The 288,358-nt window shown below is 40.6% G+C and overlaps 5 protein-coding genes and 1 long non-coding RNA gene across 12 annotated transcripts; 5 read left to right on the forward strand and 1 right to left on the reverse strand.

The window, feature by feature from the left end:
• The first annotated feature begins 12,706 nt into the window (after positions 1 to 12,706).
• TTC39C (tetratricopeptide repeat domain 39C) lies at positions 12,707 to 47,526 on the forward strand. The gene is made up of 14 exons (XM_051775262.1): positions 12,707 to 13,032; positions 23,186 to 23,234; positions 24,721 to 24,849; positions 25,826 to 25,940; positions 29,365 to 29,719; positions 31,021 to 31,189; positions 36,993 to 37,086; positions 37,895 to 38,002; positions 38,525 to 38,634; positions 39,319 to 39,442; positions 42,510 to 42,607; positions 43,512 to 43,616; positions 45,987 to 46,025; positions 46,566 to 47,526. The coding sequence occupies exons 1-14, from the start codon at positions 12,890 to 12,892 to the stop codon at positions 46,653 to 46,655; spliced, it is 1,728 nt and encodes a 575-aa protein (XP_051631222.1). The 5' UTR covers positions 12,707 to 12,889; the 3' UTR covers positions 46,656 to 47,526.
• Positions 47,527 to 66,506: 18,980 nt separating this feature from the next.
• OSBPL1A (oxysterol binding protein like 1A) lies at positions 66,507 to 142,860 on the reverse strand. 6 transcript variants are annotated; one of them, XM_051774908.1, is made up of 29 exons: positions 142,719 to 142,860; positions 142,080 to 142,265; positions 136,762 to 136,884; positions 132,137 to 132,222; positions 129,863 to 129,937; positions 128,991 to 129,102; positions 127,793 to 127,878; positions 124,048 to 124,192; positions 123,254 to 123,321; positions 123,129 to 123,173; positions 121,559 to 121,632; positions 121,414 to 121,477; positions 120,364 to 120,465; positions 119,976 to 120,098; positions 118,092 to 118,173; positions 115,762 to 115,868; positions 95,946 to 96,108; positions 88,883 to 89,039; positions 83,893 to 83,968; positions 82,126 to 82,260; positions 79,509 to 79,606; positions 78,624 to 78,806; positions 78,008 to 78,115; positions 77,827 to 77,916; positions 77,449 to 77,575; positions 74,073 to 74,189; positions 73,190 to 73,313; positions 71,593 to 71,683; positions 66,507 to 67,684 (listed from the first exon to the last, which is right to left on the reverse strand). In XM_051774908.1, exons 3-29 carry the CDS (start codon positions 136,880 to 136,882, stop codon positions 67,582 to 67,584), a joined length of 2,862 nt encoding a protein of 953 aa, XP_051630868.1. In that variant the 5' UTR covers positions 136,883 to 136,884; positions 142,080 to 142,265; positions 142,719 to 142,860; the 3' UTR covers positions 66,507 to 67,581. The 6 variants fall into 6 exon arrangements, with proteins under 6 accessions (XP_051630868.1, XP_051630875.1, XP_051630885.1 ...); XM_051774915.1 differs by lacking the exons at positions 142,080 to 142,265; positions 142,719 to 142,860 and adding an exon at positions 140,767 to 140,873; XM_051774925.1 differs by lacking the exons at positions 115,762 to 115,868; positions 118,092 to 118,173; positions 119,976 to 120,098; ... (11 more) ...; positions 142,080 to 142,265; positions 142,719 to 142,860 and adding an exon at positions 113,213 to 113,397.
• Positions 140,908 to 142,120, forward strand: LOC127465195 (uncharacterized). The gene is made up of 3 exons (XR_007901921.1): positions 140,908 to 141,008; positions 141,092 to 141,331; positions 142,029 to 142,120. It is a non-coding gene; the product is annotated as an uncharacterized LOC127465195 (long non-coding RNA).
• Positions 142,861 to 150,233: 7,373 nt separating the features above from the next.
• IMPACT (impact RWD domain protein) lies at positions 150,234 to 166,772 on the forward strand. 2 transcript variants are annotated; one of them, XM_051775519.1, is made up of 11 exons: positions 150,234 to 150,369; positions 151,183 to 151,311; positions 152,041 to 152,093; positions 153,028 to 153,090; positions 156,057 to 156,142; positions 157,264 to 157,392; positions 157,682 to 157,776; positions 160,706 to 160,779; positions 162,272 to 162,362; positions 164,597 to 164,731; positions 166,566 to 166,772. In XM_051775519.1, exons 1-11 carry the CDS (start codon positions 150,334 to 150,336, stop codon positions 166,635 to 166,637), a joined length of 963 nt encoding a protein of 320 aa, XP_051631479.1. In that variant the 5' UTR covers positions 150,234 to 150,333; the 3' UTR covers positions 166,638 to 166,772. The 2 variants fall into 2 exon arrangements, with proteins under 2 accessions (XP_051631479.1, XP_051631487.1); XM_051775527.1 differs by lacking the exons at positions 160,706 to 160,779; positions 162,272 to 162,362.
• Positions 166,773 to 168,331: 1,559 nt separating this feature from the next.
• HRH4 (histamine receptor H4) lies at positions 168,332 to 180,147 on the forward strand. The gene is made up of 3 exons (XM_051775432.1): positions 168,332 to 171,222; positions 173,806 to 173,972; positions 176,340 to 180,147. The coding sequence occupies exons 1-3, from the start codon at positions 170,976 to 170,978 to the stop codon at positions 177,132 to 177,134; spliced, it is 1,209 nt and encodes a 402-aa protein (XP_051631392.1). The 5' UTR covers positions 168,332 to 170,975; the 3' UTR covers positions 177,135 to 180,147.
• Positions 180,148 to 186,022: 5,875 nt separating this feature from the next.
• LOC127464962 (histamine H3 receptor-like) lies at positions 186,023 to 191,962 on the forward strand. The gene is made up of 3 exons (XM_051775434.1): positions 186,023 to 186,516; positions 189,242 to 189,408; positions 191,081 to 191,962. Exons 1-3 carry the CDS (start codon positions 186,270 to 186,272, stop codon positions 191,864 to 191,866), a joined length of 1,200 nt encoding a protein of 399 aa, XP_051631394.1. The 5' UTR covers positions 186,023 to 186,269; the 3' UTR covers positions 191,867 to 191,962.
• Positions 191,963 to 288,358: the final 96,396 nt, after the last annotated feature.

Below are 288,358 nucleotides of genomic sequence, written 5' to 3' on the forward strand. Positions count from 1 at the left end.
ATTGGAATGGGCTGCCCAGGGAGGTGGTGGATTCTGTCCCTGGAGGTTTTTAAGATGAGACTGGATGTGGCACTTAATGCTATGGTCTAGTAACCATGGTGGTAGTGGATCAGGGGTTGGACTTGATGATCTCAGAGGTCTTTTCCAACCCAGCTGATTCTATGATTCTATTTAGTCAGATTCTTGTATCTTGGTATTGGCAGGTTAAAAAATTGTTCCCAAAGCTGAGCCACTTAAGAGGAACACGTAATTACTGAATCTGTGTATATTGCATTAATCACAAAAGATAAAACAAATCAACCTGATGTATATACTAAGCACACATTTAATTCAAAACAGACACCACAAAACCACTAACGATCATCACTGTTATTTAATTAAAATGGAATGAATACGATAAATCTTCCAAGGGGACACTGAATGCCATCAAACAGAATAAAGACCAGGTACCTGATCAGTAGAAATCAGCATTGCTCTATTATTCCTGGATTTGGGTGGATAGGAGAAAAGGATCTAGTTGTGTTTGTGTAGCTCATTGTTTTTAAACGTTGGGGACAAGATGCATAGGTCTTAGGAAAAAGACTTTGCTGCAAAGAGTTAAAATGAAGAATCAAAGAAAAGAGTTACAGTTCACTTTCTATGAAAAAATACTGTATTTTTTTTTTATCAATACAAAAAAATGCCTAAAAACCAGATGCTAGCCTAGAGGGTGGATAGAAAGAAAAAGACCTTATATTGGAGAAGAAATGTATGTAGGAAAAAATTAAGCCTTGGGGCTGCTCAGAAAGGGCTTGCCCCTGCCAAGAGAAATGTCTGCAGCAGAGAAGTTGTTAGAAATTGTGATGATTATTAGGCTGACTGAACAATTTTAGGGTATGTGGTTGCAGCAAGGAGCGCAGCCACTGCTCCCTTGAACCCGAGACTCAACACCAGTATGTTCCTGGGCTGCTCCTGTGTGCCTGCATGGCATCCCGGGTGCCCAACCTCTTTGCAGCCCAGGAGAGGGCTGTGGGGCTGGGCTCCTACCTGCACCCCTTCCCCGGTGCTGCACTGGAAGGGGAGCTGAGGGGAACGGCTTTTCTCAGGCTTCATCTCTTTTCTGACCAGATGCTCAGTCTGTGAGCTCACAAGTCTCTGTCTCCAGTGGAGAGTTCAGAAAAATGGTCAGACAGGCTGAGCATATGACAGGAAGGAAAACAGCACAAAGTTGCCACTCCTGGCCCCTTTTATTTTGCTCTCTGACCCTTTTCCTTTTGTTTGTTGTACTTAGTATAATTGAAGGGAACATCTGGACTCTAGTGACAGCAACCAAATTTGCATGCACATACTAGATAATTAAGCACGTGTCTATCTGCAGCTGCAAACAGCAATTAGTCGTAAGATAGCTTCCTGCCTATTCTTCTGTTCCCCTCAGAGGGCCCTCTCACGTGCACATCTCTGAGAGGCACTGAGCACTGGCCTCCCTTTTATTTGTGAAGACGGTTGTGCAGCTGGGCTTAAACTCTTCGAATTTTGAATAGAATGAACTTCCTCTGATCTATCAGTTTCTAGTAGAAACCACCTTCTGCATAAGACATGACACAGTGACCAAGTCAAAACTTCCGTGCCTGCATCCCAGCATAGCTGGGGCTATAAACAGATTTCATTCCTAGTTCCTCCTCTCAGATCTGTGGAAACTGAGCTCTGGAGAGTCTCTTCTGACTGCTGATATTCCCTGTGGCTGACCCTTGCCTCTCTGCAGTTGCCCAAGCCAAATACTGCCTTCTCTGCTCCCTGCAGCTATGAAGAACTTTATGTTTGCCCTACAGTTTCCACCCCAGGCACATGAAGGGGATATTATAACATCATGTCAAGTAAATGCATATATCCTATGCCTGTCTTTTCAGTTGTAGAGTCTCCTGGCAATGAAGCCATAGGTAGCACTTTGTTGCCTAGAACAGGTGTCCTCATTTCTCCTTTGACAGAGTCAAATTTTCTAGACAGGTAAAAGAGAAGCTGCTCAGCACTGCAACTAAGACACACTGTTTAGAGTCATTTACAAAGCAGAACAAATTTCTCGTTTGGTGAAAACCAAAGACTATGTTGCATATTCCTAAATTTCAGCCTCTGGCATCATATCTTTTAATTTATCTTTATGCTAAAATGGAGTGTAATAGGGCAGGCTTCAGCTGGGGCAGCTCAACTCAGAGAAGAAAGGGCTGAAGTGTGATCAAAGGAACCACTGTGCCTCAAGCAGGGATTAGATTCAATGGAATGGCTTCACAATCTGGACAACAGTGATTATTCCGTGTGGCTCTTTGCATTTGCTCAATGTACGACCCAGATGCCTGATCAAGGCTTTTGTTGAGGTAAGAGTCTACATAATAACCTCTGATGGGGAATTCCTGTGCATGTTTGAAATAACATTCTTGGGTATAATTTGCAATGTTTCCATTGGATTTACTTTACTTTATTACTGTTAATAGTATGTAGGTATTCCCAGCTATAACAAGTCAGACAAATTGCATAAAGTATTTGCATTAAGTAGTCATTTGAAAACAGAATTGCAGTTTTCAGAAACTTATTAAGGCCCAGAGACCTGTTGAAAAACAAAAGTTTCCTTTTATATAGGTAAAGTGAAGTCTTCTGTGTTTCAGTGGGCAATACCAATGTAGGTTTTTTGTAAATACCCTGTAACACCAATGCACAAACCAAGCCTGGCTGGCACCAACAAGCACTGTAACGCTGTCACATGCATCTGCATTTCAGGCATAGCTGTGCTTAAAGGAGCACATTCCACCACCAAATCCAGACAAAAATGTTAAAGCTTTTACTATTAGGGTAGGTGAACTCATTATTTTTCATTTGGGAACCACAGAAAGTTAGAAAAAGCAAGGACCTACTTGATTTTAAGAAATGGAATGACTAGATGGACTTGTGTGCATACAAAACTGGCCAGTAGCACTGGTACTTGTGATGTAACACCTACATGACTTCAGTAAGACCCGTGGCATTAGTGGAGTAGCATGGTTACACATCTCACAGCTTCAGTTCTACAAAAATTGGTCATCTACTCTAGGCTACCCTTCTATAATCAGTAGAGGAGGGTTAGTTATCCCCAAAGAAAAACACACCCACACATCATCTGAAACATATGCCTTAAGAGGACATGGCAGCAGTCAAGCCATCTCTGGGTTCCAAGCAAGAAGCCCACTGAACTAATTTCCTGAAGATGGTTGCAGCACTTTATTATACTTTAGTCTTTAGGAATAATTAGACCACCTTACAACCTAGCTATAGAAATACCATTGTGCAGTATTGTCAGCAGGCCTCAGTGAAGAAAGGAACAAGCCACAGGAAATTATCTCCAGCTTCCAATTACAGGGAAAATTTGTCATTATAAATGCTTTTGCCACTCATCCTTTTCAGTAATGAGATATCCAAACACAGCATGGTTAGCTTCTGGCATCTCCATATGATGAACTACTTTTTTCTGTGCTTTGTATGATTTGAAGCTTGAGAACCTAAGAAGAAAACGTAGGCTGAACCCCAAGTGAAAGGCATATAAAATAAAGACATGTGAGATAGAGGGTGTATTTATGTGTGCTTGTGTACTTACAACCCCTCTATAAATAGGTAAGTGCAAGAGCTATTAAAATGAAAGGAATGGAAAGAAAAAGAGAAGAAAGCTTGCTGGATGACATGCAGTAGAAAAAAGCATTTGAGAAAAAAATGCTAATGAAATGAAAAATGGGATAGTGCACTGAGAAAATAAAAGATGATTTCTCCTTGTGCTATGCCTGGAAGATGAACTCTGAAGAAATGGCCTGCAATAAAAGCCCAGCTTTTCTCACTGTGTTCTCCTGGTTATTGCCGTGCATAACTCATAATGGCTAAAATTACACAAGTCAGTTTAAGATGCCTGCCTGGTACATAGCTCTCAGCCTCACAAGACGTGTTGGTAGAACAGTTAATTGTGAATCAGTACAGAGTAAGTCACTCAGTACATGATTTTTAAAAGGTACTGTGCTGTTTAAGAGCAAGAGTGTTTTCAGAATCCAAATCTCCCTTTATCTGCAATGCAGTGTTTTGCTTGCAGAGCTGCCACTTCCTATAGTGGGAACTGATTCTGGTCATCCTTCGAGGAATCTGAAATTCTGAACAGTGTTTCCCAATTCACATACCTTGATTAAGAAGTGCCCAAATAGGAACATTTCATAAACCAATTTGTACAGAGTACATATTCAAAATAAATGGCCCAAGTTTCCAGAAGTAAGTGGAAGAATGGAAAACCTAATGATAAGCAAAAAGAGAAATCACTTCTTACTTTAGAGAACAGACTCAACTGCATGCTGATTATTTCATTAAGTACCAGGAGATAACACATACATTCCTGGTTTTGCCTAATTACGGGACTCAACTCAAAATCTAATTGGCCAAGCATCAGCTTCCAGTCTCCTAAATTCTCTTTAAATTCAATGTTGGCTACAGAAAATAATCTCACCAAATGACAAAAGTATCCCTTTTTTTGTCTGCTTTACAGTTTTACACATTAAAATGTAGAGAATCTTCCATTCATATCAACTGACAGTCCATTCATATAAACCAATGTTTATGACTATAAAACAACAAATTAAAGCATATACTAAAAAGAAGATTATTTAAGCACATGGCTCTATTTAGCTGTTGCCTCCAGATAATGCTGTAACAGAGTGTATATAAATACACATACTGCCCAAACATACCTTTAATAGAAAATGAACCCTTCACTCTAGTTTTATACAAATAGACATGATGACTTTTCTCACAAATTAAATGGTTCTCTAAATTAAATGGTACAACTAGTTATTTTCTTGAGTGAGCATCAGAAGTTGTCAGACCAAAGCACATGTTTCACAGATGAAAAGCTAGTATCCAGAAATAAAAACTTTGATATCTGAGGTAGCATCTGTCTCTCAATATGTTTTTTAGGCTTTTTTTCTGACTTGTGATATATGCTGCAGCTTATACTGCTTCTTTTAAAAACCAGTTGCCATGTCTGTGTGTGCAAGCCTCAGAGAGGAGTTTTGTAAAGAACAGAGCACTATGTTCCAGAAAGACATGATCCAACTCCCAAAACATAATGAACTGAAATAACTGGGGACAAAGACATCAGTAGCTAAGTAGGTGTATGTGCAAGGGAAGAAGTTCACCGTCTTTCTAGGCATGTCTGCCAACAGAGCTGCTCAAATGAACTTATCCTGTGTGGTCTATTCCAGTGACAGAAAGCCAAGAGGCTTTAGTTTGAGGTAGTTGTGAATGCCTTGATGTAGCATAGCGACCAGTGTTAATGCACACAATTATAGGGTATGGTTGCGAAAGGTCAAAGTGAATAGGTTGCTATTTGTTGTAAAAATTGAAAGACTAATAGGGCAGTAATCAAGATCTCATGTAGTGGGTTTCTGTGGCTGGGTTTTGGTAGGGGGGGGCTACAGGGGTGTCTTCTGTTAAAAGCTTCTAGAAGCTTCCCCTGTCCAGTGGAGCCAATGCCAGCCAGCTTCAGCACGGACTTCCTGCTGCTGACCAAGGCCAAGCCAATCAGGAGTGATAGTAACACCTCTGTGATAACATATTTAAGAACAGAAGGTTGTGGCACAGAAAGAATTCCAGCCAGGGAAGAGCGGAGTAAGAACATGGGAACAAGGTAGACACCAAGGTCAGTGCAGAAGGAGGGGCAGGAGGTGCTCCAGGTACTGGAGCTGAGGCCATGGTGGAGCAGCTGTGCCCCTGCAGCCCATGGAGGACCATCGGGGTGCAGAGACCCACCTGCAGCCCTTGGAGAAGCCCATGCTGGAGAGGTGGATGCATGAAGGAGGCTGTGACCCTGTGGGAGGCCCAGGATGGAGCAGGGTCCTGCTGGAGATCTGCAGCCTGTGGAGAGGGAAGCCCACACTGGAGCAGATTTTTCCCAGGCAGGACTTGTGGCCCCTGTGGGGGACCCAAGCTAGCACAGCTCATCTGTGAAGGACTGCACCCCATGGAGGAGTGACCCACGGGACAGCAGTTTGGGAAGAACTGTTGCCCAAGGGATGGACTCATGCTGGAGAGATCCATCAAATAATGTCTCCCATGGATGGGACCCCACAAGAGCAGGGGAAGGACCCCTCTCCCTGAGCAGCGGCAGAAACAACAGCTGACCAGAACCTCCATTCCCTGTCCCCCTGCACCGCTGGGGGGGAGGAGGGAGAACATGGAAGGAAGGAGGGGTGGGGGGAAGGTGTTTTTAGGACTGTTTTATTTCTTACTCTTTGGCTCTTATTCTGTTAGTAATAAATTTAAGTAATATCCCCAGTTTGAGTCTGTTTTGCCCATGAAGGTAATCAGTAAGTGACCTCTCCCAGCTGTTAGCTCAACTCATGAATCCTTACCTGTTTTTTTTCTCTCCTCTGTCCAGTTGCAGAGGGAGAGTGAGAGAGTGGTTTTAGTGGGTACCTGGCATCTGGCCAGGGTCAACCCACTACAAATGTAGAAACAAGGGGATCAAGTGGGACAAATATGTTTCTACACTCCAGTTTGGGCAAGACAGCCTACCTTACCCCCCATACACAAACCATTAAGCTCGCCTGTTTTATTTTGCTATTATCCCCTTGTTTCTATATCAAAGATGCATTTAATTGTTTCCATTGTTCACTGGAGCAAGAACACAAGGGAAAATTAATCTGCAGATTTGCCATACTCAAAGTATTTTAAGGACATTCAGACAAAGATTTGCCTTTTATGATCTAGATGAATTTGTTCTGACTCATCAGAAAGGGCTGGGCCAGGACTGGTGGATTTCTGGCAACCATTCTGGGCTTTACATTTCATGCTGTGTAACAATACAGAGCAGGTATTTTTATAAATGTAGATCTGAACTCGGTAGGAAGTCATTCCTCTGAAAGTAAAACATTTTGAATTGGGTCTTAAAAATTCAAGTAGTGTGATTATTTTGTATGGAAGTCTTTCCAATTAATTTTTATAAAGCAGGCCAGCATGTGACTGCTGCCTGAACAGAGCAGCTGCTAGTATTTAATACTTGTGTATTCCTTTGTTTTCTCCGGAACTGTGTGCATATGTTTGGCCATTAGCACAGTCTGGTTAAAAAAGTCCCAATACAAAAAAAGCTCTGTTATATAGCAAAAATTATACACCTTTATATGTTTCAGTAAAAATAACTCTGTGTGACTGCACATATTCTTATCCCATTATATGACTGATTATACATTGGGTCCAGAACAACAATAAGTGTGGATAAAAATCAATAATATCAAAGCAAAATATGAAAAATCATACGTAATGGCTCTTACTTGCTCTGTCTCATTTTTCACTCTCCTTCTTGAATTTCCAAGAACTTTGCCTGCTCTGACCCAGCCACCTCTGTGATTTCTCTGTGCAGAAGTGCCACAGCACAGCCTGTGTTACAAACTAGATGAGAGCAGCCACAAACCACTGCTCAAAAGACCAGGACTGAAGGATGTCACCTTCCATCTGATAGCTCACCATATACTAAACACTTCCTGTGAAGAAAAGGCAGGGAAAACAGAAAGACTGTGAGAGGAAGGTGTAGTTGATTCTAGAATAAGATCCACTGCAAAAAACCAGAAGTTATTCTTCTAATTGTTACTACTGTAGCTCTCTTTAATCAAAGGAAAGGGTCAAAAGACCTATTTTCAGTATCCTTGGAATACTTTGGATGAAGAGGCTTATTGAGCCTGTTCTGTTTTACCAGGATATGTATACATACTCCTTGTCTATTGACAGAACAGACAAGTCATTTCAATAGTCACTTCATGTGTGTGTCCTCAGGCAGGGTTTAGCCCTTATAATGACAATGCATATTAATCGGAAAATGTGGAGAGCCAGCTCTGAAGATTAGCTTGGCTTTGTAGTCTTGCTTAGTTGCTGTGCTCTATGGAAAATGCATGATGATAAGCAATGTAGAGCTCACCGCTCATAAATATTTAAGTGACAAGACACAATAGTCAGGCACCTTCATTGTTGCAAAATCAGAGACATAGTGTGAGGCACAAAGCACAAGAATAAGTGACTTTAGCTACTTAAAAAGTACATTTCCTTCAAAATGTACTTGAGAACTTAATTTTTGTCTTACCAAATACTGTATATTCAGAAAGGGAAGATACTCCCATTTATATATGCAGTAGCCATTACTGGAAGTCATAGACACAGATAATCCCTCTGATGGTTTGGAAAAGATGGCTATACCCTGGATTGTAACACCCTTTCATAACCAACAATGGGACTGCATCTGATATTGAACTAGAATGGCAAATCCTGAAAAAGGAATTCAAAATTACAGGAGCAGATTCTGCAGGTTTGTGTCTGAGACTGAAAAAGCATGGGAGATGTCTTTATGATTTTAGTTAGTATTTCCAACATGTTACATACATACACGGTCACTCTTTTTGCAATCCAGGGGAAAAAGGTTAATTCCATTCTTAAGGATTTTAATTCTCTCTATTAAAAAGATCAGTGATTCTAACCTAATTTCTGATGATCAAATATTCTAAATCCACTACCGAAATTTCATCTGCATCTTAAAAAGTGTAAATTGTAGGAGGCTTACTGAGGTGCTCAAGGACAGATGTAGAGTATGGGAACAAGAGAAGTAAAAAGAAACCCAGCAAAATCAGATGTAGGGCACTCTGAGAGAGAAGCAAGGGGTTAGCTTGCCACATCCAGACAGAGTGGAGAAGGGCCCTGAGACAAGTGGGACCTAATTTACTGAGTATGAAAATGATATTAAAGAAAATATGAATATAGGTCTGCCCTTGATTTTAACTCTTTCCTCTCTGATGCTTTAGATAAATCATTAAGCTTTTCTCTAATAATTTATTTCCTGCTTCTTCAACTTCTGCTGTTCTCTGTAGTTCATGAGTAGGGCTTAAATTCCAATTAGACTTACAGACAAAAAACACCAACGAAAAACTACTTTTTACTCAGGGACCAGTACGTGAAGATGATGACTTGCAGGACTTCTCCCTGTCAAAAGCAAAAAGACAGGGTAGAAATTTGGAAAGCTTGTCAAAGGGAAGAGCAATTGAGTAGTCAAAGGTACAGGCTATCTTGAACTACAACAGCAGTGTCCTGCAAAGGGGCTGCAAAACCACCACCATTCTGTATCTCTTACAGGATGCGAGTATGGCAGCCACTTTATCTTTTATCTAACAACTTTTGGGAAACCAGAGCAAATGTCTTGGGAATTTTAGGCCAGTTAATTTATTAAAAGTAAAATTCTTGTTCAGCATCAATAACTTTATCGTCCTGGAGTAATTACAAAGCAGTTGCCTCAACCTGTTTTCATAAGAGAGAGGTAACAGGCCACAGCAGCACAGGTTATTCAATACTGCACTGCAGCAAGCTGTGAGGCAAGGGGAAAGCAAGCCACTGACTGGCCCCTCTGCTGAACCTGTTGGCTGAAGAGTACCTATAGCGCTAATGATAGTATGTTACTAGGAATTTAAAAAAAATATCTAACCAAAAAAGCCCAGGAAAGATGTTTAGAGGGTAGGTAGGCCGGTAAGTAAATATGAGCTTTGATTAACATGTACAACTCATCCATGTAGTCCTGTTCACTGTGGTTTCTACACTCCCCTTGCCATTTTTAGCAGGCTGAATCAGCGGTGCCACATCCTCTGCGGGAATCAAACTAACTGTAACCCATCACAAGACCTCATCTGCCATTACAGGGCAGGCAGGGAGACTTACATCCCTACTGATTTCCAATCCAGTTCTGCAGGAAAATGAGGTTGCAGTGCAGATCACAACAACGTGGGCACTATAAAACTGCTGCTGAAGTCAAATTGCTTCATTTATGGTGTTCAAATGTGTTACTTCTCTACTGGCAGTTGAAATGCAGTTTCATTCTGCCAATTTTCTTTCGTACACTTATAGCTGTTTCTGTAGAGTTGATTTAGCTACTTACATCTTGAGTTTCAAAATTAATAGCTAGCTATCGGATACTCATAGAAGCATTTGTTACAGGAAACGAATTATTGGTGCCAGCCCTGAGCAAGGTCTGGAGCAACTGGGTGCTAGAAAGAAGATCTCAAAAGAATTCTAGCTCCTTGTGCATGAGGCCAAAACCTTCAGGGAGCACACAGCCCTGCTACCCTATTATTCAAACACAGGGGTCGGGAAATAGGAGTCTAGCTTTGGAGAAATGGAGCAGGTGTTTCACAAAGGACTTGGCTCTCTGCTCCTCAGAAATAGTATTGGAGGTAGGAGTTAGCCTTGTCTATAACAAGTTTTCAGGGAATCCATAAGAAGATTCATTGCCTCTTGATCAAATTGATTACATATGACTAAGGGAAACAATATAATAAACTGCTCCAGCATGAACCCCTGCCCAAAGAATCGTGCTTGGTAAATAACCTCAATTTAATCTGGAATGCAGTGTCTTGTGCACACGTGAAACAGAGAACAAAGGTGGTAAAACCACAACCTGCAATTTCCTTTTAGTGAGGCTGTTTGTATTTCTGGAGTCCAAATTTCACAAATAATCTGTGAACACATTGGAGAACACACTGTTCCCCAGTCATGCTGTGCTGACTTCCCTGAAGTCCTTAAGGATTTCTAGGCTGTGTAGATCATGCTGTTTTGGAGATATTCATTGTAAGAAAACACATGTCCTCTTCAAACACCGCTGAGCGTCCAGTCCTGCTCAGTAAGACAGAGGGGCTGGCACCAGCCTAAGGGCCCCATTCACACCTGATAGATTTCAGAAGCCTTCTGGTATCAGGAGATCCTCACTTTCAAAATCCTAGCTCTGTCCCAAGAGGTTTTTGGTACAGAGTATTTCCCGAGGTGGTGATAGCAATTCCCATAAGGCATGTACAGAAATACTGCTATTTGATTCACAGATATTTTGCTTTACAGGGAAGAGGGGCTGCCACTTAAAAGTAATGTCTGGTCCCATTCTTTTGTATGCTAGCAAGGGAGGGGGAGGCAGTCTGATACTTAAATTTTTCACCAGAGCAACTGTAGCACTATCCTAGCTGTCAGGAAGCAAGACCAGGTTGTTGATAATAGCATTTGTATTCGCCTAAATTTAAGCACAGCAAAGAAAGTCTCTTCCTGTAAAGAAGGATAAAAACAATGTGAGTGTAATTTCAGCGTCTAGGTAATTGGCCATTTTGGTTTGGAATGGGTACATTTATGCAAGTATACTTTTTCATTCGTCCTGAGTTTAAAAACACCTGCAAGAGTAGCTTGTATCTGACCCAAACTTGCAAAATACTGATTTTTCCTGCCTGTGTCACAGATAAGTTAAATTCACATTGCTAGTCATGGAGTATGCTATCAAGAGACAAGAGAGTAAATTTCTAGAAACGCTAGTTTCCCAGACTTGCACTGGGGAGGTGAAAAAGTCACAAAAGAGGAACTTCAGTCTTAGTGCTAGTGACCTTGGTCACCAACTGAAATCACTGAAAAAAAATAATAGCAATAAAAAAATCATTGATCTTGGAAGGGAAAGCTGCATTATCAGAGGAGGACTTTGGACTTTGGACTACTTCACACCCAAGGCCCTGCTGCAGCACCAGCTGCTGCATCCCACTCACGAAAACTGGAAAAAACCCAGTGGGTCTTGTTAGAAGCCTTAGGGCTGTGGAGAGTCTGAGGGAGGGCAGGCAAGCAGCAGTTACCTGCACCCATACAGTGCCCACCAGCACGGTGAGGAGAGGTGTGAGGGTGGGGAGGGAAAGTAACACATGGAGGAGGGGGGAAAAAACCACCAGCTCCACACATAGACACCCCCAAGCTGGGCATCAGCTGCCCATCTCTCTCCCACTGGTGCTTGCCGTGCTGTCCCTAAAGCGGGGGTACAGAGTCCGTGAACAGAGTCAGCAGTGCCCTGGTAGCCCGGAGGGAAAACTGTGTCCTGGGGGGCATGAGGCAAAGCTGCACCGGCTAGTCAAAGGAGGTGATTGTCCTGCTCTGCTCTGCACTTGTGTGGCATCACCTGGAATATTGCGTGCAGTTTTGGGCACCAGAATGTAAGAAAGACACAAACCTATTAGACAGCATCCAAAGGAGGGCAATGAAGATGCTGAAGGGCCAAGAGGGGAAGCCATATGAGGAGAGGCTGAGGTCACTTGGTCTGTTCAGCCTGGAGGAGACTGAGGGGAGACCTCATCACAGTCTACAACTTCCTTGCGAGGGGAAGAGAAGGGAAAGGCACTATCTCTTCTCTGTGGTGACCAGTGACAGAACCTGAGGGAATGGCCTGAAGTTGTGTCAGGGGAGACTCAGACTGGATATTAGGAAAAGGTTCTTCATCGAGAGGGTAGTTGGCACTGGAACAGGCTCTCCAGGGAAGTGGTCAGAGCATCAAGCCTGACAGAGTTCAAGAAACCTTTGGACAGTGCTCTCAGGCACACAGTGTGACTCTTGGGGATGGTCCTGGGCAGGGCCAATAGTTGGACTCGATGGTCCTTGTGAGTCCTTCCAACTCAGGGTATTCCGGAACTGTTACCCTGCGAAGGACGGCTGAGGGCTCGGCGGGTACGCAACACAACGACCCCGCCGCGGGAGGCACCGCCCCGCGGCCGCTGCTCCCCCGGCCCCTCACCCGGCGCGGCCCTCGCGCCTGCGCGGCCCCCGCGGCGGCGCCTGCGCGCTGTGTCGCGGGGCGCGCGCCGCCGCTCAGGAGGGTTTGCGGGCGCGGGGCGGCTGCGGCGCGCGCGGGCGGCGGCACCTCCGGGCTCGCGCCTCCGCCGGCACCGGGCGCTCCCGGCTCCTCCCGCAGCGCGCGCCCAGGCAGCGCCGAGCCGCCCGGGAAGGGGCGGGCGGGCAGGTGGGTGGGTAGGTAGATAGGTAGGTAGGTTAGATAGATAGAGGAGAGCCGGCTGGGTCCCGCTGCCTCCTGACCGTCATGGCCGGCTCGGAGCAGCCGCCGCCGCGGGAGGACGGGGAGACGCCGCTGCCCATCGAGGACGCGGAGCTGGCGCTGGCCGGCATCAACATGCTGCTGAACAACGGCTTCCGCGAGTCCGACCAGCTCTTCAAGAAATACAGGTCAGCCCCGGCCGCCCTTCTGCCCGCCGCTCCCCGGCCCCTTCCCCGGCGCGGCCCTCCCCTCTCCGGCGCGCAGGGTCCCCCGCCGCGGGCAGCCTCGCCCTGCCCGGCCCCGCGGAGCGGAGGCGTCGCTGCCGCCGGTCCCTGCCTCGGTCAGCGCTCTCGGGGGGAAGGGGCACGCGTGATGCGTAGAATCACAGAATAGGTCGGGTCGGAAGGGACCACAGTGGGGTCGTCTGGTCTAACATCCCTGCTCAGGCAGGGTCATCCTAGAGCAGGTGGCACAGGATTGCGTCCAGACGGTTCTTGAGCGTCTGTAGTGCGGGAGACTTCATAACCTCTCTGGGCAATCTGTTCCAGTGTGCGGTCACTCACACAATAAAGTTCCTCTTATTCACGTGGATGTTCCTGTGCATCAGTTTCTGTCCATTGCCTCTTTGCCTTTTGCTTGGCACCACCGAGAAGCACCTGGCACCATCCTCTTGGCACCCCGCCTTTATTTATACACATTATTGAGTCTCCTCTCACTCGCCTCTTCTCAAGGCTGAACAAGCCCAACTCCCCCACGCTTTCCTCGTAAGAGGGATGCTCCAGTTCCCCAGTCATCCTCGTTGCCCTCTACTGGACCCACTCCAGGAGCTCCATGTCTCTCTTGCACTGAGGAACCCAGAATTGGACACAGCACTCCAGATGTGGCCTCACAAGGGCTGAGTAGAGGGGGTAGGATCAGCTCCCTCAACCTGCTGGCAGTGCTCTTCCTAATGCACCCCAGGATACCATTGGCCTTCTTGGCCACAAGGGCACACTGCTGGCTCGGGGGATTTACCCCCGAGGTCCTGGCTGAGGGGCTGCAGGTCCACATTGTGGGGGTGGTGTTTGGTGTGCGCAGTGGGGGCTGTCTGGAGGGGTGGGGAAGGGCTGGGGACGGGTCCCTCGGTAGCACTGGCTGCGTTTGTCTGTCGTGTCTGTGTAAGCACGCACGTGTGCCTGGAGACGTGTCCTGGATGTGTTTCGCTCTGGTGCTTGTGTTTGATCTGATGCGGTTTTTGGCCCACAAAACAGCAATGGAAGGTCCCTGAGTGCTTCTGTGATTATCTTCAGGCTGTAAGATTATGTTTATAATCTCTATATACATCACGTCTAGGTTTCTGCATTAAGTAGGCATCTGGTATGAACAGCATTAGCACAACTGTGTAAGTCACTCTTAAAGAAAAGATTGCCCCTACTTGTCCTGGCTTTTTTTTGTGAGGACTGATGTCTTCCACCCGAGCTTGAGCTGCTGTAATTGCGCATACATTCTAAATAATTAATATGCACTATATTGCTGTTGTCTGTGTGATTAAATAAGACTTCAGTTGACTTAAAATAGAACTGCATAGTGATGGTGTACTTATGTACTTAAATCTTGTTTACAAAAAGGATGGTTGGAAGTAGAGTGCGGGGAGTAAGACAAATTAAGGACGTCCCCGTAATAATAATGGAATAACAACTTTATTGTGTACCTGCAATGGTCTAATATTAAATACCTCATTCAGTCTTTAGCATATATTGTTATGTGACACGCACAGTACTGTTGTGTAGAACTAATTGGAATGTTGCAGGTGGTAGGTAAGGTCCAATTCTGCATTCCTCACATGCATAAGCTCCAAGATCATCAAGTCCCACTGTTGACCCAGCACTGCCAAGACCACCACTAAACTGTGTGCCTAAGTGTCACATTTCTGTCATGTGAAGTTGCACCCTAAGAGTTACTTATTTCTTGCGTATTTCTTTCTGTTGGAGTCATCAACTGTTCAATTGCTTGGTTTTGTGTTGTGCAATTTTTTAAGATGCCGGTTAAGGAGCACTCAGTGGTGTTTCCTCTCCTCTGCTTTTGGTTGTGTTGTGCCATTGCTTTCTCTCAGTAGTGTGAATCTGGAAGTAGTCTAGGAATTCTAAATATGTGATGCTTCTTACATTGTAAAGTAGTGCTAGGGAGTAAAATTGTTAAGATTCCTGTTCTCAAAATGTAGTTTAATCCTCCCTTGAAAGAGTGAATAATGATCTCTTCTGCAAACTATTCTCTTGTTTATCTAGGAGGTTTATTACTAAAGATATCTTAAATGCAGAAACTTGCCAATCTTTTTTTCCGGGTGCAGGCTTTTCTTTTTTTGATTTTATCAAGAAGTGCCTCTGAGTTCAGTGTACTTTTTGATCCTGGCCTTTAAACACCACCGGCAAGGAGGAAATAGGAATTCCTTCATAAGATGAATGGTTTGTGGATCATAAGTTGATAATTGCTGTCTTAGAGCTGGAGATTTTCATAGTCATTTAAAAACTTTGTCCCAAAATTTATAGCATGGTTCATCGATCTTGCTGGGGACTAATAGACCTTTATTGAATTGCATGTTAACTGTATGTTGAAAATGTATTTGACATAGGAGAGAAGATACAGCAAAGTATGCTCAACTTCCTGTAAATTTGAATTTTGGAGGCATGTACATTTTTCCCCAACAGTTTTGGGTTCTGTGCTTGTCTTGAATGTGTTCTTCCTGAAAGGATTTAAGTAATGCTATTACATATTTTTTTGCTTGCAGTCTTAATGAGTATGTTTTTGCTTGGAATTATGAAATAGAACCCATCCTAAATGGAGCTGGTAAGCCAAATGAGCAGCTATTGGGAGCTCTCCATAATTTAATATAGATGTTTGTAATTTGTGGCACTAGAGCTCAAAGATGTCTGATGGGATGCAGCTTTTTTAACTTGATAGTTGTCTGTATTTCAAGTGACCTTTCTTATAGAAAGTCTTAATTCTAAACTACTGCTTATGCAGGTAGTTTAGCTCTGTTCCAGAAGCTTAAGAGTTATCGGATGAAAGGCAGAAGTGAAGGGAGGAAAGGAGGTCTTTTTATTTTGAAAACTGTTTAAGAACCTACAAAACTATTTGGAAACTCAGTCATTCAGCCAAGCTTCAGTTTCAGTAACCACATCATTTAAACTACTTAAAACTGTTTCTTAGAAATGACTAGTTTTGCTTTTACTTTTTATTACTTTAATTTTTACTTAATTTACCACTTAAAGGTCTTGTGAAAAATTAGTTCAAATCAATGCTTCTGTATTTGTGGGACAGGTGGGATCTCTTTTTCTTTCCTATTCTGCACTTTTGCATCTTCCAGAAAGCTGACTGCTGAGCCCAGAATCAGTCATGTTTGAAAACTGGTCATAATGCAGTCCCTGAGGAAACCAGGGTAGGAATTCCAACTGTATAACCACATAAACCTTGCCTTTGAACAGCGTTGGTACTTTGAATGGGCTATAGAACCATTATTTCTGTGTTGGGCATGGGAGAGTAGTATTTTGTCTCTTGGTGTTCAAAGGTCATATATTTCTATATAGAATCTGAAGAAGTCAGATGAATATGTCAGTTGTGTGTCAGAAACAACATGTAGTTGGAACTGCATTGACTATCACACTACGCCTGTCTGGCGTAGTGTGTGACTTGTTTTTTTCTAAATTATGCTTCAAAGAAGATATCAGGGTTTTGAAAAATCATCTGCAGGTAGCGTCAGAAACTGCATGTGCTTTTTCATGATTTTTTTTTTTTTTTAAGAAGTCCAGATCCTCCATCTATCACTGGTGATAACATTCTGAACATAAATCAAATACCAGTGGGTGTTATATTTTCATAAAGCTGCAACAGACAGCACCACTGTCTTTAATGCTGGTAGCTGTGTCAGGTCCCCATGGTGCAAACTCATATTTGAAACTGTCAGATATCAATCTTTCTATTCAGCTTGAACAATGCTGAGACCATCATAGTTCTCATCGATTTAAACTTTGAGTACTTCTGGAAGCCACAGGAGATGTGGAGGTTAACCAGGGACATAGGCATTAGAGATGGAGCCCTCAGTCAGCCCGTGGGATGGTATTGTTTTGGTGAACCACTCTGACATTAGCAAGAAAGCTGGAACTGGAATGTTCTTTTTCCCCTTGTAGTTTTTTTGATTCCTAAACATTTAGGAAGGAAAGAAACTGTCAAAAGACCTTTTTTTTATATTTTGCTGATTCTTTACTTCCTAAAAGCATTTGCAATTCAAAAATTATTTAAAAACTTCCTCCAGCTAGGAGGAGAGAAGAGTGTCAAATAAAATCAGGAGTTTTAGCTAAATGTTGATTCACATCATAAATCATAGAATCATGGAATATCCTGAGTTGGAACGGACCCATGGAATGATCAAGTTCAAGTCCTAGCCCTTCACAGGACTACTCCATGAATCACACCACATGTCTGAGAGCGCTGTCCAGATGCCTCTTGAACTCTGTCAGACTTGGTGCTCTGACCACTTCCCTGGGGAGCCTGTTCCAGTGCCCAACCACCCTCTGGGTGAAAAACCTTTTCCTAATATCCAGCCTGAATCTCCCCTGACACAATATCAGGCCATTCTCTGGGGTCCTGTCACTGGTCACCACAGAGAAGAGATCAGTGCCTGTCCCTCCTCTTCCCCTCATGAGGAAGTTATGGCTGTAATGAGGTCTCTTCTCCAGGCTGAACAGACCAAGTGACCTCAGCCTCTCCTCATATGGCTTCCCCTCTTGGCCCTTCAGCATCTTCATTGCCCTCCTTTGGATGCTGTCTAATAGCTTAATATCCTTCTTATATTGCACTACCCAAAACTGCACACAGGACTTGTGGTGAGATTGACTAGCACAGACTAGGCAATCACATCCTTTGACCAGATGGCAACTCTCTGCCTGATGCACTCCAGGACATGGTTGGCCCTCACGGGTGCCAGGGCATATATCATAAGATCAGGAATGTTATCTCACAAGAAATCCAACAATCTTCTGTCTCCTACCAGGGAAATGTTTGATTCTGCATGAATGACTTTTACATCTGAGAAGGCTTGATAAAGTTTTCCACTTCCATCTGAATGGAAAGACAAATCGTACAAGATGATAAGCAAAATGTATATAATGAGGTCATTTCCAAAGAAGAAAATGAAGATGATATAGAGGAAATGTGATTCTAAGACGAAGTCTGTAAAGATTTAAAGAATGGGGCCAATATAGTAAAGCTTGCTGTACAACCTGCTAGGGTAAAGCAGGACATAGAGTAGAATTGTAAACTGGAGCAAATGGGAAAAAAGCTTACTATGATTACCTAAAAAAAAGAAATGACATTAAGGTTGACATGTTACATTATATATATTAACAGACGTACGAACTTCAGCAACGGACCAGAAATTCCCTTGTGGATAGTTGTTTGAATCTCACATTACCAATTTAAAATGCTGACTCTGGCTCAAAATACTTTTGACCCAAATACAAGTTGAGACAAGGTGACATTAAGCCAGCATTGATCAGTAGGTAGATTATAGCCCATGTATGGGCTGTCTAATCACTGTTAAAATTCTTGCTTATGTAGCTCAGCAAAGGAACCTTAAGTGCAAGAATTAAGTGATTTAGTAGATGCTTCAGTAGCTTCTCTAAAGATAAGGACAGCAGAGCGGGAACTGACGTCAGTTGGTTGGGAGAAGGATGATAGCATCTGGATTGGCAGCGTGAGAATAAATCATGAGTGCCCTGGTAGCAGCCCTGTGTGCTTTTGTTTATTGCAGCTATAGGCAGAGGAGCAGGTGCTAGATGGATATATAGAAAGGAGAGTTATTTACAAGGGAAGTGATCTTTAGTAGTGGTATTCTAAATGTGTAATAAATGCATATCTCGGCGAGTTAAGATTTCGTTGCTCAAGGCTAGGCAGAGTATGTTATAGCAATAGCGATGCACAAAAACCAGCACCAATCTTCCAGTTATGTGGGTAGATAAAAAAAATATTTTAAGTGTTCTGCAGTTTAAATCTTCCAAGGCCTGGGTACATGGAGATAATCACATTGAGTGTGATGCTTTTGTGGTCTTCCTGACAGAGACAGGTATGTCACCGAAAGAAGTGGTGGAAAGAGTAGAGGGAGGTTGCCCCATATGGGGCAGTATGTGGCAGGGAAGATGGAAGAAAGGTACAAGGGAAGATGGAAGAAAGCTAAACTAAAATTTGAGTTTATTACTCAGAAGTCAGGTTTGGTGGAGATGGCAGAAGAGGTATGATAGTAAGCAGATCTTATTTTAACACTGAAGAAATTAACTCTGTGAAAGATACAAATACTGTAAAGACTTTTCACTCATTTTTTGATCTACTGTTTCTAGTAAAATATTAAGTTAGAGCAAAGCAATTCCCTCTTAATTTGCAGAAGGACAAAACAAGTCAGTAAAAACTAGATGGAACAGGGCTACAGAATTATTTCTGTATTTCTGAATTTCCATTTGGTTGTGTATTTCTAGTCAAAACAGAAGTGTATGGTAAGGTTTAATTTAACAAAACAAATTTGGGCTGCTGATGAAATGTAAACTAAACCAAGATCTGACATATTCAGTTTTCAGTGTGTCTTAATACCGTAATGCTTCTGTGAACCTAATTTACCTTGAGTATTTAATACTCATCCAATACCAGTATTGGATGAGATGTATACTTATGTAGATCTGTCATGTTTGTAGTCTCACAAATAATTTTTAGAACAAATTTTAGAATAATCTGTGATGGAATAATGGCCAAAGGATTTCTGTGTTGTTGCAGTAAATTCCTTACCTTTATATTTACACATATTTCTTCTTGTTTTAAAATATTTAGTTGCTGCTTCTGTATTTATCTGAGAACTTACGTGCCATTATGCTTTACTCTCCCACTTTGAAGGAAAATAATTTGTTTCAACTTGAGTGTCACTATTGGTATGATGACTGGAATTCTTATTGGACTGTGGTTAAAGTAGTAATGCCTAGAAAAGCAGAGAGGAAATGTTGGCAGGTTAATTACATTACTCTAAATTTAAACTTGAGCTAGGCTCAAGTAGCTTTAGAAAGTAGCTTTAGAAGCTGATGTATTTGGAAGGGGAATACTGTCTTGGAAATTGCTGTAGAAAAAAAAGAAAATACTGAGGAGTAACCGAGATGTATGTTTGTTTGTTTGTTTTTATGTACTTCAGTTCTGATTTATTTTTATGGTAAAATTGGGCTGTACTATCTCAACATTATCAAACCAAGGCTTAAAATTCTTGAATGTTATCATCATGTGTGAAAATGGGGCATGGCAAACACCTTTCTTCTGAAATTGAATTGCTGTCTTAAAGATATGCCATGATATGAGTCCAGTTAGTCAGGGTTTACTGGGAGAAGCAATGTCTCATGTAACGCTGATTTATACACCCGAAAGAAAGTTCTGCTTCAGTGCTCTGAAGTTTTTGATTTAAGTGTAGTTACATGTGCCAACTGTATTGGTACATATTGATACGTAGAGCCTTTTACTGTGGTATCTTTTAATAATGGTGTTAATAGCACAATTTCTTACAATAAAGATATCTTCTGAGTCCTAGTTTCCTAGCTGAGGGGCAAACGGTGTTTTACAAAATATGTCCGGAGACTGGTTCTTTTTTTCCTTTGAGCTAATTAAAAGTCTTGAGATTTTTCTTTACTTAATGGAGGCTATTGCTTTCAAAGCCATAAGGACAACTTGGGTAGTGCAGTGTCCCAGTGTTAATTTGTATTCAGTTCCATAACTCCTGCCAACATTGATATGGCCATTGGTTTGCTGCTAGTATTTTCCCAAGTGCTGCATCATTTTTTTGTATCTTAACTTTTTGGTATCTGTCAAAAAAGATGTAAAATCATGTCTGAAGCTGAAGGTCACTTATAAGGAGCTTGAGCCAAGGGTTATTTTTGTGGAATTATATTTTTCTCAGAAATTTATTGTCATTATTAGTCACACCTTAGTTTTTACTGGGACAGAACTGTGCCATTGCTGTTGAAGAATTTATAATTCAACGTAATAGTCACAAAGACTGAGCACAGAGCATGGTTGTTGTTTAAAATGGATTTTAAACACTGAAATTAACCTTACTAAATGATCTTCCATAAAGCTGCAGTTATAGTGACTACATCGACTACTTAGGAATATGGCAGAAGTGTTCTTGTTTTGTTTAGTGATGTCACAAACTCTGTGTGAGGAGCTCCTGCAGTGAAGTTTTCATGTTTTGATTGCCAAACCCCATGGTCTCAACAGAAGCATCTCCCAGACATCGTATAATATTATGCCTCATGTTTTTTTGCTTCAGGGTCCTTTTGTGGTACAGCCCATATGTGCTGTAATGGCAATGCTTTTTATAGATTGAGTGACTGAAAGTTAAAAAGAACTGATCTGCGACAGTTATCTCCTGTATTAAAACTACTGATAATTTCAGAATAGAACAATGTGGCTCTTGATTTTTTCACTGTTTTGCCTTTGATTGTGGGGGATGGAATTGGAAACAAAGTGAGTGTCAAGAATACAAGTGTGGAAGCAGTGTTGAAAGATCAGTTGAAAAGATAAATATGTATTTGGGGAAAAAAACTCAGTTGTACTCAGACAAATATACATTAAAATACTTCAGAAATTTTTAGTGCTTGCAGTAAGGGCTTCAGTATATTTTCTAGTCTGTAAAGACCAGTTGGCTCTCATCTGTAACTAGCTGCTTCATTTTTTAACATTACTTTAACATTTTTTAACTCCCCAGAACTGCTTTCTCTCTGTGTATGTTGATCTCAGGAAACTCAAAAATGAAACATTTGGGTTATTTCTGAGCTTCCTTGAAAGTATGATGTAAATGCAACTTCATACTTAAGGACATATATGTAAAAATTTCTTGTCCTGATCTGTTTTGCAGTTTTAGATCAGTTGGGTGTTGATAATGCAGGAGGTGTGACCTTGAAATGTGTGGTGAAGGTTGTGTTGAGTATGGTGGTAAGACCGGCTGCCGCATGGGTCCCACACGCCTCATGCGTTGGGAAGGGGATTATGAGAGAGCCACATGCCCTCTGCAGCAGGAGTTCATGCTGGAAGTGCCAGCTGCAGCAAGTGTAATTTGTGTAGCTGATTGCTACTGCCCTGTGAAACACAGCTGCTGCTAGAGAACAGTCCAGGTACTGAACAGCAGAGACATTTACTGGCGGCTGTTCTTTGGTGATGTGCCAACAAAGGGGGAAGTACCCAACCTATTTTCTTTTGAAAAATAATGAAAACATATGACAGGTTATATCCAGAATTGAGTGATGTGCATCAAAAGGGAAGGTTTTTCTGCTTGTTTATCTTCCCTGTTTTTCTTTCGTATTATTCTTGTTCATGTCTTTGCTTTTAAATATTTATGCTAAATCACAAAGTGAGAAAAGGGGGGTGGGGGTGTGTGAAACATTGCTGACTGCTTCTTTTTAAAAAAAATGAACCAAACTCTTGTATTATATAATACAGGTTCACTACTGGAAAATTGTGTTTTAGTAATATACTTCTTTCTCTTTGTTTTTCAAATGCTTGTGGTATTTTAAAAATTCTGCTTTAATCTAATGGTTGCAGAATAAAGTTGGAAAAAAATTAAGTGCTGTACTGTAACTATATATATATATATGTAGCATAAATGATACTTCTTAAATCCGGGAAGTTTGTGTTTTCATATAACCTGGCAGCTCACCATTGAATGGTGTGGATCCATGGTACCACTGACATTCTGACATTTTAATTTTTTCAAGTGCCTTCTGTGTGACATTACTGTACTCTCATGGTCTGTGTGACTACAGTTGTACTGAAGCTTGAAACCTCTCCCATATATATTACCAAGGTTTTGGTTGCCTGTGTTTTTTTGATCTAGCTGTTGATTTCACCCTTTGGGAATAGCCTTGCAAAGAGAATAGGTGAAGCATCTTAAAACTATTTTACACAGTGTAGTAAGATACATATTCTGAAGTTGAATGTATATAAAACCATAAGCCTTATAAGAACCTTGCATTTACAACAACTTTGTCATGTGGTAGATGCGGGTTTTTTAGATCTGGGTGGATTAGCTTAAATTCATAGAAGCGGTGGAAATGGGAATCTCTTAATACAATAGGCTGACGTTTGTCTGGTAGGACAAAACTGTAGTGATAGATCACAAGGGAAGAGTAGAACTGGCAGATTTTTAATTTTCTTTATCTCTTTGATACAAAAAAACCCACCAAGATTTATTTACGAACATATAAGTTAAACCCAAGAAATGCAATATTGATCTTTATGACAGGAAATATGTACAAATATACTAACTATTTTCTGTTTTCTTTACAGAAACCATAGCCCATTAATGAGTTTTGGAGCCAGTTTTGTCAGCTTTTTGGTGAGTAGATGAGAGCACAGAGTATACATCTGGTTTGGTTCATGTTTGTATGTACATGTGTGTGTTCATAATGCTGGATACTCTAAATTTGGTTATTTTTATGAAACTAATTTTTTTCAAATTTTTAGATTAAATGTAGCTAGAGAACAAGGCATCACATCATGTAAAGCTTGTTTACTTGTGTGGTTTAAATATAAAGTAAAGGTTCTGTGATTAAGCTTCTCAATGTATGAAATATTTATGTGTTCCATTAACAGAGGCATAATAAAACACTCTCTTAAGTGAGCAGTGAAGTTATTTAATTAATTAATTGAAATAAAACTCACAAATGCCTGTTTTTCTGATAACATTTGCTACTGAAGATTTCTCCATCCATGCTGCCGTGTGAAAGTTGGTAATTCAATCCATTGACTTTACTTCCTTTCTGGATATATGAGAACTGAGAATATTGATTGACTAAAAAGTCATAATGAGCAAGATAAGTCTGTTAAATGCTTTTTAGAAATTAGAAATGATAATACCTTATATAAAACTGAGCAAGTGTATTAGAAAATGTTTGAATCTTATTTTTTAGACTGTCCTTATTCTGACTTTACTGTTTAATCCTGTGTCTCATGAGAAATTATCCATGGAAATACTCTTTTTAAAGACAGAATTTATTACAATGTATCAGAAATACATGATTTGTAAATGAAATAAATTTGAATTCTTTCTAGTATGCAATATGGACAAATACACTGGTTAGGACATCTGCTGGGGCATATGCTTTCTTTTAAGTCACTGGAGGGGAGAAAGGAAAGAGGGACAATCTCTCAGGCTTGCTTATCTGAATTGATGTGCTGAACCAGTGTAACATCAGAGTGCAGCATCAGAGGATCTTGAATGTATCTTGCTTAGCTGCTGTTCTAAATATAGCACCAGCACTTGGTGTGTCTGTGTCATTCAGAGCTTTTGTTTAATAAAGCTCCAAGAAAAGAACTTACTTGTCCTGAAATTCAGCAGCAGTTGGAGTCAGATGCAGTTTCTTTTTCTTCCTACCTATATAGGGACTGTGATTATTATTTTAAAAAAAGGAAATAGCTGTTTCTTGTTACTGACTTTGGAGGCCTGTTATTTATATGAATTTATTACATAAAAGCAGTACCTGCACAGATACAAATCATGCCTTACATAACAATAACTGAAAATGAATTTGTATAAATTCATCATGACAGTGCATTCAATTTGACTACATGTGAAGCTCTGAGATGGGGGCAAGGACTTACTGAGTTCTGAGTTGATTTGTCTTGAAATGTTGATAAAGTACTCAATTCTCTAGTTTGGTGTTTCTGTGTTGAAAATATTTTTACTTATGTGTGTATTTTACTACTTTTGTTTAAAGAAGTTTTATTCTCAAATTTTTAGGGAAACTTTTACTATCCATAGCTTCTGTAGAAATAAAACTGTTTGTTCTTTCTGTCATTCAAATGTGTTTGGTTTTTGGTAGAATGCCATGATGACATTTGAAGAAGAGAAAATGCAACTGGCATGTGATGACTTAAAGGCTACAGAGAAACTTTGTGAAAGTGAAGAAGCTGGAGTTATAGAAACAATCAAGAATAAAATTAAAAAGAATGTAAGAACATAATTTCTAAAATATGGATTTGTCTACTGGATAAATATTTCTGAAAACTTCCTTTCTGTCCTCCTTGTATTTTGAATAAATTATTTTTGATATGTGAAGAGCAGTTGAGATTAATGATAAACTTGGAAATGAAGTGAAATATTTTGCTTGGATTTCCTAATTGTTGTAAAATACACAGTCTCAGGTGATTCCTCTTCTAAAGCAGCAGTTGTGTTTTGTTAGTAATTGTTTTTTAACATGTCAAATTAGTGATCTCTTAAATTATCTCAGGAGGCTTGTAGCCTGTCTAATTCAGACTAATTTTAATTCATACATGCTCTAGTAATGTTCAAAAGTCATGATGTTGAGGCTACAGAATGCTGTGAGCCAGGAATATTCCTAGGGAATTTTCCTTCCTTTTTTAGATTTTTCATTCTAAATAAGAAAGGAAGAATGAAGCATGAAGATTGAGGACTAGTAAAAGTAATAGTATAGAAATGTGTAGTGAATGGCCTGTCTAGTGTGACATAGCAGAAAAAGAAGCCATTTCTCTTCAGTATTTAGTTTACTTGCTAAAAAGTATTGAACCTGACATACTTCACTCTCTGCTCCTAAGAGGCACTATGTTTTCCCTGCCAATTGTCATATACCTCTTTCTGTGCTTTTCCTGTCTAACATCTTTTAATGCCATGTCTGATGCATTTAGTAATAATTAAATGAAATTTAAATCTGTTCTGAATATTTGTAGAACCTTAGGAAAAATAACTGCTAGTATATATGTAAATTTCTCTATCAAGTAGGATTTTGCTTGATGACCTGTCAAAGGAATTTTAGCATAGTTTTGCACTTCAAAATGCTGAATTAGTTTAGTAGCAATACTACTACTTGCAGTTAATTTTGCCTTTTTTGATTTCTCAGATTTAGAGAAGTATTGTCTATTATCTTTGTTAATACTTTGCTCTGCTCTGTCTTTGTATATTCCAAACAGGTCGATGGACGAAAATCCACTCTATCCATGATAGATCGTCTACAAAGACAAATAATTGTAGCAGACTGTCAAGTCTACTTGGCTGTGCTCTCATTTGTAAAACAAGAGTTATCAGGTGTGCTGTGTCTTTCATGTTTAGATATATTTTTGCATGATATCCTTTTAATAAAGCGTGATCATAAAGTCGCAGTGTAAGGATAGCAATAAGGATGATTGTCTTTAAGAAGGAGCACAGTTCCAGTTGAAACATTCCAAGATGGGTACACTTGCAGAAGTATTCTTCTATCTTTGTGTAGGTAATGGTGTAGGATGAGATGGGTTGCTACAGATCATGCTTTTTGCTTTTTTCGTACCAATGGTCGCATTCAACTGATTTTGCTTAGGCGAGTTGGAGTCCTTTGCGTGTTCTCATAGAGGCGTTGGAGGAGTTGGTGTGAAGATGGGTAGCAAAGATGGGTAGCATCTGTGTGCTTGATGCAAGATAAAAGAGGCCATTAAGTCCAGGCTGCTGACAAACTGCCAGTGAAAGCAATTTTAAATGGAGTGTGTTGAAGATGGAACTGCTGAATCAGTTCTTATTCTGTGGCCACCAGAGTGTGTCCTTGTATGCCAAAGGGGTTAATCTCGTCGTGTTGAATATAAACTCCTTCTCTGGACTGCAGAACCATCTCTAATGTTTTCTTGCATTCCTGCATCTCCTCCATAATCTTAAAACATGCTTAAAACATGCTTAAAACATCTATGAGTTTATAGAAAATGTGGTCAAGGTCGTATGTAAAGTGTGAGCGCATTCTCAGGTTCTCACCAAATCAGTGAAGAGCAAGAGATGGTAAACAGACTAGATTGTTGGTGAAAACCCTGCTGATCAGCTGAAAGGAATCAGGGAAATAACATTCACATTTTTTAAAATAACACCTAAGATTTTCAAACAAGGACGTAATGCTTTCTGTGATGTGCAAACTTGTTTTCTTCCAAGCTGTGGTGTCAGGAATGTGTTGGGCTGTAGCTAGCAGAAATTCAGGGGATATTTCTGTCTGCTGTGTGTTTAGTGCTGCAGAAAGACTTCCTTGCTATTTTTGATACAGTTCTGGGTTTTTGTTTGTGGTGGTTGGTTTTTTTCCCTCCCTCTTGAAGCTTTTTTTCTTTGGTTCAGTATGTATTCTGCAGCTGCATAATTTGGTTGGATGCTGTAATTGAGGGTGGTGTCTGTTCTTTTCTCTCTTATCTGCTGCTCAGAGAACTGAAGTGGGTAGCAGAGAGAGCACTGCACAACATGCAGTACATTTGGGTAACTCTGCTGAGTAAAAAAATATACCTGGAATCTTTAGTTAAAATTCCAAGCAGCTAAATGCTACTTACTGCCATTGCTGAACTGTTGGGTCCATTATTTTGGTTTTTAAAGTACGTTATCTTTCTGTTTATGTATAAACATCTTCTGTTTTTATCATATTCCTGTACAGAAACAGCCACCAGATTATTGAAATGACTGTAATTAAAAAAAAAAAAAGGCAGACAAATACTTCTGATCGGTGGATGGGTGAAAATTTTCTTGTTTGTCTTCATGGAACAGTTTGACAAGAAGCATATGATGACATGCAATCTGCTTTCTCATATGCTTAGCACATTTTCTTTTCCACCCTCATGGATGTATTAGAAATAGTTTGATCATAAAGTTGGTAACACAACAATTTACATTGGCTTCCCATGGCAATATTGAACTACCTTTTCTCGATATTTTCCACTACTGTCATAGGTCTGACTACTTTCATGCTGGGAAATCAGCATGAAATTTTTTTGTTAAAATTTAATATAAATTTTTATGTTAAAAAAGTTGGGAATTCATTGTTATAATTTGATTGTTTCATATTGGTATATCAGTAATATGTAAATTATTTAGGGTTAATGACAGCACGCTGATGGAAGTAAAGCCTAAAACTATACTTTTTTTCCACCTAACATATCTTTTCTGTTTCGTCCTTGCATTGAAACGCAGTGGTTAGCTATTAGGAGAAACAGTACTGTAGGATAAGGAAAAGGTGGGGATGTTATTATTGGTGTGCTGCATTGCTGTGCATAGTTGTCTGAAGATTCATCTTGTGGTGAGCCACATAACTTCTAAAGTACTCTGTGCAGGCAAAAAATGACCTAATTGCTTAAAAATGAAGTATTGTTAGTCTTGTAATGCATCTGAATCAAGGCAAGGGTTTCCATTTTTATTATAATGCTTTAATGTGGATCTCAAGATAGAGGATTAATTTCTTGTAATACCTCAAGTTCATGTTGACAGAACCCATCTGTCACTACTGAGAATACAAATGTTGCAGTCTTTCTCAGTACAGTTTTTTAAGACTATCAAACTAGCCTTATCCCTTCCTCATACAACAAGAATCCAAAAAGACGTAGCCTAGTCTGTGATACTACTTTCTCTAGAATGTTTTGGGTTTTTTTGTGATTGGAATGATTTTTGTCAAAGGCATCAAAGGCTTGTAAGGAGTTGTTTGGTATTAATAGCATTTTTCTTTTCTTTGACACACACCACCTGTTATGATCTAATTCTGGCATTAGTTATAACACTTATCTCTGCAAATTTGGTTATATTTGTTTAGAAGACTGCTGCTATAACCATGTTTTTGTTTTATTTTATTTTTAGTTACTGTCTTCGTCACTGCAGTTCCTAACTCTTAGGACTCTATCAAAGGCATAATGCTGGTGTCTACTTTTATGATTAATGTGTACAAGGATATTCTGTTTGTATCCAGTTTAACACTTGTCATTATCCAAGGATGTGCTTACAAGATGATTGCTGTGTAAATAGGCAAATCTTTATTTTAGATATCAGGCCTTTTTTTACCCTCCTATAAAAATCATAGTGAGACCGAGTATTCTGTCATTCTCAGCTGAGAATCCTCAAGACGATATTTTTTAGGGAAATTCAAGTACTCATATTGCATTTGAAATTGAGGAAGTTAGGCAACTGAGGAATAATTTAAAACCATAAAATTTCTGCATGCTTTACTTTTTTTTCCATTTTTTTTTAATCATAAAGGCATTATATTCATGTGAGGGGCAGGGAAATGATGATGTTGAAAATCTTACTATCTAGCCCAAAGGAAAGGCTTTTCTTGATATTTTGCTATCGACTGTCTTTTAACAGAATTTGGGCTTAAGGGAAGAGATGTAGTCTCTTTTGAGTTTTGCTTTTCTCTGTTTGCCAGGCAGCTCTTTCATCTGTGCTGTATAGTGGAGCAAGATCCAGTGTGAAGTTCTTTGATTTCTCTCTTTCTTTCTGACAGTTGTATTGCTGTGTAGCTGACTGGAAGTGCCTTTGTGTTGCGTGTTGTAAAGTCTGTGGTTGTGAGCACTTAAGTTTGTAGTGCCCAGTACGCAAGACCTCTTTGAGAGGACAGTAGCTATTACAAAATCCTTTGTACAAGAAGTTAATGCAAATGGAGCATCCTAGAGTTTGTGAAATAGCATTTACCACTTAAAATGGCTTCTGAAATGTGTCCTTGAAGTAGTTTTTTTCCTTTGATTTTTAGCTTACATAAAAGGTGGGTGGATACTCCGAAAAGCCTGGAAAATTTACAATAAGTGCTATACGGACATTAACACACTTCAGGAAATATATCAGAAGAAAACAACTCAGGAATCCTTGACTTCTGATGCTGCAAATGATAATCATATTGCTGCAGAAGGTGTAACGGAGGATTCGCTAAACAGACTGAAAGGTGCTGTTAGCTTTGGATATGGACTTTTTCATCTTTGCATATCCATGGTGCCCCCAAACCTGCTCAAAATCATCAACCTGCTGGGTTTTCCTGGAGACCGCCTACAGGGGCTTTCCTCACTGATGTATGCAAGTGAAAGTAAGGACATGAAGGCCCCTTTAGCTACGTGAGTAGCTATATTGAAATGCTTTGGTAGATAACTTAGTACTAAAAGTAAGTAACTGGAGAAAAGTCAAAACCAAAAGGTCATGTTGCTTTAAAGGAAACAACAGCAGGTAAAATAAACTCGTAGTTTGTTGTTTAACGTGCCATGGTTTAGTAAATTCATCACTTACTATTGTATGAGATCTCTCTGCTGTTAATTATTTACATATATTTGGGGTTTGTGTCAATATTTTGCTGTATTCTTCAGTACCTGCAGTTCTCATGTCTAGTTACTTAAATGCCAGCAGAGTAAATAGAAGCTCCCCCGAAATCTGTGTAGATTTACCTGAATTACATTCTCTGCTATGGAGAGAATACTATTTTGTCTGAGCCATTGATCTCATTTAGCTATTTTTCCTTACTATTAGCCCAAGATCTTTTCAATTTTTTAATTTTTTTTTTAATTTATTTTAGCATCTCAGTAAAATGAGATGTTCCTTATAATATTTTTAAAGGAGTATTTTTTGTGTATTCTTTTTCCAAGACTTCATACTGCATTCAGGTCTTTTTAAGAGGTACACGTAATTTAAACTACCCTCATAAATTATTATTATATTATCTACAAATTAATCCTTTTATTACTGGATCTGCTGCAGGTACTATAAGATGTTACTTTTGAAACATTGACAAGCAGGAGAATTGGATTTCTGTTTGTTTTAAATGTTCCTGTTGATTCATTCTTTGTCCTTTCTGGGAAGAAAAATTATATTTTTTGGGAATGTTTCCTCCTTAAGATAGTCTTGGAAATCTTTGTGCTCTGCCCTTGTTTCCAGGAGCGATGTAGGTCATGTAGATGTCTGCCCTTCTGAAAACAGGATGTATTTCTTTTGGACATTGATTTCAAGTGTGTCTGCTGTTGTGTGTTTAGGTTTTTTGTTGATTTTTTTTTTTTTTGTTAGTTGTTGGTTTTTTTGGAGGGTTTTTTTTTCCTCTCTAATGAACAATTAGTTTTCAAAGTTTTCCTGTTAGTTTTTCTTTTTTCAAAATTGACGGAGTTCTAAAGGCTCAACTGCTTTGATGCAATGAGCTTGATTGTTACCTTGCCTTTGGGTGACGTGCACTGAATTGTATGTTCAGGTGCAGTTTAGGAGTATGTTGATGTATGGCAGTAGCATTGTGTTTGTTTTAAAGCCAGATTGCATAATAAAAGATTCATGTCTATCTTTGTCTTTCAGAATAATTTAAAAATTTCTCTGTGTAGAACGTAATCCTTAAATTTCTGTTTACAGACTGTAATCATTTTTACTCTTACATTTCTTTTAGATTGGCTCTCTTGTGGTACCACACAGTTGTTCGCCCCTTTTTTGCCCTTGACGGCAGCGATAACAAGGCGGGATTGAAAGAGGCAAAAGAAATTCTTGCAAAAAAAGAATCTGCTTATCCAAATTCTTCTCTGTTCATGTTCTTCAAGGGAAGGATACAGCGATTAGAGGTATTGCATGTTTTCATCCTTTAGACTGATTTCTCCTCCTCACCCTTTGTTATTTTATGTTTTTCTGATGTCAGTGAACTAAGCAAGCTTCAGCGAAGTGTGAGATACATGGAAAGATAATCATCTCCGTCAATAATAAAAAGATAATAAGAATTGATTAAATCCTTCCTAGTTTCAAGTTCAGATGCAAAACCAGCTCTTCCGCTACATCTATCTGAATTAACATTTTGAAATTGTTTTTCAGCTACTTGATACATTTGTGGGCTGTGCTAAAAGGAAGTGCTTTTGGTCACTCAGGAGTTTCTTGAGCTATTTCAGTTTTGCTTGTGAAGCTAAAATGTTGAGTATTATCTGCTGAGTACATAGCATTTATATTCCCCTTTTTGTTTTATGCATTGTTCATATACAGCTAATTCTCTGGAGTAATTTCCCTTAAATAACTGCTTTTGCTTTTGAGAGGTCAAACCAGGATGTTTTCTGTTGCTAAGGGTGAGCTCTGACCCAAGCTGAAATGTATTCACTAAGAATGTGTTTGTGAATGCTATTGCAAAGTGCTGTTCAAACACTGCAGGAGCCTTTTGGGTTTTGGCTAAATTATTCTCTAAGAATCTCTGATAATAGGAGACAAGTACTTCGTACTACTCAACTCCTAGCTGCTGCTTTTATCAGACCAGAATATTTTCTGAACAATTATATTAACCAGAAAACCTAACACAAAAGCACAAACCCAGAATGTTCAAACCCTTCATCTCAACATCATAATTACAAGAACTCATTGAGATATTAATATTGGTGGTCATTCTTTGCTGGGGTTTGCAATTAAGTCTTTCAAATACAGCTAAATATTCTGAGAGAGGTAACAAGAGTAACAGAACAGAGGAGTAGGCTTCAGTGGACTATCAGATTTTGCAGGCATATTCTTGCATGGGATTTGAATGTTATTTTTCTTTTTTTGCTGTTGTTTTGAAGGCAGTGGTGCATTTTAGGAATTACATTGTCACAGGCAAGTTGTCAGTCCTGGGGAAGTATTGCTGTTGTGTGAGCAGGAAAGATTTTGGTGGCTTTTGTTCAATTGTATGCATATTTCATTCTTATGGTAAAAATCAGATTTGTCAGGAATAGCTACATAATGAAGGCAAGTGCAGTTAAAAATGCAAGTACATTGATTACCAGGGTATGACTTGGTATTTTTAGTGTAATGAGAAATAAAACTCAACTGGTGCTTCTGACTTTCAGAGCAAGGTAGGGCGAAAGCCTAAACGTAAGTTGCTAATAAACTGAATATATCTTTCTATGTGTAAAGAAAGAGAATATGTTTGGGATGAGTGTGAGTTTTGTGAAGTTGGTCCCTTTCTGGAGTACCAGTGTGTTCTAGAGGAGAGTTCGTTAAATGTAATCTTACAGTATTAGTGTATGAAATGATGCAGTATGTAGATACTGCAGTACTGATACTGAAGTTTAGGTCCAGGTGAAACTTTGTGCCAGAGACAGCGTGGCCATTTTAATGAAGTTAGTTAGCTTAGGCACGCAGAATGCTGTGTAGCCATGACCCTTAATCAGCAGAAAGCTTATTGGTTGCCAACAGGAATTAAAATGTCCCTTTGCTATTCATGTGTGTGTTTGCATGAGAGCTTGTCTATTCAGCAACCTTTTCCCCCTCTCATCACTGCTTTGTTCCAAGTGGTGCTGTATCAGGGAGGTTTTGCTGTGTCTGAATGTTTTGGTTAGATGTCTAGGGCTCTTCTGTAGACTTTGTTATGAATTTACTTGCTTAATTTGCTTGAATGCTGTTGACATAATAGTGAAGGCTATTATGTGACTGGTGGTAATGGCAAGGAGCTGTGCTGGATTTCTGCATGATACACTTGTGGTTACATGTGTCTTGAATCTGGGCATTGGTCTTACGGCATCCATTTCATATTAATGTGGCCAGCAGGAGCAGGGAAGTGATTGTCGCCCTGTAGTCAGCACAGGTGAGGCTGCACCTTGAGTCCTGTGTCTAGTTCTGGCCTCTCACTACAAGAAAAACATTGAGGTGCTGGAGAGTGTCCAGAGAAGGGCAACAAAGCTGGTGAAGAGTCTGGAGCTCAGTTCCTGTGAAGAGTGGCTGAGGGAGCTGGAGTTGTTTAGCCTGGAGAAAAGGATGCTCAGGGAGTATTTTATCACTGTCTACAAGTGCTGCCTGAAAGGAGGTTGTAGCCAGGTGGGAGTCAGCCACTTCTCCTAGGCAAAAAGTGACAGGATGAGAGGACACAGCTTCAAGCTGTGCCAAGGGAGGTTCAGGTTGGACATCAGAAAGAATTTTTTCACAGAAGGGGTTGTTAAGCGTTGGGACAAACTGCCCAGGGAGGTGGTGGAGTCACCATCCCTGGAGGTGCTCAAGAAACAAGTGTATGTGGCACTTAGTTCTCTGGTTTAGTTGACAATGTGGTGATCAATCAGAGGTTGGACTGTATGATCTTGGAGGTCTTTTTCAGCCTAAATGCTGCTGTGGTTCTGAACCAGAAGTGCTCAGATACTCATAGATTACAGACTAATATGGGGAGTTGTAATTTCCTTCTCATTTCCGAGGTGAGCGAGGAGAGCTCCTGTAAAACCTGGGAAGTGCTTATATTGCCTTTCTTGAAACTGTTAGTGCACCAGTAAGTTTAAATTCTTTCCACTGGGCATGGGAATATTATTTCAGGTGGCTTACCAAAATTGGGAAGTCTGTACTTTAACCTATATGCACGTAAAATTATACCTTGAGCTGGGAGAGGGCAGAGTGAGAGGTGGTGTTCTGGATTTTACCTATTTCTGCTTTTCGGCTTGCAATTTTGCTATCCCTTTTTTTTTTCTTTTTTTCCTAATCAGCAACACTATTTGAAACTATTGTTTCTCTTTGATTAGGAACAGACTCTGCATATGTATATATAAACAATAAGAAATCTTTAGGGCTGGGACAAAAAACTTGGGTTCTGGGGCTTGATCCATGGAGTTCAATGGGTATAGGTGCATGTAAAGAGTCTGAATGGAAGAGTACCAAATACTCCACCTGATGGGCAAAACACCATTCATACATTCAGGTGTATGAAAGTGTGTGGGATGTGCAGGCTTCTGAAAATGTTCACTGTGCTTAAATGTAATGCTGACAGGTACTCTTGGTTTTTTAGTTACTTTTTGTAGACATTTTTGTATCAGTGGTATCATTCTTATTTAGGAGTAAGAGGGCGTGGTATGGAAAAGTAGACTGAGGGCAAGAGTAATAATAAGCATTGACAAGTCTTAAGTGAACTTTCTGGAAGAAAGTCAATGATGTCTAAAGTAAAGAAATTTGCAGGGCTTGTGTAATGTCGAGGTTTATTTTCAAGAATTGTGCTGACTTTTCTAGTTACTTGTTCTAGGCTACAAAGTACAGTATCCTAGTTTTATTCTATTTTGATTTTGTGTCGTGTCTAAGAAAAAATGGGTTTCTATGTGCTAAGGAATAGAAAACAGAGGCTTTGCAATGTCCATATAGTGTTCTCTGGTGTAAATTGTTGCCTTTTAGCAGGAAACTGCTTTCTGGTTTCCCCTTAATTATGGACGTGACTTCTTAAAAGCTTTACAAATTCAGAGTGCTGATTGAGAATAGAAACGTTCTGGGAGAAAGAACAGTGTCCTGAGATTTCAGAACAACTCTTTGGGGAAATGTGTGTTGGCTTGGGAAGCCGCTTGGGCCTGGTAGGCTCTGTAGATGCTTAGTTGATGGGTTGGGGTGCTTTCAGTTTTAGTGTGAAACCAAGAAATGTAAGATTAGGGTTCTCACATTAGCTTTATTAATATTTTTTATGGTTATGTAATTCTGTAAATTACACATTTTATGTCTTAATGGGCTTTTTTGTCTTTGTATTATGTCCAAGAGAGGCATGAGTAGTTAGTGCTTGTTGAAGGAATTTAAAGTGTGTCTATATATATTTATAAATCTCAGGAACATCAGTTTCAGGTGCAGCTAAGATGTTATATTTGCAGACTCTTGGGACTTTATAATTCTTTCTGTTTATTCTTTGAAACAGTAAACAAATAGTAATTAATTTAAGAATTAACACTAAGAGTAAAAATTCGTATTCCAGCACATTGTCACAATCCCTAGAGATGATTGAAACTGTATTTAAGGAATGTCTCTGAAACATACTTAACCGAGATTGGTGCTGAAGGAAAAGTTAGACAGATGTCAAAACACTTGTGAGATCTAGACAGTTAAAAGGATAGATTATAGAAGATTGAATATTCAACCAACTGGACTTGTATATTACTGAGTGGTTGGTGTTTCATGTACTGCCCCAAGCTGGTGTATGGCATTGCAGACAATGATTTAATTGCCGGTAGTCATTGTGTGGAATAACATGTCCTACAAATAAGTGATTTCTGGTTTGAAACGTTTAGGATTTTAGAAGGCAAAGTATCTTCAAAGAGGGCTAAATATTTAGATTTTCTTTTTCTTTTTTCCATTTTCCTCAGAATCATTCAAAACATAGATTTACAGATAGCCTTTGAACTTCCTAGCACAAAGATAAAGTTCTAAACTGACGTTATTTTTTTCTGTAAGATTGGGCCCATAACAGTTATTTTCTAGGAAGGTATGTTGGGATAATGTGTAGTGGAGAGAATGTGCTGCTACAAAATTAAACGAGGTACACATGGCTCAGGCTTCCTGGTAATTTTGAGGGCAAATATAACTCACATTCTGCCTTGCCAACAAGCATCTTAGTTTCATCACCACTGTATTTTCTAAGGCTACAGTGTTTATGTTGGTACAGGTGTGGATCCCTTTGCTGCCTGTTGTGCTGTCTTGATGCAGTATGTATTATTTTCAATGAAATTGTTCTTTAGCAACTAAAACAGTTTTCCCTGATGAGACAGAGGAGAAAACCTAAAAAATCACTTCAGAGCTCTGTGTGTTCATGGACTTAAGATACAATTCTGCAGATTTTTGTAGGAATTTTTGAATTCAGTTATGCTTGCACAGATCATGGGTTTGCCCTTGCAAGGGTTTCTTTCACTTACCTGCTTAGTCAGCAGACAGGGGCTTAAAAATTCTTCTGTAATATAAATTATTATAATTGTATGTGAGACTAAATATAGGAATTCTATTAAAGCAGGTACAGGCCATATTGGAATATACAGTATGTATATGTAAAACCAATATTGTTTTGCATTCCCTCCCCATAATAACTGGTATGGACAAATCCCATCCTAGTCTGGGAAAACTAGAAATTAAGGTAGTCAAAAGAACTATCATTCTAGTTCTTAGAAGGATGTCAGCCTCTTTTTGCTAAGCTGTTGCTAACTAATGATTTTATCAAAATGTTCTTTTTTTCTCTCATGTGCCTTTTTATCTTCTAATGTGTCATGCAGCACTTATGAATTCTCTATTAACTGCTGCTTAAAGTGGTTGCTGAGGGATATGGGAAAAGGTGAAAAGTTCAAAATAAATAAAATCAAACACTAATGGTACCCTTATTGTGCAGAAAGCTAAACTTCATTGGCAGATGCTAAAAATATGACTTCTAAAGGTGGAATGACTAATAAGCGTAAAAATGAGACTACCCTAAAGCTTACTGCACAAACCCAAGGAATTTCTGATGTAATAGAAAATACAGTCACTTACTTGTAAGGTTGAGAGATAATTTGAACTGTCTGTTGCTACACTGTTAAACTCTTCTACTATGTTTAATTTCCTATTAACAGAAATCTGATTGTTTTCTTTATCAAAATCAAATTATCGAACAAATTTTAAATTTCAGTCTGATTTTTTTTTTTATTCTTCTTTCACTTTTGTTAGTGTCAAATCAATAGTGCCTTGACCTCATTTCATACTGCTTTGGAACTTGCAACAGACCAAAGGGAGATTCAGCATGTCTGCTTATATGAAATAGGTACGTTGTTTATGTTTATGCCATAAATGGCTCATTTTCAAGTTTAGATTGGCAACTTCAATAAGCAAACTGGATTCTTTCTATGATGATTTTTAAAAAGGTTTTAGAATACTGGCCTTTGTCTTGGATGGATTATGGTAATAAACCTATCTTCTTGTTTGGGCAAGTATTTTTCATAATAAATTTTTCTGCAAACACAAGGTGATGCAAAATCAGACTGTGGAATCAAAGGCACACTGTTCGCTTACTGAATATTATTTAAAATTAGAAATTAACTCATTTAATTTGTCCATGGAATCATCATTTCTCTACCAAAAAGTAATCAGTCTAAACCTTCACAGATTGCAGGATCTGTATTTCATGTTCATTTCCTTCTCTCAGTAGTAGTATACGCTATATGATCTTGCATACAGCTCTTTGGAGTGGAGAAGATATGTTACTTCAAGCTATAAATGGGAATTTGTGACAGTGGGAAATAATAAAGGAACAAGTAGTAGCTTTTTAAGTTTTAGTATCCTACAAAATATTGTATCTAAATTTAAAAAACATTTTGGTATCTGTATAGATTTGTTGTTGCTCTGAAGTGGATTCATTGTTTTGTATGAAATCTTATAATTCAGAATTTCTCAGTAAATTTAAACCAGGCTTTAAATATATGTAGTTCATTTACATTGTTTTTAATTTTCCAGTTACTGTTGTAATTGTTAAAGTAGCTCCAGCTCTCGTAGTAGACTGTGTGTTTCAATAATGTTGACACCAAATTTGAATTACTGTACTTTCCCTGGAATTAAATCAGTTTTGCTTCTAGGTTGGTGCAGCATGATAGAGATGAACTTCAAAGATGCATTTGAATCCTTCGAAAGGCTTAAAAATGAATCCAGGTGGTCCCAATGCTACTATGCTTATTTAACAGCAGGTGAGTACATTCACTGTGTTGGGTAGATGATAAATCAGTGATGTACTAAGGTTTTGGCACTGTTTTGTTTTGGGAAACTTGCTAGTGTGTGCAGTGCCTTCCACACTGCCTGCTGCTTTTGCAGCTTTGTGCCAGACTTGACTTGGATAATTTTGTTTGTTTATATAATGAACACTTGCATGCTCACACGTGTACATGCCTGTGTGTACGCCCTCTCGATGTAGATACAATTGGGATTGTCAGTGTAGTGACATGTAGCAGTTGTATTGCAAAGATCTAATAAAAAAATCTTTAGAGGCTTGGTGGTATTACTTCCTTTAATGGTTATATAAAAGTAGTACTGACTTGTTAATAATCACAGAGGGTACCTGGGGAGGTTGGGATTATCATCTTTGTCAAATCCTCGGTCTGGACACTTTCTTGAAGTGAGTGTGTTTGTTTTTCTGTGACCATGTGATATCTAATCTTAATTTTTCCTGTTTTATATCCCAGTAGTGTTAACATATTTCTGTGTTCTTACAGTGTGTCAAGGAGCCACTGGTGATGTCAGTGGTGCTCAGAATGTGTTCAAGGAAGTTCAGAAGCTTTTCAAAAGAAAAAACAATCAAATAGAACAATTTTCAGTGAAAAAGGTTAGTTTTAGCATAGGCTGACTTGTTTTGGTGCAGTAATAACAGTTCAGTTCTTCAACAGTATTTTCTTTTTGAAGGATGTATCTGTTTTCTTTTGTATTGCTTCTGTAGAATTAGTGGGAAGGAAAAAGAAGGATGGAAAAAGAATAGTGTCAAACGTATTTGAAGGATCTAGCAAAGGAAATGTGAATTATCTATTCACTTTACAATTAAAGTCATTATTAAAGATAAAAATACGTGATACTGTAGTTGCTTTGGTAATTTTCCTTCTAGCTTTGCCTTCCTTACTCCTTTTTATTTTGTCTTGTTTGTGAAAGCCTTAGTTCTTTTTGAAAACTAGGAGTTGTCTAGGAAATAGCTCCCATCTGATACCTTGCAGATGTTACTGTTTCAGCATCCAATCATTGCGTAGTGGGAACTGTGAAATACAGTAAAACTGGTCAGGCTGCATAAAAGAAGTTTTAATTTTGATCAATAGATAAGCTCCTAAATTAGTTGACAGATTTTTGCTTTTTAGTCTAAAAGTCTTTAAGCTAAGTTACCATTGACTTACTTTCATAGAATTGTTGTGTGACTGTATGAAACAGTTAAAATTACTGTTTGTGATATATTGTTTGGGAATATTATGACCCCATAAAAGGATAAATGATGGATCTCCCTTCCTTCTTTCTCCCCACTTTGCAGGCAGATAGATTTAGAAAACAAATGCCGACCAAAGAGCTGTGTGTCCTGGCATCCATTGAAGTATTATACTTATGGAAGGCCCTTCCAAACTGTTCCCTCTCGAACTTACAGCATATGAGTCAAGGTATAATATTGATTTATTTATAAGGTTTATCATGGTATAAGCTTGATTTATTTATTTACTTCTTAAAAGGCGGGTGTATAATTTTATTCTGTTGTGTGGAGTAGCTGATCGTAGTAGCACGAAAAGTTAAACTTGTGTGTATGTGTCATAGCAAAATACACTTTGAGTAACCATAGAATAATGGCCTATTACGATTCAGCTTAATGCTTCATTGCCTGCTGCATATAGTTGTTTGTTAATCATTGTTTAAAATGAAACAATAGCATGATAGTTACTGTTCCAAATCATTAAATAAAATATAACTAATTTAAACATAGCTAAAAAATAATGAAATTAATCTACTGATATGTTTCTTCACGTCAGTTTTCTTCTAAGAGGAAGTAGGGGTCGCTTGTGAGGTCATCGATGACATGATAGGCGTTCTGTTTATCTTGGCTGCTGGGACCTTGGTAGTGGTGAATGATTGCCTCTTTCTTAGTCTCCAGATGTCTTCAGATATCTGTCACATGAAGATTGTGGTAGCAGTGTTTATCATGAGGTTTACTGTACTTCTCCCTCCATCCAGCAGTCACTCTTGTTTACATTCTGCAAACAGTTTCAAATTGGCTGAAGAGAAGCTCAACATGAGCTGGCAACGTGAGCTCCCAGCCCAGAAGACTGACTGCATCCTGGGCTGCATCACAAGCAGCATGGGCAGCAGATAGAGGGAGATGATTCTGCCCCTCTACTCTGCTCTCATGAGACCTTGTGAGATCCCACCTGAAGTACTGCATCCCTCTCTGGGATCCTCAGCACAGGAAGAGACATGGACTTGTTGAAGCAGATCCAGATTAGGCACACACAGATGATCAGAGGGCTGAAACACCTCTCCTATGAAGACAGGCTGAGAAAGTTGGAGCTGTTTAGCCTGGAGCAGAGAAGGCTTCAAGCAGACTTCAGAGCATCTTTCAGTACTTAAAGGTGTACAGCAAGAGAGCAGGAAAGGCCCTTTTTACAAGGGCATGTACTGATAGGACAAGGGGGAATGGCCTCAAACTGAAAGAGGACAGATTGAGGTTAGGTATTAGGAAGAAATTATTGTGAGGGTGAGGGCACTGACACATGTTGCTAAGAGAAGCCGTGGATGTCCCATCCCTGGGGGTGTTCAAGGCCAGGCTGGGATGAGACTTTGGGCAGTCTGGATGAGGCTTTGAGCAGCCTGGTCTAGTGAAAGGTGTCCCTGCAACAGGGCAAGGGAGTTGGATCTACAAGATCTTTAAGGTCCCTTCCAACCCAAACCATTATAAAATCATCTCTTTTTAAATTTATTTTTTTATTATTATTATTTCTAGATAATTACTTACTCATTTAGAAAATAAAACAAAAATTGTCTCCTATGGGGTTGTCTTTTTTTTTTTTAGTAGTTGTGAAGTCTTGGGGATTGTATGCAATTTTCATGTTAAGCTAGAAAACTACCAGTCTTGAAGTTGAGAGTCAGGACTAGTAGTGGTGTTTTGTTCTGTTTTTAATTTAAGATAATTTGTCTGTTTAAATTGAGTGATGGCAGTGGGTTATATTCAGATCTCTAGTTTTCTAGTCACAAAGGTAATGGTAGGCTTTAAAAGCAGATTTACTCACATAAAAATAAATGTGAGGATTTTTTTTGGCTGTCATTCACCTTCAGAACAGTCAGCTTTCGAGAGTGTAAAGAGTATGTGTTCTCTCCTGCACACCCAGAAGCAGTGTAGATCTCCCCTGTATAAGCTTCTAGTCAGTGGTTCACATTTTAATATGAAATAGCAGTACAGATAAATATTCAGAGATAAGCTTCTTCTAAGTTTGACACTGATGGGTCTGCGTCAGCCATCCCTAGCTGAAGATGTGTGCAGTGAGACTGTTTTTGATACACCTTATGTGTATCTCAAGAATGTGGATGATAAGGAATTTTTTTTATATATTTGTTTCCTCTTCTCATGAACAACTGAGTTGTAATTTGCTGTGGTGGATTTCCAGGGTTTTCCCCAGGGCTAGAACTTGACTTAAAAGAATAATTTGTATCCACCTGTATCCCTGTAAGTAAAACACCAAGTAACTCAAGCCTTGCAATGATGAGTTGTCAGCCCAAATACTTCATGCAGCCAACTCTTAGTTATCCATAGATGGCTTCTTTGGGTTATGGATTAACTGTGAATGCAGAGCTGGTTAAGATCTGGCAGGGTTTATGCAATGAGGCAAAATGTTTAAGGAGCTGTACTGCTCCAGAGACAGCAGTTAAGTGATGAAAAGCCCTGCAGGCCTCCCTGTACCCTTGCCTTCTTGGAGGTGATGGTGCTGACAAGTGTGAATGGGTCCTTATGGGACTAGTCCTGGTTTAACAGAGCTGGCTCTAATAAGCTTGATCAAAATGGAGCCTGATTCATCTAGAAACTGTTCATGCATTGTGATACAGGTTTTCCTGGAAACAGAGCACTACTCAGCTGAGGCACAGTCTGTCCCTGGATCGTTGACCAGCTAAGGTCTGGGAAATAAGCCTTATCGTCTCGTCATCACTGAGAATCGTGATGCCAAAATACCCTAGTCTGGGTTTTTAGGTCCAGTACAGATTTTTGTGCGTCTGTCACTTGGCTTCAGTTCAGAACAAATCAGATTTGTCTGAACTGTTTGCCCTGTGCTCCTCATAATTTGGGACTGTGTATTTTTTTTTCAATGTGTGGGACAAACCAGTTTCCCATAACACCAGAAGGAGGTGATTGTTTCTTAACTTGACTTTTTAGTGGTTATTTCAAAGACTGGTAGAGAAATGGATTCTCCTCTACTTGTGAGAAGAACACACCGACTTCCTTTGACTTCAGCTCATTAATTCCTGTTAGGAATTGCTCTCATGAGTCACAAGATTTCTTGATGAAGTTCATACAAAATGGGTTGTATTTAAAAGAAGACAAATTACTTTGCTTTATGTTAATGTTACTAGCATCTCCTTTGTCTGGTTAAATTTAAACATTGAACTAAAACACACCTTAGGCCACAGTTCTTGTCTAAGGAAGGATTTCAATCCATCTTGTTTGTTTACTGGAACCTTTTCATTAAGCTTGTCAGGATGTTGATGATTCATCGGCTGTTGGGTTGAGGAATTTGCTTCTTGGTGCCATACACAAATGTTTAGGAAATTCTGAAGATGCCGTTCAGGTAAGTTGTTAAATGGTAATTTACACCATTAATCCTGTTTTACAAGCTATTCTGTTAAACAGTAAATATTGTTGAGTAAGTGTTAAGCAAGTCATTAGTTTTCAGTGCTAGTAATCATTCTGGTTTGTGAATTCTAACAGGTTCTTCCAAAATCTTTTGGTTTAACATGCTGTCATTATATTCTGTGTTGTAAAAGTAGTTCACTGTGCTGAATGACCATGGCAACCAATGTGGCTTATAGTAGAAAGAGTTAAGGGGAAGCTAGGAAGATAAAAGTTATAACAAAGTTCTTGCTCTGCTAGATTTACTTTGTCCAACAATGAAAATTAATCTTTTTTTAAAAAAGTACCTTGGAGGTTGACCTTTTGAAAGCACACATTTGCTGCTTCTCCAGGACTACTAGACACTGAGAGATTTGATTTTTAGCACACATACCAAAGAAAAAATTTGCCACTGCTTCAGGTTTTGCTCCATAGGCACAGCTTTCCTTTTTCCTCCCTAAAATGGAATGCAATTCACATATGCAGCAAGATGCTGGCTTTGAATCCCTCCCCCCTTCTCATTTATCTCAAGCATACCGTAAATAATCTAGGTACTTCATCACTGATGTTAAAGTTCCTTGTTAGATCTAATATTTTTTCAATATGAAGTTGGAAAATTCTTGAAACACTCAATATGTTACTTTGTTAAAATCCAGACAAGTTATTTTGCCTTGATACAGTAGTGTTGGTAAAAACATCTAGGAATCTATACTGTTGTAAATTTTTAATGTATTCTTAATTTAGCTTTGGCTAATTTCTAATGCTTAAAGTTGAATGGTGCTTCTTAATTGTTTTGAAGTATCAAACAGTCAATTTCAATAAATTACTGCAGTTTTTTTGTTTTTTTCCTTTCATTTTTACAGTACTTTCAGCGAGCTGCAAAAGATGAACTCTGCCGTCAAAGCAACTTGTACGTCCAGCCATATGCTTGCTATGAACTTGGCTGCATTCTGTTAGACAATCCAGAGGTAATAGCATTAAACTGTTTTTAAACTCTTAAAATGAGCATAAAGAGTCAGCATACCACTATATAAAGAATGAAACAAAATTTATGGGTGATAATGTATGTGAAGTTTTAAGAATTTGTTTTATACCTACTGTAAAGAAAATTACTATTTTGTGTTTAGGTTTTGGTTTTTTTCAATCCAAGAAATGGAATGTATTTAAGGTAACAATGTCTTATTTTTTCAATATAGAGAGTGTTCCTGCTGCTGGTGGCAAAAAAAGCCTGGCCAGAATGCCTTGGGTAGGCGGGGATTTCTTGTCTACAGGTGGTATTTAGTATCATGGATGCGTAGGGTCATTTTCTTACCTATTTAAAATCCTGTTGGATGCTATTCAAGCTCAAAGAATGCTTGTAGTTATCCGTTCCAAATAGAATTTGATGCCTTCCTAAAATAGCAAGTGTTTTCAGTCATTTAAATTCCATTAAAGATTGTTGTATGGACATTTTGATTTTCACCCTGACTAGCGAGGGTTTTGTTGTTCAGGGTGAAGAGGAAGATAATCCACCTGGCTTTCAGACTGTCCAAATGGCTTGGCTGATGATACATTTGATTGTTTAGGTCTTTGCACGTACTCTGCCTCCTAGGAAACCTGGAGAATCTTAAGAGTAGAGCAGCTTGTGCACCACTTGTGCATTTGTGATGTTTTCCTTTCTCAAACGTGTAACAGCACTACTTGGAGTTTATGCCACCTTGTGTAGTACATCCTTAATCAGATTGAAAGTTGGAGGAAGTGGTTACAGGGTAGTGACTTGAACCCCCCTTCATTGTATGTAGTGTATGAAGTAGTTAGGCTGATAATATCTCATTTTCTTAAGAAGTAGTTGTGTTGATAGTTTCTCATATTCTTAAGATTCTGTTTTCAGTTGGTTTTGATGTTGTCACGTATAATCATCTGAGCTGAACCTTCCCCTCTCTCAATAAAGATGATTGTCATGACAAAGGACAGAATTAGAGAATGCTTTTAAAAGTAAATGTACTTTTTGAAAAGTCTGCTGCCCTAAAACTTGGAGCTGGGCCTTGAAGCCTAGAAGGGAGGTCTGAGTCCTGTATTATTCTTTCTGCCTTTTTTTCCATGTTCCTGTTTAAATTTGATGGTGTCAGGTGTCTCTAAAGAAAGGGTGTGGTGGGTAGTGAAGTTATGTGGTTATTTGGAGAATATGAGAGCAGTTCTTCCTTTCTCCTGCTTTACATGTAGGATGTGCACACAGTAACCAAATGTGCCTCATATTGGGTCTTTGAGGGCTGCACAAGCTTGGCTTGTAGCTCTACAGGGAACCCGTGGTAGTGCTTAGTTAGTGCTTAGTGTATGAAGGACATGCAGAAAACTCCCTCTTGTGGCACTTAGGCAATGAGGAGATAAATGATGCTTAACTTGAATAGAGTGGGATGAGATGGGGAAAAGCAAGAGCTAGAATTAGAGGCAAGTGGATGCTGTTTATAGAAAATTTCATTTACTAACTGAGGTGTCCTGGTAGAGCTCTATAATGGCTAAGAAAGGAATAGGATTTTATGAATCACATTTACACGAGAGGCAGAACATATTACAGACCTGAGCAACAGATATCAATATGCATTTTAGTATAAAAACCATGCTGTTATTAAGTTTACTTTGCTTTGAAGTTATTGTTAAGCATAATTACATGTTTGATTTACCATGTCATCTGGATCATCTTTGTTATTTTAAATTGAATTCTAATCAAGTTCTTCTTGATGTAACCATATTAAAATCTTGAAATTTACAGATTTTTTTGTAGTTGTCTTAGACACTGAGTGTAATGTAACCAATAAAACTAGATGCAGTCATATTTAGGTACATATGAATAAGGGAACTTCATTTTTCTATATCTTATTTATTTGTAAGGCTTACATTAAAGATGTACTATATAAGAAATAAAACAGTAGCTTCTCAGCAGTAAATATTAATCTGCAAATATATTTTTCTTTTTATAAAAGTTTGAAATTGAAATTTCTGGAACAACTCTTAATGCTTAATATACTTTTTTTGTAAATAAATGGCTTAAACTTTAATTAAGAAACAGAAACTACTGTAATGATCAATTAGTCAATTATTTGTAGCCTCGTTTGTTCCCTTATACATTCTTGTAGTTCACCATCATCGGCAGCAACTTGCATTTTCTATAGACTAGAAATAGATAATACTGTCTTGGGTGCCTCATTAATATTTCTAGTTTCCTAATTTGAGAGGTTTTTGTCTACTCAGTACCTTTTTTCAAGATAGAGGTGCTACTCCAGACTGACCATGTCCTTTACTTAAGATATTTTCTGTAACATTTTTAATGTGTTTCTAATGCAATGTTTGTCTTTTTGTAGACTGTGCCAAGAGGCAAAACCTTACTGCTCCAAGCCAAGGTAAAAACCAGGCACTTTCAAATTTAGATTTTTGAGATGAAGGCATTTGGGAGGTTGTGGTTTTGGGGCAGGCAGAGTGGATGTTAAGTGGTGGTGTCCCTCCCCTATAGCCTACAACACTATCATATAGATATGCATGAATGAATATGATCCACATTTATGTATGTTACATAGCTATGTATTCCTAGGTCAGTCATAGCAGAGCCCATTTTAGTGACCTCTCCTGGACTGTTAGAACCTTGCTTTTTTCAACTAAGATTTTGCTACAGAAATTTTGAAAATGACAGCTCTCCACTCCTTGTCAGTTCCAACTGGTTCCTGCCTTGGGCTAGAGCTTTTTGAATATCTCTAATAATTCTTTTGCTTTGGGTAACGTCGGGATATTGCAACGTGCAATCTTCCAGTTCACCTCTTTTCTTTTGGTCTCTTTTGTAATATGACTTCTTAAGCACTAGTAGCAAAATTGTCTTCATGTCTTGAAGTGAAGGAGGCTAACAGTTATATGTTTGGTGTTTTTCTTCTTGTTTTTTTTCCCCCCAGGAGGAATTTTCTGGCTATGACTTTGAGAACAGATTGCACGTCCGCATACATGCAGCCTTAGCCTCTCTAAGGGAAGTAGTTCCACAGTGACGAACAGCAAGTCTTGTTATCCTTTCCCACAGTTTCTGCACTTTAAGATGAAGCAGAAGAAAGAGCTGTTGGGAAGACCAGCTTTTCTTCTGAAAACCACTTGTGCCAGAGACACTTTCCCAGTATGGTCAGAGTTGGTATGGCTTAGTAAAACATTACAATTTTAACTAAAGGTAAATCAACCAGGAAGAAGGTTAAGTGACCTTGTGTTTTTAACTCATTGTTTTTTATTTTGTTTAAACCAAGCCGAACACAATTGCTTGCAACTGTGGGTGAACCTAAAGAAGCACACGTAATTTACTTAAACAATATTGGCAAATGTGATTTTTACCTTTTAAAACAGATCTAGATCTAAAATATGCTAAGGGGAGCACTTCTGGTTTGATTAGAATAATACAATAAAAGTAATTGGTGTAAATTTTGAAGTTGGAAATGGTCAGAATACTTCTTTTTCTTTACCCATTTGCCAATACACAGGAGGAGGAAAACTGCTCAGCCACAAAAAGCAGATCTTACTAAATTTTAGTGGCTTATGTCAGTTACCTCATGATTACTAATGTGTGAATTTTAAACCTCTCATTGCCTTCCATTTTTTGTCTCATCCCTCCCAACCCAGCTCAGATTCGTGATATGAATTTATGTCAATGTTTATGATCTCTGCTTCTGGTACATTCCAGCCAAATACTTGGACATGCAGTTACAGCGTGGGCAGTTCTTATTTCCACTCTTAATTTTCTGAATGTAATGTTAAAATACATAGGCCAGATACAGTAACTTTATGTATTTTTCATTCAAGCTGCTCAATCTTTGTAGCGGTGACCTTTACAGGTATTTAAAAAAAAAAAAAAGAAACCAAAACACAAAACACAAACCCAAAAATTTGCTTTGGTAGTTACACCAATACTACAATATCCTGAGTCTCTGTATGGTATTTCAAACCTGTGGTGTTAAGATATTGCTATACCTCAGAGAGCTTAAAACTTTTCTCATGACCATATAATTTTTAATACTTGGCCATCTGTGTGCTTATCTGTAGCTTTTTTTACATTGCCTGTAATACGTAGTATTTTCTTATGTTTTATATTCAGTTAATACCATATTCTAGGAAGGTAAATATTTTTTAAAAGAAGCTTACGAATGGAAATCTGACCAGAAAGTTAGTTTAATTATATTACTTTGCAAAGCTAAGAAAACTGGATATCCTTGGAAAGAGTTGCCACAGCCCGAGGGGAAAAGGGAACAGGGACGCGGCACCACACAAAAGGGTTCAGACGCAGCTGAGGGTCTGGGTGCAATGCCAACTTATTAAGAGGACACAGGGACTTATATAGGGTAAGTCCGAGGGGAGGATTCATAACTGGGGAGGTGCATGGGACTGACAACCAAGGGTGAGACAGGATTGGGAGACAGGGGAAAGGTGGGTGTGACTTGTGGGTATCCAGGGGAAAGGACCAATGGGGGCTCACTTTGCACTGTGGCAACTCTCAGCCAATCAGTGACAGAGGAGCGGGAAAGCAGGGGAGAAGAGGGGAGTAAACAACTTTTGGAGGGAAAATCTGAGAGACCGAGGGGAATAACATTGGGGTACATTAAACTTAATATAAAACCAACGATGAACTGGGGAATAACAGTCAGTCCAATAAGATATCGGTCCATTCAAGCTCCATAAATGTCTCTCCATGCTTGAAATCTTTCCCAGTCGGATTTCTCATTCTCCTCATCTCCCCCTTCTTTGTTTATGGAAGCGGCGTTGACATCGATACTCTTTAGCAGCAACTTGCGGATACATATAATAAAGCAAGGCAAACAGGTTAAAAATGCGACGAGGGCACACACGGAGATCACAATCATGATTAATATCTTTCTTGACCATTTGGGAAGTGAGGGAAGGTTTAGCCAATCAAACAATCCATCCAACCCCTCACTGTGGGATTGGTAGATATCTTGAACTAAATTCTTTAATTGATTGATACTTTGATGAATCGACTGTGCATGATCAGAAAAATTCATGCAGCACATGCCTTCAAACTCCTGGCACCCATGCCTGTGTGCCAGGAGTAAGAAGTCAATGGCTGCACGATTTTGTAAACTGATTTATTTTAATTTTTGGGTATCCGCTAGCAGGCCTTCAATCGCCGTGGTGGTGGCATTGGCTTCCTTGGTCAACCAGCAACCAAGGTGGGTCAGTAGGGATAGGGCACGGGCTGTTCCTATCCCCGGGATCAGGAAGGAAGCCCAGAAGTTTTTCATGCGGGACCAGATGTGGATGTTGGAATCGCAATCCGCAGAGAAGGGTAGGGGAGGTGGCGGATTGACAATCCCAGCATCCACACATGGTACCGCAACGGTAAGGGGATTAGTAATTTTTGGGTTTGGGCTGGTAGTAGGTGGGTGGTGTTACTTTCTTTGGCTTAGGAAATCTAAGCGGAGCACCTATGGCAAAAGATAGAGATCTTTTAACTCGACTCTTAGGGGTAGAAGATTGATCCAATAATTTAAATTTCGCTGGGTTAAAAAGTGCCAATTTTCCTACTGTGCAGGGACCCCCTTTTGGGTAGGCAGGAATACCCTGCCACGCCCAATCCCTGCACAGAAGGAAAAATCCTTTGGGAAGTCTCATGTTTCTTGGCACATGTTCTGTAGCTACCGTGGTTGCAATCGAGTTGTTACACCATATCGAAGGGGTTCCTTGGTAAATTGGCCTGTTAGCGGATACATTAAGGGGGGTGAATAGGTTTGGCTCCATGTAGCGATGAAATAAGATACAATTATTGGTGGGGAGAGAACCAAGGAGGTCAATTTCTTGGAGTGGATCCGCAGTAAAAACCTGGCGGGAAACAACCTGTGCCAGTGTAGCAGAGTTTAATGGTAGGGTTCCCAGACTCCGGGTTTGTGATACAAAGGTGTTCCATTCCTCTCCCGGAGTCACAGGAATACCCACCAGACACGTTTGAAAAGGGTTACCGGCGCTGGACAAGGCCAGGCACAAAGTGTCTGTCCCAGTGGCCTTGGCCAGCATTACCCACAGGTTCTCGGTCGGCTGCTTCATCCATTCTCTCAAAGGGGATGAGGTAGACATGTTGCAGATCAGTTCTAAGGTGATGATGAGGGCAACACAAGCGCGGAAGGTCCACATCTTGTGTTGGAATCCTGGTGTATCCGTATTCTCCTCGCTGGGACCCACTTAGGTCCTGTGTCACCTGAAATACAGGCGTACCCCTTCCCCCAGGTGATCAGGGGAAAAGGGCCCGTCTAGATTTCTGTTATAGGGTCTCTGTACATGACTTTTGCTTTTTGAGTTCCCTGTGCAAAGTCAGATTTAAAATGCTTGTCGACAGGACTTCTGTTTGCGTGAGTTTCTGATTCCTCCAATAAATTTAAAAAATTTAGGACGTACATCACTTTCTCTAATTTTTCTTGGGGGGTCATGCCTGTACTCCCCCTTCTTTGTTTTTTGAGTAAATTTTTTATGTTTTGGTGTGCTCTCTCTACTATGCCCTACCCTGTGGGGTTGTGTGGGACTCCAGTGGTATGGTGTACCCCCAATTCTTCAAAGAATCTCTTGGTGTCTGCAGATACATAGGAGAGTCCGTTGTCAGTTTTTATTTGCTTCAGAACACCCATCCTGGCAAATGCAGATAAAAAGTGTCTTTTCACGTCCCTACTTTTTTCACCAGGATGCGCAGTGGCCACAATCATTTTTGAGAATGTGTCAATAGACACATGCACGTATTTTAATTTTCCAAATTCTGGTATGTGCGTGACATCTGACTGCCAAATCTCCAATGCTGTTAATCCTCTGGGGTTAGTTCCTTCCGGAATCAATGGAGCAACCATTTGGCAGTCAGGGCGTGCTTTCAAAATTTCTTTTGTTTGAGCCAATTTTAAGCCGAATTGTTTCTGTGGTGACCGCGCATTCTGGTGAAAAAATTCATGGGAGATTTTCGCTTGCTGGTATAAATTGGGGGTGACAGCCATACCTGCTAGATGGTCAGCAATCTGGTTCTCCTCCACCACAGGACCTGGCAAAGTAGTGTGAGACCTCGTGTGGACAATATAGTAGCCAAATTTCCTGTCTTGAATTAAGAATAACAAATTTTTTAACAGATTGAACAATTTTTCATTTGAAACTTCTTTTAAGTACGAATTTTCGATTCTTTTGACAATGCCCGCAACGTATGCTGAATCTGATATGATATTAATTGGTTCACTGTTGAAAATTTCGAAGGCGCAAACAACTGCTGACAATTCCACAATTTGTGGAGAACCTTGAGCTTTATGAATATTCTGTTGCCAATCACCGTTTTCTCGCCAAACAATTACTGCATTTCCGATTCTCCCAGATCCATCGGTGAAAAGTTTTGGCATTCTTTATTGGAAGATCTGGTTGCACAATTTATAATTTTAATGGAATTGGGATCAATCTCTGCAGAAATTGGCACGCCGGGAGGTGAAATTTGACTTCTCCCGGGTAGCCACCGATGGCAGTCTGAAAATCTATGGAATTCTGCAGCAGTTGTTCCAGATGTTCAGAAGTCAGTGGGAGGTAAATGCAACCTGGCTTCTCTCCACTGAGTTCCAAACACCTGGTACGTCCTTTAAAGATTAATTTGCCAATCATTTCAGCCAATGTCACGATAGTTTTTGAAAATTGATGTGGGAGGAATATCCACTCCCACAAACAGAAGTCCTTGATGTCACTTGTAAATTGACCCAGTATGGCCAGTGGTTGTTGTTGTTCCCTGATGATAACTAGGGAAGATGGCAGTCCCTCCATCTTTCTGTAAGATTGTCTCTCTGAAATTTTGTTTTCAACTGTGGAAAGGGCTTGTTTTGCTTCTGATGTTAAAAATCTGGAGGAGGAGAAGTCTGCATCTCCTTTGAGTAACTCAAACAAGGGGTGCAAATCACCAGTTGTGATCCCCAGCACTGGTCGGATCTAATTGATCGCTCCCAACAATTTCTGGAGGTCATTTAAAGTTCGGACTTTCTTGTCAGTTACCACTGATTGAGGTTTAATAGTTTTTGAAGTAATTTGAAGTCCGAGATACCTCCATGGTGCTTCCCTTTGCACTTTTTCACAGCATACCTCCAGTCCTTTAGAGTTTAAAGCCGAAATTGTTGAATTTAAAGTTTGCTCAACTGCCAATTTTGTTTTGGCACAGATCAATGCATCATCCATATAATGGAAGATGATTGACTGTGGGAATTTTTTTCTGATTGGCTCCAACACTTTTACCACAAACATTTGGCATAGTGTAGGAGAATTTTTCATCCCCTGGGGAAGTACCTTCCATTGGAACCTGCGATGGGGTTCACAAGCATTGATGGCTGGGACTGAGAATGCAAATTTAGCCGAATCAGCCAGATTGAGATAAATATGGAAAAAACAGTCCTTTATATCAATTACCACTAGGGGCCATTCAGCAGGGAGCATAGATGGAGAAGGCATCCCCTGCTGGAGGGCTCCCACTGGTTCCAGGACTTCATTTACTTTGCGCAGGTCCTGGAGAAATCTCCAGGAACCTGAGGATTTTTGAATCACGAACACTGGAGTGTTCCAGGGACTGGTAGAAGACTCCAGGTGCCCTTTAGCCAATTCTTGATTCACAAGGTCATTTAGAATTTGCAACTTTCTTTTAGGTAGGGGCCACTGATCTACCCAAACAGGGGTTTCGGTCTTCCAACTAAGTTTGGGCAGCTGCACCTGCTCAGTGACCCCCCCTAAAAATTTTCCTCCGTTCTCAAAGTTAACTGCCACTGTTCCATGGCATCCCATCCCCATAATGTTATTGGAATATTCAGAACGTACGGTTGCAGAGATGCTGGCCTTCCCCTCCAGCCCATACACTGTCAATACCTCACTACTCCTGACAGGGTGTTGCGACCCTCCCACACCGCTTACTCTGGTGTCTGTAGACTGAGCTGGCCAGCCGCACGGCCAGTCTCTAGAGGCTAGGATGGTGATGTCCGCTCCCGTGTCTAACAATCCCTCCACCTTAATTTTCTGCGGGTGCCTAGGTGTAGAAAAATAAATAAGACAAGTTAAAAGAGGTTGCGAGGTCCTCACTGAGGTTGCCCAGTTGACTTCCTTCAGTGATTCATTCTTCTGTTCCTCGTCCTTGGACACCACGCAGAGAAGATCATCGGTGGAGATCATCTTGGCGACGGGAAAGCGGCTCTCTAGCTGTACAGGTGGGAGAAGCAGTTAGACACACAGCGATGTTATCATTGGTCAACCCTGTCAGGAGAGTGGGAACTACAACAATGCCTCTTTCCACAGCTGAAAAGTGAGAGATGACTAAATATGTCTTGTCCGGGTTCACATTAGCAGATGGCCTGACCCTGGCCAGCTGCTCATAGGAACTTAAATGAATTGAAGGGTGTATCACTGATAGTATAATCCATTTTAGCAGGGTACACTGATGTTTAATGGGGGACTGGATCTGCTGGAGGCTCCCGCACTACGGGGTAGCTGGACGCGGTGTCGGGCGCAGGATGGAACGGAGCTGAGGGGATACTTGTGTCAATGTGCCCCCCTGAGCGCTCTGCCCCCCGTTTCCCGAATGCTCACAAGAGCACGGGCGAAGATCTGGTAAAGAGCTGAATGTTACTTTTCTCTTTAGCCCTGGGGATTTTCTGGGGGGAGAGGCTCGCCATTGATATTTGTTAATGACCTACAATTAGAGGACCAATGGCGGCCCTTCCCACACCTCCAACAGAGTGTTTTAGGGATGTTTGGTTCGAGTGTTAATCTTGGACAGTGCTTTTTAAAGTGTCTCTTCTGCCCGCATTTGAAACATGATTGTGACCCGGTGAGAGCAGCGGCCAATAGACGTGCTTTATGGGAGCCTGAGCCAATATTCTTGCAAGCATCTATCATTTCAAGCAGAGATGGGTTTTTTAACATTTTCAAAGCTTTTTGGCAGTCCTCATTAGCCTTTTTGATTACCAATTTGTTAAATAAAATTTCTTGACCCTCCTTTTGCTGGACTTGCTGGCTAATTGCCTCCTTTAGTCTCATAATAAAGTCCACAAAAGGTTCTTTAGGGCCCTGATTAATTAATGTAAAAGAGGGGTCTGGACATAGGCGTCCGTCACCCTCTTGACTGCCTCCATTGCCAATTCTTTTGTAACATCTAAAAATTTAGGTTCAATTCTGACCTGATCGTTTCTGCTTGAATAATTTCCTTTGCCATAAAGCATGTCTATGGCCTGTCTCACCGGGATCCCCCTTCGTTCCATTTTTTCGTTAACATAAGAAGTAATCAGCTTTTTCCACTCCGTTTCAAAACCAGATGATTGGATGGTGGAAAAAAGTCCGTTCACTACCGCCCGTATATCATAAGGAATTAGTCTGTAAGCCAAGAAAAATGACTTTAGGAGGCCGATGGTAAAAGACGCTCCTAGCCCATACTGTACTATCGCCACCTTTATATCCTTCAGCATGGGATAGGAGATAGGCCTCCACTCCGGGGCCTTGCCCTCTTCCAAGTAAATAGGGAATGCTTTGAGAAAGTCTACATCATTTGCCTGCGTAGCCTCTTCCCTGAAGGCTTTCCAGATGTTAGGCTGTTTTGATTGCCTCTCAGGGGAGTGCTGCGAGTAATCCGTGTCTGAGTCAGGGTAGCGGCAGGCAGGGTAGGCCTCGGTGGTACAGGCCCTATGGGCGCGGCCATGTTGCCAGAAACCAGACTTGACCTTCGCCCTGGCCCCGCCCCTCGCTACCCTTTTATCCCTGGAGGGAGGTCTCTCTGGTGAAGAGGCGGAACTGGAGGGAGAGGGCGTGTGTATGGGCGTGTCGGGGGAGGGATCCCTGACACGCGCAGGTGGGGGCGGAGGCGGTCTGGAGGGTGGTACCGAGGGGGCCCGCCCCCTCTTTTCCCGTGCTGCTGACTCCCATGGCGACTTTTCCCGCCTTTGCTCCTCGTGCTTTCTGCCTCCCTCCTTCCTGACGCCATTTTGTGCACGCCGTGAGGTGGTCTTTCCTCCCCTCCCGCCATCTTGTGTCTGTATCAGTCCTGATTTGGTGGTCTCACGGAGGCTGTCGTTCGTGCTCATCATTTGGTGCTGTAGCACCATCAGAACAAGCCTCCAGGCTATCAACACCTCCTTCGCTGTCCAGTCCCCTTGTCATTATCTCGCCACAGGCTGTAGCCGATGGCTTACTACTGGTCTACAGAGGTGTCTTCTGTAAGTTTGTGACCTTTGTGGTCCAGCCACTTGGCGAGCGCTTTAGCAGATTTTTTATCTAGGGGGTGACCGTGCTCAATGATGAAATCTTTGAGGCGTCTGTAAACAAACTTGGGAGGTGGACAGCGAGAGTCCCATTTTGTTGTTATAAAGACTTCTGCGACAGTCCTTGGTGTTACTATTCCTCTCTTTTTTGTTTTTTGGGTGAGGGTGTCGGGGTGGGAAGTGGACTGTCCCCAGCTGCTCACCTTCTTCTGGTGTGTCGACCCGTGCGGCTCCGCAGTCCACAGTCGTCCGTCCAGCTGGGGGGGACCGGCGGGATGATTACCACTCCTGATGATCTCTGAGCCCAAGTGAGGACGCAGGAGTTTTCTCAACTGTGCCCCACATTGGGCGCCATCTGCCACGGCCCGAGGGGAAAAGGGAATAGGGACACGGCACCACACAAAAGGGTTCAGACGCAGCTGAGGGTCTGGGTGCAATGCCAGTTTATTAAGAGGACACAGGGACGTATATAGGGTAAGTCTGAGGGGAGGATTCATAACTGGGGAGGTGCATGGGACTGACAACCAAGGGTGAGACAGGATTGGGAGACAGGGGAAAGGTGGGTGTGACTTGTGGGTATCCAGGGGAAAGGACCAATTGGGGCTCACTCTGCACTGTGGCAACTCTCAGCCAATCAGTGACAGAGGAGCGGGAAAGCAGGGGAGAAGAGGGGAGTAAACAATTTTGGAGGGGAAAATCTGAGGGACCAAGGGGAATAACATTGGGGTACATTAAACTTAATATAAAACCAACGATGAACTGGGGAATAACAGTCAGTCCAATAAGATATCAGTCCATTCAAGCTCCATAAATGTCTCTCCATGCTTGAAATCTTTCCCAGTCGGATTTCTCATTCTCCTCAAAGAGTTATCTAAAAGCCTTATCTTTACTTTGGTCAGGTTGCCTTAAACAGTTCCGTAGCTTAAACTTTTTTTTCTTCTTACCTTTTTGAAAACCATGTTGCCAAAGTTTTAGACCTTGCCCACACCTAATCTTCATTGATTTGTTTTTGAGGTTACATCTAAAGCAAGATTGATATGGAAGAGAGAAGTAATGTCCTATTTTGTAGGCCAGATGAAATGGTTGAGACACTTATTTCTCTCTAGAAATACTCAGTTCTGCTATGAAAGGCGTTCCTAGAGCAGGTAAACACTTCTGTTGCAGTTCCTGAAGGAGAGGAGGGACTCTTAAAAAAAGCAGTTTTATTTTTCTATAATCTAGGTGTGTTACAGATAGTACACTGGAATTTTTTATTCCATTTTGACAGTAATGAGGCATAAATGAGTGTTAAGCCTTATTTGGTCAATCCAAATAAGTATTGACTAGAAAATGGTATATTGTATATATATAGTGACTGCTTAGAGTTCAAAAAATTATTTTAAAAATGGGCTTTAAGGTACTTGAAATCTTATTTTGTCGTATCTGACTTTTAATGTTTTGCAATCAGAGACACAGTCTATTCTGGGTAAATAGGTGAAAACAGTACAGTACTGACAAAAATCCTTTACACTCCTTAAATATATGAGACTAGGCTGTTCAGGACACAAAGCACCTGCATGCGATTTGTGTTGGGATATTTAAGGTCTGCATACTTGGAGGTAGCTGGCAAATTGTAGTAAATTTACTAAAAGGCCTGTTCTCACCAGGTCAGGAGTGGGAAAGACACTATATGTTCATGTAACAGTTTAATAACTGTGCAAATTGCGGCTTTTCTGTGGACTTAGCAAATCATCACAGCTGTATGTTTCTGTATTAATTATTTTCTCCTTCTCCTCGTAGGAGAATCTCCTACATTGTAAATTGCAAAATTATTTTTTATGTTAGATTGTGCCTGTGATGAGAAAAATCTCAACGGTATTTTGCGTTAACTGTCAAGTTTTTATACTTTGGAACTCGGAGGCATGGTCTAATAGCAATAATGGAATATGCATCTTGCTAGTTAATATGTTAAGGCCATCTTTACTGGGACAGGTTATTTTTTGTTGATGTTGATGCAGTTTTTATCTCAATATGACTCCTTTCAAATAAATAACTAGACTTTTTAGATGTCACACGGTGGCATATTTATTGTGATGTACTGTAAACGTTGTTAATTTACAGAAATTGCACTTTTATATTTCTGAGTAAAATTAAAAGAAATGTGGACATGAGTTTTGTTCCTTTGCTCCTTGAGTTTGTTTTTTAATTGGTGGCCTCCTGAACAAGAGGATAGCAAGTATTGGGAAAACTTCTGGGATGTCAAGTGACTCTGTAACAAAGTTTTCTAGTCAGCAATTACCTCTAGTCTTTGTTCTTCCAGTATAATTACAGTCTTCTGGTTTAGAAAGTGAGTTACATGTCATGTTGAGCTCAACCGTAGAGTGAACAAGGTTTAAGAGACATTTTTAAGACATCAAATTCACTTGTTCATTAAAGAAAAAGAACCACATACAGTTGTATTTGTTGTATTCCTACACCTTAGAAAAATGTTTCTAATTTACTCTAAAGCAAGCACTTTAATTTCTCCTCTCTCTGACTTTGAATGCTTGTTTCATATTCTAGTTATGCTTTATTCCTAAATAAAATTCCCCAAATACTGTATTGAATTGCTTTTCAATTAACAACAATGTGATCGTCTTTCCAACAATTGATTGTACTCGTGTTTAAAGATTGCTCTGTACCTGCTTGAAGTGATAGGTTGGTGTAGGGGGCTGTACATGGTGTTACAAGGGTGCCAATCAAACCTTGCAGTGGGGTGAAAGCAGCACTTGGATTCCCTTTCCAGCCACCATGACGAAATACTAACAGCGGAAGGAAGCCCTTTCACAAGAAGTTATGCAATCCCAAACAGGTACTGTTCAACCTAACCTTAAGAAGTAAATGTATGCTTATCTGTCTTTTAAGGCAATTGGGCAGCCAGTGTCATCTGCCAGAAGCTTTTCAGGCAGCCTAGACCACAGTGGAAAACTGAAATTTAGGAGGAATAGACTCCACTGAAATTTAGGAGTAAGATGAACTGGTATGCTGACTCTGATCCTTCATCCTGAAGGAGCTGTATGACAACTTATTTTCTATAAATTCTAGGAAAAAAAGGCAGAAAGGGCAATTGTTTCACTGCTAATTACAGTTTGAGTAGATGCTTATGCAATATTGTCTTGCATTCACATGTTTTCAGGTGAGCTAGAAAATACTTCAAAAACTGCTTTTATCTGGAAAAGTTGACTTACAGAATATGGAAATACACAGGCAAGTTCCAGTTCTGGTTCCCTTTGATCAAAGAACAATTAAACTATGGTATTTTGTACAGAGATTCAGAAAGCATGAGAAGCTGCTGTTTCTGCACTGAGTTATCTGTGTCTATATACAATGCTCTTAATTTATGGCAAAGCACATTCTTGTGTGAAATTAGCTGGTGTACAAGATACACTGGAAAAAAAGATGAGGTTCTTTTACAAAAGGCCTAACTTCTCACAATGCTGGAAAATCTGTATTTTCCCTGAACTTCAAAACTTGTTCAGTTGAAGTTATAAAAGTGTGCCATTGTTAGGAGATGGTGAAAAGTGTTATTCCCACTCACCACCCCTTTTCCCCACCCCACCCGTTTCCCAGCAGATGATAGGAAATTCAACTTGAGGCAGGCTTTCCAGAATTAAATGCTGAATTATTTCTATTTCTGACCACTTTTTTAATGTATGTTTGGGCCTCACAGCTGGACCCAGCATAGGTTACCAGGGTAGGTGCATATTAGAGTTGCATAATGCTTCCCTGCTTCTGCTCAGAACCCCTTTGCTTAGTACTCAAGATTTTTATGACCTACGTAGCCTCTGTGTTTTAACCACCAGTGCGTTTTAGCCAGGAGGAGTTCATGTGCTGCTGTCTTACTACAGCTGTTAGCCCGAATTTTTTCAGTGCTGCTTTTTCCAAAATGAGTATGTCTTTTGATGTAACTCATTCTGAGATGGTGTTCCAGTCAAATAAATTGCTGCACTCAGCAGGACTGGCTGGTCCTCAGTGTTTTTCAGTCATTTCTGGCAAGCTGTGCTTACCTGTAGGAGATGTCCAGGTGGGCAGAGAAAAAAACCAACTGGCTTAAGTTGAAGATTTGAGAAGGGAGGGACAAAGACGTTGTTAGACTTTGCTGAGCAAAACTATTTGTGTAACAAAGACCTCGCAGTCTTTCACTAAAAGCAGTATGTTTACTGTATTGAAAACAGAGAGCTGTACTTCTGGGACATAGATCTCTTCCCAGTTAATGATTGACCTGGTCCTTTTTTTGGTAGAAAAATATGGCTTATCTGTGACCTTGATTTGACAAAAGGTGGTAGGTAGGACAAGGTAAATGGCCTCAGTTGGGCAGACTGCTTGGAGGCTGACAGGTTCTTCCCTTTGGGGCCAGAGGGGGACATGAATCAATAAAGTAGCTGATAACATTATTCTCCATGGCTTCCAAAACCAGCATTCAAGTTCCAGCACAGTGAATTAGTTTCCAGACATTTTTTCATATAGCTGCTCTGAAGTTTCAGACTGACACAATTTTATGTTAGGGCCTGCAACCTTCTTAAATATTTATGGATGTTTATGGTTCTGTTACCTCTGATAATATATTTTTCTATGGTTTATGACATTTGTAGTTAAGTGTCTTTGAAGCTTTGGCTGCGCAGAGTTTTGCAGACCTAGAGTTTTGAAAGTTTTTCAAAGAAGCAAATTTACAAGTTTTAACTTCTGCTCTGTATTCAGTGAGGATGGTTTCGAAGTAACCACATGACTAGCAGGTATGTGTAATGCCTTTATGAAGTCCTGCTCCGCCCATACATTCTCAATACAGAAATCCAGACTTTGGATTACTATCCCTACTCAAAAAATGATAAAATTTCTAGTTCTCATATATATATATATATATATATATATATATATATGAAGGGGCCAAAACCCAGCTCTCAGCAAAAGGAAGCTCGGTAAATTTGAATCATATACCTTGGAAAACAAGAGCTGACAAACATCTTGTGATCTGAAGAAATTTGGACCCTTGTCCTGAGACCTGTTGATGTGCAACCCGGCGATACAAACCTGGTTCCAAGCAGAATTAAGAAAGGACCTTTTAAGATGATTGTTAAAACCATGTCTAAACCCCTGTAATCCCTCCATCCCCCATGTAATCCTACTTGAAAAAAAAGTAACTATTTGAAAATAGCAGTAAAAACTTGTGTAACTCCCTAATTAACATAGGTTGTCCCCTTCATTAACACGTCCAGTCTCGATGCCTTTAAAATTGTGTTCTCACGTTCAATAAAGCATTCCAGTTTTCCCCATGCTGGAATTGTGTCTAGTTTTATTTTTCAGACCATCACTTACATATATACATATATATATATATTCTTGAAATGTATCCTATTATTTCTATAGGAAAGCTATTCTTCCTGATTTCATAAGTCATAACATATTAATATTTGATGTTTTTAATTTTATGGTCTGTGTCATCACTCTCCAGGACAGAAGACTGAGAAAATACTTTCTAAGGATTCTTTTGTGGAAGAAGCATTTTGTGGTGAGTTTACCATTAATATACTTTTCCGTGAATGAACTTGAAAGTGATAGGTCATTCAAAATTAACAGAGTATTCTGTTACAAATGTGTAACTTTTTAAAGGAAGCTATTGTAGGTTTTCTAAATGCTTTAGCAGCAACAAATTTTACTGCTGGAATTCCCCTCAGATTTATGTAGAGGTGCAGACATCTAAGAATGCAAGAGCAGGTAGGTAGATGATGGTTTTCCAATGGTGATGAAGACTAATCTGTACTAATGTTGGTGTTTAAAAAATTTTTATCCCACAGCAGACTCCTGATCGTGGCTTACCCCTCTGGTCTTTCTGCCTTTGTGATCTTCAGAAATACAGTTTGTGGTAACCTTGAATATACAGCACTACCCGTTACCTTCTGTGTGCTTGTTTTGTTGGAACAGAAAATGATCTTATGTGTACCCACTGAAAATGTCCTGGAAAGCAAATGTTACCAGCCCATGTCCCTGGGGTTTCAAGGTTTGCCCTTGCAATCATAAGGTTCTGCAGTACGAATGGAGCTATTAGTAAGGAATAATCTCATTCCTTTTTGGGTGTAGCTGCCATGGCTGAAGAGATTACAATTCCCAGTCATTTTCTCTGAGCTCCTGCCGGAGGCCACTAAGGAACATTGCTTCTCAGGTGCTATATTTTGCAGTTTGTTGGTTCAAATCCCTTGGGTTTTGTATGTCACCTGTCTTACAAGGCCAGGCTGTAACCAGGTGATGGGTCTGTGCACCCACCCGCTCCACCACAGCTGGGAGAGGGGATGGTATGTGGCTGCAGCCTTTCTGCTTTCCGCAGGTTGCAGCATCATGTGCTGGGAAGGAATGTCTCTGGTTTGGCTACTAATGAGGAAAACTGGGGTTTCAGCAAAGGCAATTCCTTAGAAGGGTTCTGCCTGTGCTGTGTGTTGGACAAGTCAGTAGCAGAAGGTAGGAGCAGATTTCATGCTTGTGTGGGAAGGGAAAAAAGGCAGCGGCTCACAAGGCTTGAATGCTGAAGGCAGGTGCAGGGCCTTGCACTTGGCCTTGCTGAACTTCATGAAGCTTGTGTGGGCCCCTCCTCAAGCCTGTCCAGGTCCCTCTGGATGGCATCACTTCCCTCTGGTGAATCACCTGCACCACTCAGCTTGGTGTCATCTGCAAACTTGATGAGGATGCACTTGATCCCACTGTCATTGAAGAGATTAAAGTTTTGGTCCCAGTACAGACCCTTGCGGGTCCACTTATTGCTGGTTTCTACCCATCCAGCCAATTCCTTATCCATTTGACAGTTCTTCCATTAAACTCTTATCTCTCTAGTTTAGTAGCCAGAATGTTGTGGGGGACTGTCAAAGACCTTACAGAAGTCTACGTAGATGACATTCGTAGCTCTTCCACTGGTGGAGTCACTCCATCATACAAGGCCACTAGGTCAGTCAGGCACAATTTGACCTTGGTCAGTTTGAAGCTCCAGCTCGTGTGGGTTGTCTTTAACCACCTCTCTGTCTTTGTGTTTTGATGTATTGTCCAGGAGGATCTGTACCATAATCTTACCAGGCATGGGCTGCCTGGCCAGTAGCTCCCACAATGCTTATCTTTTTTTAAAAATGGGTGTGATACTCCATTTTCTTCAGTCACTGGGGACTTTGCCTGATTTTCATGACTTTTCAAGTATAATGGAGAGTGCCTGCATAATTCAGAAATTTTCTGTCTGAATGCCTGACAGTGGTTTGCCTGTGTTATTGTGAACTGACCTCTCCACATTCATGAAGCTCCAATACAGGTCCCTCAAGTAGCCTTCTGTTTTGTCTTTTTGCTACTCTGTAATCACATAACTTTGTTATGAGAGGGGATAATCAGAGAGGAACTCCTTAGCAAGCTAAAGCAGGGTTTCCTCTGGAGTCTCCCACCCACCCACAGTGCCAGCATGGGATTTGGGACTCGTGCACCAGTAGGGAGCTAGCTGGTTTCTGTAGCTGCAAAGCAGCCTTTCCTTTCTATGGTGTTGCCTGGTAGTGACAGATTATAAATGGGTCTGAGTTGGCTTGGGCTGGGAGGTGGAATAATGTTTTTTCAGGGAGGATTTAGCTCTGTCATGCTTTGAATTATGTCTCTCATAATTTCTGATGTCATTCAGAAAACAACTCAGTGCTGAGCTGTGATGGTGTATTAAAGACTTGCCTTCTCTACTTGCTACAGTGCTGGTTTTACATAGAATCATAGAATGTTTCGGGGTCGGAATGGACCTTAAAGATCATCTAGTCCCAACTTCTCCTGCTAGGAGTAGGGGCACCTCCCACTAGACCAGGTTGCTCAAGGCCTTATCCAACCTGGTTTTGAGCACTACCAGTGTTGGGGCATTCACAACCTCTCCGGGTAACCCGCTCCAGTGTCTCACCACCCTCACAGTAAAAAATTTCTTCCTAATTTCCAACCTAAATTTCCCCTCTAATTGTACCCATGGCCAGCACTTGCTAATCATGCTGGAAACCAGACGGATTGGTTGGTTTAGCTTTATTAACCATGTGATGGGACACTGTTTTCATCCCACAATTACTCTGTGTTCTTCCCTTGATAAGTACTTTAGAAGCCATTTTTCACTTTGTATCTAAAACTTTTTCATGTCTTACCCTGTTCTTCACTGGGATACCTGTCAGTTTAACTAATCAAGATTGTTGAGGAAGTTAAAATGTCACCATCTATGCATTTACAGTAACATGTATGAATCTTCAGAGTTCTGAGGTGTTGCAAAGAGGAGATATGGTTTTCTAGGTGGCTTATCTGATGTGCTTAATGTAAAAGGTTTAATTGTATAATCATTAATGTTGGGAAAGACCTCTAAGATCACCAAGTCCAACTGTCAGTCCTCTGTAGCTGGAGAACTAAGGCCTTCAGAGGGAAAGGCTGATGTCCCAACAAATGACGTAACTCAAGCTTCCTCAGACCTCTTGTGGGAAGAATCATCACCTGCTCCTAAAGATCCACTGCAGGCTGTGCCTTCCTGCAACGAAGCTGAGGTTACTTTAAGTACCTTAAGTGAGGTTGTATCACTGTGTTGGGATGACAAGCTGCTTATGAGTGCAGACGTTCAACCTTTAATATACAGCAGTTTCCAAAGAAAATAATAATTCCCTTTGTAGACCAAATAGATCGTCTGTTAAAGATTGAGCAGCCATTCAATGCAGGCCAGGGTTCAAGTGCTACAAGCTTCGGTCTATCTGCTGATGCCTTATTGTGCTATCCTGAGAGAACAAAATCCACAGCACAAAAGTGGAAGCAGCTGAGGAAGTTTATGTCTTGTTAGGTAAGAAAGTTTGGGTATTTGTATCATCTTTCTGGTCCAGCTTCCAGCTCTAGAGCTTCATCAGAGGTAAATAAATGGAAGATCACCCCTGTCAGTGCAATGCAGGGCAGAAATGACTTCTAAGAAACTACTGAACCAACACTGTCTGTTTGGCCACAGTGCATGTTAGATTTCACTTCCAAGAGATTTCTGGTCCAGGAGATGTGGCTAACTGCAGGCAGAAGTGCTGCGCTCCTGAGGGCAAGTAGGCAGAGATAACAGTGATGGGAAGGTGCCCACTGATGCCAAATGGTGTTGCTCAAAACAAACCCTATTTTCTGAAGCAGGTTTTAAGAGACTGAAGATGTAACACATGTGCCCTGTGGCTAAAGAGAGGTGACTAGTTGGAGCCCTAGTTTTGATTCTCCTTCCTTGAAAGAACTTTTATTCCAGCACTGATGCAGGAGTTTTTCCATTTAGAAAAAAAAATGGTGCTTGTTGTCTCTGCTGGCTGGTCTTGGTGAGTTTCTGCAGCAGGGCTCAGTGGGCTAAGCACTGGTTATCAGTTCCACAAAGAGCAAGAGAGCTGGTGCTTGTCTTTCTTGGTGAGGCCTTCACCAGCATCTCTTCCCTGTGGTGGTGTGTGCCCAGCTCATCCCTTGCCTAGCTGGAGAAATCTTCCAGGGCGGAGCTGCCCTGCTCCAACTCTCCCTGGAACAGCAGAATCTGTCCAGCTGTGAGGGCTCAGTAGAGCTTTTTGTAGAAAAAAGCTGAGCTGAGGCAGATCTGTAAATTAACACTGGCTCTTTGTAAAAAGACCCATATTTTAGGGGAGTTGAGTTTCAGAAGTACCAAACAAAAGAGCCTCTGCTCTGACCATAAATAGTTTTACTTTTTCTAGGCTGCAGGTGTTTGTCACCCACATACCAACATGCTTGCTTTTGCCAAGTGTAGGTATGTTTGTTTTAGACATAAGGATTTACAATATGACTGGAACTTACTGCTCCTAATTCCAGCACTCTTATTTTCTTTTTAGCCACAGCCTCAGCTGAACAGGACAGCCACTGTCACATTCTGAAGTGTGGACCTTATGTTGCCTAACTTAAGTGAGACAAGGTCAAAAACCCCCACAAAGCCTGCCTTCCTGCTCGAGCTGGTGTTCCTTATTCCCCGGCAAGCCTCAGCCTTTCCAGGAGAAAAGATCAACAACACAGTCAGCTGTCGTAAGTATCTGCTCCAATTTATGTGATTCAAGAAAAAGGATGGGGGAAATTCCCCACCTGTTGTTCTTGTGGGCTTTAATGTTCAGAACACACAAGACTGGAAGCTTGTTCCTAGCCCTGCTGTCTTTGCACAACCAGATGCAGGTGCTAGGAGGAGATCCACTGCATTCCCAGGTGCCAGGCCAGCTTATGAGAAATCCACAAGCCCTAGTTCTAATTCATGCAGCTAAGCCATGTGTGCCCAGTGTTCTCCCAGTTGCCATCCTTCTGGATGATGTGACGTCCGCAAAGATACACTCACCAGCTGGCAGTAAGCACACAAGGGGTAAGTGCTTCTGTAGAAAGTTAACAACAGTACTGCAAGGACAGGTTACCATTACATCAGATCCCCATGCCTGAAGAAGTAAGCTTGCTTCTTGCATGAGTTGTGCATGGTCTGTTACATAGGACAAATAGTTTAACCACTTGTCTCAAACCTTACTTCATTTTGAAAGTGGTTAAATTAAGCTTCTAGTAGTGAAAGCCAAACACCTTCATCTGCTTGTTACACTTTGCAATTAGTAAAGTTTTTGCTCTGGTTTTAGTCTGAAGTACCCAAGTTTTTAATCTCACATTTATACACAACTTTATGCCCGTAGCCTGAACTTTTAGTATTTGTGTAATATTCAGAGTGTGGCAAACTGCACTCAGAGTGCATTTGGGTAGCAACAAAAGTAGTTCTTGTCTCCTGAGTTCATGTTAATTTTTAACCCGGTTGAGAAAAGAGGCTGTTTGGACTTCAGGAAGAGGGCAGGAGAGATGGAATTTACATTGTAATAAATCAAATAATGTTAAATAAATGCTAAAAAACCAAACCAAACCAAACAAAAAAACCCCCCAACAAACCAGCACTTGAAACTGCCATGCACAACATCCCAAATGTTAGCTTTATGTGAATTGTGCCCACTGACATATCTGCTGCAGCTGTTTCACTGAAGAGCAGCCCAGCCTCTTCACTGTGTTGACATGGTGTACGCATGGGGGGCAGGCAGGAAATAAATGTTTTGTTTTTCTTAGCAGTGAGTGTTCAGTGCTGTGTGACCTGCACTGACCAACAGTGAGGCTGCTTCTGCAGATCTCAGACTCACACCTGCAAGTCTCACAGGAATTAAGACAGACTTTAAGAATCACTGGGCAGAGTAGAGGTGTGAGTGCAGAGATAAGGCTTCCAACAGACAGGGCAGGTATTCAATTTCTGCATCTATGGGTCACTGTGAGAGCTGGGCCCTCACATGACAGGCTGCCAAAGAAAAGGTTTTCCCTTATCTAATATGTCTCAGCATCACGACCTGGGTAATTTGAGTGGTGCATAGAATAAAACCAGAAAGCATCTCATTGCCTTATTAAGTGTTTCAGAAGTCCACTCTGAAGACTTGAGCTGCCAGATCTCAGTTCCCCAACCATCCTCACCGCCCCAGGAGGAGACTGTTCCTGCTTAGGAAAAGAGAGGTCCCTGGAGCACAGGGAAGCACACCATCCATCTTCATCGCAGCAGCTTTTGGACCAGGCTTGCTCAGAAGGGGTCAGCACTGTCAAACACTTTAGACTAGATGCAAGAAGTTTTGAAGCCTTTATTTAGTAGCAATTAAATTACTCAATTAACACTAACCTCCAGACAGCAGTTAAAATATTGTACAAAGAGCAGGTTGCCCTCTAGAAGCTCTGTACACAGTTCAATATAAACTTACATTCTAAGATTGAATGCACCCCACTGAAAAGGGGTAAAGCAGCTGTGCACAGGAGGCCTCACTAAGATGCTGTACTACCTTTGAAATGCACAAGACTTCCTCCCAGGGAGTTTGCACAGTACAGACACAGTCCTGTCCCCCTGCCATGTTCCACCAGGTCCTGGACTGATTAGGTTGTTGCTTTTTTGCAGTGGTGCTGGGCACCGGAACTTCTAGTGCATGAAACAGATTCTTTTAAAACCTGTTACTAGTGTGCAGTTCAAATCAAATCTGTAGATATTTCAATGGCTCTTAATTCCTTAAACCATAAGGTTGGTAGCAAAACAGGAGAGCAAAATTCAAAACACACTGCACAAAACATTGAATAAATACCTCTGAGTAATGTTACCAGCTTAAAGAACTGCATTAATTTTCCAGAGACGGGAGTTCTTCTGGAATCTCTTGACCAGAGCTCAGGATTTAAGGTAATTACTTTAGTAAAAGAAAAGTCACTTTATGAAAAATTACATCTTTACAGAAGTGACACACCCTTTCTTCATTTAAGAATAGAATATTGCAATTACTGTGTGTGCTTTTAAACATTCCCATGTCACAATAAATAAAACAAGTTTTACTTGTGCCAATGTTATCTACAAAACAAAGTATTCACAGAACAGCCAAAGGTGTTCTATTCCTCATACACCACAACCTAATATAGGTGTAATCAGGGCAGCTCAGAATCACGGTGACTTACTTTGTCCACGCAGGACCCACCATCAGCCAGAGAAGTTATTCCCCTACCTCTAGGACTGCAGATCATGTACCACCAGATTTATTGCGGAGACAATTAATATTCTGTTTGATAACATGTCAGTATTTTCAGGAGATAAGTAGAACAAGGGAAAACATTAAAATGGATTAAGACTTATTTGTATCAGTCTGAGGCTCCTTACTGCATTTTAATAAATATCAGGCAAGTTAAAGTAGTTTCTGTCCCAGTAGTTGCCAGAGTAAAGCCAGTCCTGCGTACCAGTATGAGGATTGGGGCCTTGGTGGAACCATCTGCAAGGAAACATACAGCAGGTCAGTGAAGCTATTAACATACACTTCTATAGAAGTTCAGAACTGCTTTGCTGCACCTTCAGCAGTTTCAGCAATAACTATGGTGATTGCAGGAGCTCTCTTGGTTTGAAATTTGTAAGTGAAATCGTCTTCAGTGACTAGATCTCCCCATTTGCCACACCACTTGAATGTCTCCAAGGTGATACTACTGATACCAGTATTTTGTCATTTGAAGCTGCCAAGATTATTGCATAAAAAAGGACAGGTACAGCTTTACTTCAAAGCAGTTGTGAACAACCATTTTGGCATGCATAAGTAGTAACAGTTTTTGCAAGACTGCAAAAACTGCTGTCTGTCCACTCAAGAAGTATGGGAAGAGAGGTTGAGGCAAAAAAGTTGATGAGTACCTCAGTCCGCTCCTCATCTGTTGTTACTAGTTTTCCAGCATTGTTTATCGTGCCCATATACCTTCTTTACCTTCCTTTGCTGGTTAAAGGTACCTGTAGAAGCCCTTCCTGCTGTTCTTTGCATCCCTTGCCAGGTTCAGTTTCAGCCTCGCCTTGGCCTTCCTCACCCAATCCCTACCCAACCAAACTTCATCTCTATACTCTTCCCAGGTTACCTGTCCTTGTTTCCACTGCCTTTTGCTTCTTTTTTGCTTCCATTTGCTTCTTTCCCTTCAGTTTGACCAGCAGTTAACTTAGAACAAGTGTGCCAGCTACCCTTAGTGCAGGTGAAATATCACCCACAGGCTGCAGGAGGAGTCCTGGATTATTACAACTTAACTGTGCTACATGGCACTGTTAGCACTGGGAGGCTCATTTGAATGCTGGGAAAGCTGATTCCATCCGCATGGAGTTATTTGCAAGCTTTTACTAAGCTAATTATCAGTAGAAACATTGAAGTTGAGGACCTTTCTTTCTTTCCTTCCCTCTCCCCTCCTGCCTAATCTGGAGGCACCATGTAACACAGAGGCACAGATCACACCTGTGAGGGTACATAACCTTTCAGGGGGTGGGGGGGGACTATCCATCTCTACCATAAGGTGCATTTACAAGGCCAAACTGCTGGGAAGTAGTACAACCCTGTGGAACCACCATGGCAGAGAAGTTTGCCTTCCTCCCTCCTCTCCCACACACGTTCCTGGCAATCCTGCAGCTGTTACCGAACAGCACTTTCTGTTTGGCCCCAGTTACTCAATCTTCTGCCTCAACAGCCCACAGTACCAGACCTCAAGCATTTTACCTTCTTGCTGTATTTTGCCAGGCCATGTTTAAGAGAACAAACCAACTTACTAGAAGCTGTTTCTGTGGTTAATGTGCTCCACAGCTTCCTGTCACCTCCTCACTGACCACAAAAGCCAGTTTTTCCTTTCTGTGACTCACTGCAGCAGACACACTCACTTAAGTAAATCATCTGTGTGCAAGGCAGCCTGTTTAACTCTGCTCTTCCCTTCTATGGTACCATAAGCTTTCAGAAGAGAAATCAGAGCACATTCAGACTAAATATGACTTGATCTCTTTAAAAAGCAAAAGCATAAGAGGCACCAGTATTGCAGTGCTATGTTGGAAAACAGGGCAGCTAACAGGCAAGCCTTGCTTGGCTCAGAGGATTTGAGATGCGTGTTGGAAGAAATGCCTTGTACTGCCTTCACAGTGGCAAACTGAACAGCTGAACACTCTGATGGTTCTCCTGCTGTCCTGGTTAAGTGAACTGAAGTCAATAGAAGTCATTCACTCATAGTACTGCATATACTTCACTACTGCTTATCCTCCACACAGGAACAGTCGGCCATTCCCAAACAAGAGGTGTGCGGGTGCGCTCAGGTGTCCAGTTCACCAGTAACAGCTCATTCCAGAGCATCTGCCATGAGAGAGGGCCATAAGCACAGTTACCTCACCTCTCAGATTAAGGAATTCTACCACCCAATACCTCATTAGTGTGTCTTCAACACCTGTACAGGTCAGGACAATATGCCCCAACTCCAGTGACAACCTACTGCAATAGCAAGAGGAAAGGCAATGGGAAGAGAAATATAAGACCTAAAGCAATAAGATGATCTCACTACATAAGTGATGGGGGAAAGGGGGGGACAGATTTTCATCAAATTGCCAAACCACTGCTTGTTTCAGAACTGAATTAATCTCTTTTACTCAAGACTTATGATCACTGGTCAGCGTCTAAAATATTAAATGTTCAACATTAATCACCTTTTGAGAAACACCAAGACTCCACTTCTAAAATGGATTCAGAATAATTTAAAAAAACCAAAAATCACTCACATTTGGAAAACTGTCTTACGAGGGAAGAACTCTACTAGACAAAGTAAGCAGCCTGCTTTTCTGTGGCAAGGAAACTGCAGTAGTTTAAATCTGAGTTTATACTGCATTACTGAATAAGACCTACAGATGACCTTCTAGGAACAGGTAGGAGAATTCTCCTTCACAGCATACATTTTTTCCCCCATAGCACAACTCTCCCTAACACTTAATGTTCATCCTTTATAGGCTGTCACACCTGGCATTCCTACTAAAGAGATCAACACTAGGAATTTTCTGCCAAGGCTTTAGAAACAGCCTGGAAAGCAAAGAGTTCTTAAAGGATATCCCAGACACATGCTGAGCATGTCTACAGTATCTGCACAATAGCTATGGAAGAACCCTGTGAATGCTGTCTGCACTAATTATATAACCCCAAACCCATAGCTCCTAGTTGCCCCATGGAAATTCTCCAAATTCCAATACCAACCTCAGCTGGTTTGAGCTATACCTTAAGCTACACTTCTGGCACGTGGAAGAACACAACACAGTTATCCCTTGCTTTGAAAACATTTGAAGAGAGCTAGAACCACTCTGAATTCAGAAGTGGGAGAGAGGTGCAAGGCCGTCTAGCACTTAACGAGTTTACTTGGAAGCTTTACAAAGGTGTTATTTTCCACCAGTCTCAGGGCAAACAAACCCAAACACTTTAAGAGTGCAGGCAGAGGAAAAAGACAAAGGCAGACATGTCCAAACCTGGGACTCTGGCATGATGGGTGACTTCATTAAAAAAAAAAAAAAAAGAAAAAAGTGATTTATAGTTACAAACATTTTAAAGGTATTTAATCACAGTGTCTCAGTGTATAAATAGCTAGTTAATAGAGAAGAGATGAAACTTGCTTACTTATAGAGAGTTTAGTCTTACCATTTTTGTTCTCTGAAGATACTGTCAGTTTATTCCTATATGTCTTAAGTAGACCTTGTCTGGTCAAACTAGATTCATCTGGTCATGTTTTCACAGTTTGTTTTTTTAACTATGAGAGAGGTCAGTTGGGAGCTCTTACATACAAACTAAAAAGAAACTAAAAAATCCCTAAAACATCCTGGCAGATCCCTTGTAAGCTAATTTTTCCCTTAGCTCCTCTCACTTTTGTAGTTAGTAACCCTCCCTGAAAGAAGGTAGTGACTTGGATAGCTGGGTGATAAAATCATTTCACCAACTTTGAAAATACAGTACTGTCAGCACAGAGCCACTGATCTGAGAAGTCATGGGCAGTAAGCTGTCAAGTTCACCAGAGGAAGCATTTCCTCTACTCTTTGGCCAAGCATGCAAATTTCAGGCAATTATAAATTAATCAGCAACAACAGTCCTTTACAAGCAGCTATCAGTGACATCATCTTCGTGTCAGAACCAAGAGGTGCTCAGAGAAGACAACACAGTTTATGTTTGCATATGAGTGTGGCAAGCAGTGAGAGGGAATAAACTGAGACCAAGCCTGAGTAAGCAAATACAAGGGCAGCACTACCAGACCTGATGGATGTCTGCTCTTCCTGCTGACACAACACTGCATGTCACCAGTGTGGACTGTCAGTTAACCTCAATGCTCAAAACGTTTACATAACTACACACACAGAGGCAAACGCACTAACCTCGTCTTCCAGTCTTCCTCTGACTTTGAACGATTTTTGCGGGCGGTCCTCTGTTTTTCTTCTAGCCTCTTCTTTTCTTCACTAGCCAGATCTTGAAGGAATAAAAACACACAAATAAAACAACAGATGTTAAGAGTAATATATAAGACAGGGACATTACTTAATCTGACCCAGCAAATAAATAAGGGAAGTAGTAAAAATAGTGCATTTAAAAAGCTTTCTACATAACACTGAAGGTTACTGGTTTAGTCTAAGAGCAAAGCCAGCCCAGCTGTGGCACAGAATGAGCCAATGGCATTCCAGTATTTAAGACTGCTAAATGCATGTTTATCCATGGCCTGAGAACCCCAAAAAAATGTTTACATGACAGCAAACGTGAGCTAAGGGAGGTGGCATACATAGAATTTATTTTAGGATGGAAACTAATTAAGGTATGCAGGATTGATTTTACAATTCTGGCCACCTACTTCTTTTTGACGTTTGGGCTAATTTGCTACTAGTCTTTAGTTCCTGATTAATGGAGCTTTGGAGTATTCATTTCCAAACCACAATGAATTGTCTCTCTGCAGTATCTTTTCATTTTTTTTGTTAATGCTCTAAGGTAGCACAGGTTATGATCCTAAACATGCAGAACAGTTGCTTCTATTTGGCAGGAAGAATGGTCAGAAGGTCTGAGGAGCAGAGTCAGACTAAGCAGCAGATTAGGTGAAAGGCAATCTCACACCTGACTCTTCGAAAAGCATTTCATACACATCTTAGTCTTCCAAGAATGATTCTCTTAACTACTTCTATCAGCCATTCCCAGTTACCCTGCCAGCTACTAACTCACCTGCTATACACTTACGCCACTAGTATCATTAAGGAATACAGTTGTTGGTAACAGCACAGTTATTTGCAATTCAAGTTTAAACAGACAAATTACTGGAATGCCAAAGAAAAAGGAGCAAAAGAGGGCTGGGGAAGGCTGTTCAACACTGTATTGAAGTATTTAACACCAAGTCACATGTCAGAAGACTAAAAGACACTTTTCCTTCTGTGGCATCTACAGTAACAATCTCTATGAGGTTTCTAAAAAGCACTCTATTTCTACTCACTGAAAGTCTCATTATGTATTTCTAATTCACTATTCTAGGACAGCAGTAGTGTTCAAGTCTCACTGAAGAATGATTTTGCCTCAAGTGTATTTTCTGGCACTACAGTTTCTCCTTAATAGTTTAGACTGCATTTCTCAGAACTGGCACATCAAACCACTCCTGCATCAGGCTGATGGAAACAGACAAACCGAAAAGTTCACAAATACTTCCATGACACTGTGCATAAATTTTCAACTGCTTTGGTTACCAATCCAAACCACAGCACCAGATTTGGGCCGCTATGAAGAAAATTAGCTCCATCCCAACTATCCCCAGTACAGGTGGATGACATACCTTTCACCAGAAGCACACCACAACCTGCAGAAGGCTGTGTTAATGAGTTACTGCCTTGCAGCATGAAGGAACGTATGGGTAGCTACTTTAACTGTTCATCTATCAACCTTTTTTCCAGTCCTTCAGTTTTAACAAAAAATAAAACCACCTTTGCCAATAACTGAAGTTACCTATTTCTCCATTTTCCATAGCTCTGATATCTGGTCGTAGCCGGCAGTCGGTTTTGGGAATGACACTCTCCATTTCTTTGTCCAACTCATTCAAAGCCATAGCAAAGCTGGTAAAATTATACATCTGAAATTCAGAGACAAAGATAAAAGGTGACTTCACAATGTCTCCAGCTGCTAGTCTTAATACATAAGAAAACTGCTGCCTAAAAACAAACATCCAAGGGCTCTTTTATTATTTAATCACTCAAGATAGGAATGCTCAAGATACCAGCAAAACTGCACTGTCAGGCAGAGTGTAGATGATCCTTGGTGTTTCTGTTTCAGCAGGTCGGTAATCCAATTACTCAGTGCACTATTTCTCTCTTATCTTCTTTTTCCAGTCCTACTGCTTTTTTCCCTATCGCTGTAGAGAGATTTCCCCCTTGATTAGCCCAGTGAGGGCATCTTTTCTGTTCCAATTCTTTGCCTTGGCAATTACATGCAGTACCCTTGTATTCCACCTATTGACTCTCCAACTTGTGCCATGCAAGTGTCTATCCCTGCAAGTGTCTGTCCTCTAATGAAGCCCTTCAGAAGAGATTTCTCACAAGGTTAGTGCCTCAGTGGGGGAAACAGGGTGGACACAACAGGTGGGGAATGCCCCCATACCACTAGCTACATAAAGCATCCCATTTTCCAGAGAAATTCTGCTAATTCTATATTCTCGCCTGTGGCAGTTATCCCTCCAACCCCACATTATAAAGTTACAATTGTAGCAGGGAGTTTGTTGCAATAAACAGGCAAATCCAGGCTTGCTAATGACAAAGACAACAAATGGATTTGCTTTGTGTTAAACATACAAAATAACAGGATAGCACATTCAATAATGAGAAGTGTAGCTGACCTGTGCTGAATTTGGAGGTCTTGGAGTTATCTTCCATAGCAAAACACTTCCAGGAATAACATACACACTCTCAGAATCTGGCAACGGCATCTCATCTGATTCCTCAGTATTGCCCACCTAAAGGCAGCACACAAAGAAAAGTTCTTTGGGAGTCATGAACTATTTACACCAATTCATTCCAACACTGGAACTTACAGAAAATTATTTCCTTGACCAAAAGCGAGTAATTTCAGCAACAATGAAACTTTTCTAGATGCTTGTCAAGAAGGATAATAGCATTAACATAGCACACATACTCCCAACTCCCTCCCAATGGAAGACTACCAACAGTTTCTTGCAGCAGTATTTTTGTAGATATAAGGTGGGTGTTCACGCAGTAAGAAATGTCAATTTTTCCACCCCAGAGATGTCCTGTTTCCTCAAATACAAGCATTTTCATGCCTGATACTTAACTGCATCACTGCTTCATTAAAGGTGAAGAATAGAAGTCACATTCCTCATCCTTCCACATCAAAGAAATACCAGCACATAACGCAGACGCTGCCCAGTTTGTGCACAGCAGAAAGCCTTTCCTACTGCTCTTTGCCCAGAGGAACCTTCCTTTCCATTAACCAGTACACAACTGAAATGGCAAACTGCAAATGTGAAATAAATATCCTAGATTAATTACTTCTTCTGGGAAGGATATCCTGTGAAGTCTGACACACAGCCTGAGGCAGCTGTGACCACAGCACTGTGAAATGGTTTTCCTAGAAAAGGAAGAACTTCACCCAGGGTTACTAGGGCAGTAGAGAATTATTGGTGGTCACAGAGTAGATGTGACCTGAAGTAGTTCTAAACCATCCCCTCTTTATGCACAGCTTTAAAGCAGCTGATGCTGCTGACGTTAATTCTGCTACGTAACCATATGTTACAACACTGAACTAAAGACAAGCTGGGCAATGAATATGGCTCTCCCAAGAAAACCTGGTGTCACCAACACAGCTAAAAACAGCAGCACGCTTCAGAGACCACCAGAGATTAAAGCTGAACTTAGAGGCAATTAATGCCTTAAATACTTTGGCTATGTGCCAACAGCTTTAATCCTGCTGCTAATAAGCTTTGCTCTCCCATGGTTGCATCAGATAATAGACTGAAAACATCCAGTACCCAGCACCCTGGACTCAGTTGTCCTCTGAGAGGATTCACATGTTATGCTTTCAAGAAAATTAGAATTAGTAGTAAGGATTCTGTTTCACTGCGAAGCACTTCACTGTGCTTTTAACAATGAACAGGTTGCAAAGTAAGCAGAACAATATGCAGACCAGGTTCAATCCCTCAGCTCCTATGGGGGACAAACAGGACTTTTAGTTGACTACATCTGAACTGTACTGGCAACCTATCATTCTGCCCTTTCAGGGACACTGATCGATCCTGCAGAAATTGGGAATTTGAAACAGAACGGATCAGAAAGTGATTCTTATATCAAAATACAGACACTTGGATATGAGACTGCCAAACTCCAAGGCAACTTTTATAGGAAGGCTACGACACACAATTTGTGCCTTGTCGTATACATAATCTTAAAAATGCCATCAAATTACAGAGAACTAGGTAAAATGTGGATTTTCACATGCTCTTGCCACAGTGATCCATACTTCATGCTCAGTGCTACTCAACCTTTCAGTATATTGCTAGGAGAATATTAACTGACTTGCTAAAGCAAGACCTCAGGTACCTGTCAACTAGGCACATGTGAAAGCAGCTGATGTTGCCTCACATTGTGCTCTCCTATGTATTTGCACTGAAAAATCTACACAAAATCCTTCATCTTGTTTAGAACAAGACTCTGGTTCATTCAGAGCAGAAATCAGAGCATCCTGGCCTAACCCCAGGTCTACTAAAACTCTTCTAATGTTATATCACCTTTGCATACATGAAGGCTTGTCTAGTTTCCTGCAAAATTATTTTTCCCTGAAGTTTTATTCCTATAAAAATCAAAGGGATTCAGGGGAAAATCTGGGACAAATTACAAAAAGACTCACATCCAAGCAGGTTCCCTCAAGGGAGACAGAAGCAATTCTTCATTAGTAGCAATGCAGCACGAAGGAATAGCTGGGAAACAACTACAGAAATCTGAAAATTCTAATTCGGAGAAGTTTGAAAAGCCATGTACTTCTGCACCTGAATAAATCCTTCAATACCATGAAGGAACAAACCACATCCAGACACTATACATGAGACTTGGTTTAACTAAATGCTCAAATCCCAGAAAATATCAGCTCCTCAGACACAAGGAGCAGTGGGAATACATACATATTCCATAAAGACTACTGGTTCATAGCTACCACTACCAAACTTTCAGTTTTCTGCACAGAAATAGTTCTGTTAAATGAGTAGAAAAAGCATGTTTTTCTAGAGTCAGAGCAACACTGCAGCTTGAGTTTTATGCAACAGGATGCTTCTTTTTGAAGTGAAAAGCAACAATCATCCTCAGCATTGTTGGAAAATGTGAAGTGAAAGCCGAACAAAAACACAGGGTGTGTTTTTCTTCGCTCCTTCTCTCTAGAGCTCTTGGACTCACAGAGAAGCAGCAATCCCCAGTGCTTTAGCACTCTCTTGATGACAAGCACTGGAGCAACCTCAGATACAGCAACAATCTGAACCTGCACAGGAACAACTCCTTTCAGAGTTGTCCATCTGACAGAGTACTCCAGTTTTTTTTCTTAAGTATAAAAGCTACCAACACCCAAAACAACAAAAAATCTGTCTGCAGTCACCAAAGGAGAAGAATCCCTGTTTTAAGCTACTGTATGAGTGGTTGTTCTTCATCAAGCTGTTGTCACCATCACCACTCCTCCTAAACAAAAAGTGTACCAGAAATTTGGATGAATTATGAATGAGTTTTTTTTCACAAAAGAAAAAAAAATCAATTGTGAAGAAAAAAAATGTCAGCATTTCTACAGTTGTGAAAATTTAATAGAATGCAATACAAAAATTCCATGTAAAAGCTGGAAAATATGATCTTTTATCAGGATGATAAACTAGTCTGTTCTGCCTCTAGGAGTTCAAGTCCTTCTGTCAGAATATAAATGTCATATATGATCAGAAATGGTCCAACTAATGGATATGTTATCTACTCCATGTAACTTGGGAGGAAGAGGCAAGTAAGGAATTTGACAGTATTTACATCACACCAAGTTTTGGTAAGTTTGAATACAAATCCAAGAAAGAGAAAGCATTTTATCCCTTATTGTTGGTACTCATCCAATCCGTTTTGTATCCTACTAGGAAAGAGGGGATAACTGAAAAGAAATCTTAATGCTCTTAAATGCTACTAAAATATTTAGCGGTCTCATCATGCTTTTGAGATACCACCTCTTTATGTGATTAATACCTGTTTACTGCTTTTCTTCTCTTCTGTATTTTTCTTGTCATTTTTTTTGTAAGCTTCAAATGTAGCTGGGTCAACACTGTACAAACACTCAGTCCACTTCCCATACAATGCACAAAGTTTCTTTTTGCTGTCAAAAAAACCCCACATTAAGTTTACAAAGAAGTTTAAAGAGATTTATTTCACAATTTCAGACAAAAATATTTGAAAGAACAATTTTTGAGGGCAACTCTTAAATCTCCATTATTGGTGTTGCACATTTCATAACCTTGCTGTTGCAGGTTAATGCCCTTGCCAGACTATGTTAAAGGCATTTAGCTCTATAGCTCCCATCAGAAGCAAGGGCAGGCATTTGTTTCCTATTTGGAATGAAGCTGTTACCTTTTGTCCTGAATGTACCCTTCAACTTTGTGCAACTCCTTCCCAAAGAGTCCACAGGGCTTGAAACTTAGTACACATTTCTCACCAGTTCTAAAGGCAGAACAAGAGAGCACCAATTACTTCCAAATGCTTTTCCTTTTAAAACTTGCAGGAAGTGAAAGCATTCACACTTTTAACTTACTTATGGTTAGTTATTTCCACGTTTCCATACTGCTCAATCCAAAGTTTGCCCACAATAATGTTATGCACGCAGCACGTAGGATTTGTCCATGTGTAGGCTTCATTGTGTCTAAGGGAAGGGAATAAAAATTAAAATATTCTACCTTTGTACTGGATGTCACTCCTGCACAACAAGCCATCAATCCATCAATTGTTCCAGGTCTTGAAATGGACATGGTAATAAGTCAGTAAACCCAAGAAGTTTATCAACCTATTGCTACTGATTTTATCAACTCCTTACAACAGTCACTTCAATGCAGTCACTGTTAGCACTGAAAGATATGAGGAAAGCCAACAGGACTTGAGCATGCTAGATTTAGCAGGACTGATGTCCAGGCACTTGCAGAACATACAGGCACAGGCCCCAGCTGCTGCTACTATTAGCACACTGAATGTATATGGGGAAACAATGGCAGTTCCCTTCATGTTTTCATCCCCTCCTCCCTGCACAGTGATCAGCCATCAGACTTTAGGATGTGGGTATTGGACACGTCCATTTTTAAGCTGTGGGACTCTAATGCACACTAATCATCAGGGATGAGGTGCTGTGCCTGTGCAATCACTTCCGATCAACTTACTCAAGAAGCTCCAAAGTCATCGTGCCTTTTGGTTCCGCTTCCACGCTCTTGCCCCAGAATTTGAGTTTCGGATAAATTGATCCATGAAACACAAAGTCATTATTTAAGCCTTCAGCATAGAAAGCACTGATGGGTGGATGATGGCTAACTTGCTCTGAGAGAAGTCTAAATCCAAGATCATCTCTGCAAAATAAAGACAACCAAAACTCTGTATCTACATATCGAGCATGGTGAAGTTGCAGTTCTTTTCCCTGAGGAGAAACAGATAGTTGGACCTGTGCACAGTTGCTGTACTCAGTGCAAGAGTTAGTTAAAAGCCTAGGCTAGACCAAAAGACAAAATAATGCATACATCCTTGTTCTAAATAGCTGAGGACCTAATATAAAAAAGAAAACAAGAACTCCCAAATCGGATGAGTCAATATATTTACTTTTGATAATGACCTCTTTCTTGAGTTTTTGCATAAACACAGGCCAAAACCTCACTTGAAAGAAGAATCTGCCCTAGGTGCAGCTGCACACTAATAGACCCATATTGTCTATATGTATTCTGAACACTCAGGTAATGAATACTAAAATTCTAACACCTCCCTTATGTACCACATACATCTTTTCATTCAGAAGGTTTCAGGGAAAAAAAAAAGATTCATTTTTGTAAATAGAACTTTTTTTAAGCCTTGCAAATTTCATTTGCTTGCTCTGAATTGAAAAGTTAAGTAGCTTTCCTCTGCTGGAAGGTGCATTGGTGAACACCAACACACATTGGAAGCACCTGCAGCAGCTGCCAGAATGGCTGGAAGCTTATAAGCTACAGTACAGTCTGCAAGTCACCTGACAAATCTAATGAAACATCTGTTACACAGAATACCACTCTCCTGTTCATTACCTGATCAATTCATAGGTCTCTCCAAGCAATGGGTTGAATGGCTTCCCTGTACGTTCCCACTGTGAGGCAACAGCAGAGACAGCAAATGCAGCAACACACTATTCAGAAGAGTAAGAGTACACAGTTAATCAACAGTAGTCATGGGTACTACACAACACCAAAACATTTGCCTAGATAAGTGTCCTGGTTTCTGCTGGGATAGAGTTAATTTTCTTCCTAGTAGCTGGTACAGTGCTGTGTTTTGGATTTAGAAAGAGAATAATGTTGATAACACACTGCTATTTCAGTTATTGCTAAGCCATGTTTAGCAACAAAGTCAAGGACTTTCAGCTTCTCATACCACTCCACCAGTGAGCAGGCTGGGGGCGGGCAGGAACAAGAAGTTGTGACGGGACACACATTGACCAAAGGGATATTCCATACCTCAGTATTTAACCTAGGAAGGAAAGCTGGCTGAGAGCTGCTGCTGCTTGGAAACTGATGGGCATTGGTCAGCAGGCAGTGAGCAACTGCATTGGGTATCATTTGTTTTGTATATTCCATTAATTATTCCCCCCTCCAGTTCTATCCCCCATCCAATGGAGGTGTGTGGGGCGGTGAGTGGCTGGCTGAGATTTTAGCTACCTGCTGGTTTAAACCACAACAGTCCTGATTCTGTACAAACTTCCACCATGTGAGTTGCATGCACCTGACTTTACATGGATCTTTGGATAACTGCTTGTTGTCCAGGTCATTACAAATCACCTCCAGCAGGGCTAATTCCCTCAGGTACTGATACCTTTGTCCAAGATGCTTCACTTGCCTGGGTGACATAATAACATCTTCCTTGAAGGGATACCTTTCCTTCACACCTGACACAAGTCACCTCCACAGGCTGAGGTCTTGTGTCCCTTTTCTAATCACTTTGTTAATACCCCTTTCCTTAGAAAGGGATCCAAGCTGCTTGGCTTCCTTACCCTCTAATTCCAGGCTACTGGCCCAACATCAGAGCAGCCTGGTGACAATGTTTTCACCTGGACGACAGCTGAAATCTTTCTGCATATCTCAGCTCACTCAGGGATAGGAATTGGGTGGTTACTGCCTCATTTATATATTCATCTTCCTTCTTCCCAGTCAGCAGCTACCTCTCTTCTTCCTCCTGTTCTCATGATTGCCGTGTCAGCGTAGTAGTCTGTCTCATCTACTTCTTTCTCCTGCTCTCTATTTGCAAACATTTTACCAGTTTTTCAGGATTCTACACTTGTTTAGGGGTGAAATTCCAAAATGCTGGAGGTGCCCACTACCTCATACTATCTCACGCACCCTGCCACTCATAGCTATCCAGCCTTGGGGCAGATCTCTCAGTGGTATGCATAAATGATTGTTTTACTATAAGCAGAACTTCAAGCACATTCAGGAAACATAGCAAAAGGAAAATCCCGGTTTGAACATCCCAATGATATAAAAATCTCAAGAGCTATTGTAATTAGCCTGAAGGAGAAGGGGATGATGGAGGTTATCTCCCCCCCAGACTGGTTCTCCGAGGAGGAAAGGAAAAAGGTGTAGCTATGAATAGTTTCCTATAGATGGCTCCCAAAGTATGGAGATGATGGCAGTGCTGAGTACAAATACTAGCTCAGACTCACCACCAGTAGTGTTACAAAGTACAACAAAACGATAACCTTAATCCAGCCCTCAGAGGTGATAAACAACACAACAGGGAACATATACGGCAAGTAAGATATGCATAATGCATCTCTGAGAACGTGTGCAGCAACTCTAAGAACAAGTAAATCCACACTGTGACCTGAGACTATTAAACTAGTATAATAAAAGCTTATAATGAATTTGTTTTAATATGCTCTGGTCAGATCTGTTATGTCAACCCTTTGTGCTCTTCTCCTTATGGGGTGTCAAAAAGGACTGCTGTGGTTAAACCCAGCAGGGAGCTAAACACCACACATCTGCTCACTTACACCCCCTGCCCAATCCAAATGGGATGGAGGACAGAACTGGGGGGAAGAAAAGGTGAGATCAGTGGGTTGAGATAAAGACAGTTTAATAGAACAGAAAAGCAGGGGAAAATAATGACAATAAAAGAATCATAATTATCAAAACAAGAAATGGACAGTGCAGTGGCTCACCACCCATCGACTGATGCCCTGTCTGCTCCTAACAGCAGCACCCAGCCAGCTTTTCCCTTAGTTTATGTACTGAGTATGACACCATATGGTATGGAATATCCCTTTGGTCAGTTGGGGTCAGTTGTCCCAGCTGTGTCCCCATCCCAGCTTCTTGTGCCCCCCAGCCTCCTCTCTGGTGGAGTGGGGTGAGAAGCAGAAAAGTCTTTGACTTAGTGTAAACACAGCTTAGGCATAACTAAAACATCAGTGCGTTACCAACATTATTCTCATTCTAAATCCAAAATACAGCAGTGCACCAGCTACTAGGAAGAAAAATAACTCTCTGAAAATTAACTCTCTATCCCAGTGAAAACCAGGACAAATAAAACTGGTTGATGAAAAAGAGAACCCGACATGCAGCAAATTATAGGAGTTCCTCCTTTGATGAGACTATGAAGGAAAGAAATCCTCAGGTATTCACCAAGAGCTCACATAAACTACCACACTCAACATACCTGCATTCGCTCTGTTGTGCTGGAAAGGGAGCTGGCTTTGTGGATGAGGTATGTATGCTCCATATACTCTGTAAGTCGCTGTAGGAAGCTCAGTGGCTCGTTGAATATAACTGGCATTGTGATCTTCGACAACTCCTGATGCACAAATGAAATTTGTGTGAAAAGTCGAATGATTAGATACACTGACCTGCAGTAACCCAAGTGTAATTGGCTTATTACAAAAATAAACTATGCTCTTAGTGCTAATGCAATGTGCTTGACCTGGCTCTGCTAATGCTGAAAGGACAAACCCCTTATAAGCTCAATAAGCAGAACTGTGCTGGTGTTAAGGCCACTTCTAAAACAAAAAGAAAACCAAACATAAAACAAGCAAACTTAATATCAACAAATGCATTAAAAATGTGAAATGAAACAATGGAATGACATATTAAGGAGTCCTTTAAAGACCAAGTTATTTATTACTCCTAAAATAGGTATGGTCCATCTAATTACTTAAACATATTATCTTTTTTTGGAGGCAGGTGGGCAGGCGGGGGTAGGAGGATGAGAAAGCACAGGAAAACATGGTGGCTCAGGAGTTAAAAACAGGGATTCTGTATTCTGGAGAAAAAAGGAACCTTTGTAACAGGAATAAAAATTGAAAAGAAGTCCTACAGTTTGGTGGTTGTTTATTTTCTTTCCCATTTTTAAAAAGCACGCTCTCTGAGTGCATAACATAGCAATGGCTTAAGGCTGCCTGCAGTAGCAAATTAAAAGCATTTGGAATGACCGCTGCCATGTGTGCAGCAAACAGCACTGTCCTTGGCCATAACAGCAGCACCTGGCACCAACAGCTTTGGCAGACACTTTGGGACAAGACACTACAAGTTCTGCTGCCCCCCACAACTGCAATTTCTGTGCAGCAATTCCTGCAAAGCAGAATTAAGACCTTTATGGATTTTCTTGCCTGCACACACCTTATGCAAAGACAGGCTTTCAATGTGTTCTTTGTATTTTAAGGTTATAACATTTTTCTGCTAAAGCCAACTAAAGCCACTGTGAGAAGCCTCAGATGCTTCATAACAACTCAGGAAACTTGGAGCTGCTGCTGAAGGCATTCCCAGCATTTCCACATCCAATTGCTTGGTGCTGCTCCTAACTTACACCAAGGGGAGGAGGAGAAAACAACAGCGACTAAACACACATGTTCCCTTCTGTAAGCTACTGTTAGAGGCTCACAGAGGTTTATAAGCAGCAAGTAATTTCAGCCTACTGTAGGATCTAATGGAGAGAACTCCTCAATTCACCCTTAGCTGGAAGAGATTAGGTGCCAACCAGCCAACTCTGATTTGGCCACGATCTGGTGAGTAACACCATGGAAGACTCAGATACTTAGGGGAAAGGAGAAGAGCAAAATAAAAGTAGCTGGTTTTTTGGGTTTGTTTTGGTTTTTTTCACAGTCAAAGTAAAAAAGAAAAATTGCTACCACAAAATACTTAAAGGGTGTAAGTGAAGAGAAAATTCTTTTACTGAAAGAATATTACTCTGACCAAGTCTTATCTTCTTGAGTTGTGAAAGCAAATAAAGCATAAGCAACAAATAAAAAAAAAAAACCAAAACAAACACAAAAAAAAAAAAAAAAGAAAAAAATACACCCCTCCCAAAAATCAACAAAAAACCCCAAAAAACCACAAACCTAAATGACCTCTTCTCCTCAACAAGTTTTCATTTGGGCCTCAGATGAAACCATCGTTCCCCATCTTTTATCATAGCTTTCTGATTACCTACCATGCCAATGCATTTTCTTAATATACTCCAGATACTGAAGTCATTTCTGGAGAACATTGGAGACGGCAAGCTTGTTCTGTGGAAAAGAACAGGGAAAAAAAGTAGAAGAAAAACTTTCCATTACTAACCATGACTAAGAAACCCAAATACTCACTTTTGAAAGTAACAGTTTCCCAATTTTTAAATTAAAAACCAAGGGGGAATGACAGCACTACTTTGAAGCACTTAAACTGTTTTACCTGCACAGAAACATTAACTCTCCAAAACCAGAACCAGAACCATTAATTTTATGTAAAAGCAGAGGAAGAGAATGTCTACATCAGTTATCACAATGGCATCATTAAGATGCTTAGTTGTGTTTGTGAGAAAATGTAAGTTAAATCTGAATAGGTACACAAATAAGTTCACTACGTCTGAACTGAACTGAGGATTAAATAGTGGGGTGGGTTTGGGGTTTTTTGCTAGTCACTTTTATACTGACAATAAAGGGTCATGAACATTTATTGCCTATACTAAAATCAGCCCTCAGGAACAACAGAAAAACCAGCATCATTAAAGAAGAGAAAACATAGCAGCCTGTACTACAGTAGGCTGACATGTCCTGAAACAAGTCTTAAGCATATTTTTAAGATCAATATTTAGCTTGTGTAACACAGTGTGTATTTCTCAGCTCTATGAGAAATCAGCCACAGATTTTGTTCAGTTTTCTTACTGCTACTTACAGCTCAACTATTAATCCAATTTACCTATAGAAAGGTAAAAATATTGGTTAAAGTCCTTTGTCCACAACAACATTATTATCAATAGATAAAAGTTACCTAGAGCTGACTCAAACTGCATGAACTCTTGAAGTTTTAAAGTTTAGATAACTCTTGTCTAAATGATTGTGTTGCCCTCCTAACCGAGGTGGTCTTGTCTCCCCTCAAAGTAGCTAAAGCAATATCTTTAGAGAGTGTGAACAGGTTGTACCCTTCTTCTGCACCCCACTTTTCTGATAAACAGAAACATAGCCAAGAGAAAAAAATATTCAGTCTAAATTGTTTGTTTCAGTAGCCCTACTTGCCATGTTACCTCCCATACTTATCTGCTACTGAAACACCTTTACCAGGGCTGATGCTTCTGTTCTCAGAAAAAAAAAAAAAACAAACCAAAAAATGCTCTTTAGAATACAACAACTCCATCCAGTCAAAAACCTAGTCATGTGTCTGAACTCCTCCATAGGTAACAGACCAACACTGACTTGTTTTACTCAGTTTCCATGCAGAGGATGAGTGGGTAGGAGGATTTACTTTAATTGAAAAATATACCATCACTCACTCCTTATTCTGATTTTTCACTCATACAAAAATATTTTGTCAAACAGATTATCTGGAATAATATTAAGTATAAAACACTTCTGTGACTGCTTTGATACAGATGTCCAGGAGAGGACAGTGTCCACCAAGTATTCAGTCTTATCTTCATTAGAAGTGTTTACTTGTTTTTCCTGTGTATTTTTTAATGAAGGCAGTTAGCAGAGCGGATATTGGTGTTTAAGTAAGTCCTTCTGCATGCAAAACACACACATGTACCTCTAGTTTGCTGAAGTATACACAGGGATTGCTTTCCTTACATATTAAAACTTATATTTTCACTACAGTTAACCTGTCCCTTTGTTCAATTAGTTGAAGGATGGCATGCAGTTTCAGCCACTCATCTGTATTTGTCACCTATATCAGTCAAACCTGCTACGGGAGTCAGTTCTTTCCTCCATCTAACACGTACATGTACAAACAAAGAAACAAAACAGTTTTAAGCCACCAAGAAAGATCCCAGGGACAAGTAAGGACATGTGGAAAAATGACAGGCAGCTAAGACTTGAGGCCTACTAACCTTGACACATTCCCTGTGATTAAAGGAAAAGTTCGTGAATGCAAAAATTTCCTTCCAGATGTCAATTTTAAAAACAACTCATTAAGTTAATGTTAGCTTTAAATGACAAAAACATCTGTTGGAATTTCTGTGCATTAGAATAGATGAGATGTGTTTAGACCATTCACTTAAACAAAAACACTTGTCCAAAGCATTAGATATTGCAGATCAATTACTACAGGAATCTTGTGGGGAATGAGACATCAGGTGAGGAGAAAGGCATGTTTAGCTTGCTCTTCGTGGAAACCTGAACAAATAACCTCCTGGTTCCCAAAAAGTTGAACACCAATATATTTGCATTCTGAAAGGCCCTTAGTGGGAGGATCAAAGCTAAAGCTGACTACAAAACTCAGCAATAAGAGGGAAACAGCAGTGACAAGTAGATGCTAAATGTTGGCACATATTACAGAACATTTTTCTCAGGGGATTTTTTGTGGGTTTGTTTGTTTGCTTGAACTTTTTTGAGAGGTGGGTTTTTTGTTGTTATATTTTGTTGGGTTCAGGTTTGGTTTTTTTTTTTAAACCTGGCTTAGACTAAAAAATTCCCTCTTAAAAAGATGTGATTTGAATGCGTCCTGATTATTTAATGTACTATTCTCCTATCTCTCAAATCCTCTCCCAAAAAGTTTACACAAGTTAAGCCTGCTCTCAAAACACTCTGTGAACAATTAGTAGGATGCAAACTAATTAAAAAAAAAACAAACAACAAAAAACCCCAGAATAAGACAGCAGATTATATGTGGCACTGGCTTAATCTATCTGTATGTGTACTTCCAACACTTTTAATTCCTTGGAACCAACAGATTCATTCCTACATTTCCAAAACCAAAGCACATATTCCCCCTCCCCAATAAAAAACCAACCTCCACCTCTGTATGGAAAATTCTTGACCACTAAAATATTATTTGAGGCAGAGATGCGATGAAGATAGGAAATAGTCTTACTTATACTGATGGCTAAACATTGTTAGGTACTCTCATGTGCAATCTAAATGCAACTGCAGCTCCTCTATTCATCTGAGGAACTACAGGAAAGTATCGAGATTTTAAGCAAAATAAACTAATCTGGTCTATTCTCTAACTGACTTGTTTCCATGTGGTTAACACAAATGGAAGTTTAAAAAAAAAGAGCTGTAAGCAAATCCAAGGGTTCCAGGATGGAATTAAGTGCTTTCGAAACATTCTGAATCCCTCACTTTGCACAGCATCAAGAAGTTACAGTCTCTGCTCTGAAAATGACACAGGTGGCATCACAGACAAAGCATATATGACCACATGCACATGGTTAGAACCACTCCCCAAACAAAAAGAGGCAAAGACTGGAACCAACAGCTCTAGGTAGATAACACAGTTCTGAAGTGACATCAAACATGCTGTACCAGGCCAAACATTGCTACCACCAACAGCCTCAGAAACGAGGCTAGAAACATCACACAACTCCCATCCCTTGAGAAGGTTCTCTTGGAGGTAAAGTTTAAATTATCTGAGCTCTGGGGAGAAACAGTTCGTATCAATATATTTGTGGACAAATTCCAATGTGACACCAAGGTGCCAGGTAAAAAAGCCTGACATTACAGCTCAACCTCTAATGTGCTCTACAGCCATTTAGTCCCATAAAATATGGCCATACATTCTGATATATATATGCAAAACAGATCCAAAAGAGTTTCCCCTTTTCTTTAGCAGTAAATTATTAGCCAGCCCATTTACGCACTCATTTTAGTGCAACACTCTATACTCTCTAAGACATGCAACTCAAAGAAACAACTTGCACAGAGGTACTTGTTTATTACTTTTCATCACTCTTTATAAAACCAGTAGATTTGAAACACTCCTCCAGTCACCTGCTCTCTTACAGTTCTGACAGCACAGCGTAGCATTATGAAAACTTGCCAAGCAACTTCTTTTTTATGGCAAACAGAAGACCAATTCCTGTAAAGACTCCTAATGACAATGCAAGTCAACCTGTACCATCATTTTCATGTTGATTATGAATTGCTTCTTTTCTCCTCACTGTTTCCAAGGCAGTGAATGCAATTCAGATTGCATTCACCTACTGCCCCCCTCCCACTCCTGAACTTCCTGCTCTAATTAGGAAAGGCACTTGGCCAAGGCCATAAATATTACGTTGCTAACAGCACAACAGCGCAAAGCAACACGCTTAGTCAGCTGCTTTATGTTATCTTCCCAAACCACCCATTACTCCACCCAAGCTCTCATCAGCCTTAGTCTTGGTATGGCACACGCAGAGGTTGAACCTTGAAACATTACGTCTCTGATGGCTACCACACACTTCAACAGTTACTGCAATTTAACTATTTAAGTTAAAGTAATTAAAGCCTGTCTTGCTTGCTTCTGTAAAATTAAACATTAATTTCCTGTTTTAAAAGAAATCTGGTATTCCCATCATCGTTCTGCGTATCCAAAACACTTCCAAAGTACTCTTTCCGAAACATGCTGAAGTCTGGCTTGATCTGTAGCACAAACGTTATATTGCCCTTTCACTGAAACTGGAGAATAGTGGTGTCTGTTACATCTCATTAACTCCAGACCTATTGTCCTTCTTTATCGGCAAGGAAACAAACAAAAATGGATCATTTGACAACACAAAATAAGCACATAAAACATGGATGAGACTTTTAGAATAAGACTCCCTTTGTTCACATCTGAGTTTCTGATGCCAGGCTAGCAATATTTTTCATTCATTCCTGATACCAACAGAAGGATCAAATGACTGGAAATTAAAGAGGCAATAGGAGGTATAGGTCATTAAAGATACATGAAGGAATTAAAATCCACATAGATTTCAATAAGATCTAATAAAAAACAAGTGTGTCCATTTTTAAATAGCATGTTATATTTTATTTTTTACTTGGTCAGATTGGATCATAAAAAAACAAGGTGCAAAGGAGCACAACAGCCTTGGAAAAACATTCTTTATAAAATCATAGCACAACCAACTACTTGTCAATCATCCTGAACAAAGTTTTAAAAGTTTTCTGTTAGCTTTTCAGATCTCTGTGGTCTTTTACTCACCACTAATGCATATGATAATACTTCAAGAACGGACAACATCCTACCTGTGTTTTTTGATTCCGTTAGACAGCGATTCCCCACTGCCACAAACCTTTTCTTCTGACATGCTTGAAGTTATTGTATCTTTTGAATCCATGTTGTCCTCTAGTGAGTAGGCTGCTGTTGTTTCAAACCCACTTAAAGATTTTTCAGATTCTGAATCTGCAAAAGAGCAGGTGCATGTTAATGAATCTACCGCCAGTGCTAGACTTCAGTCACTAACAGATCTCCCCTCTGCGTAAAAAACTGAAACCTAAGTAGGCTACTGTGTCCTGATGACAGCATCCACTTGGTAAGTAACTAGTACTGCCACAGATCGCTGCAGCTCAGCATCTAGATGTAAAGAAACTGCACAATAAGCAAGAACACAGTATATTAAAAAGAGCCAAAATCTGACATTTTTATTTAACTGAAGCTACTAGAACTTGCTTAGGACAAGTGCCAATGCCATATAGATGCCAGTACCTTACCTAACTAACTAACAGGCACCTCGACGTTCCAGTAATGACTCCTTCCTTCAGTTAGGTCTAAGTTCTTAAGACACTCAGTGCTGTTTAACAACTTTCACTTCCCAGGTTACTGAAGAGATACCAAAGAACAGGAGGAGGTATCGCCTGTAGTAGATTACACCGTCTGCAGTAGATTACACAATCCCAGCAAAGTCTAAACGATAAGCTCACTAATCAAACAAGATAAACTTTGTACTGTGGAAGGTAGGTTAATAGTACAATCCATGTCACATATAAAACTAAGCCCAGTACCAACACCAACACCACCACCCTCTTTCCAGCCAGTGTTTTGGTCAGGTAGCGCTTGTCCAGCTCTGGAGAAGAGACAATCAGAAAGTAAGAATTTCCTGGCAAAAGGTTGTATTTTTGTGTCATATTTTCTTTCAAACCTGACAAGATTGCCAAAGCATTATCCAATTGCAAGTTCCAGGAAGTAAGAGAACAGCTCAAGACATCAATTTCTATCCCATTGAAAAAAAACCTTTAGCAGAAATCAGGTAAAATACGGTAAACAGCTTAATGCAAGCCTCGTTGCTCCTGAAAAAAAGTGGACACAAACTGTAGTAGACACCATTCCTAATATGTACTGCTTTCAGCATATGCTACTGTGCTTGGCTGCAAAACCCCAGAGAAATAATTGCAAATTAGTCATTCTCTCACACACTCATTCTAATTCAAAACTAGTAATCAAAACCTGCTGAAGTAGCAGTCCATCCCAAAGAATATCTCAGTCACAGCTGTCTACTGCCAGGTGCTTTCTTGTTTTCTCTTTCAAAAACTATTCCAGTTTTTCCAGAACATGTAAATTATGTGTTGCTTTGCTGAAGGGAATAGTGACTTTCTACTACATCCAGATTACACAAGGGTCAAGAATAGGACAAAATCCTGATGAATGGATGAGCTGTGTCACAATGTCTTCATTCTCGCTAGAGAGATATCTAGAAGTATAAAGGAGATCTTTCATTAAAATATCCATCCTTATCCTCATCAAGACAGTACTGAAATTTAGCCAGTTGCTAGGGAATGAAAAGAATGCCAGCTGGTGCTGAGGATATGTTAAAAAAAAGTGGACTGGCACTCCAGAGAATCTTCTCACAATTTTCCCCAAATTTATCAGTCTAGTTCTGTGCCAAATTATGATATAACATATCAAAGGATTAGTTTGGTGGGTACTATATATAACAAGTAGGATAAGAAGAAGCATTTTTACTTGCGGACAAGTCTCTTACATAAAAATATAGATTTCTTCAGAGATCATATGTCCAGGTAGCCAGGAAAACACCATTTTCCTGTATATCCAAATATCACAGAGGAAGAGACACTCTAGCAGTGTAACACAACTTGGTCCTCAGTGTCCCCCCATGACAGACTACAAATCCCTTCAAGGTATGTATTCCATCTCTCTTTTGAAAGAGCTACTCAACCATGCCAACAGAATTTCTGACAAGAAAAGCATGAAACAATCCCAGTAACATTAAGCAAAGTCTGCCTCATATGGGGTCCTTTTGTCTCCCGTACCATCAGGGACTTGCTTTCAGACGAGAGTCATGACACACAAATTCCCTCAAACTGAGTTTCTGCAACAGACCTAGGACTCCAGAGGCAGAAAGGAAAGGACAGGTAAGCTTCACCAGAACTGCCAATTGCTCTCAGATATGCTTCTAAATATAACAAGCATTTTTGAACACCAAACATGATCAGTTTCCCTAATGCTGGCCTTATAATGCTGAGAGACAATTCTGATGGACTGAACTCTGCACCTGCAAACCTCTCCAGAGGTGCAGACATTGACTATCCAGCCTTCTCCAAGGCAGGTGCCTTACTTAATACAAGAGTACGTTATACAATAAATAACAGCAGAAGAATGAAACACAACACTGTTTTAAGAAATTGCTCTCTAGAGACATCTCACCCATTTTCCAAAGAAATTGAGAAAGTATGTCTACAACAGCTCCTGCCACCAAAGATCTCAGTCTCCAAACCCTAAACCTCAGCTACCTCCTTTAACCCAATGAGCTTAACAAGCTTTGAGAGCTTGTTAAGGTGTCAGAGTGAACAAGCCTAGTACTGCATTGTGAACACAGATCAACAGGCAACTCAAATGGAGCTTTTCCTTGTGCACTTGCAGCGAACTCTTTTCTGAATTAAGATTTGCATACTCCCCCGTCACTGCAAAAAAAGATTTATATTCACAAGTTTCTACAGAGCAGCTGTCAAACAGATGACTAGGAGAAAATGAGGGTTTTCTTTTTTCTATTGAACTTGGGGCGGGGGGGGTGTTGAGGAGGGGGGAGAAGGAATAAGAATCCCTGTCCTCGAGCCAAAATTTTTAAGTAATCTTTAAGACAAGATCAGGCTGACTAGGAAGCTCTTCAGCTCATGAAACCTGAAAAAGTAACAGTAAAACACCAGTTACATTTTGCAAGGGTGGGAGAGCAAGTGGAAACAGCCAAAGCAATGACGGAGAATTAACTCAAGGGAGTTCATCTCCTATTGCGGCAACTGGTAAGTCTTCAGATCCAGAGAGAAAAGTTTGGCCAATGTATTTGATTAATGAATACACCTGAGAAAGGTTAAACACTACTGGCACAGTTTGGTTTGAATTCTGACCGGGTGTTTCCCATCCCTCTGAGATACCTGAATTCATTCTTTTAACTGTATTCAAGGCAAGAAGTCCATAGGCAGCAGTGTTCTCACAGAGGCTGTGAAGTATTTTTGGTACACGTTCAAAAAAAGCCACTTGACAAACTACGCTAAACATGGAAGGAAAGGCAATAGGTTTCCATGTTATTTGTACCCTTTTTATTCCTTCACCATCTGATAACTGGAAGAGAGCAAAAGCAACAGAAGCAGTCTACTACTTCTTGTACCATTTAAGAGTATAGTTTATAAACGCAGCACCCAGTAGTGGTACATACCAGTTGAAGCTGTACTATGACAGGTTAGCTTTAGTGTACTCTAAATATTTCTGTATCTAAATAACTGATTTTATTGTAAGACTTCATCCACGTAAACCTACCAATAACCCCCTCAACATACACAGAAGTTGTGTTTGCAAAAAAACACCCCACCTCTCAGATAAAACCTGTTAAAGAGAAAACCCAAGGCAGATCTAAGCTCTTCCCAATCCGGGTGCACAATTTGCATATGAGCAGGGAATCTTATCTGCAAAGCAAAAGCCAAGTACCTTTACCCTTTAATTCTTGACCTGCTTAGCCATTTTTCAGCAATGTGGATGGAGACTGCATCTGTATTCCATTTCATATGCTCCTCAGGTCTGTATTTTTAATCAAAGCTAGCAACTTCTCCAGCTGTCTAGGAGATGGCATTGTTCCTTCTAAATTTGTCTACTTTTTTAGTACTTCTTCCCCTGCCTTAAACATAGACGACTTTGACACATGCTAAGCATTCAATCCTGAAAGTGAGAGTTCCAGCACTGTGTTATATCAAGTTTAATTACATGTTTCCACCATTTTCACGATGAGAGGATCAGCACACTAGGAAGCACTGTTAACTGACCTATTGCTATCAGAATTCAGATTGTTAACACCCTTAACTTTGCTGTTCTTAACCATGCTTTGGTAGCAAAAGTAGCTCTCACTTCCCATAGGTTCTTCCTTTCATGTTCGGTGTCTACTGCTTTCCCATTGCAAGGGTTTAGGAGTTACCACAACAGTCAGAAAGCATTGACAATAGCACATCACTTAAAAATAAAATGAGAATAGATTTCAGAAAACAGACTTCAACCTCGGGAAGTAATCCTGGCACATTACAAACATTTTCCTCACTCCAGTTTTGGAAAAGAAAGAGGATATTTCTGTAACTGTGGCCACAATTTCTACAGAGAGAAGTACACAACACAGACTTAACAGTGACCAATTCAGTCTATGCCAACATTAGCACGTAGCATGGCTTGGCTGGAGCAGATTTGCAAGCAGAAGAGATGGTGCTGAGCACTTAACAATTGAAACAGACACATTTCTGGTGGTAGTCTCTTTAGATTAGCTCTACTCTGCTACCATGGACTGAGTGTCCAACAGCAACTGGACTGTATCTTCCGATTCAGTTAAACTCAGGAGCAACTGGATTCCTCTACAATGTGAACTAAATGTGGACAAGTTGCTGCTGCCATGAACCCATCCTTTTGAATATACTTTTTCCTCAAAAACCTGTTTGAAAGTCATGTGTTGCTCTGAATTGTCCCACTAGCGATACTTTCCTTGAGAGTAAACAAGTGTCTTACATGCAGACAACGTTCTCTTAAAAAACAAAACAAAAAGCAGCAGTGGCTTCTTCTTTCAACCTGTCAAGACAAAACTAACAGCTCCTCAGCTCAAAGTGCAAGCCTAGTTATGCAATACTCTCACTTCTAAACTCACTCCTACAGTGGAGATTTAAAAATTCAGAGAACTGTAAGTAGAAAAAGATGGTATCCTAATAGAAGAAATACTCTAAGTAGTGGTATTTTCCCACTGACAGACATTCTAAACTTGTTAAATACATTCGTGTTTGTTCAATCTCCTGTACAGCCTAGAAAGGCAATGTGGCTATTTGTCCAAGTCAATATAATTTAACTTAATAAAATGCTATCAGTTTGCAAATCAGGTTAAGCAAAAGCTTTGAAGACAAAGTCATAGCAATTTAAACTTCCGGAAACAAAAATTTTTAGCTTCTGACAATTAGGCCTACCCATTGCTCTCTATTATGAAAATATTTAGGATCATATCTCCCATCTCATTAGCCTGAGAAAGAAGACCCACGTTCCAAAACTCTAAGCCAGGGTCAAATATCCCCAGATTCTCTGCTCTTACTACCTTCTTGTCATAGAGAGACAAGAAGCCTTCTAGCTGAGACTCCACAGATATGGCAGAAAAGCAAGAAGATTGCAAAGCTTTACCAGGATCCCAGTGATTAGTAAAAAAACTCACCTCAAACCACACCAGCAAAAGACTAATTGCTTCTGTGCTTATGGTGAAAGTGATAACATGCATCCAGCAGTCAGGAAAATGCCACAATTTCCTTTTTCTAGCCACCTCTGCCTTTAGAGGCAAACAGGACCCTAATCTCTGCCAAGCACTAAATGCAAAACACCTAGAGAAGAGAATCTAACATGAGTCTGATGAAACTGACAGTCAAGAAAGTGATTCTGTCCCAGAAAATTATTTAAAATGCAATTAAGATGAATTACGTGAAGCAACTTTTCCTGAAGGAGAGAGAAATGACATATATGATTTTTTTATATATGTGTGTGTATATACACACGCTCAATGAGTTTCACAGTTTTACAAATCCACTCGATGAGATTTGTTCATAGCTTCCAAGGACAAAGCCACCACCTCTGACAACTATGGAGGTGGCTTTGGACATTTCCATTCAACAAAATTTAGAGACTGAGTGAGTTATGAGGTGTATAGAATAACAGTTCTTTAAAGCTGAATATTCTCTCATATACACAAAGCAAGCCTGGCTGGAGAGACTACATTCCAGTAGCATCAGATAAAGAACTATTCTCAGCCTTGTTGACAATCAAAAGAGCCTGAGGCCTTTCAGCAGAATTGTTCTTTTGGTTCTGCTTGAAGAACTTGTTTCTAGTGTTCCTTAGTCTCTTCTCCTCCTGCTGTTGATTCCTTGTGTTCCTGTGCACAGACCCCACTTCGCCTGTTTTTTTCCCTGCTTAAGTTTCCCACTGTAGAACACCTATCACGGAGTCTGGAAACACCGCTTTTCTCATCTGTCAGCAGCATCAGACAGTTCACTCACAGAAAAAGTAACCCCATACTTGCTTATGAAGTTTGCCATCACAACCTCATTATCTGCTACAGTTAGATTAGCTCTTCCAAATCCTCCATAGTTACAGACAGCTCTGTGCTCTGGGATCACCCAGTTTGAGCCACTATTGAGCTGCACTATGTACAGCCTTTCTATACGAATGCATGTTGTAATCATCTTAGGAAGTTCAGAATCTTCCAAAATCACTGTTTGCATGCTCTGCATATGAAAATATGAAAGATACTAAACTAAAGAGCAGATAGGGAATGAAAAGACATTTCAGAAATGCACACAGGATTTTGATTCATCCTTTTCTTCCACCTCTAACACTTTGAGTATACAAAACTGAAATGGAACAAGCCTTTCTTAGCCTCATTATCCCTCAAAACTAGGGATTTTATGGACAAAGGAAACAGCATACACCACCATAGACAAAGCAAGTCAGAAGGCTAAAAGATACAGTTATGGTTCCCAAAATAGGAGCCTTAAGTTTTGCAATTTAAAAAAAGGACATAGACACCCAAGCAATCAGACCTGTATTTACTGCCCTCTGGTTTTGCAACCTTTTTTTATGCTAAGGTGAAACAATACAATTCTACAGATGAAATCTGGCAAATTTTTAGAGCCCTGCTCATAATGCACATACAGCATTTTCCTAAAATTAGGTCCACATTAAAAAGGCAGAGATTTCACTTAAAGTGAGACTGCTCCCACCCTTCCTCCCCCACCCCCAACACATTCACTACACACAAGCTGGCTACACAGTCACATTCTGGACATTGTTACTTACCTGAAACAGCATCATAGAACTGCTCTTCACTGAGGATGCTGAGAGGCGGAGATCCCTTCACCAGCGACTGCTCTAGTTCATGGTGTTCAGTAGCGAGTGTCTCTAATGCTTCTGACAAGATCTTGTTTTTCTCCTGCTCATGCTCCAGTTTCAAATTCCTCACCTATAAGTAGATACATGTATGAATAAAATCTCATGTCTCCGAAGAACGTGTAGCTGGAAGCTATTCAGAAAATAGACTCTAATAAATAAATAACTAGCAAACAGCTGGAACTGGAAACGTATGGATTAACCAGAATATTACAGTATTTCTGTGATGACAATAAGGTTGTTAGTCAGCATTTTTAGTAGTTGAGAAATCTGACAAATAAGATCTGACAGTATCAATCACAGTTCCATAAGTGATTTTGAGCTAGAGAACTATACCTTAAAACTGAGGGGAAATGTTTACAGCTCTACTTAGATGACCTGAACTATGGAGTTAGTGATCGGTTTCTACATGGACCAAGCTCCTTCTACTAGTCGGCTCCAATTTAGGCCAAGCAGCATCATCTAAATTGAATTACGGAGCAAATGTGAATGCCAGCTACAAATAACTGCAACTGAACTATGAGCTGAAAACATTTAACCCTGAGGATTACAGAAGGAGCTTCAAATAAAAATTCCTCTGATACTGATTTAAAGTCAATACAAACAGCCCTCCCTCCGCATTCCCAAAACAGTTTACAGAGGAACCAGAAGTTGACAAAAAGAGAAGCTCAGCCAACAGATGGTGGACTTTTTTTCAAACCCACACATGCAATTGGCTCCAGAGAGGATGATGTTATCCATGTTTTGCACTCAGGACAAGTAATGGAAGAGCAACATGTCCTTCCTACTTCCCCTTTAGGTTTTTTTTTTTTTTGCTGGTGCATTCCTGCCTCCTCTGAATGCCAGCAGAGGGGAGAAGGCTGTAGCTGAAGGCTCAGGAAAGACCACTTCTCCTAGCCTAGCAAGGCTTCAGTGTGCTACCTCTCCTCCAGTCCCTAAACCATCGAGTCTTTTCCTTTCTCTCTTCGAGTCCATTTTTAAAAGCATCCCCAACCCCTGCCTTGTCCTCCAGTTTACTTTCACAGGTCAGTTTACAACACTAATTCCCACTAAGAACATGCAAGGACATGACAATTAATCTCTTGGAACAGTTACAGGGACAACTCACACATATACCAACATTAACTTTTTGAATCTAATTTAAGAACTGTTCGTATGTCCTATCTGGTTACAGTTTACATTAAAGCTTTACTTTGGAGGCTTCAGCCCCCTCAGTTACAACCACTACTCAAATAGCGAATTCAGAGCTGGGCACAAAGGAGGCTAGAAAACAGCTACTGAAGGAGATTTGCCATTTCCAGAGAAGAGCTCCTATGCTGGCAGAAACATATCCTCTAGAGAAAGATTTATAGAAGAAATTTTCACCCCCTCAGTTGCGCCAAATACTAAATCAGCTGGTTTGGCTGCCAGGCTCTGAGTGTAAGGGGGGAATCCAATTAAATGATAATTAAAAGAGTATAAAATTGGGTTGCTAATTGAAAGCAGAAAAACCAGTAAGTCACTTACTGTTTAATAGCTTTACCCTGAACAAAATGAAAAAAGTCTGGACTAGTTACTGTCACTTTCATTTGAAGTTCACTCTGACAGTACCAATGAAGCCAATTACTGCAATGTTTCATACAAATCAGACATGCCACTGCAAAAGATCTGTTATTAAGCAGTTTCTGCTTAATACATTTGGTACGTTATCAAACAGTTAAGGAACCACCCACTTAGAGAAACAGCATCAGGATTTTACTCTCCTGAGACAGGGAGGATAGAGGACTGAAAATAAAATGGTACTTTTCATTCTTACGAAAGAGCAAAGTAAAACAGCTATTAAAAAATGGTATTTGCAATAATATTGGTTTTGCAGGATTGAATTAGATGCCATTATGCTCTAATGCTTTGGTTTGATAAGCGATTTGAGCAATTTAAACATTTATCTAAAACTTACAGCAAATTGAAGGAAAATTGAAATAATTTAAATACCCAAATGGACTTTTTTTGCATCTTTTAAAAGCACAGTTGTGTGACTAAACAAGCAACAACAGATACACTTAAGACACTCTGCCTCCTCCAAAATAGTATTTTCTTGACTTTAAGGTTCCTCAGCCCTATCACAGTGTAGAGCTATTCAGAATTACAGAAGGTGTACTACAAATAAATTCTCTTTTGGAAAATAAATTGCCAGCTTTACAGTGAGGTTCACTTTTCTGTGTACTTCTAGGCTTCTTAGTTGCCAAACACTTAGTAGTCACACTACTCGTAGGTAACAAAACCAAAAAAAAACCCCACCTTGTCATCTGTCACATAAGGAACACAACCCTAGCCAGAAGCTAAAGAAAAAAGAAAACCCATTTAAGTTTATTGCTTGTAATCTTTGGGATGTTCATTCGTAACTGAATGAACTTGGTTTTAAAGAAACCTTAATTCAATTTTTGGCGGCTTGAGATGAAATGTGTAATAAAAACTTTTGACAACAGTACTGAGCTTCTGGGATGGTTATACACATTCAGTGAGCCCAGAGGTGGTTCTACCAACCTTTGCATCCTAGCACCTCTACACTAGTCATTCCTTGAAGGTCATGTTCAGGAAATACTGTCTGTAAATGCACTAAGCATGAAGGTCATGTTCAGGAAATACTGTCTGTAAATACATTCTTAAGCACCAAAACAGCTCCACAGTGTCAATGTGAGAATGAAAAAAATAAATAAATAAAGTTTCTACTACCATTACTAAACTGATTTCACTTGTAAAAAAGCTATGCTGCAGAAATAGAGCTAAGACAACCTTCATGAACTCTACTTAAAAATACAGGACAAAGAACCTTGTTTGAAATAAGCAGTTTTTTTAACAAAAAGCAGCTTTAAGAGATATCACCACTTCATCAATCATAAAAGACAAGGTGATGAGACACACCTCCTAAAACTTACTTGCAGTAAAATGATTGTAAAGGGAGGATGGGGATTTTTGTTTGTTTGTTTTTTATGTTGTTGGGTTTTTTAGTTTAGTTTTGTTTTACCAGGACCACATACTCTCTTACAAGCTTAACAAGAAACACCACAGGCAGATTAGTACTGTTTTTAAAGCATATTTTATTGAACAACATAATTGATCAGCTGAGTGACAGGTTTTCCCAAAACGTAAGAAGCAGACTCCCATTATGCATAATTTTGCCATACTCTATTTCTCATTCACAAGACTTGGCCAATCAATAAATTTTGATGTGAATTAGTCCACCCTCCTCCCTATTCCACCATCGTTTTTGGAGATGACATTTCAGCTTTACTCCTTTTGCACAAGTTCTTTCTTTCCCATTGTGTCTTTCTTCAGTGTCCCAACACAAAAACAACTGCAAGACTACAGAAGGAACCTCCAGACTAGTTTTAAAATGAAGTTGAGAAGCATTTCAGTCTATTAAACTGGACACAGAGAAACCAACATTTTTCAGTGAAATATCACCTGATTTTGTAAAGTTACATTAGCTGAGTGCCACCTATTTAACGTGGTGATACAAATACTTATATAATGTAGTAAATATCACGCCAAAGTGATGCAGATATCTGTTTATACAAAGCTCTGGAAATCCAGTCTGAGCATACTGAGGAATTATTGAAAGAGTCATTTTATTGGCAGCCTGTGCAAGGCACAGTGTGTAATACAGGCATGGTACCTTTAGTAGTGGTGTCCAAACTGACAGACAGATGGCAATTCACATTGTACTGAGTCTAGCTCCTCATTTTCCAACTATGGAACGGCTGCTATCTTTTTGATCCCCGTCAGTGGTGCCCATAATGTAAGCACCACCACCAGCAGCATAAGCTTTCCATTGAGCTTCACAGAGACAGTGGCACAGAGTGCTCTAGTGAGCCCAGCATGAGGCCAGCTGAGTTCCCAATGTTCAACTGGTCAGGCCTCCTACCTTACCCTTGTCAGGAGCTAATCTGCAAATAGTTATCAATGAAATTGGGCTTGTGCTTGTACTGTTAGACAATGACAGTTAAGATCAGTCTTGTTGCCATCTCTAAAGAGAATAACATTATAGTCAAACTTCAGATTTACTATTGTTGATGGAAACCACCTAGCTTTGTCTCAGAAGTAAACAACCACTCCATCATTATCCTTAAGAGCTATAGGCACAGCTATAACCTGACACTGAAGTCTTGGTGGTTCTGTGTCAGTGTTTCTAGGTCACTGCAATGATTTGTTTTTTAAAAACATACTTCTCCAGCTGAAAAGATATCAGAGTTCTGGTAACCAGTTTCACTTTTGGTTTAACTGAATGGAAATCTGATTCCAACAGCTTCCTGTAACATTTTGAGTCCTTCAGACTCTAAGCACAAAATTCTGAGTTTAAATAGTTATACTGAGTTATTTTAGCAGTTCGACCTATGTTTTTTGTTAAAGGAAAGCAACAAACTAATTGCAGACACTCTTATTGTCTTTCCACATGATTAGAAATCCAGCTAAGAACAAGTACATGGTTTAAAAGTTAACTCCTTTACTGTGTATTACTGGCAGAAAGCTCACGTGCTCATTCCAGAATGTCAAAAAGCTTATCTGTGTGTAACAGACACCAGTCCCATTCCTTTCTGTACCCTCAACTTCCATTAGGTAGGTGGGAGAAAAGTAACATGGACTAAAGACTACTTTTTCTTTCTTTTTTCCCCTTCTTTTTTCTTTTTAAAACTGCAAGTCTTGAACTATATCAGCATAGCCTGTAACCAAGGCTTCTCTGTCCCTCCTGAAGACATCTTAGTACAATACACAAAATACTTGCTTTGTTTGGTGCTGGATGTTTTTAATTTAAATTAATGCCCAACAACAGTGGCACTTTTGTGGAGTAGAAAAGGATCACACCACTTTATGCCAATAGAGTAAGAGAGCACCTCAGCGACATGCTATTGCAGCTGCAAGTAAACACTAAAACCAACATACAGCAAGCAAGGCACAGAACAAATACAGACACTTCAATAATATGTAGTGCTACCCGCCTTTAACATAAAATAGTAAATTAAAAGACAGCATACCTTAGTTCTTATTTCTTCTGTACTGAGATAAGAAAAGACAGACTTCACAGCACTGCAGTGTGATTTAGTTGAATTTTACTTTCAAGCACTCAACTTCAGTGTTAGGAACAACTGCCCAAAAAACATGCAGGCTTCAGAGCTGGGCTGGAAGGAAGAACCTCGTCTTTCACACAGCAACCACGAGGGGATCTGAAGCCAGACTCTGCCAGACTGTCAGAACACCCCGTACCAGTTCTGCTCTACAGTAAGCTGAGCGCAGGAGAGCTGCCTCTGACACCGCCTCACCAATGTCTCTGACGACTCAGAAGGGAGGTTTTGGTTTTCAAAATGAACAGCTTTGTCCAATTGCCACAGAAATTCCATTCTCCCAATAACACCATTGCTTATGGGACATTTGCCACAAAGCACAGACAAGAGGTGCAAGTTTTCAGTAGGAGGCTAAGGGCTAGTCTAACACCTGGCTGGAAATGAACATGTAACTAAGGAATTAGAAAAATGCTGCTATAGTAGAACTGACATTTTTCTCTGGACATCTCCTGATGCTTTCTGTAATGAAGTAAAGGCCAATCAAACTGTCACTTGTTTCCCACTACATCTATTCATATGAAACTGATAGTTTCCAGGGTCAGCTATTCCAACAGGACATACTATCCTGAAAGACAAAACCTACAAAACACTGTGTTGTAACACATTACACTACAGAAAACCACTCACAGGAAGCACTGGGGATCCAAAGCGAGAATTCTGTCTCCCTGCTTCTGTAACTTTCATACCAAATAAAACCCCTACCTAAAAACCTGAGGCTAACAGTGCAAATCACAGGTGTAATGCAGAGTTTCATACGTACTGTTTGTTTGTTCTAACAGACGTTTCTATGAAACATGTTTTCAGATTTTCTGCTACCTAGAGTAGTACTGAATTGTTGCTTAAGCTGCTACTGAAGTGAAAACTAAAAACAGTTGCTCTCATAAAGAACTCACTCTGAAAGTGCTCACAGTTTTAACAATACTTGAGCTTCAATAAAGGATGTTTTCCAGAAAGAAAATAAATTTTCAAAAAGGATTAATTTTTACCTCATGGGACTTAACTCCCACTAAGCACATATTAGTATATGATATGAATATGTATAATCCTGCTTTCCTCTTAACCCTCCCCCCCTCTCCACCCCCAAAAAGCAGGAACAGTTCTAGTTTCAGAATGTTTCTTTGCAAGCATGCCTCAGGTATTTGATAAAGGAATGAGTGATTTATGAATACTGCTATGGCACATCAAAAAACTGTGTCACAGCTCACATTAAAGCAACAACAAAGTGTTCCAAGACAGATGCAATCAATTTCATGAACACATCCCTAGATTCGTGAAGTCCTAAAGCACATAAATATTTTATACAAAACTTTTGGAGTTCTGATCTGTTTACACATCGGCCTTTCCACATGGAGCCGTCCTGCTGATTACCACCAACCACAAGAAACTTGTGACAAACATCTGTTATCTTAAATGTATGTTAAAGTCTTGCATCATAATTCCTCATTTGCTGGAGTAAACTAGCTCTTGTAAACTTCATCATAGCCTTGGCTCACCCTGGGGTACAGAGGACTGATCCAAAATAGGTCATGCTTTATTTCAACCATATTTTCCCTCTCTCTGTGCTATAAGCTTGGCAGTTACCTGCCTTCAGAGACCTATCAGATCTAAAAACAGAGTTAGATAGGCCTTGCCATTGACTTGAACTACTGCTCATGCAAGTACTGAAATGCAACACAAGATGTGATCAGTTAATCAAGGAGGTAAGCTGAGCTCAGTGGTGCTAGGCAAAGGGTTATTTACTGTATCACAAGACAGCATTAGTCTTTATCTCCAAAGTCTGCCCAGCTGACTCTAGAGCTATAGCATCACAGTACCACATCTTACTGAGATCATCAAATTCAAAAGAATAAGAACACTCAGAAGACTAACACAACATTTGGCTTTCTTTCCGATCCACACACAGAAAACATCGCCGATAAAGTTTCTTTTTGTACAAAGGCTGAAAGACCCACATACACAGAAGCAAACCCCCTACATACCAATTTAAAGTCCTGGGAATCTATTCTCTTACATCCCAACCCCAAGTCTATCGGAGAAAGCAAAGACTTCGTAAATCAAGTCATACGACTCTGCCTCAGCCATTCCCCAGATGAACACAACGGTTCATTGTTAGTCAGTAACTACGAACATTCACCTCAAAAGTTCAAGAGGAGGAGTTTAGCAGGGCTGATTTGGAAAGGCTGCATTTCATTCTTCCGAGAGTTAAAGTATTTCCCCATATTTCATTTATTAGTAAAATAAAATACATATTTTTATGTAGATATATTTATATATCAACATAATCAAATTCTTCTAATGAAGGAAAGGACCAGATATGATCATAAAACAAATACAGCAGAAGCACTGCTAGAAGCAGGAACCAAGCTACAGTCCACCTAGAAGAAATTCATACTTTGGCAGGATCATGTCAACACAGACAGACATCTAGGCAGTAAGAGAACTGTTTTTCAAGAGAAAAACTGGAGATGCTGAGAGCGCTCAGCACCCTTCTTCCAGTATGCATGTCTAATATAAAAATTCATCATTTAAGACTGCCTGGAATAACAGTTTCTGAACTATCCACATGCTAGGGACAAAGATTGTTCACCTCCCACCTTTCTCTCCTAAGACACTAACACTTCCTCCTCAACACGGACCTTGCTGCCCTCCTTCCCCTCTCCTGTTTCCACATTTGGCTATGTCAAAGTCTGTTTATTCATAGGCTGATGAAGCACTACAATTTTAACCAATGGAGAATGTCACAGCTCTGAGCCAGGAACCTGTCTAAGAGCACAAGAAACTTCAACAACTTAATTTCTGAGTGCAAATTAGAAAGATGGCTTAAAAGCTTGGGCTTAAGCTTTTCTATCAGAGAAGCTCTTTTCTTCTGTGAAAGTGATTCTGCACAGAATCACAGAGCATTTTCTGGTTTGTTTCTAAAGTGAGACTCAATGGCAGTTCCAAGTCTTCCTCTCAAAAGTATTTGTTCTTTACATTTTACTTAACTGTAAACGGATAAATCTCATGAAGTATACTTAGGTTTGAGAGCTGCAGAATTTGCCAGTTTCCAGAGCACACTCTGTCCCCACTTTTGTTCCAGTATTACAATACCGATTAGTCAACTATCAGGAGTTCAAAGAAAAAGCCTTCCAATTTTGTCATTTTGTGTGAAGTACTGTTTTTCTTCTGAGTAAAGCTGAAATTAAATATGGTTGCTATTCACACTTGCCAGTAGTAATAACATAACAAGCTGGGACTCAATGACATCAGTGATGTACACATTTGGGAAGCATGTTTCAAGAACTACAAGATTACCAGGAAAAAACCACACCCCAAAAGATATTTTGCTGCCCTAGTGAGATTAGGCATTCACGTTCTCAGAGGTGTATGCCACAAGTAACCTTACTCAAACAGAAGGTCTCATTGAAGCCTGTAAGTTATAGTGATGCAAACAGAACCAGAACAGTACATTGCTACGTGTTTTCACACCAGGTAGGGACTTTTTTTTTGTCTTTTCCCTTTGAGAGACTCTGGACATCTTTGAAGTTTGCTAGTCTCACAAACAGAGACCAGACTTTAAGATGTAAGGGTTCATAAGAATGCATACAGGAAACATTTCCTTTTTGTTCTTAAGGACTGTTTTGAAAATAGATCTTAAGGCAGTTTTGTTCTAACTACTTCCCTCAAGCATTTTTCAGTATATACACCACTGATAACTTTGATCAGCCCCTTTGTATTCTCTTCCCCACACTTCTTCCCAGTTGGATTACATTGAATGCATGTAATGTTTTCTCTTTTGAAGCAACTGTCATGTTTTTGCCATGTTTTTGTTGGCTCTTACTGGCTTACTAGGGCCGCTACACAACTTGACTCAGTTGTTGACTCAGAGAGAAAACAGCTTCCTATTAAAAAAATTAACACTTCTGAAGCTGGTTGTCTGTTCTACAAGTTCCACGTTGGGAATCTTGTTAAATATTCATGAAGAATAACTGACATTGGTTTTTTTTTTTTTTACAAGCAATTCAAAACAAACATGCATGCTGTACAGTTGTTCTGCATTTCTGAAAACCTCAGATGTCTCAACCGATAGTTTTTATTTCATTTTGGATGCCAACCAAATTAATTAAAAGTGAAAAATGTTACATAGGCTAAAAATTGACAGCGAGTTTTACAGTGCAGTGCTGGAGTTCTGATCTCCAAATGAAATCCACCTTGGAAAGCATTCTTACTTGCTGTAGTCCAGAACAGGCTCTCCAATATTAAAGAATCAGACTTCAAAACCAGATGCAAATGCAAAAATCTCATTTCTACTTCAGTTTTCAGGAGTACTTGCAGCATTAAGAAGACTGTCTTTTCTTAGGGTCGATATTCCTCTGAGACAGTTTTTGTCCTTACTCCTAAGCAGGCAACAGCCAGCAGACATCAGCCAGGCTCTGGATAAACTGATGAGACATTTCCTGAAATCAGAGTATGTCATGTGGACATTTGTCCAGCAGTTAGGGCAGACAGATAAATATGATTTGGAGTATGGAAATAAAATATAGAATGACTAGAAAATCCAAATATTCTAATTCAGTGGAACAGATCTTCTCTCCTTATGAATGATCTCAAACACTTCTGCCCTTATCTGATGGGGGCTTTCTACTGTTGGGGTTTTTTGGGGTTTTTCTAAATTTTTTGCAAGAACTCTGTAGCAAGGTTATTTACCAATAAGTCTTATATTTATTACTCCCCAATATGCAATCTAGCAGCATCTGCCGTTCAGAGGAAGAAGAGACCCAGATTAAACTTCTAAGAAGCTCTTTTACAAACTTTTTCAATAAAACCCACTGGTTGCTAGAAGAAAACTAGACCATAGATTTGGTGAAAGTCTAAGGAACACTAAGGGTTCTCCCCACCTCAAGCTGAAACAGGATCTGACAGCCTAGAGTGACACATCACTTTTTAGTTTCAATTAACTGCATGTGGGAGCAAAGACAATAGTAAAAAAAGCACTGACCTTATATTATCAGCTGATCTTTGACACATGGTTCCCTGAAATTGTCTAACACTACTGTACTGGTCTGCCCCATAAGTACTATTGGATGTCTGAGGATTGTTCAAGCTAGAGAAGAAAAGGCACAGGACAAATCTCATCAATCTATATAAACACCTGAAGGGAGGGTGCAAAGACAACTGAGTCAGGCTCTTCTCAGTGGTGCCCAGTGGCAGGACAGGCTCAAGTTAACAAGACAGGAAATTTCCTCAGAACATCATGGAACACTTTTTCACTGTGAGGGTGACCAAGCACTGGCACAGGTTGCCCAGAGAGGTTGTAGACTCTTTATCCTTGGAGGCACTCAAAAGCCATTACATGGTTCTGAGCAATGTTCTCAGCTCCAGGTGGCCCTGCCTGTGCAGGGGGAGTGGACCAGAGGAGCTCCAGAGGTCCCTTCCAACCTCAACCATTTCCACTTCGTTATTCTGTGAGATTAGACTTTGGGCCTTAGCCCAAAATGCGGCTTCAGAGCTGGAGGAGATACAGGTCAGACAAAACTAGATTTCTGCTATCCACAGACACAGATGCAACTGTCTAAGGTTTCAAGTTGTCTGAAAGGCTCAGTCATTCATTTTAAACTCAATTTGATTTGTCTGACCTTGCAGCAAGAGGTTTCACTGGAACAACAGAAAATCCAATTTGGATGCATAGCACAGAATACATCCACAATTAAGAGTCTTGTAAACATTTCCAGAAAGGTATAAACTACTGACATATATGGATTACCACATTACCTAGAGGAACTATACTATTATCTTAAAAATTTAAGATTATTCCCCACCACAATGATAAAATCCCCATGTATGACTATGCCCTATTAGTTTATTTATGTCTATCAGGTCAAACCCTCCAAATTCCTGCAGATGCTCTTCTGCTACAGTAGACCTGGACAAGGCCTAGAGGCTGATGCTCTGGCCAATTACACTGAAAATTTCCAGACAAGACAAGAGCAGTTTTGATCTCCCTACCCCTTTCTCCCACCATAGTTCCTGACTCAAAAAAGGGACCTGCAATAGCAACACTATTATATTTTAAGATTAACAAGAAGCTCTATTTCTACTCAAAGGTCAAATAACATACCTGAACATGCTTTTGTTGTGGAAGCAGTGTACCTTTGGCAGTACAAAACCCTTTGAAGCAGATGAAAAAGTTTACAAACTACTTCTATGCTAAAAAAAGTACCCGTACATTAAGAATGCACAATGCAGACCTCCTCTTCAAACAGGTATTCTTTAAAGCCGTTCTCAAAATCTCCTAGTGTACCTATGGATCCCACAGTTATTGCATTGATGTCCAACTTTTAACATTAATAATGTAGCAGCAACAGGCATGAGAGGAGGGGAAACATTCCTATTTAAAACCACTGAGCCCACATTTACCTTACACATGGCTTAACATGAAGCTATGCAAGCAAAGTAAGCACATCACAGGTGTCACTCCCAAAGATGAGATATTCCGATGAGGGCTATGCTTAGAAAGCTGGACATCAATTATAATGGACTCTTCAGAATATTCACAACGCAATGGATACACTTTATTTGTAAGAGGGCCTCTATCTGACCACTTCTCTGCAGCAACATTCAATTCGCTATAAACGGAGTGTACTCGGTTTTTTGTGTGCTTATCAACTATCCTAGTAGGACAGCATAGGCCTGCATTTCCCATTTATATATAACACCGAACACATTTATTTTTAAAGTATATTATTGATGCATTTAAAGGAGAGTGATGCTAAGAACAATATAAGCACTACGGAGAAAGAGTTTACTAACATTCCTTTATGACCAGGCCTGATATATACCTTCAAGAAAAACTGCAACACCAGTGATTTATTTTCAGTACATGAATACTTTCCAATTCTAGTGATAACCTCAGTGACTCAGCAGTCAGCATCATACTAGGGCATTTCTTTACTGGACAGCACAACAAGCCGAGATAACACACTTCTGAATATTGATATTAAAACAAAAAAAGCTTTCAAATTCATTGGCTGTCTTGGGGGTGGAGAGAGGAGAGAAAGAGGCCAACAAGTACACACTCGGTAATGAGATTAAAAAACAGACAAGAGGTCAGATTTCACAATTGCTTACCTCTGTTATAAAAATGGTATCAGCTCTGATGAGTCACAGAATAAAAAAAAAGTTCAAAAAGCAATTGTAGTTTACAATACTATGATTGTGGCCAGGTAAAGTTTAAGTTAAAAAACACAACAGACAACACACCCTTCCACAAGCACTAGTACTGTCTAAATGGGAAATCACCGATTTTATTCTTCATAGCTGGAAGGCCCCTATATTTCATGGAATCAGAAGTGACTAAAATAAATCAACTAAAAACACAGCAAAGAAAAGCAGAAAAGGAAGTTTAGATTCAGTCAAACTCTTTTATTCAAGGAAAGGCTACACAATTGCACATGGACAGCTCACTAGCCCGTAAGGCAAGAGATCTGATATCACTGATGTTTAAGGAAGCCAAATAAAACATACCAAAATCCCACCACATGAAAAATTTAAGATGATTTGACAACTGTTAAGTGACACAAAACCTTAAGTTACTTACGCTACTCAGGGACACTGTCTTTAAAACAACTTCACACAAAATACACGCATAATGAAGCATTAAATATTCTATCTCCCTCAAAAGAACGTGTCAATATCCAGTATTGACAGGTTATATGAAGTTTATTTTTCATATTTATAGTAATTATTTTTTAATTATTATTCTAGGAAAGTAGTTTTTATCAGCTTTACATAGAAAAAAATGGCATATTTTTATACATTAATTTTTATAAATTAAGGAAAGAAAGGTCAAGAAGGATAACGCATCTCCAGAGAATTAGTAAATGTGTGTGACTGCAGTTACCCAATTCAGTGCTCTGATGTTTTATGCAGCTGAGACACAAAACCAGACCACTCAGCCAGACTGCCACTCCAGCCAATTATCTCACACACTTGCACGCAAAATCCCAGTAAACAAAGTTAACAAGTATGGTGCTATGCATAGAGGTTCAGCCTTAAATTCTTTTTTTTTTACCGCTTCTCTTTTTTCCTGAAAGGTTACCAGTCCTTAGCTGACAGTACACTGGCGGGCTGGGAGCTAACAACTTCTAGGAGTCTGCTATTCATCTGTTCTTCCAAAGCACATCAAATACAAATTAAGCCAGAACACTGAAAAGAAGCTGACCAGCTTTACATGCCATTTGCACATCACAATGACATAAGAAGAATAAAAGCATGCACCCTTCTCACTCCAGTTTGTTTTCAAAGTATGAAGAAGAGGAAACCAAACAATATTCTCATAGCACTAAGCAGTGAAAACACTGAAAGAAAATATTCATGTTATATATATAATATATATATAAAATATATATATTTCTTTTTCTGTTCTTCTCTATTAACTTAGAGAAAAGAGCACCATTTTGCAAATACATTCATAGAAAAAGGAATTCCTAATTCTTATTTGAGAAGTTTACTCTATCAAATACTATTCCATTAAAGATTGCTGCTTGTTTTTTTCCCCCTGAAGCCTCAGCTAAGACTGTTTTCTCCATGTTTTTGCATTAAAAATTAAATACTCAAATAAGTCGTAGACTAGACCTTAGAAGTAAACCTCAGACCAGGAGCTGCAGAAGCACAGTAAGGAGGAGTCTCATTTCAAACTAATATGTTTTTACACTGCCTTTCCCCAGAGGCCCATGAATGGATTCCAAGTTAGTTTACAAGGCTGCTTAACAACAGCCACCAACAAAACACACATCTACAGGCCAAGCTCTGAAAAAGCATTAACCCACTATGGAAAGTGCAAGAACAGATTATCAGTGTGCTTTGAGTTGAGTAACACAGTCCAGAGTGGAGAATGTCTTGAGTCAAGTTGTGTGACCAGCTTCCACACAGGCCCTTGGAGTTACAAGTGAGCAACCGTCTCCCTGTCCCTACAAGTCAGTATGTCCCTTTGCCAATACAACCTATAGCCAGCTGCAAAGAAAAAGGTTAACTTTGAAGAGCATAATCTTGATGAAAACAAACAAACAAGACCAAACAAACAAACAAAAATCAACCCAAACAGACAAAAAATCAAACCAATCAAGAATCAAAACAATCAGAACAAACAAAACATCTCCAGAGTTGGGACCCTGCTATAAGACAAAGACCAGCAGCATTCATCTTTTACCCTATGCTAACATCCAGGTGCCCTTCTATGAGCCAAAACCATCTGCCATACAGAAGACTTTCCTATATGGCACCTAACCAAGCATCTTATCAACTGCTTCAAACCTCAAGCGTTCTGTCAACACACATACTGCCCTTTTATAAAAGAAGAGCAGTAATATTTACTTATCTTCTCCCTGAATGGAAACTCAGTATTTATTATTTTAACAAGCTTCTGTCTGGGTTGCTGCTTAGCTTCACTGCCCACTCTGGTGACCTATTGAGTCTTAGCTGCTCTAGGAAAACCTCAGAAGAAAAAGTTAGCTATGTTCTTTAAATCCCCTATCTCTTGGATAGTTTGGACTCACTAAACTCCTTCATTTACATACTATTACTATTGGTAAGGATGTTGCCTTCACAGACCTGTAGCTAGTTTCCATCTGCAAAGCTGTAGTACAATGGTGGGAAAAAATGCTTCCAGAGGAAGAACACTATGCCACCCACAAACATTTCGCTATCGAGTTCTTCCAACTTTAGTATCTTCTCTATAAAGCTTTAGCACAGATGAAAGACACGTGCACTTACAGCACCCAAAAATTAGTACAGCAAGAATCATCAAGGCGTGACTAGAACCACCAGCATTCTAGCAGGAGAAACAACCTTCCGAATGCCTTTCCTGCTGGTAGGTTTGTTCTCTTACATGCCATGCCCATACAACATTCCACAACATGCTATATATCCCATGCTCCTCTGTAAAAGGAAAAAATACCGGTCTTCACCTGGGCACCTCTTGATGACAGAGAACCTTTCAATGAACTTGTTACTTTCCACCAAGATTCAAGCTGCAGGAGGTACTTCTAATACACTTCTACTCATTTGGAGGAGAGGGGGAGAAAGACGATCAAGACAGTTACAGACTCATACAGTGAATAAAGGTTTTTGTGATACAGACAAACCTTGAGTCTCTCAACACCGAATACCACTTGTGTCCACTGCAATTATCAACTGTCTGAAAACTACTCTCCTCCTTTCCCCAAGTTGATAACCTGAACAGCATTTCAGTGGTTCTGGGCATTGCCTACAGGCCTTGACACATTGAGGTTTTGCCTTGATTTCCACTATTTTCATCAAGAGCTGCAAAACAGAATGGACAACATAATTCCTCCACTGACTGAAAGGAATAAAAAAAAAAATAAAAAAATAGAGCTTTCACCTGTTTCTAAACACAAGGAGAAAGAGCAGAGAAACACAGGCACTGGTTTTAGTACCTGAGGGACTAAGGACTCCACTGTTTTAGGTCTAGTACAACAGTCAACCAAGAGATGATCCCCTCCCCACACCTAACTCAGAAATTGTATAGTTAACCTCTCTTTTAGCTTCTCCAATTTTGAGTCCGTCACCACCTCTTCATCTCTCCCTCCCACACACCAAAGGCTTGCAAGACTTTATAGAGATTAATGTAGCTGATGATACTGCCAGGTGGCAGAAAAGAACTGCTGATGGATGCCAGGACTTCTCTAGACACATTTGCTCAGGGTGCCCTTATCAGCAGTTCTCCCATGACTGCAGTGTCTCATCATTGCTCCCCTCACTTGCATCCCCACAAGGAAACAGATAATAAAAAGCCTCATTAAGGAGTCATCTGGGCATAGCCTACAGGCTTTTTCTTCATTCACAATATAGTAAGGTAGTAACTAGGTTTAAGTTATAACAGCCGTGCTTCTATGTGTCTCCCAGATGAAAATCAGATATGTATTAAAGACAACTATTTGTTTATCAGAGAGCATGCATGCATGCATTCACAAGAACACACAGGGACACATTTAACCCTCGCACATTCCATTACGTTTCCAAGAAATATGAAATAAGCTAAGGCGGTACACTGAACTTCCAGAGCTTAATACGTGCTAGCTGAACTATGTCCACTTTCTTTATTTACAGTATGTCAATTAAACATACAAGAGAGAGAGCATTATGCCACAGCAAAGATAACCAAGTTCAAGGACTACGACCCACCGTATTTTGATCTGAAATGTTTATGTAAAAATAACAAGCTTAATTTGTCGTGACAAATTCTTCATAGCTAAATATACAACTCTTTAATGCAAAAAATGAAGAAACATTTTTGGAATCCCTTATCAGATAACATTTATCATCAGCTTGTAAAACATTCCTTTTTAAAACAAACTAGAAAGAATGACAAATTTGCAAAGGCTGAAGATCCAAAGCCACAAACAGACTACAAACGAAGTCATCTTACAACTGCTATTTGTTATAAACTCATGCAATATGAGCTCTTTAATTTACTGTTAAATATAACCCTTGCTGGTAAAAGTGAAACTTAAGAGTCAAGATACTTATCAGCACACTTTATCTAGCACCGGTTAGTGAAGAAACAAGGTAAAAAAACAGAAAAAAATTATAGCTTTCCTATCGATTTCACAAACCTTCAGTACGTGTAGCTCAAGTACTAGAGATGAATTTTAAACTCACTCAGAAAATCTAGCAGAGAAAATAGCATGCAAAGAACCTTAAGTTAAACTCCTACAACTATATAAAAATAACTTAGAATATAGAAAACATTAGAAGCAAACTGCTTTAGGAACGGAGGTTCTGATATTTGCTAGAAATAGTCCAAGAGAAGTCCTGCTTTGAAACAATACTTACTAACCTTGTGCCCAAAGTCACTGCAGAAAACGTTTCAAGTTGTGCAGGCTCCGGCACCAGCGCCTCGGTAAATACTCAGACTAAAGCAACCAAGTTACCTTCGGTTTTCCCCTCACACGGTTTAACTGCTTCGCAAAAAGTACTGCGCTTATCACTGCTTGACACTGATGGGTTCACCCCAATGTCAACACGGGAGCAAAGCCTTCAAAACAACATCACCTAGCCCGTCATGCACGCCACACATACCGCGGGACGGACTTCGAGAAGGCAGGCGCTACGAGGGAAGCCGGCCCGGGCTGCAGCAGCAGCACCTGCCGGGCCGGCACAGCGCAGCAGGCGGCCCCTTCACCTTGCACCACCGCCTCCACCACCACCACGACCACCACGCCGCGGGCTCCGCGGCCGCCGCGGCGCAGGGCGGGGCGGGGCGGGGCGGGGGAGTCGCGCCCGCCCTGCGCAGCCGGGGCGCTGCTCCGCTGCCGCCGCGTCCCGCCGGGCGGTGGGGAAGGGGCGGAGGAGGAAACCAACCCGAAGCGGCGGGGCGGCCACAGCCCGGCTCCCAGCCCGGCTAAAAATGGCCTGACAGCCCGAGCGCTCCCGCCCCCGCCGCGCCCCCGGGGCAGGGCGCTGCCCACCGCGCACGGGCGCCGCGGCTCCCCGGGGCGGCCCCGCACGGTGCGCGGGTGTCCGAGCCCGCCGGGGCCGCCCCGCACGGAGCCCCGCCGCAGTGGGTTATTTTTGGAAGCTCCCCCACCCCCCCGCTCCCCTCTGCGGCGTCAGAGCCGCTCCCGCCGAGCGGAGCCCGGAGGTCACGCCCTCCCCGGCACGGGCGGCGGGCAGCGCGGGGCCCGGGGGACCCTCCTCCCGCAGCCCCTCCGGGACGAGTGGAACCGGCCACGCTCCCGCAGCCGGCACCGCGCACGCCGAGCCCCGCACCGGGGGGAAGGAGAAGCAGCGGGCAGATGGAGCCTTCGGGTATCGCGCTCATGCACCATTTCTAGCGCAAGTGGAAGACGGCTGAACCTTCCTTTTTCTTTAGCGCTGCATTTGCAGTTTCATCTACAGACTGCACGATTATGCTGCGATTGACTAAATAAAGTTTTCTCTGGAGAGCCGAAAGCACGTTCACTGTGGTTATCCTTACTGAAGTTAGCAGCCTCTCCTCAGTCAATCAGTAGGTTCTGGTATGCTGACAATTTAAGTTGGAGGAGAAAAAAATTCTCCTTAAAGAGGCAAGATAAAAACGTACCAAGCTTAAGAAAACGTTCATCCTAGAGATAACCAGATTTCATGGGACATGCATAATACAGTTGCAAGGTTATATATATTGCTTTTGCAATGGCAACAGCACTATGGTCCAGAAATCAACACTGAACAGCAAAGGGCCCTGACTTATTAAAGACAACAAAGCCAAATCCTGTGGATTTAAAAACAGTAAAGCTCACTGAACATAACTTCACAGAAAGGTGCAAGTCTTAGAAATAGATTGCAGCTGTAATTTCCCTTATAATCTTATGGCATCTTTAAAGCCTCCTATATTCTGGAATTGCAGTAGTTTGAAGTTTAAAAATACCAAGACACAAAACTCTCCAGAATCACATCATCTCCCTGTCATGACCGAGTGATTTAACTAGCTATGGTGGAAAATCAAATTCACACCTCAGCCTATTCCTCTCTGCCCAAATTTATGTGCTTCCAGATTAAAATAAGGCCCCTATTACACCTACTGAGACTCTTCAAGTTCAAGTAAGGTGAAATTACAATTTCACCATATGCTCTGCCATACTCCACTCTGAAAAGCTATTTCAGTCTGGCTTGAAGCAAGATGCCAACACAATTAAGGAATACTAACTAACACTGTACACCCACTGTTGTAACAATTTCCCCCTCATCTGTAACTGAAGCTGGCAACTCTAATATCAGACTTTTTAAAAGAAAAAACTCAATGTAAAAAAAGCAATGCTTGTTCCACTCTGCTAGAACTTGACTCAAGTAAGTCTAAAAGACTCGTGACTGGAGACAAAAGGGCTTGGAAAGGAATGAAAAAAAATCTTAAACCAAACCTAAACAATGGAGCCAGTGTTTGCAGCTCACTGTTAAATAACTGGAAGACTAACAGCACCAACACAAACCTCATTTCGAAACACAGCTTACTGATGACAACAAGAGCCTAACCAAGGGATTAGAGTTACCACAGTACACGAAGACAAGTTTACTCCTTGGTACTAGGGGAACAAAAATACCAGCTCTCCTACTCCAGGAACTAATGACTTCAACACATATTCCCAAATGGAAGTGTTTACATTATGTTTAACACTATACAAGATATTTGTCACTGGGAAAGCCAGAAGTTCAACAGATAGCGTTCACACACCCACTAAGCACATGGTCTGAAAAATAAATTCAGAAGCAATATTGTTCAACACTTCAGTTAGTAGTAAAAAAAACCCAAACCAGAACTATTAATTTTCTCAATATTTTGACCTTCAAATTAGCAAAGCAACAGCTTTATTGAATTCAAGCATTCAGTTTGAACACCACAAGCAGTAGTCTGTGACCAAAAATTATGTCTCTTCTGAACACCCAAATACTAAGACATCCTTTTGCAGAGAAATTTATCTGCTCTTTCTCTAGAAGCACGAGTTTTCATCCCATTCAGCATGCAAAAGGACAGCTTATCAACAATATGAAATTTTATGGGTTTGTGTATTTATTTTTGTAACAGTTAAGCAGAGAACTAGCCAACTACACTAAGCTATTCGACCCTTTATAGACCCACGTAGCACAATACATACCCCTTCTTGCTTCATGAATAGGTTGAGGCAGTCAGCCAGAGCCTCACATGTTTCCTGGGATACTTCAGAGACCACATCAACTTTCTGCAGGAGGGGAGAAGATATTCCTGAAAGTATAAAAATATTAGTAACATTAGAGGGACATTGAAAACTACATGATTCTTTTAATTATTTTTTCCTCCAAGTAATACAGATGTAACATTCACATTTTACAGGAAGACTGGTGCACTGCAAGATCTGTGTGAGATAAGGTCAAGCAAAAGTAGCATTGAGGCAACCTACTTTCTTTCTTTTGCATCCTTTTCCTAGTACTGGCATAAGTGGCACATGAATGGATCAAGTTTCCCTTTCAGCATGGCTCAGAAGGCAGAGGCAATAAACCATGGCAGCAAGACACTGGAAAAGGGACTAGCAGCAACAATCTCCTTTTAACCACTTTCTAGATTTAAAAGCTTCAGAGTTGCCAGGTGACAGAATTCAAATAAAAAGGATACTGCACTAATTTAATATAAGTTAAAGTGAGAAATGTAGCTTTCTTTGCCTTCTACCATGTATTATATAGAAGAGAAAAAGCTTACCACAGGGCAGCTAGAGATTTAGGTTTGAAAAAAAAATGGGGTTGTAACTACAAGCACAGTGAACAATAAAAGGGGAAGATCTTATTTTCATGGACTCATCTTATGGATAAGTAGTACAGCTTGCAGAGCAATGCCACCTCACATCCTGACTTCTACGACATTAAGGGGCTACAAGTCTAGAACTAGCAGGAAATCATGATAACCCAATCAGCTGGTAGAAATTATTTAATATTTGAGTCATTCTTTGAAGTTTTGTGATGTGCAGCAACTCCTCAGAAGTCAAGCAAGCCATTCTCTCAGGAAGAGAGTATTAAAGTATCAGGATCAGTTGACACCATTTAGAAACACAGATGCTTCAAGCTGATGTCACATCAATAAAGATTAAGAGGTCCATCATCAGTGACAGTTCCTGAATTTATTTTTCAACTTATACTGCTTCTGCAGGACAAGATACAGTATATATACACACACTAATTGTGGTCTTTGATACCAAAGCTCACTATTGACTCAAATTGAGTCTTACAGTAGCTATTAAGAACAGCTAGCACCTCTAGAAGGAGGACCAGCACAGTGAGTGCAGGAGCAGGAGACATCTTTATCTGTAATATACAAATGCATAAATCTCAAAGATAACTGGATTCAGAACAGCATGTTGAAACAGTTATGGAGAGAATTTTAAATATCACATCCCAACACAGCCATTTTTATATTACTCAAAAGTTTTTAGGGGGAGCTCTACACGGAAGGACTTCTAACTCAGAAATTTGCATTCTTCTGGAGTCATAGGACTCCAATACTTTAAAGACAGCACAACAATGTGAGAACTGGGAGAACTGCAGCAGTTGTCTCTATTAAGACCTGCAGAGGTTACACATGAACCCAGAAACAGTTCACTGACCTATCAAGTTACATTCATTGGAAGGAAAACAGGAACTTATTACTGCTATTGGCCAAGACTAGCAGTTTCTAGGAATGAGGTAGCTGGTTTTGCTTTACTATGGGTTTTGATTGTTCAAGTTGTATGTTTCCTTTTTCAAAAAAGCTTTCTCTTTTAAAAAAGAATCTCACTTGTTCTTCAGGTGAGCAATATGGAGTCTGAGAAACTGCTCCTACATCTACCAAAGGGAATTTATCCACTTCAGAATAATTTTGCCTGAGAAGCCCAAGAATTTAAAATCTGGTATAAAATGCATGGCAAAGGTCTGTGGAATATATCCCATTATACCATGCCTCCACTTTCCTGCATAGTTTCATGATTTCACTTCACATCCTGTTTATCGTGCCTCAGCTTTCTTTGCATTTCTACTCACTACAAGACAAATATTTTGAGGGAGAAGAAAAGTAAGAAAGCTAGCTCTTTGTACCTGTGAGGAGACACTTATGCTCTGCAATAAGCTACCAACTACAAACTTTGTTTTAAAAAACCTTTAAAGTGAACTTTTAAAAGAGTTATATTCTTACAGTGCTACTCAATAAGCACTATAGCAAGAGGCAGTTCTCCTGGATTTACAGCCACTAATAAAATTTCTTCCAATCAGCATACTCCTTAGTTGTTTCTTCAAATCTGAAATCTTAATTCTTAGCAATTCCAATAATGTTACTTTATTTGTATATTTTTCAATGAGAAAAACAGTCCTATATTTTTAAGCTCCTGAAAATTTAATTTTGGTGAAATAAAAGCATGTTTTGTTTAACAGAAAAAAAAAATCAGTTGCCTGGCAACAAACTGCATTTTAAAAAAATAAGTTTTACCTTTTGTAGCATCCAAGGATTTAACCATTGCAAGAAAGTCTGAAATCTCTTTACTGAGTCTTAGTTGGCATGCTTGTGCTTTCTGAAAGACAACAAGGATAGCTAGTTCAGACATGCCTTGTCCTAAGGAAAGCATAAGTTTACTCTCTTAACTATTTTAAATTTGGAGAAATTTAATTTGAAATTTTTAAATTTGGAGAGCACTAAATCTTAATGAAGATTCCCAGCCCAGAGACTGATATAAAAAAATTGAAACAAATTACTTGAAGTACCTTCAAAGACACAGAGAAGATTTATGCACATTATATCGCTGACCAGCTTTTATTTAAATTAGCATAGCAAATCAGCCCCCAAAGCTATGTACCACTTTTCCATTTTCCCATCTTGTTTATTAAAGTTTAAAAACCCAGGAAGAGCATTTTCTTGTTCTTTGAGAAACCTAAGGCCAAAATAAGCAAATTCATATGTTAACTGATGTATGGCAAGTACAGTGACATGGCAGGAACCAACCCTAAGATCATATTTCAAGCCTGCATTTGAACTTGGAGACAGTTATCATAGAATCATAGAATGATCTAGGTTGGAAGGGACCTTAAAGATCATCTACCTCCAACACCCCTGCCATGGGCAGGGGCACCTTCCATTAGACCAGATTGCTCAAAGCCCCATCCAACCTGGCCTTGAACACTTCCAGGGATGGGGCATCCACAGCTCCTCTGGGCAACCAGTCCCAGTGCCTCACCACCCTCACAGTAAAGAATTTCTTCCTGACATCTACACAAAATCTCTCCTCCTTTGATTTAAAAGTGTTCCCACTTGTCCTATCCCTACCTGCCCATGTAAAACATCACTTTCCTTTTATTCTTTTTTATAAGCCCCATCAAAGAATTGGAAGGCCACAGTTAGGTCTCCCTGGAGCCTTTGCTTCTCCAGCTCTCAGCCTGTCTTCATAGGAGAGGTGCTCATTCCCTGTAATCATCTTTGTGGCCCTCTTCTGTACCTGCTCTAATAGGTTCACGTTTGTCTTGTGCTGAGGACTCCAGACCTGGGCACAGCACTCCAGGTGGGGCCTCATGAGGGCAGGGTAGAGGGGGTGAATCATCTTCCCTGACCTGCTGGCCACGCTCCTTTTGTTGCAGCCCAGGATGCGCTTGGTGTTTTGGGCTTTGAGTGCACAGTTCACAGTTATCTGTTACATAATACCACCTTCTTCTGCCAGTTGTTGGGAACTGCCAGCCCCAGCTATCCTCCCACCTCTGCTCTGCCATGAGCTACTTAAGAGTTCTTGTACCAAAAGGTATGGTACAAGCCACTTGGAGTTTGGTCATGTGAAGGTTTTTGTATTGCAGTGTGAACTTTCCCTTAAAATAAGAGGTTTCAGAAGTGTATATATAGCAAAAAGCAAGAATCGCAGGCTGAATGCTAGAATTACCAAAGACTAGTCATTCCCATTGCAGGTACGAACAGTCACTGTACAATGCATCTAACGTGATCTGAGGAGATAAAGGACCATTTGTAAGACACTTTGTTGCCTGTTTTATAGAGGCAGAGCTCACTGAAGGTGAACTTTCTTATCCTTCAGTCTTGGGGTCACTAACTACAGTATTCAAGGCTCCCTCTCCTGGCTGAAAGTCTAAAGCAGCTTTCTATCTTGCAGTAATTCTACCAAAACTGAAAAACTCAGCCCTGTAGCTATGATAAACATGCCATTTTATTCACACAGTCTGAACAGGAAAACATGACAATAAGCAATGCAAATGCAAGCAGCATTTATGCATCTGTGGGAAAAATCATCACCTTTAGCCAAAAGTACACTAAAGTATTTCAACACAAACAAATACTGACTACCTAGATACATGAGCCAAATAAGTACTCAGGACATACTTTCAGAGTATCCTGTAGGTCTGTAACAGATATTGCATCATCTTCATCATCACTACTCAATTGTTCTTGTGTGCAGTAATGAGTGCTATATGCAGAGTGGTCTTCTATTGCTTCCAGCCAACTCTGAAAAGGAAAAATCAGAATTAATAAACAAGAGCTGGAAAACAAGGTAGCATTAATTTTAAAGAAGAGAATTACAATCTGTCCATTTTTTGCTGTTTAGTCTATAATCATGCTAAAAGATTCAATATCTTCACTTATGTTATGAAGTCCTGATGTTAAAGATATGAAACACGCTGCTAATAATGCATTCATAGCTAGCAGTATGCAAATTATTAATTACAGAAGTTATTATATTTTAATGCCTTTGATAAAGAGTCATTATTACCTCTCTAGTTTGAGAAGGAAGGCTATTTTTAGGAATCTTGAAACGATGAACAGTGTCATCAAAACATCTGACAGAAAAGAAGCAACTGTCTGTAGATTTTACCTAAAGCGAGGTGGAGAAAACACAAAATTAGTATAATGAGTCAGAAAAAAACTGAAGAGTAAGCAAAGTAGAAAATTAGTCTTAACTTAGAAGTTTTTGCCTCAGTCTTGATACAAATAATTATAGTTTACAAATATCTTGGTCAGAAGTTTTTCAAAGTGTGCCATTACATCACAAACAAGAATATAGAGGTTCTTTACATCTAAATAATATGTTTGCATTTATTTGCGTCAGTTGATTCAGATAAAATCTCAGCAATGGTGCAAGATCACCAGGATCTTTGAGGAATTTGTACATAATGAAAAGCAAGAGTCACTTTTCATACAATATGAGTGTATATATAAGTGCAGTTTAACAGAACTTGTAGTGCCAAACTAGGACAGGTTAGTTATAAAAATACTGAAATGATTCTAAATGCATTTTCCTTAAACACTTCATCTTCCTGTGTATTATAAACAACACTTGGCCTGTTTTTCCTCTATTCACCCATTCCAAAATGGGTGAATTGGGTTCCCAGAAGCATAATGGAATGTAGGGAAGTTTTCCAAAAGTCACCTTCAGAATTGATCAGTTCAACTGAGATCAGCCTCAGTTACACAATCAGTCACAAGTAGCCAATAACAGCTAAGGAGGAACTAGAGCTTTGCTATTCTGTATCACATGCTCCAAACAGTTGCTTTGCACAACTGAGGAACCAAAGTTTCAGGATATCTTACGTTTGCTTAAATCTTCAGGACTTTAGAAAAGTAATGAAGGAGCTCTATGGCCACTTTACACATAAGAATACTTTGCTCGACAAGAACAAGCGTTTCTTTCAACAGCACAAGCTTTTTCCCTCTTTTATAACAAAGATCAGGTTACCGATCTAGCTGAAGTTTTCATTATCCAGGTACGGAACACCATCACATAAAAACACAACTCAGTATTACAAAGCATTTCACTTCCTACCGTGCAGACAGCTTGTGTTAGATGCTTGCATCCCTGACGATGATCATTATTCACTGCATCAGCTCTTTGAAAGAAAAAGAGATTTAATAAAGTGAGGATAAGAATTATTTAAATCGCTTTTCAGAAATTTAAACACAGAACTTACTGTCTCCTATACCAGGAAAGGACTCCATGTTCTAGAACTATCCAGTAGAGTTTCCACCCAAAAAATCGTGAGCTCTAAGAAAAGAATTTAAAGAAAAAGAAGAAAAAAAAGAAAAGGGTCAGGTAAGGTTAACAGAATACATTTAGTATTCTGTTAACAGGCAGCTCGGTGTGCAGCTGCAGTAAGAGCTGCAGGTTGGGCTCTGGGTGGCGGGAGCTTGAGGCAAGAGGCCACAAACTGGTGATAAGCCTTTGGTTAGCAAAGGGTACAGTGACCTGTGGTGCCAGGAGCCAAAGACTCAGCAGCTCAGAAGGAAGACCCCAGACTTTCCTACTAGACTGAAGGGATATAAAAGCCACGGGGTTCCTTTTTTCTGGGTTCCTCCTCGGAGACAGCAGTTTGAGCTGCTATTTTGTTCTTGCACCATGACTAAATTATTTTAAAGGATCTACATGTCTAAGACTCTGTTAGGGAAAACCTAGGGCTGAGCTGGTAAGGAAACCTTGTCTGACTGTGTGAGTGGGGTAGGTTTAGGGAGTCAAGCAGGGCACCCATTGGCTCACTGGAGTCACCCACTGGGCTTCGGTCCCATCAATGAAAATCTCTGGTGGTGGAAGTGTGGTTGACAGAGCACCTCCTAAACTGACAAACTGGGAAGTTTCCTTAACACATAAAACTGACAATGATTATGAAAACATTTTAGGTTCTGCATATCTTGGCCATCACAGTAACCTGAGAATACTGTACAATTACAGCGCTACTCTCCTTTTTGGAACCACCTAAAGACAAAAGTTTTGCTGAGCCTGCTATTCAGGATGAACTGAAATACTAAAATGCTGCATTTTTTAATATTGTAGGAGTTGTTGATCACCACAAAATTCTATTTTATAAAATCAAATGAGAAACAAATGATATTGAGATATCCAGTGACAACATTTTATCTTTCATAAGCTTTGGTACATAGTTCTTGTTCCTTATATGACAATCATGACTGCATATGTAGGAAAACTTACACTGAAGAAAACTTTAAAGATTTCATTGAGGAACATAGAATTAAGCATTCATATAGACTCGTTTTTTAAAAAAGGAAAATAGATTCACTTGAGCAACACAGCAAAACAAGCATTAAACTCTCTGACATCTTCCCACTATGTTTTAAAATTTTCAGAAGATGGTGAATTTGTGGCAAAATATTAGTCACAGATTCTTAAAGATATTATATTAGTCATAGATTATCAAAGTAATCTATTAAGGAGAGAAAAAACAAAAAACATTTTGCCCACCACACAGATAAGGAACAAAACCTTACCACAGTGAAGTTTTTCCACAAAATATACCAAGAAATAAAAAGAGATTTTAGGGACTGAGAATAAGATCAGGGTACCATGAAACTAGTGACTCCCCACCCAGCCAGCCTATCTGTATATACACTAGACTAAATTAAGTCATTTAGAAAATTTATTATTGAAAAATTCCCTCATTCAGCAATTATCATTAAAGTACAGAAAAAGGACATACTGACATACTTTGAGATCTTATAAGCTATTTTAGAAAAGGAAGTAAGACATACCTTCCATAGGAGACCTTCGTATCGTCTCAGGGGTTTGTTGATAACCTGCACAGAAATTAAGGCTCATGTAGGAATAGCTTCCACTAGACAGCCTAGGCATTTTAAATTCATACAAAAGTTCCTACCTTTCCAGTTTTACCTGACAGTATCAGTTTCATTTCTGCACCTTGGGCTAGATCAAGGGGTGTCTGATCTGTTTAGCAACCAAGACAAAGCATGAGAATTTGATGCAAATAAACTTAGATGTACTTAACTTCAAAATAATCTGACGCTGTTTACCCACTAAAGTTTGGTCCCACAAGCATCTACATTTACTTGGAATTGGGGAACATAAACTCCTCAGGGGCAGAAGACTATAAAGGTTTTGATCTTTAACGCACTGAACTGTCCATCAGAGTTCTACCAGTTACAGATAGCCCTTTGCCCTTACTGGTGTAAGTTTGTTTTTAGCTTCCCAGCTATACAAAGCAGTTTAGAACATTCACAAACACCAAGACAGAGGCATCTTTAACCAGAGGACAAGTACACAGTTTGCATAACATCTGCATAAAGTTTTCCTCTGTTTGGTTTCATTAGAAGACTTCTTCTGAGGAGCCAGATCTTCAATCTTATTTTTTTGTTATTTGTGTTCAGTGTTTAGCATCAAGAAAACAAAAGCCAGGCACATTTCACTGTTCAGACAGTAGGTAAAGTTTCTAGAAATGGTTATGTTTGGAAAATAAAAACATATATATAAGTATTTTGCTACAGTTCTTCAGTCTTGTGCAATTTAGTCAGTTTTGAGCTTCCTTTATTAGTGATACAAAGCTTGTAAAGCATCATAAGATTTTTCCCTGAGCACTGCATGGTAACATAGCTTATAGAAGCAGCTGAATTTGTCTCCATTTGACGTTTAATGTACTTTTCCTTTGGTACTCACCATTTTTATTTCTTATTTTAGGGTCTGCTCCATTTTTCAGAAGTTTCAATGCACAGTGCTTATGAGCACGGTACGCTGCACAATGCAATGGTGTGTTCCCCATCTGATCTGTACAGTTGATATCAGGTGGTTTGGGTTTATTCAACTGGAAAGAAACAAAGTTCTGCTTACTTATCAGTTTTCCTCCCTTTCCAGATGCCATGTTCTCTCTTATGAAAGTTAGAGGTTCCTAAATAGGATATTTCAGTGTAGATCTGGCAACAAAGAGGGCACGTAGCAAGTGTTAGACAAGGGCAAGGACTACAACAATCACACAAGATGTTTAGCTAAAGCAAGGGAACTTCACTTTTTTTGCTTGCTGTTCCCCTTCTACTGCACAGCATGGACACATTTATCCTGCTCAGTTGCACAGTGCCAGGGAAAGTTGCCCAGCATTGCAGTTCAGTCATTTATATTGTTAAAATGGCCCTGTACGATTCTACTGTCGAAAATCTACTGTTCTCCATAAAAGGCTCCCAGGCACAGTGTGAAATTAGCACAGGTCAGCACTAAATCCAGAAAAAAATGGTGTGGTCACCCTGTTTCAGAGAGTAAGAACTTTTACTGAAGTGTGGCAGACCTTCACTGTGCCAGTGACACAGACAGCCTAGGTCATTTAGAGGCTCCTAGAATAGGCAGTCTGTCACACAGACTGCAGCTTTGCTGCATTCTGAAGTCTAACTATTAAGATTAGAGCAACTATGTAACTGAGGGGAAAAAAAAAATCACCCGGGTTTAACTTGCACACAAGATAAATGTTCTGAGAAATTGATCCCATTAAAGAGAAGGGTCATTAAGCATGACACTACTAACTACCAGAAAATACCACTACACTTCTACTCAAATTATGTGGCTGTTGAATGTGTACACGGGCATTGGACTAGATCATCTTTAGAGTCCCTTCCAACCCAAATCATTTCATGCAATATCAGCCATACAGTTAGGCTCATGAGCCAAGTGGGACTGCCTTAACAGAAAGGCTCAGTTACTGATATGCAGCCTTAGGAGACCAGAGTCACAAGTGCATGACAACACTTTTAGAGAAACTCAGTTGAAGCATTCTCATTAGCCCTTGAGAAATTACTCCATAATAACAGAATTCCCATGGCAACAATTTAAGTTAACATCAACAGCAACCACCTAAAACATGCTTCAGAAATAGTCCTGTAAAGGATAAACTGCTACAGATGTTATTTACAGATCAACTGATAAGAGAACAAAAGTCAAAAAGTGGGAGCTTGTGAAAGTATAGCCTCATTAATACTGTGGTCAAATACTTGCATTCCTGAGGATTCCTAAGTTTTAGCTATCTCCAACCAGCTGTTTTACATCTACCTTATCTCCGTCTCTTGACTTCTTCCCTCCATACCTCTTAAGCTGCACGCCTGTGCTTTCAACACCTTACACCATATTACAAAGCACTATTTGGAAGAAAGTTTGATGCATCAGCTCATTGAGATAAAAATCTCTCCAATCACCTCAGGAAATGTACAGTACATTTTTGAAAACTCAAGAGGAAGAACACCCTGGTTTTGCCTCAAGTAGACTAAAAAGCCTGGGTTAGTTGCTGAAGATCTAGCTCCTGGTAGCAAAACGGATTGTGATATAGCGAGAATCTTGACAAAAGAGAAGCACAAAAGCCACCACTTCCACTTGACTTCAAGAAACTTCAATAGAAAGCAGTTATAAAGTTAAGCTTATGCAGGTAAAGGAGAAAAAAGGGTCTGAAGTCCAGTTAGAAGGCTTAGAGAAACTGCACCATTAAATTATCTGTTCCAGACAACTGTGTTACAATATGCAGTACAGCCTTTTTTTGTAAAGATACTCAAGATAAAAGAGAATTAATAACAAAAGGGTATCTTTCAAGCAAGTGGCACTCTGTTCCAAAGGCAGTGAAGTAAATAACACATTCTGGTGTTAGGTCTCACAATAAAAGTACATGTAAGTAGCTAAAGTTCCATAAGCATAACAGTCTGCTAATAAAAAAACCCATACAGTAGGAGCAGAAAGGTCTGAACGATCAGTAGGCAAAGTATGAGCAATTCTCAAGATATAGGGCAGTTCTGAAGAGCTACACAAATTCTCTGCAGAGGTATTAACCTAAGGGTAGGAAAGTCAAAGAGGTTTACACCATAGAGCTGGAAATGGAGAAAGTTCTTGGGACTTCTCAAGAGTCATCAGGAGTTTGAAAATTGTAATTCAATGGCCACAAGTCCAAGTACTCACACCAAAGGATTCCAAGGAACACCTCTTAAGACTTGATTTAAAAACTGCCTTGGGGTCAAGAATGTGTAAATATTTTGAAAAGTTAGAGATCAATGTATCACATGTCACATATGCAGAGTTCAAAGATACTACATCTATGTCTAAAAAAAATTACTTAGAAACTAAAACATTGACAGGAACAGTTACATGCATAGTTACATGCCATATAGAGAAAGCAGAGTTCTTCGGTAACAGATTTCTATGAGGAGTCACCTTTTTCTGATTGTTTTTTCACATCAGCTTAAGGTAAGAAGACATGCAATAAGTGTTAAAATTACCAGAATCAAGAACAGATCTATTATGTCAGCTTATTAATTACAATTAATACAATTGTGCCAGCGTCCTAATATACTATTCTTCCACATCTTAGTTACTGTGTACAGCTCTGGTTCTCTCTCCATTTCGAAGAGACGTACAAAAAAGTACAAATAAGAATTACAAAAATGACCAAATATTTAGAAACAGTTTCCATCTAAGAAGGAGTTAGAAAAACGAGTTCTTCAGATAAGAATAAATAAATTTAGAGGAGGGAAATAACAAATTTTGAATAGGTGCTCATTCTGCCTTCTAGGCAGGAAAGTAAAGAATGTCAAATTTCTCAATATACAAATTTCACATTTGTAAATTTTCCATTAGAAGTAAGTAGAAGTATTTAGACTGCTTTGATGCCTTAAATAAAAGGTATTACTAAAGATGCCAACTAACTAGAAAATGTTACATACTGCATGTCTTACCTCCGGGGACACACTTCAGGGCTCTGAAAAGCTTGAGTTCAAGCACTGGGACCCAACTTCAAAACTGGCTTCAAAACCCAACTGGATACAGTCCCGTACAGCAACCTGCTCTAGTTCATTCTGCTCTCCAAAAAGGAACTGGACTAGTTTATCTCCAGAGGAACCCTCCAGTTTCAATTCTTCTGTGATCTGCTCCTCCACTGTATTGGTCAGCTGGAATTTCTATGGGTGTGCATCGGCACACATGTACAGTTTTCAATTTCTGCTCAGCATGAAATTGTGTTGTGCAGACAACTGTCCGTTGAAAATTACAGAGACTTCAGCTGCAATGGATGCTAATGACAAAAAACTTACTTTCAAGATTTAAGACCATACGGTGATGAAAACCTACGCACCCATGACATTAAGGCATCCACAATAACATAATAAGCTCACGTCAGCAGACCTAGAACCATTACACTGCTATTTACAATTAACTGAAAAGAATTTAAAAACACAGAAGAAGCTGAAAACCATTGTTTTGCAATCTCTAACAGGGAGGCTGGAAAACCCTTCAGGGTTCAGCACCTTACATAACCTGGTGCACAGCACTGATATTCTGAAGTCAGAGCACTTTGCAATGCAAGGTACAATGTCATATTTTGTTACATTAGCATTATGGCTCGAACCACTTGACACAAAAGTATTACAAGCACTTGAATTCTTACCAAGGCAGTCAGTTTCCCCACTTCCCCCTCTCTTGCTGCTCCTAAGAGGAGTTCTTCCAGTTTCCTTTCTTGTGTCCTTTCCACTGCTATTTAAAAAAAAAAAAAAATTAAGGTCAGTCAATAAAGTAGCAGGTACACATGAAATAAAGCACTGAAAAACTATATCAAAACAGGTCTAGAGAAAAAAAGACTTCCAGTGTTATTCATTTGGAACAGGTATAAATAGAATATTTATTCAGAAAACTCTGTGTCAGAGCAAAAATATGTTCAAAGCACGTAAAATTTGACAAAATGTGTGAGTTTATATAAACATACATATTATAATTTTTTCAACACTTATAACCAACCCCATTCACTGTGGGAGGGAAAACGGGGACTCTGTGACACCCTTATTAGATCTTCCCTGTGCTCTTTTCGGCTTCTCTTCTACTCTTCCTATCACACTGTAAGAATTTTATTCTTCTCTAAAAATTCAGCAGATGAACAGCTGAAAGGACTGTTATCTGTGCATTTGCATGCAGAATTAGAAGTGAGATCACTTCACGTGTACAGTCTATGTTAGCGGACACAGAGTTTCAGCTGTATTTATGATTATCACATAATACTACCAGGAAGCAACACAGTTCTTAGAACTCCCCAAACCTATAAGCAATGAACTTAGGCACCATCTGCCTCACTTTTGATCCCTGTGAGGCAATGCAGGAAAATAAGGGGAAGAGGTTTTACTTTTTTTTTTTTCCCCTTTTTACTTAACATGTATGACTGCAATAGCAAGTCCTGAACTTGATTCGAAAATGAGGCACCTTTGCAAACTGTTCAGCATTTTTTCCTTTAATGATTCAGTTGACATGAAGTCACTTAATATTCTTGACTTGAGCTTTTCCCTCTTCCAGTGAGCCAAGACTTTGACTACCATATACTATTCAGAGTTGTAGCAAGGACTAACCCAGCAGGACTGAAATAGTTACCTGAATAATGCTATTGGCATTCATGACATTTAACTCTCCAAGTCACAAAAAACCCTCACCTGTCAGTACCACAGATGAGAACCAAAAACTGTGACATTTTTCTTTCTAATGACAAAATTTAAAGACAAAATTCAACTGGGGTTCTGTAACTTGAAGAAGAAAGATCAGTTTTCAGAGTGTACATATGTTGAAAAAAACAAACAAAACAGGCCATGACCTATTAAAGTTACCTTCCAACATATTCCTTATGTCTTTATCATGAGTAACTTCTTTTGCAGTCTCTCCACTCCCATTAACAATGGAAGTATCAGCATTATGCTGCAAGAGTAACATCACCACCTCCTGAAAAACAATTTGAAAAACATTCCTTATCTGTCTCTGTAACAGTAAGGCCACAATCGGGCTTTCCAGCTACTGACATCCTGTAAGATGAGCTGTGTAACTAACAGTTTCTCACCACTGCTGATTTTTTATGAAAACAGGAAGGGATGTTTTAGAGAGATTAAAGAGTGAGGCTGACTGCAATCTTCTCTCTCGCATCAGTCAGGCTGAAGGAACTAACAGGAGTTACAGCTGAACAGATTCACTCTGAAAAGCTGGCGTACCTGGTGCAAATGCTAAGTTTGACAGATAAAAATAGTGCAATTGGCTCTTTTCATAACACAGTAAGTAGTCACTCCTTCAGAAGGCCTAAGAGGCTATCCATAGCAGTAGTACTAGTTTTGGAATGATGGTGGCACGTGGGGAACAAATCAAACTAGTCTCACATTACACAGGCCTATAAAAAGCTCTTTAGTTCTAGTTATCTGTGAAGAAACAGCACTTCCAGATCCCAAATGGGCCTCTGTGTCCTAACTAAGAGGGTTTTTTCCCCTCTAGAAGCCACTAAGATTAAAACAATGTGATTTCTCTCTGTGTTTTTTTTTTTTTGGACAGAGTTATACAAGCTAGGCAATGTGCCTAGTCCTTCTGAACACAATGTACCAAAACAGACAATAAGTCATTTTTACACACTGTAAAAACATCTTCTAGAAGTGATCTTATTGCTAGCACTTTCCTAATAATTCTACAACTGAGGCTTAAAAAAGCCGACATACTTTACCTTGCGTCCTGTGAAAGCTGCCCGATGGAGTGGAGTGTCCCCCATGTCATTCAGCACATTCACATCCGCACCAGCCTAAACAGCAAGACCAAAAGACATCTGAATGTCCTTCCAACAAGAACTACATAGCTATTCCCTCTGACTGGGGGGGAAGGGGAGGACAGGAACCAATATAGGTCTCATGGTAAATCAGATCAGAATTGTAACACATCCTGGAAACAAAGATAAAGTACATATGTAAGATTCATAACCCACATTCTGCAAATTGCTTCAAAAATGAAAAGCCTCCTGCATTTTTCCAGGTATCTCTCACACATTTAAGAATATGGTATATGGGAAATAAGTACCCCACAGGGAGTGGGGATGTTGTTGGCTTGGTTTTATTTTGATTTGGTCTGTTGGGAGTTTTGTAGGTTTTTGGTTTATTTATTTGTTTAGCGTTTTTGGTAGGGAGGTGTTAGGAAAAAAACACAACAAACAACTTAATGAAAGAACTATAGTGGTACTGTGTAACATACATACATTTGTTACAGATGTACAAAGTACCACCAGCCTCCTGGAGCTCCTGATATAACAACTTCTCTAGGCAACTATTGCTGTTCTTTCACTTGAAGTGCAAACTTCCATGTGAGCATTGATAGTACCATTCGAAACTTAACCTTTCTTCTCCCTTTCCTCTTCTTCAGTCTTTGTCTTGAATCTCCCTTCCTTTTGTCACACTCTTTCTCTATCCCACACCTTTTATCTGAAAGGAGGACTGTTTGCCACACTGCACAGGTACAGTTCCAGGAAACCAAGAAATACTATCTTCTTTCACTGAGTATGCCTTCTACACCACCTTACCTAACCTCTCAAAGGGTCAGAAAAAGGGCAGGACATATTTAACTTCAGCACATATGTTTAGATTACATGACTTAGCCAGGTCACTGCTGCCTCCCTAAAGGTAACTGATGAACCTGACTAAGATTCTAGAGCTCTGTTTCTGGTATCTCCTTCACTAGATCTTTGAGCACAAAATCTAGGCACAAATACTCAGACACGCACATGCCTAGCTTTCAGAGTTGCACAGCCTCCCTTATTTCTCACCTTATTCTTTAAATAATACTCTTTCAAGAGCCCTAACAAAGAAAGCACAAAGTTACATATACTCTTGCAACTTTTGAAGTTGGATGCTTGAAAAATGCACTAAGTAATAAAACTTTACCTTTTGCTTTAAATAGCCCTCTTAAATTGAAAACAGCATTATTTACTGAGGAAGAATGGAGGCTAGAGAAGAATTTCTTAAAGAAATCTCAAATTTGTTTCTTTCTTTAGCATCTGGATTATGGCAAGCAGCCCTTATTCTGAATGAAATTCAAGTTTAGATTAGCTACCCTTGTACTCGAGGCTGTTTATCACATTCCTGCCATCTACAGAAAAATCTGTCCAATATGAATAGGGTCTAATACAATTAGGGTTGGTCGAAGCTACCAAGAGCAAAAAAAAAAAAAAAGTCATAAGCCACATATTCACTGCATTTGCAGTTGTTATGCACATATAAACAGGTCAGCTTTGATGGCAGAGGTTTGTTGTTTCAAAGTTTGTCACACAGTGCATTATTTCAAAGATGTTAGAAAGCAGTTATAAGTCAAACTATATTAGCCTGTTCCTGAAAGAAACACTTTGCGCAGAATTCTGGGCGTACTTTTATGCACAACACAGAATTAGATAACACAGGTTTTTGCATTTGAGACACTTTAGCTTTTCCTACAACTCAGAAAGTGAAATTGCCTAAATTTATGTACTTTATGTACTGCACTAGCCTAGATCAAACCCTTGAAGTAACTGCATTACTCGTATCACATGCTGGCTTCCTATATACTGATATCCACTAAGCTTGAAAAAAGCTGAGCTTTCATGAGTGCATACCTATATACGTTACTTGTCTTCAATTTTTATACGTAGACAGTTACACACACGCTCCAAGAGAAAGCTAGCTAAGCACTGATAATTGTAAACACTGTTCAGAGTAACCAACCTGGGCTACTGCGAAGATTTCCAGTGTCACTATTTTGGATTCCTGTAAACTGTGCCATCCTCTACCTACCACAACTATCTCACTCCTTAGTTTTAATGACCAGTTACCTCAATGTTACATGTAGATAAACTGTACAAGTGGTTCTGCCTCCCTGCAAAGCCTCCATTCTTCTATCACAAAAACCTGAATAAACACTAACTGATTCTAGAATAACAAAGAATTTTCTGCCTTAGATGCAGAGGAAAGTAGAAACATACCTTCAGCAAATCCTCTACCACAACAGCATGTCCAAAGTAGCAAGCAAGGTGAAGAGGTGTCCAACCCATATTAGATTTACTTCTGCCTAAAAGACAAAACAGGTAAATTAAGTTTTGGTCTCACAATACAATTCAAGGCTGGCATGGGTGACCATTCTTCACAGTAACAGAGGAGCAAGAAGGCTGGAAGCACCAATACCACTCATATTATTTGAAAAATCAGGATGCAGTTTGAAAATGCTAGAGTCAAATCTATAAAATCTTTCTGAGACGAAAAAGTCATGTAGCCTGACTGAGAATAAAACTTTCGTTTGCATGTAATGCCTCATCCTTTAACACTAGCAAGAAGCTTTAGTAACTTTCATTCGCTATGAAAACGGCACATGCAGGTACATATTTCTCTTGTTTATCAAAAAACTCTTTGGTTTACCCAATTTTATTTCCTTTACTCAAAAGAGAGGTAGGACAACTCATTTTTTTAAACAAAGGATTAAAACCAAAACAGGAATGATCTAATGTTGGGGTTCTTTGTTGGTTTGTGCTTGCATTCAATTTAATAAAGACAGCCTTACTAAGTAACATGAGTTGAAATCTTCATGCACAGTAGAACTCATTATCACCTACAGCTCTAAACTGCAGAATGACAAAGCACAGACAGGAAGCAGGTACATAAGTGACCATGCAAAGGAAAATACAATTTATGCTTTAAAGAGCATTTAAAACATGCCCTGGAGGACTGTCTGTAAGAATAAAATTCAATAACTATTCTACAATCACTTCTTTAAAAGCAAGATATTAAAGCATTAGAGATTACTAAAGTTAACAATCCACATCACTTTCCAGCAGCAACACTCAATTGCATTAAACAAAGCTGATTTGTGCTTTTTACTAAGCAACAGACCCAGAGCATTCTGAGGGTCACCTAAAAGCAATCATTTTGTATTTGGAAGTAAAATGAAAATGAGGCATCAGAAATTGTTTTGAAATTACTGCCACCATTAAATTTTCCCCTGTCATGTAACCTCAAGTAGTGAGGCATGAAACATGCACAGCATAAGTTTGCCCTAAGGAAACAAGCCACTAGCATGAGGAAAAACAAACTCTTGGTCTTGAAAGTTCATTGTTCTTTATTATGCTTTCATAATAAAAATTAACATTAGAATGTGGTTCACAGCTGAAATACTTTCCCATTTCTTAGAACTGTTTCCAGCTAACATTTCCACCCTGTATTGGTAATTTCTTTCATTATTTGATTTTCTTTCTTCTCAACTCTTGTTTCCAACCCCAGATTTAGATCTTTCCCTCATCACAGTCAGGCCTACAACAGAGCTCCTACTCTATGTGACTGATGGGCTAAGGTACCACAGAAGATAAACACTATGTGGATCACTAACTCTGGGGCTATTTGTGCTGGATAACATACTAAATAGACATCATTCATCCCTCAGTCTAGTAGGGAATAAGGTTCTTTCAAAGAACACAAAAGAGGTCTGAGCTGCACTGCATTCACAAAATTAGCCCAAGACAGTCATTAGTTACAGCACTGACAAGACTGTGCTGCTGCCAAGGAATTTAGTCATAAAAAAAAAAAAACAAAACAGAAACCCATCCAGATTTGTAGTTCTTACTGGATAAAGTGCTACAGGCCCTTGTTCTGCATCCACTCTGAATGTTTGCATTTCTGATGTTAGCTGGCCAGTTATTTCTCAAGCCCTTAAGGTGTTTGTTACTTCTCTTCAAGTGACCATAAGTGTTTGCACCCTTTTTTTGTTATTTTAAACTAGAAAATCATTACGCAGGGGAGAATGCAAGGATAGGAAAGTAGAAATATCATAATCTCAAAAAAATATAAAGTTCTCTACCCCTCCCACACAGCTCTTTGCTTTAATGCCAGTTAACTTTAAGTCTCAGGTGTTACCATTCGTTTAGAGAATGAAGACAAACTAGACAGTCATTTCCCAGCTGTGGCCTGCTAGGCCACTGTGCAGTCATTCAAATGTGTATTTTGCCATAACACACTATTGACAATTGACCTTTACAGATTTCTTACTTTGCAAATTCCTAGATATTCTGTTTTCTTGTATTTAAGGAGAATGAGCTAACAATAGATGGTCTTAGAAAACACAATAATTTTAGGTGAAACCTGTGTTTAGTACTGTTTTATTGCAGATACCTTCTTTCCAAAATGGCGAACTGAGAAAACCAAAAGCAGTTCAGATCATTTGGCTGGATTCTCCTCAAGCAAGTCCTGATTATCTGCAAGCACTGACTGGGTAGAATACAGTCACAACAGAGCAAGTAGAAGAAGCCTGAATTTACTTTCTCTTCCTTCACTTTGGCTGAAATTGGGGTGTTTAGGATCACTGTTGTCAGACTTTACACTTATGAATCTATAGCACACACTGCCTCAGATATAGGCTCCCCCCTGGAAAGACAAGTACAAGGTGTCAAAGATAGGCTTTGACATGCAGGGACATTGACTTGTCAGACTTATATCTCCTAAGGCACACCCTGGAGGAAGTTTACACTACCTCCAGTACAGCCTCCCACCTGCTCCAGAAACACTTTATTCCAGGCCAAGTGTCACTGCCACATCAGATTCAAGTACTGAAGGAACTGCCACAGCACTGAAGACATTCCCCATACCCTGACTTTCTAGAGAGATCTGATTATGCAAGAAGGTAATGACAGAAGCACAAGAGGCTGTCAGGAAGAGAAGGAAGACTGAGGGTTGCAAACAGACAGTTACAGTCTAAAGCATATATTTTAGTCAATCATCAAGTGGTTATGCAATTACTGTCTGGTAGTACCCAGCAGATCAGAACTTGTAGCAAGACATAGTGGTTATGCTAGTGAAGAGGCAAAATGGCAAGGACAGTTATACTGCAGAGGTTGTTTGGTCTGAATTTGTCTTCGACTATTTCCAAAGGAGTACTCTATGGGAGCAGAGTGAAACAAGTTAGTCTCTGAAAAGTCACTGTGGAAGAGCAGAGAGAGTTAACTCTGGAGTTAGAGAACAGTTCCCCCAGAGAACACTTCAATTACACTTCTGTGTCCTCCAACATTTAGAAGAATCAGAACCTAGAGATTTCACTGCGGACCGATTCCATATTCAGAATTAATTTTTTTAACCTGAACTATCACAAGCATATTCCATCTAGCTTCCTAGAGCTCCTATTAGCAAGCAAGGATTAACTGGTTGGCATGTATTGTTAAACTAGAAGAAAAACAGCTAAGCACCATCTTTCCCCTCATTACCTGAGTCTCTTCTATCCTGCAGACTTTCTGACCAGGGTCCTGTTTGTTTTACAGAATATGGACTGCAGACTATGCCATTTAATTATTATTTCTCAGCTTCAGATTATGTTTAAGAACACATGAGAGATGCTCTGAAATCTCTTCTAAGCACAAGAAACTTCAGGAACTTTTTTATGGGTACTGTTTTATGAATTTTATGGAACTTTTATTCCAACTGTTTAGGCACTACACACAGTGTCTTGAATATTTGCAAAGGACACATTTGTGAGGGTGGAGGATTTCACCTTCATCAAGGTCTGTTTAGTTCCCCTTTAAATTATGAACTAGTTACCCAAAAATGAAGTAGCAAGAGTTTGGATTTACAACTTGTTTTTCTGAAGTGAGTACACTAACCGTTGGGAAAACACAAACACAGCTGAGCAGTCAAACAAAAGGATGAGTAAACTGATGATTAAGCTTGGTCAGATAACAGGCATTCCTGCTCTTTAGGGCAAGGTGTTCCCTCTTCATGGCCAAGACAAAGCATAGTTGCTCTCTCCCCTCTCCCTCTGTATCACTGTCTTCTTAGTGCTGCTTAACAGTAATATGCTGAATAACAAGAATACTAGCCTGTGTAGAAAGAGTGGGATATACATCCACTTCTTTGAAGCAACCAGAAACACATTTGTGTAAATAAAGAAAAATATAAAGCTACCAAATTAACAAAGAAATAAAACAGCCTGAAACTGCTAGCAAGCTTGCAAATCCCATCCCAGTCTGAAGTTCTAATGCTCAGCAAGCAAGTTGCTTGGCCATAACTAAGTTAGCTACACATGAGCAAAACTTTAGTGTTGGCCAAAGCTAGATGGAGAACAGTTTTAGTTTCTTTTCCCAAGTAACCTAGTATAATGCTAATAAAAGCATATATTTGTCCCAAATGTTCCTGCAAGTGGCAAGAAATGTAATGCTCCTACAGAGCAGAAATGAATGACCTGATCTAATCCCTGCAGCTCCAATGAAGGCTATTTACTTCCCTGAACCACCCCCTGGCACCATGGTCTGTTTTGTTTAGTATTACAAAGCTCCAAAGCTGGCATAAGCACCAATACAAGCAAAGAGAGGTGCCATCTCTTCATCTTGTTGACACTTCTAATGTCTGTGAATTACTCTGAGGTTTTCTGTACATTACTACTCTCCATACTCTGCATCTATTATCTCTCCCCTATGCAAGTATGGCCTTGAGTCATGGGGTAAATGCAGTCATTTAAGTGGGTTTTTATTACTCTGTTAAGCACTCCAAAGAAAGCAAGATTACACTTAATCACTACCAGTTTCACTAGGTGTGGCTTCAACAGTGAGATTACAAACATTTGAAGAAGGCTACTAACCTTTACAGTTGATATCAAAGCTTATTTCTCCTTTGTCCATGGTATCCAACAGCTGCTTAACTTCTTCAGCATTTCCATTTCTAGCATCGTGGAGAAGCTGCTGTTCTGCTTCAGTACTCATCTCTAATAAAAGATATGAAAGAACCGATTTTGCAATCTCTTATATGCTGCTGTAAATTACATCACTTTTCCCCTTGTTTAACTCTGGTATGCAAAAGATAATTATTCTCCCTGTGGAACACATTTAATGCGCAAGCTGTTTTCAACAGTCCAGCACTCAGGCTACTAAGAAGCATTAAAATTCCTCATACAAAGCAGTTAAATAACAAATTACCCAAGTTTTCTTGCTTCTCAGTTTTCTAGGTTCTAAGTGTGGCTTGGGAGTTGGAACTGCATGCCACAAACAAGGCATTTACTTTTCCCTCATAAGGCTTCCACCTTTACTCCTTACGGTTTTCAGAAGTAACAAGGAAATAAAAAAAATAATTATGCACAGCTATTAGCCCAAGTATTTCTTCAGAATTAACTGACACTTATTTTGGCTGCCAACCCTGGGGAACAGATTCTGTCTTTGCACAGAGGTCCCAGATACCCATGAGTGATTGGTACTATCACCTCTTGAACTTGGATACCTGAGCTCCTCCAATCTCAACGTGGAGTCAGGTATTCAAACAACCTTGCAGATTTGACCTTTTCTTTAAGAAACACAATAGTACAATATAAAGAAGTTAACACATAACTGTAAAACACCACTAACTAATTTTCATCTTACCATTGCTCTTGACTACAAAAAAAAAAAAGTATTTACATCTTTCAAAGAAGGGAGAAACCAAAACCTTTTAGCATAACGATTTTACAGCTCTCTACTAGACAGAGAGCCTTAGACCTTTGGGCAAGTGATACTGCTACTTAACACGTCTCATGCAGAATACAGTTATTACGTGATGTCTTAACCAATCTTTTTCCCACACTGAAATCACAAACTGAGGTCGGTTTGCCTTTTTTTTCCATGCTATTACAACAGCTACCAACTGCACGAAGTTTAACAAGGGAAAGTGCTGGATTCTGCACTTGGGACAGGGCAACCCTGGTTGTGTGTACAGACTGGAGAATGACAGGCTGAAGAGAAGTGCTGTGGAAAGGGACCTGGGGGTCCTGGTCGATGGCAAGTTGAACATGAGTCAGCAGTGCCCTGGCAGCCAGGAGGGCCGATTGTGTCCTGGGAGTGCATCAGGCACAGCATCGCCAGCCGGCTGAGGGAGGTGACTGTCCCACTCTACTCTGCGCTGGTGCAGGCTCACCTTGAGTAGTGTGTGCAGTTTTGGGCACCAAAATATAAGAAACATACAAAGCTATTAGAGAGTGTCCAAAGGAGGGCCATGAGGATGGTGAACAGTCTGGAGCCTTATGAGGAGCTGTGGAGGTCACTTGGTTTGTTCAGCCTGGAGAAGAGGAGACTGAGGGGAGACCTCCTTATGGTCCTCCATATCCTTACGACAGGAAACGGAAGGGCAGATACCGATCTCTTCACTCTCGTGAAGGACTCGAGGAAACAGCATGAAGTTGAGTCAGGGAAGGTTTAGGTTAGATATCAGGAAAAATTTTTTCACCCAGAAGGTGGCTGGGCACTGGAACAGGCTCCTCAGGGAAGTAGTCACAGCATCAAGCCTGTCTGAGTTCAAGAAGCATTTGGACAACACTCTCAGGCACATGGTGTGATTCTTGGGGTGTCCTGCAAAGGGCCAGAAGTTAGACTTGATGATCCTTATGGGCCCTCTTCCAACTCAGCATATTCTACGATTCTATGATTCAACTAGACCCAGATGCAGCAATGCCCTGCTTAAATGCACTGCTTTTAACAGTTGTCAAAAAACAAATTTCCAAAACAGCTTCAAACGACTGTGCTGCTATACACAATTTACTGCTGTTAAATAAAATACAAAAATGAGAGGCTGTTGTCCAAATTTAGTGTCTCCATTTTAGCAGGTTCACCTGACACGCTAGGTTTACCAAGTCCTATAGAATCTAGATTTCTGACGTTGGTTAATGATTACTGGCCTCACATAGTTAGCTTTCCTATACTAGCAGAGGTTTTGATTGGTCCCACAAACTGTTTACACTCTGCTGTACTAGACAGACAGCTTGATTGCACCAGACACACTCACAGCTTACATAGATGCAGGAAGCTCTTTGACTACTGTAAGAAGCGACTCAGCAAGAAAAGACACAGTGAGAACACTAGATAAGCAATAAAAAGCCTGCAACAGGGATAGATCCTGTAATACTCAAGTCTTAGGCAGAAACCTAAAACAGGACAGACTGCCAAAGCACTAACAATACAGCAAAGAGAAGTTTCCCTATCTTGTGCTCAACAGCAAAGGGAGAGAGAGAATCCATATTCCAAGAATTTGACAGAGAGACCAAACAAGCCCTTTCTAGCATATTTCAGAACACACTGGATCAGTCACCTGCAATCTACAATAGACACAGGATACAAATGCCTTCTCCAGAAGTGGTTAGAGAGCACTCTTGTTTGGGCATGCTTTTCAGTTCTAGAAAACAAAACAGTACTAATTCTTCCAGTAATCCTTTGAGCCCTGAAGCTACCTTCTCCTTTAAACAGGAGTCTGTCCACTCATGCGAGGCAACACTGCACAGTTTATTGTTACCGGGACAGCTATAATCTTCTTCAGTGAATCAGTTCTAACAGTGCCTAGAGAAAGATCAAAATCAAATATATTAATGTATTATCAGCCTGTAATATTATCTCTGAAGCTGAGTGACACAGTTTCAGTGGGACACAGAATGCAGCTCTGAGAATTGTACAGACAAAAGCCAAGAAGATAGAGCTCATCTTGCTGGCCTACAATCATTAAGGAAGAGAAAAAAAAAAAAAAGCTCATCCTTCATTTTCACCTCCTCCCACACAGTATTTCTTTCAGATGAGAGAAACACACTCCTATCATTACCCTGTATCATTTGTCAACATCCCACATACTCAGCAGGTACAAACAGTAACGCACTTTCAACATATTAAGAATCTGCTGTTTCCATTTGATATTGATGAGATGGAAGAAAAGACTGCTTGGGAAGGGAACCAAGACTGATTCAAACACATAACCCTTGTATGCAGCAAGGCCTGTTATACACACAAGCAGAATCTTAAATAGTTTAAGATACATGGAAAGCTGAATCATTATGTAAAATTACTTGCACAGTTCTTCTCCTGCCAGATAGTCACAAGGTTAAAATCACTGATTTATTTGTACTCTCACAGCAAACATTAGCAAGAGAGTGACATGCATAGTAACATGGCTAAGAAAGGTCTGTCTGCTTCACTGGTTTACTCCCCAAAGACTTTGCTGTTTAGGCCAAGCCTCCAATTTCAAATACACTTTGTAAGCCTGAAGCATCCAGTGATGCAGAAGAATGACTGTCTGGCTATTAGTCATAGTTAGAAGGATCACTCACATGAAAAATGTTTCTACAATTGGGGTTGGAAAGTGAATCTGCATGCAGTTACCCATCAGAAAAGTGGTAAAGAGATAAATGAAGTTCTTAAATTAAGCTGGCAGCAAAAAGGCTCTTAATCATAATCTTGATAATACTGTTTTAAGCAAAAGTATTTCCTCTATAATGGAGATGAGCAACAACCAACAAAAGTTTGAGCGACAAGTTTAGAGTATGGAAATAAATCAATACACAGGCACTTGAATGCTGTGCACTTACAACTGTACTTAGTACACCTACATTCCCCTGCAGACTGGAGTTTATTTGGTCCCATGACCCACCACCAACAGAGCTCCAAAATCCCCATCCACCAGTTTTGAGGCACTGAGCCAGATCATCAGGACTGAGGGAGAAACTGAATAGTTTAGTTTGGAGCTATTAGCCTTAAGATACTACTAGCAGGTTAATCTATATGAACTGTGCTGCCTCTATATAAAATCTACTAGCCACTTATGAGAGCACACATTTCTTCAGTCAGTGATGTTGCCATATTACCTTATTCCATTAATCAGATGATAGGCAATTTAACCTATTTCTCAGCTCATCTTCATGCCTTGTGCCATTGAAAGGCTTGCATCGTAGTCTCCACAGTCACTGCTATACTATTACAAAACACCATAGAACATTATTTAGCATCTCTTCTACAGCTGAGATGTGACTGCAAGGCACTTCTATTGAACTCATTAGGACTATCAGAGCAGTACTTGACTGTTAATTGAACTTTATCCTTTAAGAAGGTATAAAAAACAGCATTGAGATGCTCTGCTTTTATCTTCTTCTATGAGACCTATGCCAGAGTGATCTTCTCACGCTATTTCAGCATCTGTCTTCACAAAGGAGTTGTTTCCAACACAGAGTGCCCAGGTTACCGTTCTGCCTGCATGCCTGCTTAAGGGAGTTTTGCAGAATACTTCAACACAGAAGGCCACCAAACTGCCGACATACAAACTACCAACTTTACCCAACTGCTAGGATATGGTCCAAGCAAAAGAAGCTGCTTTTCTCAAAATGGTCTACAAAGATCTAAAGTGCTGTCCCTCACCATGGGGCAGCACCATTAGTAAGACCCACTTTCTTTTACTTTGATTTCCGTGTACACAGCCCAGAACAGCAGCAATACTCACTAAGCAGAACATGGGTGGGTTTCACTCTCCTACGGCTAGAAAAGCAGGAGAACCAGTATTGGCATCAGCTAACTTAACATTAAAGGTTCTGAGGCAGCAGCCACTGGTTGCAAAGGAAGTTTTTTACTCGTGACAAAAACAGTGCGGCTGGTAAAATGCACATTACTTAGTATTTCAAGAGATTCCCCTCTAGCAATGAAAATTAGATTCCTGTAGGGAAAGGATGATACTTGCTCAGGAAGATTTCTTACGTGTCCCAGCACGCAAGCAATTATGATGTGATGCCTGTAAAGGAGGAGGGTAAAATTCACCAAACCGCACAAACAGACAGAACCTGTCTACAAACCCACACAACACACTGTACTGACAGAAGTTGCTCCAAGAAGAGTAGCTGTACTAGAAGCATGCGTGATGTTATCTAAAAGTAGTTATAACCTTCACGTAAAGAGTTCTAGAACTTGAACATGCTTCTATGACAGTCTTCCTATGAAAGTACCACCTCTCTAAAGTCAACTATTGTTTGCTTAATAGCAATTAACACAGCATCTATTCAATACCACTGCCAAGGCAACAGCTATTTAAACTAATCCTCATTCTTGGGCATCTACTGGCTGTTTCCTACATATATTTTAGATCCGTCACATCAAAGACTTTCTTTCGGCCCAGGACTCCGAATAAGCTTACCCACAGCTCGTGAGTGATCTCACCCGGATCAGCAGGCAGGCACAGCCCCAAGCAGTCAGGAACTTCAGCAGAACGCCCGGAGTTCCCTACGTCCACCTGGAATCGTGCAGCTCGTTTCGGTAGCGGTAATTAAAACACTTTTTACGGCGAGACAGGCTCACGCGTCGCAGCAGCTGCGCCTCTTACCTACGGGGAAAGGCGCGCTCAGACCTGGGAGCACCAGCCACCGCCACGGCTGTTCCAGGGAGGAGGAGAACGAGGAGGAGGAGGAGGAGGAGCTGGAAGGGGCACCCGCGCACAGAAGGGGTGCGCCCACCGCTTCCCAAGGGCCAAAGACCACCCCCAGCCCCTGCCCACCAAGGCCGCCTCTGCTTCGTGCCCCGAGCCGCGCCTTGCCTTGGGCCGCCCCCTCGCCCCGCACCGCGCACCCCCGAGCGGGGGAAGCAGCGACACCCCACCGCACGCTCCCGGCGGCTGCGGAGGAGAGGCGGCCACGGCCACACGGGACAGCCAAAGACGCCGCCACAGCAGCAACAAAGCCAACGCCGCCGCGGGAGGGCGGCGCATCCCCCGCCGGCCCCGCGTCCCCGCCGCGGAAGGAAACCCGCCCCGGGCGGACGGGCGGGCGGGCTGACCCACCGCCGGCCTCGCCGCCCCGCTCCGCGCAGCTCTCGCCACCGCTGCCCCGCGCTGCGTTACGGGCACCGAGCCCGGTTACATGTGACCGGCAGCAGCGCCTCGCCAGCCGGGCCGCTTCCCCCGCACCGCGCAGGGCGGGCGGTGCGGGCTCCCGGCGGGGCGGGGCGGGACGGGACAGGACAGGGCTCCGCCCTCCCGGCCGCGGCACCGCCCCCGGCACCGGACAGGCGGGCTTCCCACAGGGCCTGCCGCAGACATGCGGAGGTCGCCGCAGCCCTCCCGAAAAGCCGGGCAGGGTGAGGCAAGGCCCCGCCGAGGGCGCTGCCCCCGCCCGCCCTCCTGTGAGAGAAACGAGCCCGCGGCGGGCGCAGCCGGCGGCGGCCGCTCTTTCCAGGCAGGGACAGTGATCTCCCTGCGACCCCGGGGCTGCCCCGCAGGTACTGTCCTGTGCCCGCTGCGGATTGGTTTCAGACTCTTTTCAGTGGTGCCCAGCGACAGGTTGAGGAGCAACAGACATGTATTAAAACACAAGAAATTCCACCTCATCATGAGGAAGAACGTCTTTACACAGTGAGTGGCAGAGCACTAGCAGAGGCTGCCCAGGGACGTCGTGGAGTCTCCCTCTCTGGAGACATTCAAAACCCACGTGGACACGGCCTTCTGTCGCATGCTCTGGGTGACCTGCCTTGGCAGGGGGGTTGGACTGGATGATCTCCAGAGATCCCTTCTAACCCTAACAATTCCGTGGTTCTGTGACTGCCTGTCGCCGCTGGGGCCCAAGCTGCCAGGTGCGTGGCCTTGGCTCCCCTCTGACCGGGGAGCACCCCAGCACCCTCAGCAGGGGCAGAACGGGGTGGGGGGGCGAGAGGCACTGACAGGTGTTCAGAGAGATAGGGAGAGTGCAAAAAAAGGCCTCAAAAGAGGACGGTAACAGTACAAGAATGGTGCATCACCACAGGGGAAAAAGGGTCTTCTTGGAACTTGTTTCAGTTGCTATACAACCGTGGTGCAAGTGAAAGGAAACTGAATATATGCAATGCTTCTAAGAACAGTGCAGCCAAAAGGAACCTAGAAGAGTGAGAGACTGGATGCTACCAGGGACAAAAAGTGAAGTGCTCCCTTTGTGTTCAAGGCCCTTTGGTCCACTACTCCCTCTCCTCTGTTTTGTCCTGCCCTTATTTATTCTCCACTATACCTTTCATCTGAATCTAAGAGCTGGTACCTTGTTTTTCTGCCTTTAGCACATGAGAGGAGTTTTACTTTTTGAAAACTTGCACAGTGCCTTGGAAATCCTGCAGGAATTTATAAAGGGAGCAGGGAAGCTTTGCACTGTTGTGGCATGACCAAGTCTGTGTCATATGTCAGAAGGAGCACTGAAAAGGCAGGGCACGAGCCACAGGTGCCATGAGAAACTATGACAAAAGATTAGGATGAAACTTCTGTTCCAAAAGTGGGCAAGTTTGAACTGAGCAATTCTTGCGAAACTCTTCAGAGTTTGAGGCAAGTGATGAGGCAAGCTTCACTTTTCTGTATTGTCTATAGCTACATATATATTTTCTATGTTTGAAGAATGACATACCAAAAAGAAGAAAAGGAACAGTTCCAAATCTGCAGAGATAACACAAATTTACTATGTTTGGACTCCTGCTGTTTTTTGTTACTTTAAATTAGTTTATCTTAGATAAGACATTTGCTTCCAGGGATGCTTCAGCAAGAAGTATATGACATCTGAGAGGCTTCAGGGAAGGATCACATTGACTTTCTTTTCTTAGGAGCAGGTCTTCAAGTTGCTGTCCTTACTTTCAGAGCACCAGCTATGTCATCCCCACATACCTTTTCCTTTATTTCTTCCTCTTGCTTCTGACTTTGAGCCATCTTTCACAATGCCATAACTGCTTTAAGCAATGTCACAATAAACTCAAGCATCCTTCTCTTTTCCTATTTTGTATTATATTTTACATACATGAATACAATATATAAAAATATGTATATTATTACCTCATATTTCTTATAAATTTTGTAATATAATGGAGGTATTGTCATCCCCCTACTCTATAACCCATTGCGATATAGCACAAAATTTATAGTTCAGAGTTTTACCCTTCAGTCAGTCAGTGCAGGTTTTTTCTCTGAATCTGAGTAAGGAAGACCTGAAAACAAATCACTTAATAAATTTAATGTTTTAAAAAGACATAGTAAAGAGCAACAGAGATAGCAGGTAAATCTTGCATCCTTTTAGATGCCATGATATCTGCAGCATTAGACTGCAGCATTCCTGCAGCATTAGACTGACCCTGGATGGACTTCTCCCATGGCAGGCTACGTAGATTGCATCTGTGGACAGAATTTCTTCTTTGGTCAAGCTATTTTAGTTTTCTTACAAGAAAACAGCTATTCATAAAGGACGTTCACAGGAGAGGTTCACTCCTTGCTATGCTTGTAGATAAAGGCAAGGCCACACAGATGGTGTAATTGCCTGCACTACACAGGAGCTGCCTTCAGGCTCCTCTGTGTCAAGGAGCTGGCAGAGTTTATCTGGCTTCTAAGGGTTTTGTGCAGTGACACAGCCCTGAAGGCAGCATAGGACAGACTTGAGCCTGCTCCAGTTAACTGTACTGTGGGTCCCTGTCTCCTGTATGTACAGCGCTCTCCTGGTCAGGATCACTACACTTCCCCTGCCTCCATCATCTTCAAATAGTGTCATGTTCAAATAGTGTGTTTTGCCTCCTTGCACATCCCAGAGTAATAATGATCCAGTGCATTTTAGACTTTGAAGCGTGGAAATAAAAAAAAAGTGTTGCTGATATCAAGGTTTTTTGTTTTAAGCATCTCTTTTCTCTGTTTTTTTCATGTCTTTCCTTTTTCAGATAACCTGCTGAAATTAGCGCTGCAGAAAGCATGAAACATGTCCCATCTTAGGGCTGAATGCGCTGGCAAACAGCCTTGCGCAGAACTCACTGAACTGTTTTGTCAGTGATTTTCACAGTAGTTTTTACATCCTCTCAAATTCTATGATGGGGCAACCTGATGACAGAAGTCAAAGCTGTAAGGCCATAGTGCTTCCTGAAGAGAAACTTCTTTAGGGAGAGAGCTTTTGCTGGGTGGAATGCTTCATCAATTAGTTGAATTCATTGCTGCAGGCAACCAAACCCTTTGACTAGGAAGTATTTCAGCTGGAAATTTTGAAATAATACCACTCTTTATTGAAAAAAGTAACCACACTATTGTGACTGATGTCATTACTAGAAACTATACAAGCCAAGATGCCAATCATTTCTCATTTTGCAAGATGCCATTTGCAGTGGAGAGAAGACAAGCAGTGCTACTATATCCACCTTTCTGCCTCTGCACAGTTGACCTAGGTTGCTAATGGTTTATCCAGGGCTGAATTAAAGAAAAACTTTTGGAAAACATTTCAGACTTGGAAAGGGATAAGAATTTCTGGGCATTTATATTGCTACCCCACATGAAACTTCGCAATTTTAGTTCTGACACAGCAACTCCTTATTGCACTGACACTTTATTTTGTTCCTCTTCAGACTAGAGCATACTCGTCAACTTTGAGATACACAACTGTGCAAGGGAGTGCACACGGAGAAATGATAAGTGGAAGTAATAAAGGATACATGACAGGTTGTATGTTTGTTTTCATGCAGTAACATGTTTAATGACTGAGTATTCACTGGCTGACCAACAGTCCTTGGACAGAAGCTAAAAATTTTTTTCCTTAGCAGCTTTCGGGCAGCCCTGGTGCAATTTTAAGGAAGTTGCTCCTCAACTCCATCTGGAAAGTAGTGCAGTAAGCACACGTCCTTGTCACATTTCCATACTGATTTTATTTACTAAGCTGGCAAAAGACAGGCACAGGAGAGTTAACTAATGTGCTGACACTCTCAGACATGATTCTTGTGGATGTCCCTGGATTACCAAGAGCAACTGCCAGCGAGTGATCAAAACAAATGTTCATGTTGTTCTGAACTCCCTGCAAAAGGAATTCTTGTAGATGCAAGTCTGTTGCTGAAGTTTCTTTCATACTTTTTGGGAAATAACCATATAATGTAGTTAATTTATAGATGGTGTGAGCTGGCTTGCCTTCTGAAATGAAAAATGCTTTTTGCTGCTAAAAGCAGCACTGAAACAAGCTCAAGCAGTTTCTGTAGGTATTTTCAAGCAGAAAAAAAAATCCTAAACAGAGAAGAGTTCCTTTTAGTATGCCCCTTTTTATCTGAGTGCAGGTATGGCAGGAGAAAATGTAAGAATTCACTCGGGAGGCTCCTAAAACCTGGTAGCAGTTATGACTTCATAGAAAAGCTTTTGGATTTTTGTAGCTCTACAGAAGGCAACTAACTGTATACACTGCTATAGCCAGCACAAAAAATGGATTGTATCTAAATGAGAAGAAACATTTATAACCAAGGTGCTAAGTCACCTATACATATATTTCTCCTTAGTCTTACCAGACGTAGTTTTAGACCAAGAATTAGGCTTGGTTAATGCACTTTCTTGTTCCTGTGATTGAATCGGTTGCGTATGGTTTTAGTTCCAAAATGATAAATCAGCTGTGTACAGAGAGCTTATAGTTAGGAAACTTACAGGTAATATATGTCACTTTAAACCGCGATCTAGAGAAATGCATCACTGTGAAACTGAAATCAGCTGAACTGCTCTGTGCTTAAAGGTATATATGCTCATTTTTTGAGATTTCTATTACAGAATGAGATTTCTATTAAATGTAGAGTAGAATTGAAGCATTAGAGAAAATGTAGTGTTTTGTTGGTAAGTTACTATAGGAAAAGGCTACAGTACTGGCAGAATCTTAGTATAAGCAAATCCTGCCCAAAACAAGAATACAGAACTGAGGGCATTAATTACTAGTATATGACGTGACATTGTTCTTATTTGTTCTTAATCTTCCTCTTTTTTTATTATAAAAGAGAAGTTGCAAATGCATCATGTTGCTTGAGCTATTGTATACAAAATATAGCAAGCTTATTGATATTTTACTCAAACTTTAATTCTTCTGTATTTTTAAGTTCTGTATTTTTCACTTATTTGTGATTCAATCCTGGTCGAATAAATATTATTTGTATCTGGTTTAAGCTTTTTGTGCTCTAGGATTAAAATCTAGATCCAGAAAAGCACCAGTAATTACCCAGTGTATTTTCTTGCCCTGAGAAAACAGAACAAAGAATTTGGATTCAAGGTGGTAATTCGGGCCACTTCCTGACCTCAGGGACTCCTTTTGCTTAATTGATTTGATTTGAGCTTTAACTGTTTTTGTTTGCTATCTATAGTTTACAAAGACAGAACCGATGGACCGAAGATTAGATTTAGTAACCATTTTAAATATTGAAGTCAACGCATTGCTGTGAAGAGTATAAGTTTGGGAGATGTCTCACCATAAAAAACATTGATGTTCAATTATGTACTAAAAGAAGAGCCCAAATATTTCAGTAAACTCCACTATGTCATTTTTTTAGTTTGAAAGCTGTGAATATGTATTTCATACCAGCTTTAATAGAATGTTTATTTCAGATGGACAAAGAAATTAATTAGCTGTTAAATACTCCTGTGCACCATATCAATTCAGTTCCTCTGTTATTAATTTAGTATATATAAGCATGCTGGAGATTCATTAGCCAAATTGACATTCCTTTCTATTTATTAAGACTTATCACAAATACAAATAACAGTCAAAGGAAATTATAGAGTCCTCAGAAATCTATCAGAGATGTCTACAGTTCATACGGGCTTTGTGATTTATTCTTTTTGTCTTCTTATCTGGTACATTTTCTTCCTGGCCCAGTACTAGATTGCTGAAGTCTTTCATATAAATGCTTTTTTATGGATTATAGACAACAGCCATAAAAAATGTCAGTAACATTTCTGAATTATTTAATAACAAATCGTGTATAGTAATGCAAACTCACTTGTTCAGCTAAGTCAAAACTAGCAACTTATAAAGCACAAGCACTATACAGAGATTGCTGTCAGAAAGTTTAAAAATGTTATAGCTCTTTCTTTAAATTTATAAGGCAATTTAATATTAGGATGAACAGATGGAGCACTATCTTTTCTAGGTCCTTGTAAACTGAAGCTTTCTGTTCTGTTTTGGTCAGAAGACAACTGTATGAACAATAAGGTTGCTCCCTCTCTCCCTGCCTCGCTCTCTTTTAAAATTAAGTAGGATACGTGACTTTGCCTGATAAAATGTGCATTTTTGTCATGTTCTGAGACTGGATATATTCTTTTTATTATTGTTTCAAAGATAATTCATAGAATCATAGAATCAGACGGGTTGGAAAGGACTTCTGAGATCATCAAGTCCAACCCTTGATCCACTACCACCACAGTTGCTAGACCATGGCACTAAGTGCCACGTCCAGTCTCATCTTAAAAACCTCCAGGGACGTAGAATCCACCACTTCCCTGGGCAGCCCATTCCAATGCCTGATTACCCTCTCTGTAAAGAATTAAACCAACTCTGTCTGTGATACTGGAGAAAAAGGTGGTCTTGGATTCATTTTAACTCTGAAAGAATTTCTGCAGAACTGCTGTACAACCAGTTGTTCTCCATCTCCATCCAGAATACATGTAGTTGATAATACAGAGTTAGGTTTGTCCCTACTCAGTTGCATCCTGGCTTTCGGTGGTGTGTTGTTTTTTGGTTGGTTGGTTGGTTGGTTTTTTGGTTGTTTTTATTTTTGTTTGTTTGGGTTTTTTTTTTTGCCTTTTGTTGTTGTTGTTGTTGTTTTACTTCTGGGGGGGATTTTGGATTTTTTTTCTGTTGGTTTTTTTTAGGTGTTTTTGTTTGGTTTTTTGTTTTGTTTTGGGTGGGTTTTTTTTGATGGGTTGTTTGTTTTGATTTTGTCTTTATAACGCCTGTCCTGATTGTCACAATCCTTCTGAACTCTAATCCTGTTCTCCAGGAATTCTCCAAGCTTTTGAGAAAGGGGAAAACAAAGATTAACTTGAATTCTTCATGACTGTGTCAGCATAAAATCACAGTGGAAGAAAACATGAACTACAAAAACACAAAAAAAGGTGACACGCATGCTTTGCACACAAGCCAAAAGGCATCTTTACTGATCAGTGCTCTCTCTAAAGAGATGTCTTAAACTTGTCAGTGTCAAATAAAAGAAATTAATTTCCAGAGCTGTAACGAAAACTGCTTGGGACACCTATGGTCCTTTAAAATAATTTTTAGAAGAAATTACGTAGTTTTGTCAATCGCTCATTCCGAGTCTCATAAATGCAAGGTGAAAACGGGCTGCATCAGTAAAATCGCCACTGAAACATCAGTAAAATCGCCACTGAAACATCAGTAAAATCGCCACTGAAACATCAGTAAAATCGCCACTGAAACATAACTGTTTACACAGTTTATTTTCAAAGCGGGGCGTAAGGAATAAGCCGAAAGTCTCCCAGAAAAGCAGAACGCGGGTCCCGTGTCACTCCGTGACAGCAGACTCGCACCCGCGCCCTCAGCGCTCCGGCGGAAGGGCGGGCGGGCGGCGTCACGGCCACAGCTGCGCACACGGCCCGGCGCCGGGCGGCTCCCTCCCCTTTTCCCTCCCCCTTTCCCTCCTATTCGTCTCCCTTCCCTTGGGTCCCGATGGCGGCCGGTGACACGGGAAGGGCCCAGCAGCAGGTGAGCCGCGGTGGGGGCGAGGGGGGGTTGCTGGGAGAGCGGTGGTTTGGGGGACTCTGGTGAGCCCCGGCCCCGGGAGCGGCTCCGCGCCCACGGTGGCGCGTTCGCACCAAGGCTCCATTCCAGGTGTTTGGTTTCTGTGTGGAAGGAGACTCTCCGGGTTTTTTATGGGAATTTGCCGAGTACTCGCTCTTCCTCAGGAAGAGCTTAGTGCCGAGCCCTCGGGGGTCTTTCCCCTGCGGGGCTCCGACCCAGCCGGGAGCTGCACGGATAGGGAGCTGCGGGAATGTGTTGTCGCTGCTCCGGGTCACTTTGCTCACCTTGTCACTGCTGAAAATGATTATCCATTGAAATGCAAAAGCTGGTGTGTGCGTGGGAGAACTGAGCAGAAGTTACCTAGAGAATCACAGAATCAGCTGGGTTGTAAAAGACCTCTGAGATCATCGAGATCATCGTCCAACCTGTGACCCAACACCACCATGGCACTGAGTGCCATGTCCAGTCTTTTCTTAAACACCTCCAGCCAGGGACGGTGATGCCACCACCTCCCTGGGCAGTCCATTCCAGTGCCTAATCACCCTTTTTGTGAAGAAATTCTTGCTGATGTCCAACCTAAACCTCCCCAGGCGCAACTGTGAATCGGGACTGAATCCCCAATACTTACAGCATTCCAGTAAAGTGAATCTTGTCACATCTGTCAGTAAGCTGTAGAAGAGCAAGATTTAAAAAAATACTGTGAGTGCAACACAAAGCTGTGGGCTTTGTGGGGGAGTTATTTATTTTTGCATAATGGTTTCGGTTTTTTTCTTCTAGATTGATGAAATTGAAGCCCTTTCATCCATCTATGGTGAAGATTGGTGTGTTGTTGATGAAGATGAAAAAATCTACTGCATTAAGATTAGTGATTGTCTGGATCAACCAAAATGGACCCTCTGTTTGCAGGTACAGTCGTAAAGAGTTTAGCAAAAAATTTGCAGTTGGACTGAGACAGGTGAAAATGTGTGCTGCATGAAACCATTCTAAATACGGTTCATTATTTACTAAGGTGGATTAAGAAGCTTAACTTGGAATCTGTGATAAGACTTCTCAGTGGTTGTTTTCCTGTAACACATAGATGTGCTTGTGATATATTCAGTAGTTACATATCCTAATTCTACACCTGGCAAAAACATTTCAGTGTGCTTCTCCAAAGACTAATTTCTGAAAAATGTTTAACATTGACTTCGTGTAGCGCACCTCAGCAAATCTGCTGCAGTTGCTTCACAAAACAAAATTTGGATCAACTTAATTGAGTAACTCGTTACTTTATGTCTTCAACACGGAAAGCAATAAGTTTCTTAGTGCAAGAAACACTGACATGTCTACTTATGGAAATGTGGTGCCACTTATTTAAGTCCAGTAACCATGTGTGCAGCTTCTTTCAGATTTTTTCCATACTTTATTTTGCATCCTTAAAAATGGCACCATGAAATATAATTGTGTGTGTTACCATTATCGGAATTCTAAATACAGATATTCAGATGTTCTTGCAATTCTATATCAACACACCCAACTGTTTGCTTCATTTGTAACACTAGTTGTAGTTCTAGTGCTCGACATCAGAGTCCTTCAGTAAAGCTCAGCTAGCTGAGAGAAGTAGTCCAATGAATAGTTTTCCTGTATTTCTTTCAGGTGATTTTGCCACCAGGATATCCGACTGAAGAGCCACCCATTTATCAACTGAAGTAGGTGAAATTTTCTTGCAAACATTTGTATTGTCTGAATTACCACTGTTGATTGTTTACCATGTAAGTGGAAGTTTAGTTAAGATGACTCTTCAAATTAAAGTATACAGGGGATGAGGGATGTTTCCAGCAAGAATATTCTTTTCTTTCTCCCAAGTTAACATTACAGAGCTCCCTATGAAAGTTTTCTCTCTTCCCTCAACTCTAATTCTTGCAGCATCATTTTGTGGTTAGACAGCAGTGACATTGTGGAGTTAAGGTGGCAGCTGCCTGTTGTGTTAGACAGTGATGTGTCATTGGGTGTACCCCTCTTGTCTGGATCCTTGTTTCAGATTGTAAGGAATGCTTTTCAGAGGATGGAGCTGGGGCATGTGCCATCTTCCTTTTTTTTTTTCCTTCTCTTCCTTTCCTTACCTTTGTCTTCTGGCAGGTAAACAAGATGGGAATGGAATGTGTCAGGCCAGGTCCCCAGTTTGGATGATAGAAGGACCTGCAAGGCATGGCACACACACATATCTACTGAGTTTTGGTCAGGAGTATTGACAAGGCAATACAAGGTAGTGCTAATAAACTTCAGGCAAAGTCTGAAGTTTAACATGAGACCAGGAGGACAATGGTACAAAACTGAAAGGTCATTCTAGATATAGTAGATACTATGGTGCTGAAGGACTTGGAAGGGTCAAGTAATAATACTTAAGGTGACACTGAAATGACAATGGTCTTCCATGAACAATGAGTCCAGCTTTTTTAACTAAGGTAAGAAAAGGCAGCCCAGGTTAGGTATCTTGAAGGAAAACTGAGTGATTGTGCTATTCCCAAAATGTTTACAGCTGAAATCTTGATGTTTTATATTTTCAAGGTGTTTATCACTTTTATTTTAGGATGTTGGAAGCAGCATATGGCAAAATTTTTATTGTATTTCTTTTCATTTTAGTGCCCCTTGGCTTCGAGGGCAAGATTATACGGAACTAGCAAATAGCTTGGAAGAAATATATCTGTAAGTTCGAGACTGTGGAATATAGTAAAAGGATACACTGTATTTTGAGTTCCATGCCCTGCTCAGTGTATGCTTTTGAAGTACCTGTATTTATTACTATTTATTACTATTACTAGTAGTTATGAAGTGATTGCTGCAATAGACAGAGCAAGTTTCTTTTATCAAACTAACAGTTAAAGGTGCAGTGTATTCAGTAATCATTTTACAATAACAAATTGTGTTAAACTCTGAGAAATCTCTTTTATGTTGTTTAGACCTGATTTTCTATAAGGATAGAAGCTTTCATTTTGAAACCTGATAGAATAGATGCCCTTTGGAATCTATGAGATTGTTTATTGCTATCAGGTATGAGATTTCTGCATCTATTCTGCATTTGAATGTTAAAGCACAGGATGTGAAAACGTTTGTGTCTTAGAGCACATTTTTTCTTAAAAGCTAAGGCATAATTAGGTTTTAAAACAAACACATGCAGAATCTATTAACTGGAATCTGGATCATCATGGACTGTTTATTATCACAGTGTGCAGCTTACAACAAGGCACAATGAATGCATGAGAATAAACAGAGCATTTAGAAATACTCAAATTATGTATTTTTAAATTGCTGTGAAATTGGGGTAATAAATGTTGGGTTTTTTATGGTTTATTTATTTCTTTCAGATCCCAAATATAATGTAAAATAAATTAAATGAAAATGCATCATAAGGAAGCACAGTCATGCCCCAGATAGTGAAATCTGAACATCTTGTGTAAGAAATGGTTTTTTAATGCCATAAGGAAGGGAGCACTTAGCTTGCATAATGGGTTTTTATCTAATTACTCAGTTACTTTGATTAACTGTGTTTCTTAGCTAATTAAGCAACAGATAATTTAAGCAAGTAAAATTGAATTTGAAGTGTTAAAAATGCACAAGGATTTTAGGCAAAAATTCTATGGGATCATATTCACCACAGTTTTTCAGTGGAGGAAAAAGGACAGAGATTGTCCTTAATGCTGTCCAGATTCAAAGGATTTGATGAAGTCTGTACCACAGGTAGAGCTGCTGTAGGTGGTTCTTTAAATGTCCTGAGCATCTGGCACAAGTTGGCATGTGAGGACTGTGAGCATGGCTGTGAAAGAGTTCTTTTTCTTTTTTTTTGTTTCCCACCTCTGCAGTCTTGTAGGCTGTTAGAGTGTGCTAGTTCAGTCCCTTGTGGTTCCCTTCTGTCTATATCAGCTGCTATTCAGAGTCCCTGCTGGTCTCTCACTTCTGTTTGTTCAGCAGGAAGTGAATGTTTGTACTTCAGGCCATATATGTCATTTTAGACTGTTTAAAAACCTGGAGTAGTCACTGAGGTTCACAGTATTTGTGAAAGCCTTTTATCTATTCAGTGTCCGAGTGGCTGTTGGATAAACAGATACTCTGCATCATTTGCATTGTGTGTTTTACCAGGTCTTTAGTCCCTAGTGATCTAAGTTGTGGAGTTCTGCAATCTAAACCAGTATGAACTGTACTATTGATTGCTGTGTCTTCTTAAGGACGTGTAAAGAGTGGGTAATAATAGATTACAAGTTTGTTTTGGGAGACAAAAAGTATAGCAAATAACTGTGTTTAACCAGATACTCTTCTGGTAAGATTTTTATTCAACAGAAAGCTTTGTTTCGTGACTTAGACACAAGTGACAAAAAAATAGCAGCATAGAAAGGTAACTTTTCAGAGTAAGTGTAATTTACAACTTCAGAAACTGAAATTGGGTAGTAGCTGGAGAAATTCCTATTTACTTTACAAAACTGAAAAATTTTATTTGTTGTCTAATCTCTCTCATTCCATCACTAAAAAAAAAAATAAAAAAATCTAGGTCTTCAGGTTTTAAGGCAGTGCTTCTTTATGATAAGCAGTGTGAGATCAAGGTGTTGAATTATTCTGGAGTCTGTCCAGATTTTGAAGACAGAGCTACAAGTTTATAAATTCCTTATTTTTGCTTGAATATTTTTTCTTAAAATATGTATGTTTATTTGAATTTGATTGTTTCCAGCAGTAGTGCTGTATACATTAAGCTGTGAGTGAGAGTTTAAAGATGTTATTTTGTCATTTACATGATGCCCAGGTGGTGGCAGTAAGAATAAAATTAATGAGAAACCTTGAGTTACATATGGCCCTAAATCTTTAGTTTTGGTTCAGAGGCAAATGTGCATCGTTCATAAACGTACTAAACTAAAATTGTGAAGACAGCTTTGCAGGACACCATTTGAAATGTATTTTGAGTTGTTTGCTGTACATAAAGGAAGCATTTCTTAATTCCAAATATGCATATATAGAACATGTTCGTTCCATCCTCCCCCAGTACCTTAATACACATCTGTATCCCCTGACTGAAGACTCCTAGACCTAGATCTTTACCTCTCTGTCCTGTAGGTCTGCTTGTTACCCAAAATGTAGTATATCAATCCAGTGTTCCATTGTGTCTGCTGCCACTGACCTCCTGTCACAGTCCACTGAGGTCAACCTCAGCCATACTGATGAAGAGAGAGTCCCCTACACCTGCAGAGCAGCTGCAGGAGCTCACCACTGGCAGTACAGTGCTTTTTGTAGAGAAAACTGATCCAGGGCAAGCTCTAAGTCTGGACATTGTAGCTTAGTATTCTTTTGAAAATACTGACTTACTCTTCCCACAGTTGCTTTTTTTTTGCTTAGTGGTCAGAAAGTTTCTGTCATTTTCCTGTTTCCCTCCATCATTTGTGCTTTTAATGTTAATAAATAAGTAAAGCAAGCCACAAAGAGTATGTAACAACGCAGATACCGCAGATACTGTGTTTTGCCCAGTGAAGAACTGAAACAGAGCTTTCCACAAGCCTGCCTAAGCTGTTTATCTCACTAGCTTATTATGTTCTATTTCTGTGTGTCTGAAATCTGTATGTTATTTGGCGTGCTTCCCAAATGAAATCTGCAAAAATAATTCTTCATTTTCTGTGGGTTTTTACTTCCAGACAGAACCTTGGTGAAAGTATACTGTATTTATGGGTGGAGAAGATACGAGAAGTTCTGATAGAAAAGGCACAATCTTCAGAGCAAGGTACTTCAGAAAACACCGGGGTTTTCAGTTTATTTTGTGTTGCACTGCAAAGTAAATTTCAGTCCAAGTTAAAGTTTATGTCCAATTTTGTATTGGATCTACATATCAGAAAACAGTCTCAAGTGTCGTGGCTTACTATTTTATAGTGATAGCTTCCCTTTTTAAAAAGCAGTAGAGAAAAGGATGTGGCCTTTGAACTAGAACACAGTCCTCAGTTCTCTCAGGAATGAAATTACTTGCATGAAAGGACAGTGCTGCACACAGTACATTATGCATTGTCCTCTGTTTTGCAAAGGAATTATTCATATCAGTAATTAATTTATGGTACTGAGTGTACTGTTGGAGGATTGGAATTCAAGAGAAGATAAACTTCACTGGAATATGCAGACAGATGACCAAATATTCCTTCTTAATTGTATTTTACTGTATTGGGATGAGAAGTACACAATCACTAGAATTGCAGTGATTTTTCTGTTGTTACTCTTACCCAGTTTGTGTAAATTCACAGTTCTTTCAAAAATGGTGGAGGAGTTTTTGTGCATTAAAATGCTAAGCTGCTATGAAATGTGTGAGTGACGTGTGCATGCACATGTGGCAAAAGGTAAGAGAAGTACTTTTCTGTGTCATGGATGCTAGCTTAGTCGTGGGAGGAATAAAAGACTGAAGAGGAAAATAAATTCTGTTCTCAGTGTTGCTTCATAGTAAGGTCTGGTTTTAGTCTTTCAATAAACTGAGCATTTGTTGCTGTATCATGGACATTTAAGAAGTTAGTTTTCATTGAGGTGACTGAAGGAGTGGATACTGAGAAATGAAAATTTTACTGACAGTGTTGGAAGTTTGGGTATTTTGACTGCAACTTTATAGCTTCTATTTATTATATCTAATGATTTTCTAGACCTTTTGAACATGCTTTATCACCCCTATGCTTTTTTATGGAAAATACCTCTTATAAAAACTGCATTATCACCACATCATAGACCCTCAGTAGGAATCAGACTGTGATGTATTAACTTGTCTCTAAATCTAAATTCCAGAACTCTAGATTTCAAAGAGTTTGAAACTTTGTTTTGCTTTTCTTGCAAAAAAATGTGTAATGATTTCTACTACTTATATTGTAATAGAACCGGATATTAAGAAAACCAGTGAAGAAGTTGATGAAGATGATGGAGAAGATTTTCTCCTAGACTATGAGCCCATTCAGGAAGATCCAATTAAAATGTTAAATTACATGGCATCTGAAAGTCAGGAAGGTAAAAAGTATGCTCATGTTAATTCTGTTGAAATAATCTAGGAGAGGCTTGAAGATTCTGCTATTCTACTCAGCTTTAGAGAAAAATTAGTAACAATAAAATCGTAATAAAGTTTGATAACAGTCATTAAATAACCCAACATATTTTTACTTGTTCTGTTTGTCATGTTGTGTACGTCATTTTAACAAATCCCTTTCTAAAACTCGAGACATTTTTTACTTACATAGCTGTATACATTGGTTTTGTACTCCTGAAAGAAAACAAACACTTCCTTGTTTGTGATCAATAGATGAAGAACTGCCACCCATACATCACGGAAACCCAATCACAGATCGAAGGAGTACTTTCCAGGCACATCTGGCTCCAGTGGTGACAACCAGACAAGTTAGTAGAAATCAGTTCTTCTCCTTTTGCCTGTATTTTGAGCTTGACAAAATATTACTGGAAGACTTTGAATTTGCCAGGTATGTTTGTCTGTCTGTCTGTCTGTCTCTGCGTCTTTGTGTGCTAACATTGTCTGAGTAGTCACCAGTTTCTTGCTTTCAGCTGAATATCTCTAAATAACAGCTCTGCAGTGCTTCCTGCTATTCTTTACCATTATGTTCATTAGATGTAAGAGAATAAGAACATTGTAATTTGACTTCTGGATGATGGCAAGTTTATCGTAAAATATTTGGAAGCTCCCAAGTCTATCATGTGTTAATTGGAAGATTAATTAACATGAATTTATAAATGTTTTCCATCCCTCAGAAAGCAATTCTATTCAAAAACATGCTTGGATAAGGCATAAGTAAATCTTTATGGAGACCTATTTGAGAGGGGTTACTTTGTACATCACTTTGCATCTATTGTCATCAGCCTCCTTTGATCATCCCTGTTCAGTGGGGAAGCTACTCATCTTTTCTTATTATGAACTGAGACTTAAACCTTGAGAAGATTTTTCTCTTCCTTTTTATCCAATTTTAGGTTTTATTTTAAGGACTTTTGGTAAGGCATATTGTCAAATGCTTTTTGGAAATTCCAGGTAAGCTAAGTCTACTACATGGTCAGTGACTGTGCAAGAATGGTGACAGGGTATTGAGTTATATTTCTCTATACAAAAGGTGTAACTTTTTAATCTGTCTGTGGTGGTTTTTTGTTGTTTTTAATTCTCTCCTTAATTTGCCCAGTATGGATATAAGATTGGGTCTTTAAATCCCTGTATCTTCCTGGAGCACTTCGGCCTTTCAAGTTCACATACACTGTACATTCATTTAGATTTTTGTGCTACAGCTGTATCTGCTTTAAGTGATTATTTTATATGTAATATATGTTTGAACTCAAAGAGTTGCTTTAGAAAAGGAGGAAATCAGAATAAGTGGGTTAATGTAATTTTTTCAATTTAAAATACACTTGCTCTTTTATAATGATTTATGAGTAAAATTGTTCCTACACATGAGGAAGTCTGTACCCACGGACAGTGGTTTGTGAAAGGATAGATCTGTGTCAAGGAGTAGGACTCTCTTAAAGCAGATTAGTGAGTTGCCTTTTGCATACAAAGATGTTCTTAATTGACATTCTTCTTTCATGACTTTTTTTTTTTTTAAAGACAACAAATACTCAATAAACCCAGGAATTTCCAGTGAAGGCTTATTGGTATATAGTTAGTATAAAGATAGAGCAATTCCCCAATGTGTCAAATCCATCTTGTTTCACAAGAGTCTTGCTGTGTCAGGTGATTGGTCCTCAGTTTGCAGGGAAGCTTTACTGTGGTATGGACTAATTTTTCTGAAAGAAAGTCAAAATTTATGAGGAATGGAGTAACTGCTACAGCTGTAGTGAAAGCTGGCTTCTTTATCAACTTTATCTGGATAATCTGTGTGATGCAGTGATACTCATCAATATTTTGAGATAGTGTGCAGAGTACAGTGTGAACTTCTTCATTGAATGGGACTAAGAACTGATTTATTGTTTATACATCTTCTGTCTTTTATGAGCATGTGCCTCACTGACACATTCTGATGTAGAGAATCACATCCCTTATTTCCCTAAAGCAGGAATAGTAGAGGGGAACAGGAGGAAAAGAAATGCTCAGGAGCTACATCAGGGAAAAGGATAAATTGTTGCTTAGGCTTAAGATGTCTGTCTTCAAGGTTCATTGCTAATACAGACACATAAGGAATCTTTAAAATATATTTTAGGAAGCTGGTAGTTGGCAAATAAGTAATGTCAAAGGTGATGATCATTTCATATGATTTGTACCCTAAGTCCATGAATTGTCCATGAGAGTGTATTAATATAAGTTGTCTTTCTTAAATATTTAAAATAAGGAGAAGACAGGTGTCTGAAAAAATGTTCTTTACTATTAATAGCAGTTTTTTCATGGAGGCATCTTTTATTTGAGGTGATCTTTGTCAGTTGAATTTCTTCAAGAAAAATTGGAAATAGCACAGTACAGCTAAGACATCAAATATGGCTGTTGATTACACCTCAGAGACATTTTTCCTTGCAATGAAAGGCAATTTACTTGCTAGGCGTGTTTTCCCAAACTTCCTCAGCTTCAGTAATGTTTTGCATTATGTACTAAAATGATGCCTTAATCATAAGCTCTCCTTTTTGCTAGACCATTGGAAAGACTCGAACAATTGCTAGCTTGTTTAATTAGAAGCGTAAGATAGACTTATATTGATTAATGTTTTGAATTTGGTACTTCTTAAGAGCAGAAAAATGGACATGATGGGAATATTTCCTGGGAAATACTGACACTTTCAGACCCCTAATAGAACCTTTTCTTTTTTTGTTGTTCTTTCTGTGAAATGGGAACTCTGAAAAAACCCCACGTTTGGGGAAAAACTCAAAGTGAAATATAGTAAGGTTTTCTAAACATCACATTTTTGGTGAAATAAGTAAAAGCAGTGTGTAGTGGTATATTCGAGTTGTGTTCTATTCCAGCTTAATCTTATAGTTGGAAAAATAATCAGGTTAATTACTCATACATAATACTGATTAAAAATATTTTCTGAAATTTACTGTCTTTCCTGTTTAGTAAATCAGTATGACACTTCTATATCTTCATCAATAACATGAATGTATACAATGTACAGATTCAAGGAGCATCTGTTTTCAGCATCCCAGAAAAATGATTAGAAACAAACATGAGGGTACTGAGAAGCAGCCTCTTGAGTTAACACACTGAACATATAATTCATTTTATGTCAAAACGTAAAATTGTTTTGTATATGTACTAAGAAGGAGATGTTTGCTTTGCAGTGATATTGAGATGTGTATATGAAATCCCTCTTACTAAAGGAAGGGTTTTTCCGTTTTTTTAAAGGTAAAAAGAGTTCTTGAAAAATTATATGAGAACAAGAAGATTGCAAGTGCTACTCACAACATATATGCATACCGGTGAGATGCAAATAGTGATTTTTTCTCTTTATTTTTTTTTTAAGCGTTCTTTGACAAATGAGTGCAGGGCATGAGAAAGAAATTCATTCCTATTAAATCCTTAAGGGAATAGGCTTCTTACTTGAATGGTATTGCAGGCTTTACTTTGAGGTCAAGGAAGTAGAACATACGGTAGGAAATAAGATAGTAAAGCAGCATTAAAAATAGAAGAAAAAAAGTGGATTTGAACATGTGTTGGTATACTTTGTATAGTATGTGTGAGCGTGGAAATGCTGCATCGTCCTGAACTAAACGTGTTTTTACTCGGGTGAAGTAACTTTTTTTTCCCCCCAACCTTATATTTAGAAATATGTGAAAATGTTCAGTTGAAATAAGACTCGAAACAGAAAGCCTGATGCAGACATTTGGCATATGAAGTTTCAGCTGAAATACAAGAAACTTCAGGGAAAATGAGAAACAGGTAAAAAATTAATTTGGCAGTTGCCTCTGGCAACTTTTGTAAACACAGCTTATGTGAAATCAATTGGTCTCAGTCCAGATAGCAATGCAGGTTTTCTGAGGAATGTAAGTGACAGTAAAAGGAGCCCTTTCCTTACTGGAGGAACCAGTCATCTGAAAAAGCAGTATAGATGCTGATCCATTCATGCCAATCCTGGTGTGATCCTAATGAAACATGAAATGAGAGCAAGTGAAAGCTTATTTTACCAAAAAGTAAAAGTAAGTAAAGGGTTTCTGTAAAGAGGGGGTTTTTGTTGTTGCAGATGATGATCTGGCTTCTTTCACTCATAGTATCCACATACACTTCAAAAAAGCAACAGACACATACTTACTGCTTCCTATTTGTCATCTAGTACCGGAAGCCTCTTTCTCATTGTGTCACCTGTGTATTAGTAAGTTCAGAAGTTATAAAATCAGTTGGTAACAAACAGTAGACCTCTGTGCATTACTTCTGGAAAATTAGACCTGTGCAGCTGTCCTTTGTATGAAGCAATATATCTAAAAGTTTCCTGGAGTGCCCCCTGAGAAAGAAGATGACATGGAGAATCTGAAGATGAATTTCAGGAATAGTTTCATGTTGCTGCTGAAAGACAGGCCTAACTAATTATTCATGATGTTTTTGTCCAAGTTCTTACCACTTATGGGTTTGTACCATAATTTGAACCTGTATCTGATATAGTTGGCTTCAGCTAGGTGTAATTATTAGGCTAAAAACCGAAGGATTTTCCTTTGTAGGGACTTTATGCTGGTATGACTCTGGAGTTAACCTGAAGCAGCTAAAGTCTGTGTAAAAGCTTCTCAAAACTTGTTCTACAGTACAGATAAATATTTGTGGTTTACCTTAAGCCTCATCCTGTTTTCATGTAAATGTTGTTAGTAGAGAATTATAATTGATACATATATGTATGAAAAATCTCTGAGACTTTATTAATCATGTAAAGATGTTAGTTGATTGACTTTTTTTTAATCTATTTTGTTTGGGTTTTTTTCCAAGAATATACTGTGAAGATAAGCAGACTTTCTTACAGGATTGTGAAGATGATGGAGAGACAGCAGCAGGTGGACGTCTTCTTCATCTCATGCAGGTTCTAGAAATTAATCTTTGACTTCTAGAAATCTTGAACAGATTTTAAAAATCACTACAATGTAAATAAGCTTGTAGAAAATTATTTTAATTCTTGCTCTGTTGCAGTCAAACAGATGTTTGTTTTCTTAAAGATGAAGGGAAAAACAGACTGGAGTATTTTTTCAAGTCTCAGATTGTAGAACGAGTGGTGTTTCATAGGTGGTAGTAACATAGGTGGTAGTGAATGGGTTAAGAGATAATTAAGTTTTGATTCCTATGCTTACCATGTGGTGTAAGAAAATGAAGACTGGAAGAAGCTGATGCTGTTTCCTCGAGTATGCATAATAGAAGGACATAAATATGAACTTGCACAGTAGAACTTCAAGAACAAAAGGTAGTGGGAGTGAAGCAGTTAAGTTGTTTTGATAATTTAGTCTGTTTTGTTATGCTGTTTCCAGGTCTGTGTCCTTAACTCTCGTTTATATTTTAGTTTTCATCTTTTGAAATAATATTCCCTCACCAAAGGTGCTACTAAATGTGACTTGAGATTGATAAATTTTGGTTCATGATGCCAACCCTAGTAGAACTATAAATAAAATATCATAAACTACAGAGGTTGTCTGGGTACATCTTAATGATGTGCCTCAAGGTACTTAGCAGTATGAGCAGATAAAATATTGGTTTTGATTTTTATTTTTCGATTGATGTCACCTTCACAACAGTTTTGGTTTCCCATGCTTTTCTTGCTTGAATATTTTGTTGCTTAGTGTGTTATGCTCTTATTCCTGGAGACTTTTTTTCCCCCAAAAATTTTTTTTCCGAAAAAAATACAATTGATGGAAGTATTTTGACATTTTTAATTTAGAACTTTTTCAACCTTCTAAGTAACTCAAACCAGACTTGGGAAGGAAAACTTTGGTTGCGCAATATATGCAGGTGTATGTGCTAAGAGTGAAAACATTGTTATGAAAATAATGTAAAGAAAGAATTTGGCAGTTACTGTACCTCAGTTTGTTCTGATCTTATCAGCTTGTTCTCAACTTGGTTATATATACTTTTGAAAGCTGTCAGATTTAGTGTCTAAGCACTTAATATTCCATAAAAATGCAGTTTAGAAAGTGACGTGAAGTATCTCCTTTCAAATGTGAATATATCTAAATTATATGGATAATCTCTCTCCATCTGTAGTCCTAGTTACTGGAATATTTTAGTTTTGGAAGAATACTAAGGTAGGGATCAGAAAAGAGCAATTTTCAGCCATAGAAAAAGATTAAAATAGTTTATGGGCTGATTTCTAGATGTTCATAGATCTCGTAGTTTTTTTGTTATGAGCTCTTATGATGTATGATATGGGTATGAAGATTAGGTGATTTAAAACATTTATTGTTTCTGTACTTGTAGCTCTTTTTTTTTGCAATAGAAATCTAATCCTATTTCAGATAAACCTAGCACTTAAGACAGCTCTTTTTGATTACAAAAAACTGTATTTTAGATTAGTACCATCCTGTTTACTGTGAACAGTTGCTATAAATAGACTTTATGGCTGATACCTAAAGGAAGAGTAGAAAATGCCTGTCACAGCACATGCCACAATCCTTTTTTCTTTTTTTTCATTATCCTTTTCATTTTAAAATTCTAAGAATATTTCTGTTTTCACAATGATAGACTCTTGTAATAGTATTGTTCAAATTAGTGAAATATCTATTTTTTTCTCCTTAATGAAGACGATTAATGGTTGTTAAAATGCACATACTAACAGTACTAGCTACATTTTGGTATCCATATGAATAATGCCTGTGCCCTGACTGTTATGAGCCTCATCCATCAACACTTCCAAAAATGTGGATAGACAATTTGCTTAATAATAGGGGTTCTCTGGAAATAATAATTGGTCATATCAAACAATAAGAAATGTAACTCCAGTAATTTTCCCTTTAACACCTGAAGCTTTTGGCACATGGATGAGCAATGGTAGTGCATGAGATAGCTTTGTGCCCTTTCTGAGGGGATACGTGGACTCATTTTACTTTTGCATTTAACTTTGGATAGAAGCTTGGAGAGGGAAGCTTAAGCACAACTGCTGACTTGTCATTCTTTGTTACTCTCTGATAACCTATGTGGGCCACAGACCTGACTGTAAGGCCTTCATAAAAATGCAAGATAGTAAACTTTTTTTATGTTTAAAATTGGCGCCAACAGTAAAACTCGTTTGATTAAAAAAGAACAACTTTTATTTCTTTCTGTTATTCACAGATTTTGAATGTCCACAACGTGTTAGTTGTGGTATCCCGCTGGTATGGAGGTATTCTCTTAGGACCAGATCGTTTCAAACATATAAACAATTGTGCAAGAAACGTACTTGTGGAATATGACTATGTGCCTTCAGTGGTAAGTTTCTGCCCCTTAGAAGGGCGTTTGCATGTGAACTTGTGTGAATTTTCCCTGTTAGGTGAAGCCAGAAGAAAAGTAATACAACCTGTATCATCCTTGGGTTGCTTTGATGCACTAACAGGATCAGTGCAGAGAACTTCCAAGGAAGCTAGTGACCTGTTTTGTAAGCGTGAGGTGTGCAGCAGAAGGGTAGAAGCAGTTGAGAACGTTGATCAAAACACAAATTTAAGAGCTGGGGGAGGATGATAAAGGGAAATGCCTCTTTCTGTGTTCAGAAAACTGGAAGCTGCCACTTCTAATGCTTTCCTGTACCACCAGTTCTAGTCTGCAGGCAGACTGAGCTTGAGAATATCTGTAACGAGTAGGCATTTTCAAAATGGAAAGCTTTGTTAGACTCAAAGAAGTTTTCAGAATTATAGATGATAGACACCATTAAAAAAACATCTAGACTAGAAGAATTCAAGTGAAGTAACATTACTGGTACAGAAAAAATTATGGTAAAATGTTCCAAGGGAGCTTAAATAACTCAGGAGACAAAGTTCCAAATGACTTTGAATGGCATTTTACTTGTTAAAGGACTCAGGTCATTTAATAATCTCACATTCTTGTTTCTCAACATTTGTTCATCCTCAGTATCAACACTTCTTCATCCTCAGAAGACCATATTACATATATCTATGTGCATTATAGTATGTAATTGCTAACGACAGAGAGTTTTAGATAGTAGGAAATAATTACTAATGGATAGTTGAAAAAGTATGCAGCAGTCAGGGGTTTTTTTCTATATGAAAGTATTTCAGGTAGCTATGGCTGAAGGCTGAGCATTCTTTGGCATTTCTCCCCCTCCACTTTTCAGTTATTTGCTTTTTCCATTTTAAACGTGCTTGTATATACTTGGTGATTCATGTTCTTGACAGTTTATCAGTGTTTTCTTTGAAAACATTGCACATAAAATAAAAGGAAATTAATTATTTTTAAGTATTTACCCTCCTGAGAAGGTTTAGTTCCAAAAAAATACCTACTTTTTCTATTTTTAGCAACTTAAAACAGACTGGGTTTTTTTTCACTGTGTATTAACAAACATATTTGGTTACCAGTGTCCATCGGAAAAATAACAGATGGAACTTAGGGTAATGATTATTCTAGTGCCATGGATGTGGCTCTTGGGGAAAGTATTCTTTTAGCTAACTCTCTTCAGAATATCAGAGTTCAAACAACCTGTTTGAGTCCATTTCCCGTGTGTGAGCAATAGAAAGGAATAGATTAAAATGTCTTGTGTTCTTGTCAGATGTAGTGTCAGATTCCTTCACCATTTTGGGGAGTGCTTGCAATGAATGCCTACCAAAGAAAAGTCTTGCTTTTCAGAATTGGCAGTCAGAGTAAACTGTACATTACAGTGTTGATCCAGCAAGATTGGCCAAATTTTGTTTTTCCCGCTGTAGGTTTATTTCACTTAGGGAAGCAAAGCAGTTTTAATGTCCTGGTGTATCTTGTGATGAGACCACATCCACACTAAGAGGAGTTCTGCAGTATAGTGCTATAGAATTATTTCTATACTGGTAACTTCTTCCCTGAGTGGAAATGGCTGAGATTATTTTTATATTATATTCTGCTGGCGTAGCTACGTCTATAATTTTATCATTGCTGAAGGCAGAAATTTCTAAATAGCAAGACTGAATGGATAAATATTATACAACTCAAAATTTTCATAAATCCCAGTGAACTATGAACACTGTTCATAATAAAAATAATTCTCAATGGTTACCTTGAGAGAATAGTTGTGTTTACAAGAATATTGTTTAAATTTTGAAATGTTTGTTTTTCATTTCAGGAAGAATCATCTAGACAAGCAGGAAAGAGCAAAAAGATAAGGAAGGACAACAAGAAGAGAACAGAACACTAATTTATTTTTTAAAAACTTTAAAATATTACTTTGCACATATTTCTACGAAGAAAACCTGGACCTTATTGCCGTATCTGGTACAACAGATATGTTGTGTTCAGAAGAGAATTCAGTAAAGATATAGATATATTTTCATCTTGTTTTGTGATTTTTTTTTTCTGCTGTTCTGAAGTAGAGCTTAGACACAACTGCTCTGTTTCTTATACATTTCAGCTCCTTTTTATGAGGACGTTACAGCATCTGGGACCATTACCCCATCCCACCCCCTCCCAACAAACAACAGCAGACTAATTACTAATGTGGATTTCTCATCTTCTCCATTCCTGGATTCAAATTCAAATATCTTGTCTTGTATTAGTAATTGAATTCTCTAGTTTTTTGTATTAAGGCTGAGACTAGAGTCGTTTGTACACCAGGTTACTTTCTAAGTTTCAGATTTTCTTCTGTAAAAGGAATGCATGTGGCCGAGTGCTGCATGGCCTTGGAGAGCCTGGCCCTGCCTGTGCAGTTCTCAGTCAGATGCTAGATAGGGCCTGCTTGGTGACATAAGAAAGGCTAAACATGGGCAATAAACTAAGAAATGTGATGAAATTACTAAAAATTTCTTTGAGGATTGTTCTGAGACAATCGGGACTCTGGGAGCCTGTTGAAAAGCTGAGAATTAAGTGTTGCATAATTAAAGGAACCAGTGGTTTTGACAAAGTACATGGGGATTTTGAAATAGGACTGTTACATCTAGTAATGAAGATATAAACATTTTGAGCACTTGTGTTGGTGTAGAGTGGGGAAAAAAAGCAAGTGTTATTGATATGATCACAAAGACTTGAATTTTCTAGTCTTTTATTAATGGCTTTCAGGCTTTAATGCATTTTAAAAAAAACAAAACAAACCCACCAGGATGTTTTGTCAGTTAATTGTCATATTTCTATTTAGATGAGATGAAATTTTTTTTTAATGTACCCTTGATATCTTCCACTTGGAGAGGGTAGATTTTAATGTTCTGTTGGGTTTTTTGTTTTTGTTTTCTCAAGTTATTTCCTAAACTTTCTGACCTCTTAGTCAGAGATGCTTCCTTAGGTTAGGTGCACCTTATGTATTTTGCTCATATGTCAGGTCCGTGACTATTTTCAATGACTTTTCTCCAGTGGCACTTACATAGTTTAAAGGTGTAATTGTAAGACTATCTTACTCGACCACCAGTTTGGTATATAACTTTTTGCTGATAGCTTCTTACACTGGATTGTTCATTATAGTTCTCCAGCACAGGTACCCCAGAAAACCTTTCTCTCAAAGAGGACTTCATCTAATCAAAGTATCTCTTTCAGAGTTTGATAGAGCAACTGAGATTAGCAATTCCAGTAACTTAAAAAATGCCACCAAAATACATGATTAAAAAACAAAACAAACATGCTGATTCCTGCATTGATTTATTAAAACAGTTTTGCGAAGTTACACTGACTTGTTTGCATAGCAAAGGTCTTTTGAGTTCAACCTTAGCATTTGTACTTGTGATACTAAAAATGTCTTTCTTCTCAGGAAAGGAGATCCACACTGTGTGCGTCTTTTACTTTTTTGGTCATACAAGTATTTCTTGTTCATAGTTTGTCTTATAGATAGACTCTTTTAATGTAAAAATTTTGACATTCACTTCAAGTACTTTATTGACTTATGTATTGCAGAGTTTCTATTGCTTTTCTGAGAGTTTTGAGATGGTAGTAATTGTATTTCTGTTTGCAAGCATTTCATAAGTTTAAACTTCCTTTATTCTAAGAGGAAGATCCAACAAGGGAAGGAGGCTACAAAAATGGCTGGCAACAACTCTTAACTTTATAAATTCTGTTTGAAAATTAAAAATAAACCAAAGCAGCAGTTTTGACTATTTTTTATCAAACATTGTGAATTTGTTTAAGACATAGTCCCTACTTGTGGAAGAGTAACAAATTTCATTATCTGTCAAAAAGAAGAAAAGGAGTATGGAATTAATTTATACCTAAAGTGCAGTTGCCTGTCATAAAAATATGTCGATGAAGTATCAAACACTAGCAGGAAAAGGTGGATTGTGGCTTTTATTTTGTCTTTTGGGCCACTCGGTTGTCTAATCTCTTTATGTTACTGTTTTTGCTTTGCTATTCTGGAAGTGAATTGGGAGTATGGATGAAAACAGATTAGCCATTACTACCGACAAGGTAGCATCAGAATGATTTATTTTTCTTTGTGTCTCAAACTTCAGTGACCAGACCAAGACTTTGTATCTGCTCTCTGATTGGGCTATTTTGTTAGGCAAGTACCTTCTGAAGAACTGGTAGGTGGTTTCTCTTTCAAACAGAGACTGTAGGTAGAAGAGCCTTAATTAATTCAAGACAGTTGAGCAGTGGAGCAGAACTGTTATTCTTACAAGCTTACAAGTGGTTCTGAGACTTAACAGTTCTTATAAATGTCCTACATGTATCGGAGATCTTCCATGCTGAAATATGAAAAGGTGACGTTTTTAAAATCTACTACCCTTAACTTTTAAAAGTGAAGATGATTGTTTTAGTGCAGCATAGCAATTCTGGACTGTTTGTAATTTCTTGATACTGTAGGTAATTCAGAGTGGTGCTTCTACTGTTTTATATGTGTTCTTTTTTAATGTGGGAGAAAGAAGAAAAAAGAACATTTACTGTGGATCCTTTTCGTGTGTTCACCTGTGGTATGCATTTATTGCCTAACACGTCTGTTTAATAAAAAAATGAAAATCAGCTGTTTATTAGCTACTTTAGATATTTTTCTGTGTAGACCTGTGTTCTATACTGATTTAATCATAGTTATAGCCACACAATAATTCTTCTAAAAGCTCATTTAGTGGATCCACAGTTAAGCATATTTGTAGACTACTTGCTACACACAGGCTTTCCAAGCATAGTGTGGAAGAACTGGATATTTAAGATTTCAAGAAACCAAGTTAAATCTAAGTTAACTCCAAGAAGAAATGTTGAGGGATGGAGATGGAAAAGAATTAGGTAGCTATATATGCTTAGAAAGCACCTCAAGATTTAAGCCATTTGGCAAGGTCAGTTGGTTCTCATGAAAAACAGTGAAACTGCTGAGTTTACTCTTGAGGCTTCAGTATGGCTAGCAGAAGAAAGGCTAGTGATATTACTAAGCAGTCATGCCATAGTGTGTTTTCTGCATTACCTGGAAATGAAATAAAGCTTAAAGCAATAATGGACTTGCATGGTGGGAAGATATTTGCATGGATAATAAAGTTCTGCATTTTTTGTACTGCAGCCATCCAAACATTTAGTAAAAGCACTTGGCAAATGCTAATGAATTTGTTCCCACAACAGAAGCAAAGACATGACAGCCAGCATTTTTCAAATTTAAGTGTCTAAAATTAGACACCAAAGTGTTTTTAGAACCCATAATAAAAGTGATTGAATTTTTACAACTGTGGAATACTCACAGCTCTCTGCAAGTAGCTTCATTACTCATACAAACTATAAGCATTTGTGGAAGACACACGATTTTTCCCACCAGTGTGGGGAAAAAAAGCCTCATCCTGTTAACTGCCAAACTCTCGTTCACGTTCAGGGCATTGATATTTTAGTTCCTCGGTTCTGGTGCGGCAGCAGCTGATATTGTGTCACCGGGGTTGATGCTCAGAGTTTTGAAAGTGATTCAGTGGAAGTTTTGCAGGTGATCTCTGAGGGTTGGACCATTACTGGTTAACTGGTAAGTAATTCTATATATGGTTATTTACATCATATCAGTTTTCAGCCCTAGAGTCCACAAAAAGAAGAACAATGAAGTCAAGCATGTCTTCGGTCACCAAAAAGATACAACAGAGAGGAACCACAGACTTGCTGAATTGCAATGACACCAGATAAGCAAGGATGAAATTAGAAAATAGCTTAAATTCTCATTAAGATATGTACACAGGATTGAGAAAAAAATTCAGAAAAAATTGTCCATAATGCTAACAAGCAAAACACTTCTGGGAGGGAGGGAGGAAGGGAGGGAGGAAAGCAAGAGAGAACCTCAAATCAGCCATCCTGACCTCCACAGATAAGAATCAGGTTGCTTAAAGAAGAACTTGCATTTTAAAATACGAGCTTGAAAAAAACCCATCTTTCTTAACCAGTTACTCTTCCAGAATTATATGGTTTAAAATATCTTAAGAAAATTAGATTTATCTAACATCAAAAGCTTTTACTTTTTTCCTGTCCTGAGACAATTTTGGTTTTGATGTTTATTGGATTTTTGACCCATCTTGTTTTAGCTCCTTTTGAATCCCAACCTTTTGGATAACTCTGCCAGATACAACTTTCTTCCCAGGCTGAACTGACCGGGATACACAACATGCACAACAGCACTGCCAGAACTCTGCATGTGGCTGCAGCGTGTAATGAGACTCGGCCCACCCAGTCACCGAGCTCTGAGTTTTCCCTGGGCGTGTTGGTGCTGCTGGCTTTCCTCATGGTGTTGCTATGTCTGGTCACCATCCTTGGAAACATCCTGGTGATCCTTGCTTTCATCCTGGACAGAAACCTCAGGCATCGGAGTAACTATTTCTTTCTCAATCTTGCTGTTTCTGACTTTGCAGTGGGTAAGTCACAGTGGTGGAGGCCTGTGCTAATTGTGTCCTGGGAATCTTAGGAGAAGCACTGGGTTTTGTTTTCTGTGTGGTTTCTTCTAAGATAACTATTTCCCAAATGTTTGTAGGGGAAGGGAAAGAATTGGTGGAAGTTGCATGGTGTATTTTAGCCTATGATTTTTCAGAAAAAAATGGATGCTTTGTCAGGTAAACAGGTAATGTTTAATGTTACTGCTTCAGGATAAAATATTACTGTGTGTGAATTTTACAGAATAACAAATAATGGAAGTTGTTTATGAAGAGTTTTGATGGAAGTTTAGATAGTCCAATTACAGCATGTATTGCCTGGCAGATATTCCATACCTGATTGATATCTTCTGTTTCAGTCTGGTGTCACTCAATACAGATAATCACCTGACATTTGTGATTAAATAGTGATGAATAGTATTTTTAAACATTTTGCTATACATGCTCTATCTAGAGCAATACCTTAGGAATATGTGTTTGTAAAGGTAAATAAAAATAACAAACAGTTACTAAGAAGTTTGATTTTACATGTATATATTTGTAAATAGGGACACATTTAATTTTGAACGTGTACTGAGAAAAAGTACAATTAAGACACAAATGTGATATGTAGTTGAAGATTGATGTATTACAATATTCTGTGAAGTGTTGAGTGTCTTTGCTAAAAGTCTTATTAGATTATTGGGTGTGTAGAAGGATGGTTTTGAACAGTTGTGACTATTTCATGAAATCCATATTCTGATTTGTCATATCACAAAAAAATATTTTTAAACTGTTTTTATTCTACTATTTTTTAACCACACATTTAAAAAGAATGCTGAAAGAAAAGAAAAAACTCTACTTAAAATTTATTGCTAGTATCAGAAGTTCTGTTAGGGGCACAGATTCTAATAGTCCTTTCCTTGTGATGTCCAGATCTCATATGCTTTCCCCATATGCTTGATTTCTTCTTCCAGCTTACGTCTGCTTTGTTGTGCCACAGAGCTTTTGTTGTCTGCTGTGCAGTTGCATTATACAGGAAAAAAGCACCACAGTCAGCAGAAAAAACCCCCAAACTCTCAGTGGATAAAGTGGTGTTCTGGCATCTGGTTCACAATGTAGCACCACAGTGTACAAATACTAGCATCTAGCTGGGAAGTATGAAGTAAATAATGTACTCTGTCAAAGAAGGAAGTAGAGCTTACTTGGCATTACCTAATTTCTATAAGTTTTTGTTTCTGATATTATGTTTACCAGAATGTCTAGTTTTTAGTTCTAAATTTGGTTAAAAGCTTTGCCTACATTAGAGTCAAACTTGTTTGTATTTCCATAGCTACATAATTTAGATTTGAGGTATACCTAAATTATTCTTACTTTCTGCATGATCCTAATTGCTGAAAGCTTGCAGTCATTTGCTTATTCTTTGAACGTATCTAATCTATCTGATTTTGGCATTCAGCAACTTTTACTTTACCTCTGTGCTTCTGGACCTATAGCTGGATTTGAATAGTAATCTCTTGATTCTTAGTAGAGAGAGAATAACAGGAATTCTGTTATTTTTATGGAAATGGAGACTCTCAAGATACTCTTCAATACCTGTTACAGAGGTACACACTATTATGTAGTAAATCTAAAGTTGAAATCATAGCTTTTCTCCCCCCCGAATGGTAAAATCTATAATATGGCATTTCACTTGAAAGAACAAGCATTAGTTGCTCTATGGATGCAGTGATTCCATTCCATTGCAGCGTTCATGCTGTTCACTGCATTTCTGCATCCTAGCAAACTCCACCACTAGCTCTTCAGCCTCCCAAGGCTGCATGGTGTCTCTGTGTAGGGTGATCACCTCGAAATTCGTTAAAATAAGGTAATATTGTCACTTTCACAACATTTGTATTTAACAGCCTAAATTTAGATAACCATGGGTACGGGTGGGTCACTCATGTATGGTCCCATGTCTTAGTGTGTTCCCATAGATAATGCCCTATCAGCTCACCACTGAAAAGTGTTTATGATCAGGAATTATGATGAAAAGAAATGTTATGCTGGGTGTGTTTAATTAACTGTGCAGTTTTTGTCAGCCTTCTGATTGTATAGTTTTAAAAATTAGTCTGAAACTCAGATTGCTATAAAAAGTTACTTCTGGAACACTTTTGGACACCGTATCACGCTTCTAAGAGGATAGAAGCATGGCAGTTGGATAATTTATTGTAGAAAGCAGTTAGTGAATTATATTGGGGGAAAAGGTGTTTTTGTTTGTTTTAATTTCAGCAATTAATACAGAATAGTGTTTACTTCAGCAGGTTAAAAAGTCAGCTGCTCCTTCCTTTAGCGGGTGATATTAACAGAAGTAATAATGATACACAATAAACACAATACACCTTTCAGAGAGGTATTAATTGTAAGAATGTTACTAGTGCCTAGTTTGTAGTAAAGTTTTCATTGGTTGCATGATAATACAAAGCCTTCCATGTGGCAATTCCAGTCAGTATTGATTTACTTTTACCAGATACCACAGAAATGTTTCTATGCTTTGACAAGCACTCCCTACAGTGCTGACTGACATGTGTGCCTGTTTTATTTTCATAGGTGTTTTCTGTATGCCTTTGTACATCCCTTATGCCCTGACAGGGACGTGGCACTTGGGACAAGGCCTGTGCAAGGTTTGGCTTGTTATGGACTATCTCGTGTGCACAGCTTCAGTGTTTAGCATCGTCCTTATCAGCTACGACCGTTTCCTGTCAGTTACAAAAGCTGTAAGAATAACATTTCTAATTATAGCTTTATATATATTGGAATTTCTATGAAACTCAGAGTATTCACTATTAAGACTAGAAGCTAAATAGTCCTTCATTATTGTAGCATTTTTTTCTGAAAAATGATGATTCTTCAGTGTTGCATTGGCACTTAGAGATAGGACATTGCCTTGTCTATAATTTCGATGTTACCCTCCTGCCATCTGCATTAGAATTTATTTAATAACACTACAGAGAAGGTGGGAAGGCCAAGGTAGGAAAGGGACAGCAGGCATGTGGAAAACTTGGGCTTTGGCTGTTAGAAGAGGTGTGATGAAAACTGGATTGAGTCAAGGATATGCTTAGGCTTTATAAGAAGAGGTATGGAGGGAGATGTGGGATGGACTGGGTGAAGATCAGGTGAAGATCTGAATTACCCCAGGGGGTGATTGGCATGCGCTGCCAACAAGCAGTTGAGTGGAAACTAAGCCCTTGAAGCAGAAAGAAGAACGAATCACAATATGTGGAGAGGTAAGAGGTGTTTCTTGAGTGTTGTCATTCTTCTGCTACGGAAGATATCCAAGGTATTCAGTAATAAATATTATCATTCACCATTTCTAAGCTCTATTTGGTGTTTGGTCATAGAATCTTAGAATGGTTTGGATTGGAGGGGACCTTAAAGATAATCTATTCCAATGCTCCTGCCCCGGGCAGGTGCACCTCCCACTAGACCAGGTTGCTCAAAGCCCTATCTGGCCTGGCCTTGAACACTTCCAGGGGTGGGGCATCCACAATTTCTCTGGGCAACCTGTTCCAGTGCCTCACCACCCTGACAGCAAAGAATTTCTTCCTAATATCTAACATAAACCTACCCTCTTTCAGTTCCTTCTTGTTCTGTCACTACTTGCCCTTGTACAAAGTCCTTCTCCATCTTTCTTTTTTTTTTTGTTTTAAAGTTGAACAGTAAAGTATGAAAATACCTATATCTAAGATATTAATGAAGTTGCAGAGCTCAAAATGTGAAAAATGTAAATTAAAAGGGCCTCTGCAACCCAACTGAGATCCATGTTCTTATGCAGCTAGTGATGATCTTTGTTTACATGATCACATTCTGGTTTTCTCCTTTAGGTAATTAGAATGGAGTGAGTCCAGGAGTGTGTAACATAGGGCTGCTATCCAAAGAAAAGATACTATGCTTCTTCATAGACTTGGGATCCACTTCTGACTATGCTGCAAACCTGGCTCATGGCCAGGTGCCAGTCATTTTAGACTTAACATTTTGTGAAGTTGTTCTGAGCTTCCTATTTTCTGTCTCTAAATTGAGATGCTTGTGGTCTTGCAAATTCATTACTGCAGAACTGGAGCTGCTCACTGAGGCAATATGCTGCTTTGAGATGTAGAGGAGTCTGAATCTTCAGGCTACAGTAAAATAAAATATCTACAATAATGTGTATAACAGTGCACTACTGCTCTGTTACTTGCTGGTGAAATAGGGACAATACCCCTTGTGTCATATGAGACTGTGAAGATACTGTACATTAATATTTGTGTAGCATGCAAGTGCTACGCTAATGAATGGCATAGGAAGTGATGAGGAAGATAATAGTTCTGAGGAAAGCCTGAGATGTCAAATGTTGAACAGAATGGAGGAAATGAAATTGTCCAGCTTTTCATTAACTAATCTTCTTGTGCTCTGAAAGATGCAGGGGACTGAGACATTGCACATACTGGCTGGGCTACTACAGGGTGGTTTTAACTCCTGTATTTCCTAACTTTGAATGTCATGATTTTAATTCTTGATATGCTGTCTAGGTAAACATAAAACCATCAAGATTTTCAGTAATGCAATGAGCTTTTAACAGGTAAAGCAAATGTTAAAATAGAATATTTAAATAAAGCATATGTGTGGGATAGATTTTTCTGCTATGGCAGGAGGAAGCAGTATTAAAAATGATGTTATCTAGTGTTTGCAGTCTCACATGGCAACCTATCTAATATAGGAAGCTTCTACTTCTGCTGTGCAGGAAGGAATTCCCACAGCTGCTTTCACACTCTGCTCAACCTGGGCTAATGAATCATAAACTGATTCCTTACTAATTCCTTTACTAAGCGGTGGCAACAACCTATGTCCTTTCACACCTTGAAGTCAAATTGTACATTAACCATCATAATTTTTGCTCCTCTCCAATCCCAAGTGTTAAAATAAGTCACAGAGCTACAGTGTATGAAGAACAAGACTAAGAGTTTTTTCAGGACTGTACATAGTGAAGATGTTCTAGGTGTCTGGGGAAATTACAGAACAAATATCATATTTGACTTGCTTCTGGTTTCTTGGAGACAGTTTTTCCAAAATGTTGTCTGAATATGTGATGTCCTTTTCTCTCATAGATATCTTACAGAGCCCAGCAGGGAATAACCTCCAACCCTGCCATCAAGATGGTGGCCATATGGGTCTTAGCCTTTCTCCTCTATTGCCCAGCAATCCTCTTTTGGGAGCACATGGCAGGACACAGCGCAGTAGCGGCAGATCAGTGCTACGCCGAGTTCTTTGACAACTGGTACTTCCTCCTGTGTGCATCCACCCTGGAGTTCTTTGTGCCACTGCTCCTGGTGATCTACTTCAATATGCACATCTTCCACAGCATCCAGAGGCGCCAGAGGCAAGGCAGTGTGCAGGACTGTGAGCCTCCAAGGAGCAGCAGCCTGTCCTGGAGATTTTGCCCTTTGCCAAGGTCAGGGGCATCTTCTCCTTCCTCAGAAGCAGAGGACAGTGTTTCATCGCTAACAAGGTCTTGGAGACCAGCAGTGATGGCTAACTGTCCATCTAGAACAGAAACCAGTCCTACAGCTCTCAAAAAGAACTTTTCTGTTTCTTTCCATTCAAGGACTGGGTCAAAACTGCAGCGGGACAAAAAAATTGCGAAGTCACTTGCCATAATTGTCTGTGTGTTTGCCGTTTGCTGGGCCCCATACTCTTTATTAATGATTGTTCGTGGGGCCTGCCAAGGAAAGTGCATCCATAACTCCTTGTATGAAGCAGCCTTTTGGCTTTTATGGATCAATTCCTCTTTGAACCCATTTCTTTACCCTCTCTGTCATATGAGGTTTCGAATGGCTTTTATAAAAATATTGTGTCCCAAAAAGTTTGCAACACTGAGATCAGGTAACACACCTTCTCTTTAGAGAGTTAAAATAAATGTGTTAACAATTAGGTTCCTCTGTTATTTAGTGGTATTTTTTTATATGTATATTCAGCATAAACATAGAAAAAACCCATTTGTTTACTGCAGCAGAATTATGTATTTGCCCTGATATTGCCAATTTTTAGAATCTTGTTTTTGGTTTTGCTAGAATGGCACCAGATTAATCACCATCTAGTGCATCAAAAAGAATAAAAAATTTTGCCGGATGTCCTCTTGGCTTGTGGGTTTGAGGTAGTTTTTTTTTTCCAGTTTTTTCCCCCCTTTGTTTAATGTATAGTGCTGAAACTGTGAAAGAACTCTTTACAGATATCTCTGTAGAAGTTCACTGGAGGGAAATACCAGCTTTTGTACGTGTTGAAGTAAAATTTATGTCCTATTTGTGAACCTAAAGCTCTCAGAGAAGAAACAGTTCTGCTGCATTTTTGAAAGGTTATATAAATACTCACAGAAGCAGTATAATTTCATTTTATAAACTATTATGAATACAAGATAGTGCCCTGTAGTTATTAGAATTCCCACAGTGAGCAATATGCAAGGGAGTGGACTGCCTAATCTACCATATCTGTCCTTTTCTAATTTTAATACAGTTCATGCCTGGTGTTGCAGGACACAGTACATGTAAGTTAGTCATTCTGAATGATTTTCAGAGAATGAAATTTTGCATGGAAATGGAATTTTGAGATTGGTTATCAAAATTGTCGCAGACATAAATGGTTGTTAGTCTTTTCACCCATACTGTCTTTTGTCCTGACACTCTCTTTGGTCATGCTTAAATGATATTTAGTGCCAGATCTGTGCAGTATTTGATGGCCTGAAAGATAGGCCAGGCTTGGGTGCATGATCACATTCCTGTTGAATTAGCAGAGCAAGCAATGCTAAGTTCATGCTGGATTTATCATTTTGGCTGTCTGTGCGAGAATAGACAATAGCCTCTCCAGTGTGAAGCTTTGCAAGTGCAAAGGTATTCCATCAAAATGTCTGGAACAAATTTGATCTGACAGAGTGATTTTTATACTAGATCAGTCTTTGTGCCCTATTACTGTGACATTATATGGATTTTCTCTGCCACAGAACAACTATCAAACTGGATTTTTTTATCAGTGAGCGAGGGCTGTATTCAATGCTTGAGAATGGGATTTACAGAGGTCTGAAAGCTGACACAGAGGTGTCTTAAGCAGCTGTTAACAAATAAAGCAGTTGAATGTGCAGTGCTGAAGGAAGTGGGTAGATGTGTTGGAGAAGGCAATGGAGCTTGATTACAACCCATTCCATGTGCCAGACCTTCTTACCTTGTGTTGAGTGTTGCAACTCACCTAGAAGGCTTTCGTGGATGGGTGAGAGTCACTAGTTAAATTTTTTTCTCTCCTTTTATGTAATTTTCTTCCTCTTTGTGTGTGTATATGCATAGATATAAATGTATAAAATATGGGAAGAGAAATCTGATGCACAGAACAATGAAGAGCAGTAATCCATTTAAATAGTTTTTAAATTAATTTGAAAATGGCTGTAGAAGTATTGCAACAGCACAGTACTCCTTTGCAAGCACAATTCAAATGCATATAAGCAGCTTAATCATAGCACAAAAGTTGATGGCTTTGAAGAGCTAAAATGTCATTCTATTCAGAGGTCTGGAACTGAAGACTTCTCTTGATAGTTTTCACACTGGTGGATGATTATCTTTCAACATTCATCCTCTTTATGCTTTCTTGCTTCACATGGATAGTGTTCTGGATTGTGAGCCTGATTTCTAACAGAGATACAGCTTCAGGAGGAGGTCATTGATTCAGCACAGCTGTTTTTACTGTCACGAGCTAAGGTGCTGGCATAGATTTTGTGCAGTTTTTCACAGAATCACAGAATCTTTTCTGTGAGGCTTAAAAAATCCAAACACACACACAGAGTTAAAACATTTATGGAATAGCTGGTGCACTAAGCATCTGTTAAACAGATAAACTGAAGGTAGGCCCAAAATGGGAAAGTATTTGAGTTGCCTGGTTTTCTATCCCTATGCTTTTAATATAAATATTCGGATTGCATTTTGTAATTAAAGAATGTGTTGCTTGTTTTGGAAAAATTACCTACAGAATTATTGACTAGGTAAACTGAATCCACATTGTGCAGTGCTGGGAAACTAGTTTGTCAGGGAGTTTGCCAGGGAGAACAATTTGAAACAACATAAAATAGGGAAGCTACTGGAGATCAATGTTCTTTAGTTTCTGTATTACACACAGTGTTCAAACTGTTTTGTCCCACCATTCCTGTATGCTAGAAGAATTTGTTATATTTTTCTAATTGTTGAAAATTTTGCTTAGTGCTCACAGGGTAGGTCAAGCACTTGGTGGCTTTGCTCACATCATTAAAGCTGTCTTAGTCAAGGTGGCATTGTGAGTCTTCTCCCTATTGGACATTTTCCAGAGTTATGATAAGATACTTACTCAGCATCTGTTCTTATAACCTGACTCAAAGGGGCTTTGTTTGCCAAAGGGTTTTCTAAACCAAGTCTCTATCCAGTCACCCATTTCACATCCTTGAATTTTCTTCTGTCTTTGCAGATGTCCAATAGACCTTGTAAATACACAGTTACAGTCGGTATATTACTCTGTGAGGTTCAACTCAAAATACAGCAGTGTTTTTCTAAGTTAACCCTCTCAGGTTTTAAAAAACATCCAACAAATAAAACATACACGTTGGAAGAAATTGTGTTATCTTTTAGTTGGTTGGTTTTTTTCTTGAACAGGTATTGAATCTGAAGGATTCTCCTAATGTCTATGTCCTTTATGTTCCAAAGGAAGGACCACATAGATTTCTCCCTCAGCCCCGTGAAGGACTATGATTAAAACTTCAACATTTGATTTATTCTCTAATTTAAAAAGCAGATGACTACTCTCCCCTTGTCCACTAATCTAGTACTTTTGTCAAAGAAGACCACCAAGTTGCTCAGGCATGATTTACACTTGGTAAGTCCATGCTGACTGTTTCCAGTCATCTTTTTATCTCCCAGGTTCTCAGAAACACCTTCCAAGAGGACTCGCTCCATTATTTTCCTAGGGAATAAAGAGAATCTGACCTTTTGTCCTTGTGGTAACATTTGAAGATGGTTGCAACATTTGTCTTTCTTCAGTTGTTGGGAATTTCCCTTCATCTCCATGACCATTCAAAGGGGATAGAAAGTGGCCTTGCAAGGGTGGTAACTGGTTCTCTTGTCAGCCTTGAGTGTAGCCCATTGGGTCCAGAGAGGAGCATAAGGGTGGAAATCCCAAGTTAAGAGTGAAATCAGCAGCCCAGCTGAAGTGCATGTACACCAATGGACACAGCATAGGTAACAAACAAGAGGAGCTGGAAGCAATCGTGAAGCAGGAAAGCTATGAGATAGTTGCCATCACGGAAATGTGGTGGGATGACTCACATGACTGGAGCACTGCCATGGATGGCTACAAGATCTTCAAAAGGGACAGACAAGGTAGGAGAGGTGGAGAGGTGGCTCTATACGTTAGAGTCTCTTGACTCTGTGTAACTTGAAGTCAGTAACAATAAGGTTGAGTACCTGTGGATCAAAATCAGGGGGAAGGCCAACAAGGCTGACATCCTGGTGGGAGTCTGTTACAGACCACCCAACCAGGATGATGAGGGTGATGAATTATTCTACAAGCAGCTGGCGGATGTCTCAAAATCACCAGCCTTGTTCTCATGGGTGACTTTAACCAGCTGGATGTCTGCTGGGAACTCCAGACAGCGGAGAAGAGGCAGTCTAGGAGATTCCTAGAGTGTATAGAGGATAATTTCCTGCTCCAGCTGGTAAATGAGCCTACCATGGATGGGGCCCCACTAGACCTGGTGGGAGATGTGGTGGTCGGAGGCCATCTGGGGCACAGGGACCATGAAATTATAATAGAGTTTTCAATACTCAGGGATGCAAGGAGGGCCATCAATAAAACCTCTATGCTGAACTTCCACAGGGCAGATTTCGGCCTATTCAGAAGACTAGTTCAGAGAGTATCTTGGGAAACAGCCCTGGAAAACAAAGGGGTCCAGGAGGGATGGACATGCTTTAATAAGGAAGTCTTGAAAGCACAGGAGCAGGCTGTCTCAGTGTGCCAAAAGGCAAGCCGGCGGGGAAGACGACCGGCCTGGCTGAACAGGGAGATTTTGAAGGAAATTAGGGTAGAGAAGAGAGCCTACCAATTATGGAAAAAAGAGCTGGCTACTCAGGAAGAGTTTAGGAATACAGTTAGGTCATGTAGAAAGAAAATTAGAGAGATGAAGGTATAACTTGAACTGAATCTTGCCACTTCTGTGAAGGATAGCAAAAAGTCCTTCTACAGATACATCAATAGCAAAAGGAGGGGCAAGGAAAACCTCCATTCTTTATTGGACATGGGCAGGAATATAGTTATCAAAGATGAGGAAAAGGCTGAGGTATTTAACACCTTCTTTACCTCCATTTTCAACAGTAAGACAGGTTGTCCTGAGGACAGCTGGCTTCTGGGGCTTGTAGAAAGAGATAAGAATCTGAATAGCCCCCCTGTAATCCTGGAGGAAACAGTTTGCAACCTGCTGAGCCACTTGGATCCCCACAAGTCTATGGGACCAGATGGGATCCACCCATGGGTGATGAGGGAGCTGGCAGAAGAGCTCACCAAGCCACTCTCCATCATCTACCAACAGTCCTGGCTCACTGGAGATGATTGGAAGTTGGCAAATGTCAAGCCCATCCACAAAAAGGGCTGGAAGGAGGACCCAGAAAACTACAGGCCCGTCAGCCTGACCTCAGTGCCTGGCAAGGTTATGGAGCAGATCATCCTAAGTGCAATCACACAGCACCTACAGGATGGACAAGGGATCAGACCCAGCCAGCACAGGTTTAGGAAGGGCAGGTCCTGTCTGACCAACTCGATCTCCTTTTATGATCAGGTGACCCGCCTGGTGGATGAGGGGAAGGCTGTGGATGTGTCTACCTGGATTTCAGCAAAGCCTTTGACACCATCTCCCACAGCATATTCCTGGAAAAGCTGGCAGCCCACGGCTTGGACAGGGGCACTCTGTGCTGGGTTAGGAACTGGCTGGAGGGCCGGGCCCAGAGAATGGTGGTGAACGGTGCTGCATCCAGTTGGCAGCCAGTCACTAGTGGTGTCCCCCAGGGATCAGTGTTGGGCCCAGTCCTGTTTAATATCTTTACTGATAATTTAGATGAGGGGATTGAGTCCACCATCAGCAAATTTCCAGATGACACCAAGTTGGGGGAGTGTCAATCAGCTGGAAGGCAGGAGGGCTCTGCAGAGGGACCTGGACAGCCTGGAGAGTTGAGCTGATTCCAAGGGGATGAGGTTCAACAAGGCCAAGTGCCGGGTCCTGCACTTGGGTCACAACAAACCCCCTGCAGTACTACAGGCTGGGCACAGAGTGGCTGGAGAGCAGCCAGACAGAGAAGGACCTGGGAGTTTGGATTGACAGGAAGCTGAACATGAGCCAGCAGTGTGCCCAGGTGGCCAAGAAGGACAATGGCATCCTGGCCTGGATCAGGAACAGTGTGGCCAACAGGACCAGGGAAGTGATTCTCCCCCTGTACTCAGCACTGGTGAGGCCACACCTGGAGTACTGTGTCCAGTTCCAGGCCCTTCAGTTCAGGGAGGATATTGAGGTACTGGAGCAGGTCCAGAGAAGAGCAACAAGGCTGGTGAAGGGACTTGAGCACAAGTCCTATGAGGAGAAGCTGAGGGAACCGGGATTGTTCAGTCTGGAGAAGAGTAGGCTCAGGGGAGACCTCCTCACTCTCTACAACTCCCTGAAAGGAGGTTGTAGCCAGGTGGGGTTGGTCTCTTCTCCAAGGCAGTTATCAGTGAGACAAGGGGGTATGGTCCTAAGATGTGCCAGGGGAGGTTTAGGTTAGATATTAGGAAAAAATTCTTTACAGAGAGGGTAATCAGGCATTGGAATGGGCTGCCCAGGGAAGTGGTGGATTCTCCGTCCCTGGAGGTTTTTAAGATGCGACTGGATCTGGCACTTAGTGCCATGGTTTAGTGACTACAGTGGTAGTGGGTCAAGGGTTGAACTTGATGATCTTGGAGGTCCCTTCCAACCCAGCTGATTCTATGATTCTATGACTCTTATAGGTCAAGTCCCCCTAAGTAATTGTGCCTTATTCTCACCTGCTCCTGACAGGTCTCCTCCTTGAACTTGTTCACTTAGCATGGAGAAAAGGGAGATCTAGTTAGTGAAGAATGAAGCAAAGATTGCACTGGGTACCTCAACCTTCTCTGCACCTGCTATTATGAGGTCACTGGCCCCATTCAGCAAAGCACCTGCATTTTTCTTATTCAGTGTTTTACTGTTAATGGGGGGCTGAAGTTCTTTATGTTGTCCTTGATGTCCTTTACAAGCATCAATTCTAGATGAGCTTTTGTTTTCCTAACATCATTCTTATATGGCCAGGCAACATTCTAAAATATCTCCTTTGTAGCTTGTCCCTCCTTCACACTCCTCCACACTGATTTTTTGCATTGCCCTGGTTAGCCACTGTCCTGATACATCTGCTTGTTTTCTTGAGAATTGGGATGGGCCTTTCTTGTGCATGAAGGTTGCTGTCCTTAGAGGCCTGCAACTTCCCTGACCTCCTTTGCTTTCAGACCTGCCTCTTATGGGATCCCACCTACCAGTTTCCTAAACCAAAGTCTACTCACCTGGAGTCCATGGTCTGTACTGCTACTCTCCTTCCTTACCCCCTCTAGGATCTTGAATTCCACTACCTCATCATCACTACAGCCAAATCTGGCACTTATAACACATCCTGAACCAGCTTCTCTTTGCCAGCCAATCCAGCTCTGTGTCACCCCTGTTGGCCCATGCAGTGCTTGTATCTGAAAGTTCTCCCTGACACCCTCCAGGAACCTTGTTTGCTGCTTGTACCTGCTGTGTTGCACTTCCAGCAGATGCCATGAACTCTAGAGTCCTACACAAGAAACAGGTCCCGTGATCCAGAAGCTTCCTTGATTTGCTTAAAGAAGACTTCATCACCTCCCTGCCTTGATCAGAGTGCTGTGCAACACGGTCCCATTACAATGTAACCCATGTCAAGTGTGCTTTGTGACTGCACAGGAAGCTCTAATTCCTCTGGTACTGTCATGGGTGGGAGTGGAAGGCTTAGACAAGGTTATTAAAGAAGCCCTGCCATTGGGTTACAAGGTGCAGAAAGGACTCGCTTTCTAAACTCCTTCTCAGAGAGGAATTTAGGTGCAGCTGAATCCTGTCTTAGCCTTGAATTGTGTTAATGGTTTAAATTTAAGGAATTATAGAGGTGTGATTAAATCACTTTGTCCTGCAGGTTTTAATAATGGCAAATCGGCTATATTTGCTTAAAATGAATTATTTATTGTGACAAATGAACCGACGGGTGAACAGACAAATTATCCAAATCAGAATTATTTACTATACGGTATAAAGGCTAAGAACCTACTCGCAGAGTATAATATAGCATAAGGTAGTATAGTGTACTGTATCAAAGCAATTATATTAAAGCAATTGTATCAAAGCTAGCAAAAGAAACAATCATTAAGTAGAGATTGATATAACTTACCATACGAGATAGTGGGCAGATCTGTCTCTTTCTCTTAACCTCGGGGGAGTATGCATGAAGGGGTGTCCCTGCTTCATGGGAGAAGCTCCACACTTCAAGGAAGTACGTGGAAGAATCTGCTATATGAAAGTTGGGCGGGGCTTTTATAGTTATAAAGTGGTGGACTGGTAGTCACAGATTTACAGACCAGCAATTAGCTTAATCTGTCAAATCCTGCTTCAAAAAGCAGGATGTGCATTTGAAGTTTGGTGAACCAGGCTGGTTTTAGCATAATTCAACACCAAAACACAACTTGGTGCCAGCTGTAGCTCTCCACAGATAACTTGCATGATAGCTTGCATTGTATGCATTCTTTGATCGGATTCTAGGCCTTATCCAGGTAGGCCATCCTGCCACAAGTGCATTTCCCAGGCTGCAGTTGTGCACACCCCTCCCCTAAGGCAGGTGTCTCTTTGCTACATTTTAACATTCCTGAGGTCTCTTGTGTTCCTGTTGCCCTACACCTTTGGCTTTAATTACTCTTTATACTATAATTCCCTTTGTTCAGCAAGACAGGATCAGAGCACTGTACCTCTCCTCCCTACATCTTGCCCACCTTCTCTTTCCTTGTTACTTGTCCTACACCTCCTCAAGCACCCAGCATTTCGGCTGCAGTTAGAAATGCTGGTCGCACGGTGTGCCATGCTGCTACAGAGCCATTGAGCTGCAGGCAGCAGTCACAGCCATGGCCCGACAACTGCTGTGCACCCCTACCAAAATAAGTGGAATTGTGATGAGGAATGGATATGTTTTCTCACACCTGCAGAGGGCTAAGGGTTTGGTGCTCTTTGGAGTGGAAGCTTACCAGGAATTACTTGGAAGTAGAGGATTAGATTTAGAAGTGGGCCATATTTCTAAAGACCTGCAAAGTCCAGATACTTGGTTTGCCCTGCTCAGGGCTAGGTTTGCTTCTGATTAGGAAGAGCTGAAAGGGTATTGGTGATGCTTCTGTTATGTATAACTGCATTTTAACTGCTCTGTAACCAGCAGCATTAACATCTCTCTGTTCTTAACCGTAAAATTTAATAAGGGGTGTAGCAGCAAGTGTAAAAGTGCCTACATTTTACTGTAACAGAAATAGAATTGTAATAATTTAAATCCCATTGACCATGGTGGAAGTGAAAATGAGATCTGGTTTTAGCTTCTGCAGAATTCAATGTATAAAACTGCTTACACAATGCTAATATGCAAACTGCTTGACTGTGAAAGAAATAGCTTTTTTGACCTCAGTAGATAAGGATCTGTATTCAGGAAAGAAACAGATAATCTACTTCAAAGTGTGCACTTACTGCTGCTTATGAGGTGTCTTTTTTCAGACCAATAGGTGCATTTGGATCAAGAAATGTTAGAGACTCCAGGTCTTGAAGTCTTGTGTTCCATCATTTTGATATTGTGAATTTTTTTGAATGGGTCAGTATTCAGCCCAGCCTGTTAATAGACTTGTCTTTTGGATAACTCTGCCAAATACAGCTTTCTTCCCAGGCTGAACTGACCGGGATACACAACATGCAGAACAGCACTGCCGGAACTCTGCATGTGGCTGCAGCGTGTAATGAGACTCGGCCCACCCAGTCACCGAGCTCTGAGTTTTCCCTGGGCGTGTTGGTGCTGCTGGCTTTCCTCATGGTGTTGCTATGTCTGGTCACCATCCTTGGAAACATCCTGGTCATCCTTGCTTTCATCCTGGACAGAAACCTCAGGCATCGGAGTAACTATTTCTTTCTCAATCTTGCTGTTTCTGACTTTGCAGTGGGTAAGTCACAGTGGTGGAGGCCTGTGCTAATTGTGTCCTGGGAATCTTAGGAGAAGCACTGGGGTTTATTTTCTGTGTGGTTTCTTCTAAGATAACTATTTCCCAAATGTTTGTAGGGGAAGGGAAAGGAATGTGTTTTAGCAGGCAACTATGCCTCAAAATATGTTATAACGAGAAATGGATCCCTTTTCATAGAAATGCTTTTAATGTTTCTTCAGGAAAAAGAACCAAGTATTACATGTAAATACTAACTAAAGGAAAAATGTTCTTTTGCTACAGTTTGTGATTTGCCCTTGCCCCTCCTGTAAGATTGTTCATCACACGCTTCAGAATATCCTTATTTTTGACAGTGTAATTGTTTTCTTATACAGCTATGTGTGATACATCCAGGCAAATGTATTACTTCTCTACATAGTACTAATGACTTTTGAATGTATTGCACTACAACAAAATAGTTTACCACCGGGACTTTTTACTGGCTTCAACTTAGCACAGGCTATTGATCCAGTGGGTTGTTCGATATCAGTAATACCTTGATGACATCTCCCATCTGTATTCCTTATTGGTCCCCTCTTCCCATAGTGACATTGCAGAACTCCAGAAGAATTGGTCACTGGAGGTGCCGTGGATCCAGTCCTGACTGGTGGTGCCAAGTGAGGAGGTGGGGGTGTGAATGTCTTGTGCAGTACTCCTCCATGGTTCAGGCCAGGGAAACAGCCCACACAGCAGAGAAAGCCTGACAAAACCATGGTCCTGTGGCAGATGTGCCAGCAAGATGTGCAAGCATCTTGACTTGAGGCTAGCAAAGAGGTATTTCTGCATACAAGTACTTTGTCTTCTGGACAGTCACAGAGACCAGTATTCACTGAATCACGAAAAAGGAAATAGCCCTCATCGACCCACTGCACATCTGGCAATACAGTCTTCCCTAAATGCTGTTCCTTTGTCAGTGCTCTGTAGTGAAGTGTATTAGTCTAGCCTTTAAGGTTTTCCTTTATTTCTGCCATTTATAACCGGTGGTGCCTTATTCTGGGACTCGCCCTCTGGTGCAGAAAACAAATGATGCATCTGCTGAAGCCTTTGTTTTCCTGCCCAGGCAGCTGGAGCTGCTATTTCATAGCTCAGGTCTTCTGCAAAAGTCTGGTTTTCCTCATATCTCATAGTGTAGTCAAGAGATGCAAACATCTTCCTTCTGCATCAGTTCTTCTTTGTGGCTGGTGCCTCATGTAGTCTTAAATCAGCCAAGAGGAAATGATTGGTATCAGTATTACACTAGCCTATATAGACAATGTAAATCTAAGATTTTGTGTTTGGTATTGGTCAGGAAATACTTTATTTTCTGAAGTTGCTGGGTTTTTATTTAATTTTTTTTTTTAATTTTAAATTTTTTTTGTTTGTTTCATTTTGTCATTTTTGTTTGTTTGTTTATTGTTTTGGTTTTGTTTTTTAATTTATTAAAAGTTTGGAATCTTTCCAGGGATGTGGCTCATGTCTTTTGCATCCACTAATTAGTAAAAGTGAGAATAGTTTGAAATATAAATGCTTAAAACCTGGTTCTTGCCTCTATATTTATATCTATGGCCAAACCCAGTAATTTCTTTTTGACATGAAAGCAAACATTGATCCCATAGAAGTTGACGAGAACAGTAGCTGTCATCAGCAACTATGGAAAATGAGTATTTTGTACAGAAGTGTTGCTGTTGTATCTAGGGTATGTGTTAAACAAGCCATCATTATTGAAAGAGCTGTACACATTTCCCTGTTGATAGCAGTCTGTCAGCTCATTGCCCAGAGGTTTATAGTCAGTAGGCCACATAGCCTGGTAATGTTCAGTAGCTTCTAAGGTCTTGATGGACATACCAAGAAAAGAATAAGCTGGAGAGTTTAAAATGAATCTTGAAGCTGCATATAACTTTCTATTTGTCTCTGGTAGATCAGCATTTCCAGGAATGTCGTATCAGATGTTGCACCACACTTTTGAAAGAATATTAGAGGTGAAATGAAGAAGTTGCTGGGTTAAAAATGAAAGACAAACATGATTTTCTTAATTAAGTACTTCTGTTGAAGGCCTTTTGGACAAAAACCCCCAAATTTAACAGCAAAAAAATGGTTCTGGAGTTATTCTCAGGTGGAGAACAAGGACAAGATTAAAACACTCCTTAAAAATGGGAGTTTCATTCTTCTGCTGTGTCTGTTCTATCTCTGGTAGAAGACGTTTCCAAACACCACACAGACTGTCCAATACATTGTCTTTAGCTTGCAAATGCTAACCAATCTTACAATAAAAACTGCCATTGGCAACAGCTGTAGATATGCCTGGGGGAAAGCTCTAAAAGACAAAAGACTAGAGGAAATACAGCGATGAGGTTACATGTCAGAATGCAACCACAGCGCATATATGCTGCAGCACTAATTATGTACCTTTAGAGAGTGTAAATTGGCTAGACTGCAGTTTTCTTCTTCAGTAGATCCTTCTTTGCTGGTTTGCTTTGAGCTTGTTTCCAGCAATCAGCAATACATAAATTGCACTAAGATCTAATACATAGAAAGTCACCACCAGATTTCATGAGAATTTATGAATTTCTGTATATAAATCATATATCCACCCTAATCGATTTGTTAATTTCTTTTACCCAAATTCCATAATAATGTGTCTCTCTACTTCCAGGAATACTGTTTGCAGTCCATAAGAACTGCATGGTGTCTTTGTGGTTGCTTTCCACAGGTGTGTTCTGCATACCTCTCTACATCCCGTACAGCCTGACGGGAAAATGGCACTTGGGAAGAGGCATCTGCAAGCTCTGGCTAGTTATGGATTATCTCCTGTGCACAGCTTCAGTATTTAACATTGTTCTTATCAGCTATGACCGTTTCCTGTCAGTTACTCGAGCCGTAAGTACCCTGTTTACAGCTTCTCTGATTTTTTTTGTGGGAGGATTATATTCATCAACCTTTGCTATGTTTGTGAGTATAAGCCCAAAATTTAATTGAGATAATAGCTCTCAAAAATATACTGACACGTGGAGACTATTAGATATTTGCACCTAGATTGGATGAATATTCCTCACTGAGCATGCTCTAGCACAGAGCTAGTCAACCAGGACTTTTCTCACAATTTCTGCTTCACGTTGTGCTACTGCTTGAGGAAAAGCAGGCTAAGGGGTAAAAAGGGTAAGGCACGAGACTAGTAAAAAAGAGGCAAGGAAAGAGGAAATCGAGAGTAAACTGGATTTGGGTTTGGATGTAAAATCAGGAATGGGAGGAAAAGGCAGTGAAGCTAAGGCAGTGAAATAAAGGACATCAGGGAGGATGTCTAGACCTGAGATGTGGCCACAAATGATCCTGGAGAAGACTGGGAGCAAGAGCAAACAGGCAGAGAATGGGACAAGGGGTAGAATGTAATGATGGCCTGTAGAAATGTGGCAATAAAGTCCTCTTGGAGCAGAATCCCAAACTTCAGATGCACTCTGTCTCTGCTTTCTTCATAGCATCCTACACATGTTGTGTGTGCTTTATGTCTCAGGTAATAAAAATGGATGCTGGCATTTCTCACCAACTGTGCTGTTAGCTCAAGTGGCAGGGAATGTCAGGGAGAACTAAAGGTTCCAGCTCTTTTGTGATGTATGAGACTGTCAACATAACATCATACAATAGCATTTCAGTCTTATTTTTGTCAGTTGTAATTAATTCCACTTATTATAATTGCCTTTATATTAAGTTTTATTATTTTATTTTATTTTAAGGAAAAAGTCTGGGAAATCAAACACCAAAACATCTGGTATGTAAGAAATGTTACACTGGAAAGCCAAAGACTCAGCATTTACAAAATGCAAAATTCAGAGCACCTGCATGAATATGACATTAACTCGAGCTTGTGTTTTCAATTGGATATCTAAGCTTCCAGAATTGTTTACTCTGTCATCCTGGGAAAGGGGTGGAACAGGATGTGAACTGCAATATACCTCTCTGTCTACAGCATATAGTGGAAAATAGGTACTAGTTCTGGAGTGGTCGGAGAAGGAAGAAAAGGGGTGATTTTGTAGTTTCATCAGCTAAGGGCTGCATTGCAGAGCTGGAATCTATTCCCTCATTCTCATGAAGTGTCCAATAAGCAATTTTCTTAAAGGTGGGTGTTAAATCTATGTGCCACATTTTCTGTTGATTTCTGTGATGCATGTAGCATTATTTGTTTGCAAAATACTGCAAAAAGCACTGCAATTGCCAGTGAATGGGAGTTATGCTCTGAACAACTATAAGATACTAATAACTCTGGAACTTCAGATCACAAGGTGTCTCAAACAAGGCATACCAAATTACTAGGTACTGATGGATGATCATGTTTCATACCCTGGACCATGATCCTTGTACAGCTACACTAACCTGTAGAGAGACAACCCTATGCTATGTCAGCATCAATGAATTAAACATGCTTGGGTGAACTGCAGCTGATCAGCAGAGTCACAGCTCTAAATTACCAAGCACTCTGATGACTTCTTCTGCTACTTCCCTTGTTTCCAAAATGTATCTCAAAAATCTGACCTTTTTCTTTCTTTTTCCCTTGCAGGTATCTTACAGAGCCCAGCAGGGAATAACCTCCAACCCTGCCATCAAGATGGTGGCCATATGGGTCTTAGCCTTTCTCCTCTATTGCCCAGCAATCCTCTTTTGGGAGCACATGGCAGGACACAGCGCAGTAGCGGCAGATCAGTGCTACGCCGAGTTCTTTGACAACTGGTACTTCCTCCTGTGTGCATCCACCCTGGAGTTCTTTGTGCCACTGCTCCTGGTGATCTACTTCAATATGCACATCTTCCACAGCATCCAGAGGCGCCAGAGGCAAGGCAGTGAGCAGGACTGTGAGCCTCCAAGGAGTAGCAGCCTGTCCTGGAGATTTTGCCCTTTGTCAAGGTCAGGGGCATCTTCTCCTTCCTCGGACGCAGAGGACAGTGTTTCTTCTTCCATGAGACCAAAGAAAGAGTCTTTGGTAACCAACTGCTCATCTCCATCAAGAGGGAATTCTGTTACTCTAGAAAATGAATTTTCTGTTTCCCTCTGTTCAAAGACTAGGTCAAAACTGCAGCAGGACAAGAAAATTGCAAAGTCACTTGCCATAATTGTCTGTGTGTTTGCCATTTGCTGGGCCCCATACTCTTTATTAATGATTATTTGTGGGGCCTGCCAGGGAACTTGTGTCCATAATGCCCTGTATGAAGCAACTTTTTGGCTTTTATGGATCAATTCCTCTCTGAATCCATTTCTCTACCCTCTATGTCATGTTAAATTTAGAATGGCTTTTCTGAAAATATTAAGTCCCAAAAAGTTTGCCACATTGAGATCAGGATCTTTTTAGAAGGAAAAAAGAAAAAGAAGAGCTGGATGAGGAATGTAAATTGCCACAGTTTGAAATTAGATTTAGTCTCTTCCAAGAGACTAGTCTAGTTGGAAAATCTAAATAAGCCTTCTGTGAAATGTGAAATGTCCTCCTTCAGACAAACATGCATGCCCAAGGTTTATGGACTTTTCCCAGCTATTTCAATTGGCCACTTCAAGGCTATTGCCTCTATCTGACTTTGCCTAGTAGTCTATCCACTTTATCTTAATTCTGGTTGCTGAAGATACTCTCTTCAGTTGCACTACAACTTATATTTGTGTTTATGTTTGATATTAGTTAAAAATATCCAATGAAATTGGGTATTTGCTGTAGTATTCTAAAGTTACTACCTTCTCTGTTCTATTTCTTTTTAACAATTTGTATTGCATTCAGAATCTAATTCTTCCCTACATCAAACATCCAGTTAAGTTATGAGTTTTATTGCCAGACACCTAACAGGATTATTTAGTTTCACTAAAGGGTTTTGGCCATTTTTCAAAAACTCGAGTGTATGTGTTCCCTGTAGAAGAGCATTACTCTGTGTATATGCTCAGATGCAGCAGTAGAGAATTTAGGTGTGTAAAGCATTTATGTGAATGTCCAGCTATTCTTCAAGAAACAAGCCTTCTATGGCTGTAGTTTTGAGAGATCATAGGAAAGCATAGTATTTGTTCTTACTCCTTGAGGGTTAAAATCCACTGCTGCTGGCTGAGGGAAGGTGTGGTGGTGCATCCCAACTTCCTCATGGGCAACACTGTGATCTGAGAAATGTTCATTAGGCCTCAGCTGAAGATGGGATACAACAGATGAAAATAACATAATGCGAAGAATGAATGAAAGAAATATATAATTAAAAAAAAAAAACAGACCAAAAGGGAAGAATCTTAATTCTGCTATTTTTAAAATTTTTAAAATACTAGGAAACACTGATGGATGGTCAGCCTTTTGGGAATAAACTTGTGCAAGATTCAGGCGTGAAGTACTGAGGAAGAAGAGTCATCCTTACACCTGCAGGTGAAAACATGAATGTGAGTTCAATGTCAGGAGAATGATAGCCAGGGACACAGCCCTTATTTGCCTGTGTAATTAATTAAAAAAACAGCATTATGACAGATCCAATAAGAAGATGTTGGTATCATCTCCAAACAGACCACGTGATTACTCAGCCCAGCCTGGTCTTGTTCCACTGTCACACTCAGCTGTTGAGGTGAAAAGTTACATCCTTCTAAAGACTTTGGCCTATTATAATTTCCTTTGATTATTTTTTCCTTCCTGTTACATTTCTGTTTGACCTAACAGAGGCTAAAATGCAAACTTATGAAGCCTGTGGTGTAACTGAGTTTACAAAAGCATATTGGTTTTTCTATCTCCTCTCCAGCATTCTTTGAATAGACTTCTTTCTTGTTATTTTGACTAAATGTCATCTTTTTAGTCAATGCCTAAACAGCACTGGCCATTTTAGGATCTTGGCCAATGAGCTGGGCTTGTAATTACTGCTAAAAGTGAGCAGATATATATATCCAAAGCAGATCAGAATATAAAACACAAGTGCCAATACACCCATCTGTTTTCCTTAAGCGCAGTGTGTACCAGCCTTTTACCCTGCAAAGCTTTTGTCATTCTTTTAAAATGCAACTTTTAAAGTCAGTAATGATGAATGTGTGCAAACAGATCCTTTTGTGCCAGCTTTTAGAACAAATGGCTCCTTAATGTTTATGAGACATGCTTTTGATAGTGTTAGCAATAGGGATTCAAATATCTCATTCTGAGGATTCAAATATCTAGTTCTGGTTAGGTTTTTAAAATGATATCTTTTGAAATTTAGCCATTGCCATGTGTAGATGAGGACACACACTCTTATATTTATGACGTTATATTTTTCTTGTTCTTCCTCGCTCATGTCTTATAATCTGGACTCAATGATCTCAGAGATCTTTTCTAACCTAGTTGATTCTGTGATTCTGTCTTTTGCTTGCTTCTCGTACCAGCCTGCTCTCTGGCTGCACCAACTCCTTGGTACAGGCCAGAAAACCAGCTGGATGCTGGTATTATCAACAGGGACTTATTTATACGCTGCCTGAGGCCTTGTGAAGTCAGTGACAGTGCGCTGTGCAAAGGCAAGGAAAAGCAAGTTGAATTTAGTTGATAAAAACCTAGGTCGTCTGAGGGCAGTGAAACAACTAACGCTCCCTCCATTTGGGCTGACTTGATGTGTTAAAAGTTGTCAGAATCAATACTCTAACAGGACAGCGCTTCTTGGTGCAAACTTGGTTTTAGGGGCATGGGCAGACATTTCAGGAATATCTCTGGCTCATTTCTGGCACCCTTTGCAACTGTACCGGGAAATAAATTTTAAATATAATTGTCTCGTCTCTGTCAGTTTTTGTGAGCTATTGTTAGTAGCGTAGGGGAGTAAGAAAGAAGCTAGTGGGCAAGAAAAGTTGAGTGGTTTAGATGAGGGGCTAGATTAGTGTTTTTATTCTTCTGATGTAGAAGTTATTAGCAGCAGAGAAAGGCATGGGATCATAGAGTCACAGAATCATAGCATTGATACTATGGTTTTGGTGGGAAGGGACCTTAAAGATTATCTAGTCCCAACCTCCGTGCCCTGGGCAGGGAGACCTCCCACTAGACTGGGTTGCTCAAAGCCCCATCCAACTGGGCCTTGAACAATTCCAGGGATGGGGCATCCACAACGTCTCTGGGCAACCTGAGCCAGTGCCTCACCAGCCTCATAATAATGAATTTCTTCCTAATTTTTCAAGATAAACCTACCCTCTTTCAATTTAAAGCCATTCCCCCTTGTCCTATCACTACCTGCCCTTGTAAAAAGTTCTTCTCCAGCTTTCTGGCAGGCCTCCTTTAGGTTTAAGTTCTCCCTGGAGCCTTTGCTTCTGCAGGCTGAACAACCTCAACTCTCTCTGCCTGCCCTCGCTAGGGGAGGTTCTCCAGCCCTTGGATCATCTTTATATCCCTCTTCTGGACTTGCTCCAGCAGGTCAATGTCCTTTTAATGTTGGGGGTCCCAGAGCTGGATGCAGTAGTCCAGGTGGGGTCTCACAAGATCTCTGTACATTGTACTCCTTATCCTTCAGCCAAGCTGCAGAAATATTGGGAACTGTCAGGGGGAAGTTTTAGACCAAGAAGATTCTTATGGACTGTGAATCCCTGTGGAAGTCTCACAGGTAACCTGCATTACTGACCTAAGTGCCGATGACATGAAATTTTTCCTATACTGGTCTGAACTCATAGTCAGTGCAGGTCCTGCAGGCCATGGCATGGAATCTGTGCTAATGAAAGACATCAGTAAGGCTGCTGGTTAGAGGGAAAATCTGATACTGCTGTCAGATGCAAATTTCACTTCTGCCTTGGATTGAGAGAACCATTTGGAATTTTTCACATTTGCATTATTTCATGAGAGTGACCAGAAAACTTCCTGCCTTTATATATATATATGTATATATATATAAATAAATAAATAAATAAATATATATAAGGTGTTGTTTCAAAACACCAGAAATACCTGAAAATTGCTATGAAAATGTGTGAAGAAAAAGTTTTAATAAACAAAATTCAGATGTGCATCTAAGACCAAAAGCTAGAGTTGAATAAAAGACAGTGCCATGCTTTTTAGGAGGAATTTGTCTAGATCTTGGAAAGTTGTAAGGGTTTTTTTTCAGTTTCATTACTGAACAACAGGTTAGTCCTTCATAAAAAATATTCTTTGGGCTCTAACCAAAATTCTGATGCAGGACCTGTTGCTGACGAAATCTTAGTCAAGAACAGTTAAGTCTTATTGCTATTTGTGTGAGTGCCTTGTGGGCACCCAGTATGACTTAACTGCTATGACTGTCCTCCCCTGGAGCTCCACCCCTGACATCCTGGCCTTGGGCCCAAGAACATGTTTAGACTGCAGTGGTCCTGGACTGAGCTACCTGAGTGCCTGTAGGCTGCTTTGAGCTCCATCTTTTGCACTTTTTTGAGGTTTTGATTGGACTTCTGAGTTTGGCCTCAGAAGTAGACTGTTTCCATTCTTACATCACCGGTAATCACTAGGAATTGCCCTCCCAAGACTTTTCCTCTCTAGTATTTGTTCAGGATCTGGCTACTATACTTCAAGCTGGATCAAACTTTCCTGCCTTTAAATGTTTGTGCAGTGCTCTGATCTTCACTTGTGTGCATACTTGTTCTCTCATTTTCTCTCCTTCCTAAACAACTCTGCCCCAAATTTTTATCTTAAGGATGTGGATTTTTTTTGGTAAAAATTCTCCCTTATCACTCTGTCTTTAAAGAAGACAGACCTATTGGTTGCAATAAGACAATATAACCAGCAGTGACTGTTCACTGATATGCTCTCTCTTATCTGTGGAAACCTTTAAAAATCAGCTGCTCTTTTTCTCTGTTTTCTGTAGGACAAGGTACAATATTTGTGTTTGTTCTCTTCACGCTGGTGTTTCTTGGTCACTCTACCTAGGCCATTTTATTTCTCACTCCTAGGGATGAGAGCAGTCACACTGCAGTGTAGGTGCCTTGTAAAGCAGCAGGCCAGCTTTCCCCAACCACCTGCATTGCCAACAAAATCAGAGTGATTTAGGAGGGGTCTGACTTAATGCCTTGAGACTACAGTTGAGAGAGGCTGTTCATCCCCTGGTAGACTTGTGAAGGTGTAGTGGGTTGACCTTGGCCAGATGCCAGGTATCCACTAAAGCTGCTCTCTCACTCTCCCTCTGTAACTGGACAAGGGAGAGAGAAAAACAGCTAAGAATTCATGAGTAGAGATAAGAGCTGGGAGAGGTCAGTGACTGATTACCTTCATGGGCAAAACAAGACTCAAAGTGGGGATAGTACTTATATTTGTTACTAACAGGATAAGAGCCAAAGAGTGAGAAATAAAACAGTCTTAAAAATGACTTCCCCCCACCCTTCCTTCCTTCTATGTTCTCCCTCCTCCCCCCAGCAGTGCAGGGGGATGGGGAATGGGGGTTATGGTCAGTTGTTGTTTCTGCTGCTGCTCAGGAGAGGAGTCCTTCCCCTGCTCCTGTGGGGTCCCTCCCACAGGAGACAGTCCTTGATACCTCTCCAGTGTGAGTCCATCCCTCGGGCAGCAGTTCTTCCCAACTTGCTGTCCCGTGGGTCACTCCTCCATGGGGTGCAGTCCTTCATGAATGAGCTGTACCGATGTGGGTCCCCCACTGGGGCCACAAGTCCTACCCTGCTCCAGTGTGGACTTCCCTCTGCACGGGCCACAGGTCTCCAGCAGGACCCTGCTCCATCTTGGGCCTCCCACAGGGTCACAGCCTCCTTCATGCATCCACCTGCTCCAGCATGGGCTCCTCCATGGGCTGTAGGTGGGTCTCTGCACCCTGATGGTCCTCCAGGGGCTGCAGGGGCACAGCTGCTCCACCATGGTCTGCACCACGGGCTGCAGGGGCCTCAGCTCTGGTGCCTGGAGCACCTCCTGCCCCTCCTTCTGCATTGACCTTGGTGTGTACCTTGTTGTTCCCATGTTCTCACTCTGCTCTTCCCTGGCTGGAATTTCTTTTGCGCAACAATCTTTTCTTAAATATGTTATCACAGAGATGTTACTATTGCTCCTAATTGGCTTGACCTTGGCCAGCGGCAGGAAGACCGTCCTGGAGCCGGCTGGCATTGGCTCCACTGGACAGGGGAAGCTTCTAGCAGCTTCTAACAGAAGCCACCCTTGTAGTCCTCCCTGCTACCAAAACCCAACCACAGAAACCCACTACAGAAGGCAGGTGCTGCAAGTGCATCTGCTGGTTTTCTTTGCAATAGCTTCTCAGAGAAGCCTCCTTTTGACATTTTTTTTCCTCTCGCTGTTCAAACCAACAAGTTCCTGCAGATGTCACTAGTGCTACACGGTATTTCTAAACCTTGCAAATTTGTGGGTTTTTCAAGAGGTGCCATTTATATGTGTAATCCTGCACGGTCTGACACCAGCACCTTTCTGTTAAAACCGTCACCAGATCCGCTGTATTACATCTAATATTTACTCTGCTGCAAAAAAGATTAGGGGAAGGGCTTATTACATTGGCAAAGAAAGAAAGACTTTAGTCACACAGATAATCATAAATCATTGCAGAACTTCTTCCTAAGTTGTCCCGCACAGAAATTGTCCTGTGCTCAGAATTTAAAGCAGAGCCTTATATCACCCATGAAAAAGGGGAGAGAGTAATAGCAAGCTAAGAGCAGGTCCTCAGCATTGGTTCGTTGGAAAAAAGTGCTTTGTTCTCATTAAGCTATTTAAGCTATTCTAATTGTGGGCTGCTGCTAAAGAAGTTGTCCATCTCTCCTACCCTTCCTGCTGCCCTTTGTCAGCAGCTTACTTTTGGGTTAGCTTCAATTATTCACATAGGCTCGCATATGCAGACTGCTGGTATGTCTGAATGTAACATGTTGAATGTCTGTACTTCTGTTTGGACCACACAGATCTTGAAAAGTAAAAAGGAAAAGCCTGAACTAAACGGGGGATGTGAGGGGGAGTAGTTAGTTGCCTACTAAAACAGTGAAGACACAAACCCCCTCTGGTTTTGGCGAAGACCTTGAGCTATATCTCAATGTCTCATCTCACATAGCTTCTTAGGTGCTAGAATGGATCTGAGAATCAGCTGAATCAACTGCTAGAGAGATCTAGCAGAGTTCTCTGGATGTATTTTTCATGAGAAAAAAACCAGAGCAGAGCAACAGGTGCAATTCAGTGTATGCCATATCCAGTTCTGGGCTAGAAAAGCTCTGAGAATTTAAATAGGGTATTTTCCCCCCTTCAAATCTGCTAGATCCTTTTAAAAAGTATGTTAGTAACATGGGTGTAGTTTATTAGATTGCTGCGGTTGAAAAAATGTGCTTTTTCCCCTCATTTTTGACATGTCAGCTTCCCAGAGAGAGAGAAGTGTGAGCTGAACTTTTGCACTGCTGATAATGTCCCAGCTTTATGGCCAGGTTGCAGAGAGGGGACTACCTCACCCACAGTGGAGCAACTCAAAGTCTCTCTATAGTGATTAATATTCCTGGAGTGTGTCTGTTTATTTCTTGGACCCGAAGCCATTGCCTCCTCTCCTTCATTCCCCTGATCATTTCAAAGCAAAAATCACCAGATAAGAGTTCGTGTGGGTGCTTTCTGGCGGACCTTGCTTTTAGGATCTTTTTATCTTGGATTTCTTGCTTCAGGCTGTTAGCCTTTGCCTTGTCCCCTTTGCCCTGCATAATTCCTGCCTCTCCGTGGCTCTTCCTTGTTTAGATTTATTAATTGAAAGGGAAGCTGCCTCTGTGGCACTTCAAGGGCTTCTGGTTGAGCCTGAGGTGGGCAGCAGCCTGCAAAGAGAAGTGGCTGCCTGGTGGCTCTTGCCATCAGCTGTGCTTTGCTGACAGTCAGGGAGCTTAGCCTCCAATTTAGCTTTTCTAGGAGGGAAAAGGGGCTCCAGAGCTATGAGGTGAATTTGAAATTTGTGCCCTGCCCAAGAGAGAAGAGGGCAGAGGTGTGAGGTGGGCAACATGGCATGAAAGGAAGCACCTTTCCAGAGCTGGTAACCTAAGCACAGGGACGTGTATGGCCCAGCCTGCAGGGTCTCCAATTCTAAATTATCTTTGCATGTAACAAGAAGTATCGAGGGCAGGTTTACCTAATTTATGATTTTCCTTGGGCTTGTGTGTTCCAAGATGGGCAATATCCTCTGATTCCTTTTTTTCCCCTCTAAATGCTCCAATTTATAGACAAAACATATTTAGTCCTTCTTAATACCTCAAATTAAGCTACAAATGCTGTCCCAGGAGGTTTCCAGACTATAATCTGTTTACTTACTGATCAAGAGTGAATTCTGTTGAGGTGTTTGCTGGAAGGGTGAAGCAAAGAGACAAGGGCCAGCATGGAATACCTTTGTCTGAGCACACACTTTGGCTGGGTTCTTAGGCATACCATCATCCCTGCATTGTTGAGGTATATGAAGGTGCTGCAGTCCTTTTTCTCTGCTAAGTCATGAATTCCCCCTCCATTGTAATATTCAGGGTAGTTCCAGTTAAGAGGAGCTGCTAGTCTTTTAAAGCCTCTTTTCTTTCCTTTTTTTCCTTCTCTCATCTTTAACTGCTCTAAACACCTTTTCAGTGCTGGGGAAAACAAAGTTCTCTTTGTATCTATGAATTTTTGCTAAGGGAACAGAAAGAAGAAGCAAAACTCCCCTTTATTTGCAACAAAATATGTGATAGGAGGAAGTACAAGGCTACTTAACTCTGACTAGGGAAAGTAAAGTTTCTCTGGAAATGAGGGAAGAGAAAAGGAGGCTGAGGAGAGACCTTTTTGCTCTTACAGCTACCTGAAAGGGGTAGTGGTGAAGTTTGTGTTTGCCTCTTCTTCAAATAGAACAAGGAGAAATGACCTAAAGTTGTACTAGGGGAGGTTCAAGATGGATATCAGGAAAAATTTCTTCAATGAAAGTGTGATTAAGCATTGTAACAGGCTCCCCAGGGAAGTGGTGGAGTCACCATCCCTGACAGTGTTCAAGAAGCAAGTAGATGTGGCACTTTGTAATATGTTTTAGTGGGCATGGTGGTTTTTGGTGAAGGTTGGTCTTAGTGACCTTGGAGGTCTTTTCCAGCCCTTTATGGTTCTGTAAGATTTGAAAAACAAAGCAAAAAACTAGCTCAAAGTTTGTTTACGTTTCATGATATTTGTGACTATTGTGCAATGAGTGACTAAAACTCAACTGAAGGACAACAAAATGATCAAGTGCAGTTATTCATCCTAACTTCAAATATTGTCATACAAGAAAAACTAGTCATACAAGAAAAACTAGTATGGTATAATTTAACTATTCCTTTTTATGGTGGTCCCCAACCTCATAAATGACCGAGGGGTCCCCAAACTTAATGGATGTTTGCAATACAGAGAGTAAACAATCTGTGAAGAGTGAATCTTCACATGAATGCAGACTGCCTCAGCAAAGTCAGCTGAGAACAACATTGTCGTGACATTTTTAAAATCTCACAACTTTTTAATAATATAAAGTTTATACTTTCATCTACATAAGTCTAGTAAATATTGATCAGATTAATGCTTGATACAGTGACATGGAGTTTAAGATCGTCTATTTTAAGGTCTTAGGTGAGCTAAGAGTTTAAGATGATTTAAGGATTTTAGATCAGTAGAAAATAATAAATTGTCTTTAAACCTTTAATGCAGCTTAGCTGCAGCTTTGTAGGCTGTCTCTCAGATATTTTAAAAAATTTTAGCCTTCTTCGTGCAGCAGAGTTTGTGTCAAATCCATCAGGTTTCAAAGCTGACAGGCTGGATGGAGCTTTGAGCAACCTTGTCTAGTTGTAGGTGTTCCTGTCCATGGCAAGGGGCTTGGAACTAAATGATCTTTAAGATCCCTTCCAACTCAAATCATTCTATGATAAATTATTTTTCAGATAATATTAATTGTCAGTAAATACAAGACATTTTTAATACAAATTTTGTAAAATATCATAGTGACGTGCTTATATTGGCAAGTAACCTTGTATTTAATTGGCATTTTGCAAAATTAATAGTAATGCTAGTTTTGTGCTGCATTTCTTAGCATTTAATTTGATTTGAAAGTTAGTTCAGATCATGCGTTTTATGTAAAACTGTTGCGATTGTCTTTCAAAATCACTGAGTGGGAACTGAGGAAATAAAGACAACCTTTAATTGTCTGGCAGTTCCCTACTCTCTGGTTGCTTTGTTGGGCCATTCTCACATATTCACTGCTCAATCTGAGTTGTGATTTGCTTTCTGTCTCACAACTCTTATTGGAAACCTTTGCTGGAGCTGAAAACCTTTTGGAGCTCCTTTTCTTTCCAGCCTGAATTTACTCTTGACCACTTTGTATGTATAGGTTCTGTGTCAGTGGTTTTTTATTTTATCTAGTTCTCCTTTCCCTAAGCTGCTTCTCACAGGCACATCCCTGGTCTGCCATCCCTTGTTAGGCTGAACAGCCAGAAAATCTCACATCCATTTTCCTAACCTTCCCGCTGACCTCTCTGTGCCTCTTCCAGCTGGAAGGTATCTCCCTGAAACATGGGTGACCAGGATTGTGTGCAGTTTTCCATATGGTATCACCTGGGCCTCATACAAAGACATGAATGCTTCCCTATTTTTACTGGAAATACCTCCCCTGCTGCCCTCGTAGTTACCTTTTCAAAAAAAGAAATTGAGTGAGTCTGGCAAGGTCTACCTTTAGTAAACCCATGTTGCATTTTATCCCATATTGCTTTTACCTCTGCATCATTAATTAGACTCCCCATAGAACGGTATTTTAAAGCCAAGCAAATTATTCAAGTGGCTCTAATAGACTTGTAAATATGGGTCAATTTTTTCACCTTCTTAATTACAGGTCATAACCTTATTTTTCCCCAGTCCTATGGCACTGTCCACAACCGGACGACTTTATCAAAGACATTTACTAATAGACTTGAAAAATCTTGAGGCAGAACTTTTCTAACTTAAGGCAGGATATTATCTTATCCTTCCTATTTGAGGACTCTGGTCACCTTTGTCTCAGGGAAGCTGAACATTTTCTTTGTATTTAATATTTAGCTTGGCTGACTTACCTGCACTTCTGTTCCTTCAAATTAATGACTTATCTTATAAAAATTTTTCCATTTCATATAAGCTAAGCCAGTTTGTAATAACTTCTCAAAATATATTTTCTATAATCAGCTGTCTTGTATACTGCCCTGAATAGGAAACAAATCAAGTCCAGACCGAATCTCATGTCTGTTGGATGAAGATGTCTGAGAATGAAGATACTTATTGGTCATCCCAGTTAATGATACTGTCAGACCATATTACCTCTAAAACCATTTGTTTGCTAACCTACATCTAGGCTGTCATAGCTTGTCATAATGACACTTCCGACAGCACTTAGCTCTTGAACAATCTCAGTGAGATTTTTGGGTATAACCAAAGATGGTGGTGGAACTCAGTGGCTGATCACTGGAAAATGCCTTTGTGCCCCAACAATGTTGTTTGGTTGTTGGGTTTTTTTGTCCTTAAACTCTTCTTGTATATTAGTGTCATTGTTTTTGTATTATTATGGCTTTCTTCTGATACAACTGCTTCATAAAGTCCAGGGCATTTTTTAAATCTCAGGGTGAAGTTCAGTGGTCGCAAGAACAAAAAGAAAAAACTTGAACTATATTCACCTCAGAAATAACATTGCATGCTTTAAAATTTGCCTTTGCTGTGGATTTTGGAAAAATCAGTGAGGCTGAATGTATTGTATAAACTATGTTAGAAGTGTTCTCAGTTGTCAAAATGGGTGTCTTTTATTTATGGCTTTGATTAGCTACTATTCAGTTTGGGGACACAGGGAAAATTTGGGAAGAGTGGAAGCCCATAATGAATGGCCAGGAGAACACATTTTTCTAAAACAAAAAAGCCACTAATCAGACTATTCTATAAGCAAATGTGCCCAATGGAGATAGTCCAGACAACTGCACCTGGACACCACCTGGATATAATTAAGGTCCCAGAATGGAAGATGTGTTAAAATAGATGCCAGGAAATTTAACTCTGTCCCCTTTTTTTTTTTCTTTTGCTGCAAAGGGATGGCATATTGCTCTCAGCTAGATAGAACAGTAGAATGGACCCATAGGACTCCAGATATCTCTGAAAAAAACCTTTTTTTTTTTCAGTTCTGCCAGTGTCTTATATTTATGCATTGGATTTTCATTGTTTCTTGACCCTACAAGGTACAACCACACATGAAAGGTATTTCTATGGCTTACATTGGCTCTGCAAGAAGGAATTTGAGTATCTCCCATTCTAATATCCACAGGCCATGCACAATCCCTGTGTGTTTTCTATCCTCCTTGGAAGTGTTAACTCTTCTTAAAATAGCACTCACCATGTCATTTCTTTCTCTCGTCCATTACCGACCATGCTATTTATTTCTCAATGTGTTGTTCAGCACTAAACTTCAGAAGCACTCCTTTCATGTGCTGCTTTATTAGGTCTAAGTGGAGAAAAACGCAAGAAAGTTTGCGGATATTTAAATTTGGTCTATTCAGAGACTGACTTGGTTGAAATGAAACATAATGTTTCACCTGAAAGAAGTGAGGGGGAAAAATTAAGTTCAGCGATGCAGAATATAACAATCAGTTGGTTAAAATCTATCATAGCGCCTTCATTAAATGTTAAAAATCTCTGTTGAAACAGTATTAGCACAGCAGGGTTGTGAAGAGCCAGAGGTAAATAATGGCTCAGAGCAAATAGGCCTCAGCAGGAGAAAAGAGGTGTTTCACCTTATTGTGATCAGAAACTGTCCTCATATATGTTCTAAATTACCCCAATCTCATTATTATTATCATTACATATGACCTTGCTAGGTCTCTATTGTAAGACTAAATGGGAAAAAAAGGCAATGTGGGTAGACTTTCTACATGCTATTGTGTTTTATTAATTTTGTTGAGGAACTTGGGACAAGAGCCTGTTGCAATAGACAATGCAAAGGGTGACTTGGTCCTTGATAAATTTTCTCATATGGGAAGCTCCAAGGGAGGGACAAAGGGAGAGAGGCATGCAATCAGATACTGATATAACCTGCATAACTGGAGGCTAATAAACGAGCTGGACTGAGATTTGGCTGTGCTAGGTGCTTTATAATCACAGAATGATCTGGTCCTTCCCTAAGAAAGAGTTAACAGCCTTGACGCACAATAAAATGAAATGAAATTCGTACATGAAGAGCACCTCAGCTATCTGTGACTTCATCTCAGCTTTCAGAGATTCAGGATGAAGTGAGTCTTGAAAAGGGATCTAGGATAGTGGATCAGACCTATATTGTCTGTCTGTTGTTGGATTCAGTATTGTTCCTCATTAACAGAATATACAGTAATAATTGTGTGGTGATACATATATGAGAGCAATAGCACTGCTAAAACATCTGCCAGCATACAGAGCCTTCTAGAACCTCACTCTCCTTTGGGCTTGAATCTCTGTGACTCAAGGTTTCAGTGATTCATCTTTGCTGGAGTAGATGGGAACAGCTTGTGGACACAGTGAGTGACCAATTTTTGTTGGGGAAAGCGTGGTTTAGGAGGAGGGATTAGCACAGAAGAAGGTGTGACAAGGAGAGAGGAGCCAGCAGTAGGTTCATCTGCTTCTTGTGGCTCGAATGGGAAGCAAAGTAGACAGAGGAGCAGGGCCTTTGGGAAGAGGAGGGCAGGCAGAAGGGGTCTGCTGTTGGGAAGCTTGGCCCTGGTGCAGCAAAGGACTGTAAGGCAGGAGATGAATTTGAAATGGGGGTCAGTGTATGTAAAAGGGCAGACATAGAAAGGTGTCATAAATCTGTTTTGAATATACATAAGAAGTAATGTGTATCTTGGATTTTAACTCAGAGAAAAGCTACTGTAATCTATGTAAATGATGATGATTTCACTCATACAGAGTTGTTTGTGTTTTAAAATAATTTTGAAGTGATTGTATCTTTACATACAGACAATGACTATAGGACAGAAAAGAGAGCTGTGGTGTTCCTCATCATAGGGGATGAATGCTGATCATCTTCACACAGCAGATGTCTGTGTAAAAAAGGGAACCCACCTTCTTTCTTTGTGTGGAAGCATGGCTCTATTTCCAGCCAAACCCTCATGATACAAGTGAAGTTAGAATAAAAGAGTATCAAATCAACCAAATTTAAAGAACACAGGAAAAAATAGGTCCTGAAATGTATATATTTGGGCAGAGTATGAATGTTTAAAAGATATTAATATACCGTCTAAAAGATGAGGAAAGGTTCTGCCATCTCCTATTATCTGGCTTAGTAGGCTGAGTAAGTGAATAATTCAGAGAGCAAAGTTTCTCCAATGAATGAGTCACTTAGACTCCAAACTATTAGCATGCAGCCAAGGCACATTGAAAACACAGAATTCATCCATACTGGTTTTAGCTACAGCTCCACTCAGTGGGGAAATAAATCAGTTTTTCCTCAGTTAACACAAGATCTGACTAATCATCAATTCCATCCACAGTATCTGCAGCACAAATGGTATCACAGATGCTTGATTGTGAGTATAAATTAGCTTATTATGCCCATAGGGGGAGACTGGATGATGATGGCTTAGTAGCTGAAGCCTGCTGGCCTCTAGAAAAGTGCAAATGTAATGTCAGATGACTTAGTCTGCCAGGTGAGCAAGAGAAGTTGTGCCTCTGCAAAATAAAAAGGTGAAAAATGAAGACATACTGTAGAGTAGTGTCTGTGGCCATAGACACAGTGCTACCTGACATCCATACTTACCAATATTTAGAGGCAAGGAAAAGTACCTTTGGAACTTAGACTGATAAGAAGGAGGGATAGTGAAGTATCTGGTCACCACTGTGTGGATCTTTCCTCTTACCCACTGGCCCTTCCTGGAGGAAAGGAAATGATAACTACTTGAAAGTTTTACGAGTTAAAAGGAGTTGTAGGAACTATCTCTGGAAATTCAGACCTCCCTCTGAAGGCAGTATCCATGACTGAAGATACTGCCACAGTTTAACAGGGTAGAAGTCAGCAGATTTGCGGAGTTTTTCTGGCTGTAGAGACTTATGGAGAGGACAGAACTGCTGAAATATTATCTTGATGCCAGACCAAGTCGAATATGGACTTATTTAAGAATGGCAAGTTATTGCATACACAAGCAAAATATTTCAAGTTCCTCACTCAAACCTCAGTGGGGTATGAGTTTGTGAAGGACTTACAGTCTAAATAGACCAGGACAAGAGTGAGTAGGATCGTGACAGCAAAGACCAACAAGTGATGGACTTCACTGGCATTGCAGTAGATTCCTGTAACAGCACCACTTCTGGTCCCCAGGGATAATAAACAGCATCAGCGCAGGACCAAACCGGGAAAGGAGACCAAAATCAGCACAGAACTATAACTAACCCCACCAGCCTGGCTGGGCCACTGTCTTCTTTCCTGTAAGTTTTATTCCCCTTATTGTACTTCCTTACAGCAGGTTTCCCTCCCTGTCTTTCTCGCCACCCACATTTTTTCTCCTTTACGAAGAAGAGTTTGATTCCTGTAAGTCTTCCAACACTCAACACCTCTCTTGGTGGCCTGTTGTTTGTGAGACAGCATCTGCGCAGTGTCAGGTGGGATCCTTTGTCAGCGATTGACAGGAGATGCTGCTGCTGGTAGCTATTACACACATGAAAAGAAAGACTATGCAGAAACGAGGTTGTTAGAGAGCCACGTGGCTCTTTCCTCATGTTAGGAGGACAAGTATACAGATTTCGCCTTCAATGCTGCCTGCCAGCATGGAGCTGTCAATTATTGCCTGTGCTTTGACACTCGAGCAGCAGCCCAGCCTCCCCCTTCTCGGTCATCCTTGCCTTCTGCCTTGCACAAAGCTGCCTCTCCAGGTTAATGAGGTGATGGTGTAATTTTGGCACCTACCTCTAGTGCTGACAGCCATACCCCAGCTCCAGGAGTCCTGGCACGTTACCACTGCTGTCTCTGACCCAGACCCCTTGCTGGAGCTGCTGCACACCTAGCAGCAGCTGGTTTCCCATGGGTTTTTTGTTAGGTTTGGGGAGGGGGAAGACGGCAGCAGTAGCCAACACTGTTAAACAAGCAACTTGGGTGAGAAGGTTTTTCTTACAGGATCTATCAGTCCACCTTTTACTGCAGCTGCTAAGTGAGGGGTGGAAAAGCAGAGTCTGTTCTCCTCCTCCGTGGCCTCCGCACATGGAACAGTTGTGGGTGCTCTGCAATGTGAGTAGCTCCCTGATGAGGACAGAGAGCATATCCCTCTGCCTGCCAGGGCAGACAGCAGTGGTAACTATGAAAATGGCAGAGGTAAAAAGGAATTTTATCATTATGAGATCAGTGGGGTGTATTATGGGAAAGGAGAGTTTTTCGTGTCCTGAGTGTGCACCCACAGACGTGCCTCTGCAACTGGCGCCTGTGCAGGCTGTTCTGTGCCAACAGTCACCTACTGGTGCCACCTCATCCAGGATAGGTCCAGCTCTGCTCAGGTGCCCATGCCATCCCCAAAATGTTCACTGCTAGTGAGGAAACGACTCCCAGGATTTCTAGAAATAAAGTGGTTCTGAGGAGGGCTAGAGCATGGTTGGGGCAAGGAGGATGTCCCAAGTGTTGCTGTGAGGTGCTCTAGCAGGAGGCCCCTAGGGTTTCTGTCCTCACTCAGATCTACCATGTGGCAGGTGGAGGTGGCCATACTAATGTCCTGTCAATATCGTCAACCAGCCTTAGGGATGGAAATTGTACAAGAAGAGGTTCCCCTTCTGTGGCTTGAGATTGCAGGGGATGACCTGTAACAACAAATGTTTACTTCTCAATTAGTTATTGATTTTTTCTTCCAATTCACTGGCAGTTCCAAATGTTCCTGGAGAAACCAGGAAAGCTAGAAATAAGGCTACTATTTACCTTAATTAATTATCTGGGTTTTTATCTCTTCAGGACCAAGAAGCCACTTCTCAACATCCATGTGTCATGGATTCCTCTCTCAGCATCCATGTAACTTATTTAAATGTTACAGCTATGATATCTACAGTGCAGCCATAATAGCTGCACTATTGCAGAATAATGACACTGGGAAGTGGCTTCTCGTACTTACTCCAGTCCTTCATCTTTAATGCACAAGCAATGACTCAGAGACATGGAGCCCTTCTCCCTCCTTTATGATGGCATTTTTCCACCTGCTGAGTATTTTTTACTGTTATAGATATTATGAGAGGAAAGATTGGTGTAGGAGTTGTGGCAAATTACCTTGAAGCACTTGTAATCAGTACTGTTGCCAGTAAATGCATATTCTCAGAAATACTGGGATGTTGCTATACAAGGGATCTTACAGGCAAGGGTGATGATGAAGGACTGCTTTGTAGCAGGAGAGCTGAGCTGGCATGAGCACAGAGCCCACCAGCACAGTCACAGCTCAAGGGCAGTGGGCTAAGATTCAGAGGGAGGAGGGTCAGGAGGAAAGGCCACCAAGGATGAGCTGGGGCTGCCCCAGGCACCGCTAGTGAGTGGAGACTACTGCCTGTTAACTTGCCTGCCATCACTCCTTCACAGGAACTTTTTGCTAGTACAGCTAATCCTGCTCTAGGGATTTACCAGGAATAAAAAACAGGAGTAAAAATGTCACTGCCTAAACCAATGTGGTTGCACAGACAGAGGTTTTCAGTGCAGACTTAGCCTCAGGTCAGTTTTGTAAGGGTAGCTCTTGTCATCGTTTACACTAAAGCTGGACTGTTGGGGAAAAAAAGTCAGAGAGGTTGCAGCATCACTGACCCTTTGATTTTGCCTGTTTCCCAGTACTCACTATTTTGGAGCCAAGGTTCCAGTGATGGGCAGATATCAGGAGAATCACAGCATTCGCCTATGTTTTGTTTTTTTCCCAGTCCCTTGACCTGTGGCTGGAAAATTTACAGGCACAGTCGTGAGGTTTGAAATAAAGAGATGGAAAAACAACACCAAGCCAATTTCATTCATGTGGGGCTGCACCCCATGCCTTTTGTGTTTTTGGGAGGTTAGTGGCCAGAGGCATAGAGTTGACCTTCCCCTTCAGAAATACCCTCTCCGCCTCACAAAAGTTTCTGATTTCCCCTGACTGACCTGTGACTCCCCAGCTGCCTTCAGCAGCGAGCAGGGTTGCTGCTGGAAGGCGAGCCACGCATGTCCCTTAGGGCTGCGCTCTCACCAGTCTGTGCAGTTCTCTGCGCATCGGTTTTTTCCATAACGAAGGCAAAGCATCTGTAATGCTCCCGAGTCATGCCTGCAGCAGGAATCCCACGGTTCGGTCGGGTGGATGCAGCCACTGGATGTCACTGTTGTTCCGCGGAAACCTCCCAGAAGCCACGGGAGGAGGAGGGATGGTGGCAATGGGGTGGCGGAGTACGGATTTTCACATTCACTGCGGGATCTGGTGCTTTGAGTGGCTCCGAGCAGCCCCGTCTCACTCAAAGGGTCCATATGAATGCTGGGGATGTGGGATATGGATGCTATAGGTGTCGGTGCCGAGTGTCATTGTTTGCCATAGTCTGTTACTTACTGACGGTGGAAGGAAACTGTGATGAAATTAGGAGGATCCCCCAGCGGTAGCTTTAGGGTGTCTTTGACATTTCCTATGCCTGCTCACTTCATGGACTCGTAAAATCATGGAATGGTTTTTGGAAGAGATCCTTAAGTTCATGTATTTCCAACACACCTGCAATGGGCAGGGACACCTTCCACTAGACCAGGTTGGTCCAAACCCCATCCAATCTAGTCTTGAACACTTCCTGGAATGGAGCATCCACAGGTTCTCTGGGCAACCTGTTCCAGTGCCTCACCACCCTTATAGTAAAGACTTAATCTCTTCTCTGCATGCAAAGGTCTGAGGGCAGCGGGAGTCCAGCCAGGATGAGTAGGCTGCATCTCATGGACCTGAGGAGCATGGGGGCTGAGCTGCAGGATGCCAGGAAAGGGGCCAGGAAAAGCACATCATCCCCAGTCAGCACTCACTTCCTGGAGCAAGCAAGGTGTGTGGAAAGCAGCATGTGGCTGGTCTTGCCCAGATGCACAGCTGGGGTGCAACTGGGCTGCTCAGTCAGGGAGCTGGGAAGTGTCCCCAGGTGCTCCCAGTGCAGATAACAGTTGACAAACACCAGTGAACTCAGATCATCCAGAAAGGATGATTGCAGACAGTAAAATGTTAGGCAAACCTGAAAATACTTCTGCTTTGCTTAGGAACAGATTAGGTCACAGCAGGCTGTAGGGCTGAGCAAGCAGAGAGACAATGGGAAAGTAAATCTTCTCTTTCCCTCTTCTCCAATACTTGCGTGAATGGAAGCTCCTTGCAGATGAGGATTGGTTCCTGGATCTGAGCATCCAAAATAGAGCTGTTGTGCATTTGTGTTTTAGGGAAGGTTTTTTGCTCCCAGTTGCCAGCCTGGCTTTAGATTAGCTCTGTTGGGATGTCAAGATTTTCTTCTCATGTGAAATGTCCTACCTTTCTTAAGGTATAAAGTGGGCATCTGTTGTTTTTCTACTAAATCTTCATTGTACAGTTGATGCAGAAAAGTCCAGAAGTGTTTCTAGCAAAAGAATTTAGTTAAATGGTAAGAAAATACATCTGTACAAATTAATTACTTAAATAAAACTTCAGGAAGGCATAGGCTTTCCCAGAAAAAAATGTTCTGGTAAACAAGGTAAAATGTTGCAAAGGAACATTGTTCCTTAGGAGATACTTATTTTTAACATTCCCTTTCACTGAAGTCTTTACCCAATAAGATACGTACATATGTGACTAAGTCATTTGGATCTAATTCCCTTGACTTTCTGCAAACAAAGGACAGTCCCATGAGTGACACTCTGAAGTGACCTTGATTGTACTTGTAGCAGTATTAAAAGAAGTGAGGAAGATGTCATGGAAGAGTGAAGAAACAAAATTTAGGATTGAAAATTTAAACTGGCTACAAGAAAATGAATGAAAACATGCAGCACCTAGCAGGTGACCTAAGATATTTGGTTAAGTGGTCATCAATGCCCAGTGCAGCTATCTTCCTGTTAGTGTTAATCCCCCAGAAAAGCTTCTATGGCATAATGAGGCAGTCTTTGTGTTCATGTGCTCAGAATGGGATCCTGGCTGTGAGGTGCCCAGAAGCTCATGCTAGTGCTGCACTGCCCACAGTCTTGGAAGTAATTGGTACTAATGTTGCTACTTGGCCTGTGGGTAAGGTTTGACTCTTTTCTAGATGGCTGGGAGAAGAGAGCAGTGAGTCTTGACTGTGTGGATTTGCCCTATTGATGCTCTCTCTCACCTAGGAGCCTCTATCCCCAGAGAAACTTGCTTTGCCCCTTAATTTTTATAACCCAGGAGACTGCTTGAATCATGATGGCCCACTCTAATAGAAGGAAATACCCAGACTAGTGACTTCTTAAGCTTTTTTCTCCTTTGATCTTTTCTTCCTGGAGGCATTTATTTGATCTTGGAAGGACCTTAGGGCTACAGTCTGCCCTAGCAAAGATATGACAGAGAGCAGAGGAAAGAGATTTTGAGCCTTTTCTTCCGACTATTCCCCTACATAACACAGGCAAAATATTGACATGCTTCTCCCAGGAGCATAGAGGAAAGACATAGCAAATCAGAATGGAGATAAACTATCTTAAATTTCTAGGATAAAAACAACAGGAAAAGGTTATAGCTATGAGGAGTGGGATACTCTTCTAGAAAGTACTATATCGGTCTCAGGAGGCTTGAATCCAGGAGACCTGACAGCCAGTGTGAAATTATATAAAGGCCAACTGATTGCTTTGTTTCTCAGGTCTGTGAAATATCCTCTGCCCCTTCTCTGTTTAGCCCTAGTGGGACTGTGGCTTTTCTGGTTAATACGCAATGGACCAAGGGGCTCTCACTTTCTGTTGGAGCCACTAGATGGGACCAGAGTAAAACAATGAAAATAATTTCAACGTGTAGGCCAATAAAGACATGCTATCTTTGACCTTTAGATACTGGTTTCAAGATTCAATCCAAATGCCAGTTAGGCTTCCAGAGCTCCCTGCTAAAAATTGAACATCTTCTCTGCTTCTTCTTTTTCCTTCTTTAAAGTAAGCTTCATCTACATACCTGGCATTTGCATTGCCTTGTTATAAGGAACCAAATGTTATAAGGAACATGAAATATGGAGGGGCCATTTGGGCTGCTGAAGTGCTTCCCTTCCCTCACCACACTAATTCCTGAAAGCGCTGAGAGGAGCATTAAATACCAGAGAGAGATCAGATGCAGACACAAATGGAGAAAAGCTGGGGAAAGCAAAATAAAGCACATCTTTATGTTTCCCTCCCCATCAGCTGTGGCTAGGGAAATAAAGCAAAACTAGGACTCCAAAATCCAACGACTGCAAGGAAGGCATGAGCAAAGCAGTGGTTTGCAGTCCTCCCCTGTTACTTTGCCCATCCCAGCACTCTATTCCTCACTGCCCACCTATCTCCCATAGGCAGTGAGGGTAAACCAGCTTGGGCAGGGTCCCTTTCCCCTGACTCCCTGTGGAGGGAAGTGCACTGGCAATACCGCAGGTATGACAGCATCTTCTAATCCACTTTGCTGACAATCAGTCAGAAACTGAAAGTAAACAACCTATCTACATGTATTTTAAATACAGTTTGGTGCCCAGCAGCCTGATTATTTTGAAAAAGAGGTTAAAGAAGACACTGTAAGGCAAGGACCTTACATACCAAGCTCCGGCCCTTGGTGCATTAATATGGCTGAGTGGAGATACTAACATAACCTTACCTGTAATGGCATGAACACACCACTGTAATAATTCATTTGGAATGATGACACCTGAGACCTAATTTAAAACTCCTAGATGAATACTGTTCTCACATTCAAACCCCAAGGCTGCTGCAAACATACCTAAGAAATCCTAAGAACTATAGTGAGCCTAATTGAATTGGACTTAAATGGACCATTGAGGTGGCCTCACAGAGCTCTGGGGAATTTATATTGTCTATACCGTATCAGAATCACAGCTTGAACTGAATAACGGGTTACATCCAATCATGTTACTGTAACTCATGCTTGAGGAGAGGGGGAAACCTTTTGCTATCAGCAAGGCTGTATGGAAAACAATTTCAAATCACTTTAAACCCGGTTGGCAACTACTTTGCCAATTACGGAGTCCTTTGGGAAAGGTGTGTGCTAGGGCTCGGGACTAAATGATTTATGTCAAGCGCCCCAGTCCCCGGAGGCACATACAGGAGGCTGGAGAGGAGGTGCTTGTGGCTAATTATTTCTCCTAAGAATACTTTAGCAAGGTAATTTGTGCTTGCAGATGAGTCACTCTGCAGACTGAATATAACACAGGGAAAGCAGAGACTTCAGTGCTACAAGTACACAGATAGATAAAAGGGAAACGAGCGGGACTTCTAGTCCTTAATCTCATATGCAAAACCTCAGCCCCCCGGCCCCCCTGCCTGCCCCCTTCTCCCAGAAGGGCCCCTCACCAGCAATGCTCAAGGGGGACCACAGAGGAAGGCCAAGCCTCATCCCCACACCTAATTACAGAAAGGAGCCCGGCATTTAAAAGGCTGATAAAAGTGTGCACTCTTGGTGACTCTCCGTGGTGCAAGTCTGCTGGCTTCTGGGCATGCAGAAGGGAAAAGCTTGGGCAAGCTGAAGCAAATAGCAGCCAAATGGCTTCCCAGTGTTCCCGCCTGTGCATCCCCTTGGCACACTGGCAATTTCTTTGCTCCTGTTGTCTAAAATCTCCTCACAGGTGCACTGTTGACACTGTGTTATAATTTATGAAGCTGCAGATGCCTGGAACATGTAATTCATTTTGCAGATGGCAAGTGTAAATTCTGCTGTTCCTCACATGGCACAGACTCGCCTGTTAATAAAAAGGCTAACCTCCCAAATCCTGGCTACTCCAAAAGGTGCAGCAAATCCTTTTTGGATGTGTCATTGCTATCGAGTAAGGTATAAATAGCATTGATCTTGCACATGATTCAAGCCTGATTTCAAGATCCCCACTGCCCCAAAGCTTTGGGGTGTGAGCTTTGGGACTGACTCAAAGCAGGGTGAATTTTGGTTGGAAGTTTGGGATTAATTTGCAGATGAAGCATGTTAAATGGTTGTGCACATTCTGAACACTGCCTTCCAGATTTTCAGCTGATTTTAACCCTTATCCTATAGTTGACATTTATTCAAGTCCTTTCATTCACATTGGCTTTGGGATTTCAGGAGCAGTGGATTTGTGCAAAATGCAGAGCTGCTCTTCTGGATTGGGAACTAGTAGTGATGCAGACACACACACATTTTGAAAAATGCATTTGTGGCTATCTGCTGCTTTGCAGCAGCTGAGGACGAAAGCTGAAAGTCCCTGTGGAAATGCCACTCAAACCCTGTGAGCCCAGACAGGTGCACAGATGATCCCCAAGCCCCCAGCTGAGCCTGGGGCTCTGCAGAACAGATGCACTGGCCACGAAGCATGTGGGTGGGTAGTGAGCCACCAGGGCTGCAACCTGCAGCTGCAGAACTCTGCATGGATCAGTCTGTAGCAATAACCTAAGAAAGATGTAAAGCACCTTTCTTTTTTTCCTGCAGTGTTATAGGCAATAATACAGCTGTCATAGATGGAGAGGGGCCAATGGATTTGCTAACCCATAGCAAAGAGATGAGTTGTGAAATATAGAGTGGCTCAATTGAGTGGCTTCAAAACAGCAATCTGACCAACTGTGGCTCCTGGGCAAGTCTAGTTTGTCCAAAAGATCTGTGGACTTCTGTTCCACGCTCATACGACAGCCTTCCATTGGGAATGTGAAGCAAAATCCATTCTTGTTGACCTGATTAAGGCTCGGCTGCAAGGCACAGCCACCACTGAGAGGCTCCTCTCCCAAGCACGAGCTGCAGGGGAAAGCCAGCAGAATGCTGGTTGGTTGGGCAGTGAACAGGCAGCGTTAGCAGGCATTGTAAAGCCATGGCTGGCAATAAAAGGGTCTGTAGTTTATATAAGCTGTATAAGCTGAAGCGAGCAAGCTCCAGAAGAGCCTTCAGGTGAGGTTGGTTTAGTTTTTTTGCTTTTCTTCAGTCATTTTGAGCCTGGGTTCAAAACATTCACATTGTGCTGAAGGAGATCCTGACTCATGATGCCTGTTAGAGAAGAGAGAAAGGGAGGCAGCTGAGAGGCAAAACACACAACCTTGTTTTTCCTGTCTCCCCTGTCTGCTACGGAGATACTCCAGAGTGTAGGTGTAAGACTTTACATTAGGTTAGTCTCATAAAGGAAGCAGGGCATGCGCTGCTCATCCCTTGTAGATTTAAGCCACAGTGAAGGTTGTGTTGGAAACTGCAAAATGTCGGGGTGCTGTCCTCTGCCTGATTGCCCAGTCTCCTGGTTTATAGGGCACTAACCTGCCACGAAAACCTGCATGCAAGAGAGCAGCCAGAGCACATTCAGCAGGAAGCATGCATGAAACAGAACACTAGTTCAACAGAAAGTCTTTCACTTGCTCTTTTTCTTCTTTTTGATCCACTTCCCTAGAGTCTTTTCAGGAGTGCTCAGTATCAGCCACACAAGTTCCTGCCACAACAGCTTAAGAGTGATTCTTTCTGTCCCAGCTGATGAGAAGAAACATTATTCTGCAATGGTCAAGATCTTCCAAGTCTTTTATCACCCAGAGTAGGATCACAGAAAAACTCCTCACAACTATTCCTCTTTTAGTACAGAGAGTTTAAAACTATGTTATGCAGATCTTTTATGCATTTCTTTGTATTTTATTTTTTTATTCTTCCTAATCTCTTTTTAAGCTTCTTCCCCTTTGCACATCTGAGCTTTGCTGATCACAGAGGTCAAACAGATTGAAAACATGTGTGCGAGTAAAGTGGCTTCACCTTTGACCTCAAACTATTCCTTCTTGGGAACATTTAATTTGCTCTAACCAAATGTATTTTTATTTTAATGGAATGCTCTTTGCCTGAGGCAAACTGTGTGGAAGTCCATCAGATGTGTTTTCATTTTACCACTTTGTAGAAAAGTGTATTAATCCATTTTGCTTTACATCTGGATTTTTTTTTTAACACAGCCCTGGGATTTTCCCCTCTATCTGCAGCACTACCCATGGCTCCTGTGCAAAAAACAAAACTGAACAATATGAAATTAAATGGACCAAAGAGGTGTGTTAAGAATGAAAGTCGATCCTGATTGCAAAGGGCAAATTCTTTTAGCATCCTGCGTCCATATATTTCTATTTCTGGTGGGTTATGTATTTTTCAAGGATGATGCTGTGTGCTACGCCAGACTGCAGAGGATGTGGAAATTTGGCTTATAACACTATCCTGGATACTTCTGTTGAGGTGAGGCAAGCTTTACACTAGGAACAAGCTGTGGCTACAGCTCCTCACTTTCAGCCTGTGTCTCTGTGATTTAATTCAAGGCTCATAGCACCTTGTGGCAGTACACAATGCAGATGTTGCAACTATTTCAGACTGTGTTATGATTTTGATTGCTTTGAAAGTCTTACACATTAGTTTCTCCTCGGCAATGTTTGGGGCAGTTTTCAAGCTGCTATCCAATACATTCGTGCATAGTCTGTGCATATCTGCCCAGCCTACCTGTTATCAGTATAATAATCAGCTTTAGTTGTATTTTTTTGCTTTGCAAGAGAGAATTTCCAGCTCATGTAACATTTGTTGTTCATTGTCTCACTATTCTGATCCTGCCACCTCTCATTTCTGGGTCGAGTACTGAAATCAACACTACATGACAACCCAACATGAGAAAGCTGGAGAAAATGTCATCCCCTAACAGACTTAATGATAGAGTGAGCCCAGATGCCTGGGCATCTCCATTCATTTTGCATAGTCCTTGCATCCTATTTGGGCAGTTGCTACTGGAAGGAACATCACCGCCTGTGAAATTTGAAAGGGTGAATGAGCCTCTGCATGGCTGCAATGTTGTCCTACTTTTCTGCTGTGCCTCCACTTAACAGTCTGCTGTCAGAGGAAATTATTTCAGTACTAATACTGTCTAGAATACTACAAAAAGCCATAACAGCAACAAAAAAAGGATAGTGTGTAGATATATAAAGCTATATTTCCTCCTCTTGTGGATCCAAGGGAGGATTCCCATAGTTGCAGGAAAGTAGAGCCTATTGAGATTTTTCACTGTGAGTAAATGCAGTAAATTGGGGTGTTGGGGGTGTGTGTTTCTTTTCTTATATGCATGCATCACTTATTCCTCAACAAGATCCAATTTCTGTCAATGGGAATATTATTCCTAAGTATTTGTTAAACAGCTTGGACAAAGCATTTTATGTCCAGTGAGAGGTTCACTTTGGCTATTCGCTATTCATTATTCATGGTGTGTGTGTTCACACAAGTCATATGGTATTGTCTCTGCTCCTTACTTGAATAACTCTAGTTAAACAGGAGACTAATGAATGTTGAAGCACACATGGTGAATAACTAATAATGAGGAACATGTTCTCTCACTTGCACCTGCACTCAGCAATAACCGGGGATGTCTTACAGCATGAGGTGGTGGGGCCTGTAATCTGGGCCTCCCACTTCCAAAGGCCTCTTTCCCCCTCTGAGGCATGGGCCATACAAGTCACTCTGGGTGTGCAGCTTGTTGCTGTGTGTTATGAGACACTACTGCTTTGCTCAGCTGGACTTGGGACTTCAGAGACCCATGCATGGGCTCTACCAGTAGACACCGGTATGCAAAACAGCTAACTTCATATAGGGGGAAGGAAATGGCAATCTGGTTATTTAAATTTCAGAAAACAGAAAGAAACATGGGACAGGACCATGGTCAACCCAGTCCCTTAAGCTTTCCTGTAGCAGGAAATCCAGCCCCCTTTTGTTGTGCTTCTGATGCAAAAGAACCAAATGGTCCCATGGATGTACCTCCACAGCAAACTGAAGGTGTGATTTTAGCACCAGATGAAGAATCAGTGCCAGGTGCCAGTTAACCAGCATGCCTATCAGCATCCCTGAAGGTGCACTGAGAGGCCTCAAGCCACTCTGGCAACCAGGGACTTGGGTATGTGCCCAGTGACCAGTTTGGAGGTTGGACAGCTACAATCAGACCAAAGAGGCTGTGCAGTCATATGGCTGTGACCACTGCCTTTAACGTGGAAGGCAGAAGTACCCCTGATCATGTAACTTTCTCTTTATCACTCGTATGCATCCTTTTTACACATGTTCTCTAGTGTTTTCCATGATCTTAAGCTTGCCACTACTAGGCTATAGCTGGCATGCTCATGGTATCACCTCCCCCAGCTTGCTTTGCAGCCTTGTCCACTGCTGCTGAAACCCAGAGGTACCTCTGAAAGGGTGGGTAAGTATACTTCACATCCAGCATCGCAGTCACTGATGAAGGATTGAGGAGGAAAACCTTCTCATTTTAAGAGCATCTATTCCTGTTTCTCTGTATTGACATCTTCAGGTCATACACTAGCACATGCTCACTCTCCTCATATGTTGTGCTAAGCCCCCTCTCCGAAGAGACTGAAGGTGTGTGTTAAATCTGCTAGGGCTCATAACATCAGTGATTTAGATTACAATGTGTGTGATGGAGTTGTTGCCTCCTGCCAGGCAATGGCTCTTCTGTGCCCTAATGTCTGATGCTGGTCAGAGTACTTCTGAGGAATGGATACTCTTATGAATTTAACCCTTTGGCCCAGAAAACTTCCAGAATTCAGGGGGAGTTTACTGAAATAGTGTTTCTGGCCATACAAATATATCAGGTGACTTACTGCTCACAAGAAGTAGCAAGTTGAATATATCACTACGGATATGAAGAAAATTTCTTTGGAAAAAGTTTGTACTCATCAGCTAGCACATCTTTTTGAAATCTTCAAAGAACTGGTGGGTTTGAGGGAAAAGCTAAACATTTCCAGCTGTTTTTGAGAAGCAGAGGTGGACCTGCCATTGCGGGTATCACTAGGGAAAAGGAGAAAGTTTGGCCGTGGCCCAAGGCAATGTTTAGGCCTTGAATTTATTTGACTCATCTGGCAGTTGTTTCCATTGCCAGATACCTTCTGCTAACCTTCTTGCCACCACAACTGCCTTCATACTTTTAGGGGTTTTGTCATCATAAAAGAGGGTTTTATGCCACTTTCTTGTTCCTTAGGAAGTTGGTGGGGCAGGACTACATATTTATGTTGGTTTTGTCTCTTCACAGTTTTGTGCTTTTCTACCTTCTGACTGCTTCTGCCTTTTTCATTTCTCACGAGGGAGACTACAAGGTCTCTTGGTGCTGGGAACATTTTTCCTCATGTGTTTGCAGTGTCTAGCACAACATAGCCATGATCTCTGCTGGTGGATGCTAGACACTCAAGAAATACTAACAATAAATAATCCTCATTCTTGCTCCATTGCTCTACCTGTGCTATAGATCAGATGAGAGAAGGTGGCTCTTAATCTTCTTTCTGTCAGGATTATACAGGTATATTTCTGATAGAAAACTTTTAAACTACCATACAGTGAGAAGTTGGAAGGCCTCTTGTAAATCATACTTTACTCACATATAAACATAACTTAAATCAAGTTGATGAGCAATACCTTCCACAGGATAAATGTCTAATACTGGATTTATTTCAGATCTGTTTACACAAAGGATTGATGACGATCGATATCTGCCCTCGGGATGAGCAAGGAAACAAAAATGCTAGTGATCAGCTAAGCTGGGCCACTTGATGTCACTATTGCTTGACAATGTGCACAGGCAACTGAGAGTATAAATGGGATTAGTTCAAAAGAAGAGCGGGACAGGGGGTTTTAAGAAAGCCTCTGGGCCATCTATTTAAAAAGAATGAGAAAGATACACTATTTAGGAATGCGCATAAATTCTGCCTCTGTGGCGTTTGCAGAGAGCTCCCTTCCCTTCTGCACTCATGGCTGAAAGTGTTCTGACTGGGTTTAGAGCAGAAGGATTCATACGCTTTTTGCTTGCTCACTGTAAGAACTTTCACTCATCTCACTTTCCTCATCTCTCTGACACTTCGGGGTGAAGAGCACTGTGGTACTGAGCAGAGGGCCCCCTTGATCCAGTAGTCCAGGCTTATGTTAATAAATCTCCTATTTTATCATACACAAAGTAAGACTGGGTCCCTTAAGATAACTACGAAGCAGAATACTTTTGTCCACTGCCACGAAGCTTTCTGGCTACCTGGCTGATTTTTACAAAATGCAGCCTGTGTTTCCCTTAGTGAATTTGGGTCTTCACCTGGGCAGTTGACAGAGGAAATATTTCTGCAGAGATTTCACCAATCTCTGCTTACCGCAGAGATTTCACCATTCAGCGATCTTGTTAGTCGCAGTTGAACCAGTAAATTATTTATCAAAGTCCATGGTGAATAAATATCTAATACTCCTACCTACACAACTTCATCTAAGTCTCATGAAACCGGGCAATGAGTTTCTTCTCCTTTTGAAAGGCCTAAGGTTACTAAATAATTCAGAAGCCTTTCTCCTAGCTGTAGTAGGATGTGTGGCTTTAAACGACCTCAAAATGCTTTTTGTTAGGAATTAGACCATGTTGGTCACTCCTTTGTCTTCTGTTAAACCAAGTATTTACTTGGGTGAAAAGTGAGTGAATGCCTTTGTGTGTGAAACTGTGACAGCAATTAAAAAACAAATTCTTGTTCTTGGAAAGACTAAGACAGTTTGGATCTCTCTTTCTTGGATCATTCTTGTTTATGGAGAGGTCTTGGAATTGTGCTATTTGAGAGGAGTTGCAAGTGTGCTGTGCTTGCCCTGAATATTTGTACTTTATCTTTTCAGAACCATTTACCTTTTTTTGGTTTTAATTTTCAATAATCAGTTCACTTTTTCCCTGCTGTTGGTTCTCTCCCTTGAGCAGTAGTGTTAGTTATAGCTGCTTACATGGCTCTGATTACAAATGAGCAACAGAGACAGGCAATGTCTAAATTATTTGCACACACAAGATGCCCATGAGTGGAATTCAATCCACATCTCCTAAGCCATGAGCCAAATGCCTTTATGATGGAACAAGCTTTCCTTATTGTTAGGAAAGTAAAGCTTGAACCTTACCAGGTCTTCAGCAGGCACCATTTCTTTCTAACACAAGTATAGCATCACAAGTGATGTCTGTAGGAGGCTGCATTTGTTTGTTTTCCCTATAGAAACACTATGTGGATGACTACAGTAACAGGTACTGTCTCTCTCCTTCCCAGGGAAAAGGAAGGACCTTCCCTTCCAAGGTCGCCTATCGCTTCAGCACCTTAAGGACTCCCCTTCAAAAACCTGAGGAACTGGCTCAGGTGTGTCTTAGCCCTTTGTAACAAAAGATCAAGACACAACCTTGAGTAAGTTTTAAAGCTCAGGTGATAAGTAGTGATTCCACTGACATATGGTTGGATGCTCACCGAAAGCAGAGAATTCAAAATAATGGTGCACTGAATAAAAAAATCTTCTGGTTTATTTCCAAATTTTTCAGTCTGGGCATCACACTTTGTATGACCTGAAGAACTGAGGTGAGATCCCAGCTGGCATCTCAAACAGAGATGTTGAAGACAAGACTGCGCTCTGGTGGCGTGGCGTGTTCTGCTTTGCCATTAGTCTAGCTGGCTCCAGTGGAACTGCTCAGATAGTGCATTTGTGATTTAATCATATGAATAGTGCTGGGCAATTGAGAGAAGCATGGCACAAAAGACAAAAAATACCCTTTCTTACAAGCACTGATTTTCTGTACAAAAAATTGTAGCCTCTTGAGAATTTTAAACTACCCTAAAGAATTTCATGTTGAGGCAACTGTTCTTTCCAGAGTTCTGTAGCTTGTTTTAAAAATATCAGTAGAAAGGTTTTTTTCTGTATTAAATTGCATATGTTTTAAGAGTAATTTCCATGGACTCCTTATTAATTTCTATAGCTCCCTGTTTAATTTTCTTTTTTTTCATAAAGAAGATTGTAAAACTCTAACTAGTATGATTGGTGATCACATTTCAGAGATGTGTCATGGCATCTCTATATGAGTTGGCCTTCATTTCATTTCATTCCATTCAATCAGTTCTTTGGCAACCTCCAACTGTACAAGCATGGAAGAAAGATCTGAGCATTTAAACTGGATCGGGAGTGGAAAGGAATTGGAATTGTATTTAATGAGCTGCAGTGGTTTGGTTTTACTTCTCTGACAGTCACGTATACTTTAAGTAAAAGACCAAACTGAGCACTTTAAGGTGTCTCGGAGTCACCTTACCATTTTAGTACTACCTGGGCATTCTGGTGTGCTCTCCCATTACAAGACCATTCTGGAACTGAATGGTCAGTGATGATAAACAGTGATAATAGATTACCAAGTAGGGGGAAGGTAGGAGATATTAATAAGGTAAGATTTTTAATTAATTTTTCAAGTTAATTAAAATGTCCAAAAGCACAATAAAACTGCAGAAAATCTGGCAAGGGAATGGCAGCCTGTCTGATTAATGCAAGTCAACTGTCTTCTGAGGGTAATAGTAATAATGATGAGATTATGGATATGGAAGAACCTGCTAAAGAGATATGTGATGCATGTGGAATACAAACTGTGTCCTAGTTACTATTTTATGGTGCACAATGGATCTTATTAAGGAGGAATAGCAGTAAGAATTACCACTGAATTGCTCAATAAAAGTATTGTGTAATTAACACTGCTGCACCATCAGCTTGAGTGCTACCTCCCATTGATACTCCATATCCTCCATTTACTTTTAGTTTTTAACTAAAGTACGGGAGTTTCAATGGCAGATGCAGGCAGCTTGAAAAACATGTTGCCTTGTGCATGATGATGCTTGGAGAAAGGCAAGCAAGCACTGAAGTGCTGGAGTGGAATAAGATATTCAGAAGAGGCTGGGAGGAACTTCCACAAGTGAGAGTTTGATACTCCATTCCCTCAGCAAAAATAACACTGAAACAAAATAATAACAATAGCCATAATAGAGAAAGTAAAAATACTTTCTTTCTGGCATCCCTAGTCTCGTCCCTAATGAGGTTTTGAAAGCATGCGTTCCCCATCCAGGCAGAAAACAAGTTCCACTGAGGTTGGTGCAAAAGTGATGAATGGGAATCACTGATGGGTATTTTTTCACAGCATTAAGTTTCTTATTAAGTATGTATGCCCTGTGCTTGCTGCAGTGATGCTCTGCTCTTGGCTGGGTGCTCTAGGCAGTCTCCAATGGAAATATTGTATCGTACAAGAGATATCAGTATTGTTGAGGAGAGGACACTTAGTATAGTTCTGTCCTAATGGAAAAGAAGTGGTCAATATCATCAGGAAAAATGTGGTGTTTCTAACCTGGTTTTGCAGATCTTGTGGTAGTTCACTTAACTCTCAAAGAAATATCCTTGCCATTGAAGGACAGATGTAAACCAAAGCTTTACCTATCGTAGTTTTTTTTTTTACAGAAAAACACAAGCTGCTGACTGCAAAGCCAAACTCCTCAAAATTAATACTGAAAGACTGGTTCAACCACAGATTTGGCTAGACCAGAAGTGAGATCTGAGCTGCCCATGTGTTTCAGGATGTTTGGAGCCTGAGTTATGAAGTTATGATAGACTGAGCCTGTGCTCATAATGAATCGCTAGCTTTTTTTTTTGGTTCCTGGCTAGGTTATGCTATATCTCATGTTCATTTTATTCAAGCTTCTTTCTGTCAAGAGCAAAATTCTTAATTCCATCTTCAGTGTTTACCCAGGCTGCTCTTAAAAATGAAAATAGTATCTGGAGGATTTTAGTCTTGGTGAAATAATAAAGTAAAGTAAAAGCCTCCTGTCTTGAATTCTGAGTAGGCTGCATCACCACATGCAAGAGAAATTGTTGCTATAGATTGCCCTGTTATTAAAAGAGGAGGGTGAAAAATGGCAAGGAAGGTTTGAAGCCAGTTGATGTAAACCAGAACCATTTTATAGGGAGCTGGCTGAGGACTGAAGTTTTATAAGGTGCACTTTAAACAACCATGCAGTGTACTAAAAATATCATAAAAACTATAGCTTCCAGCCACAAGTTTCAGAAAATGCTTAGTGGCAAAAAGAGAAAAAGATGCAAGATATAGGGCATAAAGAAAATCTGATATGCAGAATGGAGGAACATTTAGGTCTGGGCTTTTGCTTCATAGTCCAGTTAAGTGCAAGCACAAGAAACCACATAATTTTCATTAGGACAGTATTTATCTCTGTAGTGGCAAAAGTATATAAATGCCACATGAGAGAAGCCACAAAACATTCAGTATCTGAGACTGGTTTAGATCTTTTTCTCCATGGTCTGCAGATCCCATTGAACACCACAAAGGTGCTGCCACCTTCCTGCTATTTTTCTCCTGAGAACTCACAAGATTCATCAAAGCAGCCAAATTGCTCGTCACTTGTCAAAGCCCATTGCTCCTTCACTCCCATTTAATAAAAAAGACACTCCCTCCAGAGGCTGACATGAGTAGTTCCCTCCATAAGACCATGCTCCCTGCATGAGCTGCCCTGCTGCTGGAAAATCAGTGGTAGAAAAAGATGGTCTGCCACACTGCAGGCTTGGAAATCAGTCCAAAAAGGCATTAGCAGAAACCAGCCAATGGTGTTGTTCCCATCAGGGTTTTTTGCAAGACTTCTCTTTGTGGCTGTTTGTCCCCAGCATCTCCCAAACGGAGATGTCAGTGCTTGGTAGGTTTTTTTGCATCTCATGTATACTTGTGAGTTGGCCTCTGGAGCTGACTGCTCTTGGGAACAAGAGGAGGGAGAGACCAGAAAGGGCAGGAAGGTTGAAATGAAACAGAAAAACTTACTGGGACATTTAAATGTTTCATTAGAAGTGCATGGCATGGCCCTGTCAGCCATGGGATTTTAAGGGGCCCATCAGAGACATCTCTCTGAGGTAGAGTACCTGCCTCACCCTGCTCCTGGCTGTGTGCTGTGTCAGGAAGGTATTAACTCACCACTGATCTATGACAGGACCAAACTGAAATATCTCAGTGCCAGTGCAGCCATTCTGCCTGGCACAGATGGGATCAAACAAGGGATCCTTCCCTTCCACCCTGCTTTTGAGCCAGCTGTTCCATCCAATTTCAGGAGAGAGAATGACACCTTGGTCTGCAGTTTCAGTAGCAAATATTGTAGGGGGGTTGCAAGGAAAGAGGGAGAAAATAATTGTTCTGAAAACCACCACAAGTATTTTTTTTTACAGGATGTTAAAAGCAGGCTTCCAAACACTCCTCTCCCAGTCCTCACTTGCAATAGCAGTAGCTGGGGTCAGACATCTTTTCTCGCAGTGATTAATACCTTCCTACAGGAGGACTGCCATTAAAGGGAATGAGGCAGCCTGCCGAGCAAGGCTTTCCTCTGCGGGAGAAAGAGTGGCTCTGTGTCTGCAAACCATGGCAGGCACTGAACTTCCCGGTTTTCTCCACTTGTCAGGCAGTCAAGTCTCCAACTGCCATCTCTCGAATCCTCAGTTTATGGAAAACATAAAACAGGAGGCCATTTGAAAAAATAAGATAAATCAGACACTAAATTTAAATTGTGTTGATATAAATCATTCATGCAACAGATTGCATTTATTTATTGCCTTTGTTTGCAGTGCAAGAAATCTGTTAGATGCGCCTCGCAGAATTCATAGATTAAAAAATAAAAATCCTTATGAGATACAGGCTTTGTGCCCAAAATGCAGCACTTTCCTATTAAAACCTTTATTCCTCTTCAGAGGGAATACTTTGGCACTGTTTCCCCCATCATCTCCTTCCTCCTTCTCACCTCCAAAGTTCTTTCCCAGTCACAGGGTTGCATTTTGTGCTCCAGCTCCTGTGGCCCATGGGCCTTCTGACCTCAGCAACAGCCTTGTCCTGATGGACAAGCTGGCAGCTCTTCCCCCAGCCTGGGGGACATCTGGCAGCAGCCTCATGGGCAGCAGAACACTGGGGAAGAGAAAGTGACCTCATATCTACTCTTGGGACCAGAAGGAGAGGACAAAAGTTCATTTCAAAAAAAATCAAAGTGGGGCAGTTTTTCAAAGACCGAGAGTCACCTCTCAACAGGGGGACATCTGGTGACATTAGCTGTAGTTTCATAAGAGCTCCCTGTGGCCTTTTCAGAAATAGAACAGGTTTCAAAAAGAAAGAAAGAAAATACAGAGCCCTATGTATTGGTGTTGATTTGTCTCCAACTCAACTCAAAAGGCACTACTAAATCCATCAAAGGATCTTAACTTGATTTTCTTCATCTCTGAAACAGGAGAGGTGGCTAGTCATGAATGTATGTTATTTATAAAGACATGGTTTTGTCCTGCTTTCTTTCTTTATTTCATTATTTATTGAGTAAGATAATAGCTTATGGTACTTACACAGAACCAGCTGTTTGCAGGATGCCAAGAGCAGGTGGTCTGGGAGGCCTCTGATGAATTGCAAAAGACACTTACCAGCTGCTATCGCTGTGTGAAATGAGCAAACCTGCAAAATCTTTATTTTCAATTGGATTGTACTTTTAAGTAAGCAAGGGAGACAGCCAGTATAACTACAGACCATGACCAACAACCCACATAAAATGTGTGCAAACACAAGTGATTAATGTACCACGATTTCAAAACATCTAAAATGAGTGAGTCAGGTTTAATAGGGTGCATGAGAGGGAAGGGGAGCAGGAAGGGATGGGTGGGAGCTGGGGTATGCATGAGAGGGGCTGCTTACATGAAATGAGAAATAAGGCAAAAATGAACTCTTTGATGAATCTTAATATATACTGGGTTCTCAGCAACTCCTGTATTTTTATTCTGTCTCGTAAACAATTCTGTTGGACTTGAAAGTTTTCATGGTCTTTTTCCTTCTTTCTCTCATCGCCTCCCCCATTTTTTTCTTTTTTTTTTTTTTTTTTTTTTTCAATTATATAGGGCGCTCCTGTGTGCTGCCTCACCAGGGCACAATCCTTTGGTGGTAACCACATCCTCAAATGGTCACTGAAGAGATGCAGGGATAATGGGTTACAAAGACAGACATTAATAAGGTAAGATAAGAGAGGGGAGGTTTATTAATTTTTCAAGTAAAGTTAGGATGCCCAAGGGCACAGTAAAACTGTAAAGAATCTAGTGAGGGATGAGAGGCCTAGCTGATTAATGCAAGTCAGCTGTCCTCAGAGGGTGATTGCAATAATGATGAGATTATGGAAGAACCTGCTGAAGACAAATGAGATGCATGTGGAATAAAAACTAAGTGTCCTAGTTACTCTTTTGGAGTGCACGATGGATTTTATTAAGGAGGAACAGCAATATAAATTACTGCTGACTGAGATGCCAAAGTGAGGAGCCAGGCTTGCTTTGCTGGAGTTTCTTTGCTTGAGATGTAGCACACAACCCAGGGTGCCTCACTTGAAAACAATCCAAAGAAAACATGGAAAAGTGAAATGGGGGCTTCCTCCCATACTGCAAGAGAAGATAATATTTCTGCTTGATGCCTTTGATGTGCCTTTCCCTCCACTCGCCTGTCTCCTTCTCCATTACCTCATTGCTTCCCTATGCTGGGGCGGATAATTCAAGGCTTCCCAGTTTGTCCCAAGAGCCCTTACCCTGTCCAGAAGCAGCTCTTCTCCAGACAGCCCCACCATGCAGTGCATGAGTAAGGCAATGTTTCTGAGGGCAGCAATTTTCCAGACTGCCTTCCTTCCTTTTCTGACCAACCTTTCCATCTTCTCATTCCTTGCCATTTGCCCCCCTTCTCTTGCCACTCGTACCACCTTGTTCTTGGTGTCCCCAACTTCTCTTATAACCTGCCCTGGCTTTCTCCTCTCTCCTCTGGGTGTTGTGCTGCCTGCCAGTCCCACACAGATGGGCCCTCCCACCAGCCCTGCAACCATCACTGTGGCCTCTCTGCACCTTACATCTCTACGATAACATGAGGACCAGAGGCACAATGACTATTGCTTTTGTGGGTGTTTGGGTGTTGATTAGCAAGCAGAAGTCTTGGTGGGGTAGCATGTCCTCTGCAAAGCCTAAAAGGTGTAGGAATAACTGCCTGAAGTAGGAGGGCTGGGAATGGGTTCCAGATGCAAGAGGCTGGCGAGCCTGCACCGAGTCATGCAGTGAGAACCAAACTGTAATTAACAGCATGGTAACAAATGGCATGTCATGGTATAAATTTTCCAAGTCCCCTGTTTATCTCCAGTGTATTAACTGTCCATGGTAACAGAAAATAAGAAATTATAATATTGACTCCTTGTGTTACATTGCAAAGTCAGCATTTCCATTAGAAAATCTGTTTCTAATGGGTTTGAGTAATATGATAATGAGCTTTCACTTCAGGATTAATCCTGGTATTTAGTGGTCCCAGTTAGACCAGGTTTTTTTGCCTACAAAATTTAGTAGATCAGTCTGGGCATTATAAGGCTTTACCACCTCCCCACAGCCCAGAGTTCACTTTCTCCTGCACACTTTCATCTTCCCTTTATTATCCTTGTAAAGTCATGGTATGGGCTTCTCATCTCTTTTTCCTTGATGATTTATTTTTCTTAATGGATGCAAGTAACTACTGGATGTCAAAGCAGCCTTTTCTCCCACAGGCTCAATATGTAATTACGTGATAGATGGGCATTTCTGTATTATTAAGATGGTCTAAATACATATTTATGTAGCAGACAGTAATTACTTCATTTTAGCAGCTCCCTACATATATATTTACATGACAGACCATAATGTTCTGCAGCTTCAACCCCCATAAACCTCATTTGTGACACCCTGAATCTGCTGCGTTTCGTGCATGATGCTGCAGACACGTAGAACAACTTTATGTGGGAATACCCCCTCACTGGGGGAGTGGTCACTACCAGACAAACAGAAAGTGATGTTACATAAATGAAATGTATTTTCCAAAGGAAAGAAAAAAACAAAATTGCAAACATACAAAAATAACAGCCCTAAAAGATCATGTAAGTATCGTGCCTCTGATTCCCAATAGCAGATGTTTTGGGTGTTGAAACTCCCACCAGAACAGCTGCAGGAATGTAGAATCACATCTGGGCTTGCGACGGGGCTGCATCATTACCCACCAAAAGCAAAACAGCCAGATGCTTCCAATTCATTTTAGGGACAGAGCTTAAAGTTTGAGTCCGTGAACATCCCTGCTTTACAACCGCTATTTACCATTGGCTATGACTGCTCCTGGATGTTGCACGAGCCGGTACGTGCCAAGCTTCTGGGTGGCACTGCAGTGGCACTGCTCACCAGCAGTCCTCTGATACGAGGGGCAGAGCTGGGGCAGGGGTCTGGGCTGTCTCTGTGCCAGCAGCACCGTGCTTTGGAAGCTTCAGGTGGTTTCTGAGAAGGGCAGTGGAGGTATTGCTGCTGTCACTTACTGCCGCAGTCCTCTCTGTGCACCCTGCTCCCTCGTTGTGATGCCTGCAACGCCTTTCTTCTCCTACCACTTTATACCTCCAGCAACTGTGTTCAGCACAGTTGAATGCTGCGCATTTTGGCATGGTGCTTCACATGCAACTGAAGGATGTATTATAGGGCAGTGCCTTAAGTCTAGGGACTGAAAGCAAGCGAGGGCAGCTGGCTCGACACTCAAGCCCTGATGTTCACATCTCCTGCCACCTCCTTCCCTGCACTGGCTCTGCTGGACAGAGTTAGCTGGGGACTGAAGGTGTCCCGCTCCAGCAGCACTCACATTCACGTGTCAAAGCTGCTTGGAAGGAAGAAGTTTTGCTTTAGCTCTGGCTCCCTGCATGAGTCCAGATCATGACTCCAGTTCTCGTTGCACAAGTAGGTCAACCGAAGACACTTCCTGCAGAGTACCTAAAGTATAGCTTACTTGGTGCCTCTCTAACAGAGTTTTTCCTTCTCTCTAATGGGACTTCAAACTCCGTGGTGACAGCTGGATTGTGCTATTTCATTGTTTTATGGAGGGTTGCTCTTACTTACTCACTACACCACATTTCAGCACTGGCTGATGCCTGGCAGTGCTTAGCCTAGCTGTCGGGATGAAAGGGCAGCCTTGGCTGCTTCACTTCTAGCTTGTCTCAGTGGGAATGTAGGCATAGGCATAGGCACAGGTAACCACTTTTTCCAGCCTCATATTCAGGAGAGAAATAGTCGTAAGGCTTATATGGCTCTGGTATCAATACCTGTACAAAACCGAGATCTGAACCTGATTAGAGGTGGGTACTGACCCCTGGGCCACTAGGGCAACTCACTCAGAGAGTACTACCCTCACCACACCATAGCTATTAGCATGATAATTTATTACTTTGCATGTAAACATATATAAATAACTGGAGAAGATAATTTGCATGATTTGCAATAAAATGATCGATTTAATCAAAGGTTGTTACTGCACAACCAAAGGTTGTACAACAGCTTAAAAAAAAAACCCTGTATAAAAAAGAAAATGACAGTACAAACATTTAAACAATGTGCTTGTCTATCACTTTGTCACCTGTCCATAGCCACAGACTACAGAGGGACAGAAGAAGGTTTTAATATGACTTCTAACGTGCCTACAAGAATCACACAGAGGCTCCAGTTGACAAATGTGGCTGAGGTGGTTTAAAGGACAGACATAAAAGCAGATGGATTTCTCCTTCTAGGATGGAGGGTTAACTGTCAGCGAGGCAAATGGCATCCATACTCTTGCATGAGGAAGAGACAGTTCTCTACTTGCATGTTGTCAAAAAAGATCATTTTTAGAGAAATTGATGACAATTTGGGTTTAAAAAAATAAATTCTAATCTACAAATCAGAACATTCTTCTCCCCAGGGAGGGGATGTTGTGTGTTTTTGTATTGTTTTGATTATTGCTGATGAACATCTGTTATGATAGTAGCAGTGAGGTTTGAAAGGACTAGATAAACTTCCAGTACTACTGAGAATGTGAAATCCTCTCTCAAACTGAACCTTTTAACTAAGATCTTCTCCCTCACCACCATCACGTAAGGATCAGGAGAAGAAGGAACAGACTTGACTTGAGTCAGACAGAAGGAAGATGTGGCCAAACGCTCCCTGGTGCAGGAAGCCCCATTTTCTGTGTCTCTGGTCTTCAAGAGTGTGGCTTGCCATGTTGGAGAATTGCTCTTGGAGAAACCTCGTGGAGAAGGGTCTCCAGCTCACGCTGTCTGTACACCTCTTTCACCCTGAATTTCCATAACCCTCTCTTCATCTCTGTCTTTTAGAGTTTTCATAAGCATCTTCTGCCTTCACAGTTTTATTGAATGGAAGAAAATGTTCAAAGGGACATTCCGCCTACTGCTGTGAACCCCCAGCAGTGGGGTGAGTGGGGGGTGCCCCTGAGCCCGGGGTGGGCTGTACTCACACTCCAAAATGCAGGTGCTACTCTTCAGCTTCCGAAGAAAAATTGTGAGGCACAAAAATCCAAAAGGGTCACAAGCACCTCTGAAATAAATAAGAAGGTAAACTCCCCATGGCCTCAGGCTGCTGTTGATGTGGTAACAACTGCCAAAGCAGACCTTGCTTAAAATACCTGCAAGGTTTCTTAAGAGTTCACCAATGAGTGCAAATCCTTTCACTGCCTGCAAGGTTTATTAATGTCATCATGGTGTTGTGTGGAACCAAAATGGCAATACAGAGCAACTAATGAAAACAAAGGTTAAGTACAATTTGCCAAGGGAACAGGTTATTTTCAGGAAACAAATTGTGCAGCTTTGTTTTTTTTCCTTTCCATAAAATTGTATACCAAACTTGATCGTGAAGAGAAAGAACATATTAAAATCGTGTCTATTTGGAACAGAATATGGTATTACAGACTTGAGTACATGAGAAAAATCAATAGCTTTGTATAAGCATAAAGTCCATAATCACTCTGCAGACATACCTTAGAGAATATATGCATTTTAACTGTCTTTGTATAAAACCTTCCAGGGAGCTGAACATAATAATTAATTATGTAATTAATACTTAATTTACAAAGGGCACAGTATGCCCCACTCTCCTGCAGAGACACTTGGGGTGATAAGCAACAGAAAAATAGAATTCAAATAAAAATAACTCATTAAAAGGAAGACAAGAAAGATAATAAATAAAATGCATGCAGAAGCACTACAAGGGAAGGAAAGGTGTGCCACTGCTAATGCATAAGCAGAACAGAAAAAACTTAAAAGCTCCCAGCCTTGTCCTGCTTCTAACTCCAGTTGCCTTGGTGGAGACAGGGATATCACTGAGAGCCTTGGGAAATCATCATGTGATACCTTATAAGACCAGAAAAGACATCCCTCTTCCATCAACTGAAAGCCTGGTGGGTTTGTGAGCTGGAAGTTTCAACATGCTGTACATCACCAATAAACCCTACTAAGTGAACTGAACACCACTTACAGATGTGCTTACTGATGTCTTCAAAACAGGTTCAAGAGGACTAACCGCTGTTGACTTTTTCCAAAACTGATTTAATCCCATGTCTCTCAATACCGCTTTTTATTATATCTTTAAGCGTTTTTCTGGTGCCAAAGTCAGCTTTACTGGTCTGTAGTTCTCAGACTCGCCCTTGCAAGGCTTCCCTTAAGACCAGTGTCATGGCTGCCATTTTTCAGTCCAGTGTTATGAAATAGGGCTGTCAGATAAACTGTCATTCAAACGAAAATAATTGTGGTCAACTTCATATTTGAGTTCTTTCAGAGCTTTTGGGTTAAAAGAAAAATCCTACCTCCTAATCTGTTACAATTTGAATTACTAATTTTCTCTGAAACATCTTCAGTGACACTTTTTTTGTAATACATCTTTTAAGCTCATTCCCCATGTGTGAGGTGTGAAAACTTTCTGGCTTCTAATGTGCATGATAATACAAATAAGTTGGCTACCATTTGTTTTAATGTGCTTCTTTTTGATGATTTTTCATCCCACAAACTTTCTGCTTTCTATAGAGGCAGATGCTTCTAAGTCTTTCTTGCTTGCATGCATGTATATTTTATTTAGATGAATATTCTCTATTTAAAAGTTCATATTCTTGTCTATTTATTCACCTACACATGAATTGCCCTTTTTTTTTGAAAAATGCCTTTTAATGAATAATAGTCTCCTTTATTCTAACGTTGTCCATATTGGCATGTTTGAATCTTTTGCAGTAATATATCTTTAACCTGAGCTTCTGATGTGTAGACCACAGACATCCTCCACAATAGCAAAAAAGCATTTTATCTATTTTAGTAGCTCTTTTTATTTTGCTTTTATTAATTTGCTGATGTTTATGTAGCTCTGCTTTTAAAAATCAAATGTTACTTAGTGTGATTTTTAGAATTTTTTTCCTCTGAAAGGAAAAGGCACCGAATCTGAACGCATTATAGTTACTATTATAGGGTCAGAGTTGCAGTTTGAACCTTTATTTAAATCCTACTTAAAACCAAGTAAAACTACAATTTACACCTCTTATTGCAAATGCTCAGACTAGCTGCTCCAAGGAGTTGTTTCCCACATCTGAAAAACAACCCTTGTGTTAAAACTGATGCAGAGATGTAGCATGTTTATGTAGGAGCATCTGATCCTTGTATGCCGTCACAGGTTTGTCAATCTCCCTTCTTTGGTGGGTTGTGGAAGACTAAAAATCTGGACTACTAATGTGCATGAAATTCCAAGCCATGTTCCAAGTTATTTCTAAGGTGATTATTTAATCCTATATTCCCTAATACTTTAAAAACTGAATCGACTTGTTGACTGAATCTCCTTTGTATCACAATGTCTCACGGATCATTTTTATGCTCCTAAATAATAGGTGTACATATAGGGATACTTCAGTTTTAAACCAGGCATTTCAGCTCATCCATCCTAGTTTTTAGACTCCTAATATTTGTTTACAGTCACCAACAAATTTACAGTGATCCAGTGATCATTATGTCTGTATAGATCTAGTCAGTCACACATTAACTAGTATGACTGTGCTTAATTGTGGATTTTTGTCTTTCTGCTATCCTAAGGTGTGGAGTTGCTCTGACTGCATCACTATAAAACATCTTTCTCCACACTGTGCCTATCTACCTCTTGCATTTTTCCTGTGTTGGCATTTAAAAAAATTCTTACCTTTGAGCTCTTTCATATACAAAAGACTCGGGAGCCTTTTTTCTCAGAGCTTGATTGGGCAGAGAGACTCCTGGGCACAACAGCCAACACAAACCTACAAAATGCCAAATGACCTCCATTTCCCCATGGAGCTAATCTCAGGGAACTCAGCAGTACTTCTCTTCCAACAGCAGGTCATGGTCTTGGGAGAATTTAGCACCTACCAGACCATCTGAAATCCCATAACGTGCAGAATACATTAGACAACTGCAGTTTGATGCTTTACATCATTCTTTGGAAAGCCACAAAGAAATGCATACCAAGTGATGAAATCCAATAGACTTCTTTTTGTGTTTAATGGGTTGTTTTCCTTTATATTTTGGTACTTCCTCCACAAGCAAATAATACCCTAGTGGGGCACGAGAACAAAGTCAGAATTTGCAAATGTGACAGAGAAACTATTAAAAGTCTATAAATAAATATTTTTATTGCAACAGTGCTGCATGAGCCAGTACTTTCTGAAAACCATATTCACATCAAGATGGGCTGGGGACTATGTTCGGTTGCTGATGATGGTTATTTGGAAGTGTTTGTCTGGGAGATGTATGCAGTCTTCTCAATATTCTTATTCAGTTGTGTAATTCCAAGCCCTGCAGTGTTGTTATCCCTTAAGAAAACTTCTTTCTATTTCAAAAGCACCAACTCTGAATGTTAAATTGAAAGGAGATAAAAGAATCACAGTGGTAAAAGCTGCACAATTTTACCCTCTTCATTATACAAGAAGCTGGTTCAGTATTTGCTTCTTTACATTTTTATGCAGATATAAAAGGCTACTTTGGGAAATCTGTAACACTGTTATTAAATGTCACTGAGCAGAGCTGAGTATTGTGATGACTCATCCTCAAAAGACTTGATTTAGTGTGCATTAGCTTTCCAAGTGTTGCATTCTTATTTTGGACTATATCAACCAAAGTGCCCAGATCTAATGTAAGGACCATTCACATCAGCAGGAGTCCTTCCTCTAGCCTTGGTAATCTTTGGATCGAGATTTTGGTGAGACAGAATGCTCTAGAAATTTTAATATTCCTAATTGTCTGTAATAATTGTGTGTAATTCATAAAGGGCAACTTAAAAATCTGGCCTTATTGTGCTACCGGAATAGTAGCTAAAGTGGAATACAGTCTGTGCATAAATCTATAAATCAATCCAAACAGAGTATTGGGAAGGGATGTGGACCACCATGAAGATATACATCACAGCAGCTGTAAATGTCATGTTAGTTCAATTTCTTTTTTAATAGGTTAAGAAAGACAAGAAAAAGGAAAGGAGAAAGAACTTTGAAGGAAAACAAAATGAAAAATAGGACTAGGAGAAGGAAGATTGATAGTTTAGAAATGAAATAAAGATAGTCTAGAGAATGGGAAGGGTGTGGGTGTTGAAGGCATCAGCATAGAGTTGGGACTGGCATGTGCCTGATCAGAATATTCCTACAATTAGCAAAGAGTCCTTAATTTCTCAGAATGGCCTAAAAAGCCTCAAATATCAATGGACTTGCTTCAAGCATGATAGATAACGCTCTCTGCAACCCTGATGCAATGGCTTCCCAGTCAAATAAGTTCTGTGTGTTAGATAGCACCAAAGTAGGCACCAGACTTAGGGAGTTACCTGAGAAAAAGTCCACTTTTAGTCAATAATGTGGTCACATTCAAGCTTCTCAGAACTTTGGCTTTGTGTTTGGATCTAGACTTTAAAGTATCCTGTGGTCCTGAGAAGGAAAGCTTTATTTGTTTTGATGTTCCAGTGTTATTTAAATTATGGACTTACACTGGAGAAGTTTAGCTATGAAACTCCAGTACAAGGTGAGTGAAGTGGGAAATGTATATAACAGTCTAATCTTCCTCCCTGTTTCAAGTAAGCGTAAGAGATCTGCATGAATAGCTAAAACACTGATCAATAAGAAAAGGACTTTTCCATCTTACCCTTTTAGAACTGAACATCAGCATTTACTCACACTTTCCTGAGCTGCTTAAACAATTATTTCTATTAAAAAAAATGGACTGTAGACTCTGCTACTTTAGGGAAACTTTGTACTAAGTTGCTTAAGTTAAGAAGCTTTAGTGGCAGTGGATCTTCACAGTCGGGTGTAGCTGTTTCACTCAGAGACTCCCCGCTTTTGGTAGATATGCATCATTTTGACTTCTATTTCCCTTGTAAAGTCCAAGAGACATCAGGAAAGGTAACAGGGAGAAGAAATGGGACAATGCTGGAGAGCTACTCCCTGGGAGGCAGCGGGAAGCACAGAATAAATTAGAACAGCTCTGAGTTTCTGTAATTTTCACAGTGGGTTGGACATGCAGAGTTGCTGAGAATTAGCACCTGTGTAACTGCAGAAACAAATCCTCAGGAGAAGTGTCACAGACTTTGATAGAGATGGAAGCAGCGGGGTTCTACAGAAACCAGAAGGCATCCCCTGGAAATGTTTTCAATGCCTCACAGATTTAAGGTGAATGCTATTCTCCCTGTAACAAAGACAATAATTTTAGGTATCATGGATGTATGAAGATGCTATGACAGTAGCACATAAATATGGAAGGATATATTTATGTCTATAAAATACACAAGAAAAGTTGAAAAATTAAACTTTTAAAACAAAATTTATTACTAAATTCAGAAATTAATTTCAAATCAAAAGAAATGAAATACCTTTAAATGAATTTAATTTTGCAGTTATTTTCTGAGAAGGAATCTGGAACATAGAATGGAATTCCAGGTGACAGACAGCACACATTGATCAACTCCTGTGGATCAGTGAAGGTTTAAATCTATGGGTAAATTCCTCAAGGTCAGAGGATGTCACAGAAAAACTTATTTCAATGTCTAACAAGGAGATGGATATAAACCGAAACTGTCTGGTAGCCTGAAAATCCCCAGGAGTTTTGAGACATAAAAAAATGATAGTTTTGAGAGCTGCTTCCTGCCTCGCCCACTTCAGCATGTTGCTTGGCTCACAAGGAGCCTTCATGCTATGAAAACCACCACCAAACTGGAGAACACTGGACCTGAATTTTGTGTCTGCTCCCTTGAACAGAGGTCCTTACCTGCTTGCAGATTTCTTTCCATTTTCTCTTGCATACTAGACATTTAGTGATTTTGTCCTGTAGTTCACTTTTGTGATGCTCAGAGCTGTGCTACTGTATGATAATTTGGCAAAGGTACCATCATGTGGTGATGAAGCCAAGGACACGACAACTTGCAGATGAAGTCTGCTTGAGATGAACAAGAGGTGGGAGTGTTTGGAGAGAAGTGGGAAAAGATGCAAAGGAGAAAAAAAAAGCGTTTATGAGATGAGATATAAATACAGTATATGATAGCAGTAGAAGCTATAGAGGTGGTGGTGGAACTTCCTAGAGTAAAAAAGGGACAGACCCAGATGTGAGAAAAGACAAGGAAATGGAAGGCATACTACACATCAGGCCTTAAAGTGCTATATTTCTCATTTCATTTAATCATTGAATCCTTTTCAGTGCATTTAATAATACAATGGTTGAATTTTAATACCCTAATTGCATTCACTGTAAGACCTTGTGGAAAGATTATTAAATTCCCATGGTTTTGAGCAATTCTGTTACATCATACCACGTGTGGGCAGAAAGGAAAAAAAAAATCACTTCCCCTGTGCAGTGTTAACAATATATAAAGCAAAGGAGAATCAATTTAATACATCACCACTGCAATGTGAATTTCTAGAGTCATTGAGCTGAAAAGTACAATCCCACCAGTCTGGTACCATGAAAATGAAAGTTGATGTCTGCCTGGATCAATTTTATCATGAAAATAATGGCATCACTCTGGGCACAAGATTTAAAGCCTTCAAGGCTTTGGGGAAGACACACTCAGTAACCTACATACGAAAGCAGATTGATTGAGAGTGGCTGGAACACACATAATGCTGACATTTTTATCCATCTGGGCCTTTATCAAGAATGATAAGGCTGAAACATTGTCTTTCTGAGTGTTCTCACTGCTTTCATATGTAAGCTCCTGGGTTTGCATTACTCTTGAGGCTTTCACAAGGTGTGTGCATAGTACATCTGATATACCACTGGATACGTCTTGATGATGCAAAGAAAATGACCTAAATTCATCCTCCATCTAGATGCCTCAGAAGGAAGAGATTATTTTCACTATTTCATCTTCTTTTTATAAATGAAGTCTAGATGCCAACAGGTAAATCTTCTGAGAACAAACAGCCTTTTGTGCAGATATAAACTTTGGACACCCATCATCCAGCCTTGATTGTACAGGAATTTCTACCTGTTGCCAGCTGCCTGACCCTGGCAAGCAATACACCTAGTTTACAACCTCCAAACCTCTGGCCCCTCTAGCTTCACAGAGAAGTGGTACAATTCAGCCAACATTTCGAATCACAGAATAATTTAGGTTGGGAAAAGACGTCTAAGATCATCAAGTCCAACGACTAACCCAGCACTGCCAAGTCCACCACTAAACCATGTACCCAAGGGCCATATCTACATGTCTTCTAAGTGCCTCCAGGGATGATGACTCAACCACTTCCCTGGGCAGCCTGTTACAATGCTTGACAAAGCTTTCAAAGAAGGAATTTTTCCTAATATCCAATCCAAACCTCCCCTGGCACAACCTGAAGTCATTTTTTCTTGTCTTGTCCCTTGTTACCTGGAAGAAGAGACCAATCCCCACTGGCTACAACCACCTTTCAGGTAGTTGTAGAGAGCCTCCCCTGAGTCTCCTCTGAGTCTCTTTTTCTCCAGGCTAAATAATACCAGTTCCCTCAGCCGCTCCTCGCTGTGCTCCAGACCCTTCACCAGCTTCATTTCCCTTCTCTGGACACGCTCCAGCACCTCAGTGTCTTTCTTGTAGTGAGGGACACAAAACTGAACACAGGATTTGAGTTATGGCCTCACCAGTGCTGAGTAAAGGAGGATGATCACTTCCCTGGTCCTGCTGGCCGCACTATTTCTGATACAAGCCAGGATGCCATGGCCTTATTGGCTACCTGGGCACGCTGGTGGCTAATGTTTAGCTGGCTATTGACCAGCACCACCAGGCCCTTTTCATCTGGCCAGCTTTGCAGCCACTGTTACTCCAGTTGCATGGGGCTGTTGTGAGCCAAGTGCAGGACCTGCTTAAACAGGCCCTAGCCTTAAAGAGGTCTTAGCTTAAGCCTGTTAAGGCCCCTGCCTAAAATAAAGCAACTTCTTGGTAATTACTTGTGTGAGAAAAAGTTAAGAAAGCATGGAAGCAAACTAAAATGAACTTGGATTCATTTTAGGAAGTAAACAAAGGCTAATGAAAATGCTAATAAAGAAGAAAAAACTTAATATGCTATTATGAAAACATATAGTAATTATGAACATTAACAGCATCAGAGGCTGGTGCAAAGAGAGTTGCTTGGTATTTCCCTGAAGATAAAAAGCATCTGTGTGCATCAGGAATCATCATTTTTTGGTTCTCTGGGGTAGAGGTTGATATGCAATTTCTAAGCCTCCATTTACTATATGCGAACGTTACCCCGTGCGACAGTGGCTGTCAAAAAAAGCGTTCCATACCTAATGGCAAAAAGCAAATGGCTAATAAGACAGAGTCACATGTTACCACTTAGGTGAACAAATCCAAGGAAGGATTTCAAGTAAATTAAGTGAATTCTGTGGAATGAGCTACTGTTCAGCACAACTTTCTGCTACTTTACTCCAAATTGACAGCAAGTTTCAACAGTATTTGGAGAAGGAAGAAGGAGATGTAACTTGCATCACTATGATCTTTGATTCCCAATGATCAAGCCCTGCTTTGGTAGACAGGAACAGCTGTTGTTGGATGACTTTGGTGCTGGAAAGGAGACTGCTGAAGATCTTGTTTCTTTCTTTTTTCTTTTTTTTTTTTTTTTGGTCATCGTCTTCTGAATTAACCATCTCTTTCTTGGAGTTGCAAGATGCAGTGCCGAATTTGGGCCCAATGTGCCCCAAATTATTTACTCATGAAAAACTGCAACCCCAAATAACAAAATGTTTAGTAGAAAATAATAAAAATGCCTGATTGGCATACTTTTAGGAAAAAAGTAATTGTTACTGACTGAAAAGGGGAAATTGTGGTTTATTCCAGACCCTAGTATTTTTGGTGCTTTGAATCAGACTAAAACAAAATGTATAGAACAAAATGTGCTACATAAAATGAGAGATGAATAGTGTGGCTCTTGGGTCCCCAATTCTGACAGTTTTGTTCTATGGTTACACACCTTTTGTGCCAAATTACTTGCTAATGTTGTTCGCTATGCCTTAATCACCTTAAAATCCAAGGAGACAAGGCAAGAAGAAAATACACATACAAGAGCAAAAGCAACTGAAGGATAAAAGAATCATTATTTATATTTTAGGCAAGCAAGTAAGCTAGGAATAGTTTGTCTTCTGGTTCCCTGCTTAGAGACCACACACTGGATGGCTGGTGTTTCTTTTTTATCAGTTGTAAGTTATCACTACATTTGAGATAGTGCCAATGTGGGACTGCTGAAGCCAGAAAGGTCTTAATTTTCCATGAAGGTTAATTAACATTATCCTAAAAAATATGGACATAATTAATAGTCTTCCATGGTCAACACACCTGTTGAGCAAAAACACTATCCCATACATATATTGGCAGATAATCCAACACTACAGAAAACTTGTTTGTTCGCACATTAAACTAAAAAGAGATCAAGTGATTGTAACCATGAGTTTAGAACTGTCACCAAATACATGAATTCTCCAAAAATGAACCCATATATTCTCTTTTCAGTGAGCCATTAGCCTAACAAAAATGCAAACTCAAAGGCTCAGAAGTGAGGGTGTAATAAGTATTCACACAGCAGTGGTCTTGCCATATATTCTTGGCTGTGTTTTTTAGTGCAGGAAATTACTCGGGAGCCTCTGGGAGCTAGGACTGTATCTTGTCTTTCCTATAAAATAATTAGTTGGGTAAATTGCTATTTATAAGTTCTTATAAATAGTGAAATGGCTTTAAACTGGAAGGTTGCATACGGTTTGGGTCATCACAGTTCAAGAGGACGAACTTAACCTAGAAAACATGCTGTGAAGAGGTGCTACGATGGCATAAGGAGCGGGGAAGCTCTTTGCAATAGAAAAGACTAGAAGATTTTGGCCTGCTTATGCTCAGAAAATGAAAGCTGAGAGGGAGTTAAACACATGAACACAAAAGAGGGTTTTAGCAAAACTAGATCCTGGATCTTTAAAAATAAACTCAAAAAAAACCCTACCAGACTGGAAGATCGTACTTGATGAGCTTCTGAATAGGCTTTTCAGACAGTAGCATCTGAGAGAGCTGTGGGCTAGAGCTAATGAGCCAAGAGATGTGATCCACTCCCAGCTTCCTAAAAGTGTTGTTTTCACGCGCAAAGCCTGCCTCAAGAGCAGACTGAGGAGCTGAGTTTGGCTTCCAGTCACACACCTCCTCCTCCAGGAACTCTCTGAGAGAGACTCATCCTGCTTCTCCACCTCAGCGTTACTTGGAGCAATCAGGAAGCAGAAATTGTAGATCAAATAGTAAATTATGATACTGCTATAATAGCAGTAACAGTGGAGCTCTTTTATGCATTTACAGATATCATAAAGCCAAATGACAAAGAAAAATGAGTCTCAAACACAGCTGGTCAGTGTAAGCTCTTCCCTGTAGGACCTATCCTCTCCATTCCACTGTACCTCTTTCTTGGTTGGGCATGGAACAGTATCATACAAAACTTACAAATATCCATACTAACACCCCCAGGACTTATTTTCAGACTGTCTTCCAAATTTCTGTGTGCAATCTTGTGCCACCGCCCTACTCCCTTTCTAACAAACAAGCAAATACTTGTTGCTGAAATAAAATTTTTAAATTTTAGAACTGATCCAATTCACTATTTCAGCCAACTTCTGTGCACAATCAAATTTAGGGGCATTTTGAAATCTACATTTATGACATGTTTCTTACAGGCAATCTTGCAATCTTCTGACCCACCCCCCTACCTCCAACTTCCCCCCCAAAAGCTTTTTACTGCTTTATACATTCCCTCTGGATATTCAGCTTTTCAGTCACTATTGATGGAGTTGTCTGAGTTTCTTTCAAACTGTGGTTTTTATCAGGGAAATCTTGCATTCTAGATCTGTACATGATTTATCTGAGATGCTGTCAAATCAATAAAGTTTCACTTCAGCTGCCAGCAAAAAAATCTATGTGGTGGTTATCCCCATGAGGATTTAACTAGTCATTATGTAGGTGGTGATAAGTGAATAGAAAAGGGGGCAAAATGAATCTCACACGAAATGGCTTTTAACCTCATCCTTTCTTCCAAGCTCGCCTGGACTGTGGACCATGGTCTCTTCATTTCAGCGTGGTTCAGTTTAAGGGTTTCTCTTCTCTTTCATGTCCTGAGAACAAAAATCCCCACAACATAAGTCCATGTATCAGGCTGGTCACCTTTATAGCAATTACATTTCAATGTCATTCTGGTACCAAAGCCAAGATCTGTTGGGTGCTGTCACAGCAGGCACTAGCACAAAAGGAGAAAGGCAGCTTTTCCAACCAATTCAGTATTTCTCTGTCACTTTATAATGTCTCACATTCTCTTACTCTCTCCTCAGGCAACAGGATTGTGAACTTCAGAAATATGCATGTGGAATTCAGCTACTAATACTGAGTTCAGCTTCTTCTGAGATTATTTATTTATGCATTTGAAAATGAACGTATGTGAAAAATTCCCGATTAAATGCCCTGACTGTAAGTCCTTCATCAACAGAATAATTATTGCATGCCTGGCATGAAGTCTGCATAATCCTTTACTGGGTCACATTAAAAAACAAGAATGAAAACTTGACAGATGAAAATTAATAATTTTTTTGTGCCTAAAGAGGGGGGAAAATCTTTACCATTTTTTTCCCAGTGAAATTTTGTATATTTTTCATGTGTAAAAACATGGAAAAATGGCAAGGACCTTCCTTCAGTGGCCCTAGATATTTGATGCAATTTATTCTGTGGACTATTGGTGTACTTGAATTAAACCTACAACAACTCAGGGGCAGCCTGAGTACTAAATGACAAGTCTGAAACTCATTTTTCTCTTGTCTCCAGTGAGTTGAGAAAGAAGAAAAGTGGTTCAGTCATTCCAGCTTGAGGTTCAGGACAAATCCCCTGCTCCACTACAGACTTTGTCCAGGACATAGGAAGCTCCTCAGGACTCAGCTACACAACTTTCAGCCCAAATACCAGCTTTCAGAACCTGTGATGGTAGCTCTTTGTAGCGTGCAAATATCTCCCAGAGAAAGTCCAAAGTGACTGAACTCCTGCTGAGAGAGCACAGGAGGGCTCATGCTCCAATAACAAGCTTTTCCTTAGCAGTCCCAGTCCTTAAGTCTGGGTTACATCTGGAGCCCTGGGTTTGGTGCTTCATGCTTCCCCAGCAGTACCAGGGGCAGAATGGGGTCGGCAGTGGCCCAGCAGATCTGTTCTCTGTTCAAGAGGTGCCAGAGCAGTGTCCAGCCCTCTACAGGACGTAGGAACACTACTTCGTACCACAAAAAAATAGAAAAAAAAAAAATCACCTACTAACAAGTCCAAATCCCCAGCTCTCCCCTACAATGGAGCAGTAGAGCCTCTCTAAAGACCAGTGAGAATCTTCTCCCTCTTGTGCAGCACAGATGCCATACTGCTCAGATCCCTGGGGACAATCTGTGTACCATTCCCTTGGCTGCCTGAGATGATTTGAATGGTGACTTTTACCACCTGGTCCAGTGGTAAAAGTCCACCTGTGCATATCTGTTCCCTCTCCATCCTGCTCTGGATGTTGCCTTTTGCACAGGATGCACCTTTGCCAAAAACTCAACTAGCAAGGTTTTTGCTGGAAGAAAGTCCTTCATTTGGAGCCATCTCCCACTGAATGATACTTAAGATTATGTTTTCCTCTCTCTCTGAGACCTGTTTCATGCATAGTTACCCCACACTAAGTGAGATCACTTTCCCAGGAGGTAATGAGTGCTCCTGTCCTCCTTCCCTCTGGCATCATCTGGTTGTTTTGAGGCTGCTTCCAAAGTTTCTTTGGCAGAGGAAGGGGTTACTCCTCTGTCTCCCTGTTACAGAAAGCACCTTGGAGAAGCAGCTCAGGGAATGGTGTCCTCACCACCCACATTGCTCTTTGACTGGCCTTTTTTGTAGCATCCATCTTGCTGACTGCCACTCAGACTACTTTTTGAGTCACACAAAAAGGAGAGGTAGGAGAGGTGTGGAGAAATGTTTGCTCCATGAGAAACAGCCAGGTGAGTGCATGAAATTGATGCCAACCTGCTCAGCTCTGTCAAGAGTAAAGTGCTTGAGGGCAGCCCTTCAAGGTTTTAAATGAAACTAAAACTGAAGATGTAGACAATTCTGTATAGAAAACTCCTAAAGGGTTTGAGAGAGGAGCTGAGAGGTGGTGACTGCGTGATCCGAATGTGGGATTTTGGCACAAATATCTGCAGCTCTAAAACCCTGCATGGATTTTTGAGTGGCTTTAGTTTACAAATCTTGCTGTAATCAAAAGGGTCAAGGCACTTGCACATGCCTAGGGGCCTTCACTGTAGGGCATCACCTCATCACCTGTACTATGGGAATGTATTAACAAGGAGCTGTATGGAATATCACTTCCACAGTGTGGCAGGAACAGAAGGCGAGGAAAGAGTGTAGGGAGAAACAGATAAGCAGAGAACGTGAGGGCAAAAGAAACTACTTGAGGCAGAAGATGAGTGCTAAAATCAGAGCTACCTTCACAGGAGATTTTCAACTTGATTTGGCCCATGAGTAAATCTCACCCAGACTGCACCAAGACAGGAGATGTCACTCACAGTCCTGAAGAGGTCTTGTATTTTCTAGCATCACCCCAGTCTCCTGGAGAACAGCTGCTGGTCGCTATCAAAGTTACCAACCCTGAAGTCAACACATAGCAGCTGCCACAGTGCTTCCTGTAGAGCACTCCTCAGCAAATTACCCAGTAGACCTCCACAGAAATTAATTAAATAGCCATGGCTTAGCCTGTAATGTAATCAATAGTCACATCACTGTGTTAATGTCTGGTTGCAGAAAGATTATCCAGCACAATGTGGTTTGGGTTTATATGTCATTATTTAATGATCATTAGTCTCTCAAGGATCAAAGGTACCTTAAAAATCCCACTGCCAGTGATGCTGGAATGTTTGCCCTTCATACTATATAAAAAACTGATGAAAGTTTCTATATCTAAGGATCAGCTTAGAAATTAGTTGCTTTCAAGTTTTTATGTTGCAGGAAAGTAAATTGCAATTTTTTTTTTAAATTAAACTCACCTGCTAGTGATGGAGCTAACAGCTGGCTGCACGTGAAGAGTTTAACAGAGTGCAAATAAAAATCAATTACATGTTGATTGACTTGCCTTACCAACAAAACACCCTGTCCCACTTTGAATGCCTCATAGATCTCAGCTGGGACTTGTCTGCAGTGAGGATTTGCTTTTACCCCACTGTAGGATCACTAATCCAAGCCATTATTGATTGCATTCTATCTTTTGCAATTTATTCTGGTAGGAGGATGTTCTTGTGCTGGCATACCAGCACTGGGATAAAAGGTCACACCAGAAAGAGGACTGGCTGCCTGTCTTAACAAGGTGGAAACTTTTGTTGATGTGGATTCTGCTGGGTAGTTCTTAATGGTGTGACCAGTGGCACCTAATGAGCACAAGGATGCAGCTTTCCCCACTGCACTGCTGCCACTGCTGCCTGCTACTTCTCAGGGTTGGCATAAGCACTGGGATTTACGCCTTGCTGACCCTTCTACATTATTTTGGACAAAATAAGATATAAATGTAAAGAACATCTTCTACTCCTAAGGACCTCCTTAGGCAAATAAGCCTTAACCATTTACAGCTGCTTCTACAGCCACTGCCACTGTCAAGAGTAAAGGTTTCCTTTGAAATAGCTTTCTCTTTTCAGATTTCATTGATGAGTGTTGTCATGTTAAATAGGAACTATGACATTTGTATATAGTGCAGAGAAGCAGATAAACATGAAATTCAGATGTCATTTGTGAATGCTTGTTCCTGCAACATACATTCTTTCTTTGACAGGTCAATATTTTAACAGATAGATTCAGGTTAATTATAGCTATAAAGTTCAGATTCAGACCAGGAGCTGGACTTTCTGAAGCATCCTCTTTTGAATCATGCTAGAGATTAACACTGATATTATCTCAATGCAACGAGACTAATTGCAGGGTATGTAGAAGGTATTTCCTTTTACTAGCCTTTAAGAATAGTTCAATCTACTCTGTGATAACTATGAGCATCTCATTTTCCTTCTTCATAACACACTAAGTACAGCAGTCTGCCTGTTCCTATTAATCTCCTCTCTGTGCTAAACTGTCCCATTCTCTTTGGTTCCTTTCATACCAAAATCATATCAGGCTCCTATTCATCTCGTTTCCTGCCTCTGCTGCATCCTTTCCGAAACCGGGTGTACAAAATGCTGTAGTTGCAGCACGAGCATGATTGATGCTTATTGTGGGACTATGTAATGCCTACTTTCTTTTCCTCTCTTTAAAAATTGGGATAGTATTCACCTATTTTTCGTTTAAAGGCAATTAAATTCTGAGCAGATCTTTACATTAAATGATCAACCATGCTGCTTGGGGACTTCTCCTTAAACATCAGCCTGTCTGCATTCTTCCTGTGCCAGTACAGTATGCCTGAGATCACACTACATAGTCCTCCATTTTCTTGTGTCAGATATTAGCACTTAAAATTTAACAACTGATGAACACATTTTGCAATTGGCTGCATTTCTTGATTTTATTTTCTTCTGGGATTTTGATATGTCTGGCAGGGGATGTAGGATATGAAGGAGACAGTCCTTCAGACTGTGAATTATCCAGGAATAGTAATAGGGCCTGTAATGTCTGTGGATCAGAGGCAGAGGATAAGGAGAACAACAAGGGCTCTTTTTTAGTCTGGTAGGGCGAGTGACTGTAATAATCCTAAATGTGGAAAGATGTGGAGTTTTATTTGATGTGATGAAAAGGTAAATGCATTGATGTTATGTGGCAAGGGTTTGGTAGCAGGGTTGGTTTCTATGGGAAGAGACCAGCAGCCCCTCCCATGTTGGGCAGAGCCAGTTCTAGCCAGCTCCAATATAGACCCACTGCTGCCCAAAGCTGAGCTTGTCAGCAATGGTGGTGGCTTCTCTGGGATACATGGATTGAAGAAAGGGTGAAGAATGCCATGTGCTTCTGGACAGCTTCCTTTCTACCTGGTCTTGATTGAATGACCAAGCACAAGTTTAAACCAGAGGAGACTTCCTTATTGTATTTCTTTTCATTCAGAGCACATTATATGAACTCATGGTACACGAAGCAGGGAAGAAAAGTACAGTAGTAAGAACTCTGAAGGGCTTTAGTATTGCATTAGTGAGCTTCATTCCCCTTGGTATAATATAAAAATGGCAAAGATGGTATGGAATGAGCGTTTTTAATAACTCTCCTAAGTGTTCTATTAACTGCCGTGTATCATACAAATGAGATGCAGAAACTAGGGAAGCATTTTCAGTTGCTGAGTAAAAACAATTTAGGGTGTAAATGTACTTCCAGATCTGCACATAGGAATCCTGCCAATTAGGCTTCTGTTAATTTTATTATTTTTTAAAAAAAGTTTTAGTAAAGAAGTTCATGACACAACAGCTCAGGAAATATCCTTGCATCTAGTCAGTGTATCTAGTCAGTGTGTTTTCTAAGAATAGCCTGCAATCTGTGCCACACTGTAATGGTTGATGGTCACCTCCCTACATTGGATAGAAGTCAGGGCTCATGCTGGCTCTCCGAGATGTCTTCTGGCCCCAGTTTTCACCTGAATGCCTTCAACCTCTGTATCTGAGACCTGTCAACTGCCTTTGGGAGCACTGATCTTCACACACATCTGGAGTCCCTTACAGGGGCTGGTGGAACCAGCTTAGAGTGAGATTTCTGGAAAGAAATATATATATATAGATAGATAGATATAGATAGATATGAGCATAAAATGCTTATGCAGCTAATTAAAGGCAACTGTGACATTTCATGGCATGTTGATATAATGCCATTAAAGTGCAATGTCTGTCAAACACCTGCTGCTCTCTGCGACCTCCTACCTGGCAGCACTGTGAGGACTGAGATTAGAGGCATGCACAGCAGAATAGCTGCTGAGTGGCATGCTTTTATTTCAACCAGTTTATGCCACACACAGCACAAAACACTGTAATTTTTGTTTCCAATTCTCCTTTAAAGTCCTTGGTGATTGTATTTATCTTTGTCATTACACAGATACCATTGTGAAGACAGATGATACCTCTTAATAATGTATTTCTCTCCCTTTATCTCTTTTCTTATATATATTAGGAAAAAAATTAATCAAAGAAGTGCATTTTGCTTAGGAGGCACAAAAATCCGTGATTATCCTGATCTTTTTCAGGAAGGCTCAGAAGAAGACTTACACATTGATCCACTATCAATTACCTCTTTCAAAAATGTTATGCAGAAAAACCTCTTAGACATTCTGTATAAAATCTGACCTTTAGTAAAAGGCTAATCATGCTCTAGATAAGCTTTTTTAAAATTTGAAAATATAATTTTAACTGCCAGTGTAAGCAGAAAAAACACTGTTGACCAATGTGAATGACTGTTATGAATTTGAAATAATGACACGAATGTAACTACAGATGTCAGGATTATATAGGTTATACTGCTTGGATATTTCCTAAGAATCACTAAAACCTTCACCAGTCTGAACTGGGACAGTGGGCAAATGCATTTCTGACAAGGAGGAATTTTTATGAGTTGCATTTACCTGCTCATATGCTGGGATCCACTGTGCAAGTATCTCCTTGACAATAGAAATACACACAATGAGATGTCTTGAGATGGATCCGACCGTTGGTCATTGTATAAAATGTCTTGATAGAATTGGTAAATGGCAAGGATAAGGATAGGCTACCATCTAGTGGATACATCGTAAAATTATTACATTTGTATTTAACATTACATTACACTTTGTGACTTGAATGGCAAAACCAAAGAAAATCAATTTAACTCTTACATGCTGATGTGCCACCTGAAAGGACTCTAACCGTGTATATGTTCACACTGATTTTAAAAAACCTTGCTGTGCTTTCTTCTGATACTTTAAAGCAGCTCCTCTTGTCCCAAAGCTGAAAGAGATGAGACAGATAGTACCATATTTGACAGGTGTCCTTATTCCTTACTGACCTCTGGGATACAAGCATACAATCATACATTAGTATCTGTACAGTATTTTGAAGGTGGAAAGCACAGAGAAAGGTCTAATATAGACAAAGGAGAGGAAATAAGAGAGGAAATAAGATCTTTAACTCAAATATCATGGCCCATGTCTAAAGGTGCAACATAAAATACCCAACGTAGTAGTTAAGACTCACCAATTGCTAAGGAAGGAGTACAGGTTCAATTTTGTTTATATCTCTGCTATACCCAATTGTCTTCAATGCAGTGATTTCTAACCTGAACTGCTATGCTCGTCTCTGGAGGAATAAGGCCCCAGAAACATCTTGATATTCTGATGTACCTCTGTGTACACTAAGCTCTTTGTGTGATGTGAGTAGGAATAACAAGAGTAAGTAATGCAAGTTATGGCTTATGAGTTTAATCTAAATGGAATCATCATGCAGTGGAATCATCACTGCAACTGGACAGACAGAAAGGGAGTGGAGTTGCTGGATGCATCTTTGTTGCTCTGAGAGCTGTGGCTCAGTTACAAAGGACATGGCATTAAATACAAAACATATGGATAAATATGTTTAGCTAGGGACCACATTCCTTAGATGAACATTCTTGGTACAAGACGTGCTTGCATGAAAGAATGCGAGATAAATACTAAAGCAGAGCAGCCTGATTTACCAGGCTTGTGGATTACACTGATGATGCTCTGATCTGGTCAGATGATGTAACTACCCATGATAGTGGTTTCAGAATCATTCATTATTGTCTAATGACAATGAGACATGACATAGATCTGCCTTATTAGCTGAACTACAGTTGTAGACATTTACAACTTAATTTCTTGAACAATGGAAATATGAGCTGGCCTGTGTGCCAAATCTTTTCGTGCTGCCTGCCTTGACCTTCCATATGTGGATAGAGGATAAGGGGTGCATGCTGTGGGATAAGCACACGCTATGTGCCTTCCTGCGAGGATGTGCCATGAGCTGAAGGGAGTGTCAGGAAGGGTGCTGTGGTAGCTGGAACCTCTCCTTCTCTCAACACTGAACTGGTAATGGGGTGGGGAGTATGGAAACTGTACTTTGTACGGACCTCTAGTAAATGGCTGCATCATCTGTGGAGAAAAGATGAGATAGTCTGAGGACATGAAAAGGCAGATCATGAGATATATTCCAGCTAGCTTTAAGCAGTCTGTCTCCAGTGTTAGTAATACAGTCATAGGAGCACATAGTTCAGTACAGGTATTTACCAGCTATTTTTTCACCCAACTTTATGGACAAGATATGCTACTTCTGCTGTTTCAGTGTGACCAAAACTAGCCCAGGCAGCCAGTTCTATGTTACAAATTCTTTCCTAGACTTCGTAACATGAAAAATACAAGGCTCTTATCCTTCTTGTTAAATGCATCAACAACTGCTTTCTTTAACTCATTACCTGTGTAGCTTTGGACCAGCCTAGCTCAAGGTTTCTCAGCCTGCTGTAGCTGGTTTGATAGCTCAATCTCTGTGCCTAAGCAGACACACAAAGCAACAGAGAGAGGTGAGGATGAAAAGGAAACTTGCTCACAGCCAGATTCAGGTGGACAGTTGTAATTCTGCCAGACTGGAAAAGCAGTTCTGCCCTAGAGTCAGCAGACTCCTTTCTGGTCCATCAGTTTCTTGCTGGAAGCTGGAGTTGGAAGGGAAGTCTTCTAGCTGAATGATGTTTCCTTTTATCTCTTGGTGGCAGGAAACAGCACAGAAAACATTAGATAAACAGGCAAATTCCCAATCAAGAGTCTTTCAAGTTAAACAGTGAGATGTAACAAGTGCTGAGGTCTGAGGCTTATTGTTAAAACTCACGGGAGTTGATGACAGGGCATTGACACTACAGAAAAAGACAAACACAAAATAAGAATTGCGGAAACTCTCCGCCTCTGATAAGGTAGAAACTCTCAACTTCTACAGATTTTTATATTTCTACTCCTCAGAATCCAAAGAAATCCTCTTCCAGATCTTTCTAATAGTCTTTATGCAACTGATCTTAGCTCACCAAGGTCATACTAGTGAAGTTTGATTCCCAAAATAATGTGCTTAAATTTCATGAAGTCTGCCTTTTAAGATAGGTTTGTCTAAGTTGATGTTCTGTAGAACTCCACGTGTCCCCTGCTGCCTGTTACCCCTTGTGGCACCGGCACTGCAGAATAGGCATTCCTGAACCAATAGTGAGAAAAACATTCCTGTTTTGTAGAGGAATAGGATACGACTGCCTCTGGTGTTTTAGCTCCCTCATTATTCAAACAGTAAAAACTGTACCCAGTGCTACCAAGAAGGTCCCCAAATTGTAAGAAAGGCCTTAGTCCATCATCCATTTTTTGCAAAAAAAGGGCACAAATTAAAAACTTAATAGTATTTGTATATATTTATGTTTTTTCCTGAATTGCAAATAATATAAAGCCTTTCCAGAAAAAATAATGGTACCAATAACTACAAAGCCCTTGAATACAATACAGTGAGGTGTAAACACGGAAAAAGTTCTCAGAACTCAACAAATCAAGGATAATATATAACCAGAGGACACATTTTTGTGAATTGGTATGTTTTGTGAGCAAGATGTCAATAGTAAAATTTACTGGCATGGAAGGGAGCTGGAGATTCCCCAAGACAACAGATCTGAGGCTCAGCAGCTCATACATCTCGAGGAAGAAGGAGGAAAGGACAAGGTGCTGAAGAGGTAAGAGAGAGAGGAGAGCAAGAGTTCTTATGTTGAGATGTTGATACTCTGCTTTCCAAGATGGGGAAGTTTTCTTTTGACCCTTTTACTTAATCTGGTTTCTGTTTGCACTTATGAAGATTTACTCCTCCTGAAAGGACATTTCTATCTGCTGCTGCATTTGAGTTTTCACCCCACATCTGCACCAGCTCACAGTCATGTGCTTATCCCTGTTTTGGAGAATGGAAACATTTAAAAAGCCTTTCCCCATCCAGTGCCTGTGACTTTGCATTGAGCAGAGCTACACAAACATTCAGAACAAAATCCAAATGCAAACCTGAAACCTGCCTTTGGGTTTTGTTATGAACTTGAAACTGAACTTTACGGTAAGTTTTATGAGCCTACTCTGAGTTGGAGGGGACCTGGGCTGATTTAAGGTTTTACAGGGAACCATTTGATACTTAAAGGCTTAATGTGATTTTGGCTTGAAACAAGCAATTCTTGGCTGACTTTGGGCATTTGAATCCCATATCCAAGGTGAAATCCAAGGGCTATGCAAACTTAGGACAAACTGAAGCTAGCATGTGCACGCGCTCATGCACACATGCTGACACACACACAAGTTACATCTTAATGCACATTGCCAAATTCTTCAAAGGATTGCAGCTCTGTTGAGGAGCACCAGGATGTGTCTACGGAAGCACCACTCCAGAGCTGAACACGTCGGCAAAATAGGTTGTAGACAACTAAAGCTGCCCCTCTGTAAACAAACACCTCACTCTCTGCATGTTTGTGGAGTAATAGTGACATCCTGTGGCCAGTCCTGATTAGTCCCAAGCACGGTCAGGCTGTTTATTCCTAGACGTGGTGCTAGACATGACGACCTGCTAGGAGAAAGGATGAAGCAGAGCTGGAGAGGGAAAAATTTCATCCTTCCTTAATCTAGATGTTAAATTTCAAAGGAGAGGAAAGAGTTACAACCCACTTGCTCTTTAGTCATAATCCAAACATTAAAGCCCTTAGCTAATTTAAATGTAAAGTGATTTTAAACATGCTTTCAGAAGCTGAGCATAGAAATGAATACCCATGGGAGATGCCGGGCATAGCAACTGGAAGAGGGAAGAGGGAAACTAAGTGCAGAGCCCAGAGTGAAGAGAGGACATTGGTGAGGTGGGAGTCAGGGATGTTTGAGACCATCCTCCAGAGCCTTCTGAGATGATCCAAATAAGCCAAGTATAAAGGTACAAGCAGGAGGTAGCACTGAAATGGAAGAGCAGTTTCATTTCCCAAGCACGCTGTGTTTTGATATTAACAGGCACGGCTACGGAACTGGCAGGTTCAGTGAGGGATGGCTCTTTTTCTCCCTTGCAGTTGACATGCTCTTGCTCAAGTACAGAGGAAATATACTGCCAAGTGAGTCAAGTATAAGGATTGCCCAGAAAAGAGAAAATTTAAGAGGAAAAAAAAAGTGTAGGGCAGCCAATAAATTGTCAATGAAGAGAGAAAGCAGGCAAAGAGAGCAGCTGGCTAGAGCCCAGCAGAAGAAACTCAGTACCTGGGAGACTAGCTTTCTGTGCTACATTATTTCAAAAGCCAAGGAGCCACTGGAGTTCAAGGAGAGGAGCTGGACAGCCAAGGTGACTTTTCTTACTGGTACTCTCATTTTTTTTGCCTAAATTACGGTAACTCCTGTGATGTGGCAGAGGTGCTGATGCTGCCCTGAGGTTTCCACCAGTGTTGTTTGATGCCTTGGACAGTGTGATCCAAGGCCAGCCAGACTCAAGGAAACCAACTAGACACAAGGAACACACTGTACCAGGGGATTAGGGCTGAGCTGAGTGGCAGAAGGGAAATATAAAAAGGCATAGAGTGTGAGAGAAAGAAAATGGTTTCCCCATTGTGCAGAGAAAAGAAGGAGTGGGGAAGAGGTGAAGTTGTGATGTTTTCCAGTGACCACAACTTCCTTATAGAATTTGATTATTCCAAGATATTTCCTGAATTGCACAGGTTTCTTACATGGGACAGAGCTCACGTTGTATTTGGTTTTTCAGAGAGAGCATTTGCTCTTACAAATACTTGATTTGCATGTGTAGCCTACAAGGTAGGGGTGGATATAAAGTCATCCCTTGCAACTGGCTTGAGGTTCAAGTACGTTTCCTACTGGGGTGAGGGTCTTGTTTCATCGGACAGCTGGCAAAGGCAAATGATATAGTGAACCTGCAGAGTTTTAGACTACTCTCACAAGATGGACTGAATTTCAGTTGATGAGACCGGTCTTCCACCTTCTTCTCAGATGGCTGCAGAAAGCCACAAGTATTCTTTTGTCATATAGGGATCTGATAGAGAAGAACCATTCCCCAAACCAAAAAATAAGTAAAATTTGAACAAAACCACATCAACTACAAAGCAATCCATGTCCCTGCTAGCCACAGGCTGATACACTGGGCTGTAATTCAGCGTCTCTGAGAAACACCAGGAAGACCAGAGCAACTGTGGGAAGAGTCAGTGAGGTAAAACATGACAGATGCAAGAGCACTACTAATGTGGCCCTGAAACAGAACAGCTACCTGGAGAGAGAGTTTGGGGACTGAATGCTGACTAAAAGAAGCCAGGAGCCGTAAAAAGTGAAACAGGCTCCTTTTGTCTGGTTCTCTGCCCATGCTCTGGGAAGCAAGGCTTCGTGTATTTCTCCAAAATAAAAGAACTATATCTAAAACAGTAGATCGTCATGATTTTCTCACCCTACTGGGGACAACCCACAGGGCTTTGGATTTGATCTAGCTGCTTGGCCAACAGCAGGTTTGGTCTGATAGATTAGCAAAGTCTCTGTGGTGAGTTTGTCATCATTGCTGATTCAGTGCCCTCCAAATACCTGCCTCTCATCACCGTTCTGCACAATTCCCGAATTAGGTTTGGTGCCAAGTAGTGTATTCTCCCACTTGCTATGCTCTGATTGAGTTTGTAGGTCTTACGAACACGGAGGTAATGCCATTAGTTTTCAAGAGTGGGATTCTTTGATCCGATCATTAACTTTCTCCATTGCTCCTCGCCCTCTTTGCTGTAACTCTTTCCTGCTGCATCCACAAACTGCTGCTTCTGCTGGAATGGTAGGAGATAGGAGTCTCTTAAACACCCACTGGAGCTCTCTACACCTTCCCAAAGCCTAAGGTTTACAAAAGCAGCCTTCAGGATCTATCATGTCAGAAGAAAGTAACATGCTAAGGTTTAGCTCTCCTTACGTTGAGAGTTTCCTTTTGTTAAATGGTGATGTAGTACCCCACCCAGACTTAAAGTCAAATGTTTGCCTATAAGGGTCGAGTGTTTGCAACTGGAAAATGCTTGATTCTAAATCTGACCTGTGATAAAAATTGTTGCTAAACAGAGCACATCACAATAAAATTCAATGGATTTCCTCAAAATATATAAGCATAGCTAGCCAGTAATGTATCAAAGGTATTTAGGAGGGGACAAGAGTTACCCTCCTAAAGGGGAGAAGTTCTAGAGAATCAGCTCTTCCATCCCTTGAGATCCTCACATTGATGAAATTGATGGAAGATGATTGTTTTTTCATTTTGATTCCCCCCCTGCTTTTCTCTCTCTCCCTCTCTTTCCCTTCATGCCCAGATTTCAAGGTCCTTTATTCCCTCGTGAAAAGGAATGGGGGGCTACTGCCTCTGTATATGTAGAGGAAAAGGAGAAGTTCTCATATTTCATGAAGTCTGGTAAAGTTTGGAGATTTTCTGCAAAGAGACAGATATTTCATCTATTTGCCTTGTTCTAAAACTCCTTTTCACTGTAGCCTGGAGTCCTCAGCACACAGTTGTCTCCCTACCAATAATCTCTACTCCTGGAGGAGTACCAGGTCAGTATTTGTGTGAACATGGCCCAATCTTCTTACAGCCCATGCTAGTGCTGAGCCATTTACAGCCTAGCTGTGTGCCTCAGTCTGCAACAGTGCATCGCTGATGGGCCACACTGGAATCAGTGGAAGTCCATAATTGAGTCCTCTGCTGTGGAAGAACCCTTTTCCTCAAAGTGTCTCTTCCCTTTTATCCTACTCAGTGCTCCCAAACCATTCTCTGCCCCTTGTAGACAAGGGGATTAAGATGTCTAGGACCCTCACTGTTTCAGAGCAATGGGCATGAGCTGGGGGGGCCCTGGGGGAGGCTGGGGCTGGACAGGCTGCAAGTTCCCTCGGGGCCCTGAGAATCAACGTCAAACAAACATATCAGAGCCTATTATATCAAATAAGCAATTAATTCAAGTAGTCATAAGCTTAAGCCAGTACTTTCTTCAATTAAGTAGTTACCAGCATGCACCCAAATCAGCTTAAGTAATATGAGGTGCTACTATATCCACCTAGTTTTTGTGTGGAAGCTGGTGGAGCTACATGAGAAGGAGCTTGTTCCCAGGCACAGTACATGTCTGGACTCCACAAAAGGCAGAGGAAGAGCAGTAAGAGCAGCATGTCTTCATTAGGGAAGTTTCACGGAGCACAGTCACGGTGCTAGTAACACACATCCGACATCGCTTTCTGCCTCAGACAATTCATTGCTTCCTGTACGATAACTGGAGCACTGGAAAAGAACATATTAGACCAAGATGTGAAATCTAGCAATTCTGTTAAGGTTAGAAAAATTCTAGCTGAGCTGCAGCTAGAAAACCGATTTTAAAGTGCCAGCTGAGGCAGAAGGTTTCGTCTCATTGGAACTCTTCTTATTCCACGCTTGAACAGCTCTTGCAACAGCAGGAACCTGAGTAAAACTATGTATACAAAAGATAGGCTTGGTAGATAGGAATCTGACATTTATTTATCAAAATTAATTTTGGCTACTTTTCCTATTTCTCCCCAGAAATCCTTGTTGGTGGCAGGTGGGAGTTAAGATAACTGTACTTCTGATACCTGTATCACTTATTTATAGTCTAATCTGAAAAATTAAAAGGGACAGTTATTCACTAGCACTAAAAAAGGTGGGGATTTTTGAAGAAATTTGGGCTACTTTTTATTATTATAATTTTTGTACCCTGAAATAATGCTGTGCTTGATTCCTATTTCACAGAGGAAAACGAAACTCTGGGACAAATATATTGGTCCCTGGAAGGCAATTCCTGTAAACAAATTAATACAACTCAGGCCTACCTCCTCTACATTTTGTTCCTTTTCCTGTGCAGCCTATTGATTGATTTACCTCAGGGAAGAGATTCCTCTGACTCAGATACTAAGCAAGTTCTTAAGGAAAATATCAGCTTTAAAAAGGGAGCAGAAGAAAGAGCAGCAGTTGCAAAAATTGCTAATCTTTCATTTGCTGGAACCACTGAACATCTGGATACTATGAAGCTCCTTTAACCCCCCGAGTGCAGAAAGAATTAGCACCAAAGGGCAGCCCATGCTAATTCAGTGCCATTAAACTTGTATAAGCTAGAAGAATGTGATGTTATACTTCCATAGGGCCATATGGATACCACTTTGCACTTTGTATCCATCAGAGGGACTAGCAAAACTAGTTCAGTATTGTACAGTATGGCTTTTAGAAAGATAAAATAGCCCCTGTGCAATATTATACAGTATTACACATGTCTATCATATCACATCTTGAAATCAACTTACCCTTTTAACTATAGGGGGAGAGCTTGTCTGCTGACATGTAACTTTTGAGCTTCCATATTTAGAAGAGCAAAAGATTAAATATTGCAATAAAAACAGAGCCTTGATTATTATTCTTTTTTATTAATAGGAATTTTTTTTTTAAGGAACCTGGCATTTCATTAATCCTGCTGACTAGAGATTGTTTTTGGACAAGTTTTTATCCTGTGTCTCCAGATTTAAAATATGATTTCCTGCTAATCTTGCTGCTCTGTTCATTCACTTTTGCCCATAATAGAGGGGAAAGCATAGCACTTCCCTTGGAGCCCCCTTCATAGCTTTCATGTTCCCTTCAGTTAAGCCGTATTTTAGTTCTCTCTGAATATAATTTTTCGCAATGGTGAAAGTAAATAGGCTTTGCTTTCAAAGTTGACATTATCTGTGCTCAACAGTAACAATACACTTAACTTATACAGTATACTTATATTTTATAGTGATTTCATGTGTAGATTGCAACAAAGATAGTGTAATTACTTTTAGGCCATTGGCACAAAGAACAGCCACACACAAATGTTAAGGCTGAGATGTTCAAATTTGGCCCCACCCCCACCCTGTGAGGGCCTGACAGCCAAGATGCACAACCCTGAGTAGTTCCTTTGCTGCGAGTCAGTATCAACGTCTTCCAATGAAGTTATTTTGCTCTTATTTAGGTATAACATCCTCCAATGTATGCTTTCATGTGTTAAAAAAGTAAAAAGGATTATAAACCAGAACTGTACTTTAAATACTATAAACCAGAAGGGGAGTGCTCTGCTTACAAGAAGAATTTACTTCAAACTACACAGAATTATGCAAAATCACAGTAATCCTTGTCATCCCCCGTTGCTATAGGAAGCCTCCTCACTGAAAGTCTGACTGCATGGGAAGAAGTCTATGGATAATTCTTTAGAGACTCAAGGACTGCCAAACTCCAGCTCTTGGAGTTCCCTGGGGCTAGGGGTTTAGGTAAGGACTCCGCACTTGGACTGAGGCTCAGGATGTGCTTGTTTTCTCTCCTACAGTGGTGAGTCAGATCAGATCCGATTCGCAGGCTCAGCCTCCTGCTGGGCAGTAAAAACACCGCTCTCCTCTTGGGTATAGTTTCCAGCTCCAAAATAAACACCGAGAGCAGCCAAACTATGGTCAAAAAACATCTAGAATGAGCACACTGGGTTGCAAGGGGGATGTCAGGAGGCTGTCGCTTCAGACAGTGCACCCTGCCGAAACTTCTCACATGACCTTCAGCATACAGACAGGTCTCTGCTCCCGTCAAACCCAGGAGAAATGTTTGTACATTCCAGTTAATTGCGAAGCTTGGCAGCGGAGCAGCAGAAAATGACTGCAAAGCACAAAAACATCAGAGAGCTGTAGAGTGGCCTGTAAACTGCACAAGTCTAGGGGTTCTGAACTCAAAACATCCAGGCCCAGTTCAGAAGAAGCCCTCCAAATTAAACCAACCTAACCCCTGAGTTATATCCTCTAAAAATCCCAGAGACTGAGGCTAACACATTTTTTTTTTTAGGGGAAATGAACCTAAAGAATACAGCCTTATTTTTTCCCCTGAATTATTTGTGTGCTTTGTCAGACTTGATATACAGTCCTGTCCTCTAAAGCTCTTTAAAATAACACACCTTATTGTGGCAACTTGAAAGGTAATTCACAAATCCCGGGGGAAACACTCCTCCTTTGGCTGAGTGGCTCTAAAAATCATCTGTCACTTGGAGCTTCTAGGCTACACCTCCCATCTTGGAAGGCATACAGAACAGGCTGCTCTGTATTAATGAGAATATCAAGGTGATTTCATTGCAAAGGCCAAATGTCTTGTTTAGAGCTATGTTTTGTCTGAGGTGAGTATCCAGACGAGAAACTCAGTCCCACAAGAATTCATTCCCAGCACAGCTTACAGGACACACTTTGATAGTCCTGGTATGCAGAGCAGATGCCTTTTTTGTGTCCACAGACTGCAGAGAACTTGTTGATTTCTTTAACCGTGAAGGAGAGTTGACATGTAAACCACAACGGGCTGCTTTTTTTGAGTGAATGCTCCATGGACTTAATCAGACTCTGGGTTTGTCCATAACAAGTTCAATAGTTGCTATTTGCTCTTAGATCCTCAGCTTCATTAAATGTACAAGTTTCAGCTTTTGCCAGCAGTTAGTTGCATCTAGATCTATAAAGGCTGTTCTGTCTCTCTAAGATGAGACATAAAACCGAGGTCTCAACCATCTGTGGTCATTAAGGATCCCATGGCATACTTCAAAAGTGAGGATGGTAGCTTTCGTCTCAGGACCAAATTCTAGTCTGAGTAACTTAATTCCTTCCACCCTAAAATTCACCCTAAGCTTTTAATATAAGATACAGTGTTTTCTTCAGTGTTCATAATGTAGTGATGGACTGCTAGCTGGTGGCTACATTCTGTCCCAGAAATTATAGCACTTATAGCAGTGGAATAAATGAAGTGTGCAAGTAAATGTGTTCGTCCTGTTGGTCACAACACGACACAGACCAACCCTGTCTCAGCACAATAATGTACACACACACACACGAAAGCACATAGCCCACTTAGAATTACAAGGTTTTAATTTCTACTTACTTATGAAATTAAAAATCTGGTATCTTGCAGATCCTGAGCTTTTGCTGGTCAGTAAAGAGGTAAATCCCACTAGAAAAGAGAGAAGCTTGGCTGCAAAGGGAGAGTCATTTCTCCCATGTCTGGAAGCTAAAAAGTCATTTCTCCCATGTGTAAAACCAGAATAAATTATCTACCATTACCTCAGTGAAGTGTTTCTAATTTACTGCCCTGCTGGATGCATGTGGTGGAACATATATGTGAGAAAAATAGGGAGTGTATTTATCTTGAATTTGCTCTGTGTTCCATAACCCAATACACTGCATGTTTAACATCCTGCCATAACATTTTGGTTGACTGTCTTTGGATTCTGCTAGAAAGGGAAAACATGTAACCCCAAGATACCTGCTATTCCAAGTTAGTGAACCTCTCTGTCTGGTTTGTGTGTCACTGTTGAGGTCCTGTTCTGACCAGAGCTGAAAGATTGTATTACCTCTTTATTTCAGCACATTTTGCAAGTACTCAGGCCCTCTCTACCCATTCATAATCTTGTAGAGAAGACTTCAGGTGTTTTAGCTCTACATATCCTTTATCTGTGCATGGACTATCCCTAAAATAGAAGGTAAGCCCATGGAAAAACATCTGGCAAAATAGACACCATAGATTGCAAAGTACTTGGAGAGTCCACCTAATTAAATATGATACAATTATTTGCAGTTACATTTCTTTTAAACTCTGAAAGGTAGAATGAAAGATGGACTACTTGTAGCAGTGCACGGAAGAAATCTGGACATTGCCTAGAGTACAGACCTCTCAATAAAAACCTAGTGAAGTTGAGAGGTCAGTGCCTGCTTTTCTGTCTGTTTTTGTAGAGAGTGGAACTGTGGGTCTAATAATTGGAAATAATTTTTCTATAAACTTCAGTTATTCGTAATACAATAATCCTTCATATGGGCTATAAACTTTTGATTCCTCTCTCTTCCAAGTTGCAAGATTGAAGTGAAACTTGGCAATATTCTGTTTGTTGAAATAAGTCCTAGGTCAGATTCTGATCTCCCATTGGCCTTACACCTGTGAACTGACTTTGATGGAGTCATTTTTGACTTACTCCAGCATAAGCAATAACAGAATCAGACCCTGCATATGCTTTTTATCTAAAGCTGTGTTCCAGATGTGTTTATGCAGCCTGTTTTCAATAAAATGTGTGCATTTTAAAATGTAAATGGATTTTTCTTTAATTATAACCATATGGACTGTTATTAAATTTTCATTTTAAAAGTGCAGATACAGCTAGCCCAGCCATATTGAAGCGTCACAATGGGTTCACTTGACCAGTGGAGCTTTTACACAGCACCCAAGCAATTGCAAGACTCTTAAAGCTAGAAAAGACAGGAAAAAATGTGAGGTGGCATCCTGAGCCTACAAAGTGTGTGAGTCCATTTCTTGGAAATTTGTGCCTTCTTGATTTTCCTGATATTAGAGTGCCCATCCCACTGAGGTATTTGCCTCACCTCTTTTCAAGAGGAGGCAAAATTAAGTGCAAAGCATATTCCTGCAAGCTGAGTGATCACTACTACTGGGTTCCTTTTCACTGCCTTTGCTACGTTAGCAGCCCCGCTCAGCTTTTTTACAGACTTAGGCAGTGACTGGGTGCCTTGAAATGAATAAGCTCTCAAAATCAAAGTTACATGGCTAGACTGGTCTGTTGGGAGAATCTGTGCCTATCTGAGGGGCAGGCCTGAAACAAACATATTCCTCCCCCCACTTTCCTCCTTTATGCTGTGATACCACATGCTGAGGCTCCAGGAAGGAAAGGTCATCCTGCTGCTGCCCCCAAACCAGCTTTGTGCACAACATCAGCAGCAGTGCCTGAGGGGATGAGACCTCCCTGACTCTCTTGCTTGACGGTGCCCATTCCTGAGGGTCCCTGTACCCCACACAGCCTTTCGTGCACCTCCACATCTAGGGACTGGTTCCCAGCCCAGACTGGGGGATTGATTTTTTCAACAACGGAAATGAAGGGGCAAATGAAAAAGTTTTGATTGATGGATTTTCCATTAAAAAAAGGAGACAGATTTGTTAATGAATAAATGTTTAAGAGAAAGATGTCAGTTTTGATGGAGTTTTTCCCTTGATCTTCTTGAAATGAATAATTTCAGTAATGTAAAAGAAAATTCGTTTGGAAAACTTCTTTTAATTACACATCCACAGCTCCATGAAATATGTGGCTGGTATAATCAACGTTATGCTTGTGTTTTTCTTTACCACATTTTGACATTACTAAATGTAAGGGAACAGCTTTTCCACTACTGTTCCATGAGAATTTTTTGTTTATTATCTTTAAGTGTGTGTTCTGTTTGTCCATTTGGAACAACTATTTTCAAGTGAAATTGACTCTGAAAGTAATTTTTTCTAACCTGATAATGATTCAAAGTTCAGTCATGCCTCCGTGTTGTAAGGATGCTTTCTTCCCTGGTCAACTGGAGAACACAGACTGTGCTTCTCTCCTACTATCATTATTATTTTCTCACTCTTTAATTTCCACATTATGGGCATGTTTGATACTCATGTTTGACCTATGTCTTCTTCAGAATACAGCTGACAAGTGGAGAGGAAGTTCAGTCATCTCAGACTTGGACAAGTTAAGAATGTTTTTTCTCCCGGACTCAACTATTGAGGACTTCTGGTCATATTCATCTGTGTCCCAGTAATGTATGGCAAAAGAAGGATGCTCACACAGAATAAGCGCCCTAGTCAGAGTGCTCCTGTACTCTCTTGAGGACGAAAGAGTTTGATAAATGGAAAAAATGTGTATTCCTGGCAGTGGAGAATGGTCTCCTTCCCTGTGGGGTTCAGACTTTCCCCAGACCTTCCCAGGGCTGCAGTCATGAATGCTTGGCTTGGCTGTACTGTGGTGTGTTATGAAGATGTGAAAAGTGAGCTAGATGGCTGAGCTGCCCCATATGCATTTTTTTTTTCATTTTAAAATTTAATAAAACCCCATGTGGTTACAATTGAAAAAAAAAATCCATTAATGTTCCCAAAATGATTCATATCTAAAGCAAAAGGTATATTAACTTCCCATCCCCCATCTCTAGTGAACAATAAGATATATTTTTTCATTGAATCAGTGAAAATCATTAAATAACGTACTACATCATCAACCCAAACCATGTACTTACTTTTCTAATGACTAACAAATGAAGTTAACGTATCAATGTTTTTATATGCATGAGGGAAGAAAGGGTGGGGCTTGTGAATGAGGAATCTAAACAGAGATTCTTTCATATTTCTATATATTTAAACAGGGGTAGGTGTTTCTGTCTGGAGACCATATGTTTGGGATTTTTTTTTAGCAATCTGTGTGTATGTCAAAAAGAAAATTTAAGTGCTATGGACAGCTACAGTGTGGGCTGTGGAGGTCTGGTGAGGTGATCTAGACATGAAGAGATGTCCAGATGAAAAATCCTTTTTCTTCAGGCACATGTTCCATTACTTGGAACTTACCTGAACAGCAGCAGTTCCACGAAGTCCTGGATGTGCTTTTTGGGGAGCAGTGGCAGAGTGGAATTACCATCAAGGTGCTTGGCAGTGTCGGTCTGGCCGATGGTACGGGGTGAAAGGCTCATGGGCAACTTAATGACACCAGCGCTCTCTCTGCATGCAGAGACACTGAAGCTTTGCAGCAGCAGAAGGGATGAGTCCTTCAGCCCCAGAAACAGGAGGGCTGAGGGAGGGAGGGGTTCTCTGCATCTGCTGTACTACTAGCATGTAATGCATACAGCAGGGCAGTTTTAATTTCATCCAGTCTAGACAGTGATCAGTTTGCTACAGAAACAATATCCCTAGAACAAAATGGCAGTCCCAGCTGCAGAAAAATATGAAGCAGTCACCTTTGAAGTCACTCTCAAGCCTGCCCCATGAACAGTCTGTCTGGAGGCACAGTACATCATCAGGTTCATCATCTATCCTGGGGGAGTTGTGTGTCATCACCTCTGCAGTATGCCTGGACCCCAATGAGGGCTCCTGAGTCTGTGTGTGCCATGTTGCAATATGCAGTGCTGCTGCCAAAACATGAGACCAGCTGGTTTATTCATTTTACACAGTGCAAAAATGTTATTAAACTGCACCATACAGATAAGTACTAGAAAAATTGCTAGGTTATTTTTTTTCACATAAAATTAGCCAATTTGCTGGTGTATGTAATTGTAAGGAATGCAAAGCATCCCATTCAAGTGATTAACCTCTTAGTTAATAAAAGCAACAATTGCATGTGTATAAATAATATAATAAAAGGAACATTCATATCAAAGTAATATAGCTCATACTATCCTGTTTCTCTCCTTAATTAGTAAATAATTCATCAAATTCTGCAATGAATTTTGCTCCCACCCACATTTCTTCATCCAATTATCATGAAATAGGAAAGCAGGAGCCTTCCTTCTTTGAAAAGGATGTGATAATGAAATTGTTCAATAGCTCTTCTCAGCCCTTTGCTAGTCTAAATTAGTACTTCCTTGGGCATACTGTTTCTTTTGTTCATTTCTTCTCTGATTCATTACTTTTTTTTTAATTGAAGATATCTTCTATGTTAAATGTCATTTTACACTGGCACACTTTAAAAGAAGTATGTTCATCATGATTTGTTTTCAGCAGACACAAACGAAATTAATTCTACAGTACAGTGCTTGCTTGCCAAAGAGATCCATCATGCTTTAGATTGTATCACGCAAACAAAATTAAAAGAATGTTATAAAATACAAGACGCAAAAGAAGATGCATAAGCAAGCACTAATAAGATCTCAAATCCAAAATTCAGACTGTCCTTCAATCAATATCACGTTAAAGTAAGAGTCTTTGTTAGCTTATCAAATTCTGTTTCTTTCATGGGATCTTCACAGGACTCAGTCCTTGAAACAGTGAACAACTACCCACTGTAGTCTTTCAGCTATTCAGTGTGTGGTTGTGTGTATTTTATGTACCTCACAACATTCAAATCCTGCTCAGAAGACAGAATTCCTCATCTCTTTGTGAACGTGTTTATGGTACACCTCACTGTAGTACTGTGAGCCTCCCACAGTAAGGAGGAGTGTTTTCACAACGCTGACATAAAATATAAAAGGACTATTGTCTGTGTTTTATGGATGGTAAACAAAGGCACACAGAAATGCCGATTCAAAGTATTCAAGAATTTCGGGTCCTGAATTTGAGGTATCAAGAATCTGAACTTTCAGAACAATCCGTGTGCATTCGTGCATATGAATTCATATGCCCCTTCTATATAGTGTGTGCATATGTACCCATATATTATACAAAGCTCAGCATCTATTTAAACGATTGCCATTATTAGGGGCCTCAGCAGCTCTGAACGCTCTGATATTCCCAAAGGGACAGCAAAACAAAGGTCCCATGAGAACAACTGTTGCTAAGCTAGGCTGCTGGTGCCTTGCTGGGAGTCCACTATGAACATGGGAGGAAAGAACTCTCAGGAGCTTGCATTTAGTCTCTACCCTGCCCCAACCCATCCATGCCAGGAATTTGAAAACTTTGAGAAAATCCTGGTTCTTTGTCTGGACCATGCCTAATGGGGACCAGAGCTTGAGACATGAAACTGCTAAAATCTAACTCTTCAGAAGCCTGGCACTCCACGTTTTGAAGGGTTTGCATGGTGAATCACCTTCTACTGGAAAGGTCACACTGTGCCAAATATAAGACCCATATTTTGATGCACAAGGCCTTTGAAAACCTCAAAGGTAAGACTACCAGAATTTTAAATTTGGGAAGAACAATTCCCTCATTGGTTTTCTAAGGTAGATTAAAAAATAGCTGAAAAAATTTGGCCAAGAAAGATTTTTAAAACCAGCTTGGGTAGGCACCTGGTATTGAGAACTTTAGCAAAAATATCTGGGTATGGTAAGTTAATAAGCAGGCACTTTTGTTTTAATAGAACCATATAACATGTGAGGCCACCAGCTTTGCTTATTATAAGGTCATTATGAAAACTATATTTAGGGAGCTATATTACTATTTGCTTTATTTTTCCACGTGGGAAGGTAAATTTCACTATAGAAATAAAACAATGAAAAAGTGTTAGCTAATGTGTGTTGTTGTTGCTTTTTTACCTTTATGTGTAAGCATGCTAATACTTAATGCATTGTGAGTAATACTTAGAGCATTATAAATCAGATTTTTTTCAGAATCTGTTTCAGTTTACCTAGTCAGGATATACTCACTAGTGAATATTGATACTCAAATCTGTTCTTGAAGATTCTGAGACTACCATGTTGCATGATTTAAACTCAAAAGCCCTCCAAAGATTAGAAGAGACAGCTTCATTTTATCTTGTTTTAAAAAGAAATCTCTTAGTGTTATGATAGCAAAGAAAATCTGAAAAATATGACCCCCAAGTGTCAGTGGTGTCCACCTGAACAAATAGCCGTATACCCTGAACTTCCACACTCAGGCTGCTGAGTTCAAAGGCTGCTAAATCAGATACCAGTTGTGTGGGTTTTTTTAAATGAAGTTTTTATTGCTCCTTAAAGGAAAGGTCTCCTCTTACAAAGTTCTATGCTATCTACTTTGATTGACTATTCTTTTGGATAATCTTTTATCATAGCACAGAGGTGCTGAAGTGAGGAATTAAAAAGAGTCAGATGCCCATGGCTGATGACATGAGTCCAGAAGCAGGCATTCCAAGAAGGACACACAAGTTCACTTTAAGAAAATCAAAGGTGTGGTTAATACTGGGGGCTCCTTGTGAGGAAAACTAGACAGTTTTCCTCTAACTATGGAGATGTAGATCTGTGTTTTAAAGGCATCAGCTTCTAATCTATTGTTTTTGTAAAGGCTCTGAGTAACTTTTTCAGTATGGAATATTGTGTCTCCAGTTCCCCAGCAATTCTGATGACACAAGCTGTGCTAAACGGTACAGGATTTTATCCTGGGTTTTTTTGTTTGTTTCTGGTTTTTGTTTGTTTGTTTGTTTGTTTGTTTTTTTCTGTAGGTTCAGGCAAAGATAATTTTCAACACAAAGCAGTGCCAAGCCTGACAAAGGCAATACCAGTTTTCATGGTTCTGTGTATTTCTTGTAAGCAGAATCAGGCTTAGAGTGAAGGTTTAGTCCTCTGAACCATCAACTCTTTGATAAAATCACTTATCCTTGTTTCCCCACATAAAGTGAAATGACACCATTAAAAAGAAAGCACAGATAAAATGGCAGCTTTTAAGATACCAAATGACATAGTGGAAGACTTGTTACATTGTCTTCCTCTGAGAGGATAGAATATTAAAGACTATTTTTTAATGAATATATGAGTCCTTCCCCCAAATAGTTGGATCTAAAGCCTGATAAATCAAAGTATTATTCACCAGACAACAAAAAGCTTTAGTCAAAGGAATTTAAAGAAGTGTTAATTAGTCAAAAGAAAGAGTCCATCCAGTCTTGTAAACATTATAGGAGAAATCTATTAAATCTAGTGAGCAGATATTAATTGAAAACATTGTATAAGAGCTACAGAGTTCACAGAAAGTGCATTTCACTTATGTTGAAGCCTGTGCAAATTCAGTAGCTTACAGATTAGCTTGCACTCTGCTATGATGCCTAGCTGTGAATAACTGGAAAATGTCCATTGGATGAATTGGATGACTACTAACAAAGCTGTTACGTGCTTCAGGGGCATGAAGTGTAAAATAACAGGTGAGGGGCTGCTGGGCTTCAGTGGCGGCATAGAAAGGCTCCATCAAAAACCAAGAGAAAGCCTTCTGAGATGGATATCCTTTCCTTCATTTTCCTTGGAAAGAGGCTGTGTCAAGATGCTGAGGTGTTATGCTGGAGTTTGGCTCCCTTCTAGAGTTTGGTTCACCCACTCCCAGATTTCTTTCCTGTAGGAGCTGGAGCATGAGGTGCCCCGTGGGCTCAGCCAGGGTGAGCACCCAGCTTTGGGAGCTCAGGAGCCCACCTGGATGCTCCTCAGGATAGACGTTGGTTTCCTACTACCAAGGAAAAGTAGCCTCTTAAGAATGCTTGTTTCAAATGGCATCTCTAGGGAGCTGAAGGTAATTCCTCATTCACAAAGTACCTGCCTGCCTTGCTTCTGTTTTGAATGACAGATTCAGAACAGCCTCTACCAGTTAAGGGTGAGGAATAAACAAATAGTCAATCTCAGTCATTAATTCTAAACCTTCCTCTGGCCCATTCTGTGGCCTCGTACCATCCTTACCTCCCCTTGCCTCTGCTTCCTTGCCCCTAAACAGCAGGTACTACCCTTTACTCGTCCTTCAAGGGACTCCCAGTGGTTGGCAGCCAGCAGGCAGCTCCACAAGAGACAAGCCCTAGCAGTACACAGGGAGATGTCTGGATGCCTTTCTGAAGCATAAATTCACTGAGTTTATTTCCTAATAGTCCCTTGTTGCCCTACAGTAACTTGTTAGCATGTCTGAGCCCAAACACCTGGATTCATACAAACTGCAAAGACTGAGACACCCGTGTGGTGCCTGTGAGGGCTCCGTGGAGCCAGGGCAGAGAGACAGGCTCTAGACAACCATTCACATCTCAGTGGACTTCAAATGGTTCCTGCAGGAGCCACACTCTCCCTCTTATTTCTTGCTGTAGGAAACCCAAGATATCTGCATTCCTTAATTTGTGGTCTCATGGTGTGCAAGTTTCGAGCTGGCTTCCTGCCAAGTCCCCGAAACTCGACAACAAGGACCTGCCTCCCAGAGAGGGAAAAGAAAAAAAAACCAAGCAGCCAAAGCTATAGCAAATATATATATATATATATATATATATTACATATGAGACAGATACACAAAAGGAGAATACCACACACAGAAGGGGGGGGGGGGGGGAAAGGGGAAGGGAGAAGGACAAAAAGGGGCAAGGACCGAACAAGCCAACCAGCCGACTGAAGGCAAACTAGCAAAAATCTCACCACTTCCCTTCGAACAGGCAGGATGGCTAGACACGGCCCAAGGCTCTCCCCTCACGCGTGGCAGATAACGGTAGTCACTGTAGGCCTCAGCTCCAGATAAACCAGACCAAAACAGGGACCCGCCGTTCTCGAACCTCGCCGGAGAGGAAGAGAGCGAGATGCCTCCCGCTGGCCTTATTTATACCTCAAGTTACGTAAAGGAATAGCATGGAATACTTCCGTGATCACTTTTCTAGTTCCTTCCTGGTTACAAGTTGGTCTCCAGGAAGGCCTAGAGTGAAACCACCACATTCTCCACCCCTTATTCCATACTATTTCTTTACGTAACACCTATGTCTCACGTTCGTCTACATCCCGCGCATATATATACACATTTGCATATATATATATATATATATAGTTCTTGTTGGTCTCTCGGCACAGTTGTCTTGTCATTGGAAAATCAATATCGATGTCAGTTCAGTCCAGATCTTTGGTCTCCTCAGTCACCATTACAGTTCTGATTTATGGCTGTTTCATCACTGGACTGTCTCATCACCGGATACCAGCAACAGCTTAGCTCAGGTCTCTCTCTCATCTGGTGACTGGCTTCCTGTAAAAACACAACTTAGGACATACAATTAGTTTTTCCCCAAGGCTAAGTTTCCTTGAGGCACACACTGGATGACTCCATCCTTCCTCATTACCCACCACGTATGTCCTGGCCCTTGAGCAAAGACAATCCCACGAATGGGTTTGTCTTGGCCTGAGGCAGGGGTAACCCAAACAGCTTTCCCTAGCATTCCCCTCAAATGGATTGCTGGAACTTTATCTCCATCAACAATGTGAAGGGATTCTGCCTGTGCAGGGCCAGCTCGATTGACAGAACCCCTGGTGTTAACTAGCCAGGTAGCCTTGGCTAAGTTCTTGTCCCAGTTTTTATAAGTCCCCTCACCTAATAACTTTAGAGTGGTCTTCAATAATCCGTTATATCTCTCAACCTTCCCAGCAGCTGGTGCATGATATGGAATGTGGTATACCCATTCGATACCATGTTCCCTCGCCCAAGTGGTGACTAATCCATTTTTGAAATGAGTCCCGTTGTCCGACTCAATACGTTCTGGGGTCCCGTGTCGCCACAGGACTTGCTTTTCAAGGCCCAGAATGGTATTCCGGGCCGTTGCGTGGGGCACTGAAAAAGTCTCTAACCATCCCGTTGTTGCTTCCACCATGGTAAGTACATAGCACTTACCTTGGCGGGTCTGTGGCAGTTTGATATAATCAACCTGCCATGCCTCTCCATACTTATACTTATCCCATCGTCCACCATACCACAGGGGTTTCAGTCTTTTCGCCTGCTTAATAGCGGCACAAGTCTCACAATCATGGATAACTTCAGAAATGATATCCATGGTTAAATCCACCCCTCGGTCTCGTGCCCATCTGTGGGTGGCATCTCGGCCTTGATGACCGCAAGCATCATGGGCCCATCGAGCCAGAAACAGCTCTCCCTTCTGCTGCCAGTCTAGGTCTACTTGTGACACCCCTATCTGTGCAGCTCGGTCCGCTTCTCTGTTGTTATTATGTTCTTCATTAGCTCGCTTTTTGGACACATGGGCGTCTACATGGTGGACTCTCACATTCAGACTCTTCGCTCTGGCAGCGATGTCCTGCCACAAGTCAGCAGCCCAGATGGGTTTTCCTTCACGCCTCCAGTTCATCTTCTTCCATCGCTCTAACCATCCCCATAGAGCATTGGCTATCATCCACGAGTCTGTGTAGAGGTAGAGTCTCGGCCAACCTTCTCGTTCAGCAATGTCCAGGGCCAATTGGACGGCTTTGAGTTCCGCAAATTGACTCGACTCGCCTTGACCCTCAGCGGCTTCTGCCACTCGTCGGGTGGGATTCCAAACGGCCGCTTTCCACTTCCGGTTCCTTCCTACAATTCGGCAAGAACCATCAGTGAAAAGGGCATAACGCCTTTCTTCATCTGGCAGCTGATCAAATGGCGGAGCTTCCTCGGCTCGGCTCACTGGCTCTTCTTCTTCTGCCAGACTGAAGTTCCCACCTTCAGGCCAATTGGTTATGATTTCCAAGATGCCGGGGCGATTCGAGTTCCCGATTCGGACACGTTGTGTAATCAAAGCCATCCACTTGCTGTTGCTCCTTCTCCCATTGCTGCCGCTCCTTCGTCCACTACATCTTGAGTGAATTGGATAGGTTCTTCTGTTCCTTCTTCTTCTTCTTCTTCTTCTCTTTCTTCTGTGCGTTCTGGTTGGGGAGATGAGTCTGTAAGTTCCTTGATCTCTCTTACCCACGTCTTCTTCTTCTTCACAGGGGCAATGATGACCTTCCGGTTCTTAGCTTGAGTCCCGGTTCTAGTGGGCTTAGTAGAAATGGCATTGACTTCAAGTTGTGTTTGGACTCCAACTTCTGTGGACCTAATAGGGACATCACTGGTTTCAAGTGGCGTGGTTTGGGTTTCTGTGTCGACCTTAACCCTTTGAAGGTGGTCTATGGCAGCTCGATAAGCATTAGCCAGGCCCCAGCACAAAGCGGAGAATTGCATATTCGGATCTTTGTAGGAAAAACACCCTTCTGCCAAACAGTGGGCCATCTCACCAGAATCAAACATTTGTTCTGGTGTGAACTCCCAATTAATGGGGGGTGACACATGTCCTACTAATCTACCGAAATCTTCCCAAGCTCCATGCCACCCGGGGACTGGCCTGTCTGCAGCCCTTTCCAAAGTTCCAGCGAGTCCCTTTGAGGTGTGATCTTTCCTACAAGAGGGAAGGCAACGGAACCCCATTCTTCCAAGTTTAAGTAGCACTTCCAGTACCTTTATCAATGACAGTACTGTTGCAATAAGATTTATATAGTAATTAGAGCCGATTTTAACCATGGGGATTTCCTTTACCAAACCTTCGATGTCAAAATTAAAGGATGGAAGCAATTTGTTCCATCCATCCTCAAGGTCTGGACGTCTCCCTATACGGTAGCCTAACACAGGTGTAAAGGTGGCTAGAATTATAAGACAAATTAATGAAATAGCCATTGTTTTTTGTTATTATTTCTTCTTGATCCCAAAACAAACCTTTGTTTATATAAACAAAGTTTCCTTGGCTGCTTTCCCAGACTCTGGCAGTGTTCCCAGACCTGTTCCCAAAACAATAGATTGGTTTTGCAAAACAACACCGAGCTTGGCTCTAGGCCTTCCTGGAAAAACGTTTATCAAAACAAGCCAAACTTAACCAAAATATCCCACTTCTGACACCAAAAAATGTTGTGCAAGTTTCGAGCTGGCTTCCTGCCAAGTCCCCGAAACTCGACAACAAGGACCTGCCTCCCAGAGAGGGAAAAGAAAAAAAAACCAAGCAGCCAAAGCTATAGCAAATATATATATATATATATATATATATATTACATATGAGACAGATACACAAAAGGAGAATACCACACACAGAAGGGGGGGGGGGGGGGGGGAAAGGGGAAGGGAGAAGGACAAAAAGGGGCAAGGACCGAACAAGCCAACCAGCCGACTGAAGGCAAACTAGCAAAAATCTCACCACTTCCCTTCGAACAGGCAGGATGGCTAGACACGGCCCAAGGCTCTCCCCTCACGCGTGGCAGATAACGGTAGTCACTGTAGGCCTCAGCTCCAGATAAACCAGACCAAAACAGGGACCCGCCGTTCTCGAACCTCGCCGGAGAGGAAGAGAGCGAGATGCCTCCCGCTGGCCTTATTTATACCTCAAGTTACGTAAAGGAATAGCATGGAATACTTCCGTGATCACTTTTCTAGTTCCTTCCTGGTTACAAGTTGGTCTCCAGGAAGGCCTAGAGTGAAACCACCACACATGGTAATTAGGCTTAATAACAATTCCTCCTTCTGCCCATTCAGCCCAGCACTCCATGCAGCTCAGGAGCAATGAAACATTAGTTTCCCTGTCTTTTTATAGCAGCAATAGCAGTCCTAATTTACAGGGTTTTTTTAAATCTCCCACTCTTCCTGCAAAGGCAGAGGCTCCTGCTCCTCCACATGCCCACCACTGTGTGCCTCTACAGCACTGGGTTTGTTGGTGGCTGGAAACACAGGGCTCTGGCTGTGGCCATGGCCATGCTGGGATCATCTTGTCTGCATCTGCACACGTGTTCCTGGAAGCACTTTGGATGCTCCTTGCTTATCAGACTAAACCAAGTGGTGAAGAGGGAGCGCAACATCGCAGCTTTTCCAGTCCAGTGACTTCAGTATTAAATTTTATTTCCTCTACTTTTCCCAGCACTGAGATATGCATACCAGGTCTCTAGACAAATCAAATTGTTGAACAGCAGTTAAAATCCTGGCTTTACTGCCTGTGCAGTGTCAAATTTTTCTATCTTTACTGGGTTGGCCAGTGAGTATGAAGGCTGTGCTCCTCACAGATCCTGGCCTGGACTGGAGCCAGCATCATCTGTGGTATAAATTGTAGCAATCCCAAACCAGACTGCAGCTGCTCAGATGCCACATTCATAAGGAGTCATGACCAGCTGAAGTCCAGGCCATCCACCCATGTATGATCTTACCTCCTAAGCCTCAGAAAAGGTCTGCCTAGGTTGTTATATAGGACTTATTCCACTCATGGATACACCCAATAAGAGGATAAGTAGGAAAGTACTCCATTTTGATGATGACATGTGGTAAGTAAGATCTTCCATGGCCTAGGAGGAAGGCAATAGTGTTTCTAACTCAGTATCAACTTGAGATATGCTCTCCAGGTTGAGGTGCCTTTTGTACTATGCACAGCTTCCTCCTCCAAGGATCCTCTTTTGGGAATGTATCCTCATCAGCCTCCTTCAAATATCAATCCTTTGCTCTCCATCAAACATGCTGCAGGTGCAAATTTATATATTTGCTGTATTTGATGTATTTCTTTCAAATTTTCAAAGTTCAGAACAGGGACTACTCAAGCAGCTGAATGCAGGGAGTGTTGAGAGCACAACTTAGTTATCCTGGAACTGATTCAAACTTCTGAAGAAGTACTGCACTGGGTTACCTCAGATCCAGAGCTAGATTATCAATCAACATCCTCCTTACTGTATTCATCCACCAGAAAATAGAAGGTGTTACAGTTCAGTACAGTCATAAACACATTATTGCCAATGGAAAATTGTGTTGGCAGTTTCTTTTATACCCAGCCAAATTTAGAGAAATGAGAAGGTCAGCTATGCAGGTACTGGTTTTACATATGTGCATTAATTAAAAAACAGTTACTTTTTGTTATCCATTTCATCTGCTAAATACGTATGAATTTGAACGAGAAGAAAGAGGAACCACAGAAAGAGAGAAAAGGGAAACCAAGGCATTCTATGAATGGGACTGGTCCTCCCTTTCTGGACCACACATTGGAACAGATTCAAAACTAGCCAATTATAGGAAATGGGAAAAGTAAAGAGAAACGTATTCTATGTCAGTTACAGCTTTTCCTGTAAAGCTTTAAAAGGTGAGCAAGTCCTAGAAGAGTTTAGTGAGCTCAGCTTCAGCTTCTTGGTGAACCCCTACATTGTGGTTTTTCCCAAGTAAGGTCTTCATGTAGTATCTCATGATCTCTGGTTGTGGGAGTGCCCATGTAGTTAAACTCATTTGGTCACAGGAGCCTTGTCCAAGTAGGGAGAGCTTTCTGCTGTGCTATGGCTCCCCAAAACACTTGAGCCAGGGACCTCCAGGATTGTCAAAAAAAAGCACAGTACTGCTTAAGAGAAAAAGGTTGTGATTTATAACTTAAAAACTTACATCCTCAGATGAATAATGCAAAGGGAGTCCTCCATAGTTTATGTTTCATTATATAGACATGAAAAATAAGTTACATAGAACATACTGCGTAGCCAGGACTGTACCAGAAGGTTTAATGTAATTAACTTGGCTGCCTTCTCTAAACTTCTAGTCCAGGTTATGTGTGGAGACAATAATACAGCTATGCTTGCCTCCTCTGCACTTCCCCTTTCTGGTCTTTTAGTGTGGATTACCCAACCAAATGGCTTTACTGACTGCTTAGTTAGTCATTTCATAGGAAGGCTTAATTCTTTGCTATATATTGGATACTGGTATTGATTTCTAGGAAACATGGAAGAAAAATGGCAATGAGCTACAGGCTCTCTGGCAAGTAGTTTCAACAGACCTTCTTCCTGAAACTGTTCTTGTCTCTTTCAAGCTATCTTGCAAGAATCCCAGATGAAATATCAAGTCCAGAGTGAATACAAATTGGACTGTGCATTTGTAGTTGTCTAGTCTAGATCAAATTAACATGGATTTTCTCTAATCCTTTGGTTGTGATGCATAGGAGAAGGCATTTTCCATAAGAAAGGCCAAATATCATATTAAAGCTTTCTCTGTGCTTTTCATGGGTGTAGGAGTTTTAATTCCTTTCCGAGCCCCATAAGAGCTGCACTGATATAAGCCGAACAGAAGATGCTTAGTCAGTGAGCTACATTTTAGAGCTTCCTGATGGTGGTATTCCTGCAGCCCCAAAAATGCATCATGTGTACACAAATAATAACATGATGCCTGTTCTGTAGGTTGCAATTATCTATATGTTCTGCATCTTGCTAGTCTTCTTTTAGTTAATATATTTAGCATGCTTGTAAGGGATGGGCTGACTCCTGATTAGATACTTTCTTCTGTATTATCACAAGCAGGTGTGGGTTACTTAAGGGTTTCTTGGAATAACTAATTATTAATTTGATACATTTAAGTAACCATACAAGAAACTACTGCCCAGCTGCAAAAGCAGGACTTAATAACAAGGAAGGATTTGGACCTTGTGTGCCTCTCTTACCTGCTGCTAACAGACCGATGTGTCAGAAGCAGGTAGCAGCTCTGTGATGCCAGTACATCTTCATATGCTGTTCACATTCCATTGCAACGTGTCACATTTGATATTGCATAATGCAATGTGACTAATTTAATCAGATGCGAAGTGCACTACAGCAACACATTAAGTCTGAAAATTTGGGGGAAAAAAAAAAAAGTTGGGGGAGAAATAAAGCTTTCTCCAGTCCATGGTTGGATTATTTTTTTCGGCTGGAGGGCTTCATTTTCTGAGCTTGGCCTTTTGTATTCTGACCTTCCAGCCAAGGGCATGTGTCAGGAGGCTTGTATTTCCCAAAGGCAGTGACACAGTCTATTAGGTCATATGAGCTGGATCATCAACCCTTCGTCCACCTCAACTTCTGGGCCACCATTCCTTACCCACCCCCACCTCCCTCAGCACTAACTCACGATATGATGCCCTTGCCTTTGACAGATCAGGAGCAAAAGAAGCATTTTATTGCTGAACACGTACACAGCAGAGCCCAGAAACTAAGTGTGCTTTCCGTGGTCTGGTGCTAGTCATTTAGTAAGTCTGCATTTAATTAGCTACTTCTGAAATATGACAAGGAGAAAACATAAGATTTACCAGTGCAGTTGCATTTCTAACCCAGGGCTTAGCATTGTTTGGTTTTAAGGTGATAAATATCAAAACAGTTCACACCCACAAGAAGTTCACTGAGCTTTCAATACTTCTAGAAAATGTACCCACATGCATATACTTTGGGCTATCTCTTAGTCTGCAGGTCTGCAGACAGACAGGCTGCCATGCACAGACATGTGCTTTCAAACACCAAGTGATATTTGTTTAAAAAAGTCAGATGACTCTTTCTTTGGTTTAGTCCTTTGTTTCAGAGCTGCCTTTTTCTTTGGACAGCACCTAGGACATGGAAGGCAGTGCAAAAATGTCATTTGCCTCTACTGTAGGCCTGAGGGTTTTTTTGGTTATGTGTAGTGATCCTCAAAGAGTTGTGAAAAGGCCTCAGAAAAATTCACAAAGTGCTAGAAGAAGCTAAGAAACACTTAAGCTAGTGAGAATCTATGAGCTAGTTGGAACTAAGGGGGCCTGTACAAGGGTCAGGTAGTCCAGAGGGAAAACTGTATATCCACAAGAACTTGGAAGCAGTGCTACTAGGAAGAGAGGAAGAAGTACCTACTCCAGTTACTGCAGCAGATAAACAGAAAATCTTAATGATAAATCTCAATATGATAAAATATGTTTATATATTACAAAGAAGCAAAAAGTATTTATTTTGCCCTTCTCTTGTCCCTATGCTGGGCATATCTCAGCCAAGGGAGAGATTCAGAGTGCTTCACCATTCCTTCTCTTTTGCCTCTTTGGAGACCAAGGAAATTTTGTCACACTGTACTCCTTTAAGACCCAAACAGCTTTTGTGGGCTCTCTTCTAATTTCAGTGGGCCTGGAAAGGCTTTGTTGATTACAAATGAGAAGATCCTGTGTTAGCTCCTCCTCCAGTGGTTTGTTACTTATAGTGCTCTCCGCCTCCCTGTATCAGTGGAGTTACCATTGCCTTCCTACCTAGGGATAAGGAAAGGAGGACCTTTCACAAAAGTGCTAAACTGAAAGGTAAGTTCTTGTCATGCCAGGGAAGGTATGTCAGTGTTGATTTAGCATTGAGGCTTCCTTTTTTGTCTTGGTAATGTATGAGGTAAATCTAAGCTTTTATGGCTCTTGGAACCTCTTTCCCATTTTCCTTTGAGACCGGTAACTCCATGACTGGTCCCCTGTTCACTGACCTTTACTCTTAGCTTTAGGTGGACCCTGTTAAAATGATTCCTCAGAACGGCCCAAGAGCCATTTGTTCCCCTGGGGAAGAGGATGTTGCAGCAGACAGCCAAACCCAGCAGCGTGCTAGACCACACCAAGCTAGATCTCAGAGAAGAAGGTGCAGACAGCAAACTGCTGAATGGCAAAGAGGAGATAAATCTAGGGTCTTTCAAGGTGAATCAATGAGATGGGGGTAGTGGTATTGGGTGAGGAGGGGGCTGTTACTTGATTTCAGTTGTAGATGGGTGCTATTGAACCTGAATTCCTTGTTTGTTTTGTCCATGTGCACATATGCAATTGCCTTGAAATAAGGGCTCTAAAGTAAAAGAGCTCCAGGTGACATCCCTATGGCTGTCCTGTTACTTCATTTCCACAGCTGCCATTCTCTGACTTGCACAAATATTGTCTTGTGTCCTTGCTCTGGCTCTTTCCTCCAAGGCCTAAAGCCTCCTATCTACTTACAAAGTAAACAAAATAATGTAATCTTAAATTATTTGCTCTAGAATTCCTTTTTTCTGTGAAATAAGTCTCTCTTTGTAACTTAAGGCATCTTTGTACAGTGCTTGGAGTTAAAGCTGATTCCCTATGGATTGAGTGGGGTTACTTCCCAGCTTCTGGGACCTCCCACTGTGCAGATCAGCTCTGCAGCTCATCAAGCATAAACAGCCTGTAGAATCTACTGGGTTTGCACCTACCCAGTGTGACTTGGAGTTAAGGAAGAAGCAGCACAGTGGTTTCCTACTGTTCTGATAGTTCTTGTCCTGAGGAACCCAAAGGCTTCTCTGCAGCAGAACTGCAAGGCACAGATGCTGCCACATGTCTTTGTTATAAGAGGTAGGCAGCTAGTTTCCAGACCCTATAGCCAGTTTACATGTGCAGGAAGCCTCCTTCCAAAGTGCAGAGGTGTTTTTATAAGCATAGACCTACTCTCACAAGGTAGCAGCCTTCTTGGCCAACTCATGGAAGACTCCAACCACCCCTCCTAGCTTGCTGTCCAGAGTGGTGGGAGCCCTGGAGCAGGCTTCACTGTATAACACAGACCCTTTTCAAAGAGCACAGATGGGCATTCGATGAAGATGGTCTAGGAATATTTCAAGGTCAGAACTAGGGAAAAAGAGTAATTCTGAGAAGATAGAAAAGCCACAGAGAAATAGAAACCAAGAATTGGTATATTGGAGGGGTGGAGGGGATAAAAAGAGTCAGGAGTAAATCAAGTGAGTTGAGCTCTTGAATAGAAAGCAAAATAAAGAATTGAAACTCATGAAAGTTTTGTAGTTAAGCTTTTACCTTCCTTCATTTTTTTTTTCTTTATGGCTCTAGTTTCTTTTCAGACCCAGTTAAAGCATGCTAGATGGATTTGCAGTGCTTTGGATGGAGTTGGTAGAACACTGAAGTCCTAAGAGAATTATGATTATGGTCCCTGAGTTTAGTTCCAGGCTTAGTTTCCTAGAGTATGAGGTTTCTCTGCTCTTCCTGGGAAGACGGGAGGTGGTGGTTTCACAACAGTAGAGGATAACAAAATGGAGTGCAGTTAATTCTTAATTCTGACCTTGGACAAATGACATTAGTGCTGTGATAACCAATTTACATCCTCAAAGGCTTAAGGTGAGGCTGGAGGGAAATGGTATTAGAGACCTATAAAGTATTTGGTGATTAGGTGCTGTTACAGACAGTAGGACAAAAGCTCTTTCTTGGATTTTGACCTTTAATTTACTTGTTCTGCTTGATCTGGTTTTGTTGCTTTCTTCTGCAGTCTACAGATTTAGCAGTCGCGCTCCATCTATCAGTGTGCGTTGCAATGATAGAGGTTCTTTGGGACTTTCTTGGATTCCTGCACTGCCAGACAATGGAAATATTCTGGAAATGCTGGCTAGGTCTGCCAGCTACTGGAGGCACCAAGAACCTCCTCGATGTTGGGTCAGAGACTGTACTTGCTTAGCAGCCTGTCCTCATTCTAGGAGGCGTCTGTTGCAACATCATCCCCTAGGTGATAACTTGACCTCCCTGATAAGAGAGGAATTATTTTCAATGGATGAAGTAAATGATGGCAGCACTGAGGACACTGGAAAATCCAGCTCTCAGGCAGATGTTGAAAGTGATGATGGTCGCAGGAGTTTTGTGGAGGAGTATTCAGCGGTTCCCTTAAGCAGACGGAAGATTTATTCTGCGGAGAGTTTTGACCGGCAAGTAGAAGAATATTTTAGACGGCTCTGAGCTTTGGCACATCTGCTTCAAATTTGAGAGTCAAATCTGTGGTGATGCAAATGCCTGTCTTCATGTGTACAGTTTCTCACAATACTGGCTGAAGCCTACAGCAAAGCCATGAAGGTTCAAATAGGGTAAAGCCCAGTATATTGCTCTTAGATTGTCAGACACCTAGAAAGGCAAAACTGGAATGCAAATAGCTTGTTCATATGAGTTGCTGCCTTCTTTAAAAACCTGTAATAATCATAAGGCATTAAAAATGGAAAATTTACTTTGAGACTAAGCTAATGTAATGACTATTTCTTTTGCAATTGTAAGAGATATACTAAGAAAATATGGCTGTATTTTGTCTCTTTCTCAGCAGTAGTGTCTCTGTTTAATAACTTCTTGAGGGGTATTTGAAATTCAAAGCCCTTGTATATACCAGTATTTCCTTTCACTAAGTGCTTTAATTTACTTTGTAGAGGCCTACAGGGTTTAGTATTTTTTGTTTTTTTCCCCTTTATCTAAATCTAAAAATTCTATTCTGCTGTATTTATTTGATTATTCATATAGAAAGAGTTATGTATGGTAATGTGAGTTAGCAAGAGCACAACCTGCTTTTAAAACCCCCCACAGTTAAAAGGTGTGGGATAACATGTCATACAAATTTAAAAAAATGAAAAAAATAAAGTGTTCTGAGGACCTTTATAAAATTTTTCAGTTCTTCTTTTGCGATGGTGTGTAGCTGGAAATCATGATCTGAGTTTCTTAGGTGAGCAATTTTGGTGTAGAAATTTTTTTTCTATTTAGTTAATGGCTAGACTTTAGAAATACATACCTTAGCCTAACAGTAAAACTGCTATGCATGGTTACTGGAAAACAGCTCTACTTCAGGAACCTGATCTGTGAGGATCATCAAAGGCCAACTCCTGACAGGACAGCCTCACGAATCACACAATGAGCCTGAGAGCACTGTCCAGACACTTCTTAAATTGTGACAGGCTTGGTGCTGTGACCACTTTCCTTGGGAGTCTGTTCCAGTGCCCAACCACCCTCTGGGTGAAGAACCTTTCCCTAATATCTAACTTAAATCTCCCCTGACACAGCTTCAGACTATTGCCTCCAGTCCTGTCAGTGGTCACCAGAGAGAAAAGCTGTAGACTGCTATGAGGTCTGCCCTCAGTCAATGGGAAAAAGTCGATGTCATGGAGATTCTGTAGACACTTGCATTCTTATCCAGTGTACCAATAAATGATACACCTAACCTTTGGCATTTGACAAAACCTGCCTATAAGATTAAAATTAAGCATATGCCTATTCTTGTTGAGTTAGTCTCCTTTCACAACAGAGGTTGTATGTATGAGGTAAACTTTGCATGTGTGTAAAGTTACACTGAAGTCAATCAGGTAGCTTCTGCTTTAATTTAAGCAAGTGCTCAAGAATGGGCTATTGCTTTAATCAGAGTAATTTGAGGAGTCTGCAAATTATAGAGGGGTTTTGTTATTGTTTGTTTTGTTGTGGTTTTTGGTTTAGTGTTTTTTTCCCCACCCCCCTATCAAAGTACTCAACGGGAAATATTAATTGTATTTGTTCCTGGGAAAGGTGAATGTGAATTACCCTTTCCCCCGGCCCCTCTTACTTTGAGCCCCAAATTGAGTCACTTTCCTTTGAGTTACAACTGCTCAGCTTTCTAAGGCATTCACATAAAATTTCAAGTTGTATGTTTGGGTTTTTGCTGTTGTTCTACCCCCCCCCCCCCCCCCCGTGGTTTGTTGGTTTGGGTTTTTGTTTCTTTGCTTTTGAGACTTTGTTGAACTACAGTGAGTTAGTAAGGCATTTGGCAAATATTTGGGACTACCTGGTGTAGCAGTAGTAATGCATTTGGCAAAAAAAACATTTGAATTACCTGACACAGTAGTTGTTTATTCTCTCCTGATGTGTGCGTGTGTGTGTTTTGGTAGTTGGGGGTTTCCAGAGGTATTTGGAGCTTCTACACTCAAGTCCCTTAAGGCCTATGAGTCCAGACCAAAAAATAGAAGCATTTTTGCAGCTGAAGATAATAGTGTCTTATATTTGGTCTGTTTTACACCAAAACAGTATTATAAGTATGCATAGGTCAATTCACCTGACAAACCTGCTCTGTGAAACTACTAGAGGATATGAGGCAGAATTAAAACTATTATCTCGTTGTTATAGCTGAAATACTGTAAGGTGTCTACAGAAACGTCTAAAATTATGCTCTCAATTATATGCATTTCAAAAAGTGACGTGTTCACGAAAGTCAGCATGGCTTCATGCGGTCTTTCGAGAGCTTTTGTTTTCAGGCTTGTGAAACTTTTTTTTTTTTTTTTAATAAAACAAAACCCTCCATAAATGTCACCAGTAGGTAGTAGAGATACCAAGCATTGTAGAGGTGTCAGCTTTTTGACAGCGTGATTCAGTATTGTGCGTTTTCAGCTTGACAACTATGAAGTTTTTCCTTGTGAATCTGAGATCGTGTAAGCATTTTTGTGCACGCTTGTCTCTTTTTCACAAACGATCCTACAACTGGGATTTTTATCATTTGTTGAGTTAAACACAGGTGTAAGGGTCTGAAAGATCAAGACCTCTGAGGAAAAATCCTGAGAGTAACTTCCTTGGAAAGAAAAGCTTGTGAGACAATAACAAAAGCTATCTACTAAGAAAAGTAGATCAAGCAAATCTGAGGAACAATGTGGAAAATAAAAAAGCTATCTCAAAAAATGGATCAGAGGAGATAATACATTTTTTTCTTTGAGAATTTTTAAATTCCTGTGCTCCTTTTGCATTTGTCTCACAGTTATGTGCCTGTTTGTATGTATGAGTGAAGTTAAGGACTCCAGGACCAAAATCCAGTGCTGGAATAGCAGCTCTCATGAACCTAGTGTTTCTCACGTTGCTGAGCTTTAAATCATCATTTTCTTCCCGTCTGGAGGTTATAATGTCTTGTGAACTCATTACATGGGCACAGCAATAAAATGGCAAGATTGACTTTTCTCATTATTCAACCTAGATAGATTTATAGATAAAACAAAGTAGCACAAAGCTGGCTAGCCCTTGGAATATGAATGGATTTGGATCCTATGTATATGCTCTGGCTAACTGTACGTGCTAACTTTTACATCACTGCATCATCGCTACTGCTGGCACCCTTCCTTGGTCCAACCAAGAGGATTCAAGTATCTGGATGCCAGAGGACTGCTTGCTCTCTCCAAATATTTTTCTTTTCTTTTTTCCCTTTGGGTTTACAAGGCTTCCTTTCTTGGTCTGATCAAGGTTCAGTGAGAACAGTTGGCCCCATGGTGCTCTTTTATCCCTTGCCTACATCTGTAGAGGTGTCTGTCTTTTCTTCAACTAAGAACCAGCAGGAATAAGAAGGCTTGAGAGAGGAGAACAACGTCAGTGAGCTTGGAGACCAGAATAAGACCTCCTGAATGTGGAAGCTGTCTTTGTTCTGCCTTTCCACTGTAATTAATACAGGGGGGCACTGATCTGTGGCTAGGGTTCTAATATAATGTAAATGATCGTGACCTGTTGGAGTGAGTCCAGAGGAGGCCATGAAGATGATCAGAAGGCTGGAGCAAATCTTCTGTGAAGACAAGCTGACAGAGTTGGGGTTGTTCATCATGGAAAAGAGAAGGCTGTGGGGAAATCTTAGCGCAGCCTTCCAGTACCTAAAGGGGGTCTACAAGAGTGATGGAGAGGCACTTTTTACAAGGGCAAGCGATAGAACACGGGGGAGTGGTTTTAAACTAAAAGAGGATAGGTTTAGATTAGGTATTAGGAAGAAATTCTTTACAGTGATGGTGGTGAGGCACTGAAACAGGTTGCCCAGAGAAGTTGTGGATGCCCCATCCCTGGAAGCATTCAAGGTCAGGCTGAATGGGACTCTGAGCAGACTGGTCTAGTGGAAGGTGTCCCTGAGCATGGGGGTTGGAACTAAATAATCTTTAAGGTCTCTTCCAACCCCAACCATTTTATGATTAATTATTTCATTACAGTAGCGCCCTTCTGTACATCAAGATACCATTTAGAAAGACACTTAACAATATTCAAAACCACTGCTGTTTTTCTGAGCCTGACTCTAAAGTCAATAGACCTTTTTCACTGCTCTGAGAAAAAAATCAAGACAAACTTCAGTAAAGGATCAGGAGTTGTGGTGTTATTTTTTTATTTTTTTTTTTATTTTTTTTTTTATTTAAACCATTCTATCCGTGCCTACTTAGAAAGATCCAAATAACCTGTGTCAAAGTGTTAGCTGAAGTGCTACAAATAGCATTTTATTCTTCTCTCCCCACCTCCTCCCCCCAATAACTCTATTGTTCTTATAAATCCACAGCATTCCAGCTGTGACTTGACAAGAGCCCTGACAGTCACAAAAGCCGAATCACAGGAGCAGTGTTCTTGTTCCCTGTATTATTTTACACAGCTAAATTTAATACTTCTCCCCCTTCCCCCCCCACTTCTCCACCTTTCACTCTGGCAGATATTTAAGCTGCAAATTAGAGATGTACTGAATTAGCCTTCAAACCTCACAAATGCTGTCAAAAAGCTGACTTAGTAATGATGTGACTTTGATATCAAACAGATTATTGCTTATGTACAACAGCACTTACAAACATGTGCATACTTGTAACTCCTGGCCTTTGTGCCGTGAGGCAGCCGGCAGGTCATTAATGTACAGTACAAACAGGACAGAGCCCCACGGACCTTGCGATCGGCACGTCGGAGAGGAAGAGTCAGAGTTTCCAACAACAACCACTTTCAGTTGGCAGCACTGTGATTGGAACCATGTGACAGTTTGAGGCAATGTACCACAGGCAGCCAATTTATTACATATGGCAATATGATTAATGGTATCAAATGTTGTTATAAAAAAAAAAAATCCAAGAATATTACAACGGCCAATTGCATGGAGTCCAAGTCAGTACAAATCTGTTCCATGAATTTGAAGGCAGGCAGATGAGGTTAAATGAGAGGGCCAGAGCCAAGATAATGATTACAAAGTAAGTTTCAAAAGGAAAAGTGTTTAGAATGGGTTCAAGAGCAACAACCCCTTTTCTCTCCTGTCTTATAGGTTTAATGGATATAGGCTGGAAGAAGTCTCTGAAACTAAATGGCCTTCTGCTATTAGCCTCTCTTCTTGTAATCCAAAGACTTGTTAATGGTATCCAACAACACTTACACGGCAAACAACAGCAGATTAAGAGGCAGAAAGGACTCGTTTTTGCGAAGACTGCTTATCATACTGACTTTTTTGTTTTTAATCAAATGTTGTTGTTTAATGAACAGGTGGTTGGTTGTAGTGTCTGTCAAAACAAACAAACAAACACAAAGTCTTGAAGGTACTATTATTTAGGAAAAAAATTCAGGAAATGCAAGAATGGAGGGGAGGTCTGCACACCACATTACTTTTCTTCCCAGGTCTCTTATTGTCGATCCTGCTGAATTAGAAAGTTCTGGCACAGTTTTGGTCTGTGTCAGGTGCCCAGACAGTAGCTGGGCACAGTTTAGGAGTCAACACAGCATAAAGTCAGTTCCTCAGAATTGGTCTGCATAGGACTGTGTGGCTCTGGAGAGTGGAAATGGACACAGGTTGGCTTATGCTGGTGTGCCTCCATGCCACAGAGCAGTCCTAAGCTGGTGCTCCCTCAGCTACAGCTTGTATACAATAGAGCAGCACTGGAAGACACCCAGTCACATCATCATGTGATTTCACATAACTGGGGCTGCACTGGGCCCATGTTAATTTGATCTCTATGCAGCTTGCCTGACCAGTCCTAGCAGTGCTCCCTTCACTTCCACACAATTGCATGATGACTGACTGTGTTAAGACTTGTGTGTTGGTTGATGGGATTGCTGCTAAAGACTGCGCATGTGTTTAGACTTAAATCTCAGTGTCCCATGGAAGAGAAAGCCTGTGCCAAATGCCTTCTGCCTAATAACTACAGCAACTGCTGCCTTCCCCAGGGTAGCTTTGAAGGTACAGAGCTGCTAGTCCTGAGTGAGCACAGCTACAAATATTTGGCATCAAAGTATGATTTCTTTTGTCTACCCCTTTTCCTCTTTTCTCACTCTGCTGCTATTATCGATGGTAGCACAGCCCTTTTGTTAATACCCAAGACTCCTTTGCCAGAGTGCTGTAATACGCTGCATGAAGACTAAGGTATTTATACCTCTCCTACCTCAGTACAGAGCATACAGCAGGAGGTCTGATATGGCCTACTGCTACATTTCATATGGCTTGTGGCCACATGGTTTCTCTTCTCTGTGCATGTGTTTATTATTGTTGGATAATGCTAAACTTTGTAGTCATGTGGCCTGCCAAGGGGATTTTGAAAGGCTTATTTGGTCTTCATTTAAGGAAAAGATTTCCTATACTTTGTGCTAAAGGAATAGTATTTGATGTAGATGCTGTGCCTTGCCCTTTGGAGGTGCCCAGCTCTCTCTGCTGAACACAGAGGGAGCTGACAGCCCTGACCACAGGAGCTCGGAACTGCACCCACTCTAAATTCCAAAAGTGGGTGATGCGCATTTCCCCTTCCCATGGATGCCCCAGCGTGCACCTCGTGGCCCTCTGAGCTCCCGCTTACGAACAACAGCCTGGCTGTATGTGCGTTAGCATTTTAACAAGACGTGGAAACCTTTGAACAAATTGCCAGAAAACTTTTAGCAGGGCGAGCGTGCGTGAGCGCTGCCTGCACCAAGTGACCCTCTACCGCCAGAGAGGGAGAGACAAAGTGCGGCACAAAGAACAAGCAAATGAAAGAGCTGGCTTGCAACTCTGATCCTTATGGACTTTTCTTGAGCTTTAGCAACAAAAAGTGTAACTCTTGTGATGAATACAGTCCTACTGTTGTATTCCTACCTTCCAACAATAATTTCAATTGAACCCTACAGCATGTGGAGTCCCTTTGCTTTTTAGGTCATAAAAGCAGTATGTGGAGTAGAGACTTAAAAAATGGACTTTTAAAAGACTCCAATACCTCAATCTCTCCAAGAACTCGACTGATAAATCTCCTGTGTAAAATGATCACATTTTATAGAGAAGAATCTTTGTTAGACATTCATTAGCTATAACATGTGAGCCAATTTAGGGAATGAAACCTTTCTTCTATATAAAACCCACTGTGGTCACTAAAGCTAATGACTTTTTCGGCCTACCACCCTTTAATTCAGTAGCGAAGCACGTGAATTTCCTGTGCTTAGTTCTCCAACAATTTGTTTATCTTTGAAGAGTAGGTCCCTGACTGTGTGAACTCAGGCACATCCAAAAGGTTAAGTAATAATAAAAAAGTAGATCGGGGCCATAAATGTGGTATTTAAAATCATGACAAAGTTCTGACTGTATTGAGGAGGCCTGGAAGAAGAATGGTTAATGGGCTTACTTCTATTTCAGCTCATCTCCACATGAGAAGCAGCCTGAGCAGGAGAGAATTGAAAATACGACATGAATTTAAGTGCTCTGAGGCTGATCTGAACCTGGTGCAAAAAAAAATCCACTGCCTTCAGTAGCCTTCGGAACACTTCATACTAATTGCCAAAAAAAAAAAAAAAAGAAAAAAAGGAAAATTATTTTCTTATTTTAGCCACTGTGCATTAAATAGAGTAGAGAGAGGAAACACTTCAGGTTCAGATGGGGGAGTTGTGTGTTTTTCTTTAGATACTAAATTTTTGAACAACAATATACAAAGATGGTAGAATTAACAAAAAACAGCAAGTTGAAAAACATAAAAAGGTATTTTCAAAACATAGCTGACAATGGGAAGGTTTGCCCTTAGATTCAACTAAGGTAAATTGTAAAGAGGATAAAGATACAATTGGCCTAATAATTGTAAAAGATTTTGTCCTGCATTTGCCAAAACTGTATCTCTGCTTCTGAAGGGATGTCAGTTGTAACATGCCTTGCCTGGAGGAAACACTGGAGTGTTTTGGGGCTGCCTTTCAGTTCGGGTGTCAGACTTTCCCTACCCTTTAAAGGAAAAGATGGAAACTGCCTGTGTATATCTTGTCCAGAAGTGAAGCCAAGGCATGCACTAGTACCTAGCAAGTGCTCTCGGATCCTAGAACTTGGGGAAAGACAATGGGTTTCTCAGATCAAGTCTCATGGATTTATTTTTCCTTGAGG

The sequence above is a fragment of the Manacus candei genome, unplaced genomic scaffold (genome assembly GCF_025592945.1).
Source record: "Manacus candei isolate 608988 ecotype Guabito, Panama unplaced genomic scaffold, ASM2559294v1 h1tg000008l, whole genome shotgun sequence".
Classification (NCBI taxonomy): domain Eukaryota; kingdom Metazoa; phylum Chordata; class Aves; order Passeriformes; family Pipridae; genus Manacus; species Manacus candei.

Coding starts and splice junctions, on each gene's coding strand:
- OSBPL1A (XM_051774908.1), bottom strand. CDS start 136,882: ATGAGTACTGAAGCAGAACAGCAGCTTCTCCACGATGCTAGAAATGGA. Junction 121,633..123,128: donor ACGAAGGTCTCCTATGGAAG/GTATGTCTTACT, acceptor TTCTTTTCTTAG/AGCTCACGATTTTTTGGGTG. Junction 74,190..77,448: donor AGAAGAAAAGCAGTAAACAG/GTATTAATCACA, acceptor TGCTGCCTTTAG/GTGGGCAATACTGAGGAATC.
- HRH4 (XM_051775432.1), top strand. CDS start 170,976: ATGCACAACAGCACTGCCAGAACTCTGCATGTGGCTGCAGCGTGTAAT. Junction 171,223..173,805: donor TGTTTCTGACTTTGCAGTGG/GTAAGTCACAGT, acceptor TTATTTTCATAG/GTGTTTTCTGTATGCCTTTG. Junction 173,973..176,339: donor TCCTGTCAGTTACAAAAGCT/GTAAGAATAACA, acceptor TTTCTCTCATAG/ATATCTTACAGAGCCCAGCA.
- LOC127464962 (XM_051775434.1), top strand. CDS start 186,270: ATGCAGAACAGCACTGCCGGAACTCTGCATGTGGCTGCAGCGTGTAAT. Junction 186,517..189,241: donor TGTTTCTGACTTTGCAGTGG/GTAAGTCACAGT, acceptor TGCTTTCCACAG/GTGTGTTCTGCATACCTCTC. Junction 189,409..191,080: donor TCCTGTCAGTTACTCGAGCC/GTAAGTACCCTG, acceptor TTTCCCTTGCAG/GTATCTTACAGAGCCCAGCA.
- IMPACT (XM_051775519.1), top strand. CDS start 150,334: ATGGCGGCCGGTGACACGGGAAGGGCCCAGCAGCAG. Junction 157,393..157,681: donor GGCATCTGAAAGTCAGGAAG/GTAAAAAGTATG, acceptor TGTGATCAATAG/ATGAAGAACTGCCACCCATA. Junction 160,780..162,271: donor CACAACATATATGCATACCG/GTGAGATGCAAA, acceptor TTTTTTTCCAAG/AATATACTGTGAAGATAAGC.
- TTC39C (XM_051775262.1), top strand. CDS start 12,890: ATGGCCGGCTCGGAGCAGCCGCCGCCGCGGGAGGACGGGGAGACGCCG. Junction 29,720..31,020: donor ATGAAGGCCCCTTTAGCTAC/GTGAGTAGCTAT, acceptor CATTTCTTTTAG/ATTGGCTCTCTTGTGGTACC. Junction 37,087..37,894: donor TGTCTGCTTATATGAAATAG/GTACGTTGTTTA, acceptor TTTTGCTTCTAG/GTTGGTGCAGCATGATAGAG.